Below are 288,358 nucleotides of genomic sequence, written 5' to 3'. Positions count from 1 at the left end.
GAGCCCGCAGTGTGCCGAGCGCAGCGAGCCCGCAAGGGGCTTCTTTGGCTCGCCCCCCTGTCGGAGCACCGGCAGTTGGGATACTGACTGTCAGGATACTGACTGTCGGGATCCCCCTTGTCGGAGCGCCATACCACACCCATCCTTTGGTTTCCATTTGTTACTGATTTGTTCCACAACCATTCACAATGTCTCATTTTTTAATCTTTTATTTGATGGTAATATACCTGACTATATTATTAAGAGCACATACATATATACCCTGTGCTCAGTACTCTACTGTAAACCCAAACATGAAATGTTTTAGACCAGTGCTTATAATAATTAATGACGGTTCTCCTCTCTGACAAAGAGCTGTAATGGGAATCCAGCTATTCAGGAAATGTCGAATCAGAGGTCTGACTGTCTTAAGGTGAAATTATGGGGTTCAAGCAGTCTGATGCCGCCTCCACAGGGAGACGTGAGTACACTTCAACATCCACAGATGTAGACAATAAACTGGAAAATTCCATATGAGTTTCATCATCCAGAATGACACCATTCTCTACAAACCTCACCCAGAGTTCTGCCTGTTTTACATCTACCAGCCTTCCACCGGGGGGGACATTATGGAGTCTTAAAAACATGGCGTGAATTAGAAATGTGCAACGTAGTATAAGAAAGAACACTATCTGCTGCAAAAAGGGTCAAAGGGGCAAATAGATGGCACGCTTACACCGTAAACTCAGTCACTATACAATTAATCATAGAAAGAGACACAGGTCTGTAATAATCAACAGGCATTTCATTGTAACATAAACAACTATAACACGCTATAATGAAAAGAATCTGACAATTCCTTGTGACTTTAGGGTTACCAGATGTTCCGTCTACTTTATGTGTAAGGCTGAAATGAGCACAGTACCATTCTGGGGAGCATATTCCATAATGGGCGGTGGAGAGAGAGAGGGCACCAAGGAAAAAGGTGACACTGGCTGCAAAGGACGCTTCAGGGGACGCTGACTGCTGGAGATACTGAGGCACAGAGCGGAACTGGCGGTGAACAGTGCAGATCGGGAGGCCATTGAAGGAGCTGGTGGCCACCCAAGGGACTGGCAGCAGAGACCCGAGCTCAGGCTGCGGCATGGCAGCGGCTGCCATTGTTATGTGAGCAGAGGGATCAAAGGAGAGAACCAATGGGGCAACTTCTGCTGAAAGGTACAAGCATCGAGAGTCCAAGATACAGCGTGGAACATATCATACCAAAGTAACACATGATTGGGCATCTCCCTCACACGTGGCTACTCGGGATGCAGTTGATAGTTTGACAGAAATTAGGTAGACAGTCAACAAGTTGACAACTATTAGCTGACAGTCAAAAGGTCGACACATGAAAAAGGCTGACATGCATGAGGCATCATTTAAGGCAGTGATTTTCAACCTTTTTACCTTGAGGCACACTAAATAAGATTTTAAAATGATCAAGGCACGCCATAAGAACCCAACAGAGCAAAACATATTGGCCCACACAGGAAAAAAAAAAACTATTGGCCCCCATATAAAAAACAAATCACACTGGTCCCCACAGGTAACAAAAATAAATACTAGTTGAACTGGTGGTGGCTGTAAACTGGTTTGGGCATCTCTAGATCTGGAGGCACACTTGAGAACAGCTCAAGGCACACTAGTGTGCCACGGTACAGTGGTTGAAAAACACTGATTTAAGGTCATGTCCCAGATGACAGTGCCTAGATTACTGGAATTGTAGATGGGAGGCGGGACTACAAGGATGCGAAACGGCACAAATCAGGTCATTGACCCCCTGACTACCCACTTTTGCGGCTGGGTGCAGGGGTGTTTTGGGGGTTGGGGTGAGGCTCCTAAGCAGCAGGATCTGGCAGACTTCTCTAGTTTTCTCTAGTTCTCTAGTTTCCCAGGAGACCGAGAGTAGGCAAGTACAGATGTAGCCATGCTCCTCATGGGTGGGTCTTCCGTTGCTGCAGCCCGCCGCCAGCCTCCTTAATTTAACAGCGGCGGGCTGCGGGTCTTCTGCTGCCCGTTGCTCAAGCAGGCAGTGGAGCCGCCAGCCGCAGACAAATGCGTAATGATGCTACAGCGTGCCAGAGCAGCCTGCAGAGGATCCGCCATCCTAAAGACAAGGGAGCCTGTTAGCGTAAGGTAAGGTAATTTTCATTTTCAAACAGCACAGCATTTCTGATGGCAGGTCCCGAGACTGACACAGTTTAGGACGAGGAGGACCCAGCACACTCGGTGTCCCCCCGGCGGGGACAGGAGGAGCATCAGCCCCGGCCGGGACAGAAGGAACATCAGCCACGGGAAGATGGCCTGTTTGAGCCCTTCTGCTGCTGTGAGCAGCATGATCAAGATGGCACTGCAAAGGGCTGCCACTGTGCAACTGTAACCCTGTGTCTCCTGTGTGATAACTGTACTGTCTCTGCTTATAGTGTTACCTACCCAGCTGCTGTAACGACCAGTGGCGCCGCTGATGGCTGCCTAGGCGCTGTGCAGCTCGGCAGGTAGGTGTTCCTTGTGTGGTAACTGTACAGTCTCTGCTTATACTGTTACCTACCTGGCTGCAGCAACGACCAACTGCGCCTCTGATGGCCGCCTAGGCGCCGTGCAGCTCAGCGAATATATGTTCCCTGCGTCTATATCCCCCAGGGTACATCTAGCCTATACCTGTATGTGTTTGTATATCTGTACTGTCACTGTTTAACTGTACCTAACTGGCTGTTGCACAGCAATCCAAATCGAATTATTCCTAGTATACGCAAGTATACCTGGCCAATAAAGCGGATACTGATTCTGATCCAGCAGACATACCTGAGTTCTATTACTGTTTGCAGATATAGGCCCTTATTCTGATCTGTGCGGAAATTCCCGCATTCTTACGGAGCGGTCCGCACGCCACGGTGTTTTTCTGCATGCGGCCATCGTCCGTAGAAACGCCCACGTGTCCTCCGCATTCGGACGGACTCACTCTTTAAGAACAGGGCGTGTTTACGGACGACATACAAATCATGCGTGTGCGGGAGAAACACTCCGATTCGGCACGGTATTACAGAGTATTACAGAGTATGCTCGGGAATACCGCATCCGAACGGGAGCCAAGCGGTGCTACCGCACGTAAGCGGAGGATTTCCGCCAAACAACCCACTATGAAGTATCTTCTGCAATACATCACATGACCCACTTATTCAATTACCTATCCTCATAAAAAACTGCTTATTTGGAACATGTCAAATACACATGTGTATTGCTAGTATTAATATTCTGTCATGTCCATTGTTAGCAGTTTTAAAGTGTCTGACAAGTACAGCATATGTGGGTGTTTAGTACGGGTTCCTTGAAGCAGCAATGGTTTCAATTAAAGCACTGACAAGCGTCCTATTAGTGAGTAATGAGTAAAGGAGTAGATTCTATTGGGTTCAGGTGTTAATGGTTGTAGTCATTAGGCGTACGTTCGCCTACCGCATGAACGAGTGGTGTCCGCAAAGCAATAGTACACTTGTGGACACCGCACATTTCTGCCCTTTTTTCATCGCGTGCATTCGGAGTGGTTTCCGAATGTACGCCCCCCAACATAAGTGTACTCCCCCGTGTCCGCCCATGTTTCCGCCCCGTTTTGCCCACTTTGAAACTACGCCCATGTGTCATTCCGCATGACGCCCATAATACGCCCCTATTTCCCGACTGATAGCGGTGAACAGTTTTGGACGGGATTTGGCCGAACTGGTACCGAGTCAAGGCGTGGCACATGCGCCTAGCGTTCTCCACGCATGCGCAGACGTCATAAAGACGCGATCCGTAAGTACGCGGTAAAGTCCGCATCAATCAGAATAAGGGCCATAATGATTACAGCTTTAGGGTCAGTTGGCATCATTCGCAGGCATTGTGTGGCTTCTCAAAGAGTCCTGATTAATGGGAATCTGCAGCTGTGCAAGGCCCGCTCTGTGCATGTACAGAATGGACCTTGTCATGATACCCGTAGCCATGATGCTTCCGCCTGAGTGCCTGAAATTTCATTTTCAAGACACAAATTTTATTGAAATAAAGAGTATACTTTATCGGTCATAAAATAATTATTATTGAATCATAAAGTATGATAAGTCGCCACTAATAATGCCAACATGATAATGTCGACTTATTAAGCCTGGCAAGGAGATAAACAGGAGATAAAGTGGATGGAGATAACGCACCAGCCAATCAACTCCCAACTGTCATATTTCAAACAAAGCTGATTGGCTGCTGCGTTATCTCCCACTTTATCTCCAGTTTATCTCTTTGACAGGCTTAATAATCTGCCCCATTGTCAGGTAATGGTCATGCGGAAAGTTATTGGATCCTTACAAGGCATAATGGAAAATAAGATCTGCAGTCCACCATTGTCTGCCTTTGTCCATAGCCATCTTACGTATACCAATGTAGCTGCTAGAGCATATAGGCCACAATGAATCTGGAAATAAGAAAGCCGCTTAACCCAAGAAAAATACGACCATGACTCATCCAATCCAGTCCAGTCTTACTGGGTATTGATCGGGAATAAGCCTTGTTCTTCCGTTGACGGTACTTAAATGTTTAACAAATCCTGTCCTAGGCACAGTTATTTCGAAGCTGTTACATAATATACTGTAGAAGCTTATCCAAAAATATGTTTGGCATAATTATCGTCAAATAAATTGTAAAAGCTTCTGCCAATGTTCTTTTGGTTGCGGCCTTCTGCCGTTCCGTTGGAAAGCTTCTACCGTGGGCTTTATTAAAAGCTTTATTTTTTCTAGAGGCTTTATGTGTTTTTTCTAACAAGCATTTCCCTTGATACTTGTATTTGTGAGACTACATTTCTATATAAAGTAGCTGATGGCTGTATTAAGCGTACATAGGCGACTCTAATTTTGACATAATTTTCTACGTCAGTCCATTTGCCTGTCACACTCACCGACCCTGGAAACTAGCAACTTACTACACAGAAAAATCCTAAGGCCTAGTTCCCTGGAACTCTAAAAAGTACTGTATGACACAATTCCCAGCAGTGTCCATTCCCTGCCACCAGCTTCCTCATCCAATCTGACCCTGTTGGTCAGGTATTTGGTAATTGTCTGACTGCTAGCATGGATACACTTGACTACTGGCTATTGGGGGCAGTCAGATAGAACACTCAGAGGTAGATGTATTATCTGGCGATATGGGGGAGAAGGGGATCAGCTCACATTATGTGCACTGATACCGCTGCTCCCCCATGTAAGACAGAGCCACTGTTCGGTAAATGACAGGGCCCTTGGCCATATCGGATGTTAATAATAGCAGGCCAATATGCAGGGCGAATGTATGAACGGTCAGCAACACGGACCATCCCACCCCCTGCCGCTATTGGCTTCCACAGCTGCAGGTGGCGATCTCCTACCCTAAACAAACTGACCTTGAACTTGTTTACTACCATTGGAGGTTCTAGCAGAAAATCGCAGCTATGGCGACATCGTCACCATTCGGAATATTCGGGGGTTCTCAAAAGGGGATGAGCATCCTTTTCCTAAAATTGTGCAGCTTTGTGAGGAATGCCACACGCATAACCCTCTGAGGCACTTATGTATTATATAGCTTCCCTTCTGGACCTGTAACTTGGTGGGACTGCTATGCTATTACTGGTGCCTGTCCTTGTGTTTCCCTCCTATGTCCCTATAGACTGTAAGCTTGCAGCAGGGCCCTCCAACCTCTATGTCTGTCTGTTGTTACCGAGTTTGTTCTATCACAGTCTACTATTGTAAAACGGAATCTGCTGCGCTACATAAGAAACTGTAAACAAATAAACACATTAAAATGCCTGTTGATCTGATTTTACATATAGTACATTGATTTACTCTATTACTGAGTACCGTGGTGCCCATTCCAAGGTTGTGGACCTGCCCATGTTATCCCTGAATTGTATCACGTCACCAATCGCTCAAGTAGAACAAGAGAAAATGTGTATTTGATTGTTAGGGGTCAAATTATCTTTACACTCAGCCCAAGTCTTATTAATAAATGTCCCAGTTTGTGTATTGCTGTCTTCACCTTGTTACAGCTGGAGAGAGCCTCACATTATGAAACGCAGCGACAACATCTACAAGTTATTACAAAGACACTGCGGTCAACTATTATAGAGCAATATGTCAAAACACGTTGCACGATGAAGTTGACATATTATCTCTAAAGGAAGCGCTGCCACGCGCAGTTTGCACTATGACCTATGTTCCTATGACATTACCCAAATAAACTGTAGTTCTCTATTAGTCATGACTGTAATTATTTCCTATGGTCTCAAAACAGCAGAGCACTGTCAACAATTTACTTAACGTATGTCCAAAGATGTGTCTATCACCGTGATGGAATGTCATTCCCAGAAGATGAAAAAATCTGTTCTCAAAACCTGGAAAGAAAATGCATATTTTATTCTTTGCATGAACATTGGGCCGTGAAGTCATTGCTTGTCCCGAAGGCTTCCCCCTTACAGAACAATTACACATGGTTTTACATTATGATGTAGCAGTCTCCTTTACTCTGTTTTACAACATTTCGGTATCGGGGTGACTGATCGAAAATGTCTGTGTCAAGAGTCAGTAGGTCGACATGCACACGATTGACACTGTTGAGATGCACACGGTCAACACAAGCAAAAGGACTTTGATTGGGAACGGTGAAGAATGGCGAGCACAGCCGCTGTCAACATTGACATCAAAAACTTTTGGCCATGGTGACCTAGACCATGTTGACCTTTTTCATATGTTGAATTATTGCCTGTCGACCAATAATGGTGGACTGTTGACACTATTGACCTAATAATCTACACCCTTCTTACCCTCCCTTCCTTCTATGTCTCTTCCTCTTCCTGGGCGGGATGTTCTAACATCCGCAGCCCCCCTGCGCCGCCCTTCGCCACCCATCGCCAAAATAATTATCGCATATGCTCTAACATATGCGATAATTATGGCAAAGGACAGCTCTTGTGTTAAGAGCTGTCCTTTGCGGTGAGTCAGCGGGTTCCAGCGGGTCCCGGCAGCTCCCCCCTCCCTCCCTTACCCGGCCATGGTGCTGCTGCTGTGGCGGAGGGGCTGGCTCTCCACCTCCTCCCTGCACCCGAAAGAGGATTACAGTGCAAGGAGGAGGAGGTCACAGGTCCGGGCAGCACAGCACTGTGCAGCCCGGACACAGGTGAGGGGGTGTGTGTGTGTGCGGGGGGGGGGGGGCGGTGGAACTTTAATATTTCATCAGTTGCATGCACAGTTGACGAACAATCTTGATGAACAACTGGCGGGTATGCGCATCACCATTCATCGTTCGTCTCAAACTGAAAGATATTTTGACCAATTTCGTTCAGAATGGCCGAAAAGAAAGAAATTGGTTAGAAAAATTGGTCAAATAAATTGTACAGTGTGTATGCACCTTTACTCCCTTCTCTCTCTCTCTCTCTCTCTCACACACACACACACTCAAATGGGACAGTTAGTAATAACTGCACCTGTGCACCAGCTAGGTGGTCTGGAAAACGTGATCTGTTGGTAGATATTGAGGACTGGTCAGGCCTACTCCTGCTGTATGGCCAGCTTTGTTGTAAAATAAGATTTTTTAAGTTTACGTGTGGAATGCTGTGTTTTTGGAATCGGGATAATGTAGGCAATAAGTCATTAGATACATTGTGTTGTGTTGTATTAAACAAATGCTACAAGCTCATTTGTGAAAGCTGTTTTCCTTATGAACCTATTATGAAGCAGGAGGGTGCATTTATAAAATAAGGGGCAGTAGGCCATTTTGCAAATAAATACAAAATAATCTTTATTAAAAATAATCTTTATAAACATCATATATCATGTTACTAATTCTGGATGACCCTGTAATTCCCCAGGATGGGGAAACCCATAGTAGCTAGGTAGACCATAATCCAAGAAAGTTCTTCCAGCGATTAACTTTGAGGGTATTGTTTATAATCAATGGTTAATCAATCAATCAATGGTATCATTTCTGGCTCTTTAAAAGATCCAAAAGGCTCCAAGGCTTGATAGACTCCTAAATTATATTTTTATGTTATTCACCACTGCAGTATTTTTAGCATTAGTGTCTACCATAATCTACTTTTCTGTATGCAAACTCCGATAATTCCATATTTATTTTATAAATACCATTTACTACAATACCCCATCTTTGAGCACATCACACTTTAATAAATGCAAATAAGGAAGATTTTAAGAAAATTATTCTATTAAATAGAACATATATTTTTTGTTGCTGTAACACATTAAACAAGATATTTGGAGTTCAATTAAAAATGATGCAATATCCTTCATTGTTAGCGTGAAGTTTACTAACAAGTGGTCAACAATTGGTTCTAGAGAATAGAATCAGAATGCCCATGTGGTTATTTTACAATATTATTTTCACTGGTTGGCTAAATCTGGATCTCTGATACGTTCCAACGTCAAGCTTTTTTCATGGATTCTGTAGTGAATTAATCTTCATCATCTGACAAAGTATTGAGATAATCAGTATCTGCGTATAAAAGAAATCCAGAAAACAAACTGTCTGCCCAGCTGGGATCTGAAAAAAGACCATTTTGATCTTCATAAAATATCTCCAGCCAGACTTCATCTTCTGGCTTTAGGTAGAGCAGGGTTGAGCCTGAAGCAACATCATGGTTTCCAGTGTTGGCATCAAAAGTCTTTATTTTGTACTCTCCGTTATGTACTAGGCTGATGGCCAGGTGCTTATTTGCCAGTGTGATGTCATAGGAGAAATAATATATCCCGGGAATAGCACAAATAAACTTCCCAATGGTTGGGTTGTAATGCTCGCCCTCATTGAAGATAATTTTATTGAAAAGAATGGGCAGTCTTTCTTGTGGGTAGCTGGTGGTGATCCCAACTGAAAAAGCAGATTTTAGCACTATGTTGCCACACCGGCATACCCCAGGTTCTCCTCTGCCTCCCCTTATGCCAGTGTCACCTTTAGGTCCGACTGATCCATCAGGTCCAAATTCCCCTTTGTCTCCTGGTGGTCCTCCTGGACCTTTTTTGCCAGGCTCTCCTGGATCACCTTTCTCCCCAACAGGTCCAAGTGGCCCTGTTTTTCCTCGTAAGCCTTTAAATGACAATTATACATTGTTAATCAGGTGTACATTTGCAGAATTATGTCTACAATTTACATATGCATAAATTAAGAACATGAAATACAATAAAGAAAATATTGTATGTCAAATATTGAAATATTGTTGCCAGAATGCCAGTGATTTTATAACAAGTACTGTGAGAAGGAACATTGAGAAAGATGTCTATATATATATGTAGGGGGCAACCTGGACATAGATCTGGCCCCAAGAGTTTTCATCAAGTGGTCAGACCTTTGAGGGGGGTATTCAAACTTGGGTCACGGCTGTTGAGCTGGCCGGACAGCCAAGACCTTGTCTCGTTCTCGGTCTGCTCGACTGAGAATTTGCAGCGGGATGAGAAGAGGGCGTGGCCACGAGCTGCGGCCGGGAAGAGGCAAGCTGCAGCCGGGAGCTCGTCACTTCCCGGCCATTCTCGGCAGAACAAGCCCGACTGCTTGTGAAGTCGGTCTTGTTCTGCCGAGATCCCCTGCTTAATGCTGGAATCTGGGAGACTGGAAAAGCCTCCAGGAGGGTTGCCACCAAAATCGGGAGAATCCCAGAAATCCGGGAGAGGTGGCAACCCTACATGTGAGGCATTCGCACATGCGCAGATAGGCCTCCGCACATGCACAAACACCAACCATTGGCCATCCGTCCGCATTCAGAGCCATCCGACTCAATCAGAATAAGGGCCATAGTCAGCTGTGGTTTGTTTTAACTGTCCACAGCGTCTATATGAATTCTAGTCTATACCAGGAGATTTTAGGAAACAAATCCTTCTGCCTCTGCTAGGCAACTGAAAGTGGTCCAAGATCCCTCAAAGGTGTTCTCCCACCTAGTAAAGCATTACAGAAAGTGTTATTTGCACCAGGGAGGCCTCACTAACATTAATAATGGAGTGTAAATATTTCTGGAAACTGTATTTCCATAAATTGTGCTACAGCAGAATATCCTTTTTCTCAGTTCCAAGACACAGTGGGGAAATAAAAGAAATGCAGCTTACAGCTCTGCTTAATCCCAGAAATATCACTCACTGCATGCATGACTTATTTACTATATTGATTTTAGTCCATTTCCGTGATGGGTGCCAATAATTCTGGAGGTGACTGTGCAAACAGAAAAACAACAGAGCAGTAAGACAAAGTAACAGTAATGTCGGTGTTTAGTAGCTTGAGGCGCAGATGTATTACGCCTTAAAAAGAGATAAAAAAAGAGGGTGTTAAAGAGTGATAAACGTCCAGCCAATTGGCTCCTAACTCCATTTTCCAAGCAATGTCTGTAACGTGGCAGTTATGAGCGGATTGGCTGGATGTTTATCACTCTTTATCACCCGTGGCTTTATCTCTTTTTAAGGCTTAATACATCTGCCCCAAGTTTCATGATTTACATGATAGTATTGCAAATTGTCATGTAAAAACCTGTTTGTATAATTTGTCATTAACCTCACTATGATAAATTCAAATAGGAGTTAACGGATGTAATAGGGTTATTGGATAACAAAATACAAATTATTGTTATTAAACATTTTACTAAACGCTCTCCTGTGTGAAATAACCAGTGGCGTAACTAAAAAATGCGCTCCCCCCAGCAGGAAATTATGGAAACGCCCACCCCCCTGTAAAATAAATCTCCCCCAACCCTGCTTTACCCCTCTTTTTGCCGCCGCCTCCAGGACCCGAAGATCTACTTGTCTGCGGTCCTGGCGCTCCTACTGGCTCCTGCTGATGAAAATGACCATCACAAAATGGCTGACCCTTAACAGCAGACCATTTTTGAGGCTGCTAGAGGAGGCCACCGCCAGGAGGAGCGCCACCAGTGGAGGCAAAAAAAAGGGGTAAGGCAGGCTGGTCCCGAGCAGTGCAGCGTATCGATAGCGCCGTCTGCGGGGCTATTGTTACGCCACTGGCAATAACGTTATATGACAAACTTTTCAAGACAATACATTGCTGCAAGAAACATATGGATTGATGTACCTGCAATGCCCTTCTCGCCCTTCTCTCCCTTCCTACCATCTCTTCCATCTCTTCCCGGTAGACCAATCCTTCCGTGAGCTCCAACTAAACCACTTGTACCGGGAGATCCTGGCAGGCCTGGCAGTCCTGGTACGCTACAGACATACCGCACGTTCTGGGATTCTCCTTTTACTTTTTTGTTCAATGGTTGTCCAGCGGCACACAGAGCAAAGCTTGTGATGTATAGCAAAATAAACATCATATGCCCTGCAGGGGAAAGATAACATTGTTAGAACTTATACATTATGCTGACAAATACATGCAATTCATGTCTATTAGGAACAAGAATCCCGGAGTTCTACATAAAAACTTTTACATAAAGGACCTTCTTCAGGTCCACACGCAAAGCTGCAATATTTGCAGCTTTGCCCACTGCCCGCATGAACGCTGCCCCCATTGCACGCCAAGTTCCCCTGCACACGTGCGAGGGGCAGAATGCGTGGAAGGAGGAAGTCATTCGATGGTCGCCAACCAGGATTTCTAAGGTGCACGCAAATCTAAGACACTCTCTGGTGTCTTAGGTTTGCGCGCTCCCTGTAGGGAAACGCCCAGCATTTTTATGGGAACACCCATGAAACACTGGGTGTTTCCATGGACGCAGCTCATCGCCACCACCCGCTCTGGTCGGTGCGAACGGGGTAGCGAATAAGCAATTCACCATACCCGCTTGCACCAAGCAGCTGCACATGCACATAAATGCTTACGCGCATGTGCAGTCACTAAACATTGCCCCCCCCTGCGAAACGCGCGGGGAATGGTCAGACCTAAATAACCTCCAAAGTGCTATGAAAAGTAATATAATTCTAATATGTATAGTAAACACGCAGACCATTTTAGAAAAATATATAGAAAAAGAAGCAGTGCTCAAAAATAAATGGCAAGTGACTTGATAAACATTTTAATATAATAAAAAATGCATAAAAATATAATATAAAAACAAATTGTCAGACAAGGGACCGTATATGAGTTAAAATGGGGGTATAACCTGCACTGTACCGAAAAGCATAGTTCTCAGGATAATGGAGTGCAGTGATTAGTGTCCAGATACCGCTGGAGGAATAAAGTCCAAATGGAGATGGATTAAATGGTACAAATTGGTCCTCTCTAGCACACGGCTTGGATCCACACATAGAATGCGGTGTTACTCCAATAGGGGGCAGCCAGGTCCCGATAATTGAGCAGGTACAGTTTCAGTAGATGAAAGCAAGGTTCCAAGGTTGCACCAACGCGTTTCGCTACTTCCAAAGTAGCTTTATCAAGGGAACTATGCTTTTTGGTCCAGTGCAGGATATACCCACATTATCATGAGCGGTAATTTGCTACACTACAAGTGTATGAAACATCTCTGGGTCTCTTCCAGCACTATAATTTAGCGTGTGTGTTATATGTAATGTGAGATAGGAGCATGTGGATGCCGTACAGTGACTGAGCGCCAGAGAACATGTAATGATCATTGATCTCTCTGGATTCTTTGAAGATAGTTCAGCAATTCATAGAATACACATACGACACCCACTGCATGAGATCTGCTAACCAAATGGGAGCCAAGGAATCATTGTTAACCCAAACTCCCCACATTGGTCTGGAACTGTGTAGACTACATTATAAAGGCATCTAAAACTCAATGAACCAAATAAGAAATGAAGCCAACAAACGAAACATATGTTAGAAAAAATTAGGAAACAATAATAATCAGCTTTATTTAAAGTGCTGCCAAACTCAAATGTAGTTGCTAGCTATGAATGAGATGTTGTCTAATCAGAGGAGTCCCTATGGCCGAGCAGTACAGTACAGTAGGTGGGTTTTGCAACTGCATGCACAAACCCCGACCATATGGGTAGGGTCTGAATTCGTTTCACTTCGTGTGAACTAGAATCGGCCCCTTACTCAACTCCCAGTAATGCACGGCACACTTGTGCAGTCATCATTGTTCCTCAGCTCCCGATGGTCCGCACCATTAATCATTGTCACATAGGCAGATAGGTGAAGCTGCAGCACTACCCCACTGCCATGCACAATACCTTTCCGACCACAGTTGGTACTGACCCACTATGGATGCAAATGTTGCTGCCAGGATTTATACATTTTCAAATCTAATGTGACCGCATACAAAGTGACAGAATCAGAATCAGTCTGTTATGTAAGTTCTGGGTAGCCCTATGGTGATGCAGCTTGGTTGCAGGAAGTAAGGTGCTGGAGACAATACACGCTATGTATGAGATCAGCCACAGCCTTAAACATGCTCGGAAGTCACGACGCGCTAGCATTTTGCATCCACTCGCAGCCCCCCAATTTGTCCATGACTGTCAATCACTGCCAATAAACCCTCTCTACCATCACGGCACAGGCGTATTTGCAGCCTTCATTACTTCATTAACATATTACTACTAATTAAACCATACAGTACATAGCCTTAAGTCTAATGAGAATGATTCCACACCCTACAAAATGCAGAAACCACCTCAAATAGTAGTTATACATTGGGCCTAATGTATACCACACAACGAAGTGGCTGTGCAGTTCCATGGTAATAAAATTCTAATGAAGCAGGAGGCACCTGTAGATGATAGACGCCTCCTCCATGCATTTCGAACATCCGAGTGCTGCGTCTGAGAATACAGCCTCGTATCACAATTGCAGCTACTGGTCGCAATGTGCGACAATTTCAGGTGATGGGCAGTCAGCATAAACTGAACCTTAAAAACAAGTCAAAAGATGACCAAGGAAGAACGCAAGGGGTTTTGGGGCACACTTAAAGAATTATTGATAAATGGATAATTTAACAATTCACTGTTATTATTTCATAAGATAAAATAACCGTATGAGAATTTAACAAACTAAATAAAAAGTAATAACACATATAAATATCTCAGATATTGATCAACAATATTTTGGCAATTTGCAAGTCACAATTAATAAAAAAGCGAAAACTATTGTGTAACCGTTTTTCCCAGATGCCTTATTTCCAATAGTACACGCTCCAATCATAAATCCCACAATTTGTTAAGTTGGTTAAGTGCATGGAATATGTAAATGGAGAAGTACAGTTTATAATTCCCGACACAGGCCCTTATTCTGATCGGTGCGGCCGGATCCGATTATGCGGCCAGGACCGTGCGTGCGAAACCCCGCCTTCCATACGGATCGCCAACTCCGTCCGTATGCGGTAAGAAGCTGTCCGAACAGACCGCACGTGTATTTTTCACGGAATACGCCTCCTCCATCTAAGGGAACCTCCCCCATCATTCGATGGTCGCAGACCATCGAATGCAGGACCGAGTGCTCCACCAGCTCCCGCAACCTCAGACCACACGGACATTTTTCCGTGCAAAAGCAGGGATCTGGGCGGGCAGCTGACATCCGGCGATGTCATATATCCGCCCCCTACACGTGCGTCACGGCCGCATTACCATACGTACGCCCAGCGTTTTCATGGGAACGCCCATGAAACGCGGGGCGTATGCATATGGTAATGAGCCCAAATAGCCCTTCACGCCCCTCTCCACCCCCTGTTCGGAGTGTTCACATATCATGCGGGATTTGGCAGTACGCCCCGCTCGCACATGCGCAGAGACGCCTCTGCACATGCGCAGATACAAAACATCGGCGGCCCGAACGCACGCGGATATATCCGCACCGACCAGAATAAGGGCCACAGTGTCCCAATTGTGCACAATAAATAAGCAATTTTATAATTTTATTATATAAATGTCACAGTCCTCCCCACGCATAGCAAAAATAACGGGGCATCTGATGTAGTAGTTTGATAACTTTTCCATATACAAAGAAATGGTGAAAAGGTAAATTGACAGTGCTCCTCTAAGAGAACAAGTGGTGCTTCTGCTGTCTGCTGTCTGGGTGTCTGATCCTATAACCAACCTTACTCAGGCTGGCTGTAGGATCAGACACCCAGATCAATAAAGTTTGCTTTGTTTTGAAGAACAGTTCCGGGTGCCGTCCTTACGCCACTACCCCAAATGTTGCAGCATGTGCGAGCGTAACTGCAAAACCAGTTCTGCACATGCACAGTATAAGGTCTCGTGCAAGCCTCCTGCAGAGGGAAAGATAGGAAGTGAAAGTTAGAAAGCAGCAGATTCAGCACAAGTCTGGATTGATAGTAAGGAGAAGGTGCATGGATGTTTGCTGGGACCATGGAATGGCTAGCCGTCATTTCCATGGTCCCCAGATTTGGAAACAGCAGTCATGAGTTGCACCCCTTCTATGGAGAGAGCAGCAGCACATGTGGGTGCTTTTCTGCAAGGTAACATGAGGAGAATGCAGCCCCTCACAGCACATGTGGGGAGTGCTGCCAGTCCCAGCAAGGCATCTGACACATAGAGAGAGAGATTGCAGTGTGAGAGCAGCAGTGCCCAGAGTCCAGTGAGAGGGTGATGCCCACCTGTAGAGGTGCCCTAGAAGAGTGCCAGGTGTGAGTCTCAAGAGAGGACGTATCTGGGTGAGTGGTCGAAACCACGCGGCATGATTATTAGTCCCCCATTGACAAGAGTCCTTGTTATGGATGAGAGAGACAGTAACCTGGGATGTGTAGCACTACTGGTCCCAGGATGCCCTGGTATGTAATGCTGTTCGCCATATTTATGCCGCTGCAATTAAGTGATGTGTTGGAGGAGGTTCCTTGATGTAACTGATGTAACCGATACGATGAATGTGCTGGAGGATTTGGCGTGATACTGTACGTGATCTTATGCAACCGTTATGCTGTGTGCTGGAGGATAGTGTTCAAGAAGTTATCCCCGCTATATGTTCAATAAACTGTTTATGCTGTTTTATGAGATGGCCTGGCGCCCAATTCTTACCTGTGCTGCATTGACACCTGTAGTCCACTCCCACAATGCAACTGTAATTAAACTCCTGATTATTCAGGGGACCCCCTGGTACCTATGACCAGCCGGAGGAAAGTAAGTGTGACTGCAGGTATGCATACCTAGTGCCGGTGGGGTTTTACATTTAGAGATGACATTTCTGAGGCATCATTCTTTATTCATTTGACATAATTAAACACATTCCTAAGTATCCAACCAGAAGTAAACTGTTAGATACAAGGGAATCATTTACTGGGTGAGCTCATGGATAAATCCAGTCTATCTGTGACATATGAACTGAGCATGGACACAATCTTATGAACTTGAAATTGTGGTGACTGTTGTCTCTCCAGCACACACCAAGCAGAATCTGGGTGTTTATCACAGAGATGTGAGGGAGTCCAGCATTATAAACATCTTATATCAGCCACACCAGGGTTAGGAAGTACACAGGCTAAAGTCTTCCGACATATTTATTATTTATTTATTAACAGTTTCTTATATAGCGCACACATATTCCGCAGCGCTTTACAGAGAATATTAGAACACTCACATCAGTCCCTGCCCCAGTGGAGCTTACAATCTATATTCCTACCACATGTACACGCACACACAGACATTCCAGGGTTAATATTTTGTTGGAAACTAATTAATCTACCAGTATATTTTTGGATTGTGGGAGGAAACCAGAGTACCCGGAGGAAACCCAAACAAGCACTAAGGAGACTATACAAACTCCACACAGTTAGAGCCATGGTGGGAATTGAACCCATGACATCAGCATAGCCATAGTTTGTTTATATTAATTCGAATTATATTCCCAGAGCCAATATAATTTAGAGGGTCATGACCAGGGCCGGATTAAGGGAGGGGCGATAGGGGGCGGCCATCCCGGAGCCCCCACACTTTAGAAGCCCCACATACTGTAGCTTCTCCACTCTCACAGAGCAGCTCCTCATTTTCCCTGCTGCACATACACATTATGGAGGTCATTCTGATTCACATGCAAAGCTGTGAAATTTGCAGCTTGCATGCGGGGAGGAAATCGTTCGATGGTCACCGACCATCAGATAATTTCTAGTACATGCAAATCTAAGACACTCTCTGGTGTCACATGCTACCCATACACTTGTGCGATTGCATTCGATGCGATATCGGGTGTGATTTCCCTTGAAGCTCACCTTTCAATAAATCGCATTGAAAGTGCTTTTTTTGGCGTACAATTGTGCATACAATCATGGAATTTGATGCATGCCCCATGTGATAAAAAAAAATCGGGCGGAGTCGCATGATTGAATGGTGACAAAAACACACCAGATTATTAACAGATCTTGAAAATTTTAAATAGATGGCTGGGTCAGCTGGGATATCTGGGGGATATATAAACAGGCAGCCGTTTTACAACTCCCTGCACTCCTGAGAGGTTTGATTTATACCTGCTGCTCGTTCCACATTGCTAGATACTGTGCACTGTTTTGTTCTACCTGACATTACAGCTATCCTGCTGTGTGTAGAGATGGAATCTTCTCGCTATCAGGCTCTGATGTGTTACACTGTGCTCACGGTGAGGAGAGAGTGGTCTTGATGGAAGAGGGCCTAGTTACTGCAAAGGCCTAATCACTCCTTCATGCCCCTCCTGGCTCATATACGTGAAAATAACCTGGATGATTTCCGCAACTTCCTGCGTATGGATGATGACACCTTCCAGGAGTTGCTGGGTCTGGTGACCCCCTTTTTTCAGAAGTGGGAGACCAGATGGTGGGTTCCTATCTCTGCTCAGAAGAGGCTGGTGGCTACCCTGAGGTACCTGGATACTGGGCAGTTGTTTGAGGACCTCAAGTATGGGACACGCATCTCTGCTCAGGCTTGGGGAGACATCATCCCTGAAATCTGCAAGGCTATTATCAAGGTGCTTCAGTACAAGTATTGTAAAGTAACAAAAATACACCGAACATTGCTTGTCATTTTAACAAAATGTTTTATTTTTAAATGTTTATTTTTATTTTTTAAATTTGAAAACATCAGTTTCTTATAAATATGTGGCCAACATGGCGGAACCTTAGCAAACAATATAATAACAGATGTGGTGCATTCTGCTACTATGATGTTGAGTGGCCCGGCAGACATGGGCACAATGCACACATGCAGCTTGGGGTAGGAAGATGGGTCCCCGATACCATCAACTTGTCCCTCGCTGCATGTGTGTATTGTGCCCCATGTCAGGGGCAAACTCAGGATTTCTAAAGGGGGGCTTCCATGTAAGACTATTTAAGCGCCAGCAATGTAACAGAGATATATATATATATATATATATATATATATATATATATATATATATATATATATATATATATATGGGAAAGTTTCCGCATGGTTTTCACAACATATGATGCAAAGTCATCAAATTCATCCGTTTTTTGGAGCAGTTGTGGACGTTCCTCCAATAATAGCGGTTCTTCCACAAATTTAGTGTTCCGTAGCTTTCTCCTGGCACCCTGTTGTGGTCGATATCTTGATTCCTCGACTGATGTCTCTTGTAGGTCAGGGGTACGGCTGAGGTCTACAGGTGTCTGTAGTAGGTCTTGTGACTGTAAAGGGAAAAAAAAACATATTTATTCAATTTTGAAACATTGTCTTTTTTTATTTACAGTTCCCTACAAGCGTGGAAGAATGGCAAGCCATAGCAGAGGAATTTAACAGTCGATGGAATTTCCTAAACTATGGTGGTGCCATAGGCGGGAAACATGTGCGCATCACCAAACCCACCAACAGCAGCTCAGGCTATTTTAATCATAAGGGCTACTTTAGCGTTGTTCTCATGATGGTGGTCAACGCAAACTATGAATTTATTTTCCTGGATGTTGGGAAAAATGGCTGTTGCTCAGTGGTGGGTCACTATGCGATACCTGGTTCTATGATAGGCTCACCACCAACTTCATTCATCTGCCGCCTGCTGAGTAGACAAATAATGGTCTGGGATTTGCTTTCGTGGCAGACGAGGCTTTTGCACTGCACAAACACATAATGAAGTCCTACCTGCAAAGAGTCCTGAGCCATGATAGGCGCATATTCAACTACCGGTTTTCTAGGCCCGCCAGGTTGTCGAGAATGCATTTGGCATTCTAAACAACCGGTTCAGGATCGACCTATCAAAATGAGGCTGCACTGCAAGGGCCAAACAGGTTGGGAAAGCTACAATACTGTTTTCACCAGGGATGGAGCTGCGGCATGGCGGGAGGAAGCCAACAGATAAATAAAACATTTAAAAAAACGTCTTACCCCATTGTCCTCCTCCAAATCCTGACTTCCCTCCTCGGACTCTACCATCACAACTAGGGACTCCTTCTGTGCCTGCTTCTCCAGGAAGACGTTCAGTTCATTGAAATACCACAGCTGTGGCAAGTATACCTTGTCTGTACTAGTCCCCAACCTTTTGGACTCCTTCATCTTGCGGTTTTCTTTAACAAGAACTGTCCGTATATATTCTTGCGCACCCAGGTCACCGAGGTAGCAAAGTAGGTTTGCTTAGAGTACTCGACCAGGCAGTTATAGGCAGCCTCCCTCTTCTGCTTGTTGCTATAGGCTGGGGATGACATCAGCCACAAACACTCCTCCTCCCGGTATAGGCTGATAAAGCCGCATAAAAGCTCTCTGCTCTCATGGGACATCTGTAGAAATAAAAATAAGATAATATTTTAATGTTAAATAAAGTTTGTATTGTAGTTACTGCTGTCAATTTGTTGAAATGTGTTTGTGATAATAAATTGAGGTGCAGGGTGCTGCAACATAGTGGGCAGTGGGGCAGCATGATGGTGTGCACATGGGCCTGCATAATAGTGGACAGGGCACGGCCAGCAGCTTGCAGTGGTGCAAAATAATTGTATGCAGGGTGCTGCAGCATAATGGTGTGCAGCGGGCAGTGGGGCAGCATAATGGTGTGCACTGGGCCTGCATAATGGTATGCACAAGGGCCTGCCTAATGGTGAACAGGGCACGGCCAGCAGCTTTCAGTGGGGCAAAATAATGATATGCAGGGTGCTGCAGCATAATGGTGTGCACATGGGCATGCATAATGGTGTGCACTGGGTCTGCATAATGGTGTGCACATGGGCCTGCATAATGGTTTTCAGTGGTCAGTGAGGCAGCATAATGGTGTGCACTGGGCCTGCATAATGGTGTGCACATGGGCCTGCAGAATGGTGGACAGGGCATGGCCAGCAGCTTGCAGTGGTGCAAGATAATGGTATGCAGGGTGCTGTAGCATAATGGTGTGCAGTGGGGCAATATAATGGTGGGCAGTAGGGCAGCAAATGGTGTGCACATGGGCCTGCATAATGGTGCACAGGTTGTGGCCAGCAGCTTTTAATGGGGCAACATTTTAGGAAGTGGGCCAGAATAATGGTGGGCAGTGGTGGTTAAACAGCAAAATAATCATTGTTTGCCAATGGTGTAGCCTGCCTACCTTTTCCCCTGCAGTTTGGGAGCCCAGCAGCATGCTTTAAGCCTCCCCTCCAGTCATGTGCACAGTGGGTGGAAGAGGAGTGGCCAGGAAGTGACCAGAAAACTTCAGGAATCGAACGTCGCAGTTAAAAAAATGGAATGCGGACAAAATAGCATGCGACCACATGTGCAATTCGATAAATATTATGTGCAGAACATAAGACCATGAGACTCGAGATTCGACCAGCGTGCACATGCATCATGTCACATGGTACACAATCAATTTATTGAACAGATGTGGTCGAAATCGAAGGATAGCATGCAATATTTCATAAGTGTATGGGCAACATAAGATTTGCGGCTAACTTGTGCAGGAAGAGGGTGGGCAACTGACATCCGGTGACATCAGCTATCCCGCTCCCCGGTCATCTCCAAATTACCATGAGAATGCTGACCCACCGCCCTGCCCGCACTTCTAGGTGCATACGGGGTGGAAAATAAGCAATTTGCCATGGCCGCTCGCACCAAGCATCTGCACATGTGCATAAATGCTTTTGCACATGCGCAGAAGCTAAACATCACTCCCCCATGCGAACGCATGGGGAAGCAATCAAATATGAATGACCTCCTATATGCGGAGCTTATGTGGAGATGCTTGTAACCACACTCCCTTGCCCTGTGTGGTCCGCACTACAGATTCTCTCCCCCACTGTGGGAGCCAGAAGGGGCTGGAAGCAACCTGCTCCCCTCTCCTGCCAGCAATGCTGCCATGTAATTGGCATTAATTCCTGCCTGCTGCTGCAGAGAGACTAGGTAAAAAGGAGTTTGGTAATAGAAAAGTATTAGAGGGAATAATAAGAGATAGTATCCAAAATTTCTTAGAACAGAAAAAAGTGATAAGTTAGGCTCAGCATGGGTTCATCAAAAATAAATCATGTCAGACTAATTTAATTAGCTTCTATGAGGAAGTCAGTAGGGGGCTGGACTTAGGGAAATCTGTTGTTGTAATACTGCTTGATTTTGCTAAAGCTTTTGCCATGGTGCCTCATAAAAGGTTATTAATGAAACCAGGTAATTTAGGGTTAGAAGGTAAAATTTGTAATTGGATTAAAAATTGGTTGGACAATCGGGGACAAAGTGTGGTGGTAAATGGCATACATTACTGCTGGGGTAAGGTCCAAAGTGGAGTCCCGCAGGGTTCAATACTGGGACCCACCTTGTTTAATATATTCACTAATGATATTGGAAGCGACATAGTGGGTAAAATTGCAATATTTGCAGACGACACAAAATTGAGTAAGGAAATGAACTCAGGAGAGGATGTGGAAACACTACAAAGTAACTTAAATAAACTGGAAACGTGGGTGGAAAGGTGGAAAATGCGGTTTAACGTTGAAAATGTAAAGTAATTCATTATGGGAACAAAAATGAACAAGCTACTTAAGGCTAAATGGAGTTATTATAGAAAATTCGGTACTTATGTAGTATCTGGGCGCCCGATTTTTTGATTGTATGCCTTAACTTAAGGCATACAATCAGTGCGATGCGATATCGCATCGCATCGCATGCGACCATATCACATGCGATGCGATGCGATGACCCGATTTTCCCATAGGATTCAATGTTAAAATGGACTGAGTCCATTTTAACATGGAATTCAATGGGAGAAAGGGGTCCTTTTCATACCCCTACTATCCAAGTGGGCATGGAGTTGGATATAAACCTGTGGCGAGCGTAGCGAGCCACCGAGCCCGAAGCGTGGCGAGCGAAGCGTGCCCCGCGAGGGGACGGTATTCTGTGTACGCTCGCCACGCTTCGGGCTCGGTGGCTCGCTACGCTCGCCACAGGTTTATATCCAACACCATGCCCACTTGGATAGTGGGGCAAGAAACAGGACCCCTTTTTCCCATTGAATTCTATGTTAAAATGGACTCAGACCATTTTAACATTGAATCCTATGGAAAAATCGGGTCCATCGCATCGCATCGCATCCGATTTGGTCGCATGCGATGCGATGCGATGTGCCCGATCCGACCCGATTTCTAAATCGGGCGCCCAGATACTACATAAGTACCGAAAATTCTGCTGTAGAGAACGACTTGAGGGTCATCATAGATGAAAAATTAGGTAATAGTGCACACTGCTCAAGTGCAGCAGCAAAAGCAACCCGGACACTGGCATGCATTAAAAGGGGTATGGATTCAAGGGATGCCAATGTGATAGTTCCTCTTTACAAGGCATTGGTGAGACCACACTTGGAATATTGTGTTCAGTTCTGGGCACCGCACCTTAAAAAGGACATAAATGAATTGGAACAGGTACAGAGAAGGGCGACAAATCTATTAAAAGGTCTTGAATCACTAGAATACAAAGATAGGCTAACCAGGCTGAATATGTTTTCACTGCATAAACAGAGGTTGAGAGGTGATATGATTAGTATGTTCAAATACAGGATTGGGAATCATATGGAACTGGGAGATGATTGGTCACTAACAGGCCTATACTTAGGACACGCGGGCATGTACTGAGGCTCGAGGAAAATAAATTCCGTACTGAATTAAGAAGAGGATTCTTCACCATCAGCACAGTAAAATTCTGGAACTCATTGCCGGTGGGGTGGTTACAGCAACTACTGTTAATAAATTTAAATCAAAACTGGATACATTTTTGGCCACTAAGGGAATCCTATAGATATGACTTACTCAAGTCAGTAGTTACACGTTAGATAGGTTGAACTCGATGGACTAACGTCTTTTTTCAGCCTTAGTTACTATGAGTTGGGGATCAACTTTGGTGTCCAGGGCCCGTACAGACCTTAATCCATCCCTGGTCATGACCTTGACTATGGGCCTTATTCTGGTTCACTCTCAGAGGCAAATTCCTTCTCAAATGGACAAAACCATGCTGCACTGCAGGTTTTTCTTTAAAGTGAGACCTATATTGCAGTGTAGAAATAAAGCAGTCACTATTTTCCCTTCACAGAAACAAAATACCTCACCTAAACACTTGATACATAAGTGAACACTACCATAAATTTGGGACACACTATACAATATATCGAACACTGTTCCAATCTGCGATAAATTGTGTCACCTCAAATCCACCCATTTTATTGTTTGATGAATCGGGTGGCTGCATTGGATGTGTTGAACGTCCAATGGGATCATTCCACAGCCAGTGCTGTGTTGCTACATCCGGCATGTAACGATAGATTGTGCCATGGAACAGCAGATCGGGCAGTGTGTGCATCAGTGCAACGTATCCTCGGGTCGCACTGTCATCAGGTGTGTACCCAGATTAAGGGCCTGATTCAGACATCTACATAAGTATAATTGGATGATGTTTGTTTGTGTGTATGGATGTTCCACTGTAATTCTCGAAAGCTTTAACTAATCATCTTCAAACTTTGTGCTGCCGCGACAGCCTCTGCTCTCTACTCCCACTGCCCGGTCTCTGCAGTGGGGAAGTGGGACCGAGCCCCTGATCAGACTGAGGTCTGGGTAAAAAGTACTCCCTCTCCCCGTCCCAAGAGCACTAAATACAACAAAATAAACAGACTCCCTTAAGCGGACCTTTAACCTTTTGAGTGGTGGGTTTTCCTGGGGCAGGACAAACCTACCAGAAATACTCACCACAGAAGGGGCAGCCGCTGCCTTCTGCAGCAGCCCCTGCTCCCATGGGGCTATTGCTGCCAGCATCAGTTGTTTGAGGCTGCTTGGAGAAGTTCGAGGCCGCTTGGGGGAGCTCGGGAGCGCTCAGGTGTTTGGGTGCTCAGCCGTTCATCTCTTCGGCTTTCCTGTATTTGGATGCCCGAACACATGAACAGCCAAGCATGGCCGAACCTCCCCGAGAAGCCCTGATCCTCCACAAGCAGCCCTGATTTTCCCCAAGTGGCCCAGATCGTCCCCGAGTGTTGACGGGGAGAACCGGTAATGGAGGCGGTGACTAGTGTATTATAATTTAAAACTAATGTATTTCTCTGATATTACAAGATCTGCTCATGCTGAGAAGCCACAATGTGTATGTACACATCTGTGTCTGCGATATCAATCACACTGCTCCAAAAGCATGATTGACTGACTGCTGGCACCAAGGGATTGTAAAGGGCAGAGTTTCAGAAATTGGGGGCCTCTCAGCCTGTTTTTCTGGTTGTGGCAAAGCCACTGGCTGCTTCCTTAGATGCAACTTCACTGGCTCCAGCAGCGGGCTTTAACCAGATATTCTAGTATACTCCGGGTTACTATGATGTCCGATGACGATGCAGATAATCTGATCATTAATTGGAGAGAGATGCCTCCTGTGGCTTTTGCATAATTGCAGACAGCTACAGTGTACAGAGACAAAGTGGCTTCCACCACAGAATCAGAGCCTAAGTTCCTGTTACCTGGGTACAATACATGGGTAGTAACTTACCGGTGCTGCAACTGCTGCCAGGGCCGGCACCACCACTAGGCAGGACTAGGCATTTGCCTAGGGCGCCGGCCACTGGAGGGCGGTACTGAGAGGATTTTAGAGAGGACAGAGAGGACTCGCAGCACCCGGAAGCTGTATATCGCAGCAAGTATCGTCCGCACCCTCCCCACACCCCCCCCCCCCCCCCGGGGCGGGCAGGGGGCTTGCACCGGCCCTGACTGCTGCCATTTTCAGAAGGTGCACAATCTGGAGATCAAACATACATTCCTGCATTACCTGGGGTTAGCTATTCCCTTGCATGTTCCTTAGCTTAGGTCCTTCCCTAACTAAAGTTGACCACTTATTACTGAAACAAAAAACAATGTGGATTTACAGGCTTACTCTATGGGTAAGGCTCCATTTATTTATGAAACAATAAACCAGGACACTCATTTAGGCATACCTCCCAACTGTCCCGTATTTCGCGGGACCATCCTGTTTTTTTGGGACAGTCCCGCCCCCCGCCCATGGCTGGCAGTGTGCCACGGCAGGGGGGAGGGGCAGTTGGGAGTCCCCCAGCCTGAAGAGAATAGACCCTGTGCACATGCAGCAGTGCAGAGGGCGAAAAGTGGGGGCGTGGCCACGCGGCGCCCCCTTTTCACAGCGCGAGTGTCCCTCTTCAGAGGATTCAGAAGTTGGGTGGTATGTTTAGGTGATGTTATACATTCAATTAAAGCTTTAGTTTCTTAGCAGAATCCAATTCCCACTCATCCTGTTAATTCAGTTGTGTGTGGGGATTGTGATTAACATAAGAGATGAATTAGGAGAGCTGGAACATATTAGGGACTTATCTCTGACTACACTAAATTACTTTTAGTTATCCATGTTCTTAAGTGGATATGCAATAAATACCATTTGTTAACATGTTGGAACATTCTGTGAATCCACAATCACCTAATGTTCGGTCATATAGAGCCAGCAAAGCTTCTATTTAATAATGTTTGTATCCATATTTGAACATAGCAGAAAGGAGATTTGTGCATTGAATTCTATTTTTGTTGATATGTAGTGAAATGGCAAATCGCTACATGCTCATGTGTATTATTGAGCAGGACTCATCTGTCTTAATAACAGCACATATCTCAATATTATTATTCACCAAATCTAAAGGTCAGACTGTCTAGACACAGGTGCAAGACGCTATAAAACCATCTGTATGTACATAAGTCTGTCTCTGTGTTATTGGAGCATCATACTTCTACAAGGCTGTACATTACTTAGCCCAAGAGAGATTGATACTGTAATACCTTATTATATTGACAGCTGTTTCTCTTCTATCACGTGTATCCTGTTATATTTAATAAAAACATACTCATACTTTGGAATCAACTTGTGGCCCTGGTTCCGTGCGTTACTGGTTCCTGTCTAATTACCAGTTACACCAGTTTCTACAATTCTAGTCTGTATACCAGCAACACTGGTTCCGGTGACTAGCTACGATTGTCCCAGGCTGATCATCCAGTGACACCAGTTCCAGCACCAACTTCAGCCCAATGTTATGATGCCCTTGCCTGGACAATGGAGATAACGGCTGGTTACTGGAGACAAGGAGATCAGTTGTGAGCCCGTAGCCGGGACCCCCGGTTAGGACGGCCACAGCGGATCCTACACTCACTCTGTTGAGTCCCCGAGGCAGATGGCAAACCCCTGCAGAGCTAGGCTTCGTCTGTGGCCGCCGCGTCCGAAGGAGCGAGTTAGGCCCGCTCCGACCCCGATGCAGCCAGGTCTTAGGTAGAGACATGGGGAAAGCGATCGCCATGGGGTAACCCAAGAGGACAAGCTGACTACTGGACCTAGCTGGGAAACGGCCCCTAACTGCTGGCACCTGGCCAAGACGGGAGAGCGACCTAGTCGCAGACACCAGCTGGTAGAGGGGAGTCCCCAGCAAGACACACCACAGGGACAGTGAGTCCCCAAAGCAGGAATCCGGAGGAAGGGAGAATCTCCTGCCTAAATAGAAATCTACTGGAATACAAGGGACAAGAGAATTTATCCTGGAAAGAACATAGGGGAAAAAATGACAAGAGTGGACACAAACAACAAGCCCACGGAGGGGTGAAGCCACGGAGGGCCAGCGGACCAGGAGAAAGGAAGACCAGGGCTCCACTGGAGCACTTACGTGACCCACGGAAGATGGAGACTGTGGGTCCGATGCAGGCTCGCAGGCTGAGGATGGACACAGCTGGTAACTCCAGAAGCAAGCTGGGAATGGACACCGCAAGAACTTCCGGATACAGGCTGGGAATGGACTCAGCTGGAACTTCCAGATACAGGCTGGGAACACCAAGATGACTGGAGCTGAATACTCCAGCCTAAGACCGGGGACCAAAGGACCACGGGGACCGGGAGGCAAAAGCAGTATGCTTAGAGAAGCAAAAGCTATAACCGGCGTCTGTGCCCAGCAGACGCTGGCTATTTATTTGAGTTTCGCGCCGCCTGACCGACGTCAGGCACGCGCGTTCGCGGCCGCCGGGCGGAAGCTCGGGGACGTTGCCTGGCAACGTCCCATCGCTCCGTCTCAGAGTGAGGCCTGGGACGCTGCCCGGCAACGTCCCCGGGCACGTCACTCTGTGCCGCATCCGCCGTCCGTCCGGGTGTATTGCAGCCCGGACGGCGGCGTGCAACACCCAAGCTGGTCATTTGAACACCAGTTCTAGTCCAAACATCAGCTGTATTAGTAGCAGCCCAACTCTCTAATGTAAATTATAGTACAAGTTCCACTTCTAGTTTCTCTAATCAAGACCACTATTCTATAAAGGGGAACTACTGTACATAAGGCATTCCCATTCCACCTCTCTAAAATACCAAGTGCCAAATAAGTTTCTGAATGTTGATGGTCGTTTGGGAAGCCACCCACAATCATGCTCTGAGGATTTGTGGATTTGTGTCTACAGTAGTAGCCCTTTAGTGACTGGTGATTATCTTCAGGGCCGCCAAGAGAAATCCTGGGCCCCGGTACAAAAACTTCCCAGGGCCCCCTGGAGGGGGTGTGACCACAGCATTTTTGGGGCACGCTCTGCTGCTGCCTCGTGCCCAGAGGCACCAGGCACCCCTACACCACTGCTGTCTGTCCCACTCCTGGCCACCCTACAATGTAAGTAAATGTGCAGGGCAGCCGGTATGGGGGGACAGGTGTGTTTTTATTAGGGATGCCAATCCCGGGTATCCCAGGATTCAGCATTTTTCAATCCCAGGCCCCGGGATTGAAAAAAATGCAGACGGCATAAAAAAAAAAGTGTATGTGTGTGTGTATTCGGACCAGGGCCACCCTGACAGGCCCGGGCCCAGGTAAATTGTAACTGCCCCCCCCCCCCTCTCGGCAGCCCTGATTATCTTATACTGCTCTTCCACCAAAATACCCTGTGAAAGACCCAACATTTTTCACCTGGGATTTTTCCATGTCGAACTCGGCATGACCCCGTTCCACAGCATAATTTTGTTTCCTCAGTTTCCACTGAGCTTTGTAAAACCTGGGTAAGTCCAGCAAAAACTTATGGCTGTCATTAAAAAGGGCCCTTATTTAGGGTCACAAAGATAAGATCACAGAGAGAATAAAAAGGGTGGGGCCTACTCACAGCATTACAGCAATGCTGTGTCCATGCAGTCTGCTCTCTGCCCTCCTGCCAGCTCTCATCAATAACAGCCTATCCCCAGCTTCCACGCCTCTCTACCAGGCCTGTGGCTGATCAGCATCATCTGTGTTTTACCCTCTAAAAACCCTGCTTGAGTCCCGAGTAAAAATCTTGAGTCACTAGACCCGGGATTTTTTCCTTGTAGCCGTTTCTACTGACACCTGGTCGACCTGACAAAAAGCCAGGTTTTTGGGCCAGGGGAAACGGGGTATTAGTCTAAATACTGTATGTACTCCATTAAAGGCAATGATGTTTGATAACGATGTGAAAAAGCATAATAGGCTTAGTCCAGTTCTTTTATGTGTTATCAAGACCTGAAAATATCTGGACATTTTTATTTTATTCACACTAACAAGAAGTCCTTTGGGAAGAGCTGAAGATATACAAAGACAGAATGAAAAAATGGACTATGTAAATAAGGGAATGAGAATAAGCTACACTCTCTCCTCTCATATTACTCATATTCTGCCAAAATAAGTACTAAAGAATCTGAAATCTGTAAAGCACAAATCAAAACAAAACTGAAAGACTCAGTGTTGGTAAGAGCCTTTGTCAACACATCGTAATTCTAGGAGGCCATTTCCATAGTCTGAAGAGCGCACAACAGGAAATATCCTCGGTACTCTGGAGTGGATCATGTGCCAGAAATACTTCTAAGAGTTTACAAGAAATTTTTTTTTTATGTACACAAGCAAAACAAAAACATATTACAGCAGGAGCTACATTGTGTCTTGTAGTGAATGCTACAGTGCCGGTGCAGAGTTGAACTCCGGTGTGCCGCAACTTCTCCCACAGCCATCTTGGAATTAAGGGGGTTATTCTGTTTGCAAATTCGCAGTTTGAGAAAACTAGTGTATAAAAAGATAAATGGGCAAAGCTACAAAATCCTTATTGGACATACTGTAGGGGTTGCTACAGAACTGATTGCATGGCCGCAATTCGAAGTGGCCAATGTTCAGTTAAGCCACCGCCCAGCTAGAGTGAAATCCCGCCTTGCAAATGAATGTGCTCACTGTGCGGATAGATGTGTATGGCTGAAAATGTATTGGCAGCCGAGCAGGCTCACCTTCGACTGATTTTTACACTGGGCACCAGTCATGGCAGAGTAGCCAGAGAGTTACTCTGCAGTGTGATGGATAAAGGTATATCTGGCCTGAAGATGACATCACACACCCTTCCCTAAAATGCTCAGGCATGCCTCATATATTCCCGGACACACCTAGCATTGTCCTAGGCATGTCTGCACTCCCACTAAGCGGCCGGTGACCATCCCAGATACCTACTTCCTGTCAATCACCTTGCGAATCTCTAGGGAATAGAAAAAGTAGCAGGCTTTGATCGTAGGACAGTCTTGGGAATGCGTACTACGGGCCATACGTTTGTGCAGTGTACCGATAATCAGCCACCATGCGAACTTGCGGCCGTGCAGTCTGGCCTGAATTAGCCCCATCGAGAGAAACCCAAAGGTTGCAGGATCTTAGATCCAAGAACAAACAAGATTACCGTCAGCAACAGTAGGACTTTTTGCTGAAGACCAAAGAGATGATGCCATGGACTTGCTGGACATACAGTGAGCGAGAGAAGAACGTTAACACTAAACAATCCACTAATACATATTCTGAACAAATTCATCTAATGAGCGTAGGATTGGACACCATGGGGCACATGTAATAGGATGCGATTTTGAAAATGTGCAAAAAACCGCATATTTTCAGAAATTCCCAAATGTAATAGGGTCCAATTTGCATTCAAAAATCAATATAGGTGAGTATACGTATGTATGTATGTATGTTGTGAGTGTGAATGTACTGTATGTTAATAAATAGTTACTTTATACAGTATGCGTGTTTTTATGTTAGTATTAATTCTGCTGTAGAACTGCAAGTCCCATTGGGCCGTTTAATGCCACAAAAACAATAAACCCAGCACCTACCACACTGGGGTGGAGGACAGCCCCAGGCTTCAGCCCTGGCCTTGGGTGGCCTGGGGGTGGATTCCTTTATTGGGGTAGCCACTCCCCCAGACCCCGGCCAAGGCTGAACAGTCACAGAGGTACTACGATTGCCGCAGTACCTTACATAGAAGTGTCCCCCGGCTGTGGCATTACCATAACGACTGGTAGTGCCCGGGGTGCTGGTTTAAAAAATACGGGGAGCCCCTACTCCTTTTGCCTCCTGTATTTTTTAAATCAGGCCTGGTCCAAGAGCCCGTGGCTGTTGTTATTTAAAATATGGTGGACCCTCCATCATTTCTCCCCATATTATACCGTCTCAAAGAGACTGCAATGTAGAGATTGCAAATGATTATTTAGGGACGCACATGACAAAAAAGAAGCAGGTGGTGTTGTGTATTAAATTTTGATAGTGCACTCTGTTGTAGAAATCAACACTATGAGCAGGCCCGGATTTGCCACTAGGCCCGTGAGGCACGGGCCTAGGGGCGGCATTTTTTATGGGCGGCAGCAGGCAGCCAGGCTGCCTGTGAGTAACTCATAGTCACTGAGGTGGCAGCACTGGGATCGGATGGCCGAGTGGAGCGGGCAGCGGCGAGTGACGAGCGTCACCGTTGTCAGCAGCGCTGCCTGCTCGGAGACGCACATGAATGACTGCGGTCCCGCCGTGGCGGCATCCCAGTACGGCTCCTGAGACTCCACTCAGCTCACTGGCTTACAGCCTGAGCTGAGCCACTACGCGGCGCCAGCATGCCGGGACACTGGGTCAGATTCTGGTGGGCCGGCCCTAATGCCCGCCAGAATGGCCGCTTTCCCTACTTGCAGGCCGCGGAGTGCACTGCAGACCGCAGCTACAGTATGTGTCTGCCTGTGAAAATAGATCCCCTGCAGACAGTGCTGGGGATTTCCTGGAATATGGCGAGGACCGGCGCTACACGCACAATAAGGTGTGCAGGAAGACGCAGGCATGGAGAAGCACTCCACGCACAATAAGGTGTGCAGGAAGACGCAGGCATGGAGACGCGCGCTGCCAGTCTGTACTGCCGTGCCGCCTGTCACACTGCAGTGCTGTCAGATGTCTCTACGGATCCCCCCCAGCCTCAACTGTTATGCTGCTGACCGGCCCTTCCCTCTCCCACATCTCCTCCCCTGCCATCTCCTTCTCCAGCCATCTCTGGACTCACACTGGAGACTGGACTCTGAAGGAGCCCAGCGAGTGAGACAAGTGGAGCAGCCACACTGCCAGCCAAACAGCAAAAGAGTCTCTGGTAGAAACAGTGTTTTTTTTTATTTTGTATTTTATATAATATAATATATAATTTATATATATACACACACACATATGGTATATATATCTATATCTATATCTATATAGATATATAGTAGTTCTGGTTGAAGCAGGCACTCACCACAGGTAGTAATTCATAGTTGAAAAAGAATTTATTTCATGAGAAGTCAGTCGACGTTTCGGTCAACAACAGGGACCTTTGTCAAGACAGGAACATGTCACTCAGCAGACAGGAAACACCAGGCAGTGTACTTATGCAGTGTCACAGGCGACCATTTATGGCATCACAGTTCTAATTAAAAGACACTCCCACTTCCTGTCAACTGACAGGCAGGAAGTAGATCACCTAAGCGGCAAATACTGAATGGTAAAATTAACCTCATACTTGAGGTGCCATAGCGCTAACTTAGTAGAGAAAATTTCATACAAATAGACCAAAAAGGAGGCTGAGATATAACTAAATCTCTAAACCCGGCTGGACCGGAAGTGCCATGCGCTCCACCGCTGTGGAACGCATCCGGAAACCGGAAGTGAGGCGCCCATTCGCGCCAAATGCTCAGAAGCGGCCAAAGCCGCTGGAGGATGTTCAATCCAGGAAGTGACATGCGTTCCACAGCCGTGGAACGCATGAAAAAGCCGGAAATGGAGCGCTTCTGAGCGCAATTACATGTGATTTTGAGCTAATGATAGGTGTAATAAAATTTACTAAATGCGAATAGAGATAGGTTTACATCTCAGCCTCTAGAGTAATTAAACTAGATATTTAATGGTGAGCCATAGATATGTCAGATGTGACTACTGCCTGATGCATCACATCAAAATACAATTAACCCATTTTATGCACATAAAATTAGAAAAAACAAAATATATTATTATTACGCTGAAATAAGACGACAGCTTGCCGACTCTGACACATATGAGAAGCTTAACATTAACCCTATGCCTAGGATTAAAAATCTGGTAGATACCGTATATACTCGAGTATAAGTCGACCCGAATATAAGCCGAGGCACCTAATTTTACAACAAAAAACTGGGAAAACTTATTGGCTCAAGTGGGACCCTCACTCGAGTATAAGCCGAGGGGGGGCTTTTTCAGCATAAAAAATGTTCTGAAAAAGTAGGCTTATACTCGAGTATATATGGTAAATCTATTGTTACAGGTGTTCAGGCCGGCTGGATAAATAAGGATATTGGGGCCTTTTTGCAGGTGGATCATCCAGTCTGTCCATATATTTATACGCTTCCTAAAATCCATAAGAGACTGGATGATCCACCTGGCCGCCCCATTATATCCGCGGTTGGGTCAGTCTTGCAGCCTTTGGCAGAGTTTGTTGACAGCTATCTTCAGATCTATGTACAAAAAATGTGGAGTTACGTAAGGGATACATCTGATTTCCTGGAAAAGGTGTTGGCTGTATGTACTATACCTGATACAGCCTTTTTTGCAACAATGGATGTTACATCACTTTATACAGTGATCCCCCACCAAGGCGGACTCAATACTTTGAAGCAATTCCTGCAACAGGGTTTACATGAAGGACCACCTACTGAGTTTCTACTTGAATTAGTGGAAATGGTTCTGCGACACAATCATTTTTGCTATAACAAGGAGCATTATATGCAACGTTCTGGGACCGCTCTGGGGTCAGCCCTAGCTCCCTCATATGCAAATTTATACATGCATCGTTACGAGAACGAACATATCATGCCCTTGTATGCAAATAAGATTTTATGTTTAAAAAGGTTTATCGATGATGTCTTTTTAATTTGGATTGGCACAGAGGATGAGTTTTCTGAGATGATTCTATACCTGAATTCCCTTGACACCACCATTCGGTTCACCCATTGTATTTCGGCTACCAGCATCAACTTTCTGGATGTCACATTATTTCGAGAGGCCCAAGGAGTCGGTTTCACCTTATACCATAAGGAGACCGACCGCAATTCATTATTGTACGCCACAAGCCACCATCCATGTTCTCTGAAAGAAAGTCTACCCATCTCGCAATTCATCCGTGTACTGCGGAACAATTCCTCTGAGAGTACAGCACAAGTACAGATCGACGAGATGTGTGAACGATTCCTGATGAGAGGATACAAACAAATCACCATTGATAGGTGTTTGAAAAAGGCACTCACCAGGTATCATAAAGAGGAAACCGACACAGCGCAGAAACTTGGGTCTGATCGTATGATCTTTGCGTCCACATTTAATACAGCTTCCGACGAGATGGGCAAGGCAATCAAGAAATACTGGCCCATTGTATCAACAGACCCCAAGATGGGTCATATCAGTAAGAGGCCGCCTATGCAATCCTTCCGTCGAGGACCCAATCTAAAGCAGATGCTTTTGCGACCACATGTTCAGCCTGCCTCAAGCAATTCCAGCTGGCTTCCACCACAACGGCTTGGATGTGTTCGTTGCGCTGATTGCACTACGTGCAGATCAGTGATGGTTGGACAGACCTTTCCTCACCCCCACATGGGGAAAAAGATTAAAATTCGACATAGACTGTCATGTTTGGCATCATTTGTTATCTATTTCCTCAAATGCCCATGTGGACTTTATTACGTCGGGTTGACTTCCCGATGTTTCAGAGAACGGATCTCGAACCACCGTTTATCCATTCGACAAGCATTCCAGCAGAAGAAGTCGGATAAACCAGTGGCAAAACATTTTTTGGCCTTGGGACATTCAGTCGCCACCTTATGTTGTATGCTTATTGACTTTGTACCTCCCCTCCATCGTGGTGGGGATCGCATAAAAAAACTCCATCAGAGAGAGGCCCGCTGGATATATGATTTAGGGACTGTTGCCCCCAGGGGCCTGAATGAGCATATAGCATATAAAATTTTTCTTTGATGTTCTCAGTTTAAATCGGTTATGACATTGCAGCATGTATCCATTTCTAATAATAATAATAATAATAATAATAATAATAATATATTTTGTTGTTTTTTTGTGCATAGTGCATGGCACACATTGATATCCATTTTTTATGTGGTCATTTCTGTGTGTCTGTACATATGTGCATATTTTTTACTTTTCATAAATTTTATTACACCTTGTCGGTTTATATAATGTGATTTTGAGCTAATGGCTCTGTATGGCGTATCCATTAATTTTATGGTCGTCATTTTCCCATTATATTTGTGCCTTCTATGTTGGTACTGTAATTGCGCTTAGAAGCGTTCCATTTCCGGCTTTTTCATGCGTTCCACGGCTGTGGAACGCATGTCACTTCCTGGATTGAACATCCTCCAGTGGCTTTGGCCGCCTTTGAGCATTTGGCGCGAATGGGCGCCTCACTTCCGGTTTCCGGATGCGTTCCACAGCGGTGGAGCGCATGGCACTTCCGGTCCAGCCGGGTTTAGAGATTTAGTTATATCTCAGCCTCCTTTTTGGTCTATTTGTATGAAATTTTCTCTACTAAGTTAGCGCTATGGCACCTCAAGTATGAGGTTAATTTTACCATTCAGTATTTGCCGCTTAGGTGATTTTTGATCTACTTCCTGCCTGCCAGTTGACAGGAAGTGGGAGTGTCTTTTAATCAGAACTGTGATGCCATAAATAGTCGCCTGTGACACTGCATTAGTACACTGCCTGGTGTTTCCTGTCTGCTGAGTGACATGTTCCTGTCTTGACAAAGGTCCCTGTTGTTGACCGAAACGTCGACTGACTTCTCATGAAATAAATTCTTTTTCAACTATAAATTACTACCTGTGGTGAGTGCCTGCTTCAACCAGAACTACTATATTTGGGACTCTGTTTCCCTTAAAGTGGAGCACCGCTAAGCTGCCCCTTGAGTGCATTTGAGTGCGGTTCATCGATATGACTATATAGATATATTGATATATATAGATATATATATTTATATATCTATATAGATATAGATATATAGATATATACACACACACACAGACATGATTGTGGGACATAAATGTGTGGGAAAAACATTAAGGATATATTATTTTCATAGAGCTCAGTGGAATAGGGACAAATTAGCATCCTAAAATAGAGTACCTATTATCCCCTAGGCAGCAACCTTATTACAGTTGCTGGGGCTAAAGACGGCTGCTGACGGAGACTGCCAGTGTGCCCGGTCCTGGCAGAGTTATACCGCTGCAGCGCTTCTCGGTTCCAGTCCATAGCGTCTGTGCTAGAGCGGGGGCTGGGACAATACGGTAACCACATGGGCAGCGTCATGAGTAATGCCACACCCGTGTTTTTCGGGCCGGACAAAGTGATGCGGAGGGAGGTGTTATTAGTGTGTGGCAGTGTTAATGCAGCTACTCCTTTTTTTTTTGTTTTACTAATTACAGTGCAACCAAGAGCGCACAGTTTAATAAGCAAAAATTCCCTGGTGGCACCCCCGGGAAGGGGCACAAAATTTATAGTCTGCAGGAGGGTGACAGACACCCTAGGACCGGCCCTGGCGGTGGCATCACTCATAGTAAGTGTATCAGGTTGAGTCGAAGCCTGTCCCCCTGACATTGATGAATAGTATTAGTATAGAAATATATTATACAGCAGCAAGACCGTGTACTGTATATAGTATATTGATACTATTGTTGTAATATATTAATACTATTGTTGTAATATATGTATATATTTTGGTAGATGCTGTAATTAATATGTTATTGATAGAAGAATATATAGATAGATCTATATATCTTTATATATATTGCATATATTTATATTATATGTGTGTATATAGAGATAGATATGTGGGGTATTCCCGGTTCTCATCTCTGCCACCGCTGGACCCCAGTGCTTCACTGTCCCTGCATCCCCGCTGCACTGTCCCGTCCCCACCATCACTGTCCCTGCATGCCCACTGTCACTGTCAAGTCCCCATCACCTTTTGACAAAGCTCTTGTTTTTTATAAGAAAATATCCTGCTCCAACACTAGACCATGCCTCTCAACAGACCCCGTCCCTTTAGCATTAGGGCTGCTTCCAGATTTTTCCCGGGCTGGTTTTCCAACCAAATCCGCCCCTGCCCGGCGCCCATCCTCACCTCCTCCCGCCCACGGCTGCAGTCTTCCTCACACTCCTCCCTGGCCCACCGTGGCAGTCTCCCCACTAGGGATGGCCATCGTTGCCATTGCCATCGATGGTTGCCATCGATGGCAATTCTGCAACTGGCCATCGATAGTGCTAAACTATGCAATGGATGACCATCGATATTTTTACATATCGATGGTCATCCATTGTGTTTGATTGGCCTTCGGGCCAATCAAAACACAGGGGCGGGGCTTCGCGGGTGTCGGGGGGCGGAGCTATGCTCCGTGTCCCGGCACTTTGAAGAAAAAAAATCAAAACATCGTTTTGCTGTTCCATCGATGGAGGGAAACCATCTGGTTCTCCCCCATCGATGGCAAAAGTATTCCACATCGGCCACGAACCATCAATGATTTCGAATCATCGATGGTCGATGGCCATCCCTACTCCCCCCACTCCTCTCGGGCATGCAGGTGCAGTCTCTCCCCTGGCTCAAGGCTCTGATGTGGGTGAGAGTCAGCCACAGGATCCCCCCAGTGTTTCTGGAAAGCTGAGGGATAACATGGCCTGGCCTCCACCAGGATACCTCTCTCCAGGTAACTGCTCACCTGGGCAGTCACTACTGCTGATGATATATATATATATATATATATATATATATATATATATAACTTGAGTGGAGGGCCGGCACTCCCAGCTTGATTGCAAAGTAGCTTGCACAGGTGCCTTCACTGCTTAACCAAAGTTGAAGCCAGGTATACAGAGATGAAGGTGCGGCACTCTGGTCTTGGAAATCAATGAAACGACAATACAGTGTCTGGTGGTCAACGTTTCAGTGCTCTTTTATTGGCACTATCGTCAGGATAATGAACAAATAAACTTAGTGACATTTTATAGCATTACAGGTGATCAAGAGGTGGGAGTGGTAACCGGCGTTCACCAATCCCTGGGGATTTCGCGTCAGCTAGCCACACCCACCACACTGTGCATACTTCACACTAATAAAGTTTGTAAATACAAAGTTTACAAAAAAAGGAAGAAAAGAAAAAAATGAATAAAAAACATTTAAAAAGTTGCAGAATACATACAGGCATAATTGTCACAGAATAAATGGCAAGAAGCAATTAATTAAATATAGCACATAACATGATACAATTAAGTAGTTTACATGTTAAACTCAAAAGGCAGCAAACGACAAATATTCATTTAGCCCTTTTGGTGCGATTACCCCTAAGCGGTGAATCCACTCAGTCTCTTTTCTTAATAATAATTTATTGCGGTCACCGCCACGGGCAGGTCTGTCAACCTGATCAATCATGCGGTACCGTAGGCTTGCGAGAGGATGTTTCATTTCAACAAAATGACGGGCTACAGGTTGGTCACTGGTACCACTCTTAATAGCATTTTTGATAGAAGACCGATGGCCGGCCATTCTATCCTTAAATTTGCATTGTGTCTTACCTATATAGGTAAGACCACAAGGACAAATTATCTGGTATATGACGTAAGTGCTATTACAAGTCAGATGCTGTCGTATGTGAATCTTTTTGCCTGACTGCGGGTGATTAAAACTATCACCTGGTAACAAGTACTGACACGTGACGCAGGTGCATCTGTAGCAACCTGGTCGTTTAACTAAAAAATGGCTGTCAGGTTTTTTCAAAGAGATATCTGATTTGACAAGCAGGTCACGCAAATTAGGGCCCCTTTCATAGCAGGGCATGATGGTCGTATTAGTAAATGGTAATTGCTTATCAGACTGCACAATGGGCCATTGGCTCCTTACAGTTCGCTGGATCTCAGTTGACATAACATTAAATTTATTAACCCATGGTAACCTCACATTAACGCTATCAGTGTCTTTTGATTTTTTCTTTAATAGATTATTGCGATCCATACCCATGACTCTTTCTTTGGTTTTCAAGAGGAATGTGCGATCATATCCCCTGGCGATAAATCGCTCAATCAAGTCGTCAAGTTGTTTACTGGCGACTTGATGGTCAGAGTTGATTCTGTAAATACGAATCATTTGTGAATATGGGAGTCCCATTTTTAGGGGAATGGGGTGACAGCTGTTAATGTGGAGACCTGTATTACGGTCTGTGGGTTTGTAAAAAACAGTTGTGGCAAAATCACAGTTATCTTTAGAAATAACTACATCAAGAAAATCAATTCTATTTAGGTCCATGCGAATAGTAAATTTGACTGGACACTCAGTCATGTTGTGTTTATTCACAACATCTTGAAATTCCTCCTGAGTGCCAGTCCATGTTAGGAAGACATCATCGATGTATCGAACATACGATGATATCTTCCCAGCAATCATCAAGTCATTAAAGAAAACATTCTGTTCGATGTAGAACATATATATATTTGCTAGTGCAGGAGCCACCGATGAGCCCATAGAGCAGCCCGTGCACTGCAAATAAAAAGCCCCATCAAACATAAAAAAATTCTTGGTGAGTATGAACTCTAAAAGTAATACAAAAAATTCAATATATGCATCAGAAAACAATTTACTCTCTTGTAAAAATCTTTGAACAGCCTCACACCCATCTTTATGGGGAATAACGGTGTATAAACTAACAACATCAGCACAAATCAGCACAGTATCAGGCAAAAGATTAGAAAATACCTTGAGACGATTTAGTAATGCAGTAGTGTCCAATAAAAAGTTCTCATGTTTCTGTACAAGCGGCTGTAATACAGAATCAAGGTAAATTGAGGTGGGTTGAAGCAGAGGGGGTCTCTGCTTCAACCCACCTCAATTTAGTAGTTTATACACCGTTATTCCCCATAAAGATGGGTGTGAGGCTGTTCAAAGATTTTTACAAGAGAGTAAATTGTTTTCTGATGCATATATTGAATTTTTTGTATTACTTTTAGAGTTCATACTCACCAAGAATTTTTTTATGTTTGATGGGGCTTTTTATTTGCAGTGCACGGGCTGCTCTATGGGCTCATCGGTGGCTCCTGCACTAGCAAATATATATATGTTCTACATCGAACAGAATGTTTTCTTTAATGACTTGATGATTGCTGGGAAGATATCATCGTATGTTCGATACATCGATGATGTCTTCCTAACATGGACTGGCACTCAGGAGGAATTTCAAGATGTTGTGAATAAACACAACATGACTGAGTGTCCAGTCAAATTTACTATTCGCATGGACCTAAATAGAATTGATTTTCTTGATGTAGTTATTTCTAAAGATAACTGTGATTTTGCCACAACTGTTTTTTACAAACCCACAGACCGTAATACAGGTCTCCACATTAACAGCTGTCACCCCATTCCCCTAAAAATGGGACTCCCATATTCACAAATGATTCGTATTTACAGAATCAACTCTGACCATCAAGTCGCCAGTAAACAACTTGACGACTTGATTGAGCGATTTATCGCCAGGGGATATGATCGCACATTCCTCTTGAAAACCAAAGAAAGAGTCATGGGTATGGATCGCAATAATCTATTAAAGAAAAAATCAAAAGACACTGATAGCGTTAATGTGAGGTTACCATGGGTTAATAAATTTAATGTTATGTCAACTGAGATCCAGCGAACTGTAAGGAGCCAATGGCCCATTGTGCAGTCTGATAAGCAATTACCATTTACTAATACGACCATCATGCCCTGCTATGAAAGGGGCCCTAATTTGCGTGACCTGCTTGTCAAATCAGATATCTCTTTGAAAAAACCTGACAGCCATTTTTTAGTTAAACGACCAGGTTGCTACAGATGCACCTGCGTCACGTGTCAGTACTTGTTACCAGGTGATAGTTTTAATCACCCGCAGTCAGGCAAAAAGATTCACATACGACAGCATCTGACTTGTAATAGCACTTACGTCATATACCAGATAATTTGTCCTTGTGGTCTTACCTATATAGGTAAGACACAATGCAAATTTAAGGATAGAATGGCCGGCCATCGGTCTTCTATCAAAAATGCTATTAAGAGTGGTACCAGTGACCAACCTGTAGCCCGTCATTTTGTTGAAATGAAACATCCTCTCGCAAGCCTACGGTACCGCATGATTGATCAGGTTGACAGACCTGCCCGTGGCGGTGACCGCAATAAATTATTATTAAGAAAAGAGACTGAGTGGATTCACCGCTTAGGGGTAATCGCACCAAAAGGGCTAAATGAATATTTGTCGTTTGCTGCCTTTTGAGTTTAACATGTAAACTACTTAATTGTATCATGTTATGTGCTATATTTAATTAATTGCTTCTTGCCATTTATTCTGTGACAATTATGCCTGTATGTATTCTGCAACTTTTTAAATGTTTTTTATTCATTTTTTTCTTTTCTTCCTTTTTTTGTAAACTTTGTATTTACAAACTTTATTAGTGTGAAGTATGCACAGTGTGGTGGGTGTGGCTAGCTGACGCGAAATCCCCAGGGATTGGTGAACGCCGGTTACCACTCCCACCTCTTGATCACCTGTAATGCTATAAAATGTCACTAAGTTTATTTGTTCATTATCCTGACGATAGTGCCAATAAAAGAGCACTGAAACGTTGACCACCAGACACTGTATTGTCGTTTCATTGATTTCCAAGACCAGAGTGCCGCACCTTCATCTCTGTATATATATATATATATATATATATATATATATATATATATATATATATATATATATATATATATATATTGCCATCCAGGATGAAGATGTAACTGTGTTTTCCCCACTGATTATTCTGTCACAATTTTGACTCAGGTGCTGTGCTGTTTTTTTTTCACATTTTTTTTTCGACATTAAATTGCTGACTATACTGAGGTGTGCTGTCCATTATGTGGTAACCTTTGGGTTGTCATATTTGTTTTTGTAAAAATATATATGTATGTACTGTATGCATATTAACTTAATAATGAATATGTTAAAAAGAGGGGGGGGGGGGGTTTGCGGCCAAAAATGTTGTGCCTAGGGGCGGCCTGATCCCTAAATTCGCCCCTGACTATGAGCACTACATATTCCCACAGCAGAGGAAATAATTTGTCTAAAAATGTTCAATTTATAAATAAAATTTTATAATGATAGTTTATAACCAAATGCTTATATAGTAAATAACAGTTTATGGATTCATGTATATCAATCATAAAATTCATCTTAAATTGAATTTTCAGTTCATCTTAAATTGTACATTCTAAAAAATATTGCCAGAAAATTCAAAACAGCAAAAATGTACAAATATATTTTGTTATATATAATATTTATCACCCCCACCCCCCACAATTGCACAATTTATTTTCAACAAATCTTAATCAGTGAACCATTCTTTTCAGTGATTTCCTCTGTTATTAGTTGCAAATCTTGATAAATATTCACGCCCTGTACAAGCCATACGGTACATAATCATGTCAGTGGCAGTGCTCACCCAGTAAGTAAGTCCCTTAATATAAGGGAAGAAACCAATAAGAGCTGTATTCCTGTTGGAATACCTGCTTTTTTGCTTTGATCAATGGTCTTCCTAATGAGAACAGAAATTGTTGCTTCTGTAGGGATTACTGAGTACAGTATGTGTCACATGCTATACAGTGGACTGGAGAATGCAGAAATCCTGTTATGTAAATAATGACCAGAGTTATGGTTGGCACAGTCTGGCTGTTTGGAAAGATGTCCTTCACAGCCCTAGAATCCTCCTACAGCCTAGGTTGCCTATTGTTTCAAGATATTTACGTAATGTGGAAGAAAGTCAGAAAATAATAGCACAAATCATACACTCACTCTAGATGACAGTCTAGGACGGAACACTTTGTTCGGACCATTTATTTGTCTGCTCCTAGGGCTCCCTAGAGGATTCTAAGGAATATTATAGTTAATAAATAATTTGCCATGCCAATTATGTCACAGGACTGGATAAATCATACATATGATATGATTCTTTCATTATTTATCTGCAGTTCCATAGTTTTTGTATGCAACATCACAAAATATGAATGTTTACTGTTTGGGGTTTGGATAAGCTGAAGTAGGTTATGAAGTGCAACAGAAAGACTTAACCAGGAGCTGAGCGTTGGTTTATTATTGTAGTGGAAAGATATACAGCTGTACTCACAATAATCAGCGCACAGCACCTCCCATGTGCCTTCTGCTGCTGCTAGGAACACCCGGGGTAGGCAGCAGTAACTGGCTCCATCTTCCTGCACTTGCAGCTGGTGGACTGGTGGTGGTGGTGGTGGCGGAGGAAGCTGCAGAGATCGGCATCTGAAGCCAGTAGGTGAGCTTGCCCCGCATGCATCACCCCCCCCCCGCATTACATACGGTACATAAACGGCCGCCAACCACCCCTACACCATTACATACACCGCCCCCCTCCGGGCTGCTGCATGATTATTCCCAGCCAGGAGAAGTCCCAATCCGCCCCTGTGTAACTGGCACTAAATATGTTCAAGAAAAGTATTGCTTAGAATTCAAATGCAGTGCCTGAGATGGTACACAAACCTTGTTTCATGCACAAATAAAATATATTTGTGTGTATTTTATGCAGGGCCGGTGCAAGGCACCGGAGCGCCCCAGGCGAGTCGGGGTGGGGGCGCCCCGGTGCCGGGGGGGGGGGTACCTGTCCTGCGGCGCTGTGTATTTCAATCTGGCGGCGGAGGCAGCGGGGGTCCCTGCAGTCCATTAGAAATAACGAGCGCTATCCGCCGGGCTATGCGGAAGCGCTTCTAGTGTGAAAACACTGGCAGCACGCTGATTGGCTGAGATCAGCGTGCGCCGTGCTGCCAGAGTTTTCACACTAGAAGCGCTTCCGCATAGCCCGGCGGATAGCGCTCGTGATTTCTAATGGACTGCAGGGACCCCCGCTGCCTCGGCCTCCAGATTTAAATACACAGCGCCGTAGGACAGGTACCCGGGCGGCACAAAATGCCGCCCTCCAGATGCCTAGATTTGCCTAGTGGTGGCGCCGGCCCTGATTTTATGTGTTTGATGTGCATATACAACATAAATGCAAGATACCTCATGATATCTCATTGAAATATAAAAATATACCAAAATACAGAATAACCTGTTATCTAAAATACTTCTGGTCCCGAGCATTTTGGATAAGGAATACTCAGGGTGACATTTAATACTCAGGGCGAGTTTTAGTAACATTTTAAAATCGCACCTTATTGCACCGTATCACACTTTTTCAAATCGCATTATTTTCTCCAAAACCGATTATTCAATGGAATGCGCTAATGTGCCCAAAAAGTGTGGTGAAGTGTGAAGAGATGCGATATGGTGCGAATTTATGACACAGTAATGTGCGATTTCCGGCACTGGTCCAGAGGAGCCAGTGGCAGCAGTGTGGCAGCCAGCATGGCCACAACAAGGCCTGGGCCAGGGCGGACCCCGGAGGAGCAGGCACAGCAGGAGAAGGTGGAGGACCCTCTTGCCTCCCCATCTCATCCCCTCACACAGGACGACCTGTTCAGCACACAGTCCGAGGAGGAGATGCAGGAGGGTCACATGTCTGATGTCGACTGGCCTGAGGTGGAGGAAGATTGAGGTGAGGAGGAGGAGGCGGGTGATGCTGCCCTGGAGGAGGAGGGGGGACATGGCCGCAGAGGAGGTTGAGGAGGAGCCAGAAAGTGCCCACACCCAAAGTGGCCATAAGGTGCTTTTCTCTTATGAGAAAAATGCGGCCCTTGTCCGCGCCATAGTGCCCGTATTTGACAGGCTGCTGGGGAAGCACAACAACAGGACCACTGCGCAGTGGAAGAGGGCCATGTGGGAGTCTATCACTGGCGCAGTCAATGCCGTTAGCAGCCACAAAAGAAGCATAAGAAATGTCAAAAAGCGCTTTAAGGACATCAAAAGGCTACTCAAAGCCAAGATGGCCACCGAAATTAACCATTCACATATCCGTCATATGAGAAGCAACTCAAAAGAATAATCCCACCAGAGGTCCTTCCTGGGCTCCATGTGGCAGACACGGATAGGCCACCAATGGCACTCCAAGCTGGTAAGTGTTCACACATTTTCATGTACATCAACCATTGCAATGTTTTATAACTGTAATGCTCTCTTGTAATGTTTGCAGAACAATAGTGCTGCTGTGGAACTACATATCCCAGCAAGGGTAACTTATGTTAATGTAATGGTCATAAATTGCAATTATTGGTGATGCTGGGTCATGTAGTTCCACACCTGCTGGTATTGGTCAAATGCCTACCAAATTATGTTCCAGGTTTAAATTGCTCAGGCCCCAAACATAATTTTGTAATAGCAAAAACGCCTCCATACAGCATTATTTCCGGCTTTTTTTTTTTAATTATAAGTTTTTTTAATTGTTTTTATCTTTTCTAAAACCACAAGATATTGGCCACAAATAATTGGTCAACATGATCCATGTGTGCCCCAAAAAAAAAAAAAAAAAAAAAAAAAAAACATGTTATGATGCATGCTGGAAAGAAATGCTGCCCATGCAATATTTGTAACGGCTGTCCACCATTTTGTTTGCAGATCATCATTCCCGAAGTGCTCACGTTCAGAAAGTGACGCCCACGCCAATTGACATAGAGGTGTCCCCTCACGTGCGGTGCCCGAAGCCCAGTGTGGGTGCAATCTATGGCTCCCAGCACATTTGGGAATACTGAGAGCCCATAGAAAGCCACCTTAAGGTCCTGCCACTCGGACTCACAACATGGGAATCTGATATATGTGCACTACAACTTCTTAACAGCAAGTAACACTTGATTTAAATGCTTAGAGAAAGTGGCTTGTGAGACCCCCAACGACCATAAGGTCACCTGTGAGTGGATTCTGTGGCCAAGAAGTAGAGGGCACACATTAATTTCTGCAGCCCAGACACTACATAGTTGCCCCCCCCCCCCCCCCCCCCCCCATAAGGGTCCAAATCATCTCTCACCTGCTCATATAAGTTTAAAAGGTTAGTGCGGTTCAGCCGAAACATCCCCACAACCTGTTGATCAGAGAGGGAGTCCAGGTACAGCCTAGCACGATACCTATGTGAAGCAAACAGTAATCGGGGTACCTGGATCTGGCACGCAGCAGCCTTCCTTCTCCTGCGCAATTCCTTCAAACGACCAAAGTCACAAACAGCCAGCTCAACGCCACTCTGCACAATCTCCATCTCTCAAACCCTCACAGGTGTCCTTAATGATGTTTGGGTATATGTAGGGGAGTTTATGAATAAAATTGTGGACACCTCTGTAAAAATTAACCATTTCTGCATTTGTACAAAGTTGGTTTGGGGTCAATTCGGCCATGAGGACCTGGTCTGCACCAGTGGAGATTTTTAGACACTTTTGAAATGCGAATTCCGTTAGCGCATTCCATTAAATAAGCAATTTGTATACTTTTCTATGGGAAAACATCTGGATGCAAAAAAAATGCGAATTTAAACCGGCAACTGAAAAAGTGTAATTTATCTCACAAAATGTGTGATTTACATGACTTAGAGCACCCTATTAAGTAAGCGGTTTCTGCAAAATGTGCGAAAACGCCATTTTTTTGCCTAAATATCGCACAAATTCAACTAGCGCATCCTATTAAATGTCACCCTCAGTCTGTATCATTCTTTCAGAATAATAATGATGACACAAAGAAGGGCTTGGCAATGTAACAGAACAAGTAGAATTTACAGCGATTTGCTGTAGAACCCGGTGTTCCTAGTCTATATGCACTGTGAATCCCATTTGGCAGTGTTAGGACTTCCAGCAACTATTATCATGTGACAAAATAATTATGATTCTTGAGGAGTTAGTATAACTAACAAAGAAATTGGATGCTAACTTTATATTTAAACTTAAATATATATAAATGGATGTGATACCTGTAATAAAACTTTACCTTGATGCAAGTCTTCTGAGTGCCATCTTGTTCATCCACGCTATCTACAGTGACTCCAGTCACAGGAAGGCACCTACTGTAAGCACCAACTAGTCATTTGGGAGTGTCAGGTTTATTCCGATTTTCTATACATATACTGTATATACAGTATAAGTCTAGTGTCCGGTTTCCGAAACACTGCCATCTGCTGGCAGAGAGTGAAACTACATATCTTTATCACACATGCACAAACAGAGAAGGTAGCAGACTAGCTTTCGAAGCTTTTGCTCCAATCAGGCTTTCTAGTACAGTACAGTACTGAATTCCACAGGTAGATAAATCTATAGAAATAGAAGGGAACACTCCTTAGTACAAAAATCCATAAAACACATACATTTATTACAATACACACATGAAGAGAACTTGGATCACATACTACTGAGAGATTACTCAGTGACAGAGATCAGGAAGGAGAGTGACCGACTCAAATGGTAAAAGTGCTGTGCACTGAATTCTATGCTGTTTTGATTGGGTTGATTTGAGCCGCATATTGCGGTACGTGATCCAAGTTCTCTTCATGTGTGTAGTGTAATAAACGTTTTCCAGATACTTGCACTATGGAGCGCTTCCTTTTCTATCTATCTATCTATCTATCTATCTATCTATCTATCTATCTATCTATCTATCTAGACACGTAATGAAAACATAATTACTAACTACTTGTTGGATCTTCTTTATCTTCGGCCCTGCTGCTATAGCCAACTTTTTACAGCTTTCTTATGTGTGACTGACGGACGGTCGTCTGTGCAATGCAGCTGCTCTCTGACAAAGGAGATCCATTTAATTCCAGATGTTACAGTTATAAATTGGCAAGGGATGCATAAGGAAGACCGGCGATCATGATGCCAGCGGTCAGAATACAAAGGGGGGGAATCCTGTCACGTGTCAGGTAAGTATACTTACCCTACCCCTGCCTCCCCCATGCAGCCTAAACTTAACCTTCTACTCCCTGCAAGCTAAACTAAGTGTCCCTCCCTGCTATACCCGAATGAGAAGCCGTGGATGAATAGGGAGGTTCGGCTTCTGCTCAGGGCCCGTAACACTGCCTTTAGAGAAGGGGATGCAATGGCCTATGGTACAGCTAGGGCGAATTTAAAGAAGGGTATTGTCAGTGCTAAACATTGCTATAGGCTTAAGATAGAGGAGCATTTAGTAAGATCTGATCCCCGTCGTTTATAGCAGGGTATCCGGGGTATCAGCAACTATAAGGCAGGGGAAACTAGTTCTGCCCTTGATATGGATGTCTCCTCATTAAATGCGCTGAACCATTTTTATGCATGGTTCGATAGAGACAACAGTGAAAGGGTGACTAGATTGCCCTCATCTGGCCAACCTCTTGTATTAACATCTGCTGAGGTCCTAGCTGGTTTTAACCAAATTTACGCAAATAAGTCGGCTGGTCCAGATGGTATACCGGGACGGGTGCTGAGGGCATGCGCTGAGCAGTTGACGGGGGTATTTACGGATATTTTCAATCTGTCCTTATCTGCGTCGATTGTTCCGGCATGCTTTAAAAGCACTACTATTATCCCGGTGCCAAAAAATTCCAGGCCGATGAATTTGAATGATTATCGTCCTATGGCTCTTACACCGATAATTATGAAGTGCTTTGAACGATTGGTTTTAGCACATCTGAAGGCTGGTCTTTCACCTACTTTGGATCCATTTCAATTTGCTTACCGCAGTAATAGAAGCATTGACGATGCAGTCTCCTTGTTAATGCATTCTGTACTATCACATCTGGAGAAAAGTAATACATAAGTCCGACTGTTGTTTGTCGACTTCAGTTCGGCGTTTAATACGGTGATACCATCTAGGCTAGTCTTAAAACTTTTTGCTCTAGGGATCGATAGTTCTCTATGTAACTGGATAGGGGATTTTTTGAGCAATAGGCCTCAGGCGGTTAGAGCAGGGGTGAATAGCCCAGATCTGGTGACACTGAATACTGGGGTACCGCAAGGCTGTGTATTAAGCCCGTTTCTTTATTCTATTTTTACGTCCGACTGCAAACCGGTTTACAATTCCAATATCATTATTAAATTTTCCGATGATACAACATACATTGGCCTCATTAATAACAACAATGAAACAATGAAATGTTGACCAAGTCTCTAATTTTAAATTCTTGGGCACTTATATCTCTGAGGATGTATCATGGTCAACTAACATAAAATGTTTGGTAAAAAAAGGCCCATCAACGCCTTTTTTTTCTCAGAATGCTGAAATAACAACAATTGTCACTGCGAATTTTGGTAAATTTTTATCGTTGTGCAGTGGAAAGCATTCTAACTAGTTGTATCTCCGTCTGGTATGGGAATTGTACCATTGCAGAACGGAAGTCAATCCAGAGGGTAAATAAACTGGCCCAACGGATAATGGGTACTACTCTCCCTTCTGCTGATGACATTCAGCGGAAACGTTGTCTGCGTAGGGCGCATAATATCTTAAAAGATGGTACCCACCCGGCTAATGGGTTGTTTGTATTACTGACTTCGGGTAGACGGTTTAGTTGCCTAAGGAATAGGACCAGTAGGATGAAGAATAGTTTTTTCCTAGGGCCATTTTAGAATTAAATGCTAGTTTGGGTCCTGGGGGGAGGGTAATTGGGACTTAAGTTTTATGGTAAATTGTCTGTGGATCATTTTTGTATTTTACTATATGTATGTATTTGGATGGATGCTAAACTGAATTTTGTCGCCCTAATTGGGGTGATGACAATAAAGACGTATCTAATCTAATCTAATCTAATCTAAAATCTAGTACCTTCCCCGGCCGCTCGCTGCCACTCTCAGCATGCTCACCTGGTGGCGCCGGTCTGCTGAAGGCATCAGTATAATGACCACTGGCATCCTGACCACCGAGATACTGATTGCATCCCCATGATCTTATGGTTTCCCAATATCTTTCTGGTTTGCCTTACTGAGATCAAAGAACATAAGTAAAGCAAAGTAGCATCAGCTTCTTGTATTTTTGTTAAAATTTATTTTACGCAACTAGAAACACCCCCCCCCCTCACACACACACACACACACACACACACACACACCCCCACACACACACACATATTGACATGACATTTATATTGGTTAAAAGCACTGGCAGTTTTTACCTATGGCCTGCAGGGCTGCAAGACTGCAGCCCCCCAGGTAAAGGGCCAGATTCTCTAAGCTTCAAAAGTGATAAAATGGAGAGTGATAAACAGCCAGCCAATCTGCTCCTTCCTGACATTTTTCAAACACAGTCTGTGACATGGCAGGTAGGAGCTGATTGGCTGGCTGTTTATCACTCTCCATCTTATCACTTTTGAAGCTTAGAGAATCTGGCCCAAAATCTGTAGTGAAGCCAGATGCAGTCCATGAGACTGCACTGGCTTCACTGTGACTGGCAGTGACTTCTTATTGGAAGTAAGACCTGCCAGTCACCCAAGGCAGCCCTATTGGGGGGTGTTCCCTCCCCGTGTTGGGAATCGAACCTACAACCTTAGTGCTGTTCTAACAATCTAACAACTGTTCCCAGTCTTCCAGCTGACCTATCACGGGGCCCCACTTTGCTTTTGCATGTTGCTGTAGCCATCTCATTCATGGTTTGACTTACTGTACATTCAGAGAGGGTTTTCACTACCGAAAGAGAGGGGAAATAGAATCAGCTTTATTGGCCAGGTATACGTGCGTATACTAGGATTTAATTTTTGGTTTGCTGTGCAACAGACAGGTAGGTAACAAATAAGCAAGTGGAGAAAAGAAGTAATACAGATATATATACCATAGGGAGACAGTGTAAATTAAATGTGGAGGGCTACAATACAACTAGCATTTGAGGCTTCTGGAAGGGGCCACAGTAAAGTTTCAAGGATATTCAGAAAATATGGAATAAGTACATTTACAGAGGTGAAGGTCCTAAAAGAACTATCAAAACTAAAAGTGGATAAATTAATGGGGCCAGACGGGATAAATCCAAGGACAATAAAAGAGCTTAAAGGGGTGAGGAAGCACCATTAACATAATTATTTAACTAGTCACTAGCTACAGGAGTTATTCCAGAGGATTTTAATAGAGTGAATGTTGTACCACTGCCCCAAAGTGGAAGCAAGGAAGATGCAAACAACTACCAACCAGTGAGCATCACATCAGTAGTATGGGTAATGAAAACACTCTTCAAATAAATTGTAAATTATATAAAATCCAGCAATTTACAGGATCCCAAGCAGCATGGATTTACTCGGGGAAGATCATGTCAAAAAAACCTTATTGACTTTTTTGACCGGGTGACTAAAGTAATAGGAGGGCCGTAGATATAGCTTATCTAGACTTTAAAAATACTTTTGACACTATCCCACATCACAAACTGCTAAATAAACTAGAAAGTATGGGATTGGATACTAAGATGGTTGTATGGAAAATATATTGGTTGCTGGATAGAATACAGAGAGTTGTAAATGGAGGATAATGTTACCAGTAGAGCAGCCCAGGGATCTGTACTTGGACCAGTGCTTTTTAAGGTACTTGTTTTCTAGCACGGCGCCCGCGATTTTGAGTGTATCAATCGCGGCCGCAAAAATCGCGTCAATCGCATTGCATGCCAACCAAATCGCATGCGATGCGATCGAGGCGATCGACCCGATTTTTACATTGGAATCAATGTAAATTGGTTCCTGAGACCCAATTTGACATTGATTTCTATGTAAAAAGCCCCAAAACCCAAATTTTTAATTGAAAACCCCCCCTCATGGTTGAAATGCCCCCCCATTGTTAACGCCACCCCACTATTGACGCCAACCCGAAGCGTGGTGAGCGCAGCGAGCCCGCAAGAGGCGGCGGTACGCGTCCTCCGACCTTTTCATACCCCCACTATTCACGTCGGCGTGGAGTAGATTTTATAAAGTGTGGCGAGCGCAGCGAGCCACTGAGCCCGAAGCGTGGCGAGCGCAGCGAGCCCCCCCGAGGGGACGCACATAACTTCACAGGTATACGCGTCCCCTCGCGGGGCTCGGTGCACTCACCACGCTTCGGGGTCGGTGGCTCACTGCGCTCGCCACACTTTATAAAATCAGATGTGTTCCCACAGCGCCGGCTCCCCCAAGCCACCGCTTGAACAGCAGTGCCATTGTTACGCCACTGAAAGTATGCATTTGTGCAGATGACACAAAAGTATGCAACAGGGTAGACAAACCAGTAGGGGTAAAACAAATGGATAATGACCATTACAGGTTAATGCCATAAAATGCAAAATCACCCACTTGGGTCTCAAAAATCCAAAGGCAAAATATAGTATTAATGGCACTACTGTATATTGGAAACTACTGAGGAGGGACTGGATCTACAGATGGATGCGCCTCTCATTTAGCTCCAGCCCTTGCCAGATCCCCTCCGCTGGTAAGAGCTAGCGGAGAGGCGCTCCATGTGATGCGTCTCACATGCACGCGCGTCCCTGTCTCTTGGTGGTGGGGAGCGGAATCCCTGCATGTCTTCGCTTCAGGGGGACGGGCAGGGTTAGGGCGAGAGGCTGCGGGCACTGACGGGGACCGGCGGGGGGTGTCAGTGGCCTCCAACAGAATGGGGTGCATGAGCGTCTCATGTGCGCGCCCCCCCCCCTACATCTGATGGCGGGTCCTGTCGTAACAAAGCAATGAGGAAGGTAAGTCAGATGTTTGGTTGCATAGGGAGAACAGCACAGAGAAATAAGTAATAATGTCACTGTATAGGTCATTGGTATGACCTCATCTAGAGTACTGTGTTCAGTCCTGAAGGCCATAGCTCCAGAATGATATAAACACATTAGAGACGGTACAAAGAAGAGAAACAAAATGTACCCAGAAAGACTAAAAAATCACAGTAAGTCACTTACATAACATTTGTATTGCCATTTTGGTGTTTGATCTGAACAACAACTGAACCTCTTGATCATGTCTGCATGCTTATATTCATTCAGTTACTGCCACATCATTGACTGATTAGTTGTTCACATTTACAAGCAGGTATACAGGCGTACCTAATAAATCGGCCTCGGAGTCTACTTGTTCATGTATTAATAAACCACAGGAGTGCAAACATTTAAATTTCACCTTTCATCTGATAAGATTCCCCAGCAAGGAGCTAAAGGAATGTACAGAGCATGTGTCACGTAAAACAATGTTAGCTCAGTACATACAGCATTTCTTTCCGTGTTCTGTTAATGTCAGACCCTACCACCGCTTGCTGTGGGATATCTGGGCGCTGCATGGTGCAGCACGCCACAAACACATCTGAATCCAATGAATAATTGTGTATGTTTCATTTTACGATGAAAATCATTTTACTTACATTGGATGCAATATGTTCTCGCAGCTGCATGGAGAAGTGTTTTAGATGCAGATGTTTGGTATTATAGAAAGCCTCTTACTAACTATGTCCCTGGACATCACTAACTGTGTTTTTGTCTGATAGGCAATTTCCTTTAAGTCCGCAGGAAAAATGGATTAATTTCTGCTTTGACCTAGACTGACAAGTAGTGTGTAACATGCTGTGTTTGGGTTTGGTACTGTGAGAAAGATCTTGGAAGCCTCGCAATGTGTGTTCTCTTCTGCTGTAGCCATAACAACTGTCGGTAAATAATCATGAATTTCTCTTATCCCTTTTTTTATCCCTGTTTCTGTCCATGCACAGACCTTAGGTGGTCTGCAGGTGACCTGGTTGGTGTTCCCATGGACTGTGCCCTCGCTGCCGCTCCCGCCCGCACTGCTAGGTGTGAGCGCGATGGCGAACATGCAGTTCTCCGTACCCGCTCACACCAAGTGTCTGACGCTAAAAATCGCTCCCCCCGTGCGAATGTGCGGGGGACCTATTAATCTAGAATAACCCCCAATATGCCACACACTGCATGTCCATTGCACATTATTTTACACACTGCGATGTCCATTACACATTATTTTATACACTGCAATGTCCATTACACATTATGCCTATTACATGGTAATGCCCATAACACATTATGCTACACACACCGTAATGCCGTTACACCTTATGCCACACACCGTAATGCTCATACCCATTATGCCACATGTCATAATGCTCATTACACATTATGTTATACTTTGTAATGCCCATTACACATTGTGCCACACACTGTAATGCCCATTATACATTGTGCCACACACCATAATATCCATTACACATTTTGACACACACCGTAATTCCCATTACACATTATGCCACACATCATAATGCCTGTTATATAGGGGATGCAGTCAGTATCCTGGCAGTCACGATGTTGTAGCTCAGTATACCGATGACAGCACTCTGACTAGAACACTGGTCTAGACAGTAACTAATCCCAGATGCCAAAATGTCCTGTACTGGCTTGGGTCATCTTTAACTCACAATGGCCCTTATTCTGATTGAGTCGGATGGCTCTGAATGCGGACATGCAGAGGCATATCTGCGCATGTGCGAATGCCGCGCACATCCGAATACGGCGTGAATTCTGTACAGAAAACGATCGGTTGGAACATTACGAACAGGGGGTGGAGAGGGGCATGAAGGGCTGTTTGGGCTCATTACCATATGCGTATGCCCCGCGTTTCATGGGCGTTCCCATGAAAATGCTGGGCGTATGGATGGTAATCCAGCGGGGGGCAGACATATGACATAGCCAGATGCCAGCTACCCGCCCATATCCCTGCGTTTGCACGGAGAAATGCCCGAGTGGTCTGGAGCACTTGGTGCTGCCTGACCACTCGGTCCAGCATTCGATGGTTGGCGACCATCGAATGATGGGGGAGGTTCCCACAGATGGAGGAGGTGTTCACATGCGGTCCGTTCGGTGTCTTACCGCATACGGACAGTGTGAGTGATCCGTACGGAAGGCGGGGCTAAGAACACTCGGTTCCTGTCCGAAAATACGCATCCGACCAATTCAACTAGAATAAGGGCCAATGTGTGGGCACAGATGGAGGATAGTGAAGACAGAAAACATTGGGTTCTAGTCTTTTCTGATGTGTTGCACAGGTGATCACTATAATAAGAAGTGTTTTATTAGAGTGACAGTCAGTAATGACTACAGCTGTGCACCAGCTAGGTGATTTGGGTCATGTGACAGTTAGTAATGTCTACAGCTGTGCACCAGCCAGGTGATTTGGGTCATGTGACAGTTCTTAATGACTGCAGCTGTGCACCAGCTAGGTGATTTGGGTCATGTGACAGTTAGTAATGACTGCAGCTGTGCACCAGCTAGGTGATTTTGGTTATGTGACAGTAATAACGGTACTTGTGTATTAGCACGGCGCCCGTTACGCAGTTAGTGTAGCGGCGCTGTCAGAATCAGCATAGTGTTCGCACGGCCAGTGTAGACAGCGTAGTCAGTCAGAAGAAGCGTAGTGTTCCCGTGGCCAGAGAGTTTTAGCTGAGCGATCGCGCGGCAAGCGTAGATAGCGTAGTTAGTCAGAAGTAGTGTAGTGTCCCCGTGGCCAGAGTCAGCGTCCCTGTCAGTGACTGCGAAATGGCTGCAGAACCTGTGAACCTGTTATTAAGTAAAATCCAGTTAACAGTTAACACATGTCGTCATTACTGTCTCAGATGTATGATATGGCAGGATTGAATGTGTTCTTAAAACACCCCCACTATCCACACCAGCCCGAAGCGTGGCGAGCACTGCGAGCCCCGCGAGGGTACGCGTTACGCATCCTCCTGACTTGTTCATACCCCCACTATCCACGTCGGCGTGGAGTTGTTATTATAAAGTGTGGAGAGAGCAGCGAGCCACCGAGCCCGAACGAGGGGACGCGGATTACTTCACATGTGCACCAGCTAGGTGATTTGGATCATGTGACAGTTGGTAATGACTACAGCTGTGCACCAGCTAGGTGATTTGGATCATGTGACAGTTGGTAATGACTACAGCTGTGCACCAGCTAGGTGATTTGGGTCATGTGACAGTTACTAATGACTACAGCTGTGCACCAGCTAGGGGATTTGGGTCATGTGACAGTCAGTAATGACTACAGCTGTGCACCAGCTAGGTGATTTGGGTCATGTGACAATTAGTAATGACTACAGCTGTGCACCAGCTAGGTGATTTGGTCATGTGACAGTTAGTATTGACTACAGCTGTGCACCAGCTAGGTGATTTTGGTCATGTGTCAATTAGTAATGACTACAGCTGTGCACCAGCTAGGTGATTTGGATCGTGTGACAGTTAGTAATGACTAGAGCTGTGCACCAGCTAGGTGATTTGGGTCATGTGACAATTAGTAATGACTGCAGCTGTGGGAGGTATGTAGTAGGGACATGGCCATCATACTTGCCTACCTGACCCTCTCCATGCGGGAGGAAATGCTCTGTTCCTGGACTTCCCTGGTAATGTATGATTGCCATCACCTATGGTGAAACACCTTTACCTAGCTCCCCACAGGTAATGGCAATCATACATTACCAGGGAAGTCCAGGAACAGAGCATTTTCTCCCGCATGGAGAGGGTCAGGTAGGCAATTATGATGGCCATAGAGAGGAAGTCAGCAACTACTCTGTATTGTTGGGAGACCAGCTAATGCAGGTTATCTAACCACAGATTAATGCCATTGTATCTTTTTAGTAGAAAGAAACTAACCCTTTACTGCAATATGTTTCAAAGTTACCGGAGGTTCCCCCAAGGATTATGAGCCCTTGTAGACCTACTGCATCAGAACAACCTTATTGGTCATTGTCTAATGTCTGCAGATGGTTCAGGGCCGTGAGAAAGGCAGGAAACCTTCATGTATCATTTCACCTGGGAGATCTCTGACTGTTCCTGGATTTATCAGTGACTTTAATTGTCCAGGGCTGCATTCATTCATTTGTTTTATAACAATCAGTTATATGAGCCAAGTCCTGGAGCAGACAGATACCTCCCAGATGAAATGGGTCAGGTTTATGCCTCTGACTTAATCTGCAGCTGTACATCCTAAGTGAAGGAAAAATAATAGAAGCAATGCACAATATCACAGGGGTCATTGGTCTCATAGCCTTAGCGTGCTGGTAGCTATGCAGATACTGCACCCTGCGGGGATGGTTTTACATATGTTATCATGCTGTAATAAACTACACAGAGACACTCTAGGCCGGATTCAAAGACTGACAATACTGCACCTGCAATAGCGGACAGTGATAATTAGAGACAGGATAATATGCAACAAAAAAAGCTTGAAATATGCATGCAAATATGCATGAAAAATACTTAAAATATGCATGAAAAGTGTTAAAATATGCTACATTAAATAATAAAAAAAAGTAATTTATAACTTATTTATTTAAAAATCAGCATACAATTAGTTGCAAATAAACCTCAAAAATAGGCCCACAGCATCTGCAGATGTCTAGCGCTATACACAGGATTTTTTATCTTCCTGGCTGCTACAGCAGACTGCAGCGTCCAAAGCTCTTGTTGCATCAACTACACGGACCCTCATCTCCAGCGCTGATGGATCAAATGTCAGCATTGCGTGTGAGGGCGGCGCAGTGGAAGGCTTCCTCCCTGCGCCACATACTTACTGTGACACGGCATTTCCTCCGCGCCACGTGATGTCACAACCCTTCCGCCCACCTCCTCTGCTGCAGAAGTCTGTCTCTTGGTGTAAAGTCCCAGGCCAGGGGCAGGCATAGGTTCAGGAGCTTCGTAATGGCATCCGTCCTGACTGACTTTTATCAACATGGATTGGAAGCCTAGAGCAGTGTCAGACATAGCGTACATCCAAGGTTCCCCACACTGTGGACATATTGCCCCAGCCTGCACAGAGCAGTGTCAGACATAGCGTACATCCAAGGTTCCCCACACTGTGGACATATTGCCCCAGCCTGCACAGAGCAGTGTCAGACATAGCGTACATCCAAGGTTCCCCACACTGTGCACATATTGCCCCAGCCTGCACACTCTATCACTACCTAGCCAGCAGCAGCAGGGCAAAGCAGTGCTGTGACTCATGGGTGGGAAGATGGTGGGGCATAAAATATGCACCATCACTAGATTTTAGATAAAATATGCAATAACCAGTGAGAATGGGCAAAATATGCAAATGCATATGCAAATATGCAAATGCATATAATCCTGTCTCTAGTGATAATATAATGCTAATGTTAGCCTTCCCTTGTGTACTAGTGTGCTCCTCAGCCTAGTCCTGATATGCCCGCTTCTCGCTTCGTTGCCCCTGGACAGTACAATTCTGCCGGAAGTTCTGAACAATCCACCATTGGCGCACCATCACATGTACCACTGGCACATGTGATGGTGTCAATGGTACATGTGCAGTGCCTTCTTCTGTATTCCTCCAGACATGGCCCCTGTCAGTGGTGGCTTCATAGGTGGAGCTTCAGCACAGTCCAAAATTCAAATCGGAGTGCCACACCAATGCCACTCCAACCGTTGCTGAGATTCACTGGCAGTTGGTGTGGCTTGCCGATTTGAATATTGGACTGTGCCACCACTGGACCCTGCGGCTGTGAATCTGTTAGGTTTTTCAGAGAATATTTTGACCATTCCAACACCTGCAGCTGCCAATTTCTACAGCTGCAGGTGCCCTTGCCCATACACCACAGTAGGGGCAGCTTTGTCCATGTCTGTGGTGGCTGCTGTCTCATAGCTGCATGCAATATCTTATGATTAGAGACAGGATTATATGCATTTGCATATTTGCATATACATTTGCATATTTTGCCCATTCTCACTGGTTATTGCATATTTTATCTAAAATCTAGTGATGGTGCATATTTTATGCCCCGCCATCTTCCCACCCATGAGTCACAGCACTGCTTTGCCCTGCTGCTGCTGGCTAGGTAGTGGTAGAGCACGGGTGTCAAACACAAGGCCCGCCAGACCTCGTCATGTGGCCCGCGCGAGGAGATAGCACGCAGGGGCAGTGTGTCTAAAACAGGAGTGCTGCGGGCCGTGTCCACGTCCGCGGCCGTCTTAACTGTTCCTCCACTGTCGGCAGCCATGTTCCTGTAGGCACTTATGTATGCGGCTAAAGAAACATGGCCGCCGGCCTCCACGGCTACGTGGAGGAGGGCCCGGCCGCCTGTTCCCTCTGATGCCCGGCAGTGACAGACACTGGGTGGGGACGTCATGACGATGACGCCGCCCGCCCATGCGTCTGTAGAGAAGTAGGAGCAGGCAGGGAAGCTGGACCGGGAGTCGGGGACAGTGTGGTCGCAGCAAGCAGTGAAGAAAAGCTGGAAGCCGCAGCAGCTGCAGGACAGACGGAGAAACAGTAAGTGAGGATGAGGATCACACTCACAATAATAAAAAAAATATCTGCTGTTTCCTGAGGTGTCCCCGTGTATAATAATAATAATGCCATGACACCACAGGCTGCTCCTCCTGTATAATCATTTATGTGTCATGGCATTACTTTTATTATATTATACAGGGGGAGCAGTCTGTGGTGTCATGGCATTATTATTATACAGGGGGAGCAGCCTGTGGTGTCATGGCATTCATTTTATATTATACAGGGGGAGCAGCCTGTGGTGTCATGGCATTATAATTATACAGGGGGACCTACAGATACAACCGGCCCTTTGAGGGTGACCAAACTGCTGATGCGGCCCCCGATGAATTTGAGTTTGACACCCCTGTGCAGACTGGGGCAATATGTGCGCAGTGTGGGGAACCTTGGATGTACGCTATGTCTGACACTGCTCTAGGCTGCCAATCCATATTGATAAAAGTCAGTCAGGGTGGATGCCATTACGAAGCTCCTGAACCTATGCCTGCCCCTGGCCTGTGACTTTACACCAAGAGACAGACTTCTGCAGCAGAGGAGGTGGGCGGAAGGGTTGTGACATCACGTGGCGCGGAGGAAATGCCATGTCACAGTAAGTATGCGGCGCAGGGAGGAAGCCTTCCACTGCGCCGCCCTCCCACGCTATGCTGGCATTTGATCCATCAGCGCTGGAGATGAGGGTCCGTGTAGTTGATGCAACAAGAGCTTTGGACGCTGAAGTCTTCTGTAGCAGCCAGGAAGAAAAAAAATCCTGTGTATAGCACTAGACATCTGCAGATGCTGTGGGCCTATTTTTGAGGTTTATTTGCAACTAATTGTATGCTGATTTTTAAATAAATAAGTTATAAATTACTTTTTTTATTATTTAATGTAGCATATTTAAACACTTTTCATGCATATTTTAAGTATTTTTCATGCATATTTGCATGCTTATTTCAAGCTTTTTTTGTTGCATATTATCCTGTCTCTACTTATGATAGTAGCAAGATCTTGTACATGCCAAGAGAAGGGAAGAGACAGTGCGTTTTCTCTCCCCAGCTTCGGTATACAAGATTATAATACATAAAAGAGGCGAAACAGGGAGCGTTCCATCTTAAAGGGCCATCCCCCGATCCCCTTAATATTCACAATCCACCAACCAATCGCCGATTACCGATTTCCATTAGTGTGTGCATTTGGTTGGCAGAGCAGCGTTGCTGGAAAGCTAGGGGGAATGAAGGATCCCCAGCTCAGGTATATGGGCCCCTTAAGTTACGTCACCTGCACCTTCTGATAAACCTAGCCTCAATATCACATCAGAATCAGCTTTATTTGGCCAAGTATACTTGCATATACTAGGAATTCGTTTTGGATTGCTGTGCGACAGCCAGGGTGGGAACAAGTAAACAGTAACGGTACAGATATATATAACACTTACAGATATGTACCCTGGGGAGGGTGACAGACATGACAGGGTAGACACTGGGAACATATATTTGCTGAGATGCGCAGCACCTAGGCAGCCATTCAGCGGCACCACTTGGTCATTGCAACAGCCAGAGAGGTAAATACAAGTAACAGTACAGATAAAGGACATGACAGGGGAGACATGGGGTACATAAAAAGTTGGCTGAGCGACACAGATCCTTGGCAGCTATTTGCGGCGCCATCTTTATCATTGCTGCTCACAGGGCAGCAGTGGGTAGGCTCAACAAGAGTCAGCCATGTGGATGGATCCTGAGGCTGTCCTACTGTGGAGCAAGGGCTGGAGCCACAGCTGGGGGGAGAGCCAGCATGTATGTTTGTGTGTGTGATTGTGTGTGTGTGTGGGGGGTCTCTAGATTTTACAAGCAATTTTAGAAAATAGCCCACTAATAAATATCTGACGATTGTTATATTATGCTGTGTACTAGCAGCCTCAGAACTGGATGCGCTGCATTAACTACTCTGCATTGATGGCTCTGAACAGATAACAGTCATGGACGTCTATTCTCATCCCACATTTCCCAAGAGCACTCCGGGCTGGGTCATGTTTACACTGCATGATTGCTGGAAAGAGATATGTAAACATTAATAGGGTCTTGGTCTACATAGAAAGGGTAGAAGTCAATGGAAGACAGAACAGAAAATGAAATTTAGTAGAATCTGGATTTCAAAATACATTGTAATTCCTGTAGAACAGTTTTTACACGTGGCAAACTCTATTTAACAAGGATGATTATGATCATAATATAAATAATATAAATATCTGGTACTTGTTTCCTATCTGGGCGCCCAGGTTTTTTACGTACGGCACCGTAATGAAATCGGATCGCATCGCATCGTACACACACACGATATTGAACGATGCGATGCGATGCGATCCGATTCGATTTCCCATAGGAAACAATGTGAAATGGCTCAATTTAGCCAAATTCTCATAGGAACAATAGTAAATGGGCCAAAAACACCCCTGAACATTAAAATGTCCCCCCAAAAGTAGTTTACGCCACCCCGCCATCAACGTGAACCCGAAGCGTGGCGAGCGCAGCGAGCCCGCGAGGGGCGGCGGTACGCGTCCTCCGACCTTTTCATGCCCTACTATCCACGTCGGCGTGGAGTGAGAATAGAATAGTGTGGCGAGCGCAGCGAGCCACCGAGCCCGAAGCGTGGCGAGCGCAGCGTGCCCCGCGAGGGGACGCGGATACCTTCACAGTTATACGCGTCCCCTCGCGGGCGACGCGGACACCTGGGAAGCCCGCGAAGGGACGCGTTTACCTGTGAAGGTATCCGCGTCCCCTCGCGGGGCTCGCTGCGCTCGCCACGCTTCGGGCTCGGTGGCTCGCTGCGCTCGCCACACTATTCTATTCTCACTCCACGCCGACGTGGATAGTAGGGCATGAAAAGGTCGGAGGACGCGTACCGCCGCCCCTCGCGGGCTCGCTGCGCTCGCCACGCTTCGGGTTCAAGTTGATGGCGGGGTGGCGTCAACTACTTTTGGGGGGACATTTCAATGTTCAGGGGTGTTTTTGGCCCATTTACTATTGTTCCTATGATAATTTGGCTAAATTGAGCCATTTAACATTGTTTCCTATGGGAAATCGAATCGGATCGCATCGCATCGCATCGCATCGTTCAATATCGTGTATGTGTACGATGCGATGCGATCCGATTTCTCTACGGAGAATAGCATGGTGCGCAATTAACTTAGTGGGCGCCCAGATAGGAAACAAGTACCAAATATCTTTATAATTAGCAGGAAATTGTGTAAAACATATTATATAATACCAATGTGGTACTTCCTCACCTTTGTGGCCACCCATACGCTGGTTATGTTAGAGGCTACTTAACTGTTACGTATGGATTTTCTGTGAGGAAGTACCCCACCCTCCTGTGTCCACACTACCCTCCTTTGTCCACACCACCTGCCTGTGTCCACGTCACCGTCTATTAACTTCAGTAAAGTTGTGGCGAGCGTAGCGAGCCACCGTGCCCCGTGGCGAGCCCGCGAGCATACAATGGTGCTACGTAAGTGCTGTAGCGTAAGCGGTGGCCATAAAGATGAGGAAGTACCACCAATGTTATTGATACAATTTCTAAATGAAATGTCACACAAATATACAATTTTTTTTTTGCTAATTGCCTGGAATGGCACCCTGACCCTGTTGGTACCTAGAATGGTTCCGTAGCCTGGAATGCAGTACTTTACCCTCTGGTGCTAGAAGCTCAGCCCCTTTGGCACCATGTAATGTGTTCCGGAGGGGGGGGGGGGGGTATAGTATCATTCTGCTCAGGAACTGTAAATCAGACGGGGCTATTTAAATGGGGCATGGGCTATGTAACAACAGTGAACAGGAAATAGTTTAAGAGGGAACATAAGTAATTAATAGATGGAAGGAACAGAGATGAGCTGATATAAGGAAACATTCATACTGTATATTGTATATCAAAATCATAAGTAGAGTGGCAGGATGTTTCAGTTTTTTTTTTTTTTAATAAACTGCAAAGGATCTATGGAATGGTTTCCCAGCAGTTATTGTGGGACTTATACAGTAAATAGTATAAAAGTGTCGGACAAGCATATTGCTATAAGTTAGAGAAAAAACAACAACTGTCCAATAAAAACCATCCTAAATTCAAAAGAGTGCACCCCCAAAATACTGAAAAAAACATAAGCACATGAAAAGGGCCAATTGCAAAAAATCATGCATCTCTTTAAAATAAAATATAATAATTGTATAACAGATATTAACTAGAGAATGTAATAAAGAGATATTTACAAATAAAATACTCTTAAAATATAGCAGCAATTTACTTGTGGTCATGCTAATATTCCAACAAAAATACTTGACCTCAAAGCAACTTTGCATTTTTTTTTCATGATTCTATTTTAATAATAGTTTTATTTTTAACTTTCATTAAAGTCATTTAGACATTTCGGGGGGAAATTTACTAAAGGAAATTTGTAAAAAAATAGGTGTATTTGTATCCAGAAATACACTTATTTTTGACATTTACTATACCGAAAATACGGCAATTCGTATTAGTATTGATGTCCTATCAATACGAATACGAATTGCCGTATTTTCGGGATAGTAAATGTCAAAAATAAGTGTATTTCTGGATACAAATAAACCTATTTTTTACAAATTTCCTTTATGTCCCCCCTCATTTGTACAATATATTTTTGTCATCTGAATATCATAGCTGAAGTTAACTTTTTTGATCCTTTGGGGCGTTTTGATTCTTTGGGACATTATTACTTTGGGGCAATATTAATGTTTTTACTAAAATAATGTGAAAAAAGTATTATTTCACATTATTTCAGTTTCACTGGACTGCAGTAAATGGCCTTTTGAACAGTTTTCGTGATAAACCACTCCAAACCTTTCTATTCATTTTTTGGGGGAATGAATATCGATCACACCGTAGGGGGAAGCAGGCTGAGCAGTTTTTTTTTAAATGACGCTCCTGATGAAGTCCGATTTTACTTGAAAGGACGAAACGCATTGAACTGGTAACAAAGACTGTACCTCCTGTATGCTTTGGCAAAAGCATACACCAGATAGGCACATCTTTGCTTTTACAGGGCAATTTAGTTGTAATCTTATATTATTAAATTGTGGAACAATATTGCATTAGGGTTTCTATTTTTCTCTCTATATACAGTATATGTTGGAGTACTTCAGAGGGAACAGTCTGAGAAAAAGGAGGAATTGGTGGTGCTAGAATTCGAGAATTAACAACATATGCTCATTGAATAGTGGTAGGAGACCACTACATTTTGGTCTTCATGCCTAAGGTCCTAATACTACACAAGGAGGCCTCTTCTCACCTTTGTTTATAGTTATAGTCAGGGCTATTTTTCTGCAAGCTCCAGCAGGTACTGTGGCCCTTATTCTAGTTCACTCTTTCTGACAAAATATTTCTTAGATGGACAAAACCATGTGCACTGCAGGTGAGGCAGGTGTAAAACCCCACCCAAATCTAATTATCTCTGCACAAGTAACACCTGCCTCACCTGCAGTGCACATGGTTTTGTCCATCTAAGAAATATTTTGTCAGAAAGAGTGAACTAAAACAAGGGCCTCAGTTCCTGCTGGAGCCTGCTGAAAAATAGCCCTGGTTACAGTCATATTCAGTGGCGTAGTTACATATGTGGCAGACCCTGCGGTGGCTTGGGGAGCGCTGCCAGCGGGGTCTGTGGTGGGCGCCGCTGGCTGAACTGACAGACGACTGAAGCAGCAGTGAGCGCCGCACCTAGTCAATTGCCTCACCCCTTCTTAGAGGGGAGGGAGGGTGGGGGGCAGAATTTATTTTCGCAGGGAGGAAAAAATTTCTAGCTACGCCACTGGTCATATTATGCAATTCTGACTGTTACAGGAGGCGAGATGTGAAGAGGTCACTTACTTTATGACAAACGCCCAGTCCACATTACAAACGCTTCATAACTTGTGTGTTTTTTCTTGTAAAACATTTGTATCATGTAATCATTTCTGCAGTTTAAGTGTAACATTGTAGCATGTGAGTTCTGGATAAAAAGACTTATTTGGCTGAATCCCCACATAGAGTGAGGGAGGAGTAAGACCCTGATATAAATATCACCAATCCCACTCTGGCTATGTCTGACTATGGGAACTGCATGCTTTACATGTGCACATCAAAATGCTGGACTGCGCCTTATGGCTGTGGTCCAGACAGCCATAACTATATAAAATGTATTACGGGCCAAAAACAACAGCAATATACTTTTATGATTAGGTGAAAAACTACAGCAGTAAACCCTTTGACACCTAGAAAAACAAGTACGTTTGGGGCCATTATCCTGATGCAGAATAAATGTGGAGCCAAGTAGACACCTTCCTGATGGCATTGCTAGATGGATAAGTAGCTGCCTGTATCTCACAGATTTAGTGCCTATTAATCAGAGGGCTGAGAGGCACTCCATCTGATGGGAACGCGCGAGTGTCTTATACACACGCATCACTCGGCAGTAGGGAGTGGAATCCCTGCTCGTCTCTGCTTCAGGGAGACGCGCAGGGTTAGGGAGGGGGGGTTCATGGGGGCAGCAAGGGGGAGTGTTGGGGATGTGGCAGAGGGCAGCAGTGGGCTCAGACGGAACAGGGCCTGGTGGTTGGCGATAGAACCGCCAGGACCCGCAAAAAAAAAAAAAAAAAAAAAAAAATCGCTCCATCTGTATATATTATTTCTAGAAGGTGACTTTTGGTGATCCCTTTTTTACCCTCCATCCTACCAAAATTGATACACGAGGCACCATTTAAAAGATTAAGTTCTCTGCTTTTGATGAATTGTTAATTTAGAATCGCACACTGTATTGTTTGTTTAAAAATCAAAGTTAAAAATTTACTTTTGGCCCTACAGTTTTTTCCCTGGATGCGCTCATAGCGATTTAAGGCCATTTTCTCACTAGATCGCTAAGAAAATGCCCCTACATCGCGTAGGTACATGTGTCGGTGCCATAGCCATAGCAATGTGCAGCCCAACGATTAATATCCAGCATGCTAGATATTCATCGCTCTGGTGAGAACACTGGCCCTGACAGATCGCTCAGCGCTGACACATCACTGTGTGCTGAGCGATCTTGCTGAAGCGTTCTGAGCGATCTCCAGCATCCCCCCATGTGTAGGCCCTGCACTATATAGTCAAGATAGGATGCAAATCGGATGTGCCTTAAGATCCTATCCACGATCCGATCTGATCAGATCGTGCATAGGATCTTAAGGCACATCTAACGTGTGTACACACCATTACACTTGCTACTGAATGTTTGTGTTATTACAATGCTGATATCAATGCACAAAACACATACACTTTGTTATGTTGAAAAATAGAAATTCTTTTATTTGTATTAAGAATATATAAATATAAATACATTAATCTATTGTATAAAAAATAGTTAAGTGTGAGTAAAAAATCAGGTATAATAAAGTGGGGTATGGATATAAAATACAAATATTGGAGGGTACATTTGAAAAAGGGGATCAACCTATTGCAGAAAGTGTTGACAATGTTGAGATACTGGCTATAGAATCTCTATAGCAGATGTTTGTTACCTAGCTAGTACCGGTACACATACCAACAAATAGGGAGGGTGGGGAAGTGGATAACAAACAGAGACTGACAGAGACTAACACAGTCCTTCTGGTACCGACATGTGGATTTTTGGTGGCCGTGTGCCAATACAATTGTTCCTTTAGCGTGAGCTAAATTGGTTCCGTGATGAAGTAATTCAATGCGGTAGTAGAATGTCTCTTTACCTTTACCTGTAGGTCAGGCTGGGGTGAGTGTCTGCCGGCAGACTCTCACTGGTGCTGTTCCTGTGTGGGCAGCGCTGGGCAAGTCCAGAATGTTCACATCAACTAGTTTCGTCCCTGACAGGCTTCTTCAGGATGTAGGTGAATTCTGAGGTTCTCTCCCCTTTGCCTTTTTATCGCGCTGTCTAATGACAGTCTCCTCCCTTAGGGCTGAATGCCGGCTGCTCCAGCTGGCTCCGTCACTTCCGCCCTTACTCTCCCTGTCCGTCCATATACTTCCGCCCTTACACTTCGTAACTTCCGTTCTGGCGGATGGTTAGGTAGCGGGCGGGGCGTTCTGTTTCTGTTTGCGTTCCATCTCAGTGGCCTGGACGCTGAAGGTGCCCATACACTAGTAAGATTTATCTTCAGATCTGGCTGGTTGGAACAAAAACATGGTTATGGATGAGTGACAGTTTGCCAGCATTTCCAAGCAAATGGTCAACTGTTTTGTTCTCATCCATAACCATGTTTTTGTTCCAACCAGACAGATCTACAGATAAATCTCCGTGTGTATGGCCACCTTGACACTTCTGCGTTCCATGCGATAGTATATCCATGTTCCCGCTGTCATTGTAATGGGTTAATAGTGGATAGAGTGAATAGACAGCGCGATAAAAAGGCAAAGGGGAGAGAACCTCAGAATTCACCTACATCCTGAAGAAGCCTGTCAGAGGCGAAACTAGTTGATGTGAACATTCTGGACTCGCCCGGCAGGTGCACAGGTGCATTCAGTACTCATTGACACATTTTAAAAGATCCACAGGTGGAGATAATTATTTCACTTGAATCTGTGAGGAGACCTGCAAAACATGCACTGTGTGGGGTCCTAAGGACCGATTTTGAGAACCTGTGCACTAAACAATAGGTAGTTCTTCTCATTTAAGTATTTGACACTGTTTATCATGACATTAATATTTAGGGATAGATTTACTAAAACTTCTAAATCTGGCAAGTGGTGGTGTTGCCCATAGCAACCATTCAGATTTTTTCTATCACTTTCTTGAATGCAATAGAGAAATGATGGCTAACATCTGATTGGTTGCTATGGGCAATGCGAGCTTTCAAGAGCTGCGCAGGGCCTGGGTGCTTGGGAGTTCTAGCCAAATCTTGGAAGTGTGGCCATGCCCCATTTAAAAAAAATATACTTTGTTTGCCCTTATGTGCTGTAAACCATGACATTTTTCCACTTCAGCCGCGGACTCAGACCTCTCCAACAAGCCCAGGCCTGAGTAATCAATACCAGAACACGCTCCCTCTGCAACTCCTCCACTTTTTACTTTTCATAAATTCCACTCATATATGGCAAGGGACTGAGTTACCTGGAATGTGGGGTCACCTTAGCATGGTTAGATGGGGTAGCAAGCCGGGACAGGGAGAATACAAAGCTATTGTTACAAGAACACACTAGTTTTATTGTAACATGTCCATTTTGGGCATAGAACAAAGATGGCCTTCGGTGTGGTCGCGATGGTGTTACTGCAACCAGCCATCACATAGGGCCTTATTCTGATCAGTGCGGCCCGATCAGAAATATGCGGTCATGTCCGTGCAGGCGAATCCCCGCCTTCCATACGGATCGCCACCTCCGTCCGTACGCGGATATGTGGCGATCCGCATGAAATTGGACGGGGATACGCCTCCTCCGTCTGGGGAGCTGCCCCTGCATTCGATGGTCGACGAACATCGAATGCAGGGCCACACGCTCCACCAGGTCCCGCCACACAAGACCACACGGACACTTGTCCGTGTGAAATCATGTATGGGGGCGGGCAGCTGACATCCGGCGATGTCAGATGCCCGCCCCCTACACACGCGTCACGGCCTCACTACCATGCATACGCCCCGCGTTTGCATGGGAACGCCCATGAATGAGGTAATGAGGCTAAGTAGCCCCTCACGCCCCTCTACGCCCCCTGTGCGGCGTATAAAGAATACGTGCGGCGAAATCGCCTGCACATGCGCAGACTGACCTCTGCACATGCGCAGACGATCAACATCGGCGGGACGTCCGCATGCGGTAAAATCCGCACCGATCAGAATAAGGGACATAGTGACATACTATGTGATGGATGACCATCAATAGTTTTCGTATCGATGGTCATTCATTTTCTTCCTGTAGGCCAATCAGAACGTGGGGGCCGGGCTTCATGGCTGTCAGGGGCTATGTTCAGTGTCCTGGCGACTTGTTAAAAAAAAAAAAAAAAAGGTTCTGCTGTGCCATCGATGGAAGGAAACCACCTGGTTCTCCCCCATTGATGGCAAAAGTATTCTACATCAGCCATACACCATCAATGTTTTTGAATCATCGATGGCCGACAGAATAAAAGTTTGTGGCGTTAATTCTTTTCACTTTGCTTTTGTATTGTTTTTTAGTACTTTGTATAGCTTCTTAAGCACAAGAAACATGAATAAAGGGCAGCCAGTCGTTCTGTAACTTATATCCTAGTCTTCTAAGTGAATACACTGGTAATTAGTACCTCTCACATGTAACCACCACAACATCACAGCACCGGATCTGATCAGCTGAACATGCAGATGGAGAGGAAGCAGTCGATCTTCCTGTGTAGGTCATATGTTTGTCTATCGCTCAAACCCATCTCTGTCAGATGTTCCTAATTTTAAATATCTCATTCCTCCATAAAGAATTTATGTCTTAAATCCTTTGAGTCCCAAATTTCTCAATGTTATCTGCTAGTCAGTACAGCACAGAGGATGTTTTCAGCCCAACTCTGCTTACTATATCTTTTGCTGACATAATCAATCTTGCAAATAGCTTCTTTAGATACTTTTAAATGATAAATGATGATAGTATAAAACAGCCATTCAGGAGCAGTCACGTAACACCACATCAAGCAGCGGGAATGTAAGGGAATTTGGGATATTCCAGTTTCTCTATCGACTTAAAAAGAAATAAAAATGCACATATTATAAATGAATTATTTTGCTGGTGTATTGCGTTGTATGCGCAGATTGTTACTATTAATCGATAACACACGGGGATGGCGCACCACAATATATGAGAACTCAACTTCAATTATGGGGTAAATGGCTGGAGACATATGGGGTTGGTGCTGGAGACACAGGGGGATAGTGGCAGAGATTCGGGGAATGGTGGTATAGACACATGTGGAATAGTGCTGAAGTGACAGTGGGGTGGTGCTGGAGACACTGGTAGGATAGTGCTGGAAACACAATGGAGATGGTACTGGAGAGTCAGTGGAATGGTCAGGAGAGACAATTAGAATGGTGTTGGAGATTAGTGCTGGAGAGAGACAGTGGCATGGTTCTGTAGACACATGTTGGATAGTGCTGGAGACACAGCAGGGATGGTGCTGGAGGCAAAAACACTGGGATGGCCAGGTGACACAAGTGGGATATTGCTGGAGATACAGAGGATAATTTTGGAGGGGGCAGTTAAATAGTGCTGGAAAGACAATTAGCATGTGGGTTAGTGCTGGAGATTCCAAGTTGATAGTGCTGGAGATATAGGGCCAGATTCACTAAGCTTCAAAAGTGATACAATGGAGAGTGATAAACAGCCAGCCAATCAGCTCCTACCTGCTATGTCACAGACTGTGTTTGAAAAATGTCAGGTAGGAGCTGATTGACTGGTTGTTTATCACACTCCATGTTATCACTTTTGAAGCTTAGTGCATTTGGACCATAGTTGGTTGGTTCTGGAGAGACCATGGAATGCTGGAGACAGAAGTGTTATAGTGCTGGAGACACAGAGGGGATGGTACTGGAGACACAGAGGGGATGGTACTGGAGACATAGAGGAGATGGTACTGGAGACACAGATGGAATGGTGCTGGGGTAACAGGATGGTGCTGAAGACACAGAGGAGATGTTGCTGGAGACATGGGGTTAGTGGCATAGACACAGGGGGTGAGATGTAATTATGTGCAATTTTTTTGGGCAGCTAAAAAAAACAACCTTATTGTACATGTAATAGGGTGCGAATTTTTAGACAAAGTCAGAAATTATTTGCGATTTGTCAATTTTTTAGTAACAGGAATGTGCAATTCTTTTGTATTTTAGTAAAGGTGCAATTTGTATTAAAGAGGTCTCAGCAAAACTGCGATCTTTATGGCAAATTGTACGCTACTGCATGTGCAATTTTTCTGAAAATGTCGATTTCGGCCTTTTTTGACCAAAAAATTGCACCTACTGTAATTACATGATACTAGATTTTAGGTCTTCTGCAGTTACGCGACATTATCTTACCATTGTGTTTGAACACAACAGTACTGAACGAACATATAGTAGTTATCTCTGGCGGTATTCTCTGCTCCAGAAAACCTGTGCACTGCAATGGAAACACAGAGGGATGGTGCTGGAGACACAGGAGGGATAGTGTTGGAAAGAGGTAGGAGCTGAAGGTACAGGACAGTGGGATGATGCTTGAGACATAGGTTTCAGCAGTACAGTCCCACCTTTTAGGTACTGTCACTGCAGACTTAGGATCACTGCTGAATACTAATTACTAAATAGATGTTATGTGCATATGTACATTTTCTAACCAGTGTAGGGGGAGCCTGGGGGCAGCCAACTGCTAAGGGAGTGATGGAATATGTAGGCACATACCGAAAGCAGTACTCCAGATACAGATGGAACTGAAAAGACATGGAGCAGTGCCGGAGAGAAATGGACTGATGGAGACACACAGTCGGACAGTGCTGGAGATGCCCAAAGAGGGGAACAGAGTTGGAGACACACAGGATGGACACTGTTGGAAACACACAGGCGGACAGTACTGGAGATGACCAAAGAGGGGAACAGCGTTGGAGACACACAGGATTGACACTGTTGGAGACACACAGGCGGACAGTGCTGAAGATGCCCAAAGGGGGAGGGCAGTGTTGGAGACACACAGGGGAGAGGGTTTTGGAAACACATGAGGTCTGGTGTTAGACAGTCACATGACCATTAGTAAAGCTTTTGTTCCACTTGAACACACATACACGTGACATACAATCTTCCCATAAGAGTCAGGTGGCATATGGAAAGATTCAATGGGCATTTTGTTAAATTTAAATATTTTAAGTTTTCACGCTGCTCTAATCTTGTTCTAACTATTTTTATGATGCAGGGGGAAAACAGATCTTCTTAGAAAGCTGTGTGACAGCAAACTATCTGTGCTAGAGGGGGAACACATGCAATATGCAAAAAGTGTTGGGACAGTCCATTGTCAATGTTGCAACAAAATTAGTCTACTTGCGCTGAAAGAAATGTTCCAGTATGATCTCCACTTTTTCTCTCCAAATTAATGGTTCGAATATGTAAAAGAAAGGAGAACACACAACTGTAGTAATATCAAACACTAAAGGAAGATTCTCCTCCAAACGTGCAGGGGGATAATTAGAAGATGGTGCTCCCAAAGTTCCCGAATGATCCAGTTGGTCCAGTGAAACTGGAACGTTTGGTTCCAGAGTAATCTGCCCTCAAAGAACCACAAGCTCCTGTGATGCCAGGGGGGGAACTGGCAGCCGTCGGAACCGGGTGGGGGTCGGAATTGACGGGTCCCATATTATCCTATGGGGGAAAAATGTTACAGCTTTGCCAGGCGATATCTCCGGTTCCCGGGGGGGCTAGAGACATGGGGCTGGCTCGTTGGAAAGCTCTGGTCCTCATCTACAAAATTAATGACAGGGGGGGCATATGCCCGGGTGCCCCCCCCCCCCTGAATCCGCCACTGCGTGGCCCGTGCATCCCAATAGCATGTTAGACCAGTCATATCTATTCTGAACCCACATTAAAGTTATAGTACAAGCTATGAATTTGCTCTTCACTCTTCACCAGAATGGACTCTTATCAAAGGCAAAACCCCCGGCAAGAGGCTTCCGATAAATTGCCGCACTATGTGGAGATAAGGATTTACCATTGATGAAGCCCCCATTGGTGCCAATGATAATAAGACCCCCTATTTTCCAATCTAAATGCCTGCTGTGTTATCATCAATCATTTGTATTTATAAACTGATAAAACTTAAGGAAGTCCATGATTTTTGTACTGATTAAAATTGTCATGAATTGTGCTACTGGAAAACTGTAATTCATCTTGCTAAATTGTTCTTGGCTTTCGTATAAGCAATACATAAAGTGCCTAGTCTTCTCTGCTATTTTTATACCATTTCAGCAGTGTTCCGCATTGGTGCAATGGAAAATAAAATATTTTGCCTGAAATATGAACGTGACGTACATCTTGTGCTTTATCCCCATTCCTGCCTTTAGGGGGGGGGGGGGGGTGCTGAGTGCATACACTGCGCTCGATCCTCGGGACTGAAAGCCTGAAGTTCCCGAAGCCTGATTTGGCATAAGGTACAATGATCCCTATGGCTACATGCATTTCAAATCAGAATGGATGGAAGGCTCCCGAAAATTGGGTCTGCCTCCCAGCCTCACACTTGCTTTCTGGAGCCCCACCACCATCCCCGCTGACTCAAATACCAAAATCTGCGTGTCTGCTGAGAGGGGGCGGGGCTAAAATGATGCAAATAGCATCATTTTGAATCATTTAAGTCCCGCCCCTATCCGAGGACCCACAAATCACAGCGTTTGTATGGCATGTGGCAGGAGCTTAGTGATGTTGGCCTCATCCACGCCCCCTCAAAGTGTTTTCTCTCCAGGCATCTTCTGGAGAGACAACTATAAAAGTAGGCAAGTATGATATGGAACCACGTGTAAAACCCAACACATGAAAAAGCCGTCACACTCATCAGTGTCTGTTCTTCAACAAGTACAGTAGCTCTTACTAACTGCTTTGGGGTTCATCTACATTTGGATGCAAGTCATTTTATGACACACCTCTCAGAAGTAAAAGGACACGCCCACTGCGGTTCTAGATGCCACCTTCACAATCTCCCTGAAATATTTTTTTTCAAAAGTAGCCAAGTAGGGTAAAGGCTCTGTACTGTTTATATACAAAGCTATTCAGGCAATTATAACACTAGTTGAACTGCTATTGGATATTATTGATTATATATTGATTATATATGGCGTCAGTATCTATGGCAGGGATGGGAAACCTTCGGCCCTCCAGCTGTTGTTCAACTACATATCCCAGCATGCCCTGTAACAGTTTTAGCATGGCCACATAGCAAAACTGTTGCAGGGCATCCTGAGATGTGTAGTCAGTGGCGTAACTTCAAATATTGCGCCCCGCCGCCAAAGGTTTCTGGTGCCCCCCCCCCCCCCCCCCCCCATGAGGGCATGTCTGGCACCTACGTAGGTTGCCCAGGCGGTACGGAGAGCTGCCGCGGGGACGGATGGGCCCGGCTGTTTTAGCAGGATTTCGCTAATCAGGCAGGGCGCAGCTAAAACAGCCTAGCGTGAACATCAATATAGACACCACTAAATTAAACTGGTATTGTATGTAGGAAACATTTGAAGACAAAAAATCATCCTGGGAAACTTCTTTATAAATTAGAAAGTGTAATTTATTCTTTATACCATGGTTCTCAAACTCAGCCCTCAGGACACCAAACAGCTCATGTTTTTCTGCTCACTCAGCAGGTACACAGGTGCACTCATTACTAACTGACACATTTTAATATATCCACAGGTGCAGATAATTATTTCACTTGTGATTCCTTGAGGAGACCTGGGACACGCGGACAGTTTGTGGTCCTGAGGGCCGAGCATGAGAACCAACAGTATGTTCTAGGATAAGTATGCAAATGGTCAGAGACTGCACGGACATTGCCATATGTCGCACACATGTCACTCTGCAGGATGGCCCACCTGATAAATGAGAACAGCGTGTTCTGCGTCTCTCTGAAGGAAAGAAAGTTGGTTTGAATTTAGCTTTGGAATGGCTTTGGGTTTTCCAAAGTAATCTACAGTATAAAGACAGGATGATCTGTTTTAAGCGCTGAGTTCAGAAAAAATAAAGACATCTGGAATTAATGCTTGCTTTAATAATAAAATGTGGCCTGTGTCGGCGTAAAAGGAAATTAGGCACATAATAGCAATATGTGTGTTCGGGTCTTATAATTAGTGTTCCGAATATACAAGCACACATATATTAGCAAGCTGTGTACATCACGCACACGGTAAGACAGGTTTTATATTTAACGTTCCAGCAAGTGTTCCCAACCATAGCTGGGAGGCCTTCTGGAGACCTTGTATCGGGAGAGGTACAAGAGGGAGGGGCAGGAGTGTGACTATAAATATGATGCATTGTAGCCCCACCCATAGCAAGGTAATATCATTGCAAAGCCTTGTCCACTATAGCACAGGCCTCGAGACCTCCCCCATATTTGTCTCCCACAAATTCTGGAAGTGACAGAAAGTATGTGTTTTATATACTAGTAAATTTGATCATTTAAATTAGTTTTACCCAGGGTTGCCGACCCTCCAGGAATTACCGGGAGTCTCCCGAAAATCGGGTCCCCCTCCCGGCCCCCCGGAAGGGTGACCAACCCTCCAGGAATCAGGGGGACCCCCACTGAGCCCCCCGATCCCGGCATTTAAATGCCGCAATCCGCGGGTCTCAGAGGAGGGGGCGGAGCGAAAATGTCACACTCGTAATGGGGGCGGGGCTTAATGACATCACAGTCAAGCCCCGCCCCCCAAATGGGTAATGAAAGTCTCCTCTCCGGGCTTCTCCGGGAGAGGAGCATTTGAAAGTCGGCAACCCTGGTTTTACCCCTATAGTTTTGAGGCTTTTTAACTGGGGGTGTGATTACGGGGGTTATTCAGATCTAATGATAGAGATGATTTAGAGATGTGCAGGTTCAGATTTCCTCGGATCTCAAAACGGGATCTTATTGGCTTTTGGAGACAGCCAGAGAGCCAATAAGATCTCGTTTGAGATCCGCGTAAATCCGAACCTGCACATCTCTACTTTTTTGATCGCTAGCCGTGTGCAAGTTAATTCACAGGTTGCCCTTCTGCGGGTAGTAATTGTCCATTTCCTGGGAGTGTCAGGAAAAATGCGTGTCCAGGCGGTTTTAGGGAAGACGTGTGATGTCAGCTCCGCCTCAAACAGCCTGATACTATCGCAGCCACCAAGTCCTAGGCTACGCACAGACTGCACCACACTGGAAAAATCATTAGATGGTGAGCGGCTGACGATTTGCAGCTAAACGCAGGCGGCTCATCACAGCCTTGCACAGGTCAGCAGAGAAGAGATCATGTCTGAATAACCCCCTATGTTATTGAACATGATCAATCACCAAGCTTCTAATTACTTTTAAGTAACTGCCATTTTATCGGCTGTGGTTTAAAAATGACAGTTACTATAGGAGCTGATTGGGGTTTGGTCCTGCTCACCAACATGGTCACATCCCCAGGGTGCCACAGCCTAGCCCCCGAGTCCCAATTGTGTGACTATGAATGCACGGTCATTCTCAACAGAATTACTGCAGACAAATATATTGATGCCGGTAAAGATCACTGGAGTAATTGTAACTGAAGCACATCCAATAACAGCTCTCCAACTATTTGCCATGCGAAAGAGGGGACGAAGCAATCCCCATGCATTGTTTCATGTTGGTGCACTGAACACAGGGCCGGCAGTAGAAATGTTGTACACTGATACATACAGTACATAGGACACTTTAGCCATTATGTCCCAGCTCAGCTCTAAATCATTAAAATAAAGCTGCCCATTATTTGTGGAAGATGTATCAAGGCTTGGAGAGAAATAAAGTGGAGAGAGAAAAAGTACCAACCAATTAGCTCATAACTGTCATTCTACTTGATGTGTTTTAGAAATGACAGGAGTTGATTGGTTAGTAATTTATCTCTCTCCACTGTATCTCTGTACAAGATCTTGTACATTGCCCCTTTGTGTGGTGCAGTGGCGTAACTAAATTTTGGGCGCCCCTCCACCCACTAAAATATGTGCGCCCCCATTACTGCTGCATCTGATGCCTGGTCCGTGGTCCATTCTCCTGTCTGCGGTCCAGGCGCAGCGCTCCTCCTATTAGAATGTCAAATGCAAAATGGCCGCTGCCTTACAGCAGACCGCAAGAGGAGGTTGCCGCCTCCTCTAGCATCCTTAATAACTGTCTGCTGTGAGGGGGGCGGCCCTTTTGCAAGTGACATTCTAACAGGAGCCGGAGGAGGGCTGGGTCTGCAGACAGCAGGACGCTCTGCTGGTACCAGCGGCCAGCAGCAACAGGTAATCAGCAGCAGTGGACCCATTAACAATAGCTTCCTCAGACCCCGTGGTGCCCAAACTTACCTAGCTCCTCCAAGCCACTGCGGGGTCTGCAGAGCTCTTGTAAAGCCACTGGTGCATAAACATGCATCCTGTATTTTCTTTGTATGCAGTAAAATAAATTGGATTGAACCTCTTGTGGTTAACTGGGTTTGCACCTAGCACTAAATAAGAATCTATAGTTTTAAACAAATCACTTCTCCATTATAAATAAATTCTATTAGTAATTTCCAAAGTTTTCTGTGAGCAAACTAAACTGTAACTTAGTAAAGTCTATTTCATATCTTGCCCACTAGTGACATGAGCAAACATTTGGAGTTCTTGGACCACAATTTCCGATTTCATCATCCTCTAGATACTTGCTCCAAACATGATGCCTGAAAGTCGTAACATCACAAAATTATCTCTTGTGGTTAGAAAAAAAAAAAAATGGAGGGAATCTCGGTGTCAGAGGGGACGGAAGTTGTGGATTACAGAATTCTACTCTGCGTCCAAGAATGTTAGACTTGGTTGAACAGAGACATTCCAGTGTGTGTAATACATATTCACATATGGAGAGTTCACAGCAAATCTGCTTTGATCGATGCAAACCGAAGTAATAGTGAATGAAGCAATCTCATACGCTGGGTTTACCCATTACATGCACTGATGAAAATCTCACATTTGAAGTTATACCACATTACTTATCCACAACTTCATTTCCAACGACTTATTCTTTTACATAAGCAAATTACAGAGCTGTTGATGAAATACATCATCAAGTATTGCTGCTCTAGTTCTAGTGAGAGGTATCAAATCTTCTAAACAATACAAGTGAACTTACATATAGCAGCCAATCAGATTCTAGCTTTCATTTATATACAGTACAGTCAGTAAGCACAGCATAAAGATGATTGGATGCTACGGTCAACACCTTCACCTGTCCTCTTTAGAAGGTTTGATGCAGTACATTTCCCCCCCAGTGTCAATAATTATGACTCTGAGAATTATTTATATTAATTAACTGTGTCACAAAGGGACTTATTCTGCTTGGTGTGGTCCGTTACGAATTCTTTCGGAGGGCGCTTTTTAGCTATCTGCGAATGCGTAGGCAACGCAATGCGCATGTGCAATGTACTGTCTGCGCATTCGTTCTGACCAATATCGTCTAGAAATGTGCACCGAACTCCCTAGGGAAATATGGGCGTCATGTGGGCGTACACAAGGGCGCGGTTTCCAAGTGGGCAAAACTGGGCGTAAATCTGGGCGTACACGTGGGAGTGCACGAACAGTGGTAGGCGTGCATTCGGACCGGACACCGAGTGCATGCGCACTAACATGGCAGAAATCTGCGGAGTCCAAAAGCAAGTTTCAGTTCTCGGAGAGCACTGGTTCATGCGCTAGGCATTCGGATCACCCAATTAGTACGGCCGCACCTTAAGCACTCTCAGCTGACCACAATACAACCCACTCCTCTACTCATTAGTGATTAATTATACTCTTTTCACAGGTTCAATTGGAACCACTAAGACAGGTAAAGGGGCAACAATGAAGTAATAACACTTAACATGATGTAAGGGTTAATCTAAAGTGCAAGTAATGTGTTTAATTATCAATTAGGAATTAATTGATTACATTTAAAAATAATCTATGTGTTATGAGGTTGGCTAATTGGATAAGTGTGTCATGTTGCAGAAGCATGAGTTCCGAATAGATTAGTGAGGTTTGTGGAAATACACCAACTCGGTGCGTGCGGTCAGCTTCCCGTCCGTTCGGACGCTGTAAGACCGCGCAGAATCTTTGTGTTCCCACCGCACATGCATGTTTGGATGCAGTCCGAAGACACTCCCTCTTCTTAGCGAGTCCGTCCGAAGGGATGCGGACGACCTGTGGGCGTGTGTTCTTAGAATGTCCGCCGTGCGTGGCGTTCGGTCATTTCCGAAAGAAATCGGAACGGACCGCAATAACCAGAATAAGGCCCAAAGTGATGCAATCTCGAGCCAAGCCCCATTTCTGTGACTGGGGGGATCTGTTCAGCTCTCTATAAGCTGCTGGCCATGCCCCATGTTCCTCTCACCCGGTGAACAGATGCTGTGCACATGCAAAGCCAGCTGCTCTGCTAAGTCCACTGCAGGACACCGGACGGGACAGTCCCAAAAACGCGTATGTCCCATGAAAATCAGGGCAGTTGGGAGATATGTGTGCATGAGCACTACCCCACTGCTCAACCATGCTGTCTCTTCCTTCCTCCGTACTGCATGCCTGCATGTCTAGAGGCAACATGGAGATATATTTTGTGCCTACAGGCAGAGATGCCATTTCACTTTGGAAGCAGCAGTGGGCCCAGAGGAGGGGCTGCAGCACAGTTCAAAATTCAATAGGGAGACACGAAACTGCCATTTCAAACTGACTCACTGGCAGTTGGTGTGGCTCCCCTATATGAATTTTGAACTGTGCTGCAGCCTCATCTCTGGAGCCTCCACTCTTTGTAGGTATAGTACACAAAAGGCATTTTGTGTTTCCCTATTTGGCATAAGTAGAGATGGCAATTCCTGCCAAGGTCAGAGTGCAAAACGAGGCAATTCCTCATCATCCCGGCGTCTGATTCTCGCGAGATCCGAACTCTATATAAGTCCCCCGCAAGTGCCGCCATCTTCACTCCGGCATTGGAGAGGGTTGAGGGAGGTTGTGGCTCTGTGTGTCTCTCTGGGTAGCTGGCGTGCGGTGGCAACCTGGTTGCAGTGGTGGTGTCCTGTGAATTCCAGTGCAGTCCAGTGCAGTCCAGTCCTGTGGTACTGTGCTGTCTGCTGCCAGTGCTGGCATCCTGTGCTGCTGTATAAGTCCATGCAGTGGTGCTGTGCTGTCTAGTGTTGTGGTTAAGTCCAGTGGTGCTGCTGTTAACTCCAGTGGTACAGCTGTATAAGTACAGTGGTACAGCCGTATAAGTCCAGTAGTACAGCTGTATAAGTCCAGTGGTACAGCTGTTTAAGTCCAGTGGTACAGCTGTATAAGTCCAGTAGTACAGCTGTATAAGTCCAGTGGTACAGCCGTATAAGTACAGTGGTACAGCCGTATAAGTCCAGTAGTACAGCTGTATAAGTCCAGTGGTACAGCCATATAATTACAGTGGTACAGCCGTATAAGTCCAGTGGTACAGCTGTATAAGTCCAGTAGTACAGCTGTATAAGTCCAGTGGTACAGCTGTATAAGTACAGTGGTACAGCTGTATAAGTCCAGTAGTACAGCTGTATAAGTCCAGTGGTACAGCCGTATAAGTACAGTGGTACAGCCGTATAAGTCCAGTGGTACAGCTGTATAAGTCCAGTAGTACAGCTGTATAAGTCCAGTGGTACAGCCGTATAAGTCCAGTAGTACAGCTGTATAAGTCCAGTGATACAGCCGTATAAGTCCAGTAGTACAGCTGTATAAGTCCAGTGGTACAGCTGTATAAGTCCAGTGGTACAGCCGTTAAGTCCAATTGTACAGCCATATACTGTAAGTCCAATGGCACACCTTTATAAGTGCAGTGACAGTTTAGTGTACACTCTAAAAAAAATAAAAGGGTTATTTTAAATCTGTAAACTTTTTTCAGGCTTTGCCGCGTGTGTGGTTTAGGGGTACACTCTCCTGTGCCGCAAATCATTATAACTCCAGAAAGATAACGGAGAACAAAAATTTGGAGGATAAAATAGTGAAAGAACAAGAACCACTTTTGGCCTAAAAACAACATTGTGAGGTGTGGGGTATTCAGGATAGACTGGAAATGAGTGGAAATTAATGTTATTGAGGTTAATAATAGTGATTTTTTATTTTTTTTAAATACAGATCCAAAACACTGAAGGGTGGTGTTTTGGAACAGATCCAGATCCAAAACACTGCTGGAGATACAAATCCAAAACACGTTTCATGAAACACTGAAAGTGGCCGGTGCACATCCCTAGGCATAAACACTATTGCCTGGAGTGTTCCATAACTGTAGCTGCAAAACATGGTGCAAAAGCTTGATAGATAAAAGGTCAACAGTGTAAAGCATACCTCCCAACTGTCACGATTTTAGAGGGACAGTCCCGATTTTCGGGTCCTGTCCCGCTGTCCCACCCGCGGCAGGCATTGTCCCGCTGCGGGGGGTGGCAGTTGGGAGACCCCCAAATCTAGTAGAATAGACGCTGTGCGCATGCGCACAGCGTCTATTCTCGTATGAAAATGAGGTCACGGCTAATTAGCATAAGCCACGCCCTCATTTGCGTTCGCCCCACCCCCTTTTCGCGAGTGTCCCTATTTCGTCAGGTCAAAAGTTGGGAGGTATGTAAAGGTTGACAGATACCAAAAGGTCGACTAGGTTGAAAAGGTCAACATGACAATGGTCGACACGCAAATGTTTTACACATGTTTTAGGAACACCGATGGCTGATTAAGCTAGAGGTGACATAAATCACCGAAGGGGCTTATCATGCTGGCTTGATGAACAGAGAGGGGAAGGGCTGCGTCTGGCAGCCAATGGGGGCAGGGGGAGGACTTAGAGGGGAGAGAAGGGTCTGCTGACCAGAGAGTGACTTCCTCTCTGGGAATTTTTCTGGAACTGGTAAGACCTCTGCCTTGCCAGCTCCTGTACTGTCCCTTATAGATTCTTTATACTAACTATCTTTCTTTCCCTTAGCTTTCCTGTCTACCTAACTGTACTATCCCTCTCTCTCTATCTAGCTATATTAGTGAGTTAGTGGGCAGTAAGGAAGTGAGGTTAGCCTCGGGGACTTAACATGCCCCGTCCATCTAGGAGTGTGCGCCCCCCCGCCCGCCTGGCTGACGCGCTGGACTCACCCATAGCCGGGGCTGCCGCCGGGGCCTCTCCAGGCCCGCGGCGGGGCAGTCAGAGGAGTCCGGCGGGCGTCCAGCGGTCAGCGGCGAGTGCGTCACGTGGGCGCGGGTCCCACACTGATGACGCGGCCGGCGATCCCGGCGCGAGGCGCGCCATCGGGCGCCCGGCCGCAGCGAGAGCAGCAGGAGGGGGGAGATGAGGCAGGGGGGCTCGCAGCAACGCTGCGCGGGGCAACCAAAGAGCTTCTGGTGCCGGGAGAGGCGCCGCTGCGGGCGCTAGGCCGGCGGCGGTGCCTGACACAAGGCCACGCCATAATTTGGCAAGGGGGAGAGGCGCACATGGCGGGAGCCCTGCCCAGGCTGCAGGGCGCCCATCTGGCATCCCCATCCTGGCCAGCAGGCTGGCCAGGAGTAATGTGGAGGTTCTACCTGCCGCCCGCCCCTCCAATATACCAAGGCTGGCCAGTAGGTTGGCTGGGGGCGGGCGCAGGGCTAGTCAGGCAGGGGTACCAGCGGGGGCACAATTTGGGGACACTGGGGAGGTGGTGAATCCCCCCCCATCCCCGGCTAGATTGGGTATGTCCCCCTTACATTTAGCCAGGAGGCAGTGGCTGCGGAGAGCCAGGCTATTGCCTCGGCGCGCGGTCGGGGGAGGCACCTCAGGGGTTACAGGGTCGGGGGTGGCAGCCCAGCAGGCGCAGCAAGCAGGGGGGACTGGGCAGGCAGAAGACAGGTGGCGGCAGTTAGTGTCTGTGTTGGTCCCGCTACTCAGCCAGACTGCGCCGAGCTCTCCTTCCGGGGGGCCGCAAGCAAGTAGTTCCACTGCGCTGCTCCCCAGTGTGTCTCTTTCACAAAATGCTATGCCTACTCCAATGCCGGCTGTTCCCGTGGCTACGCCAACCGAGGAGGCGTCAACATCCAGCCCGATGATCGGTTCCGGGGGCACGTCCATCCCAGCGACCCAGACGATGGCAGTAGCGGTGGCAGGAACATCAGGTGGGTCAGCGCGTAAGGCGAAGCGGCGCAGGCGCAAGTCGCGTACCTCCTCCTCCTCCTCCGGGTCCAATTCCGTGACATCGGAGGAGGAGGGCGGTCATAGGTCGCGGCGGAGGCATCGGCATTCTAGACGCCGCCGTAGGTACTCCCGTTCCAACAGCGGGAGCTCGGGTTCACCACTTTTCCCAAAAGGAAACGTGGTGCGCTGCGATTATACGGCAGTATGCAGGGGTTTGCGCAGGAGCGTTCAGGAGCGAATCAATGAAGGAAAATTTGTGAGTTTCTTCACTATGACTGCGCAGGCTGAGAAGGACTATCGCGCTGCGAAGAAAAAGGGGGGTATAGGGGAGGCAGCGTATTGCACTTACCATAGATGGCAGGCGGGGCTCTTTATGTTCGCCGCATGCTATCTAGAGACCAGGCCGCAGGAACACATGAATATGGTGCGTTATATGCACATGATTCATGAAATGTTCATGTCGGATGGCGGCACAGCATGGAAATCGTATGATGAGGACTTCCGGCACAAACAGTCGGGGTCGGCCATCATATATTTCGGATGCAAAGACGTAGAGCTTTGGGTAGGCAAGAAGCCAGCGTCATCCGTTACGCCCCCTGCCCCTCCCTCTCCGGCTCCTCCCGCCCCTACGGCTGCGGGCGCTGTTGCTAGGCGACCCCTTCCCCCCTTTCGGAGTAGCGCGGGTGGAGCACCCGCGGGCAGATGTTTTGGCTTTAATGGGGTCGGCTGCAACCTGGGAAACCGCTGTAGATTTAAGCATTCCTGCGCTCGGTGTTGGGGACCTCACCCCGTCAGGGATTGCAACCGTGGCAGGCAGGGGGCCGCTCCGCCTAGGCCAGCCGCCGGAGGCGCTCCTCAGTAAGGCCCCCTCCCCGGTTCGGGTGGATCACATGGCCCAATGGCTGAACGATTACCCGGACAGACCTTGCGCGACTTTCTTGACAGACGGATTTCGTTTTGGCTTTCGCCTCCCCATTCGAGGCGTAGTTAACACGAAATCCCCCAGGAACCTCAAGTCAGCCATAGACATGCCCCTCGTAGTGCTGGAAAAGGTTGCTAAGGAAGTGAGGTTAGGGCGAATGGTAGGGCCTTTTGGGACTCCTCCGATCGGGGATTTGGTGCTCTCCCCGGTGGGGGTGGTCCCAAAAAAGGAGGCGGGTAAGTTTCGGCTTATTCAGCATTTGTCTCACCCGCCAGGCTCATCGGTGAACGACGCAATTCCTGAGGAGTTGTGCCGGGTCACTTATCAGTCTTTCGAGCAGGCTTTGGCTATCGTGCGAAATTTTGGCGCGGGGGCGTTGCTGGCGAAGATTGATGTTGAGTCGGCCTTCCGCCTGCTTCCATTGCATCCGGACTCGTTCCGGTTCATGGGCTTCCGGCTACCCACGGGTTTCTACGTGGATAGGTGCCTGCCCATGGGCTGCTCGATATCTTGCGCTTATTTCGAGCGTTTTAGCACTTTCTTGCACTGGTGCGCGCAGAAGGAGTCGGGGGAGTGGGGCCTGGCACATTACCTTGACGACTTTCTATGCGTGGGCCCGGCCGGGTCCTCACGTTGCGCGGCACTGTTGGGTGTTGTACAGCGGCTGTTTGAGTTTTTTGGGGTGCCCATAGCAGTGGAAAAGACGGAGGGGCCAGTTACCCGCCTATCATTCCTTGGGATAGAAATCGATACGCTGGCCGGCTGCTGCAGGCTTCCCCTTGATAAGCTTGAACGGCTGCAAGGGGTGGTCTCAGTGGCTTTGTGCGCGGGTAAGCTTCAGTTGCGCCAGCTTCAGTCGCTACTTGGCTTGCTGCATTTTGCTTGCAGAGTGATCCCGATGGGTCGGGTTTTCTGCAGAAAACTCGAACGCGCCATGGCAGGGATCCGGCATCCGTTGCATTTCGTGCGTTTATCTGCGGAGCTAAAGAGGGATCTCAAAATATGGAGTTCCTTTTTAGAACAGTTCAATGGGGTATTGATATGGCCGGCTCCTCGGCGTAGCAGTGCCCAATTGGAATTGTTCACGGATGCTGCTGGAGGGATTGGTTTTGGGGCCTACCTGCACGGGTCATGGTGCGCGGCGCCATGGCCCGTGGAGTGGGTCGCAGAGGGCCTTACGCGCAATTTGCTGTTGCTTGAATTATTTCCCATTGTGGTGGCCCTTGAGCTATGGGGGGATAGACTAAGGAATTCCTGCATAGTTTTTTGGTGCGATAACCTGGGGGTGGTTCAGGCGATAAACCGTCAGGGCTCCTCCTCGCTCCCTGTATTGAGGTTGTTGTCTCGCTTAGTCTTGCGGTGCTTGCTGTTAAACATCCAATTCACTGCCAAGCATGTGCCGGGGGTGGAGAATTCGATCGCGGATGCTTTATCTAGGGGGGATTGGGCCCGTTTTCACACCTTGGCCCCCGATGCAGACATCGTTGGTGAGTCATGTCCCCCTTATGTTTGGCAGATGATCAGGCCGGCATGGAGGGCTTAGCCATGCGGGCCATCGCACCAAGGACTCTGAGATGCTACCAAGAAGGGTGGCAGGAGTGGGAGCAATTCAGGCTCTCCTCCGAGCAGGCAGGTAAGGCGCCCAGGGCGGCTATGGTGGCTTTTGTTTGGCACCTGTATTCTTTGAATTTCTCTGTTGCCGCGGTTAGGCGGGTGTTGTCCGGGGTCTCCTTTTTCTCATCCTTGTATGGTCGTGCTGACCCATCTAAGTCTTTTCTAGTTTCTAGAGCATTGAGGGGTTGGCAACGGGCCACTCCGGCAGTCTCCGACCGAAGGCGGCCTATTGATATTGCACTGCTCCCACCGCTGCTGGGTGCCCTCCGGGACGTTTGCTACCCTCGCTACGAGGTCCTACTGTTCCGGTTGGCATACGCAATGGCATATCATGGGGCCTTTAGGATTGGGGAGCTGGTGGCGCCGTCCAGGAATGCCCCGTCGCCTTTGGACGTGACCGATGTGGTGGTCCAAAGGGATTCTGTATTGTGTCATATGCGACGGTCCAAGACGGACCAGACTGGGAGGGGGCGGTGGCTGTCGTTGCTCCCAGGTACGGCGGAAGGGGTGTGCCCGGTGGAGATGGCCTTGGCCTTTCAACAGGTGCGCCCCGACCGCCCGGGTGCGTGGTTGATGCATGAGGACGGGTCACCGCTCACTAGGTACCAGTTCTGCCATGTCCTGGGCCGGGCGCTGGGGGCCTTGGGCCTCGATCCAAAGGAGTTTGGGTCTCATTCCTTTAGGATCGGGGCTGCTACGTCTGCAGCTGCGGGGGGCCGCTCTGACACAGAGATTCAGTCTCTGGGCCGATGGCGCTCCGCAGTCTTTCGCAGGTACATTCGGCCAACTCTCTCTGTCACTTTGCCGGATCATGGTTCACTGGATGCATAAGCACTCGTCAACCTACTGTGGGGGTCTTGAGGTGTGTTCACATTTCCCCCGGGGGCACAATTTGGCTGATCCCTAATTTGTCATGGCGTAACTGATAGTTTACTCCGGGGGTTTGTGTGTTTTGTGCCTCAAGATCTGGTGCCATGGTCCAAAAAACTTTATCTTTTCTCCCCCCTCTTGTATGCGTGTTTTTCAGTTTGCATTGTTCGGAATGGTCTTAATGTATTGTACCCTGTTGCAGGTCGGCAGGATGTCAGGAGCGTGTGGGTCATAGGCCATTCTTTCGTGTATTGGGCCTCAAGGTCGCCGGTGGCCTCGGATGTGTGCATGTATCCGGAAGCGAGTATTGTGCGATGGTTGGGTGTGAGAGGCATGCGCTGGTGTGCCTTGCAGGAACAGCTGTTGAGGGCCATGCAGAGCTACGGCACTCCCAGGGTGCTGATCATCCATTTAGGCGGCAATGATGTGGGGCAATGCACGACCCTGGAGTTACGGTCCCTCATCATCAGGGATTTTCATATTGTTGCGCAGGCATGGCCGGCTTGTAAACTGGTCTGGTCAAATATGATTCCCAGGCGTGTCTGGAGATCGGCACGATCTTGCCCGCGGGTGGATAGCTCTCGTAAAAAAGTAAATACAGCTGTGGAGCGATATGTGTTGGCAAGTGGGGGGGGTGTCATCCGACATGATGGCATCGTTTTCCAGAGAGCAGAGCTGTATAGGGCGGATGGCGTGCACCTGAGCACGGAGGGCATGGCAATGTTTTTAGAGGATCTGTTTTTGTTTTTGAGGAATCAGTGCTGAGCGTTGTTATTGTTGGTGGCGGTGCTGCGGCTTAGGGCCTAGCTTGGCGGTAAAGAACGGTCAACTGTGTTGATGGAATGTGTGTACATTAGTGGGTGCGCTCTCCAGGCATCGATTGTCACGAGCCATACTTCTATGCACGGAAGATGGCTGCCTCCACCGACACCGGTGGTTGGCTGGGAGAGTTGGTCACCAGCGGTGTGTGAATGTTATGGTGACCCTACCCACCCCCTTTTTCTTTGATATGACCGTTCTTTAGTGCCGCCACCAATATTATAGTCTTTAGTTTGTTGTCAAAATAAATTTGACATTCGTTATTTTGAAACGCCAGCACTTGTGTCCGTGTCGTTATTTATAGATAAGTGTAGTTTAAGTTAAGTGTTAAGGGTTTAAGCATGAAGGTACCGATGGTGAATTTAAGGAACACCGATGGCTGATTAAGCTAGAGGTGACATAAATCACTGAAGGGGCTTATCATGCTGGCTTGATGAACAGAGAGGGGAAGGGCTGCGTCTGGCAGCCAATGGGGGCAGTGGGAGGACTTAGAGGGGAGAGAAGGGTCTGCTGACCAGAGAGTGACTTCCTCTCTGGGAATTTTTCCCCCCCCACCCATCCCTATTTTCTGTCTCTATTTCTTCTTTGGGCGGCGGTAAAGAACGGTCAACTGTGTTGATGGAATGTGTGTACATTAGTGGGTGCGCTCTCCAGGCATCGATTGTCACGAGCCATACTTCTATGCACGGAAGATGGCTGCCTCCACCGACACCGGTGGTTGGCTGGGAGAGTTGGTCACCAGCGGTGTGTGAATGTTATGGTGACCCTACCCACCCCCTTTTTCTTTGATCTGACCGTTCTTTAGTGCCGCCACCAATATTATAGTCTTTAGTTTGTTGTCAAAATAAATTTGACATTCGTTATTTTGAAACGCCAGCACTTGTGTCCGTGTCGTTATTTATAGATAAGTGTAGTTTAAGTTAAGTGTTAAGGGTTTAAGCATGAAGGTACCGATGGTGAATTTATGGGATATTTTACATTTGCTTGCTATCCACGTGGACTACGATTGGGAACAGTGACTTGTGGCAGGCGCAGTGGAGAGAAGCTATCCGTCTGTGCTGAAGCATGGTGAGGGTATACAGCGTGTGTTCAATCATTCCCTAATACTGCAGCATTTACAGTGTATTTTTACTTCCTAGTGTTATCTCTGCAGAACATCAGCAAATTTCTAATGTTCCCTGTAATTCTTTTTAGTCTGCAAAGTGTTCTATTGGCCGGACATGACTCTCAGGGACTTGCTGTACAATGTGCTGCAGGCTCAGCTTACAGTACCACAGTTGCCAACATTCGTATAGGATTTCCGGGGGCCCTTTGTTGCAGGACAGGTGCACATACATGATGTGTGCTCCCGTAATTACAGGCAAGACAGAGTGCAATATTAATGTACAGCGGTCTTAGAAAATGTGCATACAGCATACCTCCCAACTGTCACGATTTCAGCGGGAAAGTCCCGATATTCGGGGACGTTCCCGCGTCCCGCCCGGGGCCGCCATTGTCCCGCGGTGGGGGGGAGACAGTTGGGAGCCCCCCCAGCTTGCCGAGAATAGACGCTGTGCGCATGCGCACAGCGTCTATTCAGCGCCGACGAGCGGCGAAAACGGGGGCGTGGCCGGAGTTCGCGTCACCCCGTGAGGCCACGCCCCTTTTTTGACGCCACGCCCCCTTTTCGGGAGCTTGCGCGACTTCGCCGCGCGAACGTCCCGACCTCCCAACTTCAAAAGTTGGGAGGTAAGCATACAGTGACCACATGTGTTAGCCCATCCCATATCAACCCAGCAGGTTTTGGGGCTGACCAGTGTGGAAAAGCTCCAGAGGGGGGGGGGGGGGGGGGGCTGCAGCACAGTTCAAAATTCAAATAGAGGAGCCACACTGACTGCCACCAACTGCAATTCCAAACTGACTCACTGGCAGTTGCTGGGGTTTCCCTATTTGAATTTTGAGTTTTGCCTGAGCCCTGCCTCTGGAACGCCATTTGATATCATGCAAGACAGTGTTTGATTACCATCCAGCCACTTCCCCTTCAAACACATTGTCAGCGCTGAACTCACCATGTTTAGGTACAGTGGGCCTTATTCTAGTTCACTCTTTCTGACAAAATCCTTCTTAGATGGACAAAACCATGTGCACTGCAGGTGGGGCAGATGTAAAATATGTGTTACAAAACTCGGCAGGGCTCTGGGTGGTATGACTATAGGTCAGGCGTGAGCCCGTAGCTGGGACCGCTGTTTAGGACGGCCACAGCGAAACCTACACTGACTCTGTTGAGTCCCCCGGGCAGATGGAATACCCCTGCAAGTGCTAGGCTTCGCCTGTAGCCGCTGTGTTCGACAGAGCCAGTTAGGCCGGCTCTGACCCCGATGCAGCCAGGTGTTACGTAATGACAAGGGGTGAGCGATCGCCAGGGGGTATCTCAAAAGGATGACTGGCTAAGGGACCTAGCTGGAAGAGACCCCTGACTAACCGACACCAGGCCAAGGACGGGGATCGCGACCCAGTCGCAGACAACAGAGATACAAAGGGGAATCTCAGAATGGGGGCACACCTAGACAAGTGATTCCCCAAAGCCGGGTGCAGATGAAGAGGGGTACACCCCTGCCTAACGGGAGCTAGGGCGACAGATGATCACAGAACAGGAGGAACAGCTGAGAGAAAGACACCAAAGAATAAAGACGGGCCCCACGGCGGGGGAAGGCCACGGCGGACAAATGAATAGCAAAAGATAGAAACACCGGGCTCCAAAGGAGCACTTACGTGACCCACAAGCAGATGGGAAATGTGGATCAGACGCAGGCACTGGCCTAGGACAGGATATCCTCAGGAGCCGGCTGGGCAGCAGGGAACCAGGAGAGCAAAGAAGCTAGCACGAACAGAGCTGGAAAGATAGCTCCAGGGACCGGGTACAAGCTTATGCTTAACTAAAGCAAAGAACTATAACCGGCGTCTGTGCCCAGCAGACGCCGGCTATTTATCCGAGAATCGCGCCGCCTGACGTCACTCAGGCGCGCGCGTGTTCCCCGTCTAACGGGCGGAAGTTCGGGGATGTTGCCAGGCAACGCCCCGACGCCCGTCCTCAGAGCGAGGCTTGGGACGCTGCCTAGCAACGCCCCCCGCCTCCAGCCTCCGTGCCGCAGCTGCTGTCCGTCCGGGTGCAGCAGATCCCGGACGGCGGTATGTAACAATATGCAAAGAGAATTAGATTTGAGTGAGTTATTTTGTTTCTGTGCAGAGTAAATACTGACTGCTTTAATTTTACACTGCAATATAGATCTCACTTTGAAGTAAAACCCCAGCCAAATCTAATTCTCTCTGCACAAGTAACATCTGCCCCACCTGCAGTGCACATGGTTTTGTCCATCTAAGAAGGATTTTGTCAGAAAGAGTGAACTAGAATAAGGCCCAGTATGTGAGGATGTTAACTAGTGTCCAGGTTTGTATTTTGTTCTCAGCCCAAGTCGGCCAAGAGCTAATTGGTTGTGTCAGTGAGGCTAGTACCAATGGGACTGGCAGGTGGGAATGCATATGTACAAGGAAAGGGTCACTTATAGTTGTATGTCGTCTGTGATTACTGTTTGCTTACTCTTCAATCTAAGTAGCCCAGCATGAAGGGAGACAACCCTCCAGCAGAGCCTGACAATCCAGAAGCATCAGATCCTGACAATCCATGATCCACATCTACAACGCTTTCCTCCTATGTGTTCTTGCAGCTTTACCACAGCTGCTCAGTTGCTGTTGGCCACATTCTAGAATGCTAGGCCCTGTTTGGAAAGGGATTGGTACTGTTCACCTCCTGACCAGGGCCGGCGCCACCACTAGGCAAATCTAGGCATTTGCCTAGGGCGCCGGCCACTGGAGGGCGGCATTTCGCCCCCCCCCCCCGTTCCGCGGGGGTACCTGTCCTGCGGCTGTGTATATAAAGCTTGCGGCGGCAGCGGGGGGTCCGTGCTGTCAAGAAATAACGAGCGCTATCCGCCTGGCTACGCGGAAGCGCTTCTGTTGTGGAAACACTGGCCGCACACTGATTGGCTGAGATTCAGCCAATCAGCGTGCGCCGTGCGGCCAGTGTTTTCACAACAGAAGCGCTTCCGCATAGCCAGGCGGATAGCGCTCGTTATTTCTTGACTGCAGGGACCCCCCGCCGCCGCAAGCTTTATATACACAGCCGCAGGACAGGTACACCCCCCCCCCCGGCACCAGGGCGCCCCCACCCCGACTCGCCTGGGGCGCTCCGGTGCCTTGCACCGGCCCTGCTCCTGACAGCTCTAATAAAACAGCAAGACCAATATTAGCATTCACATTTAAGAAATATTCCTATGTCTCTTTTCAACAATGATTACAGCACGTCCCAATATTATAATATGTACTACAAAAACTTGTACTACATGTTACCAGGCCAGAGAGTAATGTAATGTAAAGGTTATTATGCTGACGCTCCCAGGGATAAATGTACACATGGGGCGGGATGTTCTAACATCTGCTGCCCATTATCGCCCCCCTTCGCCGGCCACTGCATTCTTAATGACTGCATGTGCTCTAACATATGCGATCATTAACGCAAGGGACAGCTCTTGCGATACGAGCTGTCCCTTGTGATGCGGTGCTGGACTTCCGGGTCTGTGACCCGGGAGTCCATCTGCGCACGTGCAGAGCATGGCGCCGGCCGCAGGGCATGCTGGGAGGGATCCATGACGGATCCCTCACACAGCGCTGCGGTAAGAAGCCCATAGGCTGCCACTGCGGAGGGGCCATAGAGCATACAGAAATGCAGTAAAAACCCAGATAACGGGGTTTTTACCGCATTTCTGCTTTAGAGAATCTCCCCCATGGAGAGATGTCTAAAAGAGAGAGATAAAGTATATAATAATAAGCTCTTGTGCTTTCTCAAACACAGCCAGTAAAATGGCAGAAGCTGATTGATTAATACTTTGTTTTTCTGTTTATCGGACTCCAAGTCTCTCAAACCTCCCCCTTTCATTTCTGTTATCATTGGGCAAAAAACATTATGAAGCAGATCCCCTTATTAGTGGCGTAACTAAAATTTGTGCGCCCTTCACTAAAAAAAAAAAAAGTTAAATCCCCTAACAGGACTGCTGCCATTTCCAGGTCTGTTGCTGCTCTGCTGCCGGCCTACTGGGACCAGCAGATCCTGATACGGGCAATAGGCTGTGTGTATAGTATATCCAATAGGTGCCGGGGGGCAGTGGCTCAGCTCAGCCTGAGCCAGTGAGTGGTGTAGCCTCTGGGACGCATGACCGACCGTGATTCATGTGCATGTCCGAGGGGGCAGTGGCGAGTGATAACAGGAATCATGATGAAGGTGGCGGCTCTCATCACTCGCTGCTGCCTGCTCGGCCATGCTGCTGTAATAGGTGGGGCCTCGCAGACCTAGTGACAAATACGGCCCTGGTGCACACCCCTTTGTTCATAGGGCCAAATGCACTAAGCTTTAAAAGTGATAAAAATAGAGACTTGAAAAATATCAGTCAGGAGCTGATTGGTTGGTTATTTATCCCTCTCCATTTTATCACTTTTGAAGCTTAGTGCATCCTTACTGCATCCTTACCACAGCCTTACTAATTTCTTGAAATGCCGTAAAAGATTGTCCTACAGTACCTATCCTTCAAATCAGGGCTGGCCAAACCAGTCCTTGAGATCTACCAACGGTCATCGTTTTCCAAATCCCCTAGCTGGTGCACAACTGTAGTCATTACCAACTGTCACATGACCCAAATCACCTAGCTGGTGCACAGCTGTAGACATAACCAACTGTCACATGACCCAAATCACCTAGCTGGTGCACAGCTGTAGTCATTACTAACTGTCACATGACCCAAATCACCTAGCTGGTGCACAGCTGCAGTTATTACTAACTGTCACATTTCCCAGGTCACCTAGCTGGTGCACAGCTGTAGTCATTACTAACTGTCACATTTTCAAACCTGCTGCATTCATTCCTACTATAGATCCACAGGTTGCCTGATATACATGGGCTGTTGGTAGATCTTGAGGACAGGTTTGGCCACCCCTGCTCCAAATAATGAATTAATATCTAGCACAGGAGCTGTCTGACCTTCACTGCGCTTCGTTCCCTATCTTTGCTAGAGTAGAGTAACATTCATCTGGCAGGGCCACTGAGACACACGGCAGGCCCAAGCTTGTGGCCAATTCTGGGAGTGATTCTGCTTCACAGACGACTTCTGTCTACAAGCCTAATACTGGTACTTGTAGAGGAAGAAAAAGGTACTAGAGCAGGCATTCCCAACCACGGTCCTCAAGGCACACCAACAGTGCAGGTTTTAGTGATATCCAGGCTTCAGCACAGATGGTTTAATCAGAATCCCTCAGATACTAATTAAGTCACCTGTGCTCAAGCCTGGATATCTACAAAACCTGCACTGTTGGTGTGCCTTGAGGACCGTGGTTAGGAATGCCTGTACTAGAGAGTACTTTTTTCTTCCTCTACAAGTACTAGTTATTTTTACTCTCTGGGGAGCACCTCCACCCATTATAAAATGTACCCAGGTACTGTACTTCATTGTAACTATTGTGGATTTACAGATTGTAGATGTGTCCACATACATCTTTGCTATTTTTCTCAATATGGCATAACACTTTTTTTGTAGCAAGTAGATGGATTCTAAAGGCGTGACAAATTGTGCCATACATGGCACAATAAAACAAAGATGTACAGTATGTGGACACATCTGTATATTGTGATTCTGATCTTAGTGCGACAGGCTTGTGCACCGGTGCTTTCCCACTTCCCCATTCCCTCCCGTACAATCCTAGTACTGGGTAATTAGTCAAACATACAGAAAATGACAGAGGACATAGTGATCTACAGGACAATAACAGATAAACTAACAACTGTACAAATAATTCCTACCGGCAGATTATGTATTTACACAGAGACTACAAGGGCTCTGTGCGCAAGAGCTTCCACTCTACAGGTGACGGAATACAGTCAAATTATTCAATATGCCTTCACCATTTACAGTACTACTGTGAATACTAAACATGAGAAATATGTCATTTACTTTTATGTTCAGAGATCTTTGTCAAATCGATTCTCTATGTGAAATGTGCTTATCACCCCATGCTGACATTCTAGGAATGTTTCCAGCTTCCCGATTACAGACATCAGACCAAACAATAAGAACCTTGCTGGGCTTCATACTCTATATTCGAAATATACACATAAACTTTACCCTTCCACTGCATAAACTAGCTGGTTCTCCGACCCCTTGCCTGTTTACATCCTGCTATCTAGCCACCACCCACTTGCTTGCACCTCTTGTAATCTGTCTGTCTCCCGTTCCTACTAGATTGTAAACTCTCACGAGCAGGGCCCTCTTCCCTCCTGTTGTCAAAGCTCACTTCTCTTCACATGTCACTCACAGCTCTCCTATACTCAAACACTCAGTGACCATCTTCGTCGACATACTCATCTCCGTCATTGGCCTTAAGCCTCTAGTTGTATGTTGATTGAGTCCTCACTACTTACATTTCTGCTGTAATGTGTATTGAATTGTGGCGCTCTTTATTTGTAATCTATTTTTGTTACTTTTTCAATGTTATGCCAAGTTTTGTTTCCCTGTACTGTTCCTTTGTTAGGCGCTGCGAAACACTTGTGGCGCCTTATAAATAAAATTATAATAATAATAATAATAATAATAATAATAATAATAAACCAATTATATTTCAGCCATGGCAGATTAACGACTGTGGAGAATCGGCTCAGTAATTCGATCACAAATATTTATTTGATATTTAAAGTAAATACAAAATGTATCATATAACAACAAGCAAACAGGAATGACAGAATTATTCCACCGTTACCTACATTTTCTTGACACAAGCATTAGGTCGACAATGGGAAGGTCAATAGTAAAAAACGTCTACTAAGTTCTTCACTTTTTTTGTCCCGAATGTTGACATACTATTTTATTCTCCCACCACGCCGTAGTGGATGATAGGGCATTAAATACCGCCCGTCGGCACATGCCAGCTCCCCAAAAAAATCATGTCGACATTTTGACTGTTGACTTACCTATTGTCAATCTTCCAACCCTGTCAACTTCGGCCATGTCAACCTATTCAATGTGTGGATCTAAGCCATGTTGGCCATCGGCAGTCGACGCAATGCATGTCGACCTAAATAGAGTTGATGTATTGACCGTATTCCCCCAGTGGACACAGAGGGAGAATACAATAGTGTGCCAAGCTCAGCGAGGCACCACGTCCGAGCGCTCACCATGCGAGGGGCACAGCACACTTATACGTTGTCCACATCGACCTATGTCAACATAGACACACAAAAATGAAAAACTCATGTTGACCTTTTCCCTTGTCGACCTTTTTTCATGGCGACCTATTGGCCATGTTGCCATTTTGACTGTCGACCTATTGACCCAAACCCCTTTCAGCCACTTGTTTTCACCTTGCAATGTAAATGTAATATAGAAGCGCATTATGGCCACCGCGCTCAGCAGTAGTGCAGCAGATTGTTAGTATATAGCACAGTGAATATTCATGTTTGTAACAATAAAAAAAAAAACACATTTAAAAACCAATGTAATAAAAATCTGCTGCTCAAGGGGGGCGGGGTTGGGGGGCTCCAGTGATATCCGTGTACTGTGCCCCAAGATTTCTGGTGCCGGCCCTGGCAATGGAAGAAACCTTATGCCAAACATTTCTATATAACTTTAAGAAATTAAAAAAAGAAACATATTTGGCTCCCATATGTCCGAACACTGTCAACATGAAAGAAGCCCTCCGGAAATGTTTCCAATCTACAAAATGGTATAATCTGGAAGTGCTAAATGCCAATGCTCCATTATAATCTTGATCTAATATGATGCGATCTCAAAAATATTTACCTGGCGTAACTGAAAAAAATAAAATAGGCGGTTCAGATCAGGAAGTTTAAATCAGGCGGTTCAGATCAGGAAGTTTAAATCAGGCGGTTCAGATCAGGAAGTTTAAATCAGGCGGTTCAGATCAGGAATTTAAAATCAGGCGGTTCAGATCAGGAAGTTTAATACAATTCAATAGACACTAGCATACAACTGTACACAGTGAATTGTTGTCTAACTTGTCTCACACTGTCATCAAAAACTTAAAAAAAAAATGAAATTGTAACTTGCAAACCCCTTGATTGTTTTTATTCTCCTGGCGGTATTATAAAGCATAAGGTGAGTTGCATGATATTTTTACATACATGCACATCTCAGATCACAGATGTACTATGCATTGAAAGTTGTTAAAGCATTAGCCCCTAACTTCCATGTGTTTAAAAAGAGACAGGAGCTGGTTGGTTGTTACTTTATCTCTCTCCCTCAATTTCCTTCATAGCGCCGCCACCGACCCCGCCCTCTGAACCAGAATCGGTCCCTTAGTACATCTGAGACATACATAAATCACCCGTTACCCACAAGTGTGGGGGAATAGGAATTTCTGGGAGACTCTCACATTTCTTCTGGCATCCTGGGAGAGTAGATCCTCTCCTGGATCCCGCCCACTTCCCCTGTTAAGTGTAAGGGGAGGGGCTGAGATGACACCATACACTACAGTTTACTCAATGGTACCCCTGCCCCCACTGCGTAATGCAAAATTATAGCAGTGGGTATCCGTCAGGGTGAAATCATGGAGTCACACTTCTGCAGCCACCACCTGTTCATAGTCATACCCATCCAGATCTGCATGAGAAAGTTGCTTAAAATGGTGCAAAGATCTTTCCAGTTTGATAATCAATACTTCCTTTCTTTTGTTATTTAAATAGCCCATTTCTACTTTGCAGTGGTATCCTGTCACCTGCCACCTGCCACTACCTTTGCCTCTGTGACAACCAACATGCCCATTAATATCAGCCATTATTTCAGGGCAAGACATTTTCCCCTGACGCAGAGTTCTTCTGACTCCATAGATCACAACTTACCTACTTTAAAAATGTAGACCCTTTGAGATATGCTTATTCCCAGAGGTGTAACTCTGGGAGGCAATGGAGTCATCTGCTGCCAGGCTCCTGCTCCCAAGGGGGCACCTCTCCTCAACTTTTGAATCAGATAATTGAAAACAGTTGATTTTGCTTCTGTGGCTGACTCCCCCCTCCTAACATCATTTTTGCAAGTGTCACACCCTGTATTAGAACCATTGACCTGTTTAACTGGAGACAGACACCTTACTGATTGAGCTATTTGGGGGCACCAATATATATCTTACCTCCAGGAAGCTGGGACAAGCCTACCCCACTGTCTCTTCCTGTAATAACATGAGATCGCTGTGCCAATTACCTTGTGCCACTTCTATTGACAGAAAAAAAAGTAACACAAATTGGAGAATTTTTTTTTTTTAATGAAATGATTTGTTTAAAGAAGTTGGGAGCTGAAATGGTCACAGCCCAGAACAGTCCCAACTCCTTTATGTTATCGATGCACTGAGTGCCTGCGTATACTGTATGCTAGTCTGGAGGCGTTCTGCAAAACAAGTCTCTAGCTGCAGACATAAAAACAGTGTAAGGTTTTGCATACACCTCCATTGTGGTTCCAGTCTAGTATTGCATCAGTTTCATGCTCCTGGGTCTAGAAGTGAGAGCACAGTACTGTATGCATTGCATAAGAGTACATTGGGTTAATAAACATCTGTAATTGTCACCTTAACAATGTACTGTATATCCAGTATCCATGTGACACATAGGTCTACATTCTTACCTTATCTTGGAATATTGTCATCCAACATCCCAGGAAAAACCTCACAGCCAAACTGTCCCATAAGTTTGTAAGAGAAGCGAAGCCCTTTAATTCTGTAAATCCTGTAAAAGATTCCAGCCACAGTGACAGCGAATGTGTTCTCTGGTGAAGAACGAGACTACAAGTTGCAGATGATGAAGTTTTCCCTGCTACACTAAACCCCACTCCTTTTCACCGCCACTTGCCAAGATTGCTAATTTGAAGCAACTGTAACTTTGTACAATAAGCCTGTCTCCCCGGAGAGACTGGTTCTCTGCTATAGGAGCAAACTCGTTACAGTATCTCCCCCCTTCTATCCAGCAACAACATACTGGAGAGGACTAGGTTTTTTTATGTGATAAAGGGCCTTATTCTAGTTCTCTTTCTGACAAATTCCTTCTTAGATGGACAAAACCATGTGCACTGCAGGTGGGGCAGATGTTACTTGTGCAGAGAGAATTAGATTTGGGTGGGGTTTTGTTTCAAAGTGAGATCTATATTGCAGTGGAAAAATAAAGCAGCCAGTATTTACCCTGCACAGAAACAAAATAACTCACCCAAATCTAATTCTCTCTGCACAGGTTACATCTGCCCCACCTGCAGTGAACATGGTTTTGTCCATCTAAGAAGGATTTTGTCAGAAAGAGTGAACTAGAATAAGGCCCTGAGTCATATTTAACATTTTGCAGAAGCACTTGCAGACTTACATCCTATTCTATTGAGGTCAGTAAGTCATACTAGCATCTGGGAGGGATTACAGATGTAGAACCAAACTGGATTTATCCTGGTTGTTTTAATCTGGGACTAGCATGAATATTCCTGTTCACCTGCAGGTAGAACAAGTTCCAAACGCACTTATTGTATCAAAAGAAAATATTTTTTGCACCTGTTTAACATAAAACGTCACAGGTGGCACAGACGGAATGCTCAACCACCAGGTAACACTGGTTCAAGTAAATGTGGTTACATACGGGAACCCAGGTCACACCTGCTGGTATTTGGGCTTTTGGTTGCACAATCAGCATAATATATATATATATAAAAAAATATGCAAAACAAGAGAAAAAAAAGAAAAAACTACATACTTTGTTTTTCAGATTGAAGCGTCAGTGGTACCTGTTGTCCTAAGTAAATAGGCGATAACTATCTTCCCCAGTAGTCATTGGTGGCAAAGCTTTTATTAAGTAGTAAACAAAATCAGCTCTTATAGTGGCCTGATAAATAGATCTTGTTAATATGGGCACTGCATAATGCTTTGTATCAGTGGCGTACAATCATAGCAGAGTCAAGATAAATATTGGTGCCCCCCACACACACACAGCACCTTATATATATAAATATATGTATGTATATATATATATATATATATATATATATATATATATATATATATATATATATCCAAGCGTGTGTAACTGGCACTCCAAGGTACAAGATACAACTGCCTCCGGTGCCTTCCAAAAGAAGATATGTAGAGGGTACCACGGCTGCTGGCGGCACTCAAGGGGGACTTAGCGATATGAAGAAAAAGCTGGAGCCATGAACAGCTGTAATTCTAACAATTTCGGAAGTTTATTCCTTCATCATAAACTTCCGAAACTGTTAGAATTACAGCTGTTCATGGCTCCAGCTTTTTCTTCATATCGCTAAGTCCCCCTTGAGTGCCGCCAGCAGCCGTGGTACCCTCTATATATATATATATATATATATATATATATATATATATATATATATATATCTTATGGATGTTATATCAGCCACAGAAGCAATATCAATGGCTTTCAATAATGGTTTTAAACCTGCAGGCAGTGTGGCCAATCCCGTGATCGGATCGGCGGGATCCCGGGATTTGGCCTAAAAATTTGGCCTAAAAAAGTCTGGGATTTCAATTTCGGGATTAGACTGCGCATGCGCAGTCTAATGCCGGGCAGCGTCTGAGCACTCGCTCAGACGCTGCCCGGCTGTTCCCGTAACCTGACCCGGCGTGCGGACTGCGTAGCGTGACAGTAGAGGTCACGCTGCGCAGGCCACACGTCACCAGTGACCGCCTGCCCGCCTACCCGCCTCTTCTCCGCCGCCCGCCAGCACGCCGGCCTGACTCCGCCCGCCTGCAGGCCTCCACCTGCCCGCCTCTTCTCCGCCGCCCGCCTGCCTGCCTCCGCCCGCCTGCTGTCTTCTATGGAGGTGCACTTGCCGGGAGGCACCGTGCACCTCCAAACCCACTCCCGGCCGCCCGCCCGCACCCTAATGTAAGTAGATGTGCGGGTCGACCGGGGTGGGTCCTATGCTAAAAATGTTTTTTTTTTGGTGGGGATGCCAATCCCGGGATCCCGTGAATCCCGGGATTGAGCATTTTTCAATCCCGGATCCCGGGATTGAAAAAATGCCCCGGGATTGGCATCCCTACCTGCAGGGGAGAAAAGGTGCCCCCTAGGGAGCAGGACCCCGGCGGCAGAAGACTCCATTGCCTCCCAGAGTTCCACCTCTGCTTTGTATATTCTATTTTCATTTACTTTCCTAATAGGGGCCATTCACAACTAGAGATGAACCCAGTCCTCCCGCCAAGTTTGGATCTTGGCTCTAAAAACTGTTTCGCGTGTTTTGGGTAAGTCCCTCCTTTATGATTACAGGGTCAATTTCACAGGAAATGGCAGGAAACTAATGTTACTAACACTGTTGAAACAAAAAAAAATATATTTTTAAAAAATTATACCCAAAAGAAAACATGTGAGGGTGGCTTTGCCACAACCAGCGCGCAGAAACAGTTAGTTGTTATTTTGTAGGAAGATTTTTGTGTTCACATTTTGCATTGCTATTTCAGTAATATGGCCTGTAATGTATGCAGACTGAGGGTGAGATGTACGAAGTCTGGAAAAGTGATAAAATGGAGAGTGACAAACCACCATCCAATCAGCTCCCAACTGTCATTTTTCAAACACAGCTTGTAGCAAGGCAGTTGGGAGCTGATTGGTTGGTGGTTTATCACTCTTCATTTGATCACTTTTCAAGCTTAGTACACCTGGCCCTTTGTCATAAGATGGAATTGAAAGCTGGACCAAACATTACACTATGCATACTGTTCCCAAATAAAACAAAAGTGCCTTTGACCTAATGCCAGCTTTAAACTAGGGTGCCACACATGTGTGCCCAGCAGTACATTTAACTTACCTGCACACATGCTGCATATGTAATACCTCCAATATTTGAGGTATTCTGTCTGCTGTACTTATACATGCATAGAAGGCCCTCCACTGGTGTCACAAGGGGGCAGGTGGTATGCTGGCTGCACCCGGGTGACACCAAACGGACACTTCTTAGTCAGTGACAGGAGTCAAGTACTGCATTTTTACATTACACGTCTTCACTCACATGTAGAAGATGCCACTGGAAACAAGGTAGTCTCCAGGGGCAACCCGCATTGCCTGGACCACTGGAGTAATGTAATCGGGGGTGGAAGCATTTTAGCTATGCCCCTCCTGTGAAGCCACACCCTATCCTGTGAATTCACATCCCCTTTTAGCGGCTGCCGCACCAGGTGTTGGAAGAGTAAGTGACTCTACTGGGTCCTGTAAGAGGCCAGTTGGAAGGCTGGAGACAGCTGGCGGAAGAGAAGTGGCAGTAGGTGAACTGAAGTTGGTGAGTGGCAGTTGGGAAGCAGCATATGGTGAGTGGCAGTTGGTGAGCTGCAGTTTGTGAGTGGCAGCTGGGAAGCTGCAGTTTGTGAGTGGCAGAAGGTGAGCTGCAGTTGAGAAAAGCTTAGGTGGTGGCCATATAGTGAGGTGGAGACAGGTCTGACTAAAGACACTTTGGGCAGTATTCAATGTGAATACTGGCGACGTGCAGCGAATCCTGTTTAGGATTCGCTGCACATTCACCACTGCTCGCTGCGTTCCGGAGCCTCGCCGGCTCCGGTATTCAACGAGTCAGGGGCTCGCTGCCCCTGACCGGCGAATTTGAGCTTCTGCGGCGGACGCCGCAGGGAGCCTGAGGACGGTGGCAGGCAGGGAGATGGAAGTCTCCCTGCCTGCCCCAGAACGTTTGTGGGGGGGGGAGGTGGGCTCCCCGGGTGCCAGGCAGCACAGGCTGCCCCCCGGGGCTGCCAGCAGGGGACCGGGTATATTTACTACACCCGATCATGCATATGTAATGATCGGGTGAAGTGAATATATGAATATGTAATGAGCGGCTCGGCTCCGGCCCCCTGCAGGCTGCTGTGTAAAAAAAAAATAATAATATTTTTTTTTTTATTAAATATATACTCATGTGCTTACAGCACATGAATAAAAATACCATGCCCCTCCTCAGAATAAAATTCCAGATTTTTTTACACCAATTGTAAAAAACAAAACACTTTATTTTAAAATTTCACCTTCCACTTTACCATAAAAAGATAGCGATTGCTACTCGGTGAATAATGGCGAAAAAAACCTTGAAATGTATTCGTCATCTGGTCATTGAATAGGGTGATTCACCGTTTTAGTCAGAAATTCACCTTACAGCACAAAATCGCCATAAAAACCTGGCGAATCAGCCTCATTGAATACCGCCCTTTGAGCTTAGAACAACACAGTGGCAGAGGTTACAGTGACAGAGACTTTCAGCAAAGGCACTGCAGTATCAGTGGGAGATCATGAGAATAAACAATGTGTATAGATCAGGACTGAATGTAATAAGCAGAAAGGCTTATGCCTGCTGCATTTGGTGGTAGAGTTTGGCCCTGATGAACAGATCATTTGGATGAGAACGTTCCAGCTATTAAATACACTGTTAACGATCCGCACACAAAGTGGCAGATTTAACGAGTGATATTCTAGTCATCACTCCTTATGAATGTTTCATTGTGCTGCCAGACTTCTACTACGTCCCATTGCTGTGACTGACGAGTGAGACTCAACAATCCTAGAAACAAGAATGAAGACCTACATAACAAATAGGTAATAATCCTATGCAACTGTGTCTATTTCAATACCTAGAATTTGTTTTGAACTGTCAGAGTTAGTGTATGCTGTGATCCTCACCATTAATAGGTGAGGATATATGTTATTAGTCCTATAGTCCTATATACAATATAAGCTATAGTGGATTGGAGACTAATAAATATTGCATTTCGTTTTAAAACTTTAGCACACATCTGATAATTGTCTTTTAGAACTGTTTATCTTGATTGGGTTGGATGCATATTATTGCCGTTTATTGCAGAGTACTGTAGTTGGGAACCCGGCTGTCAGAGTTCCGCCACTCCGAATGCCAACAGACTGCAGTATTTTGACCCTAACCCTACCTCTAACCCACCCTCCCTCAGCCTAAACCTAACCCTCCCACAGCCTAACCCTAAACCTCTCTGCCAGGGTGTGGTACACCAGGTGCTTTAAACTAGTACACATTGACAGGGCTGCCATCAGAAATTGTGGGGCCCGAGACTGAAAAAATCCTGGGGGCCCTCCTCCCCTACCAACCCCCCCCCCCCCATGTATTGAAATGATATCTGTGGCCGCGGCGGTGGCAGCAAAAAAAAAGCTCTACCACAGAGCGAAACGCGTTGGTGAACCTACCTAAGTGACTGACCTCCACTACAAGACCCTAACAGCTGGCATACCTGAGAGACCGAACCAGCCTCCAGACCTTGTTTTGGCATCGATGGGGAGAAACCAGGCCAATTCACAGGCCAATTCACTGGCACCCGAGGAACAGCAGGAGTTCAATTTACTCCTTAACACCAAGCTGCTTTCCCCTCCCCTCAGCCTTCCAGGTCCTTACATTTGAGTCAAAATAGGAACGAATCCAAACGGGCGCTTCACTCTTTGCCCATCACCCAGCTGGACTCATTGCAAAAATATACGGTAACGTATGGACACATTTTTTTCAGTCACTTAAGGAAGTATTAAATCTTCCCCATATATATTTTTTTCAATGCTATATACCCATTGACAGTTTTTTTTTATTTTTTATTTTTTTATGTGCACAATATATGTATTATCTTTGATTTTAACTTGAGCTGCTATAAATGTCTATTTCCACATTAAATCATGTTTAACTTTTAGGTTACTTGCATCTCTTTTTACTTTTCACCCTTAATTAGCGCAGTCTACTGTATCTCTTTTTTGTATCTTCCAGCAGGGGAGTGACAACCCCCTTTTTTTGTACTGCAGCTTTTCTTTTGCTTACCAGGTCTAGGAATTGCGCCCCTACCTGATATCTTGTTATCAGTTCTCTTTCTGCGGCGGTGGCAGCGGCTTCTCAGGTCCTCCCCAGTCCTCCGCCATCTGGGTGCCCACACTGCAAGCTGCACAATGACGTCACACCACGCGCGGCTTACAGTGCGGTCACCCAGCATTTCCTGCTGCCCGCTGCACTGCCTGTGTATTTCCCCGGGCAGTAGGAGGATCCAACAGGGCCTGGGGTCTGTCTATGTGAGGGGGGCTGTGAAGGACCCGCGGCCCGCCGCTGTGTAGTGGGGGAGGACGGCTGTAGGGGATGGGGGTGCTGGCGGGCTGCTGCCCGGGTCTTACCCTCTGTCAGAGCAGCCGGGCCCAGGGCAGTTGTACCCATAGCACCCCCTGTCAGTAGCCCTACACATTGCACCCACTACACACCACCCCGAGGTGCACTGCTATGAATTGAATTGTACATTTTTGTTAATTTTTCCTTAAAAAAAGAGAAACCCAAACCAAATTGAATTCCAAAAATTTAGCACCTGCGGAAAAAACCCTGCAGTGTGAGCCATTTGGGAAATTCACTCCCAACTCCCAATATTGAATATGCCCCTGAGTGACAAACATTTTACTACCAAATTTGTTTTCCGTGTGAATAATTTGGGCAACATCACCTTATTATATTCTATCCTTCCTGTCGTTACATGGACTTTCAGCTTTTTTTACATTTAAATTTATTTTACATGTCATTGATGACATTTTGGCGTTTATACTGGTTTATACAATAGGCAGTTTATTTGAGCAGATGACTGCATCTTAATGACTTGTGAAATACAAACACATGAAACGACTGACGAATTGTGGTTAGAAATAAACACGTTTTATCATCCAGAGAGGTCAGTAAAATTATTTATAGATTTAGTTTTATGAGTAATATAACAGCTCACAACATTGGGCCCATAAAACTTTTCACTGCTAGAGGCGGGTGAGGATTTTAATGTTTACACAACCGCCGGGAATGTAAAAGTGAGTATATGTTTTATCCATCAGATGTCCTTTCCCATTTGACTAGGAAACGTTCTTCTCACACTTTTAGGCAAAAGTTTACTTCCTGATTCCAATGTAGTCTTTTAATGTGAGAATTTGCAGTGGACTGCGCGGAGAAAGCCGCCGCCACCCAGACAGAGAGAGAACACACCCCTAGATAAATTGTGAAAGAATTGCGAATGGATTGCTAATAGCTATCCATTCGCAAATCCTTATACAATTCCTGAACCAACGTAGAGTTTTTTCTGTCTGTACAATTGTGAGTCGGTCTGGGGCTACTGGCGCTAATCTGTAACTGAGACAGGCTGGAAGTGGTCATCGCTGATGTCACAGACCCTCTTCAAAAACGCCTGTTTTTTTTTTTTTTTCTCAGACACACCCAGAAAAACACCAGGTTACAACTCACAAATACTGTTTCCTTTTGTATTCAACCAACTGCTTTAGTTTAAGTTTTAACTGTAGTGTGGACACTGCAACAATGATATTTTTTGTTTGTTAGCATAAGCATCATAGACTGGAAGACGAGGCTCTGTTTGACCACCCATCTATATTCGTCCACAACACAGAGAAGTTGACGCGGCAGAAGAAAGAGACGTGTTGTCAGTGTAGTGTATCTCATGTGTAGAAGATAACGAAGCCAGCTGAACATTTTTGGCGCCTTAGTCCACTTGAAGAAAACATTTCAGTGCAGATATCAATGACATAACCTTACAATAACACTAACACTGTATTCTGGTATGCTGTTGTTGGGTTATTTGTTTTCTCACAGTAGAAAGCGTATCACTGCACAGAGTTATGGTTTTGAATGTAGTCCTTAAAATATTCACGCTAAGCCCTCCAGAGAACAAAAGTAGGCCAGATTTTCAAGAGAACAGTTTATAATACACAAACTTTTTAGTTTATTTGTGATAAGAAATGTTACAGTAAAGCAGGGGTGGCCAACCAACCAAAGGCAATGAGCCAAAAATATGTTATGTTAAGACAAAGAGCCAATGCCCAGCTCCTGCCTGACATTTTTCAAACACAGTCTGTGACATGGCAGGCAGGAGCTGATTGGCTGGCTGCTTATCACTCTCCATATTATCACTTTTCAAGCTTAGAGAATCTGGCCAAACGTCTTCTATTCTTCAGCCTCAAAGCCACAGTCTTCAATTCTTCAGCCCCAAAGCCACAGTCTTCAATTCTTCAGCCCCAAAGCCGCAGTCTTCTATTCTTTAGCCTCAAAGTCACAGTCTTCTATTCTTCATCCTCAAAGCCACAGTCTTCTATTCTTCAGCCTCAAAGACACAGTCTTCTATTCTTCAGCCTCAAAGCCACAGTCTTCTATTCTTCAGCCTCAAAGCCACAGTCTTCTATTCTTCAGCCTCAAAGCCACAGTCTTCAATTCTTCAGCCCCAAAGCCACAGTCTTCAATTCTTCAGCCCCAAAGCCGCAGTCTTCTATTCTTCAGCCTCAAAGTCACAGTCTTCTATTCTTCATCCTCAAAGCCACAGTCTTCTATTCTTCAGCCTCAAAGACACAGTCTTCTATTCTTCAGCCTCAAAGCCACAGTCTTCTATTCTTCAGCCTCAAAGCCACAGTCTTCTATTCTTCAGCCTCAAAGCCACAGTCTTCAATTCTTCAGCCTCAAAGCCACAGTCTTCAATTCTTCAGCCTCAAAGCCACAGAATCTATTCTTCAGCCTCAAAGCCACAGTCTTTTACTTGTCATCAACAGTCCACAACCTCATCTCAACTTTGTTTCTTATATTCACCCTCTCAAGTAGTCACCTGTACCCTCATTACCATTGTGTGAATAAAGTTTCTTCATCTTGTCCTATTGCATCTGTGTACTCTTACTATTAGTATTCAGCTAACATCGCTAACCACCTAGGTCAAGCCTGGGTCCACCAATCCCCAGTCATGACACCTCTCTGTTCATAGCCACCACCGCACGTCACTGAGTTACACTGCACAAAACGATGATTAATATTCACGCCTAGCACAAGGAAAGTGACACAATCGAGGTGAGATAATTAAAAGTGTGATTTTCACAATGTTTGCACAGAACTTGTCCTGAATAAACTCTAGGTATTAGCAAAGCCAAAAATGGGTCCAGCTGAATATTACTTCCCTGTTACAGTATTTATCCCCAAATCCAGTCACTTATTCCGACCAAGTATAACACATCATTCTGACAAAGGAAACACTATGGTCACCACAGAGATTCCCTCTTGCAAAGAATTCCTATGAAATAATACTTTAACATTATCCACAGCTATGTAATGTGATTCTCGTTAGTAATGCACATTCACCACACCCGTGTCCATGTAATTGGTTTCATGTTCTTTTGTGCCAGAAGAAGTTACTAGCTGGTGTCAATGAGAACTGACTGTGTCCTGCAGGGAACTGGTCAAAGTGCAGATGAATATCAATGATTCACAATTATCACAGCTCGGCACTACCCTGCCAAAATCATTTCCCTTTTCTAGTGTTTCTTTTTATTTCATTTTTAAAACAGAACGTAACTGTTCTGGGTGCCCAGTAGTGGTGGCTCCAGAGGAGGGGCTGCAGTCCAAACTTCAAAATAGGGAGCCGCACCAACTGCCTGTGAGTCAGTTCAAAATGGCAGTTGGTGGCAGTTGCTGTGCCTCCAATATTTGAATTTTTTTTAAACTGTGCTGCATCCCTCCCTCGAGCCTCCCCTGCACTGCCCAGTATTAACCACATTTGTCGCATCTAAATACACGGGGTTCAGCTCAGTGGCGTAACAAAAACTTTTGCGCCCCCAGCCGGGACAATTTAGCTGCCGCCCCCCCCCCCAGTTAAAAGAGGGGAGCTGGCAGGGGGGTCCGTGCAGTGCAGGGGTACCACTACCTGCGGTCAGGAAGAGGCTGGACACTGGAGGTCCCTGCGGCGCTGAGTATGATGTTGCCGGGGTCCCTGCAGGGAAGTGGAAATAACTCGCTATCTCCGCCGCCCAACGGCGCGGGAATCGCTTCTAACTTTGAAAACACTGGCCGCACACTGATTGGCTGAGATTCAGCCAATCAGCATTTACCCAGTGTTTTCAAAGGCAGAAGCGCTTCCCGCGCCACTGCCCGGCAGTAGTGCGTTATTTCCACTTCACTGCAGGGACCCAGGCAACGTCATACTCTCAGAGCCGCAGGGGCCTCCAGTGTCCAGCCTCTTCTTGATTGCAGGTAGTGGTACCCCACACGGACCCCCCTGCCAGCTCCCCGCTGCACTCAAAAGGAGGGGGGAGCTGGGGGAGAAACAATAGCGCCCGCAGACCCCCGGCGCCTCCCCGCCGCGGGGGGCTGCGGCCCTATAGTTACGCCACTGGTTCAGCTGAATAAAGCTGCTAAATCCATACCTCCCAACATGATCTCCAGGAGGGACACATTGCTCTGTTTCTGGACTTCTCCCTTAATTTATGATTGCCATCACCTATGATGAAACGCCTTTCTTATCAATTAACCTGTGTGAAACAGGTGATGGTAATCAGATATTAAGAAGGAAGTCCAGGAGCAGAGCATTGTGTCCCTCCTGGAGAGGGTCATGCTGGGAGGTATGTAAATCTGTGAAAACTATTGGGCATGTACAACCTAGGGAGCATTTCTGTTGCCACCTCAGGAGGGCCCGAGTAGAAACAATGGCTGCCCTCTGCACTCGTGCTCAATTGGGCATGCAAAAAAGCAACTGAATCCAGTTTAACAAGTGAGGTGCGGTCCACCACTGTCACCCTTCCAAATCGGGGGTTTTACCGCATTTTGGGATGCTGAAAAATCTGGCGATGCCCCATAGAAGCCAATGGGCTTCTACCGCATACCACCGCCGCCCCGCAAAGACCCCCCGCCACCCCGCACGGACAGAGGCGTAGGGAGGGCGGAGCCACCGGAGCTCATGCTCCGGGCGCAGATTGGTGGAATGTCGCCGCCGGCCCGCCCCCCTCCACAAATGATCCCCTGCTACACTAATGGCGGGCAGCGGTGAATCATGGCGAAAAAAACCTTGAAATGTATTCGCCATCTGGTCATTGAATAGGGTGATTCACCGTTTTAGTAAAAAATTCGCCTTACAGCACAAAATCGCCATAAAAACCTGGCGAATCAGCCTCATTGAATACCGCCCATAGTGTCAAATTCATGCATATACATCCCACTTATCCACAAGTTATACTTATATGCCCTGTCATGGTTTCTCTAGCACATACATACCCTCTCTCGTATGCTACCAATCTTCCTCCACATGCCCCTTTAAAAATGGACATAAATTATTTATGTCAAATAAAAACAAGTAATATGCAATTAAGCCGTATGTACTGGCCTCAGTCTCCTCTTTCCTTCCTTCATTTAGATAACTTTTGCATTTGCTAAATAAATAAAGCATATGATTTGGCTTAAAGTAAACAGCCAAAAACTACACTGTAACATTAAGCTTAGTCTGTTTGAAAAATAAATGACAGAATATACAGCAGTCAAACAATGCAAGAAAAAAAACCCAAGAAAAATCCACTTAGTGAAATGTTAAATTCTTAATAAATATTTTAATAGCTTTAACTGTTATGCTCTGCTGCCACCTAGTGGATAACAATACAATCGCAGTCTGTGCATGCAGTCCAGCTAATTTTTTCAGAGAATGACTAGAACGTAGTTACAGTAAATGAGATTATCTAGAGGTAATTTAGTAAATGACTGTAAATGGGTTTTGTAATTGTATGCATTATGCTACTTTTGCCATTAGATTATTATTTTATTGTCATAGTCTGGGCCGAATGTAATAGGGTATGAGAGTCAGAAAAGTGAGAGATGTTGGGAGAATCAACATTCTGACTCCAATGTCACAGACTGAGCCAGGGCCGGTGCTAGGCACCGGAGCGCCCCAGGCAGGGGGGCGCCCCGGTGCCCACCCGCTCCACTGGTGGGGGGGGCTTTGCGATGCGGCCACCGCGCCGCTACAGGGGGTGACGCGGTCGCTCCACTGGGGGAGTGGTGGCTTGGGTTGCCGGGTGTGATGCGGCCGCTGCTGCTGCTGCATCGCTCCACGGCGGGGTTGGGGTGGCGGGTGGGCGGCCGGGATGCCACCAAGTCATTCCACAGGGGGGAGGGGGGCGATGCAGTGGTGGCCACCGAGGTTGCTGGGGGGAGTGACAGCAGCCATTCACCTCCATACCTCCATCCAGGGGGGTCCCTGCTCCCGACTACCGCCCTCCAGTGGCCGGCGCCCTAGGCAAATGCCTAATGCTGCCTAGTGGTGGCGCCGGCCCTGGACTGGGCAGAACCAATTATCCTATTGCAGGTATTAGCAGGGCTCCTGGGATGCAGCCTATTAACTATACAGCTGGAGCAGCAGCAGGTGATACGCAACATTCCATCGGATGAGCTGCGGATCTCACTGTGAACCACAAAGGTGCTGCTATCATTGTATGCACTCACTGGCGGATTTAGGGGGGGGGGGGAGGGCACCCGGGCACGTGCCTCCCCCCCCCCCCCCTGTCATTTCTGACACTTTTTTTTCTCTTTTAAGTTGCCGCCGGTCCTCCTGCCCCCCGTTCCGAATGCTGAAGCCAGGAGAGGCTTCAGAAGAAAATGTGGGTAATACTGCACATTTTCTTCTGAAGCCTCTCCTGGCTTCAGCGTTCCCAATAGTGCATTGCGCGGGTGCAAGTGTGACGTCACCGCGCACCCGCACAGTGCAGGGATGAGGGTTTTGGCCGCGGAGGTGGGAAAAGGGAGGGAGGAAGGGAGCGCGGCTACGTGCTGTGATGTGGCAGAGGGAGGCGAGCGGCTGCTGTGAGGGGGCAGAGCGGCCTGCAGTTACCAGCATCAGGGAGCAGTGCTAGTGCATGAAGTAACCCTCCATGTGCCTGTCAGCGGTAAGATGCTTTTATTCTGTGTGTTATCTGGCACTGTGGGGGCATGTGTGTTATCTTATGGGGGCATGTGTGTTATCTTATGGGGGCATGTGTGTTATCTTATGGGGGCATGTGTGTTATCTGTCACCGTGGGGCATGTGTGTTATCTTATGGGGGCATGTGTGTTATCTTATGGGGGCATGTGTGTTATCTTATGGGGGCATGTGTGTTATCTTATGGGGGCATATGTGTTATCTGGCGCCGTGGGGGCATGTGTGTTATCTTATGGGGGCATATGTGTTATCTGGCACTGTGGGGGCATGTGTGTTATCTTATGGGGGCATGTGTGTTATCTTATGGGGACATGTGTGTTATCTTATGGGGGCATATGTGTTATCTGGCGCCGTGGGGGCATGTGTGTTATCTTATGGGGGCATATGTGTTATCTGGCACTGTGGGGGCATGTGTGTTATCTTATGGGGGCATGTGTGTTATCTTATGGGGGCATGTGTGTTATCTGTCACCGTGGGGCATGTGTGTTATCTTATGGGGGCATGTGTGTTATCTTATGGGGGCATGTGTGTTATCTGTCACTGTGGGGGCATGTGTGTTATCTTATGGGGGCATGTGTGTTATCTTATGGGGGCAAGTGTGTTATCTTATGGGGGCATGTGTGTTATCTGTCACTGTGGGGGCATGTGTGTTATCTTATGGGGGCATGTGTGTTATCTTATGGGGGCATGTGTGTTATCTTATGGGGGCATGTGTGTTATCTTATGGGGGCATATGTGTTATCTTATGGGGGCATATGTGTTATCTTATGGGGGCATATGTATTATCTGGCACAGTGGGGGCATATGTGTTATCTTATGGGGGCATATGTGTTATCTGGCACCGTGGGGGCATGTGTGTTATCTTATGGGGGCATGTGTGTTATCTTATGGGGGCATGTGTGTTATCTTATGGGGGCATGTGTGTTATCTGGCACTGTGGGGGCATGTGTGTTATCTTATGGGGGCATATGTGTTATCTGGCACTGTGGGGGCATGTGTGTTATCTTATGGGGGCATATGTGTTATCTGGCACTGTGGGGGCATATGTATTATCTGGCACAGTGGGGGCATATGTGTTATCTTATGGGGGCATATGTGTTATCTGGCACCGTGGGGGCATGTGTGTTATCTTATGGGGGCATATGTGTTATCTTATGGGGGCATGTGTGTTATCTTATGGGGGCATGTGTGTTATCTTATGGGGGCATGTGTGTTATCTTATGGGGGCATGTGTGTTATCTGGCACCGTGGGGGCATGTGTGTTATCTTATGGGGGCATATGTATTATCTGGCACCGTGGGGGCATGTGTGTTATCTGGCACCGTGGGAGCATGTGTGTTACCTGGCACCGTGGGGGCATGTGTGTTATCTGGCAACGTGGGGGCATGTGTGTTATCTGGCACCGTGGGGGCATTTGTGTTATCTGGCACCGTGGGGGCATGTGTGTTATCTGGCACCGTGGGGGCATGTGTGTTATCTGGCACCATGGGGCATGTGTGTTATCTGGTACCGTGGGTCAGAATGTGAATTTTTACTCATTGCCTCTGTCAGAAAGAAACACAGAGGGCTGATTAAGCCTGAAGGGGCATAAACCACTGAGGGTTCTTCACAGGTTACACAGTGCTGTTGGTCACATGTATGTTAATGAGGATGGGCACAAGGCCTATCAGAGCAGGGGGAGGGTTCTAGACAGGGTAGGAAGGGATCACGAGTTATAGTGACAAACTCTCTGTCTGAAGAAGCCCCACCCACCCTGCCCTCTTTCTCTTCTTCTCCGGCGGCGGTAAAGAACGGTCATTCTTTAAGAACTCTGTGTGTGTAGGTAGTGGGGTGCACTCTCCCTCGACATCGATTGTCATGGGCCATGCTTCTGTCCGGGGGATGGCCGTCACCACCAGGCCGGGTGGCTGACCAGGGAGAGTGATCACCAGCGATGTATGTATGCATAGTGATCTTTAATCCCACCTTTCCTATAGTGACCGTTCTTTAGTGCCGCCACCATTTATAGTCATAGTTTTAGTTGTCAAAATAAATTTGACATTCTTTTGAAACGCCAGCACTTTGTGTCGTGTCTTATTTTAGGTTAAGTTATTTAAGTTTAGAGTTAAGGTTGTGTTTAGGTTTGTCAACAGACAAGGTGTAAACCGGGAGGATACCCGATGGTGAGTTTATGTGAATTTTGGCTTATTCTCTGCGTCACAATGTGAATTTCGGCTTATTCTCTGTGTCAGAATATGAATTTAAACGCTAAGTAGACACTGATATATAATATAATATAGAGGCAACTGTACAGTGCTGACAATGGGTATAATATAATGGTCCGTGGCTTGACATGTAATGGGAATCATGGTGTAAATTTTTGTCCTTCTTTGTTGCGCATGTTATGAATTTTCATGTAATCCATGTGGCATTATGTGAATTTTGTGTAGAATAATGTGTCGAAGTGGTATATGGTATGGTACATTACACCAATTTGGGCTCATTTCCTATAATTGTGTATGCTATTTTGTTGCATAATGTGTAGAAGTGGTCTATGGTGTAATACACTACACTTGAGGACACCCCCCTTTTCATGAGGCCACGCCCCCTTTTTCAAACCGCGCGCGCACAACTGCTCCCTTCATGTTTCATGCCAAGGTGGGCCTGTGTACTTAAAAGGCCAAGGCCTATTTATAATCCCAGTTCCACCATCTCTCTGCTCTCCTCCTCTATCTCACTCTCTACTCTCTGACAGGGCACATTGGCACCACTATCACCCCCCCCATCATGGTGCCCCCCCCCCTGTCATTTTTTCCTGGATCCGCCCCTGTACGCACTGAGTGGCTTTCCCCGCAGCGGTTATTGTCATCATCGCTGTCCATACACGCTGGGCATAGTCGCCCAGTGTGTATGGACCTTAAGTGACAACAATAGACAAACAGTCTGCTTAAAGTAATGCCACACAAACAATTATATGTTCTCAAGTTTTTATTGAACACACCATGTAAACATGAGCAGGGTGGACACAGTATGTGAACCCTTGGATTTAATAACTGGTTGACCCTCCTTTGGCAGCAATAACCTCCACCAAAGGTTTCCCATAGTTGTGTAATCAGACCTGCATAACAGTCAGGAGTTTTACAGGGTGTCATCAAGGGGGTGTGTCATGCTCTTCCCAGAGGGCGTGCCTAGTGCCATATATCGGTGTGTCTATGCTTAAATGCTTGTTGTTAAAAAATTCTATAAAACATTAGTAACAATATACAGATGTGTCCAAATACTGTACATCTTGGTTTTATTGGCACACCTTGGACTCTGCAAAAGTCATGCTTTGTGATTTTTGTAGATGTATGTGGACACAAATCTGATTTCAGGGAGTTTCTTTTTTTTTTTTTTTTTTTCATTAGTTCAAGGTTTGCTTTATGTAATTTTTACTAACGCTACATAAACCAACTGTGTGCAATTAGAGATGTTCAAATATTATGTTCCATTTGTGTGCACCACATGATGCTACCGAAAGGAATAAAGTTAAAGTGATTTTTCGAAAGGCTATTTGACATATAGATCATTCATTTATATGGTTTGCGCCTAATCCAGTGAGCGTAATTATAATGTTCTTATCATTTTCAACTCCAATTTTCTTTGCAAGAGGTTCTGCCAAGACATGACTTTCCTAGCAGGTTGTTTAGTCTACTGCACGGCAAACTCTCAGCTTAATTTTTTTTTTAATTTAGTATTTCTTTATTGCAAAGTTTATTCCAACACAGTATTAAAAACAGCAAAACTTATACAATTACCCGCTGCAGTCCCACACATGATAGACAGAACATCCCACCGCCTCAGAACAGTGAGCTAAAACCACCGTCCTACAGACTTCCACAGGGCTTATCCCCGTTTACATACACTCAGTGTACTGTCATCCCACCCCTGACTTGTTACACAGCCGCATTCACATATCTCACTGTCCTCGCAGGACGGTCCTATGATTACGATGTTCCTCCTGTCAAGTGGGACGACTACAACTTCCAACCTGTAGTAGTTTTGCAATTTCACATTTCGCATTTTACCCCACCTTATTACAAACCCTCCCCATACCGAACCCCCCCCCCCCCCCCCCCCCCCCGGTTGGTCTCCCTTCCATCCTTTTACCACGTGTGTCTATCGCCTATTCTTCTCTATGGTGCATCCATTCTATACATACTGGACATGATCCATTTATCCCATATACTGTGAAAAGTGTTGATTCTATCTCTTTTCAAATACATGTATCGTTCGTGATTTACTGTTATATTCACTAACTCTATCCATTGTGTTATTGTGGGTGCTTCCGGTGCCATCCACTTCCTAACCAATAATACTTTCAAAAGTGCATATAATTTTTCTATTAATTGTCTGTCGTCTGCTGTGAGATTCCCCATTGGCATGATGCCCAAAAGTCCACTTTTGGGCGTTGTGATACACCCCTCTATTCCTAGGTTCTTCACTATCTGATCTATCTCCCTCCACCTACTATTGATCTCTCTGCATCCCCACATCATGTGTATATATGTACCTGGCTCCACTTGGCATTTCGGGCACACGTCACTCCGCTTACTATCATATTTTTTCAGTCTAATTGGGGTAAGATACACTCTATTCACGATAAACATTTGAATCTGTTGGTGATTCACTGCACATGAGGCTCTTAGCGGTGAACTCAGAGCCCTACTCCACTCCTGACTGGACACTTCCCCGATCTCCTGACTCCATTGTTGTTGTATCTTACTCAACTGGCAGTTTTTCCTGTGATCTATCAGGAATCTATAAATCCCCGACACCCCGATGCTCTCCTTGCCCATCAGCAATTGCTTCACAGGTGATTCATGAATCACTATTGGCTGGGCACCATATGTCACCTGGATATGATGCCTAATTTGTAGGTACCGAAAAAACATTTGATTCTCCATCTTAAATTCTCTCTTTAGGTTATCAAATGATTTAAGACTACCCCCGCTTATCACCTGACTAAGGGTGCTTACCCCCACTTTTCCCCAACACTCTCTAATCTCGCGGTCTCTTATCACATTGGTACTGTTCCTATTTTTGTTTTTCCCTGCCCAGATGGGGGTCTCTGGATCTATTCCATCGTACTCTACAATTTTATTTGCGATTTCCCATACTTTCTTGGCTTGTTTGACCAGCGGGTCCCGTGGGTTCCCATAGTTGTTATCAATTAACACTTGCTTGGGTGAGTAGCCTGGCCTGACTTGCCCAATCTGGCGCTCGATATTCCCCTGACCCTCTCCTCTTACCCACCCTCTTATCTGCCACAGTTGCGCCGCTATATAATAGAGCCTAAATAATGGGAGTCCTAACCCCCCTTGCTTTCTGTTTCTCCCCAGGGCATTGCTGCTCATTCTTGCTCTCTTATTTTGCCATATTAAAGACGTTGTTATACTGTCAAACATTTTAAAAATCCTCCCAGGAATGTATACCGGCGATTGGCGAATCACATACAATACTTTAGGAAGCACCACTAATTTTATCAAGTTTACCCTCCCGGTTACCGTGAGCGGCAATTTGACCCAGGACTTAGCCTTGCCCCTATACCACTCCAGTAATGGGTTTATATTTAATTCAATAAACTCTTCTGGCCTATTAGATATTTGAACCCCCAGATATTTCATCTCATCAACCCACTTAAGGGGCTCGGTCCCGCTAGGGACATTTGTCACACCGGAGCACTTCCCCTTCAGAGGCAAAGCGTGCGATTTAGGCCAGTTGATCCTTACCCCAGATACCTCACTAAATCTCTCGATAGTTTCAAGCGCCCTGGGGAGTTCTACCTTCATATCTGCCAAGAATAACATTATATCGTCCGCATAGAGTGATATCAGCTGGCCCTTGCTAATTCCCCGAATCCCCTCATCCTGCCTAAGGGCACATGCCAACGGCTCAATTGCCAGGTTGAATAGCAACGGGGACAGTGGGCACCCTTGCCTTGTCCCCCGTGCCAAAGCAAATGTATCTGTCACAAAGCCGTTAACCTGTACCCTGGCAACAGGATCCTGGTACAGCAACTGTATCCTTTTTATAAATTCAGGGCCAAACCCAAACTCATGCAGGGTCTCCCACAAATACCCCCATTCGACGCTATCATAGGCTTTAGCCGCATCCAAGGCTACCACCCCTGCTTGCTCACCCCTGTCCTGATTTAACTGAATATTTGTGTAAAATTTCCTGATGTTTATCGCAGTACAGTTCTTCTTCCGGAATCCCGTTTGGTCCCCGTGCACCAACCCATCTATCACCGTTTCCAATCTATTTGCCAGTACTCTTGCCAATATTTTACTATCGGCATTCAGAAGCGATATTGGCCTATAGGACTCTGTATTGGTGGGATCTTTTCCTTCCTTCAGTAGCACTATTATTATAGCTTCCTGTGTGGAGGCTGGTAGTTTATTTTGTACTGCACATTCATTGAACATGTCCACCAGTTTGGAGAGCATCGGGGTGTCAAGCATCCCATATAACTCCATCGGCAGCCCATCGGACCCCGGGGATTTATTCTTCCTGAGTGAACTAATAGCCAGTTTAACTTCCTCTATATCTATTGGTGATTCTAGTGCTACCCTTTGTACACTACTGATTCTGGGTAATTTGACCCCTGCCAGGAACTTACGCACTGCTGTGATCCCCCCACTAGTAGATGAGGTATATAATTGCCTATAATAATCTACAAATACCTTTGCAATATCCGGTGAATCTATAGCTAGATCCCCGTTTTGATCCTTAATTTTCGTAACCCCCTGTGCTGGTCTATCGCCTTTTGCCAACTGAGCCAGATAACTACCCGGCTTGTCCGATGTGAAGTACCTATTATGTGCTCGGAATGCCTCTAGCCTGACTGTACGGTTCTGCTCTTCCTCTATACAGCTCTGTGACGCCTTAACCCATGCGTCTCTCGCCTCCTGTGACTGTACTAGTCTGAGATGAGTTTCTGCGTTCTTTACACTAGTCTGGAGATTCTCCAGAACAGCCCGGGACCTTTTCTTGATAAATGCAATTTTTTTAATCAGCATACCCCTCACATATGCCTTCCCCGTGTCCCAAACTATCCCGGTCTGCGCCGAGTTCGCATTCAGCTCCAAAATCTCCGACCACTCCTGCACTGCCTCTATGCCGGCATCAGCCTGCCTAAGCCAGCTGGGATGGCACTTCCACAACTTGTGTCCTCTATCTAATGACACTTTTGTATTTACCACTACAGGACAGTGGTCAGAGATTCCTCGAGTGCCGTATTCAACACCCTCGACCAGACCCGTCATTTCTGTATTCACGAGAGCGACGTCTAGTCTCGAAAAGGTCTGGTGGGTCTGTGAGTAGCAGGAGTACACGAGCGCGTCTGGGTGGGTGTCTCGCCACCAGTCCAGCCACCCAATATCCCGTACAAAGTTATCCAGCCCTTTATTGCCTCTCCTGCCACTCCCAGACCCAGACCACCTATCCATCTCTGGATTTAGCACATTATTCATATCCCCGATACATAAAGCAGGTATGTTGTCGGCCATGGCCACAAACTCAACAGCTCTCTGGAGTACTTCGTATTGAAACGGCGGTGGGATGTATACTGCCATTAAACACATTTCAAGATTATACAAGCAACAATGCAAAAAAATATAACGGACGGCTTTATCAATTTCTAATCGAATACAATTAAACGGAACCCTCTTATGTATAAGCACCATGACTCCCCTAGAATTATTGGAGAAATTCGTACAATACATGTGCCCTACCCAAGCCCGTTTCAGCGCTAGATTCTTATCCCCAATCAGGTGCGTCTCAGCGAAGCATACCACGTCTGGGTCAAACCCCTTAATATGATTCATTACCAAGGACCGTTTGAACCGGTCATTCAAGCCTCTGGTGTTCCAGTATACCGTCTTAACCATTTGGGACTATTATGAGCCATACAATTTCACTTACACTTTTACCCCCCGACAACACCCTATTAATTGTGACCAGTGACCCCCGTGTGTGCACCCATTGCGGTCGACCAACCTTTCCCAACCCACCCCCCCCTATATACCGGGTTCCCCATGGTATACCTAATCGCCCCCATCCCCACCCCCATCCCACACCCCCCCCCACACCCCCCCACAGCCGACCCCCCCCCCCCCTGGAAATCCCTCGCAGGATACACCGCTATTCACGTGGCGCCCCTGGCGTGTTACTCTTTATACCTCGATTTTGTCTTGACGCCCACTGCGGATCACACCACTATCCAAAGAGACACCCTTTGGTGCTCCTACCATAAGACCCAGACCCAGGTCCTAGGCCCTAGACGCGATGCACACACTGCTTCAGCATGTTCCATTGAGGGGGGGTAAACTATTAACCGTTCACCTCCTACTCCAAGACCCTAGGTGCTAGTTACCCCCTAGGCCATCCTCACCCTCCCCCCACAGATCACAGCGCCTAAGGCCCACACATTTACATTATACAATTTACATTTTCCCCCCTGCCCCCACCCCCGGTTCCTTTCGACCCCGACCAACACTCAAGCCCTTTTATGTCTTCCCCCTTTCTGGCCATCAAGCCACGCAGCAACATCCTCTGGGCTGGTAAAGAACTGTGCCTTGCCATCACAGATGACTCTTAACTTGGCCGGAAACAATACTGAATATTGTAAGTTCATGTCCCGAAGTCTCTTTTTGATATTAATGAACTTTTTCCTTTCTTGTTGCACTGCCTGCGCGTAATCAGGGAAGAACATAACATTTGACCCGTTCATGCTAATCGTACAGTCTCTGGAACGGCGAAGAATGTTCTCTCTGTCTCTAAAGTTGAGCAATCTCAGGATTATTGATCTAGGGGGTGCCCCCGGAGGCAGTGGTCTTGAGGGGATCCTATGTGCCCTTTCGACAACAAAATGTGGCGACAGGGTCTCCCGTCCCACTTGCTCAGGTATCCAACCCTCCAGCCACTTTATCAAATCCTCCCCTTCTGATTTTTCCGGCACCCCTACAATTCGTAGGTTGTTGCGCCGGGAGCGCCCCTCCAGTTCCACCAAGCGGTTCTGACAACTTGATACCACCCCTGTGAGTTCTTTAACTTTAGCGACAAGGGGATTTTGTATGTCCTCCAATTGCGAGATCCTAGATTCTGCCTCAGTGACTCTTGTTTGAACGGTTTGCACTGCCTGTCTCAACAGCACGATTTCCGCTTGGGTTTGCTCTATTTTTCCACCCAATCTAGCTTCGCAGCCATTGATCGCTTCCAATAATCTCTGGACAGAGTCGTCAGATCTCAGGTCCACACTGCCTGACCCCCCCATCAATGATTTATTGGGTGAAACGGAGTCCCTGTGCTCACCACTTCCCCCTTTTGAGGGTGCACTAGAGGATTTCAGGAATTTGTCCATTTTGGCAGCAGCTGCTGCCTGCCCTGTCTTTCCCATAATAGTAGCTGTGGCAGGTACTTCCCCCCACGGGCCAAACTCACAAGACACAGAGATGGATGTCCACAAGGCAGCTCGTTCCTCAGCAATTTAACACACAGTACCTTATTTTTGCAGGGTTAGGATAGGTAGTTAGTCTCCTCACAGACCCCTTATGTCCAGAGACCCGTCAGATGCCGTTGCCTTGTTACGTCCCAAGAACTTTAGGTGGGCGAAGAGGCTTCTGGTTGTCAGGGTATGCACTGCTCCCGCATTACACCCGGGATTCCAGTCTGCCGACCTCCTGTATTGCGGCTCCCTCGGTATAGTTCAGCTGAGGTTAAAGGCCCCACAAGCTTGTAAAGTTGCCGGGGGGGAGAGCTCCTGCTACACCCAGGGCAGTCCCATTAGAATTAGAACTGACCCTGGGAGCTGGGCTTCAATCCCCCACCTTGCGCCCCCTCTCTCCTCTGGGTCACGGCTTAGGTACCTTCACTCCCTCTGCGCTCACATAACAGGCCTTAGGAATCCACACTCGGCTGCTCAACTCTGCACGCCGCTCGACCAGACTGCGCGCACACCAGCACGCCGGGAAAGAGTAGGCGCACTACTGCTCCCAGGAGGCGGCAGTATCTGCTGGAACGCGGGGGGGACTACGGGGGGTCACTGATCAGCCTCCGTGCAGCCTACCATCGGCATTTCCCCGCCTGGGTCTCGTCACTCCGTCTCAGCGGGCGTCCACTCCATGCTCCCGCACGCTCACGCCAGGGCCGCCGGAGACTCCCGCCTACGTGACACGCTGCGTGCTCCCGCCCATCCCCCCCCCGAGCGATTTCAGGGAGTTTCTTACTTGCAATTATTTGCTATGACATTTATTTATTATCACCCAGCACATTACACATAATTAATGGGATGCATATTCAATAAATTCCAAATGCAATTTGACCTTCTGTAAATTCATCCCTAAGCATATAAGTATGTTTTTACGGTGTATTAGATGTTATTTTATTGTGAATACTAGATTGTCATCTTGTAGGCACTACCTATATTTATTGAATGTGCTGTTCTCCATACCATTATAGTATTAACCAAATCATTACAGACGCCAGATACTCTAACAAATGTATTTGACTAAGAAAAGATGACTAAAATAATATACACTGCTCAAAAAAATAAAGGGAACACTTAAACAACACAATGTAACTCACAAGTCAATCACACTTCTGTGAAATCAAACTGTCCACTTAGGAAGCAACACTGATTGAAAATCAATTTCACATGCTGTTGTGCAAATGGAATAGACAACAGGTGGAAATTATAGGCAATTAGCAAGACACCTCCAATAAGAAGTTTTTCTGCAGGTGGTGGCCACAGACCACTTCTCAGCTCCTATGCTTTCTGGCTGATGTTTTGGTCACTTTTGAAAGCTGGCAGTGCTTTCACTCTAGTGGTAGCATGAGACGGATTCTACAACCCACACAAGTGGTTCAGGTAGTGCAGCTCATCCAGGATGGCACATCAATGCGAGCTGTGGCAGGAAGGTTTGCTGTGTCTGTCAGTGTAGTGTCCAGAGCATGGAGGTACTACCAGGAGACAGGCCAGTACATCAGAAGACATGGAGGAGGGCAACAACCCAGCAGCAGGACCACTACCTCCACCTTTGAGCAAGGAGGAACAGGCGGAGCACTGCCAGGGCCCTGCAAAATTACCTTCAGCAGGCCACAAATGTGCAAATGTCTACTCAAACGGTCAGAAACAGACTCCATGAGGGTGGTATGAGGGCCCGACGGTGGGGTTGTGCTTACAGCCCAATACCGTGTAGGACGTTTGGCATTTGCCAGAGAACACCAAGATTGACAAATTCGCCACTGGCACCCTGTGCTCTTCACAGATGAAAGCAGGTTCACACTGAGCACATGTAACAAACGTGACAGAGTCTGGAGAGCCCAAGGAGAACTTTCTGCTGCCTGCAACATCCTCCAGCATGACCGGTTTGGCAGTAAGTCAGTGATGGTGTGGGGTGGCATTTCTTTGGGGGGCCGCACAGCTCTGCATGTGCTCGCCAGAGGTAGCATGACTGCCATTAGGTATCGAAATGAGATCCACAGTCCCCTTGTGAGACCATATGCTGGTGCGCTTGGCCCTGGGTTCCTCCTAATGCAGGACAATGCGAGACCTCATGTGGCTGGACTGTGTCAGCAGTTCTTGCAAGCCAAAGGTATTGATGCTATGGACTGGCCCGCCTGTTCCCCAGACCTGAATCCACCAACGCCACATTGCACCACAGACTGTCCAGGAGTTGGCGGATGCTTTAGTCGAGGTCTGGGAGAAGACTCCTCAGGAGACCATCCACCACCTCATCAGGAGCATGCCCAGGCATTGTAGGGAGGTCATACAGGCACATGGAGGCCACACACACTACTGAACCTCATTTTGACTTATTTTATTTTGTTGTCAGCACATTTAACTATGTAAAGAACAAAGTATTTAATAAGAATATTTAATTCGTTCAGATCTATGATGTGTTATGTTAGTGTTCCCTTTATTTTTTTGAGCAGTGTACTTACCCCAAGTCACAGCTCACTAGCAGCAGGAGCAGCATGTTATGGATAAGTTCACAGAATAAATAAGAAGATTCTGTGTGATCATGTGGTGCTGTCTCACCTGACATGGGTTCCACAAGGTGAGATAATGATAAGTGAAACTGTCACTGTGAAATGAAAAGAGACGCCACCAGGGCCATCCTAAACTCACAACTGCTTTAATATCATTCATATCTGTGACCTATACGGAAGAGTGGGGAACATTCACTGTGAGAAAAGACCCATGGATAAGCAGATTGGCTTTGGCACCATGTTCATTTATGCATTACTAAAAAGTGAAGTTTTTGGTGGGTGGGGTGCATTTGCCATTGACTGCAACCCTGCATGCAATCAAAATGGCTCAGAAGTCTTAGTTCCGTCATTAAATGCATGTGGCCAAATCAAGCAATCATCAGATCAGGGTCAGGTATTAATTATGGGGGATTTTAATTTACCTGATGTTGATTGAAAAAACGAAACATGTAAAACGGCAAGAAGCAGTGGGTTCCTAAGCTTACTTAAAGACCAGTTTATCATACAAATGGTAGAAGCTCCAACTCGTAATAAGGCATTATTGGATTTGGTATTAACAAATAACATAGATCTAGTTTCAAACACAAAAGTAATTGAACAATTAGGGAACAGTGATCACAATATGGTTTCACTGGAAATCAACTTCAGTAAATTACATCATAAAAGGATCGGTAAAAATACTAAACTTCAGAAAAGCTAACTTTGAATTATTCAGAGAAGCCCTAAAAAGAATTGTGTGGGAAACTGTTTTTGAGGGGAAAAATGCTGAGGAAATGTGGGATACTCTAAAAAATGTACTCGAATCATTAACTATTAAATACATTCCTAAAGTAAATAAGGGTAAACTCAATAAAAAAAAACACCATGGTTGGACAAAGAAGTAAGGTCAGCAATCAACAATAAAACAAGAGCATTTAAATTCTATAAAAATAACTTAAATGAGGAGGCGTTCACCAATTACAAGGAATCAAACAAAATTTGCAAAGGGGCAATCAAAGTAGCTAAAAGGGATTATGAAGAGAGCATAGCCACTGAAACCAAAACTAACCCCAAGAAGTTTTTCAAATACATAAATTGTAAACGTATAATTAAGGACAACATAGGCCCACTAACCGATATCACTGGAAAAAGTTTTACGGAGGATAAGGGAAAAGCAGAACTGTTAAATGAGTTATTCTCATCAGTGTTTACTATGGGAGAGAAGACTGTGGAACACACACATACCACAAATGGGATGAACAAGCCAGACCTCAATATTGATTTCTTTACCGAGGAAATATTATTGAGGCTCAGCAAAATCTGGAAAAATTGTTCATGCCAAACTAATCTACTTGGTTTCTATGAAGAGGTTAGCAAAAACCTTGATAATGGAAACGCTGTAGATGTGATTTTCCTAGATTTTGCTAAAGCCTTCGACACTGTACCACACAAGAGGTTGATAAAATGGAGGACATGGGATTAGGGGCAAATATCTGCAGATGGGTAGGGAACTGGCTGTGTAATAGAAAACAAAGAGTGGTCGTGAACAGTGCCATTTCAAATATGATACCAGTAGTAAGTGGAGTGCCACAGGGTTCGGTTCTAGGGCCCATTTTGTTTAACATTTTTATTAACGATATTGGGATGGGGTTACTCAGCAATGTAGCCATCTTTGCGGACGATACAAAAGTGAGCAGAGTTATTAAATCACAATCTAGATGAGTGGTCAAAAAAGTGGAAGATGAGGTTCAATGTGGACAAATGCAAGGTCATGCACCTTTGGAGACATAACCAGTGTGCTAGTTATAACCTAAGCGGTGATGAATTGGGTAATTCAGTACTCGAAATAGATCTAGGAGTCCGAATAGATAACAAACTAGGGTGTAGTGCTCAATGTAATATAGCAACTAAAAAGGCCAATAAAACTCTAGCATGTATTAAAAGGGGCATGGAAACTAGCGATTCAAAAGTCATTATGCCTCTGTACAAATCATTGGTTAGACCACACCTCGAATACGGAGTACAATTCTGGGCTCCACACTATAAAAAGGACATCATAGAATTAGAAAAAATCCAAAGAAGAGCAACTAAGCTTATTAGGGGAATGGAGACTTTAAGCTGCGAGGAGAGATTAAGCAATCTGGGACTATTTACACTAGAGAAGAGACGTTTAAGCGGGGACATGCTCAACATGTACAAATATATCAGGGGACAATTTAAGGAACTGTCAAACACCCTTTTTTCTGCTAGACAGGAATCTACGAGAGGGCACGAGTTTAGATTAGAAGAAAAAAGATTTTGTTCATCTAGAAGAAAAAATTTCTTTACTGTTAGAGCAGTCAAACTTTGGAACTCTCTTCCTGGAGAAGTGGTGTTGGCAGACACTATAATTACGTTTAAAATAAGGTTGGATAAACATTTATTGGTTCAAAACATCCATGGGTACGAATAAGTAACATTATCTGTCTTTAAAATATCAGAACATACTATACAACAAGGGATAAGCTACTATGAACATAGGTTGAACTAGATGGGCGCAAGTCTTTATTCAGCCTCACCTACTATGTTACTATGTTACCTACTATTTAACTATGTAACTATGTAAGATCTATATTGCAGTGTAAAAATAAAGCAGTCATTATTTTTCCTGCACAGAAACAAAATAACACACCCAAATCTAATTCTCTCTGCACAAGTTACATCTGCCCCACCTGCAGTGGACATGCAGTGCACATGGTTTTGGCCATTTAAGAAGGAATATGCCTTTGCGAGTGAATGGGCCAGATTCAGTATAACACAAAAAGCAAGTCATAATGGGGCAGATGTTTTAAGCCTTAACAAGAGATAAATGCCAGGGTGATAAGGAGAGATAAACATCCAGCCAATCACATACTAACTGCCATGTTACAGGCTGTGTTTGAAAAAAGTCAGTAAGGAGCTGATTGGCTGTATGTTTATCTCTCTTTATCACCCTTGCATTTATCTCTTGTTAAGGCTTAATACATCTGCCCCTCTGTGTCAGGAACAAACCATGTTGCTAATCAAGGGGAACAGATACATATATATTGTTTGTGTGCAGGGTAAATACTGGCTGCTTTTTAATGTAGCATACAGATGTTAGCTTTATACTGCAATTTAGATTTCAGTTTGACCACACCCCCCATCCAAATTTACGATAGCTTCTAGATACCTGTTCTCTTTTGCATCATAGAAAATTTGAGACAAAATCTGATTGGTCACAACACATCCCCACTTTTCACTTTTAGGAGCATTATTACATTTACCCCTTCAATCTCTCTGCATTTGTTACATCTGCCCCACCTGCAGTGTAACATGGTTTTGCCCGATTTGCATAGTTTTTTAGCTGAATCAGACCCAAAAAAAGTACAACTTTTAAAATCAAACTCTAAAAGTATTCAAACTTTGACTTTCCTGTATTTATCAATGCTGTGAAATGCGCCCTTCCAGGCTGCTGACTTGTTTCTTTTTTTGAAGTGGAAGTTCTAAAATGTTACTGCCAGTCATTATTAATGCAAAAATGTCAGCGAGGGACCATAAAATGAACTGTTGTGATTTATTCATGTATTAGAATATTATAGCAGTTACTGCGCTGTAACTCGGCTGATAGGTTTAATAAATTTAGCACCGATATCAGTCAGGTAAAGAAAAAATATTACCATCTGAATTACATTCTGCATTCCATCTGGCTATCATTTTTCTTACCTAATGAAATGTGGACATTTTTTCTGCAAAATGGGGCGATTAATTAATCTGAAATAACACAAGGAAATCCATGGGGATTTAAGAAGATTGAGTGAAAATTAATGAATACACCTGCAGAGACTTTCTCACCCCGGTATAATGTTCTTTATTTAGCATAAACTAATCAGGATGTACAAAATGACGCAAGGAAGTGTTTGCCTACTGAGATCAGATGGAATGATGAGAGTACTTAAAGGACAATACACTACGGGATCAATTCCATTAACTCGCCCCCGCATGCGAGGTGAGGTGGGGGCAAGATGCCGCTGCAGTGGAGTAGAAATGCCGGGAACGGCGGTCAAACCCACCCGGTGTCACACCAGACTCGCTGATTTATGCACGCAACCCTATGGAGCTGTGAACAAAAATCTGTGAGTCCGGAGCTGCGGACATTTTTTTTTTAAAGGGGCAATCATTTGCAAGGCAAAATCATGCGTTGTAAGTGATTGCACCTTTTTTTTTTTTTAAAGTTTGAGTTTGGCTGGCATCCCACACAGCTGCTATTACATCATCCGAACCATAATATTAGAGTAATCAAATGTACCCTGTCCGCTTGAATGGTTCATTTCCGTTGCGCTTGGCACACTTTTCCGCTCCCAGTTAGTAATGCACTTCTGGTAAAAAGTTCCCCCCAAAAATCTAATTTTGGGCCAGATGCACCAAGCTTCAAAAGTAATAAGATGGAGAGTGATAAACAACCAGCCAATCAGCTCCTACCTGCCATGTCACAGGCTGAGTTTGAAAAATGTCAGACAGGAGCTGATTGCTTGGTTGTTTATCACTCTCCCATACCCTCCAACATCTGATGGGTAGAAATCGGTACAAATCTGGAAAGGGGTGTGGCCACTGGAAAAGGGGGCGTGGCCAGAATACACACACACACTCATTCTACAACATCGATACACATACCACATTTTTTTTAATGATGATCATGAGCCAATGTTTCATACATTATTTCCACAAATGCTGAGTACTGTAGGTGCTCACTAATGGCACGCTACTGATGGCAGTGTGCCCCATGAATAAAGCATGGCCAGCGTTACCTGCATGGGCTCTCCCTGCCCTGGGCACAGCTAGGACCTGCTCTAGTACAGCTTCTCCCCTCAAGTGACACGAGGAGCTTCCTTACCGTGACCTCGGATTGTCCATGGCGCCGGAGAACAGCCCTTGCACGGGGTCAGAGCAGGAGATGCTCTGGGCAGCGGCCACCGTCCTGCAGATAGCTGCTGGGGAGATGCCGTAGGTGAAGGAGTTCAGGCGGCCCCTGCTCCCTGCGCTGACAGATGTGAAGGGAGCACCGGTGAACGCATCCTCCGCTTCTGCCAGCTCCTGTCCCAGCACATGCATCTCCTCGTCTCCCCGTAGGACGGCCATAGGACACACCGCCAGGAGAGGTGGCGAGGCCCGGCTGCTGCTGTGCTGGAGCTGCATGGGAGACAAAGGCCCTTATTCTGATCGGTGCGGCCCGATCAGAATATGCGGCCGCAACCGTGCAGGCGAATCCCCGCCTTCCATACGGATCGCCACCTGCCGTCCGTATGCGGATATGTGGCGATCCGCATGAAATTGTACGGGGATACGCCTCCTCCATGGTGGGAGCAGCCCCTGCATTCGATGGTCGCCGAACATCGAATGCAGGGCCGCACGCTCCACCAGGTCCCGCAACACAAGACCACACGGACACTTGTCCGTGTGAAATCATGTATAGGGGCGGGCAGCTGACATCCGGCGATGTCAGATGCCCGCCCCGTACCCACGCGTCACGGCCTCATTACCATGCATACGCCCCGCGTTTGCATGGGAACGCCCATGAAACGGGGGGCGTATGCATAGGGTAATGAGGCTAAGTAGCCCCTCACGCCCCTCTACGCCCCCTGTGCGGCGTATAAAGAATCCGTGCGGCGAAATCGCCTGCACATGCGCAGAGTGACCTCTGCACATGCGCAGACGATCAACATCGGCGGTCCGTCCGCATGCGGGAATTTCCGCACCGATCAGAATAAGGGCCAAAGAGAGCAGAAGACGGTGAGCACGGGACATGCTGTGTGCGGGCATGCTGCAGACCAGCTGCTGCTACACCTGCAGGGCTCTCCTCCTCTGCTCCCGCACACTCCTGCAGGGGTCACCCGTACAGAGAGATGTTGGTGAGGAATGAGAGAGCTGCTGCCTCCTTACGTGCTCCAGGCTGTGGCCACCTGGGGACTGCATGGGACCCGCAATCATTATCCCATTGCTGCGCCGTGTTGCACCTTGGGAGTTGTAGTCTTGTTTGGCAGCTCTCATTCAAGCTCCCTGGGGAATAGCCATGGTCGGAAACTACAACTCCCAGAGTCCCCGCAGCCTCTGAGAAGAACGTGCCTGTCAAGTGCTGGGGCTGAAGGCTAGAAAACCGTTACAATCGGTACAGGGGAATTTATCCGGTACAGGCCATTAGAAAACGGTACTGTACCGGCTAAATCGGTACAGTTAGAGGGTATGACTCTCCATTTTATCACTTTTGAAGCTTAGTGCAACTTGCCCATCACCCTTTTTACATGTCAACCATTGTCATGTAGACCATTTAACCCTGACGACCTTTTGACCATGTTGTCCATACGCATATTCAGGGCCGAAACTACGATTTGTGGTGCTTGGCTCAACGTAGTAATTTGGTGCTCCATCCCTCCCCAAAATAACAAAAAAAAACCACAACTAATGACTTTGCCCTAAATGGCAATGACTGTGGCTGCTGGCTGCACATACATAGTAATAATTGATAACATACCATTTGGAAGTGCACTGCCAGTGCCTCTGAGAAGGATCAGGATACGCTGCGGTGCCTGCGAGGGCCATGTGGTGTCTCCCACTGTGTTGGACGCTGCCGCCCGCCTCTTCCTCCTGCGCCGAGGCTACCGGATGGCTCTTCCACCACCTCTGACATCAGACGCACGAGGAAATGGGGTCATGACATCACCCGCACAGCGTCACAGGAGGGGGAAGAACCTGGCGGCGCCGAAGCTTCATGGACCATCCTCCTCGGCAGCACCGGACTCGGAGGTAGTCACTATTGACTTAGTGTCACTGGCTCAGTATGCCCCATCCAGCGCTCGAGTCGTGTGAACCCCTAGCTACCCCCTAGTTAAGGCCCTGGCATATTGGTCATATTGTGTTGATTTATATACTGTACACCGATCTCCTGCATACCCTTTTTATTACCTAGCATTTTTGCAGCCTTTTACTACGGGTCAGATTCAGGCCTGCATGCACACCTGCGAATTCTCTGTCGGATTGCTTATTGGGCGACCAAGCATGTGCACGGTATGCTTGCCCATGTGCGAGCCATCTGTACAAAAGGAGCATTTGGGGGCGGTGAGGGTAACCCAGCGTTTTCTCGGATTGCCCCAGAAAACACAAGAGCTTCCTGCCCATTGGGAGGGTGGGCCGCTGAAGTCATCACCCACCTCCTTCGCCCCACGACCATAGCAGCCCTCGCACTTGTGAACTGGGGGAACGCGGTCACAGTCATGCACATGGGTGGAAGTTCATGCATGCTGGGTGGTGTGGGGTGGAGTTAATCTGATAGCTGGGCTATGAACATTCGCAGCCCTGCGGACAGGTCTGTCTGTGAGAAATAGCATGTACTGTAAGTAACCATCATGACACCATGTAAAATGTGAATAATATAAATGTAAAATCTAATTTACAAGTAATTAATTTGTTATCTTTTTGTCAAATCTTATTTCCATTACATTTTTGAGTGTGTGCCTAGATAAATAAAGCAGATAAATGGCACCTTTCCTTCTCTAGTGGTGCAATAAAAGTGGTTCTAACACTACATTGGAACATGTTTGTCTTCAGCAATGATTGCAGCAGTTAGTTTATTACCCAGCACACAATTACATTCAATTACATTCTTGGCAAAGGAACATTCCACACAAATGTGTCAAACAATTTCTCAGCTGTGCCTGGAGACAGAGCCTACACACTAATTAGCAGGATGCCAAACATTTCTCCTCGCCCATTACTGCCTGTGTCATACCTACAAAACACCAGGCAAATGTGTTTCATTGTGACATTATTATTACTATTATTATTTATTTATTCATATAGCGGCACCATTTTATGTGGCCATGTACAGAGAATATTTGTCATGCAGACGCAGAAGAATGAGGACAAAGAGGTGTATCTTGTTAGACAGAAGGAGGCTAACAAGGTAATCAGATGTGCAGGTACTTGTGTACTTTCACAGTTCCCATCGCATGCCATCGCATGCCAAATGTAGTGGCATGCGATGGCATGCGATTTTTGCAGTTGTTAGCATTTTTGGAAAAATCGCATGCGATGCGATCGCATGCGATTTTGAACAGAAATGCATCCAAATGCATTGAAATTAGTATCAAACATATTCAATGGCCCCCAAATGTCATTTTTGAGGCTGTACCACCCCCACTATCAACGCGAACCCGAAGCGTGGCGAGGCCTACGACCTTTTCATACCCCCACTATCCACGTCGGCATGGAGTTGAGAATAGAAAGTGTGTCGAGCGCAGCGAGCCACCGAGCCCGAAGCGTGGCAAGCGCAGCGAGCCCCGCGAGGGGACGACACCTGTGAAGCCCGCGAGGGGACGTGGATACCTGTGAAGGTATCCGTGTCCCCTCGCGGGGCTCGCTGCGCTCAGCACGCTTCGGGCTCCGTGGCGCGCTGCGCTCGCCACACTTTCTATTCTCAACTCCACGCCGACGTGGATAGTGGGGGTATGAAAAGGTCGTAGGACGCGTACCGCCGCCCCTCGCGGGCTCGCTGCGCTTGCCACGCTTCGGGTTAGCGTTGATAGTGGGGGTGGTACAGCCTCAAAAATGACATTTGGGGGCCATTGAACATGTTTGATACTAATTTCAATGCATTTGGGTGCATTTCTGTTAAAAATTGCATGCGATCGCATGCGATGCGATTTTTTCCTATACGATGGACGTTGTGGGAGCCATGATTGTACACAAGTACCGATGTGCAAAAGCACAGGCTGAAGAGAAAATGGTAGAGAGAGAGAAGGGTTTGGAGACCCGCACCATAAATTGAATTGTGTGTAATAATTTTTTATTTTTATTTTTAATTTTTCGTGGATGGATATTAGTCACCCCAGGCAGGAGTCTTATACAAATATCTCTCCTGACTGGTTTAGGTTGCTGTCTCCTGATTTTTAATTATACAATAAAAAAATGAAGAAGAAAAGAAATCAGTTTATAATAGGACGCACTCCTCATCCACCAAGTCCCTTACGGACTATTGAATAAAAATTGTTTTTACCTATATATAGGTGTATATTTTATTAGTTTGGTTTAACTTAACCGGCAATTAATTATTTGTATTTATACAATTGTATTAATTATAGACCTTTATAGATTAGTTCCCTGTACCAGGGATATTCAAGTAGCGAAGAATATTAAAATCAAGTGAAAGTATAAGAAAAGTGAAGAATAATAAGATTAAAATCGGTATGTGCAATATGTAGCTTTATAATGTTAATTATTGTGTTGCTTCTCAGATGCTAACACTTATTTATGCTTTGGAGCCTGTACTCCTTGATGCCCTGATAAGCATGAGGTGACACTGTTGTCTGTTATCTAGTAATGCGTATAGGTCTCACTGCCTATTATACACAATGTTATTGCGTGATGCCACTACTCCAATAACCTCGGTGCCCGGAGGCAGAGTTGTCTACCGTACGGCCCAACACCCTGTCCCCAGATGAGATGGTGTTGATCACAATTATGGTTCTCTCACCAGGTTACTTTTACATCCTCATGACCTCATAATTTGGTGACACAATGTGTCTACTAGAGGTTTTTATTAGCCAAAAAATCTTTTGCTAATAATCGTGGCCGGTGGCAGTGATATTTTTATTGGACCAAAGCTGCTGAGCACCATAAATAGCAGTGTTATATCCTGTACCTGCACTCGGGTTCGTGCTAATTCGCTGTTATTCGAGTCTGTTAATGCCAGACAGTCAGCAGTTTATGTATCTGCTGAGAGTATGCCCACAGCGTAAAGGGTGTATTGCAGTTAATTATCACTGTGATCGGATATTGTTTTTGCGGGGATATCATATGCCATATGGTTTGATCCCAAACCTATATATGGCATCCCTTAATATTATTAATTATCAATATTATTGAAGAGAAAATGGCCCAGTCAGTGGGTAAAGGGGGGAAAACTTTTTTTAGGTATATAAGTGAAAGGAGAAAAACGAAAAGTGGAATAATTAGACTGAAGACAGAGAGTGGAAGTTTTCTTGAGGGGGACAATGTAATAGCAGATAATATTAATAATTATTTCTGCTCAGTATTCACTGCTGAAAGAGAGGGGAAGGGGCCACAGTTAAGTTGCAAGTATAGTCAGAAAACTGAGGGAGAGACAAGTACATTTACAGAGGAGAAAGTCCTCACAGAACTCTCAAAACTGAAAGTGGATAAATCAATGGGGCCAGATGGGATACATCCAAGGATACTAAAAGAGCTTAAAGGGGAGCTGGTAAAACAAATAACAGAATTATTCAACCAGTCACTAGCTACTGGAGTAATCCCAGAGGACTGGAAAACAGCAAATGTAGTCCCACTGCACAAAAGTGGAAGCAAGGAAGAGGTAAGCAACTATCGACCAGTGAGCCTTACATCAGTAGTAGGGAAATTGATGGAAACACTCTTAAAACAAAGAGTTGTAGAATATCTCAAAACCAGCAATTTACAGGATCCAAAACAGCATGGGTTTACTGGGGGAAGATCATGTCAAACAAATCTTATTGACTTTTTTGACTGGGTGACTAAAGTAATAGATCAAGGTGGGGCTGAAAATGTAGCTTATCTAGACTTTAGTAAAGCTTTTGACACTGTCCCACATCGCAGACTGTTAAATAAACTTGAAAGCTTGGGATTGGATTCTAAGATAGTTGAATGGATAAGAGCGTGGTTGCAGGACAGAAAACAGAGAGTTGTAGTAAACGGAGTACAGTCAAAGGAGGGAAAGGTTACAAGTGGAGTACCCCAGGGATCTGTACTTAGACCGGTGCTTTTTAATATCTTTATTGGTGATATTGCAAATGGAATTGAGGGTAAAATGTGCCTTTTTGCAGATGACACAAAGGTATGCAACAGAGTAGACACACCAGGAGGGGTAAACCAAATGATTGAGGATCTAGGTAGATTAGAGGAATGGTCAAGAGCATGGCAACTACAGTTTAATGCCAAAAAATGCAAAATCATGCACTTGGGTCTCAGAAATCCAAAGACTAAATATAGTATAAATGGCACTATAATGGAAACTACTGAGGAAGAGAGGGATCTAGGTGTCACTATTTCAGGGGACTTAAAAGCAGGTAGGCAATGTAACAAAGCAATGAAGAAGGCAAGTCAGATGCTTGGTTGCACAGGGAGAGGTATCAGCAGTAGAAAGAAAGAAGTAATAATGCCACTGTATAGGTCATTGGTACGACCTCACCTAGAGTATTGTGTTCAGTTCTGGAGGCCATATCTCCAGAAGGATATAAATACATTAGAGACTGTACAAAGAAGGGCAACTAAAATGGTGCATGGCCTACATCACACAACATACTAGGAAAGACTAAAAGATCTTAATATGTATACTTTAGAGCAGAGAAGGGAAAGGGGGGACATGATAGAAATCTTCAAATATATGAAGGGTTTTAACAAGGTACAGGTGGGAGACATTCTTCACAGGAAGAGGAGCAACAGAACAGGAGGACATGCACTGAAACTAGAGGGAGGAAGATTCAGGGGAAATGTGAGGAAGAATTACTTCACAGAAAGAGTAGTTGATAAGTGGAATAGCCTACCATCAGAGGTGGTAGACGCAAATACAATTTAAACATGCTTGGGATAAGCATATTGATATCCTTACAACAAAAATAAGGATCAAATATGGTTTGAGGTAACATGTTTAAAAAAGGGGCAGACTAGATGAGCCAAGTGGTTCTTATCTGCCGTCAAATTCTATGTTTCTATGCACATCTAGGGTGACCAACTCATCCCTTTAATCCGGGACACATATTAATTACACAGGTTCTGTGGCAGTTTAAAACCAGGTGAAATGGAGTCTTGAGGTGTGGCAGTTTAAAACCAGGTGAAAGCCAGCCACAGAACCTGTGTAATTAATATGTGTCCCGGATTAAAGGGATGAGTTGGTCACCCTATGCACATCAGTCCCTGTCAATTAGAGATTACAGTCTAATACTGGATACACACTAGGGTCTGATGTATCAAGCTTCAAAAGTGATAAAATGGAGAGTGATAAACAAAGAGCCAATCAGCTCCTATCTGTCATATTTGAAACCCAGCCTGTGACATGACAGATAGGAGCTGATTGGCTGATTGTTTTTCACTCTCCATTTTATCACTTTAGTACATCTGTTGCAATATATTTAACGATTTAGTAGATTCTGACGGTTCAGAATGCCAAAATCTAAATAACTTCTAGAGTGTACGCACTATGTTGCTGACAATGTGTGCATCCACATGTCGTCATGGACATCCTCTATCTGCCCTGCATGTATGCAGCTAAAAGACATAACTAGTGGAATGCAGCATGACCCCTTCTCTCCCAAACCACCAACTGCCATCGCTCGGTTTGGCCAGTGATGGTAAATGTGTATGCACCTGCTGATGCCAGCCCTCTGGCAGATTCCCATCGCTCCTGCTCCCCATCTTATCTTCTGCTGAGCTGCCTGTGATGCGCTCAGTGCGCTGAACAAAGCAGGTCCCAGAGAGCAGGCTTCTTCAACAAGGATGCCGGCGGCCAATTAAAATGCAGCACCGGCTGGTGAGCCAATCGGAGCTCTTGTACCAGTTCGTGGCTGCCAGTTCGTGAGCTCTGATTGGCTCAAAACCCAGTGCATTTTAATTGGCCTGCGCTCCAGGACCTGCTCTGTTCAGCGCACTGAGGCAGTCGGTGGTTCGAATGGGCAAAATGAGCTGTCTGGGCCTTTCCAGAGGCCGGGGCTTGGGACAGCTGTATCCACGGAATGGGATCATTCGTCAGACTGCATTTAGGTCTACAGTCATTAGGTCGACCCCACTAGGTCGACTGGCAGGAAGGTCGACCTGACTTAAGGTCGACATGGGCCAAGGTCGACATGACTTAAGGTCGAATTTGCATAAAGGTCGACATGAGGAAGGTCGACTGGTCATAAGGTCGACATGGGTTTTTCACTGTTTTTTTATCCGAATGTCGACACAGTCGACATGGACACAGTTGGCAATGAGAATCGGACCCTCGCATCGCTCGCTTCGCTCGCGATGCTTCGGGCACGGTGCCTCGCTGCGCTCGGCACACTATTTTATTCTCCCACCACGCCCTAGTGGATGGTAGGGCATGAAATACCGCCTGTCGGCACATGTCGGCTCAAAAAACAGTGAAAAACCCATGTCGACCTTATGACCAGTCGACCTTCCTCATGTCGACCTTTATGCAAATTCGACCTTAAGTCATGTCGACATTGGCCCATGTCGACCTTAAGTCAGGTCGACCTTCCTGCCAGTCGACCTAGTGGGGTCGACCTAATGACTGTAGACCTGAGTTCATTCTAATAGATGACCGCATCCCGTATCCACAGCACCCCCTTATTGGCGGCCCTGTTTCTACCTTATTTCCAACCTTTTCTCCTTACAAGTGCCTTACCCATAACCCCCCACCATATGTCTAATGATAACCTAATGTGAACCTGTTAAACTGTTGATAGTATGAATGTCAATATTTTTACTGTCAACATTTTGACTACATGCCATTAATAATGTGATGTAGTATTTTGTATTCTGTATGGCTAGTAAGCAGAACTGGCCACTCTTGCATTCTACTTACCACCAAAGCTGTTATGCTTTTAAAGATAAATAAACTGACAGTATTCTCTTCCATTCTGATGAGAAAAGCAGGAGACTGTTATGTTTCAACAGTGACAGGAAAAAAAAAATAATTCTATTTTTATTTAAAATAATATCTTTGTGAAAACAGAATGAACAGCATAGAAAAATGTACCCACATTGATGATCACAAATATGGATTTCGAGATAATTACTGCTACTTATCACAGTCAAAATTGCTTTCTCTGTTATCTGTTTCACAGTTTTAATGGAAGGAATATTAACTTTTCATTGTGTGGAATTCATAGCAACTAGCTTTATTAAATGGATACGCTCCACTTAGAGCACTGTGCTAAGATGACAGTATCTAATATAAATGTATTATCCTTTGACACGTTCAGTATAGCTCGCAGCAATCATTTTGACACGTTCGGATCTGAAATACACCAATAAATCTTAATAATGGTTGTCAGAATTTCACAGACCGGCAAAATAAGCATTGATTATTTTTATCTGGAACAAATACCACTCGCATTACATCTCTTGCTAAGAGTTTACTTGTTATCTATTTTGTATATGCACAAGTCAATATAAATTCTAATTTGCTGTCAATAAAAGGATGAGCTGAAGTTTACGTATTGCCGATACACCGTGTTATGGGACGAAATCAATGTCCAGGGTAATTAACAGTATTCATTATTATTATTAATGAATTATTTTAGACAGTACTGTACATGTAATATATTATCATAATGCTGTGACGCAGTGCTGTATATAGAAAATACGTAATCACAATCATACTACACAGCGCTGTACAGAGAATATATATTCAAAGTAATATTATGCAGCGCTGTATAGAGACTATTTTATTACAATCATCATGCAGCGCTGTACAGGGAATACGTAATCACAATCATATTACACAGCGCTGTACAGAGAATATATATTCAAAGTAAGATTATGCAGCGCTGTATAGAGACTATTTTATTACAATCATCATGCAGCGCTGTACAGGGAATACGTAATCACAAATCTTATTATGCAGTGCTGTAAAGCTAATATGTAATCACAATCATATTACGCAGTGTTGTACAGAGAATATGTAATCACAATCATATGTTTTACTGTACAGATAATATTTGGTACTTGTTTCCTAGCACGGCCACAACGATCATAATCGCGGTCATCGGGGGTAAAATTGGGGCCATCGCGGCCGCTAAAAAAATCGGGTGCGATGGGCCAGACGCGATGCCCGCGATTTCCCCATAGAGAACAATGTTAAATGGCTCAATTTACCCGCGATGACCACGATTTACCCAAATTATCATAGGGAACAATGGTAAATGGGACAAAAACACCCCTGAACATAAAAATGTCCCCCCAAAAGTACTATACGCCACCCCGCGATCAACGTGAACCCGAAGCGTGGCGAGCGAAGCGAGCCCGCGAGGGGCGGCGGTACGCGTCCTCCGACCTTTTCATGCCCTACTATCCACGTCGGAGTGGAGTTGAGAATAAAATAGTGTGGCGAGCGCAGCGAGCCACCAAGCCCGAAGCGCGGCGAGTGCACGCGGATACCTTCACAGTTATACGCGTCCCCTCGCGGGCTTCCCAGGTGTCCATGGCGACGCGGACACCTGGGAAGCCCGCGAAGGGACGCGTTTACCTGTGAAAGTTTCCGCGTCCCCTCGCGGGGCTCGCTGCGCTCGCCACGCTTCGGGCTCGGTGGCTCGCTGCGCTCGCCACACTATTCTATTCTCAACTCCACGCCGACGTGGATAGTAGGGCATGAAAAGGTCGGAGGACGCGTACCGCCGCCCCGCGCTGGCTCGCTGCGCTCGCCACGATTCGGGTTCACGTTGATGGCGGGGTGGCGTCAACTACTTTTGGGGGGACATTCCACTGCTCTGTGGGTTTTTTTGGGGGTTTCTGGCCCATTTACCATTCTTCCCTATGCTGATTTGGGTAAATTGATCCATTTAACATTGTTTCCTATGGGAAATCGTGGTCATCGCGGGTAAATTGAGGCATTTAACATTGTTCCCTATGGGGAAATCGTGGGCATCGCGTCTGGACCATTTAAGCATTTTTAGGTGCACACGACGCGACCGACCCGATTTTTCACTGTTTTCAATGCATTTCAATGGAAAAATCGGGGGCATCGCGTCGGTCGCGTCGCAGGCCACTAAAAATTACCCCCGATGGCCGCGATTGTGGCCGTGCTAGGAAACAAGTACCTAATATTTTGTAAACGTATTACTTGACACTGTACAAAGATTATGTTATCACAATCATATTACACAGTTCTATACAGAGAATATGTTATTACTATCATTTTACACAGCACAGTGAAAAGAGAGAATGTTTTAAATATATTACTAGATGCTGAACACAGAATATGTTATGATGACAATCATTAAATGCAGCACTGTACAGAGAATGATATCACAATCATATTATGCAGCACTGTACTGAGGATATGTTGTCACAATGGGGGTTATTCTAGTCCATTCTTTCTGACAAAATCCTTGTTAGATGGACAAAACCATGTGCACTGCAGGGGGGCAGATGTAACATGTGCAGAGAGAATTAGATTTGGGTGAGTTATTTTGTTTCTGTGCAGGGAAAATACTGACTGCATGATTTTACACTTCAATATAGATCTCACTTTGAAGAAAAACCCCACCCAAATCTAATTCTCTCTGCACAAGTTACATCTGCCCCTCCCGCAGTGCACATGGGCCCTTATTCTGGTCGGTGCGGTAATATCCGCGTGCGTTCGGGCCGCCGATGTTTTGTGTCTGCGCATGTGCGAGCGGGGCGTACGGCCAAATCCCGCATGATATGTGAACACTCCGAACAGGGGGTGGAGAGGGGCGTGAAGGGCTATTTGGGCTCATTACCATATGCATACGCCCCGCGTTTCATGGGAGTTCCCATGCAAACGCTGGGCGTACGTATGGTAATGCGGCCGTGACGCACGTGTAGGGGGCGGACATATGACATTGCCGGATGTCAGCTGCCCGCCCACATCCCTGCTTTTGCACGGAAAAATGCCCGTGTGGTCTGAGGTTGCGGGTGCTGGTGGAGCACTCGGTCCTGCATTCGATGGTCTGCGACCATTGAATGATGGGGGAGGTTCCCTGAGATGGAGGAGGCGTATTCCGTGAAAAATACACGTGCGGTCCGTTCGGCCAGCTTCTTACCGCGTACGGACGGAGTTGGCGATCCGTATGGAAGGCGGGGTTTCGCACGCACGGTCCTGGCCGCATAATCGGATCCGGCCGCACCGATCAGAATAAGGGCCATGGTTTTGTCCATCTAAGAAGGATTTTGTCAGAAAGAATGGACTAGAATAACCCCCAATATTATGCTGCACTGTACAGACACCATGTCATCACAATCATGATACGCAGCACTGTACTGAGAATATGTCATCACAATCATATTATGCAGCACTGTACAGATACCATGTCAACATAATCATAATACGCAGCACTGTACTGAGACTATGTCATCACAATCATATTATGCAGCACTGTACAGAATCTATGTCATCAGAATCATATTAGGCAGCACTGCACTGAGAACATGTAATTACAATTATATTACACAGTACTGTGGCGTATTTGTTATCACGATCATATTATGCAGCACCGCAGACAAATGTGCTGTAAAGAAAGTATGTTATCATGATCCCAATACACAGCGCGGTACTTGTTTCCTAGCACGGCCACAATCGCGGGCATCGTGTGCCTTAAATTTAAGGCACACGATGCCTGCGATGCCCACGATTTCCTTTGAAAAAAGCACAACTCGGGTACATCGTGTCGGTCGTGTACCTTAAGAAGGCACACGACGCGATGCCCACGATTTCCCCATAGGCTTCAATGTTAAAATATTTTTTAACATTGAAACTGAGTCCATTTAACATATGAAACAATGGGAAATGGCCCAATATGGGCCATTTCTCATTGGGTATGGCCCCGGCATATGTGTGTAAAAAATAATGTCCCCCCATTGTGACCGCCACCCCCACGATTGACGTGAACCTGAAGCGTGGCGAGCGTAGCGAGCCCCGCGAGGGGACGCGGATACCTGTCAAGCCGGCGAGGGGTGTCCCACTAATCTATTCTCAACTCCACTCCGACGTGGATAGTAGGGGAATGAAAAGGTCGGAGGACGCGCACCGCCGCCCCTCGCGGGCTCGCCACGCTTCGGGTTCGCGTCAATCGTGGGGGTGGCGGCCACAATGGAGGGCCATTATTTTTTACACACATGCCGGGGCCGGCCCATATTGGCCCTTTTCCCATTTTTTCCTATGTTAAATGGACTCAGTTTCAATGTTAAAATAATTTAACATTGAACCCTATGGACAAATCGGGTCCATCGCGTCGGCACACCATGGACGCGATGGACCCGATTTCTCCATAGGATTCAATGTTAAATTATTTTAACATTGAAGCCTATGGAGAAATCGGGTACATCGCATCGGTCACGTCGTGTGCGTTTTTGGTATGCGACCGACGCGATTTTTTCCGACACGACCACCACGATAGAAATCGTTGTGGCCGTGCTAGGAAACAAGTACCGACAGCGAAATATGTAATCAGAATGTAATTACACAGTCCTTTATAGATTATGTTATTACAATCATATTACACAGTACTGTAAAAAGAGAATGTTATAAACATATTTAAGCTGAACACAAAGATCTGTCCAGAGAATGTTAGTGCAATCATATTATTTACTGTATTCCGACCCATCAGAATATGCAATCACAATCATACGCAATAATATGTAAACACAATTAGAATATGCTGTACTTTACAGGTAATACATTATAATCACATTACGCAGTGCTGCACAAAGAATATGTTATCAGAATCATATTACGCAGCACTGTACGGAGAATTTTACACTGCAATTTAGATTCCAGTTTGAACCTCCCACATGTAATTTCAAATCTGCCCCACATTGCAGTGTAACATGGTTTTACCGGAAAGGAGACGCTGGTGTACACTTTGAGAGGTGGAGCCAAACTATCCTGTCTTAAGGCGCCACCCCACATGCCAAAAATCTTTTAGTACCACCCCCTTCTTCCCCTTCCTGATTCCAGTAATAAACTGCCTATGAAGATTTACACACACACACACACGTTTGTACGTATACAGGTAGACAGATAAATAGATTGCTTTGCGCTTACCATTATGACATCACATCATGAGCTCGAAGACCCCACCAGATTGTTATACTGTTATATATATATATATATATATATATATATATATAAAACACAAAATTCGCAGATTTGCGCTAATTACACAATTCTATAGTTGGTCGCTTATAACACTTAGCATACTACTAGAGAGGCTACTAACATCAAATACCACCACAATAGTGTTAAGTAGCGCCCAATATTTCTTTGTCTTTCCTTAATTCAAATCATCCATAGACAAGATTTTACAAATATATAAAACATTTGGTACTTATGTAGTATCTGGGCTGCCGATTTCTAAATCAGGTCGGATCGGGCACATCGCATCGCATCGCATGCGACCATCGGATGCGATGCGATGACCCGATTTTTCCATAGGAATCAATGTTAAAATGGACTGAGTCCATTTTAACATGGAATTCAATGGGAAAAAGGGGTCCTTTTCATACCCCTACTATCCAAGTGGGCATGGAGTTGGATATAAACCTGTGGCGAGCGTAGCGAGCCACCGAGCCCGAAGCGTGGCGAGCGTAGCGAGCCCCGCGAGGGGACACAGAATACCGTCCCCTCGCGGGGCTCGCTTCGCTTGCCACGCTTCGGGGTCGGTGGCTCGCTACGCTCGCCACAGGTTTATATCCAACTCCATGCCCACTTGGATAGTAGGGGTATGAAAAGGACCCCTTTTTCCCATTGAATTATATGTTAAAATGGACTCAGTCCATTTTAACATTGATTCCTATGGAAAAATCGGGTCATCGCATCCGATGATCGCATGCGATGCGATGCGATATCGCATCGCATCTGATTGTATGCCTTAACTTAAGGCATACAATCAAAAAATCGGCAGCCCAGATACTACATAAGTAAATAAATAAATAAAACATTTATTAAAAGTACACTTATTAAAACAAAAAATAGTTCCTTGTCAGAGGATTTTTCTTTTAGACAGTGGATGAGAATAACAGCCCAACGCGTTTTGTCTCGCTAAGAGACTTCATCAGGGGTACTTCACAAACATCTACAAAAAGTAGGATACATTGGTAAGCATATATAAACAGGAAAGACATTAACATAATAATATGTACAATTTCATTTTGGCACATGGTCTATAGGAAAAGAACAAGAAGAAGAACAGATGGAGGTTTTCTTGGACATCTTTTAGTGGTTATATTTATTGGTTATACCATATGAATTATTGAATTAAAAAAAAATTCTATAGAGATTTATTATATAGTTTAGAGGGGGAAGGAAGAAAGGGAGGGAGGCAAAGGTTTTTAATTAGAAATACCATATTATAAGGAGGATATTTCATACCTTTATTGGTCTGTATGAGAATTTTCTCCTTATTTCAAAGATTAAAACTCTCTGGGCCAAATGTAATAGGGTGAAAATTTCAGAAAGTGAGAGATTTTGGGAGAGTTTTCCCCTTTTTTTAAAGGAGCAATCAATTACACTGCAAAACCAGGTTGATTTTGTCATGTAATTGATTGCTGCTTTAAAAAACGTGGGAAAACTCTCCCAAAATCTCTCACTTTCTGAAACTGTCACCCTATTACATTTGGCCCCCTGTGTTGTTATTAATTGTAGTACCAAATAAGTGAATTTTTCATCACATCAAATGAAAAATTCACTTATTTGGTACTACAATTAATATGACAGCTGTAGAGACCTGACAGCCGTTTCAACTGCTCCCAGGCAGTTTTCATCAGAGGTGGGAGCAGTTGAAACAGCTGTCAGGTCTCTACAGCTGTCATTTTTTGCAATGATGAGTTTGCAATAAAGGCTATTTTGTTTTTTCACTTACATCGCTGAGTGCTGGCTTAAATTCCTTCTACACAGAGGGGGTAAGTGCTTTTGTTCATGTACCTATGTGCCCTGCAACAGCTCAGTTATTTCTTGAACATTTAGGAGTGCCTAACCTGCAATATATATATATATATATATATATATATATATATATATATATAGTGTGGTGTAGTCGGCGGCACTCCCAGACTGGGAAATAAGGAACAACAATTGCCCAAATGTGGATCAACGTTTCAGTGCCCGTGCACTTTTATCAAGATCAGCAAAGTGAATAAAAAACAGTGAAACTTACCACTCTAAATAGACAGTGAATACATCAAGGGGAGTCAGCTGCTTCCGGACGCCTTCACAAGATCCGGCGCTCGGTTACTGCGTCATCGCCAAACAAACACACGTTGCTAGGCAACCACATCTTAGTAATTAATAGCACATCTAAAAGGAAAAAATACAAAGAAATGTAAAATTTGCAATGATGCAAGTACGATCTCATACATAAAATATTCAATGAGACATGTGGGGGAAACATATATATGCGGTATGTGAGATTGTGGGGGATATCATCTCCCTAAGCGCAACCTTCTCAGCTAAGTCCCCACGTCAGACCACCCACTTAGAATACGTATCGGATAATCAATATTATGGTTATATGTCTGAATCCACTAGCCTGTTATTGCCTCATGGTTTATAAGTCAGCATTTTCAACAAAAAGCATGCAAACCCCGTGATTCGTTTAACCCACGGGGTGCCAGAGTCCCCAATCTCTCAATCCACCGGGTCTCAAGTTGTAATAGCTTAGTCTGTCTATCACCTCCTCTTTTAAGAGGTGGGACCTGATCAATGATCATATATCTTATGGCCGTGACACTGTGCTTTGCCTTAGCAAAGTGTCTGGCCACCGGTTGTTCACTGTTACCCTTGGCGACTGCTGCCTTAATGGCCGACCTGTGGTTGGCCATTCTCTCTTTGAACATGGTTTCAGTTTTTCCCACATAGAAGAGGGAACAGGGACAAGTGATGAGATAGATTACGAACCTTGAGGTACATGTCAACCGATAATGTCAACCGATAATGTATGTCGATTTTTTTGCCGGTAAATGGGTGATTGAAACTTGAGCCAGTTTGTAAGATGTGGTTGCCTAGCAACGTGTGTTTGTTTGGCGATGACGCAGTAACCGAGCGCCGGATCTTGTGAAGGCGTCCGGAAGCAGCTGACTCCCCTTGATGTATTCACTGTCTATTTAGAGTGGTAAGTTTCACTGTTTTTTATTCACTTTGCTGATCTTGATAAAAGTGCACGGGCACTGAAACGTTGATCCACATTTGGGCAATTGTTGTTCCTTATTTCCCAGTCTGGGAGTGCCGCCGACTACACCACACTGTATTCTCCCCCCTTGCTTGAGGGGCAATTTCGGAAGGCACCGGGCAAGTAACGCAGCACAGCGCTCAGAGTGCCGGCCAGCGCAAACAGACATATATATATATATATATATATATATATATATATATATATATATATATATATATATATATATATATATAGTGCAGTAAAGATTGGCGTCACTCCGGGGAAATTTTCAAGTGCATCAATTTATTTTAGAAAAAGTCGACATGGGCATGTCAGTGCAATCAAAGTTTCAATGGCAAGTAGCCATTTTCTTCAGGACATAAAATACTACCAACATTCTGAATCCACTTTGTCCACAGACCCTGTCCAAACATTCATCCGGTCTAGAAGCAAGTCCAAGTTTGACCCCACATCCTCCAACACCTCCATTCCAACGTTTTCACGTCTAGTTGACGCTTCTGTCACCAAATATAATGCGGCTACAAAAAACACCCATTACAATTTAACGAGGGAGGAACGTGAAGCTCTCAAGGACCTGGCTGGCTACCGCCACATAATTATTCGATCAGCAGACAAAGGGGGTGCTATAGTCGTCCAAGACTTAAGCGACTATAAGGCTGAAATTGACCACCAACTCAGTGATGTGCAGGTCTACGATCGTCTAGAGGCAGATCCCACTAACATCTACAAGCGTGAATTGGACACCTTGTTACATGAGGCCACTCAAAATCATCTCATCAGCAAAGATCTGTGCAAAGCCCTCACCCAGCAGTTTCCAGTCATACCCATCATTTACACAGTACCTAAATTACACAAAAATCCCATAAAACCACCGGGACGGCCGATCATTTCGGCAAACAACTCATTATTCCATCCCGTTTCAAAATTTCTGGACTCTTTGCTCCAACCATATGTTCAACAGCAGCCCACCTATATAAAGGACACCACTGATTTTTTACTCCGACTACAAGAGATCTCACACGTTCCTGATGACACAGTGTTGGTAACACTAGACGTGTGTAGTTTGTACACTGCCATCCCGCAAACAGCAGGAGTAGCAGCGGTGGCTGAATTCCTTCGCACCAACAATGTCAGCAATGTGGATCATAACCTGTTCGTGAGGTTACTGACACTAACCTTAGAGCACAATTATTTCCTATTTAACGGTGCTATATACCAGCAAAAAACGGGGTGTGGTATGGGGAGCCCGGTGGCGCCGAGTCTCGCGAACATCTATATGTTCGCGGAAGAGAAGAGTAAGTTCTTAACGGTAGACCACATCTCCAAACATCTGTTGATGTATTGTCGCTTCATCGACGATTTATTCTGCTTGTGGACGGGACCAACAGCCACTCTAGAGGAGCATATTCAAGCCATCAATAACAGTACTAGTCCCATAAAGTACACATACAGTATCCAACGGGACTCAATAGAATATTTGGACGTAAGGGTTTCTCTGCACAATGGTCAGCTGCACACCACGGTTTATTCAAAACCAACAGACCGTAATACCCTGCTGTTGGGGTCCAGCCACCATCCCAACCCCTTGAAACAAGGCCTTCCCAAATCACAATTAATGCGAGCAGCTAGGATATCCAGCACGCAGGAGGCGGCTGTGGACAGTACCAACACAGTAGTTGACAAATTTGTTCGTAGGGGGTACAACCTTAAACAACTGCGTAATTTACAAAAATAATTTTTAGCCACCCCACGTGATGAACTATTAAAACCTAAAATCCGTCACCAGAAGGACGTCATCCCGTGGAAACAGCAGTTTTCATTGTCCAGCCCGGTTGTGCAAAGGGCTACAACAGCTTTGTGGCCGATCGTCAAAAGTGACACATCACTGCCAGGATTACAAAAAATCAGACCAATGGCGTGCTATACACGAGGCCGCAATATTAAGGACAGAGTGGTCCAGACCGACATAACAGGCTTTGATACACCTCAGCCTCCTTCCAATTTTTTGACAAAATCCCCGGGATGTTACAGGTGTCTTAGCTGCACCACCTGTAAGAACATGGTGGTGTGTAAGTCATTTAGTCACCCCATTAGTCATATCCCCATTCCTATCAAGCATGTGCTTACTTGTCTCATGACCCACGTCATATACCTCTTATTTTGCCCCTGCCGTTTACATTACGTGGGTAAGACCATCCGCACTATCCGTGAGAGGATGGCCTTACACCGCTATGCCATTGTAAATGCCATCAAGTCTAAATCTGCAGAGCAGCCGGTGGCTAGACACTTTTTGGAGGCTGGCCACTCCATTGGGGATTTAAAATTTATTTTGATCGATCATGTCCCCCCGCTGCGCAGAGGGGGTGATCGTGATGGCATGCTCCTTAAACTGGAAGCTCGATGGATATTCAGGCTACAGACCAGCAAACCATTGGGTCTCAATGAGAGGTTTAATTGGAGCATATTATATTAAACATGCTCCCGTTAGGTTGTCATCCTAATTGTTTATTGTTCTGCCGTGCACATGTTATATTGTGTTGCCAGCTATATTATGTTGACACTGTATCACTATTCATTATCTGTATACTTGTGTGTCATTCACAGTCTTGCTCAGATCTGCTGGATGACGTCCGGCGGCTGGGGACGTTAGCTTGGTGCGTTTCCCGGACAACGGGAGCCGGAAGCTGACGTCAGCATACCGGAACACCCAGCAATGGGGGCGGGACGGCGTGCACCCGGCCGCCGGGCGGACCCTGTCAGGTAAGCGCGCTATAAATAATTATGTTGTTTGCATTGTACACTTACTTCATCGCATGTTATGTCCTGAAGAAAATGGCTACTTGCCATTGAAATGTCGACTGCACTGACATGCCCATGTCGACTTTTTCTAAAATAAATTGATGCACTTGAAAATTTCCCCGGAGTGACGCCAATCTTTACTGCACTATTGTCTATCAGTGGATGGCACCCGGGGTCCCTTCGCTACACCATCAAGGAGTGCCGGCTCGTACAGCCCTATATATATATTATTATTTGTATATATCTGTATATTTGTATATATATATATATATATTATTATATATATCAGTGTTTGGAATCCAGGAGAGCACATCCGGTTTGACTACCTATCTAAAATATCTGTTGGTGTCAATTCCTCAAATTGTGGTGCTGAGGTTATTCAATCTCCCTCAGAAGCTACATACGGGAATAATCAGTGGACTGTATTTCCACATTAAATACTCACTCATGGCATTATTTTATGATTCTATCGTTGAAAATATCTTCAACTTGTAAGAAACAGACCGCTATATATGTATCCCATTTAAGGACCCTATATCGGTGTGAAATTCCTATGTTTTGTGCTGCTGTCAAAATGCCCCTGATGAAGTCAATTTGTTGACGAAACACGTTGGGCTAACATCCTCACTGAGAAGACAACCTTTTAATAAAAAAACGTTTCATCGTTAAAGCTTTTTATTGTTAAAGAATTACTCTTTTGTACCGGCATTGTAAATTGTGTTTGGTGTTGGATAAAACAATTATTATCCCGTATTTTAGGAAGGGCGCATTCTGGGAACCCCCCTTTTTTCCTATCTCTATCCTGGGTCCTGCCTAACAGAGGGCCCCCCAGAATTGCTGCCATACATATATAGAAGCGTGGTTGGGGTAACCTGTTCATATATATATATATATATATATATATATATATCTCACATCACTTTCACAGATTTCACAAATCTGCAAGGAAGTGTGAGGGCTGTAGTAAGGCCTGTATGTAAAGTGTGTTTAGTACAGAACACTACAGATTAAAAATATTGGTCAGGAAAGGATGGTCCAATTGGCAAGGAACATACCTCAATTATGTACTGCTCATTCCAGCCTCAAAGCAACACCTTTGCCTACATCGCAAGAGGTATTGGGAAGCAGTGAAAGCGGCAGGACCTGAATCCCTTCTCTCTCGCTTTGTGGGCAACTGCCCTATTCAAAGAGAGGAGAGGTGGATGATGGTTTCAATGCGAAACCCACATATGCCTGTTAAGGACATCATCTCGTTCCTAAGCCGATCCTGCATCATAATCAAGGAACCTTCAAGGATCCTCTATGAGAATGGACAGGAAAGTGGTCGTGATCGTTATGCTGCACAAGGACACTTTGTGCCCAGATGGTGTCAAGCACCTCCCACAGTGCTTCTCCCTGGGGTGCTCTGCAGGACTTATCCACTATGTGGACTAGCCATGCACTTGCTGCAAGTGCAGTAGAAAGGACCATTTGGGGAAGGAATGCAAGGTCCTGTCTTGCAGGGGTTGTCGAATGGCCGGCCATGAGACCAAGGACTGTCCCACGAAGAAGTAAGACCTGCAACCTGCGGCTTAGTAGATCATGTCTACATGGACTGTCCCAGCAGAGCAAGACCCCAAAGTGGCACCCCAGCCCACACCAAAGAAACTGGAAACAACTACAAAAGCAAGGTGGTAAGAAACCTCCCTCCACCATTCCTAACCCTCCTCCCCTCCCTCCCACTGTGACATCTATCCCCATTCCTGCTGCTCACACCACCACCCCTCCCTCACCCTCCTGACTGCTGATCCAACCCATACTTTCTCCCACCACCCCTTCTGTCCATCTCCCAGTCCCTCTCCGAGGAAGAGTTTCCACCACTTGCCCCTGCAGGAAATGTACAACCCAGAGGGAAGAGGAAAGAGTTGGACAGCACAGTTGCTGACCCATAATCTTCCAAGAAAGTGGTAGTGGAGTCGGTCAAGCCAGTCCAGGAGCCCCTCACCCTCGAGGAGGAGATGGAGGCCTATGCGGAAGGCTATGAGGAGAGCGGGGTACCTGAGCTCAACAGCCTGTACGAGATAGACCAACTGATTTGCAACATCGAAACACCCCAAACAGGGAGATGCAGTTGCCAACCCAGAAAAAGCGCCTCCCAATGTGAGTGGTAAAATAAAAGTACTGTAACCTAACCCTACCTTTTTCTCTTTACAGATGGCAGCTTTTAATCTTTTTACCATTAATGTGAGGAGTATTTCAGTTTCCTTGACATTCAAAAATGTGATGTTTACATGTTGCAGAAATGCTCTCTCCTTTTCTCCAGATCCTTCAGGTGCCTGGCCTGGCAGTGGTCCCATGATCCATCCTACGGGTTCGGTGGGGGTGAGTATAAGTCTGCATGGGTAGCTTTTTCACGTTAGAGTCTGTTCAGGAGTTTGTCTGCGACAGGTTACTTGTCATAGATGGCTCCTGGGCAGGTGAGCCTATTCAGCTAATCTGCGTGTGTGCTTCACCTATTAAGAATGAGTGTTTGGAAATATTCCAGACCCTGTGGACCCAGCTCTCCACCACTAGGGCTGTAGTGATGGCTGGGGACTTCAACTGCCCGATCGAAGGGGATGGTCAAAACACCTGCAACTCTGAGAAGCTGAACATCACATCCAACCTGCTCAAAGAAATGCTGGATGAAGCACACTGCGGGGAGCTGTGGGCTCCATGGGGGGTAGCTCTGTGCATTTCACGTGGAGCCGCCCCGATGGCTCTGTCCGTTCCCACATTGACTTTGTGTTCACCTCTCTAGCAGTGCAGCAGGTAAGGCATTCTATGGTTCCCTGCTTCTTCTCTGACCACAGGGTCATTCTCTTCCAATGGGTACTGGGCCATAGTTTTCCATCTGGCCCAGGCTCCAGGAAGTTGAACTGTGTGCTGCTGGAAAGGGAGGAAGTACTGGCTGACCTTAAGGGTGCCTACATTACATGGAAGAATGACAAATGTTATTTTGAATGTATGTCTGACTGGAGGGCATATGCCAAATCTAACATTTGCAGTTTCTTTCAGGTCAAAGGGCATATCTAGGCATGTGACTTAAGGAGGATTAAATAAAACTGCAGTGTGAGCTCCAGTCCCTGGTGGACCTCCAGCGTTGTGGCTGGGATGTGAAGGATGACCTGGATGAGACCAAAAAGAGCCTGAAGAGGCACTTTGAGGAGGAGTGCAAATGCAACATCTTCCGTTCCAAGGTGGAGAATCTGGAGAAGGGTGAGAAGTGTTCTTTCTTTTTCAGGAATCTCCACTCTGGCCTCATGCCCCTGACCGAGCTGCGAGATGAGAATGGCATCCCCAGTCTGATGTTTTGTTGATGTCTTTATATTTATTACCCTCACCTTATATGTGTCTATCTGATCAATAAAGCTTTGGGCTTTTGATCCCCCCACCTTCCCCATAGCCTTGCATAGCGTTGTGTAATGTTATGCATGTGTGCTATGTTTCGTCTGTGCTGCAACACGGTATATATTATTCTTAATCAAAAACCCTGTACCTAAGCATGATATCCTTAAAACCTGGACTGTTGTGATGCCTTGAGAGACACATTCGGGAACAACTGCCCTAATACATCTAATGAATATGCGCAAACACATTTAAGGCCAATAAAAATATTTAGCGATACAAGTTTTTTGGCAATTGCATTAATGTGCTGGCCACTGGCAGAAGAAAGAGGTCAATGCTCTGAGGATCCCTAAAGTCAGCCCCCATCTCAACCATACAGCCGTTGATCAAAATTTACTCTCACTGGACACCCGTGCAATTGTTCAGCCAATGGGTGAGGGGAGGGTACTCTCATTAAGTAAGGCAGTCTGTGCTGGGAGCATCCATTATATGGAACATCTTGACACCAATACTCCCACACTCCCTCCCTGCTCTGGAGCACTACTCCAACCCTCCCTTCCAGCTTTGCACCACTCCAGTAATTTGCACAAGGCACTTAAAGTTTATGTTCTGGCACAGCTGGATTTTTGAGAGTGCTTCAGGGGATGTGGAGGCCCTAGAGATATCAGTGTTTGAGGCCCCAAGATGTATGTAGTCAGCTCTGCCAATCACACATACCATGAAGCAAAAAGGCATCTCCTCCCCATCATATATCAAAATAGAGGAGGTACTTTCAATTTCCACTACTGTGTCTTACTAACATACTATACATCTCTACATTAATAGTGAAAGGCAGCTTTTTATGAGTGCCTTATACCGTTGTCTTAGCAGGGCACACTTTATACCAAATTAAAGCTCTTGGGCCATGTGTATGCAGAATTATATGGAATTGTAATTAGTTGTTTTGTTTCAGAGTAACTTGACAAGATAAGCCTGCCATTTATAATACATCACAATTGTGCTCTTGAAAACATGGCAGTTATTTGCAGCCGCCCACTAAGCAGGGATTTTTCAACTCCTCAGGGGATAAAGCAGGCATGTCCAACATTGGCCCTCCAGATGTTGTGAAACTACACATCCCAGCATGCTTTGTCACAGTTTTGCTATTAGAGAATGCTAAAACTATTGCAAAGCATGCTGGGATGTGTAGTTTCAAAACATCTGGAGGGCCAACGTTGGACTTGCCTGGGGTAAAGTGTTCCAATCAGCAACCCGGACACATGTGCTAGTAATTGTCAATAACAAATTTACATTACACTGAAATGTACTACTACAATCAATTACAAGTAATTATTTGCTGTGGGTATCAGTCTATGACCTATGTTCATTTTAACAGTCAAAATTTTATTTTCATGGAAAAATAAATGTTCATATTGGTAGGTTTCCCAAACGTTGCCATAACAGTTCAGGTTTTAACATTTTGGAGTAAATTCAATGCCGTTCTGGCGAGCTACAACGGCAAACAGTGCCTATTGCTTGCCATCATAGCCCGCCCTCAGTATTCAACCCACCCCCTGCGTTTGCCGTTTCCACCTTGCTGTGGAAATGGCGAGTGTGGCCATCAAAATGGCGAGGCTTGCTGCATTTGCAGCAAAACTCTGCTCGGGGAATCCTCGCCATCCTGATGGTAAGGGTTTTCCCTGAACATAGAATGGGGCGAGGGGGTTAAACGGTGAAAATGGCTTGTTTTCGGCAATCCTCACCATAAAAACCCTTTCGCCGGCTGCATTGAATATACCCCTTTGAGTGCCAACGTTGCTGTGAGAGATCCTTAAACTATCAGATAAAATGCCATCATCGCTCACAGCAACTTTTTGGTGCAATTATTAAGTAAACTTATGCTGCTTTCACACAGCAAAACCTGCTCAGACCAGGTATTTAAAACTGTTTTTAAAACGGGTCAGAGCAAGTTTAACCCCTTTCACACCGCATGTAAATACCTGGTCTAAAGCAGGATTGCGGTGTGAAAGCAATACTGTAAAAATGGTAAAGCAGCCTTTCTACCCTACCCACCACCACCCCCCGAACAGGCACCCTGGGAAGCAGCCTTTGTATACACACACACACACACACACACACACACACACACACACACACACACACCCCCCCGACAGCCGCCCCCCCCCTGGAAGCAGCCATTCCCACCACCACCCCTCGGACAGGCATCCCCAGGAAGCAGCCTTTCTACACACACACGACAGCCGCCCCCCCTGGAAGCAGCCTTTCCCACCACCATCCCCTGGACAGGCACCCCCGGGAAGCAGCCTTTCTACAGTCTCACACACACACACACACACACACGACAGCCGCCCCCCTGCACCACCCCCCGGACAGGCACCCCCGGGAAGCAGCCTTTCCAGGACAGGCAACCCCTGGGAAGCAGCACAGCCCCCCCCCCCCTCGGAGGTAGCAGCCGCCCCGCTCCGGTACCTGCAGGCTTACGGGGCAGACAGCCTCCCGCAGCCCAGCCTCAGCCGCCCAACCCCGCTAACCTCCAGCAGTAGCAGCCCCCCCCCCCACTCTCGCCCTGGACACTTGTCCGAGAGATGCGGGGGATGCTGCCAGGGATCCTGCACGACCAGAGGCGCTGGGTGTACTACAGGGCAGCTGTGAGAACTACTAGTTCCCACTCCCTGTAGGGACCCCGCCACTAATATAATATACACTGCAGGGACGCTCTGCCCCCAGCGCGATCATTCCCTTCCCTGGGCTGGGGGGAGGAGAGGAGGGAATACAGTTTCAGACCCGTTCTAGACACCAAATAAACGGGTCTGAAACTGTAAAAAAAAAAAAACGTTTTTTTTTGGAAACGGTAAAATCACTCTGCACCTTTCAGACCGCACATATTACCGTTTTGAAACGGTAAAAAAACTGCAATATAACGGTTAATATGTGCGGTCTGAAAGGGGTATTAAAGTAATTGACTTGGCTGAATTTGTATTTATTTATACTAAAAAAACAGTCGATGTGGGCGACGCTGGCATTTTCAGTGGATATTTTGAGATCTCATAGGGTTTAGTATATGCTTGAGTATAGATGCACAAGAATGGATATCCTTCAAACCTGGACAATAAGGATGGTGTTTGAGAAATTCTACACCAATATATGAAATGCTCTGTCCCGGTCTTTCCATTTAGTTTACAATTGCTGTTACTTGTGTTGGACTTCTCAACTGACTAGAAATGTGACTGCAATCATAAATTAAGTGTGAAGTCTAGGAACCCGAGATTTTTGAACCTGTTAGAACAGCTTAATGTTGGAGGGTCTGGTTAAGTTTCATACACCATAAAAATAATAATAAAAAAAAAATAATAATAATTGGTGTATACAAAGTTTTTATTATCTAAGCAGCAAGTAGGAGTAGGTTTCATTTTCTGAATAAATAATGATTAGCATTAATGAGCCAATAAAAGACGACATGCCAATAACTTAAGTTTATTAGTCAGTCAACAATATTACAAATATTTAAAAATTACTTAATATAAATAGTTGGCAGCAAACTATTTCATTACAGAGTTAAATTACCAGTACAACAGACAGACTGGAGATTTAGACACCTGGAAGATAACAGTAAAATTTTAACTAAACTATCTCAAAAAATAAAAAATAAAAAGTTCAAGCTGAAGGCAATCACCTAGTGTCCTTAAGCGTGGGCTCTTAATTATACAGAATACCCAAAAAATATAAATCAACTAAATTTGCATATCAAAGAACCTTTAATAATTACAATCCAAACACTCCGTAAGCCACTTGTGCCATTCTATACAGAAACTCTGAATTAGAAACTAGTTGCTTTAATAGTATAAAGATCTCAGCTCCAAAAATAATTCAAAATAAAATAACTTTAGCAATTAGCGTCATAAAATTATATTTTTCCCACATAAAAATACAAAATGATATTAATGACAAGAATATTACTTCTAAAAAACAAAAAACACAAAAAAAGAATAAAACACAAAAAAACAACAAAATAGAAATATGCATGAAAAAAGTCTCTCCTTTTGTTAGCAAAACACTATCCAAAATAACTACAATCATTTACATCAGTACAAAGATTTCTGGATTTTAAAAAATAGTTGCAATGACAAAAGGGGTATCTTTTCTGACAGTAAAAAATGACACTGTGGATAAAATCTGCAAAATATGCAATGAAAAAAATAAATTTGCATTAAAAAGGTTTACACTGTTTTTTTTATACAAATATTAGAAACAGTATTGCACATCACAACACAGAATCGAGGTTAATCAGCCTTCCAAAATGTGTTATATTCAAGTTTTCTAGCATCTTTGAGGAGAGGCATTGTGCAGCCAGATGCGTCAGGGATACAATATCAAGTGTTGTCCATACACAAATATATAAATGCTAAATGTTTCCTTCTTAACAAAAAGTGTGGATTTAATTTTTTTTCCTCCATAGTCATACACTAGGGCAGCAATATGCACATTGGGGGAGCAAAAGTGAAGCTTTAAAAATATAAAAATACAATCAAAATCAACTAGCAATCTTCTACAAAAATAGTAAAATAAATATGATTTATAAAAAATCCAATACAGTGTTCAACAATTAGAAAATAAGAATTTACTACACACAAGTACACACACAAAAAGCAGGATTAGAACTAGAAGCAGCATTAACTGCTCCACATAGAAGTGAAATGACAATAAAATGACTTTCTGCCAATCCCCCATTTAGATTAATTTCCATTTCATTTCCAAGTATTTTTTACTAAATGGTTGAAAGGGATATATTTTCCCAACAATTTTAAATTGAATTTTGTTTTTTGTTTTCTCACTTGAGCAGATGCGCCTCTCTAATTCATTAGTTTAATAAGATAATGGCAATTTTTCTTCTTAGAAATCCAAAAAATTGAGGTATTGCAAAAAGAGATGTTAATTAAAACAAGCGCATTTCAAAACAGCTGACTGTCAAAGATTTCTCTTAAAGATAAAAAAATATAGTGCATAACAAAGTCAGAATTGTTTTGGAGTTAGGAGGGGAGGGTTAAGTTTGATAAAATACTATTCATAATATGAAGACCAAGGGAACATGACAGATCTGTTTAAGGAACAGGTAGGGGTACATAAATAAATTAGAAAGCACTCTTTAGAACAGTAACAATTTCAAACATTTAAAACGTGAACTACAACCACATTGAAACATCAAGGTGAGACAAGTCACATATCGTACAGTACAAAAAAGCACGCTGTTGACAACCGGTAAGAATGCAATTTTCATAAACAGAAGATTGTCAAATGGGTAGTACCTAGGAAACCCATTTTTGTCTCTATTCTTTCTGCATTAAATTGGTATATTTGTGGAGTAAAAATATTCCAATTTTTTTAGTTTTTACACTGAAATATTTGTTTTGGGCTAGTTGCATAACCTCATGGCTTACTGAATATAAATATTTTTAATTGATGTTTAATATATTTTTTCCTAGCCAAAACTATTATTCATTACTGTTGGCTTCTTAAAATAAATATATAATCAAAAATGTGCGGTCATTTAGCAGCCTTAATTAAATTATTTAAAAAAATAATATTTAAAAAAAAATGTGTGCAGAGGAAACCAATTTCAAAATAAAGTTTTAGCCACGTATCACTGTTGACTTGACGGTAGAGGGGAATTGTTATGCAACTAGCCGTCTGCATCATACCATCTCCATTTTGACTTTTATTTTAATCGAAAGCATCAAGCATTTTACTAATAGTAATATTATTTCTTACTTTATATGCACCACTAAATAGCATTTGAGTTATACATTTGGTGACTGATTAAATGTGCTGGCCATCTTTGGTTTTTATAGAAAGTTTTAAACCATGACATTTTAAATTGGGCGGGGAAGCTACGTAAAAACTTAATACAATTTAATTTTTTTTTATGCTACTTCACATCACAAGAGTCAGAACCACACATCACAACTATTGCACTGGGATTACAGTATCACATCCAATCCTTGTAAATTGAAGTCCACGACTAACCAGGACACAAAATGGCTGCACTTACTAATCTAAAACAAATTTTCATATTGTACACATTAAAAAGGACATTTGTTTTACTTGAGTCACAATTCATGCAAATATGTTTGTTATTTATTTTTTTGCTACAAAATTTTGTAAATTTAGCTCATGCTACTGTACCTTGCAATACCGTATCTGTGGTTAGTTAATAGTTCTAGTGCATGCATATGGTGTAGACAGGTAGGTAAACATGCATATTTCACATTCTAAAACTATGGCAGTTTCAGCCATATTGTGCTGCCTGCATTATTCTGCAATGCAGATTTTGAAAACTTTTTAATCCTGTATAAATAGGTGGCATTACACACAACACCTATATAGCAGCAAAGCTAATACAGCTTATGATTAAAAATGTTTAAAAATAGCTAATAAAAATCAGATTATCTTGAGGTATTATTTCTTGCAAGTCAAAATGGAGAGCGAAAAAAAAAAAAAAATCAACCCTATATTTTTTTTTAAAATTTACATACACACTTAAAATAGCAACAATAAAAATAATCTTTTTAGTAGCAGACATTTTCCATTTTCACTATTAATTGCTACCTTTGGTAAATAACTGGGGCTGATCTTTAAGTTAAAAATTCATGTCTAGAAATAAGTGCACACTTCATCCATATAGATATATATATAGCAGCAGACTGTGTTGCCCCTATGCAGAACATTCCCATATCTAATATTTCAGCATTACATATAAAAAAAGAACTTAGAAAAAAAATATATAAAAAAAATATTTTAACATGAAAATATCACAAATAATTATTAAGCCTGAGATGTGGGGTTTTGGTGAAAAACAAGAGGCTTTTAGTGTTTTGGCTGCTGATACAGATGCACAGATAGAGGGCTGGGGTGAGAAGCAGAAGAATGCACTTATTTCCTCTGCATGTCAGTATTTTTAAACACAGTAAGCCGCATGCACCCATCTCTCAGTGAGTGGTGATAAGCAATTCTTAGTTCCAGCGAAAGTGGATCTGACGAGGCCGGTCTGCTCCTTCCTTCACCAGTGGCTTATGGAATTCCCGACCGGCACGGGAGTGGATGTTCGCCCAGCAAAACTCGCAGTAATACTGCAGACAAGTGACGTTGGCACAGAAGAACGGAGCAAATTTCCCACTGCAGCGGGCTCCCTGGCATTCGTCGCACATCTGATCATCAAGCACGTATGGTTTCACCTCTACCTGTAACCAGGGGAGAGAATTCTAACATCAGTTATGCAATGCGTGACTCGGCAAGCCGGTATAATAAAGGCCCCATTAAAGTGCTGTGACAAATTAAATGGTTTGGATAAGGTTAAGATTGACCAAGATTAACAGGGCCAGCTCTACCAATAGGCAGCTTACTAGGGCACCAGCATCTGGGGGCGCAACGGAGTCTGCCTATCACAAAATTAAGGATGCCTATTGGGAAGACATCCTTGTTCCAATGCAGGTGTTAGATGTGGAAGATCTAAGACACTACCACTACACTTTCACTTGAGGGGCTGGAAAGTGGGTGTTTGGTGGGATGGGGCAGTAGACTTAAGTTTTCCCTAGGGTACCGGGAAGCCTTACACTAGATAGTAATAATTTTTCAGTAACTGGCAATGTGCTGCATTGCCTGGCTGTGCACAGAGCAGGTTGATACTTGCCTACTTTAAGGGGGGTATTCAATGTCAGGGGCACGGCTGTCGAGCTAGCGCGACAGCCGTGCCCCTGTCCTGTTCTCGGTGAGCTCGTCTGGAGCTCGGCAGTCGGGATTCAATGTCCCGGCTGCCGAGCGGCGAGAAGGGGGCGTGGCTGCGAGTTGCGGCCGGGAAGTGACGAGCTGCAGCCGGCAGCTCGTCACTTCCCGGCTGTTCTCGGCAGAACGAGCCCGACAGCTAGAGAAGACAGCATTGAATAGGGCCCGTCGAGCATCTCCCCCACGGGAGATGCTCGACGGCGATTGAATCTCCCCTTAAGTCTCAGTTCTAGAACATGATGCTGCTGGCCACAAGTAATATGAAAATACTACTATTTTTCATATTAAGTGTTTTTCTTTTTTTTTTTTTTTTTTTTTTATTACAAGCACATTTGGCTTGATATTTTACTGCTGGATTACTATTTTTTACCACATGCTACAGAGGTGCAGATAAACTATTACGGGTCGCACCTCAACCCATAAGAGATAATGCTAATATTCTCTATGTTTTAAACTCTGTTAACAAGTCTCCTATAACTATTACATAATGTTAGTCTACTTTGCTTACAAGAACTATGGGGCAGATGTATAAATCCTAGTGAAGTGATTAAAGAGATATTCTATACAATAGATAGAAGCAGAGTGGTCACTAAAGGCAACTTCTCCACTCTTTTGGAGGGCTTGATACAGCTCCCCCTTAGAGATCTACTCAGGTCCCAATACTGATGTGTAGATCTCTATTTGAAACCTCATGTCCTGACTATTCCTGCTACGCTCCCTTCTTGCCTTCAGCCCTCTTGGCCTGCACCTTGTGTCCCCTGTCTGTCTCCCCCACCCTCTAGACCAGGGCTGGGCAACACCGGCCCTCCAGATGTTGATGAACTACACATCCCAGCATGCCTTGCATCAGTTTCAGCATGGCCACATAGCAAAACTAATGCAAACCATCCTGGGATGTGTAGTTCACCAACATCTGGAGGGCCGGTGTTGCCCAGCCCTGCTCTAGACTGTAAGCTCCTTGGAGCAGGGTCCCCTTTCCTCCTGTTCCCACAGCCCTCTTGTCGCATTTCAATTACATCTACCATCTATATCCGCATCTCTTCTCACTTGTGTTCATTCATCTCTACTAATGGCAACCTGCCCCTGAGTAGTACTTAGACAACTCCTCTGTTTCCTTACAGCTCAGCTGTATTGTGTACTAAGAATTGTGCTGCTAATTATCTGTGCTCTATTTTAGTTCTGTGTACCCTGTATTGTTCTAATGTGTGCCCTATGTACGGCACTGTGAACCACTTGTGGCGCCTTATACAGGTTGAGTATCCGGTATCCGGACATCCCTTATCCGAATTATTCCAAAAACTGTGGTTTTTGGAATCATTCGAAAAAAAAAATTTTTTAACCCCCTAACCCTCTTTTCATACTTACCAAGTCCCCGGGCGTCCACAGCAGGCCTCCGGCATCTTCTCCAGGGTCTCCAGCGGTCCCAGGAATGCATTGCGCGAGTGTGCGCGCGCGCGCGCCGGTGACGTCACCGGTGCGCGCGCACACTCGCGCAATGCATTCCTGGGACCGCTGGAGACCAGGAGAAGATGCCAGAGGCCTGCTGTGGACGCCCGGGGACTGCGCGGACGCCGAGGGACGCCCGGGGACCATCAGGGGACAGGTAAGTATGGCTGCAAAAAAATATTCTAAAAACCGGAAAATTCCCCTATCCGAAATGCTCGCGGTCCCGAGCATTTCGGATAGGGGATACTCAACCTGTAAATAAAATATGATAATTATTTCCTTCCCGAAAAGGACATTGGACAAATATGAGGTTAGCCAGATGTAGTCTAGTACGTGCTATAGTATTATTAATGGGCATTCTAGAGGTGATCCAGAGAACTACACAGAGAGCCATTTCCAAGACCATTTAACAGTGTACATTAATTCCCACGGGATGTGCGGCTGTGCTAATCACTTGGGGTTCTCAGGAATTTAAGCAACGGTGCCTTATAAGGGCAGCGCGAGGCAAAATTATTATTTTTTCTCACTGAGCATTCCGGCGGAACCCCACTCATTATAGAATTAGCCCCTAATAAGTAACAATTAAACTGCAAGAAGAAAAAAAATTCCATGGGAAAATTCAGAGCAAGAGGCGGTCAATTCTAAATAAACAAGCAATTGATTGTGTAGAGAGCTATGAAATCTAGTACTACTCGGGTCACACATAGCCAGAGCTGGCTACCTGTACACTAGAAAGAAAAAACTAAGCCACTTACTCGTTTATCGATATCGCCGTGCTGTAGCTGCACAAACCGAGCACTGATGGCCGCAATGTAACTCTGCTGATTGGAAAATGCAACTCGCCCAGCACCTTTGGGGTACTTCAATTCTGGATCGGTGTCAATTCCCGCATAGCACACCCCTCCATAGAGACGATCCATAATCATGGCCAGTTCCACTAGAGGAAGGAAAAGAACCTTATTAATGGCAATGGAAGGTGCTTTACTTTTAACGTGGTTCAAACTTGCAAATGTTTTAGGTTCTGTGGCTCCATATTTATGTGATCGTCCTCATGGGGCTCTGCTTTTTCTCTTTAGAAGGCATTCAAAAAAAAAACCTATAACTATAGTAATAACACCTGAAGTATGGTAATCTCACTTACAACATTTCGCTTCCTTGGCGGTGTTTCCACCCAATGTCAGAGCATTCGTTATCAGTGTATAAACAAATATTTAATGCATCAATACAGCAGCTCTTTGTCAGACACTGCATAATGTCTATGTTTAGAGAATGAGTGGGCGGCAGCCGACAGATCACTAATACATTCAGTGCTATTGACTGGCCATGCACAGCAATGAGATGTAAATAGCAGCATTACTCATGTCTGCTCTGGGGAGGTAAAATTTACCAGAGAAGTCCAGGAACAGAGCATTTTCTCCCTCATGGAGAGGGTCAGATAGGCCAGTATCTATGGATATATCTAGCTAGCTAGCTACACACAATGTAAGTGTATGTATGTATGTGTGCTGACACCGAACACACGGCCTATACAGACATAGTGCTGCCGACGTTTCAACACAAGGTTCACATAGAGCCTTGAAAAATAAAAAACGTCCTATGCGACATTGAGATGTCGGCGGCAGTATGTCTGTAATCATATAATTGAATACACGCTTCATCCCAGTCCGGAGACTGCCGCCTCATTCCTGAATGTACAGGCAGTGCGTTTGGCGTCAGCACACCGGATTCACTGTATGTATGTATGTATGTATGTATGTATGTATGTATGTATGTATGTATGTATGTATGTATAAAACACACATGTATATAAAACGTATATATATTAATCAGTTAAGTCTCCTATTTACATTATACTTATTTACACACACACACACACACACACACACACACACACACACACACACACACACACACACACACACACACACATATAGGTACTCTTTACTTAGAAGGGCGCCCATCTCGGGCATCTCGGGGATTGAATGCACTAAAAAATCGGGTGCGATCAACCGACGAGATGCCCGAGATTTCCCATAGGGAACAATGTTAAATGTCTCAATTGACCCGATTTTCCTGTTCAATGCCTCAATTGACCCAATTTTTCCATAGGAAACAATGTTAAATGGGCCACAGAGGCCAAATAGGCACCCTGAAGTGAATAATGGCCACCCGAATTGTTAACGCCACCCCACGATCAACGTCAACCCGAAGCGTGGCGAGCGCAGCGAGCCCGCGAGGGGCGGCGGTACGCGTCCTACGACCTTTTCATACCCCCACTATCCACGTCGGCGTGGAGTTGAGAATAGAAAGTGTGGCGAGCGCAGCGAGCCACCGAGCCCGAAGCGTGGCGAGCGCAGCGAGCCCCGCGAGGGGACGCGGATACCTTCACAGGTATCCGCGTCCCCTCGCGGGCTTCACAGCTGTCCGCGTACCCTCGCCACGCTTCGGGCTCGGTGGCTCGCTGCGCTCGCCACACTTTCTATTCTCAACTCCACGCCGACGTGGATAGTAGGGGTATGAAAAGGTCGTAGGACGCGTACCGCCGCCCCTCGCGGGCTCGCTGCGCTCGCCACGCATCGGGTTGACGTTGATCGTGGGGTGGCGTTAACAATTCGGGTGGCCATTATACACTTCAGGGTGCCTATTTGGCCTCTGTGGCCCATTTAACATTGTTTCCTATGGAAAAATCGGGTCAATTGAGGCATTGAACAGGAAAATTGGGTCAATTGAGACATTTAACATTGTTCCCTATGGGAAATCTCGGTCATCTCGTCGGTTGATCGCACCCGATTTTTTAGTGCATTCAATCCCCGAGATGCCCGAGATTTTTTACTAGCGATGCCCACGATCAAAATCGTGGGCGCCCTTCTAAGTAAAGAGTACCCACATATATATATATATACACATGTTTTAACCTCTTAAATGGTATGGCCGGAAATTTTCCGGGCTCAGCTGCGCTGCCGCAGCGGGCTGTCCTGGAAAATTTCCGGGCATACCACTAAAATGAAGGTGTGCGTCAGTGGTGTCCAGGTGTGCACCACTGGCGCATCACCTGTCCGGGCACCCCCCACCCCCCCAGTGGCCGCTCTGCTGTCCCTTCCCCTCCCAACAATGGCGATTGTACGCCGGAGTAAACTCCCCTGCAACCGCCGCCATTAGTTCTAGCAATAAGCAGGGCTTGGGGATGTTCGGCGCGGCTTGGGATTTTGGGTGCCCGAGTCCTCCCGAGCCGACCCGAACATCCCCGAGCCTGCCACCCATTATGCTCAGCGGCTGGGGCAGCAACAGGTCACAGGAAATCCGGCGTACGGCGCCAGAGCAGGGGGAGCGGCAGGAGGGGGGGGGGGGGGGAGAAGACTCGGGGGGTGGCTGCCAGCTCTGTGGTGGGTTTTGCTGGGGCAGGACAAACCTGCCCTGGTAGGTTTGTCCTGCCCCAGCAAAACTCACCACTCAAGGGGTTAATAAATATAATTTAAATAGGAGACTGAACTGTACACCTCATTATTCAGCATATACAGGTTGAGTATCCCGTATCCGAATATCCGTTATCCGAAAACCATACTTTTCAGAAAGTGAAAAAAATAAATTTTTTTTGCTAAAAACTCACTGGGGACATTTGTAACAGCACTACTGAGGACATGATATGTAACTGGCACTATATATGTGCAAGACAATGATTGCTTGGCATTCAAATTCAATATGTGAGATAGTACACAAATTTTGTTTCATGTTTTGAAACCTTGTTCTTTGAACAAATAAAATATCTTTGTGTGTATTTTATGTGGTAATAAAATATATTTGTGTTTATTTTATGTGTTTATACAGCATAAATGCAAGATACTTCAAAATACATCATTGAAATATTAAAATATTCCGAAATACGGAATAATCTGTTATCCAAAAATCTCCTGGTCCCGAGCATTTTGGATACGGGATACCCAACCTGTACTATACAGACTTTATGGAAATCACAGACTGAGTTTAATAATACAGCATTATTATTAAAGAGAACTTCATTAGGAACTTCTAGATCATACATTAAGGCAGTTGGTTCCCAAACTTTTTGGAATCACAGCACCCCTAGGCCAAAAGTTTCTTATTGAGAAATTTAGAGAAAAATAGTGAATGAAGTAAATTGTGCTTATATATGTCCGCCTTCGACAGTTATGTGGTTAGGGACAGGATTCACTTCTGTCTGTACACGTTATGTTCCGAAACCACAAGCATTAGTTAAGCCTATTACATTGACCATAAATAATTTGAATTGGTCCTGGACCACCAACCCAGGGGGCACCCCTGCAAGTGTCCTGCCATGGCGCACAGTTTGGGAACCACTGCATTAAGGCAAATGTATGCCAACGGATAGTGTTATTTCAGCAGATTCACAAACAAAAGTTAGCATTCAAAATAAGTTTCTAAATCTTACCAGCTCTCAGAGGTCTGGGGACACCTCCCACGAATATAGTTTTTCGTGGATCAAGCGGCTGCGACCCATCCATGACAAAGTCACTGTCACTCAAATTCCAGGGACGTATCTGAACCTATTTCAGAGAAAAATTATGGCAGTTTACCACCGGGTGTCATCCTCTACGTGGCTTACCAACCAACTCTGGCTGATCGCCTTTGTCTGCTATAAAAATCAACTTGTGATCTACAATACTTTTAAAATATGAGCAATACACAGTAAAAAATAAATAAATAGAAGTAATACAGGTAGAGTCTCCCATATCCAGAGATCTCTTATCAGAAATATTCCAAACGTGTTTTTAGAATATTTCAGATTTTTTTTGCCCCCCCCCCCCCTGCCCCTTTTTTAATACTTACCAAGTCCCCCAATGTCCACGGCGGCCTTCAGGTGCTTCTTCAGCGGTCCCAGCATTCAATCATCGTCACCGGCGCACCTGCAAACTCGCGCAATGCACCCCTGGGACCGCTGAAGAGGACCTGAAGGCCGCCGGGGGACCAGGCAAGTATGTTAAAAAAAAAAAAAAAAAAAAAAAAAAAAATAAAAAAAAAAAAATATATATATATATATATATATATATATATATATAGTACAGAGGAAGACCGCACTCGCACTCATCTAGTGCAACTTGGGGTGCCTAATAAAGAGTATATATTTTCTGTATACACTCAAACATAGTCCAGGGTTCCCACACTTTTGTGCAGGATATAAGGCACTCGCCGGAATTAAGAGTATTTGAACTCAAAAATCAATCATCAAAGGCATTTGATTTATTTCACAAAAGGTGCTCCATATGCTCCAACGTTTCGGTCCCTGCCTTGGACCTTTGTCAAGGAGCCTAAAATACATGCATACAATGATTCAGTATGTATATCAAAACATGGTCCAACATAGGACCCAACATAATACATTACAAGATTGGCATTTCAAAAAAGAAGCACAAAAATCTGTTACATTACTTGTTATGAAGAAAGAGCCAGCGTGGTTGTGGATGAAAGGAGCCTCCAGGATAGGGAGTCAGCACCTACCGAGAGGCTGCCCGGGCCCGACATTTATACCCCCTCCAATTACTATGCCGAGTTACAGCCGGCGTTCACGCCGCGCTGTGCGCCCTGATGCCGGAAGTACGGGCGTCCGGAAGTGACGGCGCTGGACCGCATCGTGGTCCGCATAGCGCGCCTAGCGTCACTGGGAGTGATGGAGTACAGGGGACTGATGGACCGCAGGATGGCACGCATAACGTGCACATCTCGCGGTGATAGTGTTTCAAACGTATACACTATTAAGTGAAAGTGGAGAGGGATAGTCGGGGTCCGTAATATAGTGGTATAATACCGGCTGTGTGTATTGAAGATACACACCATATATTATATATAACAATTCTACAATTATGTTTAAACGAAAGAAACTTTATTTAGAATGGAAACAAATCTGATTGGTGCGCTCATATTATTACCACTATATGGGTTTTTTTGCTAGAACGGGATATGGTACCTATTTAGTGTCTGATCTGCCTATGTCAGACATCTGATATTCACAGGGTGCTAGCATCATGTATATTATGTGGAAGAGGAAGGGATCTATATGATGAATATCAAATTTTTTATTTTTATTTAGTTTTTATTTTTTATTTTTATTTTTATTATTATTATTATTTTTATTGTATTTTTATTTTGTTTATATTAACCTATTTACATGTAGTAAAGGACTCCATCGGCTCTTAGATGTCAAAATATGCAATAAAACCATGGGTCAGGGAATTGTTATTACTATTGTTATCCCTAATATAGAAGGACGCCATGGACATTTGTAACAAAAAGTGTCATGCAAATACTGAGTATGTCAGAGGGATCATATACTGCATATAAGAATGACCTATGCGAGAGACATATATAGAGAGAAGTTATAGACAATATATAGAGAAGTTGTAAAAAAATATATATAAGGTCCGATGGTCTTTATACCCGGAAGATGAAGAGCCACCAAGTGCAAAAAATGAGTAAAAAGAAAGGGAGATGGTGGAGAATGAATAAATATATACATATATGAAAAAAAGGGAGGTAAAGATATCAGGGTGATCAGTGGTAAGAGGATCCATTGAAGACACAAAGCCACCTCAGTAAGAAAGGAATGTTGTCAACAGCATGTGAGGAAGATGGATACACAGACATTCGCTGCGACCAACTTATCATCTCATTTTTTTAAAAAGATAGACAACGGGTTGTTCTCATTTAAGCCCCTGGGGGCCAATGTTCCAAGTTGGTGGATCCATCTACTTTCTCTCTTTTTTAAGAGAAGTCCACGATCACCACCTCTGGGTGGCGGAGGTATCCAGTCGATCAGACGACATCTTAAGCTGGAAATTTGGTGACCTGCAGTCAGGAAATGACGTGGGATAGGGAGTTCGGCTTTACCAGTCTCAGTTGCAGAGCGTATCGAGTTTCGGTGGTTAGCCATCCGTTCTCTAAATTTCCTTGATGTCATCCCAACGTATGCTAAGCCACAAGGACAATTAAGTAAATAGATGACATGGTCCATTTGACAGTGGAGACGATACTTAATCTTGATGGCTTTGCCCGAATGCGGGTGGGGAAAAGTAGTGCCTGGTGTCATACTGTTGCAGGTCGTACAGCCTGAACATCGAAAGCAACCTGGGCGTTGGGTGTGTAGCCAAGTTGTCTTAGGTGTCACGGTCGGGCTTGTAGTCGGTCTCATCAAAAGTTGTTTCAAATTAGGGCCTTTTTTGTAGGCCATCATTGGGGGGCCATATTTTTGCAGCTTCAGAGTGTTATCTGACTTTACTATAGGCCAATGATGTTTCAGGCTCTTTTGGATCTTGGAGGATGTGTGATCAAAAGTGTTAATAAAGATCATCCGAGGCGGATCTTTCTTGGAGGTATTTAGACCTTCTGGTCTAGCCATGTTTATACGTGCCTTGTGTAGGCATCTGGACAGTATGTTGGCTTGATAACCTCTCTGGATGAATCTACTGGTCATTTCACGTAGTTGGTGTTCCATGATGGAGGCATTGGTGTTATTTCTAATTACACGCATGTATTGCGATATTGGCAAGTGTTCCTTTAGTTTTGGTGGATGTTGGCTCTCGGTGGATAGCAGAGTGTTGCGATCCGTGGGCTTGCGGAACAAACTGGTCTGTACTATGCCTCCATGTATTTGCACATTGATATCAAGAAAATCGATGGAGTCTTTTTCGATGCGATGTGTAAATTTTATTGGGTGATTAAGTCCATTTAACTCGGTTACCATCGTCTGGAACTCGTTTTCTGATCCTGTCCACAGTAGAAAGACATCATCGATGAACCTTTTGTAAAAGCGAATATGGTGGCCATATTTTGGCAGTATGAGGGTGTTCTCATACTCCAACATGAATAATCCGGCATAAGCAGGGGCCAAATTCGAGCCCATTGCAGTGCCAGAAGTTTGTACATAGTACTTATCATGATATAAAAAATGATTGTAGGTCAGGATGAGTGATGCCAGTTCTACCAGGAATTCGGTTGGAGGCTTGTTCACTAGGCGTTCGTCTAATTTCTTCTGTAGTACCTTGAGGCCATCGTTGTGAGGGATCACGGTGTACAGTGAACTGACGTCCATTGTTGCTAGTAATATCCCATCTTCGAGATCAATCTCTCGTAGCTTGGTGATAAAGTCAGCTGTATCTCTGATATATGTATTGCTTTCAATTATAAGCGGTTGCAAATGGTGGTCTACGAAGATTGCTAGCGGTTGCAATAGAGACTGGCGGGCTGAAATTATTGGTCTTCCTGGGGGTTGCTCAAGCGATTTGTGGATTTTTGGGAGTGTATACAATATCGGACATACGGGAAACTGGACAGAAAGAAAGTCAAAGTTATCTTTGGACAGCCATTTATTGGTGAGACCTTTTTGTAGCAAGATGTCTACTTTTCGTTTAAACTCTGGGATTGGGTTCTGTGCCACCTGAATATAGGTCTTGTCATCAGATAACTGTCGCATGATTTCTTCGTGGTATTGAGACCAGTCCTGGACCACTACCGCTCCCCCTTTGTCCGCAGGGCGGATAACTAAATTGTTGTTTTGAGCAACCCCCAGGAAGACCAATAATTTCAGCCCGCCAGTCTCTATTGCAACCGCTAGCAATCTTCGTAGACCACCATTTGCAACCGCTTATAATTGAAAGCAATACATATATCAGAGATACAGCTGACTTTATCACCAAGCTACGAGAGATTGATCTCGAAGATGGGATATTACTAGCAACAATGGACGTCAGTTCACTGTACACCGTGATCCCTCACAACGATGGCCTCAAGGTACTACAGAAGAAATTAGACGAACGCCTAGTGAACAAGCCTCCAACCGAATTCCTGGTAGAACTGGCATCACTCATCCTGACCTACAATCATTTTTTATATCATGATAAGTACTATGTACAAACTTCTGGCACTGCAATGGGCTCGAATTTGGCCCCTGCTTATGCCGGATTATTCATGTTGGAGTATGAGAACACCCTCATACTGCCAAAATATGGCCACCATATTCGCTTTTACAAAAGGTTCATCGATGATGTCTTTCTACTGTGGACAGGATCAGAAAACGAGTTCCAGACGATGGTAACCGAGTTAAATGGACTTAATCACCCAATAAAATTTACACATCGCATCGAAAAAGACTCCATCGATTTTCTTGATATCAATGTGCAAATACATGGAGGCATAGTACAGACCAGTTTGTTCCGCAAGCCCACGGATCGCAACACTCTGCTATCCACCGAGAGCCAACATCCACCAAAACTAAAGGAACACTTGCCAATATCGCAATACATGCGTGTAATTAGAAATAACACCAATGCCTCCATCATGGAACACCAACTACGTGAAATGACCAGTAGATTCATCCAGAGAGGTTATCAAGCCAACATACTGTCCAGATGCCTACACAAGGCACGTATAAACATGGCTAGACCAGAAGGTCTAAATACCTCCAAGAAAGATCCGCCTCGGATGATCTTTATTAACACTTTTGATCACACATCCTCCAAGATCCAAAAGAGCCTGAAACATCATTGGCCTATAGTAAAGTCAGATAACACTCTGAAGCTGCAAAAATATGGCCCCCCAATGATGGCCTACAAAAAAGGCCCTAATTTGAAACAACTTTTGATGAGACCGACTACAAGCCCGACCGTGACACCTAAGACAACTTGGCTACACACCCAACGCCCAGGTTGCTTTCGATGTTCAGGCTGTACGACCCGCAACAGTATGACACCAGGCACTACTTTTCCCCACCCGCATTCGGGCAAAGCCATCAAGATTAAGTATCGTCTCCACTGTCAAATGGACCATGTCATCTATTTACTTAATTGTCCTTGTGGCTTAGCATACGTTGGGATGACATCAAGGAAATTTAGAGAACGGATGGCTAACCACCGAAACTCGATACGCTCTGCAACTGAGACTGGTAAAGCCGAACTCCCTATCCCACGTCATTTCCTGACTGCAGGTCACCAAATTTCCAGCTTAAGATGTCGTCTGATCGACTGGATACCTCCGCCACCCAGAGGTGGTGATCGTGGACTTCTCTTAAAAAAGAGAGAAAGTAGATGGATCCACCAACTTGGAACATTGGCCCCCAGGGGCTTAAATGAGAACAACCCGTTGTCTATCTTTTTAAAAAAATGAGATGATAAGTTGGTCGCAGCGAATGTCTGTGTATCCATCTTCCTCACATGCTGTTGACAACATTCCTTTCTTACTGAGGTGGCTTTGTGTCTTCAATGGATCCTCTTACCACTGATCACCCTGATATCTTTACCTCCCTTTTTTTCATATATGTATATATTTATTCATTCTCCACCATCTCCCTTTCTTTTTACTCATTTTTTGCACTTGGTGGCTCTTCATCTTCCGGGTATAAAGACCATCGGACCTTATATATATTTTTTTACAACTTCTCTATATATTGTCTATAACTTCTCTCTATATATGTCTCTCGCATAGGTCATTCTTATATGCAGTATATGATCCCTCTGACATACTCAGTATTTGCATGACACTTTTTGTTACAAATGTCCATGGCGTCCTTCTATATTAGGGATAACAATAGTAATAACAATTCCCTGACCCATGGTTTTATTGCATATTTTGACATCTAAGAGCCGATGGAGTCCTTTACTACATGTAAATAGGTTAATATAAACAAAATAAAAATACAATAAAAATAATAATAATAATAAAAATAAAAATAAAAAATAAAAACTAAATAAAAATAAAAAATTTGATATTCATCATATAGATCCCTTCCTCTTCCACATAATATACATGATGCTAGCACCCTGTGAATATCAGATGTCTGACATAGGCAGATCAGACACTAAATAGGTACCATATCCCGTTCTAGCAAAAAAACCCATATAGTGGTAATAATATGAGCGCACCAATCAGATTTGTTTCCATTCTAAATAAAGTTTCTTTCGTTTAAACATAATTGTAGAATTGTTATATATAATATATGGTGTGTATCTTCAATACACACAGCCGGTATTATACCACTATATTACGGACCCCGACTATCCCTCTCCACTTTCACTTAATAGTGTATACGTTTGAAACACTATCACCGCGAGATGTGCACGTTATGCGTGCCATCCTGCGGTCCATCAGTCCCCTGTACTCCATCACTCCCAGTGACGCTAGGCGCGCTATGCGGACCACGATGCGGTCCAGCGCCGTCACTTCCGGACGCCCGTACTTCCGGCATCAGGGCGCACAGCGCGGCGTGAACGCCGGCTGTAACTCGGCATAGTAATTGGAGGGGGTATAAATGTCGGGCCCGGGCAGCCTCTCGGTAGGTGCTGACTCCCTATCCTGGAGGCTCCTTTCATCCACAACCACGCTGGCTCTTTCTTCATAACAAGTAATGTAACAGATTTTTGTGCTTCTTTTTTGAAATGCCAATCTTGTAATGTATTATGTTGGGTCCTATGTTGGACCATGTTTTGATATACATACTGAATCATTGTATGCATGTATTTTAGGCTCCTTGACAAAGGTCCAAGGCAGGGACCGAAACGTTGGAGCATATGGAGCACCTTTTGTGAAATAAATCAAATGCCTTTGATGATTGATTTTTGAGTTCAAATACTCTTAATTCCGGCGAGTGCCTTATATCCTGCACAAAAGTGTGGGAACCCTGGACTATGTTTGAGTGTATACAGAAAATATATACTCTTTATTAGGCACCCCAAGTTGCACTAGATGAGTGCGAGTGCGGTCTTCCTCTGTACTATATATATATATATATATATATATATATATATATATATATATATATATATATATATATATATATATATATATATATATATATATATATATATATATATATATACACACACACACACACACACACACACACACACACACACACACACACATACAAAAAAAAAACGTAAAAATCGCTTATCCAAAATGCTCGTGGTCCCAAGCATTTTGGATACGGGATACTCAAACTGTAATGTGTTTTCTGATTTTTCAGCTTCCAGGAGTGTGGGGATCCATCCATTTCACCTCTTTGTTTGTAATGTTGATATAACATTTACTTGTTTGGGGATGCAAATCTAGCATCCACAAACCAATAAAACAGCCTCCTGCTTTACGGATGTTTTAGGTGAACCATTATATAAGTATAAAACTGCTTCCTATAGATTACAAAAATAAAAAACAACCACGCATGGAGCAGGTACCCATAAAGAGAGAGGCAACTGGATCACGCTCATATTTGACCCACAGACCTGGCCCCATTGGCCCACATACAATTCCCCCTCACCCTATAGAGGGCTGGATTAGAAGCCATAAACCCATCTGGCATGCTTGGAGAAGCATATTTGTAACATTACATCTTTGTGAATTGGGAAAGGTCCATTAAGTCCCAACAGTCAGGAAGAATACACTCTGATTCCTGCTAATAAAAGATAAAATATACAAAGTCCTAATCATACTGCCACCTACTAGATTAAATTGGTCACTAGCGGCTGCTACAGCTTCGACCACATAGTGCAGTGAGGAATTGCACAGCACCTAGGACTCCGCATAAGGCATCACATTACCCCAGGGTCCCGTTGGCTAATGTCACAGGAGTCTGGGGGCGGGTTTTGAAGACTTGTAAAGTCTTATGCCGAGTCCCCGGTGCCACACAGCACCAAACGCACACATCACTGCATATCCCCAGGGGAACCAGCCAGCACATGTAATATATACACATCAGGGTACTCTTTACCTAGAACGGCGCCCGCGATTAGAATCACGGGCGTCGGGGGTAAAAAATCGCGGGCATCGCGGGTAAATCGCGGGTACATCAAAATCGTGTACCCGCGATGACCGCGATTTTCCCATAGGGAACAATGTTAAAAAGCTTGATTGACCGCGATTTTACTTTAAAATGCCTCAATGCCCGCGATTTTCACATAGGAATCAATGTTAAATGGGCTACAGAGCCCAAATAGGCACAATTAACCCTTAAATGTCACCCCAATTTTTGTACGCCACCCCACGATCCACGCCAACCCGAAGCGTGGCGAGCGCAGCGGTACGCGTCCTCCGACCTTTTCATGCCCTACTATCCACGTCGGTGTGGAGTTGAGAATAGAATAGTGTGGCGAGCGCAGCGAGCCACCGAGCCCGAAGCGTGGCGAGCGCAGCGAGCCCCGCGAGGGGACGCGGATACCTTCACAGTTATACGCGTCCCCTCGCGGGCTTCACAGGTATCCGTGGCGAAAAGCGGACACCTGTGAAGCCCGCGAGGGGACGCGTTTACCTGTGAAGGTATCCGCGTCCGCTCGCCACGCTTCGGGCTCGGTGGCTCGCTACGCTCGCCACACTATTCTATTCTCAACTCCACGCCGACGTGGATAGTAGGGCATGAAAAGGTCGGAGGACGCGTACCGCCGACCCTCGCGGGCTCGCTGCGCTCGCCACGCTTCGGGTTGGCGTGGATCGTGGGGTGGCGTACAAAAATTGGGGGGACATTTAAGGGTTAATTCTGCCTATTTGGGCTCTGTAGCCCATTTAACATTGATTCCTATGGGAAAATCGCGGGCATTGAGGCATTGAATGCAAAATCGCGGTCAATCAGGCTTTTTAACATTGTTCCCTATGGGAAAATCGCGGTGATCGCGGGCATCGCGTCGCGGCCGTTTATGTACTGCCCGCGATGTCGCGATCACCGCGATGGGCGCCGTTCTAGGTAAAGAGTACCCACATCAGAATACACAAGTTCAAATGTGCTAATCAGTTCCCCCTGCATTGTCTGGTCGGCACTGCAGCAGCCATTGACTGTCACCAACTGCTCTGCTTCCAGGATATAGATTAATATGGACATCAGGCATGGCCTCAGAAAGATGAATATCCAAGTAGATTTATTCAGAAGGTAAACACTGTTTAGAACATTGAAATTCCTGTATCATTATCCGCCCAACTAGTACTTCTAGTTGAAGCGGTTACATTCCTGTTCCCCTGACAACCAGTTCTGCTATTCAAACAACAACAACAAAAAAAAACAACCAGCGATCAATAACACAAGGCAACGAAACCGCAAAAATAAATACAATCCATCAATACTGAACGCCAAGTCTTCCGGGCATTTATATCATCTGCCTCTCCTGGATGAATATATTTATGTTTTTCTGCAGCTTTTTAATATATTCCATCCATTACATAAAGAAAATGATGTTTACTTACGGGCTTGTCCTTGATGGTAGGACTAGAGACACACAGATAAAGTTTTGAGTCTTCTTCAATACAGGCTTCAATAAGTGCTTGAACAGAGCTTTCCTCTTGGAAGAGAAGAAATGCATAACCTATGGTAGAAAACAAACATTCAGTACTTTTGATAACAATAAAACAGCAGTATAGTGTTCAGGCACTCTTGTCCAGGACTATGTTGTCAGTCACAGTGTTGGTGCACATCTTCATATGAACTAGATTCCCCCACCACCAACTACAATGGTTACTGCAGTACTTTATGTACAAAATTCCCTCCACATCTCATCGATTGTAAGCTCATTTGGCGATAGCCATCTTTACCTTCCGTTCAAGTCAATGTACGTTAGTTAGGGGCAGATTTGTTAAGCCTGGTGAAGTGATAAAGTTTCCAGTGATAAAACAGCAGCCAATCAGTTCCTAACTGTGAAGTTACAGGCTGGGTTTGAAAAAAGACAGGAGCCGATTGGCTTGTGCATTATCACTGCCCACCTTATCACTTCACCAGGATTAATAACCCCACATTTACAGTTCCACCCATTGCCTCTAATTGAATCAACCCATTGTTAACTAAAAACTGGGTTGTCGGTTTTGGCTCCTATTGGTTGATACTGGTGTAAAAAGCAACAGTGCTCTGGAATAAAATGGTGTATCGATCCAGATTGCGAGACTGTATAAACAGTTCAATAAAAAATAAAAAAAAAGTGTTTTGTTCATTTGTGTTTTCTGTAATAAAAAATATATATATTGCAATCTGAGGAAAGCAAATGAAAAAATAAAAATAAAACTTTTCCTGGTGTGGAGACAGTGAATAAAAATAAATAAAAAAAACACCACTACTAGAGGGGATGCAGCTGTCCACTACATGGATGCTTCAAAAGGCCACAAGGGTCAGTTATTTATAAATGCAACAGTTTAAAATAAGCATCACGTCTGTGAGCTACAGGTTTGCAGGGATTATTCATATACTGTCACACAATCACACCACTAGGTATTCCCTGGATGCAAAAACACAAGTCTGCCTCACAGAGTGAAACCGGACACCCTAGATGTGCGGCCATGATTTGGCTCAGAGGACTGGTAACAGACGGAGCTGCGCTGCTAAGCTGTCCAAACACTCAAAGCTTTCACAGGGCTGAACTTAGAATACCAAAGACAAATTCTGTATCTGTAGCTATTTGGTAATAGAAGTAAAACACCAGAACGAATGGGAAAATATCTGGAAATTTCCCCCATCCAAGATATATGAAGAATTCATTCCACACTTTGCTTATTGGATTAACTGACTAATTGTGGAACATTTACTGCAAGTGTGAATCTTCCCTGACATGTACTGTAGATGGATATTTCTGAGGAAGGGAATGCTTGGAGCTTCCTCCGAGAATGACACAAGACATTAGTTTACACTTTACACAGGTGGTCCTGAGGAGCATTAATGTGCTGCAGTAATACTGCTACATAAAGAACATTTTATAAACTGCAGCAAAACTGGATATCACTACATGAAATCCAGGGTTCAAGTGTTCTATATATTTCATCAATACTGGAGAGTAATGCTAGGTACACACCAGGACGACTAGGGCACGATTCTGTCAATTTAGATCCGATTCCGACCGGTTGTATGCAGATTGTGTGTACTATCGTGTGTTTTTGCCATTTATTTGATCCGATTCCGATCCAATGCGCGTTCACGCCGCTCGTTTGGTCGCATCTTTGGTCCTACGTGCTGCAGGTAGGATCCGTCAATCCCAGGCCGACCGACCGTCAATCGTATGCAGATCGTGAGTGTTTTTTGCCGCCTCCGTCGTCCGTCCGTCGGTGCGTCCGTCGTTTGATCCAGCCTATTTGAGTGGCATTTCCTAAACACTCCCCCGGCGCCATGTTTTTCCACATAGCAAACAGCGCTGGCGCAGCAGTTGGACTCTCCTTCTTGTCTCATCTCCCAGAACAACAACCTGGTATGTTTGCACTCCCAATGCTCTTCTATGCATGCCCACTGTTGCCACCAATGTATATAGTGTGTATAAAGCACTGGTTTGGCAACCGTGCACCCGACCATGTCACTGTTTTTTTTGGGTGGGCCCCATGTGTGTGTGTATACATATAACCAGTGTCCACCATTGCAGTATTCCAAGCACTCCTCTCTGCTAGGCCCCATTCACCTGTGTGTGTGTGTGTGTTTGTGTATATATAGATATATATACATAAACCATTGTCCACCATTGCAGTATTCCATGCACTCCTCTCTGCTAGGCCCCATTCACCTGTGTGTGTGTGTTTGTGTATATATAGATATATATACATAAACCATTGTCCACCATTGCAGTATTCCATGCACTCCTCTCTGCTAGGCCCCATTCACCTGTGTGTGTGTGTTTGTGTATATATAGATATATATACATAAACCATTGTCCACCATTGCAGTATTCCATGCACTCCTCTCTGCTAGGCCCCATTCACCTGTGTGTGTGTGTTTGTGTATATATAGATATATATACATAAACCATTGTCCACCATTGCAGTATTCCATGCACTCCTCTCTGCTAGGCCCCATTCACCTGTGTGTGTGTGTTTGTGTATATATAGATATATATACATAAACCATTGTCCACCATTGCAGTATTCCATGCACTCCTCTCTGCTAGGCCCCATTCACCTGTGTGTGTGAATAGCAATCTGCACAATAAAATGTATAGTGGTTTTCATAAAAGTTTATTAACATTTTAAATACTTAAAACATAAGAACTAGGTAAACTGGTAACTATAACTATAAAAATTTAAATATGAAACAAAACATGGGTATAACTATAACAACTAAAATGGTTTTATCTTTTTACAGTCCCAATGTCCAACGCAAAGGAACAAGAGTTTTTGGAAGGGTTTATTGAAAAATATCGTACACACGAATGCCTGTGGAGAACAAAATCCAAGGAGTATTCAAACAAAATGAAAAGAAACCAAGCCTTGGAGGAGTTGGCACGCTACAGTCTTCCATTTCATCCAGAGGCCAATGTTGAATGGGTGAGGAAACGCATCCAGAATATGCGCACGGTGTTCTTAAAGGAACACAAGAAGATGGAGGCTGCAAAGAAGTCTGGTGCTGGAGTCGACGAGATGTATCAAACATCGCTCTGGTACTATGACCGGTTGACATTCACCCTCAGCCAGGAGTCGATGAGGACAGGAGTAGTCCTTATGGTAGAACATGAAAACCAAGAAGTCACGGCGCAGGAGGAGGAGGAGAATTCGCAGTCTGCATCGGTGAGTCTATTTTTTTGGCTATCTAATTGATTCCTCCTGCCAATCCACAGCGCCCTCCCCATTAAAGTAGGCCATGTACTCTTCCCTCACCTGTTTGGCTCGTGCACTCCCTGTGTAGCGTTGTGTTGGGGTTTGCAAGGAGGATATCTGCACTACCTCCTCTGGCAGTTCTTGGTCTTCTTGGAGTGCTGTGCCTGTAGCCCTTTGCTGTGTGGCTTTTCTGCGGAGCAAATTGTGCAGGACACAGCACGCCGTGACAACCCAGTCAATTTTGTCCACCCTCAGGTTAATGGCAGTGTGGAAAATGCGAAACCGGCTTGCCAGGATGCCAAAAGCATTTTCCACAACACGCCGTGCCCTGGATAGCCTGTAGTTAAAGATCCTTTTGTCATGGTTCAACCCCCTTTGCGCATATGGCTTCATGACATGCTCGTGCAGGCCAAAAGCCTCGTCAGCCACAAAAACAAAGTTAAGCCCCTGTTTAGTTTCCTGGACAGACGGCAAGTGAAGGGTGTTCGCTATGAGCCTTTCGTAGAACTTTGTGTCCTTGAAAGTGCCACCATCCGATGCACGGCCATTCCTTCCTACATCCAGGAAGATAAACTCATAGTTCGCATTAACAACAGCCATTAGTACAATGCTAAAATAGCCCTTGTAATTAAAATAGTAGGAACCACTATTGATAGGCTGGGCTATGCGGACATGTTTGCCATCAATGGCTCCACCGCAATTTGGGAAGTTCCATCGCTGTTCAAACTCCTCTGCGATGACTTTCCATTCATTCACGCTGGTAGGGAACTGAAATTAGAAGTAAATAGAATTGATTAGTAAACATGTTCAATTTTTTTACAGCTTGGTGACTACCCACCTGCAACCCCAGACCTATCTGTCCTATCTGAGAATGCATGCACATCGAACGAAGTTCCTACTCGGCACGCACTCCGCCACCCACCCTGGAACCCACTCCACCACTCCCCCGTGCCAAAAAAATGCGTGGCAAAGGAAAAAAAGGAGAAGCAGCGGCACATGAAGAATTTATGATGCGGGCACATCAAGTCCTGCAAAGAAACCCGGACAAACATGACAACTACTTCACTTATGTGGCAGAGTGTGTTCGCAACATGGCTCCTGACCAGCAACTTACTTTTGAAAAGTTATGCATGGAGTTGGTGTATAATGGCAGTTTAGGGTATCTCAACAGTGGCACTAAAATAGTTGGCATTGGTAGTGCACCAGACACACCACTGTCATTAGAATCACCAGTGCCTACTCCGCCTGCCACCGTAGCAGGCCAGTCGAGCACAATTCCAACACATACCCAGTCAACACCTACACAGCCTTCTCAACCCCCCAAGTACCGTCAATTCTACAGTTCTTTACTGATAGAAGATCCAGAGTGTCCTGTTTTTGAGGATCTGTCTTAAAAAATAGGCTACTTTATCATTTACCATCGACATGGTCTCAGCTGCAGGTATGTGATGGCCACTGCTCACATGGCGTATGGCGCACATCAATGGGGCCGGGACCATTGCATCTGCGCCATGCGCCATGTGGGCCGCAGCCTTTACATATCTGCAGCAGACATCCTCTGCCACACAAGGGCCACAGTGTGTATTTTTGTTTATTTATATGCTGCTACCTGTACCTGCATTACCAGAGGGAGAACAGGATTCTCCTCAATCTGGATAGCAAACTCCATTTATTGCCCTTTTGTCTTTGCCAATAGTATGGGGTACTGTGCGGCAGACATGGTCTCAGCTGCAGGTATGTGATGGCCACTGCTCACATGGCGTATGGCGCACATCAATGGGGCCGGGACCATTGCATCTGCGCCATGCGCTATGTGGGCCGCAGCCTTTACTTATCTGCGGCAGACATCCTCTGCCACACAGTAGCCCGTACTTATTGGGAAAGTTTAAACTGGGTCATACATACTTAAATCTTTATATATAGTGTGTGTTTTTGTACAATATCTTTTATATATGGTATTATAATATATTTGTGTTGACACAATCTATTTACTATTTTACATGTTTTAACCATGAAAGGCCTAAAAAACCTGTTTCTGTCCTAGGCCTAAATTATAAATAAAAATATTTTGTTTGCACAATAAAGTGTACAGTGTATATTTCATCCTTACCTTGCAATACTGGTACTGCAGCACCTTCACAATGGCTTTGCAGGTCTCCGGGATGATGAGGCCCAAAGCTTGCGGGGAGATGAGGGATCCAAACTTTAGGTCAGCAAGAGACCGTCCTGTCGCCAGAAACCTCAGGGTCACCACCAGCCGTTCCTCAGCAGGGATAGCCATGCGATACTTGGTATCCTGCTTCTCGATGTGGGGAGTCACCAGACGCAGCAATTCCTGGAATGTGGCATCATCCATCCTCAAGAAGTTACGAAAATCGTCTGGGTTATTCTCCCTGATGTCCCTGAGCAGTGGCATGTGCGAACGAGTCTGACGCTGAAGTAGCCACTGCTTTGTCCAGCATGATCTTTCTCTCCTGCGCTGGGCTCTCTGACGCCTGAGCTTCAAAACTGCATAATAGAGCAGGTACTGTTGCTGGTGACTACCCATCACTGCATTCTCCATAGTGCAGGGTTAAAAGACACTTTGTAATGGCAGGCAAAACAAAGTAATGTGTAAATAGCTATGTCCAGCAGGTATAAACCAAGCCTCACTAGTAACAAAGCAGAAATACACTGGTTTAAAATGGCTGCTGCTATTCCTATCCCCCTCTGCTAGTCCTCCCCCCTCTGCTAGTCCAGCCCCGTCATTCAAATTTCAAAGGCCCATCTGACGACGGTCGCATGTGTTCTTGCAAAAAAAAAAAAACCAGCGATCCGACCGTCTTAACGACCATCGCGGGCGCATCGGGATCGGATCTAGATCGTTCCGCAAAAAAACACAATTTTTGCTAATCGTTTGCTGGGGACTGCCTGGGAGCTCCCGGGAAGTCCAAGGGAAATCGTTCCATGGTCGTCTATCGGTCGTGAACGACGGTGGTCGTCCTGGTGTGTACCCTACATAAGACTGATACAAGACGTAGTACAGGTACACCACCGATTTTCCGGCAACCGTTGGTCCGGAACCTCTTTTAATACGGACAGTTTTGATTTGTCTGGATTAAAGGAGTTTAGGAACCTCTTTTAATCCGGACAAAGCAAAATTGTAAATTGTCCAGATTAAAAGAGGTTGATGAACTCTTTTAATCCGAAACACTTTCTGCGCATTGGCGTAACACGCAATAGGCGCAAGTGTCAGTGAGTACAGCTTCCGCGGACACTGCAGGTGACACAGGAAGCATCATGGTGTCTGAGGTCAAAGCAAGTACCGCACATCGGCGGAACACACAGCATGAGCAAGTGCCACTGTTTACAGCTTCCAAGGATCCCGCAGGTTACACAGCAGGCAGAAGTGGGGCTGATATGGCGTCCAAGGTCCCAGCAAATACTGCACATGGGCGGAAGACACAGCATAAACAAGTGCCACTGGGTACAGCTTCCAAGGACACTGCAGTTGACACAACAGGCAGCAGTGGGGCTGATATGGCGTCCAAGGTCTCAGCAAGACTTTCATTCATACTGTGCTTACTGATAATGGGCCAGATTCTCTAAGCTTCAAAAGTGATAAAATGGAGAGTGATAAACAGCCAGCCAATCAGTTCCTACCTGCCATGTCACAGAATGTGTTTGAAAAATGTCAGGCAGGAGCTGATTGGCTGGTTGTTTATCAATCTCTATTTTATCACTTTTGAAGCTTAGAGAATCTGGCCCAATGTTTGTTCAAAATATACCTGATACTTGTTTTGCTTATACAGCAGGTAGTACACTGTAATAAACAGTTTTGCATACGCTACTGTGTTTATTCAGTCATTAATATTATGCTGTAGCATATATTTGACTATTTATTGCTTTAGAAAGGTACTGAATGTGCAAAATTAGTAAAAACTAGAAATCCTTCGTTAATCCGGCAAAATCGATAATCCGGAAAATCGGTGGTGTACCTGTACTGGATTACATATGAGGGCTCCCAAGGAGGTCTATGATTCCTGACTAAATGGATAGCCTATGCCAGGCATGTCCAAACTGTGGTCCTCCAGCTGTTGTGAAACTACACATCCCAGCGTGCCTTACCATAGCTTCAGCATTCCCAAATAGCTAAACTGTGGCATGATGGGACTTTCACAACAGCTGGAGGGCCATAGTTTAGACATGGCTGGCCTATACGGTTTGTCTCATTGGTGCACCTAGATTTGCCAATCAATACAACAAACTATGTCATGCTTTGAGGAACGAGATTATGAAATTAGATAAAAGGTGTGGAAGGTGGGTATTGAGAGACACCTCTTGCTGTGCCCACAGTATGCAGCCATTTCCAATATGGGCAGCATGGACGGTGTAACGTTCAGCACTGAGGTCATGGGTTCAATTCCCACCATGGCCCTAACTGTGCAGAGTTTGTAGATCCTCCCCGTGCTTGCATGGGTTACCTCCGGGTACTCCGGTTTCCTCCCATAATCCCAAAAAATTTTATGCCACCTCTGAAGCTTGCGCAGACTGGGTGTTAACCAGTCATTTTAAATGGGGAAAAAATAATTTGCACATTCTAGTTGCAAAATTTTAAACACACAAAAGGGAACTATGTAATAATTGTCCTGTCATTGGTCGACATCACAGAGAAGCATACAGTAAGCAATATTTTGGGCAAAAAAAAAAAAGTGGAAATACAGTCATAGGCTGGGAATTAGATTATTCTGTCTCTCTGCTTATCTGTGTGTATCTCAAGTTTGTGTAAGCAGAGAGTCTTCGAACCTCGAAGATTATTTTCTAGTTACAAAAACAAGTTTTCTGCTGAATGAATAAATAAATGAGCTCAACTGTGTGTAGATAAGTGTCCTTCTATCATACAAGCACTTAGGGGTCTTTTATATACTTAACCCTTGGTGGGATAAAATGGAGAAAAAAATACCAATCGGATCCCAGTTGCCACATCCTAAGCTGTTTGAAAAATGACAGTTTGGGGCAGATTGGTACTTTCTCTCTCTCAAATGCTTAATAAACACCTAAGGGGTGAGTGTGTCACACATGTTTGAGTATTAGAAGCAACACAGTGAGGTGTTATGTCCAAAGAAACTATTTATAAATGCATAGTAACCACACAATGGCTTTCTCAGAGGCACTCATTGAAAACCAACACAGGGAAGGAAAGCAAGCATCCAATTGGTTGTCATGGTTACATCACCTCTTTTGCAGTTACATATTTTAGTGTTTAGGCCCAGCTATAGGCACTTAAAAAATCTTAGAAAAAAAGAGAGAAACTACTGGAAGACATGACTGACCTTTTGGAGGAAAGTAGGATTTGCTTTCTGCCTTGTGCGGCCAGTCTACCACCAGGGGGCCAAACCGACGGAAACTGGCAGTGATCTCATCTGAAGGAACAGGAACGAAAGAACTCAAGATATTTAAGGCTGACATTTAACATAAAATGGAAAAAAAACTTCACTATAGAAACAGTTGCTGTTAATACAGACAAAAAACTATCAGCAAGCATTGTATAAGGGGGAGATTTATCAAACCTTTAAAAAATAGGACAAGTGGAGGTAGTGTCCATAGCAACCAGTCAAATTTCACGTGCCATTTAGATTGTACTAGGTAAAAGGATAACTAGAATCTGATTGGTTGCTATAGGGAAACACTCATTTTTTTGGAAGGTTTGGGAAATCTACCCATTTGTCATCTACATACAGCGCAGCGTCATGTACAAGGGCAATTCCCAATTCTGCCTGCTATAAAGTGCCGCAAAAGGTAGTGACAAGGAATGTAAATGCACCAAGCCATCTAATAAATGTGTAGTAGAGCATGCATACAATAAAGTAAAACTATCAGAGGGCCGAGGCCACTTCGTTAAAGGCAAACCTTTATTTTTCTGCTGATGCCCTTTGTAAACTGCCCCCGAGCATTAGGTAGACAATGGGAACGTCAACAGTCAAAAGGTCAACATTAATTTTTCACGTTTTTCCCTAATGTTGACACAGTTGACATGGACACCGTCTAAGGGTACCATAGCTCGCTACACTATTTTATTCTCCCACCACGTCGTAGTGTATGTTAGGGCATGAAGTACCACCTGTCGTGAAAAACTCATATTGACCTTCCCATTGTCGTAGGGTTACCACCTCATCCCTTTAATTAAGGACACATATTAATTACACAGGTTCTGTAGCTGGCTGACTTCAAGACTCCATTTCAACTGTTTTTTTTAACCAGCCAAAGAACCTGTGTAATTAATATGTGTCCGGAATTAAAGGGATGAGGTGGTAACCCTACATCGTCGACTTAATGCTTGTGTCGGCCACCAGACCCGGTCGACCTTATCCATGTCGACCCAATGCATGTCAACCTTAATAGGGTTAACCTAGTGACCGTATACCACAGTGGTTCTAGTTTACCCGATTAAACCTTACCATCAATGTAAAGCTAATCAATACTATCTAGTTACTTAGCAGCGTCTCACCTTCATCTATGTCAGGTGGAAGGCCACCAACAAACACCTTCCTTGAAAAGCGCTCAATTCGCTCGCCATTCTGATGTCCAGAGTAACAATTGGGAGAATTTAAAATGCCAACTTGGTCGTTATGCCCATCGTCCAGCAACCCGTCATCTATTGGGAACAGTGAGGAGCGACCTGCAATGAACAAGGAGAGATATTGTTACAAAAGAGATAACATGACCGGAACAGGCTTACATACATGAAAACAAATGGAAGATGATGTGTCTAATGGCATTTTAGTTTTAAAGTTGGATAAGTAAACCTTAGTCTTCCCTTCCCGTTATTACTGCACCCTAGTGCTGCTGTCCTTAGCATGATCTTATTTTATTATCACCACTGTCGAAACTGAATTGCATCTACACACACACACCTTACGGAGGCAGCGAGAGAATATGTGCTTGTTAATGGTAGTTATAATGTTACACATAGGCCCTTATTCTGGTTCACTCGCAAAGGCAAATTCCTTCTCAAATGGACAAAACCATGAGCACTGCAGGTGGGGGCAGATGTAACTTGTGCAGAGAGAATTCAGAAGTATAGGCCAAGAGTTATTGTCCATACCAAAATGGCCACCACCATGCGGTGGTATATTGTTATGTAATCAAGATGGCTACCTCCATGAGGCTGGCCTGGAGCCACACCCTCTCCACTGTTCCCACACACGCACATACAGTCTGCAATTGTAAATGCTCTCATTGTTCGTTCTAAATGTCTATATGCATAACTGTTTATTCATATAATAGTTAACTATTAATAATGTTGTTGACATAATACATAAACATATATATTATCTTACTTTGTTTATTGGTTTATTAAAAATCACATATGCTCGCAGCAGCAGGCCGCTATGCGAATGAACGCAGTTTGCACCATATTATAATAACTGGTTATGTCTAGAATTATTACAGTATTCACACCACCTTCTGCAAACCCAAGGGGCACATGAAGAGCAAGATTATCGTCAGATGTACCTTACAAAAGGTAATCTCCACTACATGCTAATGGTTCATTCAACTCTACCATCAAGAGATCAGGGAAAGAAAATGTAAAGGGAATTTCATATATATGTGTTAAGAAAAACCATACTAATCTATTTCCCAGTAATTCTGTAGAGTGGCAGGTGAGATCAGTAACGAAGGGGTTCTGTTCACAAAACAGATGCTGGGATCAGCAATACGCCACGGGCCACTCCGTGGAAAAGGTTAACGAAGCACTGATGAAAACGCAACCGCAGAACCCAGTTTTACAGCTTTCAATTACATTTCACCTGAAACTTCCATTATACTAAATCAGGAGGGACACTTAATACAAATGGAGGTTGTAAATCAAAGCTTCAAAATGGTGCCAAGCTGAGGCAGTCAGCAGTACAATAAACATAAAGATTTCACTTTAACAAGACATTAAACACAATGAGATGTTTGAATGTTGATTTGAATTCCTTGACCGAGAGAAATTACATTTTGATAAATATCATATTGGACCTGTCAAAGAACCTGCTCAAAGTAAGTTTTGCAGAGACAGGTCATTTACAGTGAGTATGCAATAGAGCAAAAAGGAAGCCATTTTGTGTACTCAACAAACACTAGCGAGGCTGCTGGCAACATCAAGTGACATCACCAACAATGTGATCTCACCAGGTACTAACTAGTCTGCCGATAGGCTGAGCAATGGCTGTGCAGAATACATTTTTTGGGCACTTCAAAAGTGACAACTAGGGGTTTGTGAACGCTTAAAAATGCATAGATTTAATTACTACAATTTATTTATAAGGACCATGTAAATTCAGTAATAGTGTAGAAAGAGCATCCGGCTAAAAACAGTTCACTCAACGACAATATAATACACAATAATATAAATTTACTACCGGCAGAATAAATAGTAATGCAGAAGAAGGTGAATGAGAGCATTTCATTGTAATTTTAAAGAGATCATCAAGAGTAGTGAGGGCAGGAACCAGAGCAAAATAAGCAGGAGCTGCACATGTGCCCAGGAGTTTGGGAACAGAGATGATGAAGGAGGTTAGTAGTAAGGGGCGGTATGGAGGGCAAAGCTAAAAGCTAAGGAAGAAGGTGAGAGACACTCAAATATCATCTAAAGTGACAGGAGATCGAGGGGCAATATTCAATTGATGATTTTTATTGCGTCCTTTAAGGTCGTGTTTAGGCGCCCATTGCTGCTAAACCCGACCAAACAAATGGGCGCAACATCAAAAGTCCCATTTGTACGGTTGACTTTTCGCACAATCCAGCTTACTACCTCCGGCGGGTACGAGCTGAAACGGCGTGGATTTTTTTTAAATCTGGCCCACTGTATGAAGGAGATGTGACCAGTGAGAGGAGACACATAAGAGGTAAGAGGCCTATACCCTTGAGAAACTGCAATGAGGATGTGATACTAAGTGGGAGAAGATCAGCGGTGGAGGTGGATGGGTCGGTTTAGGCTGAACGGGCAAAATGGCACACAGAGGAAGACATCTAATACAACACAGGTAGCAAGATTGTTATGGAATAAAGGGACAGCAGCCAAAAGGTCGACCCCAAGTAGTCAACATGGGCAAGGTCAACGTAGACAAATGGTCAACCGTTTTTCTTGGTGTACTACTTTGCCCACCATACTTCGGGCAAGGTGACTTGCTCCTCTACCATGCCACTCGGCACACTACTGCTCTCAGTCCGAGTGGATGACAAAGAAAGACCGTTTTATAGAAAGAAATGAAAGAAAACTCATGTGATCCTTTTCAGGTGTCAACCATATCGGCCTTATGCATATCAACCGCACGGTGTTGACCTTTCCTCGAGATAACAGTATGACTAAGGTGAACACACCTCCTCTATGCTGGATTTGACTTGGAAATTAATACTAATAATTGCAACATTACAATTGCACCACATAAGCAAGTTCTGAAAACCTCAGTAATCGTATTAGGTACTAAAGAGCCACAGAAAACCTATAGGAAAATGCTAGTGACAATACAATAGGACTAGTCGCTATGGTCAGGGTATATCTAGCTCTTCGATAGACTTTAATGAATGTTCTGTCCTGTGATATGGGCAACAGGCACACGGAGTGCGTTTGCCAAAATGTCTGAGCGGTTTTCGAGCTGACTTATCAGCCTCGTGAGTTCAAGGAGGAATCTAAAGCACTGCACACATCTTAACCTGAAAGTAGTTTATATAAAGCCATTTGTCTGGAGGCTTTAACAGTAGCAGATGGGGCTTGAGTTTCAGAGGTGTGACCCTATAACTGCGCATTCTGATGGTGAGCAAGTTACCAGCTGCACTGGATGCTGCAGGATAAGAATGCCTTCATCAGCAAATGTGCAATTCCAGAAAAGCGTGTTCTGCTGAATGTATATCCCAGGAGGCTAATGGTATGGCAACTCCAGAATGTCAGGCATTCCATGGTCTGGGGACTTATACAGTGGCCCTTCCCATGAACTGCTACCGGGGGCACTGTGATAACACACGGCGATAATATCCAGAGCAGTCCTCAATGGGGTCATTACGTCATAATACACAAGGAACACGTTCTGAGGAAAAATTGCTTTTATAATGCAGTTCTCTTGGATTAATAACCTTAATTATTGGAAAGACGGCCAGCTTCTATTATCATTATTCTTTTTAGTTATATGGCTATCAAGTGCCGAGAGTGTAGCACAGGGAACATTACAATGATACATACAAACAGCTGACTATAATTAGACTGAACAAACTGTAAAATGATATCGACAACTTCGAGAGCTGCATCAAACCACCTGAATAGGAGAGGTGGAGAAGTTCCCCTAGTACTGTTATGGAGAACCTTGGCACTCCAGCTGTTGTTGAACTACACATTCCAGCATTAGCATGGCTAAATAGCAGAACTTGCCAGGCATGCTGGGATGTATAGTTCAAAACAGCTGGAGTGCCCTATTATATTCTATTAAATGATAGCAAATGTCAACCAATAAGATTCTAGCTATTTCTCCACCTGTCCTCTTTGAATGGTTGGATACATCTCCCTCCAGTAGTTAAGAGTAATTAGTAGTAACATGAAATGACCTGGGCCCTGCCGGTGAGATCTTCTAGTCTAGTGGAGTAGGGGTTATAACTGATGGGCCCGTTTATGTGGAGGCCTGGAGCTCTAGTCCAGTTCATTCCACTGTTAATCTGGCCCTGAGGGTGCAGGTTAATTTAGAGGGGACACTAGAAACCATGCAGGATGCTAGAGAGTCAGAGGCCGGTGAGGGAGTTAAACGTTCTAGGGGAATCCTCGCTCTCAGACGACTGCGAGGACTCCCCAAACAGCGAGGTTCGCGAATAACGCAGGGAGCCCTCCGCATTTAGCCGCGAGCCTCGCTGTTTTGGCCACACACACCATATCAACGTTGCTGTATAAACCCACTGAGGTGGAAACGGTGTGTGCACCGGGGGGGAGGGGGGGCAGTTGAATACTGACATTCGAGCAGTCAGCACTGCTCGCAAAAAGGCAATGAATACTGCCCGGAGCGGTAAAAGGAGTGATGGGCAACAAGATGTCAGAGATATGGGCATGGGGGTAATTTTTTTCACTTTTGAAGCTCAGTGCATCTGGCCCTAAATCTGGACTGACAATTACCCTAGTGGTAAATCCAAAGGCTACATGGATATGAACTAAGGGGATTTACCCCTTAGTGCATATAGCCTGCCCGCCCAGTATTAAGCATTGTGGTCAGCTGGTAACAAAGAGCCAATGAGAGATACAGGCAGTGGCAAAACCCTGAAATCCTGGACACTGTTCCCCCTAAATCGCATGCTACTGGATAGAGTTACACAAAGTGCTTAAGTTTCTTTGTGTGCGGTTTGGTAACAATAACAAGGTTTGATCCAAGTGTTTATATATGATGAAACCTCAAGACATTTTAAAAGAACAAAAAAATAATTAAACAAGATCAAATATTCAGTTATCCAGTCTATGTAAAAAAGACAAATTTCCATTTACATTATCTGCTTGGCGGCAATTAGGTTTCATTTGCCAAGCACTTAATGTATGAAGTTGGCAGGAACACTCAACAGCTGCTGCAAACACTGAACACAAATAGTGTCGACACGTTCGCTGTACCAAGTCTAGATGTAATTAATGTCCTGGAAACTAGTGTCTGGGATTACATACCCCTCAAAAACACTATAATAAACGTTGTAAAATACATAGATCAACAGGCATAAAACATATTTAGCCATGGTCCCATGTGAAAGAGTATAATCTGTATGGCGGGATGACTCTAGTCTAGTTCATATACCAAAAGAGTGCACCGCGTCCCCTCGCCATGCTAATATTATATTCTTCCTCCATGCCCTAGTAGATGGTAGGGCATGGAATACTGCCTTCTCAAATTTTTTTTAAAACCCATAACGACCTTTTGACTGTCGGCTTCCCAATGTCGATCTAATGAGTGTAGCGACCTTTAGACCCTGTCAATCTTTTTTACATGTCAACCTTCAGTGGTCAGCCCAGTGTATGTGGACCTTAATAGTGTTGACCCAATGACAGTATATCGCACAGAAACTGCCACTGATTTAAAAAAGAAAAAAAAGTCTATGGATTCTCAACAGCAACAAGTAATAGACCTAGTTTATTTCAAATAAAAAGTACAAAAACATAGTACACAACCTGTATATGCCCTCAGAGTGCCACTTAATACATAGTTTCTCCACCATTACAGTCCAGGTTTTAAGGCTATCCATGTTTGAGGAATAAATTTGTACCTCAGAATTTGATTTAACCATCTAGGCCAGGCATGTCCAAAGTCAGGCCCGGGGGCCAAATGCGGCCCGTGCTGTCATTTCAAGCGGCCCGGCAGTCTCCAGCTGGAAGCGGGCAGAGCATCAGATGTGGGAAGCACAGCACAGGACACTAAAGGTGGGTCCCCGGCGAGCGCGCCTTTATCTTGCTGTCTGTTGCAGTGAGGAGGTGCCGGCTACCACAGTGAGATGTGTTTGGCATCTTTCAGGTGAGTATGCATCCAACCGCTGCAGCTGCAATTGTATATCACCCTACTCCACAATCACAGTGACAGCAGTGTTTGGGGAGGGGGGCAGCAAGGGGGAAGTTTGCTCCCGTAACATGCAGAGCGGAGGAGGGCAGCAGCGGGAGCCCAAGCATCTCCTGTCCTTACAGTGCCTGCTTTGCCTCTCCTTCCTCTGGCTCACACACGGGGCTGGGAAACCTACAGAGAAGGGAGGGGGCAGAGCGGGGGACATACAGTGAAGGAGGGTCAGGCTGGGGGACATACAGTGAATGGGGGCTGAGTGGGGTACACAGTGAATGGGGGTCATACAGTGAATGGGGGTCATACAGTGAATGGGGGTCATACAGTGAATGGGGGTCATACAGTGAATGGGGGTCATACAGTGAATGGGGGTCATACAGTGAATGGGAGTCATACAGTGAATGGGAGTCATACAGTGAATGGGAGTCATACAGTGAATGGGAGTCATACAGTGAATGGGAGTCATACAGTGAATGGGAGTCATACAGTGAATGGGAGTCATACAGTGAATGGGAGTCATACAGTGAATGGGAGTCATACAGTGAATGGGAGTCATACAGTGAATGGGAGTCATACAGTGAATGGGAGTCATACAGGGCCTTATTCTAATTCACTCTGACAAAATCCTTCTTAGATGGACAAAACCATGTGCACTTCAGGTGGGGCAGATGTTACTAGTGAAGAGAGAGTTAGATTTGGGTGGGGTTTTACATCAAAGTGAGATCAATATCGCAGTGTAAAAATAAAGCAGTCAGTATTTTCCCTGCACAGAAACAAAATAACTCACCCAAATCTAATTCTCTCTGCACATTTTACATCTGCCCCCCTGCAGTGCACATGGTTTTCTCCATCTAAGAAGGATTTTGGCAGAAAGAGTGAACTGGAATAAGGCCCACAGTGAAGGAGGGTCAGGCTTGGGGACATACAATGAATGGAGGCACTGATGGACATTAAGAGAAGGGGGGCAGGCTGGGGGGACAGAGTGAATGGGTGTAGAGTGGGGAACATGCAGTGAATGGGGGACATACAGTGAAAGAGGGGCAGGCTGGGGGACATACAGTGAATGGGGGCAGAGTGGGGAACCATTCTGATGTGATTAATGATTCAAAGAATGTCAGGCTGAATGGTCGGCCCCCACACATTGACACTTCACCAAATCTGGCCCTCGTCGCAAAAAGTTTGGACACCCCTGATCTAGGCTCAAGTGTATCCTTAAGCGTTTTCAAGTCTGACATCTAGGTCACGCTCAACAGCCCTAGCGCTAGTAGCAGATCCAATGGTGAGCCACTTTAAAATAACATTAACATCATTCAACAATCAATGTAGACCATTTTGAATAATAATAATAAAAAAAATACAATTAAAGCCAGACTGTTTGAATTGCAAAAGAAAAATTTGGACTGCAAAAGGTCAAAACCTGGAATGGAATTGTGGACTTTGGGAACATAACTTCTTACATCGTTGTGGCACCAATAATGTATTAAGTACTAAATATACTAATATTTTGTTAATTAAGCCGGAGACAAGTGACTGTACACACTGGACCTCATGTTATGCTGCACTGCGCTTTAGAGGAGAGAAGGACAATACCTGCCTTATGTTGTCTTTTTGGTCCTTTCAGGGGCCAGACATACCCTCAGTGATGTCACAGCCTTTTGCTTCTAGGCCATGACCCCAATGCTATTGTGTCGGGAGACAGAAGAGAGCCACAGGGATTATGGGGAAAATGGGACAATACAAGTGGGGCGCTCTTCTGTCCAATCACAGAAAGCAGGCATTCCGTTCTGTAATGGGTTAAAGTGCACGGCGACCAGTGTGTGTACTGCGGTTATTTTGGTCCAGAACACACTGTGCAGCCTTTACCCCTGACTGGTGGGAGACTAAAAGCCCCAGGCACTGGATAATGATTTGGTTTGTATGCATTGTGCTACAGCGATTGAACAATAGTGTGTATGATTCAGAGTGAATTCTGTGCCAATACACTCCTTCTCACCTAAGCTGCAGCAAACAATCCGGTTCAGGATTTCCCAGTCCTGGCACAGATGCTCCGGTAACTGAACTCTACCAATTAATCAGAACACTCATACAAGCTGAGTGACAGGGATGGGACAGGTTCATACAGGGCCTCACCCTTACTAAGCAAGGTCTCTGATGTAGGTTCCACAAAATTAGTCATCTGGACCTGCGTGTGTACGATCTGCTGGATGCCCGGTGACCAAAGTATGAACACTCTGACAGAGCTAGGATTCCATTTATACTGTTATAGAGGCTTTAATACACAGGCCTGAATCCATAAGAACGCCATTCGTTCCTGCAAGTCATCTTATCATGAAGAACCGCGTGGGTATGGGATCCAAGGTCAGGACTATGCGTGACTTTTCAGCATACCTTAAATGCTCTAAAAATCATAATCTCACACAATTACAGGGAAGGAGCATATGTTAAATGCCCCATATTGTTAAAAAGTAAATTCATATGAGCACAACTCAATCCCTACAGGCTTTCCTCAGATCCTCAAAGCAACAGCATGATCTAGTATAATGGGTTAGAGGTGGCACTACAGTGATATTTTAGAATGGATTTCTCTATTGACCTCAGGCATGCTTATACCTATATGCTAATATTTACAATGGAATGCATCTGGAATGCAAACCGGCATACAAGAGACCAGCGACGGAATCACGACACCCTCAAAATGCTGACGCTGTAATCCTCAATGTATGTGTGCCGGGGAAAGGAAAGGTTGAGGGAGGTCAGCGCTGGGATTATGCTGCGGGAGGTCAGTGCTGGGATTATGCTGCGGGAGGGAAGAGCTGGGATTATGCTGCGGGAGGTCAGCGCTGGGATTATACTGCAGGAGGATTAGGATTAGCGTTACATTAGTTGCTGGCTTCTGTCAATATTATGGTAGTTGGGATGTCGGTATCCTGCGCCATCGGCAACTTGTCACACCCGACTAATATGTTTGTAATTGAATCAGCATTTGATAATATAGGGCTGTAGTCAATGCGGTTGCGAAAGGGTTAAATGGCGGGGTTCACTGAAAACAAGTGATCCTCGCCGTTTAAACCCCGCACCAACCGTTCAGCCTATTCTACGTTCCGGGGGAATTCCCCCAAACAGCGAGGCTCGCGGGTAATGCAGGGAGCCTGCTGCATTTAGCCGGGCGCCTCGCTGTTTTTGCAGCCGCACTCACCTTTTCCCTGCCGCTACACAAACCTAGCAAGGAGAAAATGGCGCATGCAGGGGGTCAGTTGAATACTGACCCTGCGAGCTGCGACAATAAAGCAGTCAGCACTGCTCTCTGTCACAGTTCGCAAAAATCATTGAATACAGTCCATAGAGAGATTGTTTTTACTGTATTAGCAAAAGTGACATTCTAGTAAAGAGTTCATGGAAAACAATGTCCTTGCCAGGCTATGACATGGTAGCCACAAGCCGTGTATGCTGGCAGTAGCTACCATGCACAGATTAACAACAAAATTTAAATAGCTTAATCATGTGACCTCTCCACTACATCACATAGCCCGGAGTGTGCATCCGGACCACGGGCCTACAGCAGAGGCAGTAATAATCACTGAATGCTTACTGTGACAGCCTTTCCAAAGGTCACTGCACTTATTAGTGTCCAAAGTATTTCCACACAGAACTTGCTGTTCGCAGTCTCCGGATGGCTGCACAATTCCTACCCGTGCTTTGGTATCATGCATTTAATCAAATCCTGCTATGCCACTTTTCATTGTGAATCCACATAGATGTTCGGTGGAGAATGTCAGGAATGGGATCGCGTGAACACAATTTAATGCTAGATCAGTAACATCACAATCGCACGTTAAAGTGGCCTTCAGGAGATTTTGATTAGCAAGTTGGCAAAAAATTAAGGGAGGGGGATGTATCGAGTCTTGGAAAAAGAAAATGGAGGGAGATAAAGTACCTAGCAATCAGATGTGTATCTGATGGAAAATCCACCTGGTTAAGTTTAAGAGCGGTTTGAATGGTTTCTATTAAAGGCTGATTTAGTTCTCATATGCCGACCACCACAGCAGCTGGTTTGATAACTCTAGGATGGGTCAGTCTTCCGTCACTTGCGTGAGACTCCATAGCTACTTCATGTGGCTTGGGTGTACCATGGTAAAGGCACAAACATGGTAATCCAATGCTATAAAGCTTTCCTGTAAAATATGTCTAATGGAGTAAAGCAGGGGTCCTCAAACTACTTTGCTCTGGGACCCCATCAGATAATAAAAATAATTACAGGATCCCAGCAAGTCACTGCAGAAGGCCCTCACATCACATGTGTAGTCAGCAGGCAGCACATACATGGCAGCAGTGTGGAGACACAACATGATGGGAGGAGTCTAAAATAACAGACAATGCAACTGATTTTTTAGACTCCTTGAATCACTGACAGATTAGAAAAGTCTTCAGCCTGATGGTCAGCAACATGGAGTCGCGACCCCATGCTGAGAAGGTCAGGACCCACTGGAGTAAAGCATCTATACAAAAATCTGTGAAGAAATCTGTACATTCAGTGATGGTGCCAACATAAACCCTCTCTTTTTCCAGATCGTGCATAATGTCTTTGCCTTTTTCTATTTGTTTCTGCTAAAAGGTTATTGCCACCAATTCCTTTACCTACTGTAAGCTCTACTTTCTCATCAGACATTGTTTAGCTGGGAGAAGTGCACGGAGCGATACATATCTCTTTCCCGGTATAGAATATAAAACAGCCATTATCACGTAGGCTTTCCTGCACTAAACCAAAACATATGGGCTTCAACTTAGATAATGCATATATAGTATACACTTACACAAGCCATTCAGTAATATACTGCAGATAATAAAGGTGAGTGTATGAGAACTATAGGGGTCATGGAGGTGACACGGATGTGACCTGACTGATATTGGAAGACAAGATCCCAGTGGCTTGGTACCAACGAAAGAGGCAATAAGGACATTTCCAAAAATGGCAACCATATAGCAGCCCCTCATAGGAGGCAGAAGAGGACAAGCTCTGGACTAAATGTCTCGGTCCAATAAACAGGCGACACGTTACATTTCCAGGTGCTGATGGGTGGGGGGAGGGACAGATATGAATTTTAACTGGATTGCATGACCCGGTAGCATCATTAACCGACAGGGTAACAGAAATAAAAAAAAACAAAAAAAAAAAGTTAAAAGCACGGAATCTTCAAATCGTAGTTAACAGTTAATGGTATGAATGTTAATAACGTATTATGTATAAATACGTATAATATACGTTTACAGAAAATTTGATTGAGAAAAGATGACGGGCAAATCAGGATTGATCAGGCAGAACAATTGTTAATTGAACTTTAGTAATAAAAAAATCAAATTACCTCGTCTTCTCCCATAACTCCTTGCTGCATGTAAACAAAGGACAATGTTAAGAATTTATGACAGAAACACTTGGTCAGCAGTTCAGCTAATGCTGGGGTGTCCAAACCGGTCCTCGAGATCTACCAACGGTCCATGTTTTCCTGGTCACCTAGCTGGTGCACAGCTGTAGTCAATACTAACGGTCACATTTTCAAACTTGCTGCATTCATTCCTACTATAGATCCACAGGTTGCCTGAAATACATGCACCGTTGGAAGTTCTTGAGGACAGGTTTGGCCACCCTTGAGCTAATGTGTTCACTATACACTGGCAGCAAAAAATACAACTTTCAGCACAAGATGCATCCCTGCAAACACTATGGTGAAAACCCTGGAAATTAGCTTATATTACAAATAAATAGGATATTAATGAAAAACTGGTGCACTCCCAACCAAATAAAAGAATTATATATAAAAAGAAAAAAAAAAAAAAAACATAACCTATGCGAAGACCACATTTAATATGAACCACATTAGCACATAAAGAATAGCACCTTCACCTGCGCACCAATATCATGTCGCTCCTATTTCTGAAATGTTATAATAAATGACTTTACAAAACTGTGGCTCTACAGCAGTTATGAAACCACAAGTTGCAGCATACGTATATGCTAATAAAATAGCCTTATGGTGGCCACACAGACCAACTTTCCTCCAACCAGCCAACTAGTTGCTTGGATGGAATAAAAATATGGCACTGGATGGGAGAAACTGTAATATTTACTTCAGAAATGTGCTCCCAAAATCTGGAAAAGGACAAAAACTGTGGCTCAGACTCGGTACTGTAGTTGAATCTGTTTGATTTAAACAATTTGACTGAATGTTTCTGTCCATTTTCCTGGGTTTCTGAGCACATTTCTGTTTGCCCTTTGCTCCCATCCAGTACCATATTTTTATTCCATCCAAGCAACTATTTGGATGGTTGGAGGAATGTTGGTCTGATGCGTGGGCAGCAAAGGTTCACAAAGCTTAATATAGAATATCAGACTGCTCGTTAATGGGTTGCATTCTACATTAGAATTAAGTTTCAGTATGGTCAAAGTAACTTATGACTCCATAGATTCATTCTAAGTACATGGACGGTTCCTTGTAATCTGGTGGGATCGCTATGCTATAGATGTGTATCCTACCAATTTCCCTATGAGGGGTAATTTAACCCCTCTGACGGTGAGCTAAATAAGAAACTACATAAATAAATTAAATAGATATTTCTCACAGCCCTGTATTAACTTTAATCCGTGAAAAGCTCTCAACATTGCACTGTGAACACCGAAGACACAATATAATACCGCTCGTAAAGGATTTCCAGAGAAAGTCATGTTCTACATTCCAGAGAAAGTCTAAAGTACAGCCTAAAAGTACAATTCCAGAGACTGCATGTGGAATAGATGTAGCAGGGGCCATGAAGTGAAGTGAGTCTATTGACCCGCCCGTGCATTGACCAGAACAACTAGCCAACGCAAGTTAGAAATCCACACTGATAAAACGCTTTCTTTTATTACATAAACTTTCTGCAAACCACGCACAAAAGCAAACATGACCCCCATCCTTCAAAATACAAAAAAAGTAAAAGAAAAACGAAAGTCCAATTACAAAAACCAAGATCTCATGCTCCAAGGAACATTTTGTACATTTGCTACATACAATATGAGGGCTGTACTGTTTGACCCTCATGCGCTGTGTGACAGGAAAAACAGAAACTTCTTTCAAATTCTTTTGTCAACAATACAACAATACAACAATACAAAAGCCCTCATTGTAGTAACAAACAAATCTTCATCTAGAAACAGAAGAAATTCCATTGTGCTGAAGAGAATAGAAGGGAAACTATTATATTTATTTTATTTATTTATTTTATTATGTATAAATATTTATAGAACCGCCAAGCCAATATGAGGCTTGTTTTAGGGGGACACACGCATGCTCAAGGGTATCGCACTCTTTGGTACATGGCGTGTGCTGGCACATAGCTGTAATGTTGTGATGGCGGCACTTATTTTAGCCTCCACTGCGTTCCATTCTTACCCAGGTTTAGCTAAAGCACCAGCATGGTTGAAATAGTTTCTGTTTTTTTTTTTTTATAAATAAAAGTAAGCCCCATTCCTAGGCAACGCTGCCTTGTGTTAAATTGGCCAGGGATACAGGGAATTAATATTTCCTATACACAATGTATAATAGATATAGGGACATACGGATTATAAATGCCTCTTCTCACATGGTAACACACAATGAACAGATATGTATAGGGGACTAATGAGATCCGTCACACCACTGTCACATGCTAGTCATTTTATAGAGCATTACCGCCCACATCAATTCACGTGCAGCCTCTTTTACCATCACATTCTAAAAATATCTGCAATACTATTTCCAACACAGACTGTGAACCAGCAGGAGGAAAATCACAAGACGCTACACTGCAAGAATGCATATATTATCAGCATGTACCTCAACCACAGATACATTTCCACAAAGACAAGGAACATATAAAAGATCTCCCGTCTACTTAGGTCAGGTGGTCTGGGCAGGAGTGAAACGCATAATGGCGTAGCAGGACTTAACGTGTGGTGAAAGCAGCTCACCTTAAAGGACTTGGGGCCAGATGCACTGAGCTTCAAAAGGGATGATATTCAGAGTGATAAACAACTAACCAATCAGCTCCTGCCTGACATTTTTCAAACACAGTCTGTGACATGGCAGGTAGGAGCTGATTGGTTGGTTGTTTATCACTCTGAATTTTAGTGCATCTGGCCCTTGGTCTTTTGTTACTACTGAAACCTCACCTTCATTGAAAGAAATTCCAAGAAAGCAGATAAGGATTATTCCTGCTGGGAGATCAAATATGTGCAGTAAGCGGTGGTAGAGTTTAGACCACTTCGAAACGAGAATATAAGCTTTTAGAAACAGTTACTGTCTAAAAGTAATGTTTATACAAGTTAACTTTATAAGTGGTATAATTCTGACAGCAGTGAGATACTTTACAGTCCTGGCTAAGATATGTAGGGACAACAATAACAAAAATATTACATGGATTGATCCATAGGCGGATCAAGGGGGGGGTTGTTACTGGGGTCAATGGCCCCGGTGATGCGTCTGTCATTTATTTATTTATTTAATGGAGAGCAGTGGCCGAGCTCCATCTAACTCAGGTGAAAGGTCAAAGGGGTAGTTTGCCATTTTACAAGTATATTCAAACACTGTTGATGACACTGGCATAGTTGCAAGAAGTTTGCAGAGGGTCCATTACTCCCAGTGTAGCCTGGTAACTACATTATTTCGGAATAGTTGTTCCTCTGGTATGCAGGTCCTGCACATTTTATAGCTTTCGCTGCTGTTTGATTTGACAGCTTTTGATCATTATTCCAAAAAAAACCTCACCTGACGTCGTTCTTGGATAGAACTAAACTCCAGAGCAGGATTAGCAGAGCGGCCGCTGCCCCCACCCATAGACCCCTACACATTGCGCCATCACTAATGTGAGTGGCACTGTGCAGTTTTGTGTACTGGGGTTTGTGTTTGATAATGGGAACAGAGGACACTAAACACAGGTTTGTATTTTTAGGTGCCCCGTCCAAAAGTTGCCTTTGGGCCCTCACAAACCGTATTCCTGCTAATCCCCTTATTGAGAGGACAGATCCATACTAGATAAATTATGATGATGATTGGCCAGGGTTACCGGTCCAGGAACATTATTTCACAAACATTTCAGGATTAGCAGTACACAATATATTGTCTTGTCCTTTTTGTCCAATAGGATTCTACTTCATCTTTAGGGATAGTGGCATTACGCAGTTGCCTGTGCACAAAGAGTTATGGGTCTATTTATCACATGGTGGTGGCCACGAAGATTGTCTATTTTCACTAAATACAGCAACAGCAATCTAATGCTGCAATTCTGCAAGAGAACTGCAAAACCCAAAATCAGGTTTTCTTTATTGGCTCCTCTATTGCCACTCTCTTTGTTAAATAAGCTTATTGACAGGGGCAGAAAAAAAATACATCTCCCAAAAAAATCAGTCTGTCCAGTGACCAACACAGGCTTAGGGAATGTGAAATTCTTTGTTTTACGGTTTCAACACTGCAGTCAAACAAATAGGCTTTCCCCAGTCAAGATATCCCCACCGGCTCACACCTGCTGAGCAGCCGAACATACGGTTGGGTGGTGGGATTTCTTCTCAGCAAGTCTCCATGTGGTACAATTTTCCACTGATGTAGAGTATAAATAAAATCCCCTGGTACTATTGATATGACCAGTATGTAGTCTTGCTTTAAAGGAAAAACATTGCACCGGGAATACTCTTAAGTCAAGAGAGGCGCCAGAGACAGGAGTAGGCATCCCTGACAAAAGCAGATCCAGTATTTCAAAATAATCAAATATAAAGCTATAAAAAATAAGCCACACATCTCTACAAGAGGTAGCTATATCTCACTGCATACATAAGTGCTTACAAATCTATACATAACTGTGACATCGATGAGAGGATCAATAAAGGGAGACACCAGGCGCTAGACACTCAGTGTGTGCAGACTACTCAAGTGACTCCGCCCATGTTCTGCAACAGAACCCAACAATTGTGACTGCTCTGCAGAGGAACCTAATGGAGGCATTCTTGTAAAGCTGGCCATACACCTACAGATTGATTGTCAGATCTGGCCGGTTGGAACAAAAACCTGGTAACGGGTGAGCGCAGATGACAGTTGACCATTTGCTTTGAAATGCTGGAAAACTGCCAAAAACGGTCACTCAGATATTACCAGGTTTTTGTTCCGACCAGCCAGATCTGACAATCAATCTGTAGGTGTATGGCCTGCTTAAGTCTGCTTTGCTATGCCGATCAACAAGTTACAGGGGCAAACGCTCAGGGCTCCAGGCATAGATCTCAGGACCAGCTGCTTCTCATATGGGCTTGCTCACAGGATGGTATCCTCAAGCTATTTTTTTTTGTGTCAATCCTTGAAGGAAAAGTTGCACGTAATGTTTACAAAGACATACATTGTGTGATCAAGGTCTACAATATAAAGTACACATTGTAGATACGCTAAGCGATAACAGACATCCACGATAGCACAGCCACGGGCAGATGCTAGGAAACTATATATTAAGGATATGTGGAATGACCACCAAGGGTGAATCTTTTTCAACACAATTGGAGAGTCATGAAAAGTGTGCTAAATCCAAGGTCAGCATTTCAAATATAATCCACATATCATTAGAATTCAAGCTCAAATAATAATTTCACCCTTCTGTTTCCTTCCAGCCTAAAATAGCAACATCCAAATGTGTGAAGACACGGAGCCCCATACCAGGTATGCGACACCAGTGGTTCTCAACTTCGGTCCTCAACTACCCCCCACATTATTTTTTCAGTGTGTTTTGGTGTGAATGTCGACACCTGAACACATGGAACCCTAATACCCAATCTAAGTCCAGGTGGATGGTAAAGTACGGGTGTCGATCAGTGCCATGTTAAAACTTTTGTTGGTGTTGACGCCATCCGAACACCGACTCAAACAAACCCACTACAACATAGCAAACTCCTATACAGCAAGGGTATATGGTCATTGGGTCAAAATGGTTAAGGTCGATCGGGTTGGAAGGTCGACACAAGCATTAGGTCAACAATGGGAAAGTTGACAGTCAAAAGACATGAGCTTTGCACATTTTTTTTTTTGTGCCGACAGGCGGTATTTCATGCCCTACATACACTACGGCATGGTGGGAGAATAAAACAGTGTGCCGAGAGTATTGAGGCACCGTGCCCGGAAGCATGGTGAGCACAGTGAGCCGCGCGTACACTTTATTTCGACATTCGGGATGTTTTTTGATTGTCGACCTAATGCTTGTCAACCCTTCCAACCCTTGTTCTATCTTCAGTCCCTTGTTGCAATCTTTATTTTTAAACAGTGTAATCACTCCATTCTGGGATTAGTACTACACACATATCAGAAGGTGAGCGCAGGGCCACCCCCAAACTCTACAACCCTTCCAACCCTGTCGACCTTCAATGGTCAACCCAATGCATTTCGACCTACAGTAATAATGGTCGAGCCAACGACCCATACCCACAGCAAGTCAACCGTATACAGGCCTCAGAGTACACTATCCTAGTGCTAGTGGGTAATAAGCTGTACAGACGCACAACCACATGCTCCGAACACTTCCATAACGGTTTGGGGAAATCGTATAATAAAATAAACGTGACCCAGGAAGGAGGTTTATAAATTCCTTAGAACCGTATAGAACGTGAAAACAGACAGATTTCCAGAACCTCTTCTACGAGAAGTAGGAAACGACTTTGATTCGGTAAAACCTCCTACAGATCACATCTCTGTACATCATTTGTGTGAAACAATTAAATTCCAAATGTAAATATCTCTGCCTCCATTTCAGATGTACATAAATGCAGCTTAAAAATCAGAGGGTTCTTTATCTACAAACACTGCTGGAGAGAAATGGCCGTATTGACCCGCAATGTTGAACTATCCCTATTAAGCTCTGGCACCGCTGTAGGCAGAACAGCAGTCAGCCGATTTGCATGAAAATTGCCTGGACTCCATTCTGCCCTCAATTACATAACTCCGTTCCCTTTCAAAACAGTAGCCACATCCCACGTTCGATGAAAAATTATGTCAAGACTGATACATGGAGAAGAAGCGAGGAAAGGTTTTTAATCCCACTTCACCCCGGAGGCCTGTTCGCTCGCCGAGTGTGTTAAGCAACTGGAGCCTAATTGGAGATTTCATGCTGGATCTGAGAAAGTCTTTTAGAGAACAGAAATAAACCAACATCCCTTTTCTGTCAATTCATGGCGCAGAGGAGACCCTACCGAAGTGATTAATTCCGCGCAGGAACGGGAGAATGGGACTCTCTGGGCGGTATTCAATGTCCTGAATCGCTGGTTACAGTGATTCAGATTTAACATTCGCCTGCCAATCGCCGGTTTTTAGCAGTGAATCGCCATGCATGGAGATTCGTGGGGAGTCGCCAAGTCACCCTATTCAACGTGGCTGAGAATCGCCGGCCCTAACGGCGATTCTCAGCCATACCGGCGTTTCCCTACACAGCCTCATTAATGTAGTCAGTTGTTTAAAAAATCGCAGATAAATGCTAGAAACAAGCAAATTACCCTGGACAAACGCTTCCCATACAGCAGACGGCAAACGCTGGGAAATCTGGTCAAAGGGCAAACGAAGGAGTGAGGTGGGGAGGAGAATCATGGGTAAGTGAGGTGCACCATGGGTAAGAACAGTGCTTTGTGGGAGAAAAAAAAAATACCTGAAAAAATTAAATATATATTTGTATAGCACTTCTACGACCATGACATCACACAAGGGCAGCAAATAATAATACATTAGACTTGCATAGTTAAATAGAGCACTTAAAACCAATTATTTGACATGTTCCTATAAAAGTTCACCATAAAAAGATGACGAGGGGCACTCGGAGAGGAACGGCGATATGAAAGAAGAAAAAGGAATCGCCAACTTCACATTGAATACACTTTTGGCGATTCCCCTCAACTACCGTCGATTCCCCATGAAAAATCCTATACACAAAAAACGGCGATTTGTACAGGAAAACATTTGGCGATTGCAGCTTCATTCACCGGTCGTCAACGGCGATTCTAGCTCATTGAATACGGTGATTCGCATTTGGAGCTCCAAAAATCACCGTCAGCCACGAAAAAACCCCGGAATCGCCATAAAACTTGGCGATTCCGGCTCATTGAATACCGCCCTCTGACTCAATCATTCTGTTAACAAAAGCTCACCTGGAAAGCGTAAACAGTGTAAATATATACATAGTTAGACGCACTCACGCAGGGCTTACACTGAAAGCAACAGGGTCACAAGAGTCACAGTTGCTGTTGGTTCGTCTACACGGATGTTTTTTTCCGTTTTGCTGGCAGCAGTTTCGTTAAGCATTCATTAATGTACAGGCGCTTTTTGTTTGATCTGATTTCTTTTTGCTGTTCCCCCAGAGTATAAAATTAAAAAAAAAAAATGATCCAGTATTTTCATGTAGAAATAAATAGGGTGTTCTTTACTTAAAAGAACAGCGCGTGGGAAAATAAAGTCCCATAAGCAAAAGCTGTTCCTATATTGGTATTTTGCGATGCAACGACATGGACGCGTGGTTCTAATATACTAGTAGTCATCATACGTTTGGATAAATAGCTACCGTATACAAAGGTCCGAGAGATGATCCTCAAATCAAGGGGTATTTCTTCTACATCAGCTCAGCAGAACCTTGCCTTTATTATAACCCCTCCATTACAACCCGCTGCTTTAGTAATCAAAATGCATACAACTATTCATGGCCCGTACTTGTGTGTTCCCAGTTTATGCAAGATATGCTTGGCTTACGGGCGTAAATTCAACTCAACACAAGTCCTCCTCGGTGCCCAAATAAAACCATACAGCCAATGCACAAAATACACCTGCAACACTGTACCCAAAGAGTCATACCCCAACTGTACCTAAATCCCATTTGCACCTTTTTTTTTTGGACACCGCACCAAGCTGGCTCAGACCCTGTTTACACCAACCCTTTGACCCAGGTTGGCACCATGTTTAACGCACCTCTGTACTGTCTTCTTCCCTCTGCAGGCGCTTAAAGATGACATCATTTTCCCTGGCTCCCTTCGAAAACACTCAGTAGTCCTGGACTAGAAGGACCGGCTTATTAATTCTATACTTTGCTCCCCCCTATGCCACTGTAAAACTGAAAACTGACTGAGCATTTAGTTGTGTTAGTAGCAATTTATTCCTCATGCAATCAACAAGCACCATATATCTTAGGGCGCATGGCACTTGATTAGACTCTTGTCACTATAAACTATTTTTTACGGCCGCTCCAAATGACAAAATCATTTGACTATCCCACGTGTTCTGGCTTAAGCACCAAAGAAATTGCTGCGGGTGGGGAATTTGGAGCAGAAAGATTCATTCTAGCGCACTATGAAATCAGTCACTGGATCAACAATTATGCACAGAGATAAAAGGTCACCGCTTCCTTGACCTTTGTTCATTAACCCCGGGTGCCAAAGGTGAAACTTTACAACCCGGGTGACTTGGTGCGTAAAGTGAAAGGCAACTGCTGACGACTAACACCAAACAGCCAGACTGGCATGCACAACAATTCTGCAAAGGCATATCCAAACAGAACAAGTAACTATTTCCTTTTATTCTACTACATTACAATCTGTTCTTTCTTCTGCCCCAAGGCATTACTAGCTGTTATAAAAAAAAATGGCTGCTTCTATGAGGGATGTGGCCATTGCTCATCTTAAATCCAATGAACTATTTGCATGGGGCACATCGGCTGATGTAAGTGATCATTTACATCCTCAAATTGGTGACGTAGTAATATCCTCATGACTTATTACAGGGACTACATTATCCAAATACTGTTACAGGCACCATGTGACCAGCGACATCACTGCCAATATAAACAGGAAGTGATGTCATAATAGTATATTTAAGTTTTTTTTTTTTTTTAAATGACTTACCGTTTAACATCAGAAGACTGTCTGTTCCTGGATGTGGGTAGTTCAAACGACCTAAGATATTGAGAAAAACAACAATATATAAATAAGATATTTTAGGTTAATAATGTAGATTAATACACAGCAGGGTTCTAGAATGTACAGTATTTAGGTTAAGAGTTAGATCGGTGCGGAACCACTCACAGCCCTAGTTATGTCCCAATAGGATAGCCCAATAGGATAAGTGCTTCGTTTCTGGCTGCATACTCTCCTGAAATGTGCTGACCTCTGAGATTTCGCTCCCACTTCCAAAGACTCTATACCCTCTCTATACTCCGAACAGCAGGGACCTTTCTGATGCTGCCAAGAAACCAACAGGCAGAAACATAATCCACACAAGATTCATTAAGAAAACATTTCCCCTGAACACTGTTCTGTGTATTACTGCCCTGAACATGTTGGTGACGTCTCGTATTCGATTATTTTGCACTGTGAACTAGGTCTAGTTTGCAGCGTATTAAGAGCCCAATAGCAGCACATCTTTCAGGCTTGTCATGATAAATCGGAGGATGGCATACATACAACACATCTTAAAAAAAAAAAAAATTGGATGTTTCCAGTCAAATTAATTTGTCTGCAGTAGGAACCCAGGTGGGACCCGGGATTTTGTCGGGTCTCAGAGACATAGAATTTGACGGCAGATAAGAACCATCTAGTCTGCTCCTTTTTTAAACATGTTACCTCAAACCATATTTAAACCTTATTTCTTTGTAAGGATATCAATATGCCTATTCCCAAGCATATTTAAATTGTAGTACTGTATTTGCCTCTACCACCTCTGATGGGAGGCTATTCCATTAATCCACTACTCTTTCTGTGAAGTAATTTTTCCTCCCCCTAGTGTCAGTGTATGTCCTTGTGTTCTGTTGCTCCTCTTCCTGTGAAGAATGTCTCCCTCCTGTACCTTACTAAAACCCTTGATATATTTGAAAGTTTCCATAACACTGGGGTACACACTGTGTCTACTGAAGTGAAAACCCCGGAAAGCAGGGCAGTGGGCTAGAACCGGGTGGACTGGAGGGCATCTGAAGATGTGTCGGGGACCGGCAGTTGCGCAATGGCCAGCCTCCCTGCCCAGGTAAGAGCTGTTTTTCCTCAGCTCCTTACCTGGGGGGGTTTTACTTGATTCCTGGGTAAAAATCCTGGGTCACTTTACCCAGGAGTTTTACCTTGTACCCATTTCCACTGACAAAAATCGTTGGTAGATGAGTGTTCATGTGCAAAAATTTGGATTTTTTTAGGTCAGGTCAGTGGAAAAGCAGTAATATAGGGGCATGGAGAAAGTACCGACAATCCGCTCAAAACTGCGACGTTTGAAAAACAACAGGAGCCGATTGGTTGGTAGTTTAACTGTTTTACACTTTATTATGCTCCATCTCCCATTTTCAGGCTTTCATAAATCTCTCAAGCCCCATACACACTAAACAACTAAGGGCAACGACTGGTCAAACGACACTGATTGTACACACTGAACGATATGTGTAAACTATCTATATAGCCAAAATCTGGGTAATTAAAAAACAAAGAAAAAAAAAATAGTGTATATTGAGGAAAATGTCTACCATGCAAATTCAGAAGCAAAATGTGGATATTAACCGCTCAACCCCCTTTAAAATAGGTACTACAGTAAATGATCCTTTCCCCTTGGAATATCATGGCATTATGCCCATAATCCACATTGATCCAGCACATGATAGTAACCCATCTTCCCTTCACTTACCTACCAGCCTACAGTCTGATTGGTTGCTATGGGTTACTGCAGAGTGCTATTCTGCACCTATTTAAATGGACAGCCCAGACAAACTTCTGGGCCTTGTGGTGACTTTATTCAGTATCAGTGCTGGAACCTATATTTCACTTTATGTGAAGTGGAAACTCCCACTTGGGTGAATAAGGCCCCGTGACAAACTCATACGCGTGTGCTGCCAATTATAGCACAAGTATTAGATGTGTTTCCTGAAATAAGCACATCCAGTACCTGCTCGGGGTGTTGCCTGTGACTGGAGTGTGGACATAAAATATGCATGGATCCTGGGGAATACTGCATAAATCTGCAGCAGAGTCAGGACGCCCACGCCTAGAACACCAGAAACTGCTTTTCCACAGATATTCTAATTACTGTAGTGTACAAGTCAGCTCCAAGATATATACAGTGTGGAGGGAACAATTCCGCAGTTTGCACATATAAATTTGAGAACCCAATCTATAGTAGGTCATGGAACGTGTGTCTTGCGGTTATGTTTTAGCCTACCAAACCACAATCTTTACATTTGTCAGTTAGAGCAAGATCTTCTCTAGATTATGTATGTTTATCTCTGGGTGCTAGACACACACACACACACACACGGTTATTTGCTTAGACCAGGTGTGTAACATGTGGTACTGCAACGTACCCTGCACAACTTTGCTATTTGGGCATGTTAACATTGTGACATGACATGCTGGGATGTCTAGTTCCACAACAGCTGAAGAACCGGCATGTTATTACTCATGGCTTAAAATGTTACCTGGAGATCTAGTCAGAACATACAGTCTGCCCTTCCCTTCTTATCCGTCACTATGCAATTCATTATTTCCCCTCCTCCGTCACTTATTGCCTTATACACAAGTATGACAGGTGTTGGGGAAGAAAGGTTTGTCTGCAACTGCACCCATTACTGATTGGTTGTGCCAACACTGTGGTGTTATTGGGGCACCCTGCCCTCAGTGGGCTGTGCAGAGGAGTGGTACAATGTGTGATACCAGCAATATACCCAATGTCTGTATACAAGGGAAGAATCTGGGGCAATATTGTCCTTAACCCCAGACTTCTGCCTCACAGCATTGAGGTCATGGGTTCAATTCCCACCATGGTCCTAACTGCGTGGAGTTTGTATATTCTCCCCGTGCTTGCGTGGGTTTCCTCTGGGTACTCTGGTTACCTCCCACAATCCAAAAATATACTGGTAGGTTATGGACTCCTAGCAAAATTAACCCTAGTACGTTATATAAATATTTGGTAATAATAAATAATACAATAAAGTGTATCCAATTACAGCCAGCTCATGACACTAATTGTTTTTGAAAAGGGTTGTGAAATGTTACTACATGCTAAATGCAGCATAACCACTATGGGATCACATTTCTGCAGTTTCTGTTAACTGATGTGCAACCAGGAGTCAGAATTCTGGAAACATCATGGTTACAGATTAACAGTTAAAAAAAACGGACCAAACCTTCAGAAATTAATGTTTCACATAACAGCCTTAGCATGATTGCGTGTGCAACATGACACAACATTTTTTTTTTTATTCCACCGAAAAAGAACGCCTTACCCCCAAATTCTAAAGTTTAAGCTTTGATATTCAGCATTATCCTGCCTTTCCAGTGCTATTAACACATTTACAAGTGCTATGAAATACCTCCTGCCCCAAAACCAAATGTCCCACACTACACTGCCTTGTGATGGTAGAGCAAAAAGTTCAAATAATAAAGGCACAGCATGTCAGTTAGGAATCTGCACTAAAATGTTATAGAATCTTTTTTTGGTAGAACTGCTCAACCAGTAGTTTGCAAAGTCCACAAAAATAAATACTCGCGCATTATTTTTAGGATGAATTCTGCCAATATCTCTGTTTTAATATGGAAGATTCTATTATTAAGCAATAATATTTGCATCCAGCGTTCTCTATTTCCAATTATTGGATTGATTCTCTTTAACTGTAATAAAAGAACTTTAATGCAGGCTAATGCTGATGTTACACAATTCCCAGGGCCCCAAGTTAAAACCTAGAAGCCTTTCCACCTCTGTAACTGGGCACAAGAGTATCCCATCTCTGACATCTTCTAGACCAGCCTGAGAACGCAGAGCTCAGAAATGGTTTTACAGAAAAATGTGCTAGCGAAGCATCGAATCTGTAAACCCTGACATGCAAAGGTATTGAGGTTCTTTTTGTCATAAGCCAATTAACCAGAATGTTTTTGTAGCGCTTTAGGAAAGCCATGCAACCATGTGGAGATGTACAAACTATACACATATTATTCAGATCTGATTGCAGAACAAATTTCTCAAAATGGGCAAAACCATGTGCACTGCAGGTGGGGCAGACGTAACATGTGCAGAGAGTTACATTGGGGGTTAATTATTTTGTTTCTGTGCAGGGTAAATACTGGCTGCATTTTTTTTACACTGCAATTTAGATTTCAGTTTCAACACACCCCACCCAAACTTAACCCTCTAAAAAAATTTGTACGGGTGCCGGACGGGAACCCGACAGTCATTTACCAGACGTCAGGAACCCGACAGTCATTTACCCGACGTCAGGTTCCCGACAGTCAAAACCCGGACACTCGGGATCCCGACGGCCACTGGCTATTCTCCCTTGTGGGGGTCTATGACCCCCATAGAGGGAGAATAGAATAGGTGGCGAGCTTGCAAGGGGCTGTGCTGCGCTCGCCATGCTGTCTGAGTCCGGCCAGTCGGGGTCCCGACTGTCCGAACCCTATACCACACCCATTTATACTGTGATTAGAACTGAATAAAAGGGCCATAGTGCCTAAATTCCCACTACGGACGAGCATGGATATGGCTCGAACGCACACTAGATATAACCATTCTGCGATTTCGCATGGTCTCACGTATTTTGTAGGAAACCTCTGAAGTTAGGGATTAATCTATCTGTGGTGCGTGTGCTGATATCCGCGAGACCAGTCTGCAATTCCACGTGTGTCCAACTCAACATACAGCGCCATCAACCATATAAATTGAGAAATAAAAGACGTCTATAAAAACCATGGAGGAAACCGAAGACATTCTTCAAAAAGTGTGTTTACTACAAGGGTTTATCCATTGACAAGAAATGAGTGTAGGGTACTGTATACATCCAATGACATCCTGCAGGGGAAGGGGGAGTCGGCCCAGGCAATACAAAAAAAAAAAAAGTTTGTTCTGTGTGCCAAAACATACACAGGGAAAGAGCGAGGCACAAGATGCTTAGTCATAGTTGAGAGGGGAAGCGGCTCGCTCACACGTGCTCAACATTCCAATCACTTTCTCTTCAGCTCCACCACGCCACACACAAGATGCACTGTCCTCACTTGTTTTGATTATTCCAGTTTAGAGGGGAGTTATTATTTAACACAAAGACTGGCTTTCTTCTAGCAAAAAGAATGTGCTTAGGAGTACACACACATACATACATCCCAGGCTCAACAGAGCTGGCCAACGGCATTGCAAATGTTATCGTTCATGAATCCACATCTCCTAAAGGCTCTCCAAGACAGAAGGGCTACTCATTGGCTGGGGCATATAGTTCACCCGCTGATGAGAACAAGCCAGGCCTTTCAGAGCCAGACACTGGGGGGCAGGAGGGCAGCAGCCCACAACATAGGGGCAGGAAAGTGCTGGATGGAGGATGGTTGGCGGTGGTGAGAACACAGATGGGGACATTAAAATGGCATTAAACCGCAATTAAATCAACATTAAAAAGTGGCATTCAATTTAATTTTTCTTATTCAAGCACAAAATACCTATTCATGCAGTTGCAAGCGATTGGCATGGACGCAAAGGCCAAAATCAGATATTTTTCGCTCTTAGGTTTAGCAGATTGGGGGCAAGATGTGCCAAGCCTTGAAATATGATCAAATGGAGAGTGATAATCCAACAGCCAATCAGAATTTAACTTTCATTTTTCAAACAGCCTGTAGCATGGTAGTTAGGAGCTGATTGGCTGGTACTTTATAACTCAATTTTTTTTCACTTTTCAAGCTTAGTACATGTGGCCCTGGGAGTGGCCATAAAGAGGGAGTGGTCAGAGCATATCTTTCACAATACCAAGTAACGAATAGTGCAGAAATGTGGTGCAAAAGCAGCCTTTTGTGACCAAATGGTGGACTTAAATAAGAAAAAACCTCTAAGGCTACGGGACAAACATTCACAGACATATGGCAACAGGTAGTGATAAACATGAATCATTTTCTGTATAGGCAGTGACATTTAAGCAAACAGAATGATTCGGTCTGCTTCTCTAAAACAAGTTAGAAAACAAACAAAAAAAAATCCTGACTGAGAATACACGGATACAGTGTGTGTGTGATCTATGTATATTTTATTGCATTTGGCTCAGATAAACTGTTGGCAGCTTATATAAACCATATATGGGAAAGGGAATAAAAAAATTGTTGTTTTTTTTGTTTGTTTTTAAAGGACACCAACCCAACATTTAATTTAGCATTTATCACTCATTAACCCTTTGAGTGTCAAGTGAATTTGTCAAAACTGGTGTGAAAATTGGTAAGCAAACATTTATATTCATCATAATGACCTGTAATGTTGACCTTCTACAGAAATTATTATATTTTTTTTTACACAACATTTTTTATTTTAATTTATATAACAAATGTGAGCGGCGCTGGAATTTTTAACCAATATTTTTCATATTTTACAGAGATGTTGGCTCTCAGAAGGTTAAAAATGTGATCAGAAGCACATCTGTACACCCCCACATAACCTAGAAATGACAGGTAGGCACAATTTAATTTTTTTTTTTTAATTTATCAAAAATAAAACAACTTATCATTGATTAAAAAAATATAATGTTGATACTCTATGGTGCAGTGATTCCATAATGTTTAGAAACCCCTAATGTAGGGAGAAAGGTACCCAAAAAAATATTTTAACTAGTTTTTATGATGCTTTTGCATTAAGAGGTAATTTTCACGCAACTTGCAAAATTCTCTTCCACAGGATCCATTTAATCTTATCCAAGTTGTCTCCTGTCAGTCAGTTGAGGTCTAAAATCCCATTAAAATACAAAGGTTTGCGGGTGTGGCACAATAGCAAGGTATAGGTTGTGGGGTGGGGGTGATGTCATGGGAGCATGGCCAGGATCAGAATGGTCCAACAGGTCTGACAGAGCAGACATGTGAGGAACACTGTTTATTCCATTCCTGTACAGATAGAATTATATCTAGCGCAGGGGTTCTCTAAATTTTGAAAAAATAAAATAAAAAATTGAGTCATTTATGCCTACCGGTCTTCCTTAGGGTGAGTTATGTGGTGGTGTTAGAATTGTCCATGTTTTAAGATTGGCTGCTACCAGCACAGGTTTTGCCTATCATTTTGACCATTAATATATTTTGGCACCCATGCAAGAGATGCGTGGCACCCAGGGAGCTTAGCACACAGTTTGAGAATCCACTAATCTAGTATAAATATTTCCCCATAGAAAGGACAACAAATAAGCAGCACAGAGGGCTGATCTTAGTGCCCCTTTACAATAGAGACACACGGATAAAGACAATTCTGAAAAAAGCGACTGCATTTTTACTAGATGTGCAGGTTCGGATTTACTCGGATTTAGGGCGAGATGTATTAAAATGAAAATGCGGTAAAACCCCTGTTTTACCGCATTTTCATATGTACTAATACCCAGCCGCACTGATATCGCCTATGGTCTTCTTTTCGCCACCCGCCGCCTCCCCGACCCCCCCTCTCCCCCAGCTTACCTTCTTGCAGATCCTCCTGGACCCGGGAAGGTAAACCCCTCCTCCCCCTAGCATGGCAGCCGGACGTCCTTCCAGCTGCAGGGGGGAGTAGGAGGAGCCAGGGACAGCCTGCTTTGCTGTCCCCGGCATGAGGGAGGCGACGGAGAACCCCCGCACCCCCGCGATGCCAGACGCATATGTTAGTACATATGCGCTAGCATTGCGGCGGTCAGGCAGCGAAGATGTATTTTAATACATCCCGCCCTTAGTCATTGGCGGTCATGTTTTGACTCCAAATCATGTGACAGCCGATAGCCAATAAGATACAGTTTTGACTTCTGGGTAAATTCAAGTAAATCCGAACCTGCACATATCTAATTTTTCCCCTGCCTCTCAAAGTAATATATACATATGTGTAAAGAAGGTCTACAGAAGACCTAAAATCCCAGTTACTCACATAGGATATTTAGGGGAGGGTCCCTGATATGTCTGCAACTTTATGGAACTGGAATTTGGTTGGGTATGCAGCCAACATTCTTGTCTTGAGTCATCGCTGTTTTACGGGACATTTCTAAAGGTATTTTTAAAAGATCAGTGTCTTCAAGGCAAAGAAAAAACCCTGTGTAGCTTTTGGCTACTGGGCAAACACGTGCAAGATCACACCTTACATCACAATTCCCATCACAATTCCCATAACACTTATGATGCCACAGCTCTGATGGGTCCAGTCACATAATAGCGCAATATAATGAGGTATTGGGCATTTAAGTATACTTTAATTCTCCAAAAGTCAGAAAATGCCATGGTTTGTAATGACCCCAAGAAGTCCAGGTACTAGATCTTAACCCTTTGTGTGCCAAGCAACTGTCAAAAAGTGTGAAGCAGGCATTTTTATTCATCATAATGACCTGTAATGTTTAGCTTCTATAGGAAACAATCTTTTTATTTGAATTTATATAACAAATGTGAGCGACACTGGAATTTTAGCGGATATTTTGCACATCCATCACAGATGTTGCCACTCAAAGGGTCAAACCTGTATCAATTTAAGTCACATTTTCAGAACAGAGTTTTCTTTGGTAGGAAGGAACAATCACTTAACCGTGATTTTGCCAAATAGAATACCCAAGCATGATTCCGAAGAGGTTCTCACTAGATTTAAAGTGTCAATCAACTTATTGTCAAAAAAATATCAAGCCAGTTGTGCCTTTAAACCAGTGGTTCTCAAAAACAGTCCTCAGGCAGGTGCACTCATTACTGACATTTTAAAAAGATCCACAGGGGGAGCAAATTACTTCACTTGCGATTCTGCGAGGAGACCTGCAAAACATGCACTGTGTGGGGTCCTGAGGACAGAGTTTGAGAACCTGTGCTTTAATCCAATTGTTTTCATTCTAGGGACTATGGCGACATTTATTCCGAAACGTCCTGGGGCAGAAACATACAAGGTATTTGTTTTTGTAATGACCAAATCATGGCATAACGGGATTAAAAAGCATGGTTACTGCGTCAGGACGCACAAGCTTCCGAGTAACCTCAAGTTAATAATATACAGCATTAGCTGCAAAAACATTCAGGTAAACGTTAGGCTCAGCAATTAGGGAGGCCTCAAAAATAGAAGCGATGTGGGATTTCGGCCTCGCCATCAGATATAAAAACTGCTGGAAGGATTTCCCAGGTGTTCAATCCACAAAGGGATTGTCATAGATACAGATTAATAAATCATTGCAACCTTATGCCTGCAAATTATAGGCACAGATGAGAAGGAAAAAAAAGTGTTTTCCCTAACTTTCCCAGTCAACAAACATCAACAAATGACCACGTTCCTTTACTCACCCTTTAAGGGATCGTGTTCGGCTCTCATTATTTCAATGAGGGAATTTTCCAACGAGTGCATATTCAAACTGTCATACATTCTGCTCCGATCCTGCAAGAGAACAAGGAGAATCCTGTATTGGGGCTTGCTACAGAGACCTTACAAAACAATCAGCAATAAATGGCTCATTTTGACTACGTGGCATTTTGGGCTGAGGGAAACGCATGGTAACGCTCAAGATTTTATGTGCAAGTATGTTTGCATGCAAGCGAAGGGTAGATGCACAATTAAATAAGGAGTTTAAGGTTATGTACACTGTTCTGAATTTGCGGTTAACAGCAACCTTTGAATAAAGGATTTGGATTCTAAAACCTTGTTCAATATCAGGTGGCATCCACTAAAATGCGGGAACTTGGGCTGGGTACAGGACGTCTTGTTATGTGTACAGAGAGTATGGTGACCTCACAATGCAGGCACAGCATTGTGCCAGTGATATCACTTTAAACATGATGTAAGCAGCAGGTTTTAAACACCCACATGGATAAATGCTGTAAGGCACATTAAATCCATTTCGGCATCCCTGAACCATTATGCTGTTGAGACACTTAGGGGGGTATTCAATGTCAGGGGTATGGCTGTCGAGAAAGCTCGACAGCCGTGCCCCTGTCCCATTCTCGCTTTGCTCGACTGGAGCTCTGGCGGTTGGGAGTCAATGTCCCAGCCGCCGAGCGGCGAGAAAGGGGCGTGGCCGCGAGTTGAGGGCGGAAATAGATGAGCTCTGGCCGGGAGCTCGCCTATTTCCGGCTTTTCTCGGCAGAACGAGCCCGACAGCTTGTGATGTCGGGCTCGTTCTGCGGAGAAACCCTGTTCAATGCTGTCGGGGAAGACAGCATTGAATAGGGCCCCGCAGCCATCTCCCCCGTCGGGAGATGGCTGCGGGAGCACGACAGTGATTGAATACACCCCCTTAGTAGTGATTGTTAACCTCAAGAACATATACACTATGTAATAAAGAGATACACAGAATTGCTTAATCCTTCTTGCAGTCTTACACAATCCGCATTCTTACCAATTATAGTAGATTTGTTTTATTAGTATGCCCCCTGTACTTTTAAAGTCTGGTCATGTCCAATGCCTGATTATTCAAGTGACAATACCATATAAGTTTTCTTTTCTTTACATATATAAAATGTAATGATCCTATAAGAATGCATCTAATAATCAATTGTTCTTAGCTACCCGCCCTACAACTCATTATGTCTGAAGCCCAAACAAATATGGCTGCCACTGGCACTAGCATGTCATGGCAGTGGGGGTTAGAGGGGGTACATCTGTGTGCATAGAGCAAGCAGCGTAACACCCCTTTCACATAGCAACTAATTACCGGTACAAGCCGTTTTGACCCAGTAATTAATGCGATGTGAAAGGGGTTACCGTGCCCCTAAAAAAGGTAGCAACACGGCAATACGAACCAGTAAGAAAGCTTGACGGTGTGAACGGGTCGAGCGTTCACTCAATGGAGGAGGAATCGCTTGGAGCAGCGCAAGCTCTAAGCACTGCCTCCTCCCCCATCCCCGATGACGTCAGCGAACCGGCATTACTACCGCTGTGGAGATGTGAACATCCCAAAATGAAGGTTCTCACCGTTTGAAAGTCCCAGTGCGAACCTTCATTTTGTGATGTGAAAGCAGCATTAGTCTACTACACAGTCAGATGCTCCAAGAGTGTCAGCATGTCATGTGAAGGCAGAGAGGGTAGAATGAGGAATAGCATATCACAACAAAGCAATATTGCGAAGACTTCCTGTTCACCAAGTCATGTACTATGTGACTGTGGTTGCCATAGTTTAACCTTACAATAGCAGACTGAAGAAATCAACCCAGGAGAAAATAATTACAGTAAAGCTGGATATACATCTACAGATTGATTGTCAGATTGGGTGGTTGAAACAAAAACCTGGTAATGGATGAGAGCAGATGACAGTTGACCATTTGCTTTGAATTGCTGGAAAAACTGCCAAAAACTGTCACTCAGATATTACCAGGTTTTTGTCCCAACCAGCCCAATCCAACAATCCATCTGTAGATGTATGGCCAGCTTAAGATGCTTTTTATGCATGTCCTGTATGTTGAAGACTAATTCTAAATAGCTTTATGGAATGTTTTCATTTAAACTGCCTGAGAAATATTATTTTGTTTAATGTTCAGGCTGCCTCCACACAGACGCACAACCCGATACTTGCACATATGACCCTATGGACCAGTTCAGTGCCCCTGGAAATGATTTTCCTATGTTAGTAGTTATGCATGCAAGACCTCCGACCAATGGAAGATAAGGAGCCTGCACACTCTTTAAGCTTGGAAAATTCCGATCTAATAGAAAACTGAATAATACATTAGGAGTCCGTTAGGAAAGCTCTACTTACAGTAAAGAGACACTACTGTGAGGCTACGATTACACATTGCAAAGTGGGAGGAAACATCCAAAGTAAAAATAAATAGCACATTCAAAGAGATACAACATTTCATGTTTACACACTATTTAAGGCAATGTATAGTGACATTGTATATTAACTGTGCACCTGAACATAAAAATGTATCTTATCTTATAAATGCATTTTATACATAAAGGCCAGACTAGTTTTTTTTTTAAAGCACCCCTGGGGACAGGCCGTGTAACCGGCACCCCTGGGGACAGGCTGTGTAACCGGCACCCCTGGGGACAGGCCGTGTAACCGGCACTGAATAAATTTGGTGCATGGGTTGGACACAAGGTTTCAAAACATGAAACAAAGTTAATTTCATGCACAAATAAAAAATATTTGTATGTGTTGCATGTGTTTATACAACATACAAAAATTGTATATAGTTCTATTACTTTTTCGACCAGGTGTTGAGCTACAATTCCCAGCAGTAAGTGCATACCAGAGCACTACGTATAACTATGGCTAATGTATTTGAAAACAAATAAAAAACAAAACATTTATTTTGCACGACTGAAAAAATAAAAATCTTCAAAACTGCTGTTGAGTGGAAAAGTCAAAATCAAACTTGAAGGCCACAATTTCTGAGCTGGAATCGTATTTCAAGGAAAGATAATCAGATTATCCTTATTAAGCCTGCTCCGTGTATCGTGCGGCTGTTATTAATACAGAGGAGCATTGTAGTGGAAGATTAGAAGTGGAGACAACTCCTTCCTTGAGGTTCTGTGTCATGTGCACCAGAAGCCATAAATTCACCAAACAGAGCCATCCAATTACAAACCATTTAACAACTAATTGGCCTCCATGATATTGTAATGTGTTTATATTTTCCTGGAAGTTACATGGCGAACACACGATATTTGTAGCTGTAAAGGGGTGTACACACAGGACTCCGTCCCAGCAGTTAGGACTGAGGCCTGTGTGTAATAAAGATGTGGTCAGCCTTCAGAGATTAGACGGCTAACTACACCCACGAGGGAGAAAAGTCGGTGGCCAAAGGGAACCCGGACGTCGTGTAAATGACTGTCAGGACCCCGTCCGGCACCAAACTACATCCTGCCTTCCACAGCCAAATACACAGTGCAGGCGGCGTCTAGTCAAATATTCTTGCCTGCACGGTCCATTTTACCGAGTGATAGCACTGTGTGCCCAGTCTAATCAGATCGCTTAGAAATTGGGTGAAAATTGCCTCGTGTATATGCCCCTTTGGACTCAAGCATATTACACAAATTGCATTTTTTAGCAGATGGGAACTATCGTAATTTGGGAAATAAAAAAAAAACTATCTGGTGTTACTTTTTGGACTCCAATCCCATCCGTACATGAATAATGTCAGCCTGATACAGGCAAGCATCAAATGGCTAATACTGGAAACTGTGGCTCTCAAAGGGCAACTATACTGTACATGGCAGTTATCCATCTGGAGACATCGGCTGCTTTTGAGCCCACACCTAGAAATGGGTTCAACAAGTTACCAAACCGGGCCTAGATTTGCTTTTTACTATCTCGAAAGACCCCTTTTTAATTCAAAAACTGTAATAGAACTTCTGTGCTTGTTAATTCAAGCCATAATTTGCATACGTTCCTCACAAAATAATAACTTCCCTTATCACCTTGTACTGTACATATTCCAGAATATTAGTCATTTGTACTGCTGTAATTGGACAGAGGTTACTCTAACAAGAACATCACTATCTGAATGTAGAAATGGGGATGGCCAATAACTATTAACAAACATCATTGGCTTTCCACCGATGGCCACATGGCAATGTTTTTTCAATGCACGGACTCTGCGCCCTTTGCCATAAGCTTTGAATCCCCCTTCTGTTATTGGCACGCCACATAATCATATCCCACAATAGTGATGCATATCAACAGTTCAAGCATCGATGGATAATACCTACAGTATAAAAAAAAAAACACACATGCCGCGCTAGATATTTTTTAGATCCCATTTAAAATGCTAAACTGGTTTTAATATGCATAGTCCTTCGCAGTAATATATTTGAAAAACTATTGATGAACAGGAATGTTTACATTTAATTACGTCCACTTCTAGGAAAGCAAGCAAACCATGATGGAAGGCTAAGCAGACTTGTGTTACAGAACTGGAGTGTGGGTTGTTGGTTCATACATTAGGGTGGGGACAGTGATGTCACAGTGGCTTAAATAACTGCAGGCTTTTATTAGACTGGGCCTGAGAAAACAAATGTGGAAGGAGCTTAATTTGTGTATGATGTAGTGGAGAGTAAGGATTTGGTTTTTAAGCACAGCTGTAGAGAAAGGTCAGGCCAATATAATGTATATACAGCTCTTGCTCACATTTATATATTCTAATCTGGGAGTATAGCGGCCCCTAAATCATAATCGTCCAACTTTATAGTCTCAACTGCAGGAAGTCAGCTCTGTCCAGCAGGTCAGAACCATAATTGAGTCCTGAAACAAAATCTTTGATTGATTAGGTGCATCCATACAACCTTAGGGGAAAAAAAAAAAAAACGTCTAAAATAATAGGGAAGAGACTTCGGACCTTATTCTGGTTTAATCGGACCCCTGCGCATTAGCACGGGGGTCTGATATTTTGTGACTGTGCACAGTTGTTTATGCACATGTGCAGCCGCGGCAAATAGATTATTCCCTGGGCACTTGCACACAACAGTGCAGCCAGGCGGCAAGGGGCGGGGGATTCACCCATGGGAACGCCCAGATATCATGGGCATTCCCATGGTAATCGCCCGGTGGCGCGAGCAGCTGACATCACCGGATGTCAGCTGCCCACCTGCTTCCCGCCCAGGGCGCTTGGAGACCAGAGACACCATAGAGGTGTCTCTGATCCGAGAGTGCTGGAAAAATCATTTAATGGTCACCGACCGTTGAATGATTTCACCTCAGCTGCAAATGGATGATTATGCAAATATTCAATTCACAGCCGTGCAGGGATTCGTGGCGTGTGATGGGCGGCGGACTGCACGGCGGGCAGCGCCTGGTAGACTCACAAGGCTGCAAAATTTGCAGCCTTGCAAGTCAACCAGAATAACCTCCTTAGTCTGTAACCACTGATCGAGTCTGGAAGATTGTAGAAGATTTCACCCTGCCATCTGCGTGTGAATGATTTTCATCCCATTCTATTCGTTTGCAGAACTGAACCTCCAGGTTTCAGTGAAGGCGACAGAAGCGATTGGAACAGGAATGCTGCAATGTGTAACATCACCTAGGTTAATTCTGGTGCAGACACGTGCAATCATTTCCATTTCACAGGGAGAACATTTACATAACAAATTGTCCAGTAGCAGCGACTGAGAACACAGCAATCTGCAGTCTGACATCAGCGAGGGGGGAGGAGCTCACATGGGCTGAATGAACCACAGAGAAGGACAGCTCAAGGTGATCGTCACCGTTAGTAACACAACCTTGCATATTTACTTACAGCGCCCAAAATAGCATACACGTTGCAACATATGGGAGAGCTTTCAAGGCACAAATGTAGGTCTTAAGAGGCTTTTAGACTATCCCTGTCCATTTATTATGTTGCAAGAGTGTGGTTTCTTCTGCTTTTTGTATGGGTTGCTACCAAATTGCCCAAACGATTAACCCCTCTGCATCCAGGTGTATACTGCTACTCTATAAGGAGCACAGCTGGTTTATTTTTTATCTGGTGATTTATTGCTTTCCATGTTTAGTTTAACAGTAAGAAATACCGTGCAATATTATGCAAAATATGCTCACATTTGGCGACAGGCGATGTCGCTGTTGTAGACTTTAAGGACGACATGTACTAAGCTTCAAAAAGTAATGAAATGGAGCCATCCAATCAGCTCCTACCATTTTTTCAAACACATCCTGTAGCATGACAGTTAGGAGCTGATTGGCTGTTTATCATTCTTGAAGCTTAGTACATCTAGCCCAATAAGTGGTAAATGGCGATGTTTCGGTGTTACGCTAATCACTTCAACAGTTGAGAGTATTCAGACATGTGATGTTGCCCATAGCAACCAATCAGATTCGACTTCACTTTGGGAAATTTACCCCCTAGACTCATAACATTTTACAGGCTCTATAATTTGGCTACAGACATAAGGCAATATGCGACCCCCCAGGTACTGCGGAAGTCCACATCCCAGCATGCCACAGTTGTGAGGTTAGCTTATGCTATAACTGTAGTGAGGCATGCTGGGATGCGTAGTACCACAGGCTACCTACTACTGTTCTACTATATGCCTTCTATTTATTAATTATTAGTTATTATGTAGCGCACACAGATTCCACAGCACTTTACACAGAATATTTGAACATTCACATCAGTCCCTCCCCCAGTGGAGCTTACAATCTATATTTCCTACCACATGAACACACAATCATTCTAGCGTTAATTTTGTTGGGAGCCAATTAACCTACCAGTATATTTTTAAGGATTGTGGGAGAAAAAAAAAAAACGGAGTACCCGGAGGAAACCCAACGCAAGCACGGGGAGAATATACAAACTCCACACAGTTAGGGCCTTGGTGGGAAGGCAGTAATGCTAACCATTACACCATCCGTACTGCCCAGCAAGTAGTCTTTAGGGATAGGAGATTGAAACCTAGAGAAGCACAACACACCTAGGCAGATTTCCTTTATTTACACACCCAATATGGTCACTTTTAATTTATAGCAATCTGATGTCACTTTGCAAGCGATCATGTGTAAATAGTTTTAACAGTGTTTACCCAAACCTGTTTCCACACTACTAATTGCACACCTGCTCCCTTCCTGACTTTTGCCAGCAAAGCCAGCTGTCCTGACTGGCAGCCACGAGGTTAATGGGGCAGAAACTCCCTGCATCCCTTGCCTTGCTGGAATACAACCACCTATCCCTCCACTTCAGAGATTATTTCCACACACTGGAATCACATTAGTGTTGCTGATGCTCCAGAGGTTCCTCCTGCCTTACAAAACCCTGACCACTGAAATGAGCGCCTAGCAATGGTGGCACATCCGATGTGCTGTGATCTCAAATAAGAGACGCAGCACGGAACTCCGCTTATACTGACATGGAGGGGAAAAAAAAAAAAAACATAAAAAACATTTTTGTCCCCCCCTGGAAACAAAGGGTTTGCTGCCAATTTAAGCAACGGAGGCACAAGCCAAACACAATACACTACACTAAAACAACAACAACAACAACAACAACAACAACAACATACCCTAATGGAACGCTGTTTTCTACAAACTGTTTGCAGGCCTGGAAGAATGTGTCCAGTTTCCATAGCACACTATCCAGTAAGATGGTGCAGTGTGTAATAATCTATAGCAACCAGGCAAAATCTGTAATCCCTCTACTGCAGTTTAAAAAAAATTAAGCAAATTGTGGGGCTGCCATAGATACAGTCCCATTGCTATGATATAGGATGGTATGTACTAAGAGGAAAATGAGGTAAACCCCCCATTTTACTGCATCGTCAAATGTACTAATACCCGGCCGCCGCATCATCACAGGGCATCGCCACATTTGGGTGGCGATACCCTGCAGAAGCTTATATCGCCGCCCACAACATGCAGACTCCTACCCCCCCCCCCCCCCTCTCCGTCCTCTGTGAAACTCCTCCTCCTCCTAGCATTTGTCACAACCGGATGTCCTTCTGGCTGCAGGGGGGAGGAGGAGGCACCGGGATGTGCACATCACAGGTATCGCGGGGGGCCTCAGTCACCACACTGTAATGCTAGCCGCATATGTTAATACAGATGTGCTGGCATAGCTGCGGCGCAGCGAGGGGCGGCGATGTAGGTGAACACATTCGGCCCTTAGTGTGAAATCATTTGGAATAGCATATGTCTGGTGCGCGGTGCCGTGCGCATCAGATTAGACATAGAGATCATACGTGTTGCAAGTATGTTCTCTGTGTCGGATCACCTCCAGGTGGCAGGGGAGTGGGATCGCGTGCCGAAGGGCTGTTGCCTGCTGCCGGAAAGCAACATCTCCCTCAAGCTGCATACCCTCCAACATGACCCATTCCATTAGGTACAAAATGCTCTGTTCCTGGATTTCCCTGCCAGTGGCAGTTACAGAGGACGATACATCAACTGCCAGTGAATCCAGGACAGTGATGTTTGGGGTAGCAGTAGGTGTGGCTCCCCTTTTTGAATATTGGACTGTGCTGCAGCCCCAACTCTGCAACTGCCACTGACAGGGAAGTCTAGAAACAGAGCATTTTGTACCTAATGTAATGGGCCATATTGGAGGATATGAAGCTGTACTGGATAAAGCACAACAGAAGGTTACTACAGTTACCCTCAGAGACTACATATGTGTATAACATCTGATCATGCACAATTTATTTAAGTCGCACGATCAGGTAAGGTTACGAGAAATAGAAGTCACATTAGACACATTATTTCTCCTTTATAGTGCTGTGAATCATACAAAGTGTTGTGAATTTATTTACAGGTGAACAAAGGACTAACAAATATCACTAAGCACAATTTACTAATACTCAGTCATATTATTTAAAAAGTAATAAAATTATGCAAGACATGCATATGACTGGTATGGTCCGGTATGCAACATTGATGCAGATGTACTAAGCTGTGGGGAGTGATAAAGTAACAACTCATAACTGCCATCGTCCACAAAGTCTGTAACAGTGACAGTTAAGGGTGGATTAGCAGGCACTTGATCTCCACTTGTCTACCTCTGTCCAAGGCTTAGTACAGGTCTACCATTGTATGAAAACCTATGGATACATGAGCAGCCCATTTGGTGTCAGTCCTAGTCCCACAAAGACATTGCAGGTTCCAGTAAGTGCAGCGCTATGGTGCACTTACAGTACAGTAACAACTGCCTCAAATCTGAAAGTTGGGAACTAAATGGGGACACGAGGAGTGCGAGATTAGGTACCATTGCTAAGGTTTACATGTCATAGCTCTTTGCTGGGAACGTGGCCTGATTAAAAGGTTCCAGGTACCCTAAGCTAATACACATGGTGCTCCCCTTGTACTGCTGCTAACCACATGTCTATGTAATGAAGGTTATATAACTGGTGCGTAGCATCTGGTGCTTGTGGTATATGAAGGAGACTGTGGCTTTAGGTTGCCCAGCCTTCGCTGTAGCACAATGTACATAAAGTAATGGTTCCATCAGTAAATGACATTGGCACAGCCATCTGGCAGTCACCTTAAGAACTTTACCCCCCACAGTACATCAGGACGGGTGATGGCTAACAAACATGGAATAAATGAGGCCTTCATTTAATTCCTTGGTTGTCTTCCCCGCCCACACACCAAGTCCTGGTGCCCTAGGCTGCAGCCCAAGCAGCCCTTTTGGTTATTCAGGCACTGGCTACGAATAGCATTGACCCCTTAAGAGTGCAATGGTAAGCAGATGCATCTGAGACTTTTCCACACAGTGCAAAAGTCTGCGATTATTCAGAGCTGCACAGAAGTCAGGAGCATCTCCACTTGCAGCAAAACGCATAGAAACGGGTGATAATGGGACTTCGTACAAGTCTACCATGTGCACATAGATGGTATTGTGGCCTGGACAGAGGTGAGCACACAAACATCCTGCTGTTACAGGTGCATCCCCTGCATAGGGCTGGTGCCTACGTCAGGTAGTAGTGACAGCAGCTGCTCTCACGTACAGATGCACAGGGGCTGTGGCAGACAACACAGACGTCCTCAGATCATTTCTGGTCGCTTTCCGCATGATTCTGAATCAGGCCCACTTACATTTGATGATGGTGTTGCAGATACTTTTACTATTATTGCAGCTCTACGGACTACACTAAAGCAGTATAATGCATACAGCATCACAAACTGGTATGGGAAATGGGTATGGTCATAGGGTTCATATGCATTGGGCTAGGTCAACAGTCAAAAGGCATTGCGTCGGGCACAGTGCCTTGCTACACTTGACATGGGTTTGTTTCACTGTTTTTTTACCCGAATGTCAACACTGTCGACATGGACACAGTTTAAAGTGCACTGCATTGCTTGCTATGCTTCGGGCACACTATTTTGTTCTCCCATCACACCCTAGTGTATAGTAGGGCATGAAATACTGCCTGTCGGCACATGTCGGCTCAAAAAAATAAATAAAGTTAAAAACCCAACGTCGACCTAGCCCTAGCCGACTGCATGTGCCGACCTTGATGCATGTCAACCCAGTGACAGTATCCGTGGGAAAGGAACCCAATATATCATAACCACTCCCATGACTGCAAGTATCTGTGCCATGTGTCATCCGAAGAATGACAAGACTTGTTTTCTCATCTCATTCCTATTCTAGTCAGGCGTTTACACCGTGCAGCAACGAGAGGTTTCTATTTTAGTAGCAGACACCCATTTGTCCCATCCTGTTTTCATATCCACAAGGCGCTAGATCCCTTTTCTATTTTTCTGTCCTTCAATTTACAGACCCTTAAAATAGGGAGAATATTGGTTCCGTGATGTACGGCACCCGCTAAGCATGGATTTCTCAAAGATTGGGTGAAAAAAGTAAATGACAGGTAGGAGCCGATTGGCTGGTTGTTTATCATATTTTTGAAGCTTGATACACCTGGCCCAATGTTTTGCAGTAAGGCCTTTATGCACCAATGTCATTGTGTTAGTAACTTGCGTGGAAGCATGGGGAGCCTTGACTCAAAAAGCAAAGAAAAAAAATAATAATAATTGGCACACATTTTCAGGAAAGCCACATATAAATACGACACAGGTTCACTTAAACACATACTTACAAAACACACAATAAGGTCTTTCTATTGTCTTATCCTGTTTGCAGCGTCAATCACCCAGTGCCAAAACAGAGCACAACAATCTCCACGTACACAACGAGCTCTAACAGCACCTGCTTATCTCACAGCAGGGGCACTGAAACTGGCTGGCTGCACTCTAGATTTGGGGATATTCCCATTTTAGTTTCAGGAGGCAGTGAAAGGGGTTATTCATTCGGCCACTTAAGCTGAAATAGCGCAGAGGTCAAAATCACCATGTCATTAAATCATAATGGCGCATGTCAATACATAACCACCCCTTTCCCACGCACAGGGGCATCTTAGACAGCCCTAAGCCATTAAATATATATTTTTTTAAATAATTCTGACAGTACAAAATTTGCATAAAAGCCCTGGAGCATTAAGGAACTCAGGGAAGGGTGCTCGTTGAATAACATGATTTTCCATGCACAGGAGCTTACAATCTAATAGTGATGGGACACAAGAAAATCTCCCCACTTCACATTTGCTGTAAGAAGAGTATTTGTAATTTTAATTCAAACTCATCCCGAATATTACATTTAGAAGAGAAAACTGAAGCTAAAAATATAAATCACTATTGCGGCTAGAAGGAACAAGGTTGCACTTTAATGTCTGGAGGAGATAAAAATGCAGCCGTTTCTGAAGAACAGTTCCCTCTGAATACCCGACCTTGTAAGGGAAATGGAACAAAGAGCAGAGGACATGTTTATCTGCCGAATGCTGCCTGCGTCCCCATCGCACTCCTAATAACCCTCTGTCCTCCATTCGAACATTGCTTCTGTATTCCACTCCATTATTTGTGGACTGCACTTAGGAATTTGCTGTGTAGATGCCATAACCTCAAGAATGTTCATCACTAAAAACTTAAGATTTCAAAATGTTAACGTAAAAAAAAAAAAAAAAGGTTTGAATGAGATATTTTATCATTTCTAATATAAGGAATTGTGCAAAATATTGGCCATTAGATGCAACGTGTCTGGCAGAACAGAAGATTATTAAGTTATGGTGACTCAGGGAGGGTACACCACAATACGGATTACACACTTCAGCCAGACTATGAGAGATTGGCTGTACGGGTAGTAGTCAATTTGCCGAAGGACGTTTTACTGACGGTTATTACACAGACAGCACAAAATACCGACACAGACATTCATTATGCCGACATGTTTAAGTGAAAGTCAAAATGCCGACATTTAACATGTCAACATGAGTTTTCAAGCACTTTTTGCCCAAAAACAGAATAGTTCACACTTTACCATCCTGGTGGGGTAACAAAGCATGGCGGGCACAGCGAGCCGTGTGAGTGGGCGCGATACACTTAGACAGTGTCCATGTTGACCTATTTCGACAGACACCAAAAAAAAACCCACAGAAACACATGTCAACATGTCTGTATGTTAAACGTTGGCATTTCGACTGTCGGTCAACTGAACATGACGGCATAATGATTTTCGGTAGACTGACCATGTCGGTAAATGTCCATTGAGAAATCATACTAAACCCGGCTGTACACCCTACACCGGGCATGTCCAAATTATGGCCCTCCAGCTGTTGGAAAACTACAAGTCCCATCATGCCTTGCCACAGTTTGCTATTAGGGAATGCTAAAACGATCGCAAGGCATGCTGGGATGTGTAGTTTCCCAACAGCTGGAGGGCCACAGTTTGGACATGTAATAAAACTGAAGAATACCCCCATCCTTCATTACACTGCACAGCCCTGCACATGATATCATTTGATTGGCTGTGCAGCACAGCTGACCAGACCATGTTGCATGTACAATTCTACACACACACACACACACAGTAGACTATGTGTCCCAGTATAGCAAATTGCCCCTATAGCATTCTAGTGCTGTGGTTCTCAAACTGTGGGTCATAATGCCAAATAGGGTTGTGACCATCTCAACATGGGGTCGCGACTCCATGTTGCTGACAGTCAGGTTGATGACTGCTCTGATCTCAGCCAGTGATCGAATGAGTCTGAAAAATCATTTGAATTGTCTGTTACTTTAGACTCCTTTGGCCAAATGTAATAGGCTCAGAGTTTGGCTGCCGCGCCGGATGCTGGCTGAACTCACAGGATTTTTATAAGTAAAATGATTGCCCCGTTAAAAAAAAAAAACACAGAATTGGGCCAGCATCCGTCAAGGCTGCCAAACTCGGAGGCTAATACATGTGGCCACTTGGCTCACTGGCTTAGAGACCAGAGTAGTCATCAGGCAGCTCTACCTCTCCTGTTCCACCCAGCAGGCTGCAACCTATGGATACCTCTACAAGGGCTGAAGGTAAAAGCACAATCAACCCTCATATTAGGGCCGGAGGGAGATTAAGCCAAATGAGGTGGGGTTCTCTGTAGCAACCACAACAAAAGTCCTTTCATGCTCTAAATTGCCTTAGAAAAAGAACATTAGAGGCTACAAATAAAGAAACAGCACATTAGTATTTTTACTTCTGTCATGTAAGAATAGAACTTTTGTGGCAAATAATAGTTTCTGAATATCTGGCATGCACACAGCAATTTTTTTTTTTTTTTTTTATAAAAACACTAAAGTCCCAAAGAGGATTATCTACTAGTAACCAAAATAAGCTGGTTTCACCCAGTTCAATGGCACTGCAATTATGCACAAAATCATCCCTCTTGCCCATATGAAAACAAAGCTGACAATCCCTCTCGTCCTTCACAGCAGAACAGCCTTGTAAGGTATGGTGCACCGTTTGTATGGCTGTCTGCCAGGGCAGAGACAGGCCGGGGGCTCCTCATGTTGTCACACAACACACCTGCTACACAGCTCTGCAAACTTTGATGTGTGTGAGCTGCCCGTGTTTGCGGGGCTGGTTGTCGTGCAGGCTACCCCACCCGGACTCATTGTTTAGACCACAGACAGATCGAATGACATTTAAACTGCAGCTGAATGCAAGTCAAGCGCACTTGCAAAAAAAAAAAAAAAGCCTTTCACTCAATGGGAAATGTAAAGTTTACATTTGGAAACATGACTTTAAGCATGGTTACACAGTGTATGTTTATTATAACATATTACACATGTATACTCACATACCCATGAGACTGATCACATGGCAAATCAAGAAACCCACTGCATTTATAATGAGGATGGTGGCATCCTTACCCTTAACAAAAAATGACCCCATTCTCAGTAACCATTGAGTAGGTGCACCTCAAGGATGGCACCCAGATCTTGCTTCCATCATTCCCTGAAATGAGCTGGTTACTCATTGTACTTGTCTTTAACCAAATTAATAAATACCAATTTATATACATGGAAATAAGCTTTTTACACAGGACGCGCTATGATCTGGCTGTATGCTTCCGCGTCACAGCAAAACGCAGCCTGCCTTGTCTCCCCAGCCAATCACCATTCCGCCTGCCGTGTCTCCCCAGCCAATCACCATTCTGCCTGCCGTGTCTCCCCAGCCAATCACCATTCTGCCTGCCGTGTCTCCCCAGCCAATCACCATTCTGCCTGCCGTGTCTCCCCAGCCAATCACCATTCTGCCTGCCGTGTCTCCCCAGCCAATCACCATTCTGCCTGCCGTGTCTCCCCAGCCAATCACCATTCTGCCTGCCGTGTCTCCCCAGCCAATCACCATTCCGCCTGCCGTGTCTCCCCAGCCAAACGCCATAACGCATGCTTTGTCACCCCCCCCCTCCTGCCCCACCAGCACTGTCCCCCTCTACCCCAACTGCTACCTGCACCCAGCAAAAGCAAGCTGCTATCAGAACCCACCCCCAGCACTGTCCCAACTGCTACCTGCCCTTATCGCCCTCACTACCCATACCACACCTGTTGTCTATGGGAGGTCAAGGCAATGCATTATCCATCCTGAATGTGAGTGTGACTTCCCATGGTACACGTGTAGGCCATCTGGGGTGGGCTGATGCTATGTGGGGGAGGCACATGAGTTCAAAAGCAGAAACTATGGAGTAGGGACACAGAAACTGTGGATTAGGATCCCAATATGTTGAAGTGGGTGTTCCACAAAATGTTGCTTTTCCAAATCACATGGAGACTAAAACCCAGATTTGCCAAAAAAAGATGCCAGGCACAATCCAAGTTGCACAGGACCTGGCAATCGTGTACGAGGATGCCTCTATATGACAGTGTTCCAGCTGCTAGCTACCTCTATACTGCGTGCATGCACAGGTAAGCCCCAATCTGAAACAGCCAGTCATATATGCCGGCACTGGGGCTTCTTACTGGTCAGAGATTTAGCCTTATGCTTTAGCAATGGGTGGAAACAGTGGAGCCAATGAAAAAATAAACTTATGTAGGTAAATGTCACATACATACACACAGTATGTCACTTAGATTCAGGGGGTTATTCTGGTTCACTCCTTCTGGCAAATTCCTTCTTAGATGGACAAAACCATGTGCACTGCAGGGGGCAGATGTAACGGGATGCAGTTAAAATCCTGGCGGTCGGGATCGCGGCTTTCAGAATTTGGGTGAGTTATTTTGTTTCTGTGCAGGGAAAATACTGACTGCTTTATTTTTACACTGCAATATAGATCTCACTTTTCCCCACCCAAATCTGCCCCACCTGCAGTGCACATGGTTTTGTCCATCTAAAAAGGAATTTGTCAGGAGTGAACCAGAATAAGCCCCTTAAGGAAGAGCAAGGTGCAATGAAACAGTCTCTGCATAGTATACAGGCAGGAGGTGGAGCAAAGTGGATGACAGGACAAAATCCAATTGTAAGTATTGTTAGCATGCATTGTAAATGTTTCCAGACGAGAAAACGGTGGTCGGTATGGTATGACTATCTGTATGCAATAAGTATAACACAGTGTAAAATATGCACGAAGTAAGAGCGCCATTACATACCATTCTTACCTGTAAGGGTAAGAGAGAATTGCTGTTGTTGTCGGTTCTGAAAACATTGTCATCAATCCAGGATTTGGGCGTTAGTGATGGCGTGGAGCGTGTGAACTTGGGTGGGGCGATGACGTTGCCAGAATAGGGCTTCTTTAGAGGGGAAATTTGGTTCATGGTGCCGGGGATCCCCATGTTAGCAGTGCGACGATCTCGGCCATGCATTCCGGCCCAGGACATGCTGCCTGTGCTCCAGCCGCTTCCTTGGTGACTGGTCCATGGAGACTGCTTGACCAGAGGCTGCAAGACAAATGAAGGCAAGACTTACTGGTAAAGCTCGGAAGAGGCGCTAAACTTGGCAAGTCTCAGGGAGGTCACATAAGTCACATAGTAACAAGTAGGTGTACAAGATATACAGCAGAACTATAAATGCCAGCGCTTTGGTTTTTGGGATCTCTCTAGTATTCCATTTCCTACCAATCTGGGTGTGTTGAAGGTGGAATTCTAGGAAAGCAGAACCGGGCAGAATTTGTTTGTGTAACCGGGGGGGGGGGGGGGGTTAAAATTCTCTATCAATTGAAAGTGCACCTGTTCCTTACGCACAATGGAGGAGGAGGTCTGTTCCGTGGCCTCATTCAATATTAATGAGCATGCAATTTACAGGAACCAGCAGTGCTCGCGTATACTTAAAACAAACAAAAAAAATGCAGTCAAGCAGGAAAAAAATAGTGGAGTCAGGACTCTGATTAGAAGTGGAAGTGAAACAAGGACATTTAAATAAGGGCTACCAGTTTTATGAGATGTATTTGTGCATCCTGTGTGGTCACTTAGGGCGGGATGTATCAATATTCGTGGGTGTTACCTTTTTTTTTTCGTGCCTGTATCGCATCCGTTTTGCGGGACTTTCCGCTTTATGTATTATTTTTTTCTGGGCTGCGTATACTGTGCCCTCCTCCGATATTTTTTCGAGTTTTTTTTTTTGTGTCTGTTCTCCCTCGGAGGGGGGAGGAGTGCAGGACTGCTGCCGGGAGCCTGAGTGGGTAGTGAGGCGGCATGCTGTGAGTGGTAGGGAGTGTGGGACCGGCGCCAGGTGACAAGACAGGGGTCGGAGCAATCTCCTACACTCCTCCCTCCAGCCGGCAGGAGATTGCTCTGACCCCTGTCACCCAGCGCCGGTCCCACACTCCCTACCTCTCGCAGCATGCCGCCTCACTACCCGCTCAGGCTCCCGGCAGCAGTACTGCACTTCTTCCCCCTCCAGCCGACAGGAGATTGCTCTGACCCCTGTCACCCGGCGCCGGTCCCACACTCCCTACCTCTCGCAGCATGCCGCCTCACTACCCGCTCAGGCTCCCGGCAGCAGTACTGCACTTCTTCCCCCACCAGCCGACAGGAGATTGCTCTGACCCCTGTCACCCGGCGCCGGTCCCACACTCCCTCCCTCTCGCAGCATGCCGCCTCACTACCCGCTCAGGCTCCCGGCAGCAGAGGTCTTGCATCCTGACCTCCTGCCCCTGGTCAGACACCCACACGTCAAAGTATGGCTCAGGCACCCGGGGGATGTGTTTTCCCCTCCACACCCCCAACTTACACCCAGGTCACGCCTCCTCTCCAGACCAATACCGCCAGTCAAACTTGGCGAAATAACAAAGGGCATCACGAATATTAATACATATCACAGGACGTCAGCTTACATTCAGACCAATGTAAGTATACTTCGCTGCGGGAACACTGCGAGACTTTAAAAATGCGGAAATGAAAAATGTGAAACATTATTGATACATCAGGAAGAAGGACAAAAGCCTCGAAAACGGGATGTCAGCGCAGCGGTAAGCGTTGATACATCCCGGCCTTATATTGAAGCAGAGAATAGTGATCTAACACACGGGTTCCAGGAATTACCCAAACCCATTGCGTTTAATGCCATATACAGGTGACTTATCCCAAGATTATGTAAAACCGCCCCACGCTGGTCTCTGATATGGGCCACCACTGAACTATGTGGGCAAGGATACCCCGCCTGCTGCTTGTTATAGGCTACCACACAGCCATCACTACCTCAATAGCATCACCTATACACACAATATTTCAAGGCTATACTACAGCATACAATGCAAACATTGCTGGGGTGCAACCACCTATTGTGCTGACTAGGAAGAACCTGTAATGTTTATCATTAGTCAGCAGCTAAGAATTCCCCTTTGCAGGGACGTAGCACCAAACAACTGACTGAGACGCCCTTTGACTAAACGCAGAAGAGGGCGAAGGCAGAAAACGACAACAATGTTACTGAACCAGCTAGACCAAACGGAACAGGCTAATGACAATACACACTCATAACGAGGACAGGCAGAACTATTTCAGGCACCAAGCTATAAACACTCATTTGCAATAATAGGGCTGTCAATAAAATGTTTTGTTTTAGATGGTTGGGTGGAACACAAGTCCTGAATAGCAGGAATGACATACACTGTGTGTCATATCATACAGGACAGGATTCCGTGTCTTACCCTGTACACTGACAGGACGCCTAGCTACCGGTTGTGTTTGCCTTGCAGGTCACAATGTACTTTCCCTTACAATGCCAAGGGGGAATCAGGTCAAAGCAAAGCATGAAATAGATCTTTCAAACACATAATATATATCAAAATCCTAAAGTGAACACTACACCCTCCCCCGCGTGTGTGTATGTATGTATGTCAGGGCCGTAACTAGGGGAGGGCTGGGGGGTCACGCGCACCGGGCGCTGAAGGTGAGGGGCGCTGTGAGGTCCGGGGATGCTGTAGCGGCATGTTACTTTGACTCCGTCCATCTCCTACTAGCGCGGCTGCAGGAAGCGCTGATGACTTCGAAAAGACTTGCCGGACGCTGATTGGCTGAATTCAGCCAATCAGCGTCCGGCAAGTCTTTTTGAAGTCATCAGCGCTTCCCGCCGCAGCGCTAGTAGGAGACGGACGAAGTCAAAGTAAGATGCGGCTGCGGCTTCAACGGTGAGAGCACTGTGCGGGGAGGGGGGGGGGTCTCCGGCGCCAGGGACAAGGCGTCATTTGGTCGGTCCCCCCTGTCAGCTGCTAACTAAGCAGCGGGGAATAAACGCTGTGCGCATGCGCACAGCGTCTATTCCCGCAGCCAGGGGGCTGGGGGCATGGCTAGAGGCTCACAGAGCCTCTGGGTCATGCCCCCATAGCGGCAAAATGGGGGCGTGGCCTCGCGGGAGAGCAGCGATTATAGGCCACGCCCCCCCCCCCCCGAAAATTTCGGCGCGCAGCAGCATCACTAGGGGGGGGGGGGGGGGCACCAAAATACTGCCTTGCCCCGGAAACCCTAGTCGGCCCTGTGTATGTATGTATGTATGTATGTATGTATACATATATACACACACAATATCGCATAAAAAACGGAATATATATATATATATATATATATATATATATATATATATATATATATATATATATATATAGTCTTGGAGACAGAGAGAAACAGTGGATATAGATAAAATACTAATCCAATAGCTCTTGACTGTTGTCACAGGAAGTGTTTAAAAATTGACAGTTAGGAGCTGGTTGATAATTTAGCTCTCTATTTTCTCTCTCCACGGCTTAGTACATATAGGTGGGTATTCAATCCCTGTCGATATTTCCAACAGTGGAAATATTGACAGTACAGTATTTTAATCCCAGGCGGGACTCGCCTGCTACAAATTCACCTCCATATTGTCGGAAACTGTCATAGGATTATCGTACCTGCGGTCATTTTTTCAATAAAATAGCACCGTTTACCTGAACCACAGACTTTCAAACACTAGAATTATTGAATACCAACTGACGAGTTGCTGTCGTAAACCGGTGAAAATGGCCGGGATTCCGACTGTCATTACATTCTGACAGTTGGGATCCCGGATTGAATACCCCAGTAGTCCCTTTAGCTGGCTGGCAATAGCCCACATGACGATGATGCAACCAGGCAATAGTAACAGTTAAGGTGCCCATACACTAGTAAGATTTATCTTCAGATCTGGCTGGTTGGAACAAAAACATGGTTATGGATGAGTGACAGTTTGTCAGTTTTCCAGCATTTCCAAGCACATGGTCAACTATCATTTGCTCTCATCCATAACCAGGTTTTTGTTCCAACCAGACAGATCTGCAGATAAATCTGCGTGTGTATGGCCACCTTTAGTCTGGGGTGACCGAGCTGACTTACTGAAACACTACAGTTGCTAAAAGGCTAGGAATATAATCAAAATGAAATTATGTTATAGCCGCAATAATTGAGAGACGCTCAATGGAGCAAGTCAAACATTCTAGGCACAAATTAACGTAGGTTTAGAATATAGTGGCCCAACTGAACTAGTGGCTGCCATGGTGGGTATTGAAATATATTAAGTCAAACAAAGAAATAAAACGATAAGTGGGGTATCCCATCAGCTCCGAAGAAACATCAGGAGTGGAAAATGGCTGTTTTTTCCCCGATGTTTCTCAGGCTATCAAATTTGGCAGCTCAAAACAATCTTCAGGTTACCCGGAATCCCAAGACTTATTTACTACATCTAGCGTAGTATAAAGGTGGACACCATCCAAAACAGCAACAGAACAGAAGAACATTGCCTATACGTGCATCAGAAGTGAGGTATAGAATATAAATTATTGACCTATGGGCTGCTAAAATTATCTAGTTTTGCAGTCAACACTGAGGATTGTATTCAGTTTTTACCCCGTCCCTGCACCCATTAGATTGTTAGCATTTAGGTGCTATTAGCAGCTAAATCCGACCGTAATGAACGCCAAAAAAATCAACTGAATATTGTCCATGTACTGAAACTCTGCTAAACATGGAGATAATTCTGTCCTGCTACCAATGTGGATCAGCTACTGCAAATTAACACTAGGAATAGAGTGGTAACTCAACCACTCGCCAGTGACATTTCATGCAGAGTGCACCGTGGGGACTTGTATCTCTCCCATCCTGTGCTGTCAAAACTTTATTAATAAGCAGCCAAAATAACAAAGGGCTCTTCCTGTGTCTTCATTGAGTAGAGGTAGATAATGTCAGCTAGTGAGAGGGGATTCAGGTCAGCAGTGATGGGGCTAGGACCATACAATTCACGTAATTAGGGCCCATACATAGGTGCAAAATTTCATGAATTGCCCATATTTGAATAAGGGACATGACCACAATGACACATTTAGCACAGAATCGTGTCACTGGTCCCCACCAACTCCTCACGTACCATGGATTGCCAGGATTATTCGCCCAACTTCACATAAAAATGGTTAAGATGCAGGGTGGAGCAAGGCTACCTGAATGATATTTGTCTCCAGCGGGTAGTGGGAGATTAGGAAAGAGACAGGGTCAGGGAGCATGGGCTACTCACTGAAGTTTGCGCATCTCCTGTACTCTATGACAGAGTAAGAACGTATGATCTAGTACGTCTATGCAGCACAATGGCATTTTATACCTTTTCCTATTAAAGCCTGAACTCTGACAGGCTGACTGAGGCATACATCATTGCTGCAAGACTTGTAAGAATCAACAATCCGCATCTTTAAAAGGAATGTGTCTTTAAAATTAGTACAATATGGAGGTCAATTAGGAGTGAATTTGTTTCATGAACCTCGCACACAGCACACAAAAAATTGAGAGCACCAATTCGCTGTAGTTGCGGCAAAGTCTATCATCCTGCCGATTAATATCAAGCATGCTGGATAAATCTAGTTTATCGCCGGAGTCGCTGGGATCAGGGCCAATGTTCCAGTTTAGAACCGGATTGCAAATGTAATATACAGCTTTCACTTGCACCTTAGACTGACCACTAGGAAGGCATGCTTTAGCGGTTCACCAATAAAACCGGTTAAACATAAATAACCCAAAAAAGCATTCCTTCAATTATCGGTCGGACTAAACAGAAAATCCTAACCTCAATTCCCAATATAGAGCAGTGTGCTGTGGAGGATAATTGGTAACGTCTAATATAAAATTGCACAATGTGTAACACAGACATTGGGGCTTTCAATTTGCTGAAAAATCATTTATCAGCTAGATCAAAAACAAACCAAAAAACCCTGAACAATGTACCTAGCTTATTACCGCAGAAAGAACCAGAAGATCTATACGAAAAAGAACATGAAAATCTGACTGGACAGGTGATTTATCAAATAGAAGACTACCGGACTGTTAAAAATGGCCTTCAAATTTACATTTGCCACATCAATTAATAGCCAAAATCCACATGTGCCTCCTGACAATTGTACAGCATATACAGATATATTACAGAATATAGGTTGGCGTGTGGCGATTCGACAGCCTAATCGCATTTCCCTTATTACACGAAACATTCTGCTGTTCATAGGGCAAAAGGTCACAGCTGGGCGACTGCAGATTCCATTGTTACGTACAATGATTTTACAACCATATAACCTTGCTCCTCAATGGTCACCTTCGCACTCTTCATGAATACTAATTCTGCTTCAGGGGGGCATTCACATACTGAGGGAACAAATACCACGGTTAGGGTCAGCAGCATGTGACCCTATGAAATGGACCTGTCCAAAATAACATGGATGATCGCATTTTTAAAGACCAGGCAAATGAAAAAAAAAAAGATTTGCATCTACCATGTTATACAGCATAGGAGACTAGGCAGTGTATAGACTCCAGACTGGATGGGACGTCATACAGAAATCATTATTTTAAAAAAGCAATAGGTCTTCTGAAAAATGATTCTCCTCTGATCTGCAATGTAGCTGCTCTGAGATGTGGCTCCATCTTTTTCAGAGAACAAAAAATGGTTACAAAGGGTTTAGAGTATATATCTCACTAAAGTGCTTGCCCTGGGTTGGCCTTCGCCGGCCTGGTAGGTTTCCATGTCCCAGACTGGCAGATGCTCTAACATTCCTGGCGAATGGGTCAGTTGACAGTTTTTTTCCGCTGTAATTAAGCTGCGATATCCCTTTAATCTTCTCCATATTCTGTTTCCTTTTGATTACCGCATTCACTTTGCGGTATTGTCCCCCTGCTGCGATCTCCGGTTTTTATTTTATCTTCTGCGCATGCTCGGAGCTGTGCACTGGCTTCATGTGGGCGCCGCCTGTGCCTGCCCCATGATTTTATAAGCAGGTGCGCATCTCAGACTCTGCGCTCTTGGGATTGGGCTGATCCGGCTAGCTTTTTACAATAATTTGGTAAAAAAACACAACATAAATCAAAAGTTTATAAATAAAATAAAGAATAAAGGCATCACAAAGGTCACTGCAAAAAAAAAAAAAAAAAACACCACCCGTTTCTAAACTATACTACCACCTCTTCGCAACCCTGAAGAGGTGAATTAGAAAGAGGCTCTGATTAGCGCAGCGGGGTTTAGAGCATAAGGTGCGCACAGCTTTCCAAAGCTATGGGGAGCCAGGCGCAAAGTGAAAGACTGAAGAATTCGGAAGTGCAGGGAGCGCACTGACACCGCCGGAGGACAGAGAATATGGAACAAGCACAATGGCGCCATTAAAGACGGCTGACCGCGAAAAAGGTTAGAGCAGTGGTAGCCAACCCTAGCCCTCGAGAGCTACCAACAGTTCACATTTTCCAGACAACCTAGCTGCTGCACAGCTGCACTCATTAATCACTGACACATTTTAAAAGATACACAGATGGAGCTAATTAGCTCACCTGTGATTCTGTGAGGAAACCTGCAAAACATGCACTGTTGGTAGCTCTCGAGGACTAGGGTTGGCTACCCCAGGGTTAGAGAATCCCGCCCTTAAATTTAATACTAGGGGCGGGATTCTCTAATAACTCCGGCTTCACATCGCCGGCACTCGCAGTGTTAATAATCGCATATGCAGTAACATATGTGATTATTAACGCAAAATCGATGGCCGGCGATGTGCTGCAGGTCCCCCCTCCCTCCCTGAAGCCTTACCCGCTTTGTGGGTGCTCCGTTTCCTCCTCCCTGCACCCAGAAGCTGTGCAGGGAGGAGGTGGTCACTGGTCCGGGCAGCACAGCAGGAGGCTGCCCGGACACAGGTGAGCTGGGTGTGAAGTGGATCGGCGGGGGTGTGCACGGGGTGGGGGGGAAGCGAAGGGAAGCCCATAGGCTTCCATGGGGTTACGCCATCTAGAACTGGCGTAACCCCCCGCAGCAAAGCCCCGGCGGTGGGGCTTTGCTGCATATGAAAATGTGGTAAAAACCCAGAAAACTGGGTTTTTACAGCATTTTTTAGTTTGGTGAATCTCGCCCGAGGAACCTACCAGAGGTAAGTTCACCTAGATGTCCCTTGATATTAATTGCCCATAAAGTACAGCTATGTCTGTCGCAGGACCTTATATTTATACAAAATATAAGGATCTGTATTTATTGTGAAAACTGAACACCATACAGACACCCTATTTGGGAGAATTCAATATTCATTATAGTACACCCCCCTCCCCCATCAAAGTACTAGGAAGGATCTAGACTGATCAATGAGGCATACAATGATTTGTGACTGTTGCTGGTAGGTGACCATTTTACTCCTTAAACCAGGGCAGGGCAACACTGGCCCTCCAGATGTTTATGAACTACACATCCCAGCACGCCTTGCATCAGTTTCAGCATGGCCACATAGCAAAACTAATGCAAAGCATCCTGGGATGTGTAGTTCATCAACATCTGGAGGGCCGGTGTTGCCCAGCTCTGCCTTAAACCATAAAGTAGATCTACAGTAGCTCCATACATTTCCACCAAACCCACCCACCATACATTTCCACCAAACCCTCGTTATCCAAAATCTGAATACACAGTTTACACCAACATCCCTTCAAGTACAGACATTAAGTAAGCATGGGCAGACAATAAATAAATAATAGTTAACAGTTTCTTATATAGTGCAGCATATTCCGTTGTGCTTTACAATATGAGACAGTGATACAACAAATTGTGTATTTACAGACAGTCAAGGAGGACCCTGCTCGCAAGCTTACAATCTATAGGGAAATAGGCATCGATACACAGGGATAGATATTGTATATTGCATAAAGTCCACCAGAATGCAAAGGTTCCTGGTGTGCTGTATGATACGGTGACCCAGCAGTTTGGCCAGGGGTGTGGAGAATAGAAATGTGAAAAAAGAGACAGGATATGTGTGGCCTGTACAGCGGGGATATATAGGAACAGTATATGAATATTCTAATAAAGAATAGGTCACGCAGGAAAAACATAGAATGGGCAACAAAAATCGCCAACATTTATAAAAAATAAAAAAAAAACCTGTCGCCTGAACAGCACAGTGTGTATGTATGTACATAAACCAATCAGAATGGCTTATTTTCAATGGCAATTGCATCAACCAATCAGATGGTCTCTATTCTGAACTAATTTGCATAAGGGCTTTTATTGGCTCTTCATAATGTACCGCCACAAACTATGGGGAAGAAGTGTCTTGGGAACAAACAATACTGTAGCTTGTTGAGGGGTAATATAGGAGACTATGTTAATGTGTTGCTATGAGCATATGTGAGGTTGCAAATGAATTGCTATTGGGCCATAACAGTGTACTGCTACAGTCAGTGTTGCTATGGGATTTGCTGCTATGGGGTCATTATTCATAATACAATATTATGTGACATAAAAGGGGAATGGCTTACTCCAAGCAACGTGACCATACTCTCTACATAGATTAACTACAACCCCTCTGGTGGCACTCTGCTGCTGTGTGCTGGTGTACTCTGTTCTGTTACCAAGTATGGCATAACTGAGCAATGCAGCAAGCCATCAAGTACCAGACAATACCAGCCTCTACAAGGGTGACATGCATCAACGATCATAGAAGAAATGACAATCATTTCAGTGTTTCTTTGCATTGAAACCCAACAGCACTGACAACAGACCTCCTGAACGTATGACAGTTGTTCAGTAAGGTGTGTGTGTAATGTTCTCAGTTTCATTTAATTTCCCAAAAGGCCAGAACACGTAGACCATTGCTTCCCCTCACAGCAGTTAGACTACCTCATATATCAGTCCTACGGACCCAACTTCAGGTGTGAGATGTCGGGGCTGGTGGAAATATGATCAAACAAAGGTGCGCTAATAATAGTCTCCAACTTGTGCACAGTGATGTACTAAGCTTAATAAGTCATAAAATGGAGAGTGGTAAATCAACAGCCAATCAGCTCCTAACTGTCATGTAACAGGGGGGGTGTTCTAACATCCGCACCCCAGCTCCGCCCCCCATCGCATTCAGAATTATCGCATATGCACTAACATATGCGATAATTATGGCAAAGGACAGCTCTTGTGTTAAGAGCTCTCCTTTGCATGAGAGTAAGTGGGTCCCATGGGGACCCGGCGGCTCTTCCCTCCCTCCCTTACCCGGCACTGCTGCGTCGGGATCTCCTCCTCCCTGCACCCGGAAGAGGATCATAGTGCAGGGAGGAGGAGGTCACAGGTCCGGCCAGCACAGCACTGTGCGGACACAGGTGAGGGGGGGTGCTGATGGGTCGGTGCAGGGCGGCGGGGGATCGCATTAGACGTCCATAGGCTTCTATGGGGCATCGACAGATTCCTCCGTCGCTGTAACCCCGCGGAGGATGCTTAGAGCACCCTTAAAATGCAGTAAAACCCCAATAACGGGTTTTTTACCGCATTTTTACTTTCAAGAATCTCCCCCGATGTTTGAAAAATGACAGACGGTTGGTGGTTCATCCCTGTTATCATCCATGTTATGACTTCTTCAAGGCTCAGTACATCTCACCCAATATCAAGTCACAGAAACAGGTTTGAGCAATGCCTGTGGTGGATGTGCTCAGCCAGGATACTTTGTGGATGCTGAAATCCTTGGATAAGTATGGTTTGTTGGAGGATTTCCTACAATCCTCATTTGATGAGATGTGACCCCCCACCCCCCCAAAATGGAGTATGACCACTCAAAAGGGCCATTGGACCAAACTAAACAGTTGTTGCACCCCTGCTCATGGGAAACTGGACACTTGGGAGCTCCATTTAACCTGCAGACAAAACAATACACAGCTTTCAAGCACTTCAATCCCTGCACTGGCAGCATACATACATCTCTGCTCCGGCTTAAGTGAAACAGTATACTCAGATGTTACAGACCTGAGAGAGTCTCTAATAAATCCACAGCAGCGTCATACAGACATGTAAGGCAGCTCTCATTTCTCAGTCAAGAAGGACTGAATTCATGTCAGCACGTCACACCCCGGAGACTAAAAAAATAACGGTACTTATCCTAAAATAAAATTCTGCGGCTGTACTGCTCAACGTCACCCATTGATAACAGACCATTATCAAACTAGTGTGGGCTGCCAAAGAATAAAGACTTAACGAAAACTAAAACCCTCTCTGGCTCGGCAGAAGAAATATTTGAAACCTAGCCCAAGCGAAGACTGCGTACACATGTCTGACATGGACGGGGGAGGGCAATTAGTTTGCAACAGTAACTAAAATTAATGTGGAGGATTAAAGGATCATCAGGGTTTTTTTTTTCCCTTTCCACAGTCGCCCACTTCATTTTCGCTAGCTGTAGAGATGCAGAACAGATAAATGGATATATTAAAACCTTAATGCCAAGAGGTCTATTTGCTTCAGCCAATCACAGTGATAATAGCCAATGCGTACGCCACACAACTGTGCTGCCCCTGGAGCAACACCGATGTGTGACATAAACCAGCACTGATACTGCACCGAGGCATTATAAGTGGAGGTGTCCTCCACAAAATGGCCGTCGCTATTGAAATAAGACCGGTACACATTAGGGTCTGTAGTCAGATGATATAATGAAAGAAGAAAAACTTAATATAAACAAAAAGTATATAATAACTGCATGCTTTGTATCAAGTGGAATGAATCAGGCAATTGTGGGTTTGATCTGAAAGCAATTATGGTTTACTAATGGTTTGTTTTACTTTTAAATTAAGTATACTGCCAAAATATCTGCATAGTTATACACAGTGCGATCCAATTAAGGTAAGCCAGTGTTCCATACGCCTACAAACCACAACAAAAAGGATCGACACCTTCTAGTCTTGAGGACCAGGGAGGACATTTCCCTAAGGAAAATGTACATCATACATAATTAGGATGACATGGGTTCAATTTTGCAAAGGAAGATGCAAATAAATAAAAAATAGAAGTATAAATAGCTGAAATAGAAAAATGTACGGTATGTACTTTTTTTTTTTTAATTACATATAGTATATCACGGTCATGGGGTATAAGAAGACTCCCGGGAGATATTCAATTATCCCCGAAGCCGTTTTGGCTATTAAAAATGTCCAGTCAGCGTGATTTTATGACCAATGGTCATTATCATGGTATCCAATTCAAGGCAGTTTTTAATAGACAAAATTGAACCCGTGCTTGCTAACAGGCAATAACTGCAGGTATCAGAAGCTACAGACACCTACTTGGGGTCTAATCGGAAAGCCCCCAGTAAACCAATCATCCGTGGTCAATGACCGCAGGTAACTTGATCCCCCCTTCATGTTTATCATTCCTCCTTGGTTTGTTATTTCAGTGTGATATGATTTAGAATTCAAAAGGGTACCCTAAACTATCATGGCAACCACAGTCACATGGTACGTAATATACATACTTTGGAACTCCCCTCTGAGTTCTGTGACCTTCCCTCGCTCCTTTCTGTTATCCTATGATGTGCAGAGAGAGCCTGCGTCTGAAGCAGGCTGACTGGAAGCCATACTGGTTTACTCTCCAGAAATCATATTTATTCATGAGATTGTTGTATCTTGCATTGCATTGCTGAGGTTGTCAATGTATATTAAAAACCAGCAACAATGGCCGTGTGTGTGTTTACACGGGACACATTTTCTGGACATAATTAACTAATGGTAACAATGAGGAATCAATAAATTCCACAATGCACTTCGCTACGTATAAAGATGGCAGGTAATTGTAGGTTTCTATTAAAGGAAAAAAAAAAAAAAAGGTAGCAGGTTTCCCTTTGCTGCATTTAAAGTTAATTAACTCTGAAATCACCTGATGTACAGACAAAAGCAGAAGATTGATCTTTGCACTGTAGTGATCTGTCTAAGGAGGACTGGAAAGGGAGAGTATAAAAACATACGTTTCAGCATCATCATATGACAGACACTGTCACCAGCACGCATAAAATGCATAATGCAAACAATAAGCTCAGACAGCACTGCGATCATACTACACTCATATCAAGCATTCACAAACACACCACTTTAGCATAATGACAGAGAAAATGGCATGTGGTTTATGATGTATAAGTAGGACCAATGTATAGGCTGCTTTGTCATATGCATAATTGAGCGACTGGGGAAAAAAAAACCCTCCATGCAGAATCTCTTCAGGGCCAACTCACTATACACATAGAGGCATATTCATTTAAGAACCTTTTAAGACCACAGCTGTCATGAACCTTTATCTATTTCTATTCTTGACCAGTGATAGATAAGCAGTTAACTCAAAAGTGATTACAAACCAGGATTGACTCTAGTCGTCATCATCCCCCCCAGTCTTGGGCATTTAATTGCAGTATAACAGATAAATAGAAGCTGTAGGCTAGATATAGATGCAGAAATATTTAGAAATGAAACATATCCCTGAATTATATATAAAAGATATTTAAAAAGGACCACCACTAAAAGCAAAAAAAAACCAACGACTGACTTAACAGACAGCAAAACGAAACATGACCGGTTATACGGACAAGAAGAAACAGATCGATATTTCTTTGTTTAATCGACCATTTAGCAAGTACGGACAGTTCGTAATTCAATATAAAGTTCCAGAGTCACATTCCGTAAGTCTAACAATCTACGTTATATTTATCAAGATGAGAAAAGCCATTTCTACAAAGACTGATCAGATTTAGGGATTTCTACCACCCACCGGCAGTAGTTATTGCAGAGTATCGCCGGCAGTAGCCATAGCCGGTCAATCGCTATGGCAACTAGATAGAAGATCTTAACATTGAGTCTTTATAAAAAGGCCAGGTCATTTTTGCTTGTAGGCATCCATACTTATTGGATATAAATTATAAAAGGACGTTCTCTACTTGAATTAGAAATCAGAGTTATAGTGTCAAAACTGATGCAATACAAATGTACAACCCATCAACTAATAAAGAGGAGGTATTATCCAAAGACTGTAATTGATTCAAGTTGTAAAGACTGTGGGATTTTGACAATGCAACTGGCGGAGTCCATTTCGGGCCTCTGCATCACAAATACATTGCTCCCAGACCGTGATGATGAAATGTGATTTGGTCGCATCAAGTACACTTGCTTCTTACTCTCTAAAGATATTCTAATGTATTTATTTGGGGACCCACTAGAAAGCGAATATAAAAATACCATCTGATTCCATTCTCTGCCTTTGGGTGAGACGCTATGTTTGTGGGCACACAGCAAGCATCGTTGAGTGGTCCTCAATGGTCTCTACTGCTCCTCCAACCTCTTTCCTCCACATCACCCTCCCTGCTAAACAAATGCCTGATAAGAAAGTAAAGCACGTTTACCTGCAGTATGGAAGGGTAGTGGTGCATATAGAGCCAAAGGACGTGGTAATATTTAGCGCACACATACAAGCAGGAAAAGGTCTTATTTGGTAATGCAACAGTGTCTAGTGTTACATGGTCACCGATTCTTCACAGTTTAACCGAATATTTTTAAAAGTCCATTTCATAAATTATAAAGGGGATATATTAAAAAAAAAAAAAAAATAGTAGAGGAGCTGTTAGTGTGCTTTTAAAAATATTTTATCCTATGGCAGTGCGGTCATTTAACGTTTATTTCCCAACATGCTAGAAAAGACAGGATACCACACACCAGCAATAATTAGTATTCAGAGAGCGCATCAGCAGATCATGACGTAGATTTCCACCGTGTAGAATATACCTCAGCAAATCATGGCAAAAAGAAAACAATTGGGGTATTAAAGGGCTTTATGCTCCCTTGTTCCATTTCGGACTCTGTATGCCCCTTTAATCCCTCTGCTGACGGAGAGGACTTCAAACTCCGCAATGCAACGTACAGAAAAAGCCCCTCACACATCAATAGCCAGACTGATTAATAAAGGTCTTAAACAAAATACATTTAGTGTAATATATGCAGCGCCTTACAGTATCTAGAATACTATTAAATAAAGGACAATGCACAATGGGCTGGGTTCGGAATTTAATTTGTTACGGTATGCACTAAAAATGTGTCACAATAAAAGGTCACAGAACAAGGTTGTGAGATGGGTGAGGAGACACTCGTGCAAATGTGTACCTTATTTCCTTATGTCACATCACACGAAAGAGGGTGCAGCTTCACGGTCATTAAGAGGCTGCACAGAATCACATATGATATGACAGCCCACTATTGGACATGAACAATAAGATCTGGTGTTGGAGAGAGCTGTTACAGCAGAGATACTATGTGCGCCATGAACAGAACCTACCAGTTAGCAATTACAGAGACCTAACATTTTGAGCATTGTGAAGAAAAAAAAAGAAAGAAACACTACTACACTGAAAGTCAATTCCCAATAATTCCACTGCAGCAAGCCTCCAGTGCACACATTAATTAACTTATTCAGAATCACATGCTGCGTACGCAGGCTATTGTACTCGATATAGCAACATGATTACATTAAAATAATGACGCAAAAAAAAATACACTTTTTTTTTGTATTTATTATAACAATACTGGTTGCTTCCTGTAGAAGCTGATCTATACAGAAGAGGTCTCGCTTATATCAACAAAACACAGGCTACATTTTGCTCCTGTAATCCTGCAACAAAGGTTACATATGCTGAGCATACACAAAATGGCAGTGGCCAAAGGCCAAAAAATCAGCCATGCCTGAGGTGGGTAGATAAAAATGTGCCCCCATGCTTTATAATGCCAGCATTGTGCACCATTAAAAAAAGCCCACATACTGGAGAATGTATTTTTAATGAAACAAATGGAGCACAAGAGCATACAAATGCACCGCAGGAAATCCAATTTTGTACAGAACCATTGTTACGCCATCTTGTGCTTAAATTGCTTCGCCTCTTACAAAAGAAAGCCTGTCAAAGATGCCATTTATTGCCACAGATGTATGAAGGGCGGAATTCTCCTACACCCAACAACAGTCATTTTAATCCATTGCAGCCTGCTGCATTGTAATTAAGGCCTAGCATCGCTCCACATCAAAGCAGCTGCTGGCCAGATCCACCTTACAGTGCATACATGACAGCTCTAGAGCCCATTCTGTTTATACTGCACATGAACAAAATGAATAATCTATCAGAAGATACAGAAGCTTGGGATCCAGTGCCCTAGTCTGACACATAACATTCTTTATTACAAAAGATAACATATCACAGAACAGCCATACCAACAGCAGGATGATAAGATCCCTGGAAATTACTGTTTTGCTGGAACAAACTGGGGTCCATTGTCCAGATAAGACACTAGTAATGGATAGGCTCACATAGGATATTATAAAAGGAGGTGACACTGTCTATACATAAGCCTAGGCATATACATATATACACATAAACCTAGATATATATTATACACACACACACACACACACACACGACAATGGAAGCGGTGCATTATTCACTGCTATCCTATGTGCAGCCTCATCTCTGGCAATGTCACACTATGCAGGAGGCACCACAAGTAGGCAGAGGCTGGCAGTGCCATTAGCATGCAGTGTACAAGGGACACAATGGGCATTAGACAGTACAGGTTGAATGGCATGTGCCAGCTAGGCATAAGGCAGTGTGAGCTGCTGGTTACCTGATGGTGGTTGTAGTTGTTCCTCTGCTGGAGGAAGGCTGCAGCCTGGTGATGGTGCTGGGGGTTGAGTTGAGGGCTGACCGGGGACCTCCGGCTCTGCTGCTGTTGCTGCTGCTGGGTGATGCTGATCTGAGCCGAGAAAGGGCTGTTGAATCCGGGCACGTTCATGCCAGGGCACGGGTTGGCAGAGACCGGGGAGTAGCTGTGGAAGAAAGCCGGGTTGATGGAGGAGGGGATGCCGGGGTAGTAGCTGTCAGGCTCCGGGCTGTGCAGGGCGTTGAGGTTGTGGCCGGCAGGGTGGGGCGCAGCCGGCTGCTGCTGCTGGGGGGGAGGCGGCGGCGGAGGGGATGAGGTCTGCACGGACCAGGGGGTGCCAAAGCCCGGCAGCGAGGGAGAGGATCCGGGCGCCCCGGGGCTCTGGCTGCTGCTGGGTAGCTCCGGTGATCCGGGGAAGGGGCTGCCCCCGCTCAGCAGGTGCCCACCACCCTGTGCCTCCATCTGCATCTTGGTCCTGACTGGCAGCTGGTGACCCAGAGAAGGAGGAGAAGGGGAGCCCGGGGCATGGGCAGCTGTAGCCACCTCCACCGCGGCCGAACCAGCACTGCTGCAGCAGGAGGAGGAGGAAGAAGAGGAGGAGGACGGGGAGGCTGGCAGCAGCTTGTCCGGACCCTCCACACCCAGATCCTCCGTTCTGGGCGATCCCTGGCGGCTGCCGCTGCTGTTGTGCCCGGCCTCTCCCGGCAGCGGCTTCTTCTGCAGCTCCTCCCTGTACGCCGCACTCTCCTGGGGGCCGCCGCTGAACTCCTTCCTCTTATGCCCGGGCGGCAGCAGCTGCAGCAGCGGGGAGAGCTGGTGGCCCCCTCCGCTCCTGCCGTGCTTCCCCGGGGCGCAGCTCATGCCCAGCAGCAGCTCGTCCTGCACCACCTGCGGGTAGCCGGGCAGGAAGAGGGCGCTGCCCGCCGCGGACGAGGGGAACTGGTTGCTGCTGGCCCTGAACGCTGTCCCCCCGCCGAACAAGCCGCTGCCTCCCCCGCTGCCGGCACCGCTCCCGGCCGTCTGCAGCAGCCCGAACCCGTAATCCCCCATTGGGATCAGCGCTCTGCAGCCGGGCTATAATATATTACTATACAATAGAGAATATAGGATATATAGGTCTATATATATATATTTACAGGTATATACTATGTACAGGCTGCTGCTATATGCAGTGAGGAGTCTTTTCTTTCTCTCTCTATACAGAGTGTTACTAAAGTTGCCCCGGCCACTGTGCTGTGAGGAGGGTCTGTGGCACTTGTGGGGGTTACTGTCCTCTGTGTGGGGTGAGTGCAGGGACTTGTGCAGCTTCTCTGAGGGTGCCTCAGTCCTTGTTGTTGCCCTATGTCCTCTCTCACCCCCCTCCTCTCCTCCTTATGCCGGCTCACTGACTGCAGCACCACATTAAATACCCCGGAAGCCACGTCACTGCGACGTCAGGGTGCCTGCTGATTAATATTCATGCCCCATCCACCACCTGACCACCCTCTTCTTCACCCCCTGGCAGCAGGCAGGGACATCCTGCTGGACATGTAAAATAGGGAGGGTATGTCAGTTAACCCTTCATGGGTTCTGCCTGGTAGCAGGGATAGGTTTACAGCCAGTGGATTAGGTTGCATTTGTATTATTTTAGGCACATGCAGAGAGCACAGGGTGAAGGGTGTTGTTGGCAGTACCACCATAGAGAGAGAGGGCATCTGCAGTGGAGGGCTGTGGTGTGGACACAAAGAGCTGGTGGGGTGTAGGGTGCATACATAACATGTGTGTGCCTGACTTAGTGCCCTATGGCATGGAAGTATGGTGATGAGCCATCAGCACAGACAATAGTGGTCTTATCTCTCCACGGCTGCCTGGCACAGGGCTTTCATTTGCATTTTTACGCTTTCCTTATGCAAAAGACCCTCCCCGGCTGCCTGCAGAATGATCTGCAGGATGCACAGAGACAGGTGGCACCGTCCCTGCCTTGCAGCACAGGAGCCGTGACCTATATTCCTCCATGTTGGGTTTAGCATAACCCACAAGGAAAAAAAAACCTAATTGCAATCACAGTCATGACCACACTGGATGTGTGCACGTCACTGCTACAGTGTCACGCAGGGACATGCTGTATACATGTCACATGTCATATAACACACCTACAGTTTTAGAGTGTCAGAGATCTATTCTACACTGCACGCACTGGATAATATAACAGTGACATTACTGGGAGCCAGGGTAACATCACACTGCTACAGTGTTACAGTGCTATATGTATTCCACAACAGCAAGAACTGGGTCCCTGGATAATGTAACACTGACATTACTGGGTGCCAGGGTAATATCACACTGCTATGTGTTGTACACACTGCAAACACTGGGTGCCTGTATATCATAACACTGACATTACTCGCTGCCGGTATAACAAAACACTGATGTTACTCGGTGACTATATAACACTGACATTACTCGGTGCCGGTATAACATAACATTGATGTTACTGAGTGACTAGAAGGTTAACACTGACATTACCAGGTCCCAGCGTAATATCACACTGCTACAATATAACAGTGATATATGTTGTACTGGATGCCTTTGTAACATAATACTGACATTACTCGGTGACTATAAGACAACATACATCCAAACTGTCCTGCTTTTCGCGTGACCATCCCGTTTTTTGGGGATGTTGCTGCGTCCCACCCGGGGCTGACTGTGTCCTGCGGCGGAGGGGCAGCTGGGTATAACACAACACTGATGTTTCTCAGGGACTGTATAACACTGACATTACTGGGTGCCGGTATAACATAACACTGACGTTACTCGGTGACTATATAACACTGACGTTACTGGGTGCCGGTATAACATAACACTGACATTACTCGGTGCCTATATAACACTGACGTTACTGGGTGCCGGTATAACATAACACTGACGTTACTGGGTGACTATATAACACTGACGTTACTGGGTGCCGGTATAACACAACACTGACATTACTCGGTGACTATATAACACTGACATTACTGGGTGCCGGTATAACACAACACTGACGTTACTCAGGGACTGTATAACACTGACATTACTGGGTGCCGGTATAACATAACACTGACGTTACTCGGTGACTATATAACACTGACATTACTGGGTGCCGGTATAACATAACACTGACATTACTCGGTGACTATATAACACTGACGTTACTGGGTGCCGGTATAACATAACACTGACGTTACTGGGTGACTATATAAAAATGACGTTACTGGGTGCCGGTATAACACAACACTGACGTTACTGGGTGACTATATAACACTGACGTTACTGGGTTCCGGTATAACACAACACTGACGTTACTGGGTGACTATATAACACTGACGTTACTGGGTGCCGGTATAACATAACACTGACGTTACTCGGTGACTATATAACACTGACATTACTGGGTGCCGGTATAACATAACACTGACGTTACTGGGTGACTATATAACACTGACATTACTGGGTGCCGGTATAACACAACACTGACGTTACTCAGGGACTGTATAACACTGACATTACTGGGTGCCGGTATAACATAACACTGACGTTACTCGGTGACTATATAACACTGACATTACTGGGTGCCGGTATAACATAACACTGACATTACTCGGTGACTATATAACACTGACGTTACTGGGTGCCGGTATAACATAACACTGACGTTACTGGGTGACTATATAAAACTGACGTTACTGGGTGCCGGTATAACACAACACTGACGTTACTGGGTGACTATATAACACTGACGTTACTGGGTTCCGGTATAACACAACACTGACGTTACTCGGTGACTATCTAACACTGACATTACTGGGTGCCGGTATAACATAACACTGACGTTACTCGGTAACTATATAACACTGACGTTACTGGGTGCCGGTATAACATAACACTGACGTTACTCTGTGACTATATAACACTGACATTACTGGGTGCCGGTATAACATAACACTGACGTTACTGGGTGACTATATAACACTGACATTACTGGGTGCCGGTTTAACATAACACTGACGTTACTCGGTGACTATATAACACTGACGTTACTGGGTGCCGGTATAACATAACACTGACGTTACTCGGTGACTATATAACACTGACATTACTGGGTGCCGGTATAACATAACACTGACGTTACTGGGTGACTATATAACACTGACATTACTGGGTGCCGGTTTAACATAACACTGACGTTACTCTGTGACTATATAACACTGACATTACTGGGTGCCGGTATAACACAGCACTGACGTTACTCGGTGACTATATAACACTGACATTACTGGGTGCCGGTATAACACAGCACTGACGTTACTGGGTGACTATATAACGCTGACATTACTGGGTGCCGGTATAACACAACACTGACGTTACTGGGTGACTATATAACGCTGACATTACTGGGTGCCGGTATAACACAACACTGACGTTACTGGGTGACTATATAACACTGACGTTACTCGGTGACTGTATAACACAACACTGACATTACTCGGTGACTATATAACACTGACATTACTGGGTGCCGGTATAACATAACACTGACGTTACTCGGTGACTATATAACACTGACATTACTGGGTGCCGGTATAACATAACACTGACGTTACTCGGTGACTATATAACACTGACATTACTGTGTGCCGGTATAACATAGCACTGACGTTACTCGGTGACTATATAACACTGATATTACTGGGTGCCGGTATAACATAACACTGACGTTACTCGGTGACAATATAACACTGACATTACTGGTTGCCGGTATAACATAACACTGACGTTACTCTGTGACTATATAACACTGACATTACTGGTTGCCGGTATAACATAACACTGACGTTACTCTGTGACTATATAACACTGACGTTACTGGGTGCCGGTATAACACAACACTGACATTACTCGGTGACTGTATAACACTGACGTTACTGGGTGCCGGTATAACACAACACTGACGTTACTATTCGGTGACTATATAACACTGAAGTTACTGGGTGCCGGTATAACATAGCACTGACGTTACTCTGTGACTATATAACACTGACGTTACTGGTTGCCGGTATAACATAACACTGACGTTACTCGGTGACTATATAACACTGACGTTACTGGGTGCCGGTATAACATAACATTGACGTTACTCTGTGACTATATAACACTGAAGTTACTGGGTGCCGGTATAACATAACACTGACGTTACTCGGTGACTATATAACACTGACATTACTGGGTGCCGGTATAACATAACACTGACGTTACTCGGTGACTATATAACACTGACATTACTGGGTGCCGGTATAACATAACACTGACGTTACTGGGTGACTATATAACACTGACATGACTGGGTGCCGGTATAACATAACACTGACGTTACTGGGTGACTATATAACACTGACATTACTGGGTGCCGGTATAACATAGCACTGACATTACTGGGTGCCGGTATAACATAACACTGACTTTACTCTGTGACTATATAACACTGACGTTACTAGGTGCCGGTATAACATAGCACTGATGTTACTCTGTGACTATATAACACTGACATTACTGGTTACCGGTATAACACAACACTGACGTTACTCGGTGACTATATAACACTGTTATTACTAAGTGTCGGTATAACATAACACTGACTTTACTCTGTGACTATATAACACTGACGTTACTGGGTGCCGGTATAACATAGCACTGACATTACTCGGTGACTATATAACACTGACATTACTGGGTGCCGGTATAACACAACACTGACATTACTCGGTGACTATATAACACTGACGTTACTGGGTGCCGGTATAACACAACACTGACATTACTCGGTGACTATATAACACTGACATTACTGGGTGCCGGTATAACATAGCACTGATGTTACTCGGTGACTATATAACACTGTTATTACTGGGTGCCGGTATAACGCAGCACTGACGTTACTCGGTGACTATATAACACTGACATTACTGGGTGCCGGTATAACACAACACTGACATTACTCGGTGACTATATAACACTGACGTTACTGGGTGCCGGTATAACACAACACTGACGTTACTCACTGACTATATCACACTACATTACTGGGTGCCGGTATAACATAACACTGACGTTACTCGGTGACTATATAACACAGACGTTACTGGGTGCCGGTATAACACAACACTGACGTTACTCGGTGACTATATAACACTGACGTTACTGGGTGCCGGTATAACACAACACTGACGTTACTCGGTGACTATATAACACTGACATTACTGTGTGCCGGTATAACATAACACTGACATTACTCGGTGACTATATAACACTGACATTACTGGGTGCCGGTATAACATAGCACTGATGTTACTGGGTGACTATATAACACTGTTATTACTGGGTGCCGGTATAACGCAGCACTGACGTTACTCGGTGACTATATAACACTGACATTACTGGGTGCCGGTATAACACAACACTGACATTACTCGGTGACTATATAACACTGACGTTACTGGGTGCCGGTATAACACAACACTGACGTTACTCACTGACTATATCACACTACATTACTGGGTGCCGGTATAACATAACACTGACGTTACTCGGTGACTATATAACACAGACGTTACTGGGTGCCGGTATAACACAACACTGACGTTACTCGGTGACTATATAACACTGACGTTACTGGGTGCCGGTATAACACAACACTGACGTTACTCGGTGACTATATAACACTGACATTACTGTGTGCCGGTATAACATAACACTGACGGTACTGGGTGACTATATAACACTGACATTACTGGGTGCCGGTATAACACAGCACTGACGTTACTCTGTGACTATATAACACTGACATTACTGTGTGCCGGTATAACATAACACTAACGTTACTCGGTGACTATATAACACTGACATTACTGTGTGCCGGTATAACATAACACTGACGGCACTGGGTGACTATATAACACTGACATTACTGGGTGCCGGTATAACATAACACTGACATTACTGGGTGACTGTATAACACTGACATTACTGGGTGCCGGTATAACATAGCACTGACGTTACTGGGTGACTATATAACACTGACATTACTGGGTGCCGGTATAACATAGCACTGACGTTACTGGGTGACTGTATAACACTGACATTACTGTGTGCCGGTATAACATAACACTGACGTTACTCGGTGACTATATAACACTGACATTACTGGGTGCCGTAATAACATAGCACTGACATTACTGGGTGACTGTATAACACTGACATTACTGGGTGCCGGTATAACACAGCACTGACGTTACTCAGTGACTGTATAACACTGACATTACTGGGTGCCGGTATAACACAACACTGACGTTACTCGGTGACTATATAACACTGACATTACTGGGTGCCGGTATAACATAACACTGACGTTACTCTGTGACTATATAACACTGACATTACTGGTTGCCGGTATAACATAACACTGACGTTACTCGGTGACTATATAACACTGTTATTACTGGGTGCCGGTATAACGCAGCACTGACGTTACTCGGTGACTATATAACACTGACGTTACTGGGTGCCGGTATAACACAACACTGACATTACTCGGTGACTATATAACACTGACGTTACTGGGTGCCGGTATAACACAACACTGACGTTACTCACTGACTATATCACACTACATTACTGGGTGCCGGTATAACATAACACTGACGTTACTCGGTGACTATATAACACAGACGTTACTGGGTGCCGGTATAACACAACACTGACGTTACTCGGTGACTATATAACACTGACGTTACTGGGTGCCGGTATAACACAACACTGACGTTACTCGGTGACTATATAACACTGACATTACTGGGTGCCGGTATAACATAGCACTGACGTTACTCGGTGACTGTATAACACTGACATTACTGTGTGCCGGTATAACATAACACTGACGGTACTGGGTGACTATATAACACTGACATTACTGGGTGCCGGTATAACACAGCACTGACGTTACTCTGTGACTATATAACACTGACATTACTGTGTGCCGGTATAACATAACACTGACGTTACTCGGTGACTATATAACACTGACATTACTGTGTGCCGGTATAACATAACACTGACGGCACTGGGTGACTATATAACACTGACATTACTGGGTGCCGGTATAACATAGCACTGACGTTACTGGGTGACTATATAACACTGACATTACTGGGTGCCGGTATAACATAGCACTGACGTTACTGGGTGACTGTATAACACTGTCATTACTGTGTGCCGGTATAACATAACACTGACGTTACTCGGTGACTATATAACACTGACATTACTGGGTGCCGGAATAACATAGCCCTGACATTACTGGGTGACTGTATAACACTGACATTACTGGGTGCCGGTATAACACAGCACTGACGTTACTCAGTGACTGTATAACACTGACATTACTGGGTGCCGGTATAACACAACACTGACGTTACTCGGTGACTATATAACACTGACATTACTGGGTGCCGGTATAACATAACACTGACGTTACTCTGTGACTATATAACACTGACATTACTGGTTGCCGGTATAACATAACACTGACGTTACTCGGTGACTATATAACACTGACATTACTGAGTGCCGGTATAACATAGCACTGACGTTACTGGGTGACTGTATAACACTGACATTACTGGGTGCCGGTATAACACAACACTGACGTTACTGGGTGCCGGTATAACACAACACTGACGTTACTGGGTGCAGGTATAACACAACACTGACGTTACTGGGTGCCGGTATAACACAACACTGACGTTACTCGGTGACTATATAACACTGACATTACTGGATGCCGGTATAACACAACACTGACGTTACTGGGTGCCGGTATAACACAACACTGACGTTACAGTGACTATATAACACTCCATTACTGGGTGCCGGTATAATACAACACTGACGTTACTCGGTGACTATATAACACTACATTACTGGGTGCCGGTATAACATAACACTGACATTACTGGGTGCCGGCATAACATAACACTGACGTTACTCGGTAACTATATAACACTGACGTTACTCGGTGACTATATAACACTGACATTACTGGGTGCCGGTATAACACAACACTGACGTTACTGGGTGCCGGTATAACACAACACTGACGTTACTCAGTGACTATATAACACTTCATTACTGGGTGCCGGTATAATACAACACTGACGTTACTCGGTGACTATATAACACTACATTACTGGGTGCCGGTATAACATAACACTGACATTACTGGGTGCCGGCATAACATAACACTGACGTTACTCGGTAACTATATAACACTGACGTTACTAGGTGCCGGTATAACACAACACTGATGTTACTCACTGACTATATCACACTACATTACTGGGTGCCGGTATAACATAACACTGACGTTACTGGGTGACTGTATAACACTGACGTTACCTGGTGGCGGTATAACACAACACTGACGTTACTCAGTGACTATATAACACTCCATTACTGGGTGCCGGTATAACATAGCACTGACATTACTGGGTGACTGTATAACACTGACATTACTGGGTGCCGGTATAACACAGCACTGACGTTACTCAGTGACTGTATAACACTGACATTACTGGGTGCCGGTATAACACAACACTGACGTTACTCGGTGACTATATAACACTGACATTACTGGGTGCCGGTATAACATAACACTGACGTTACTCTGTGACTATATAACACTGACATTACTGGTTGCCGGTATAACATAACACTGACGTTACTCGGTGACTATATAACACTGACATTACTGGGTGCCGGTATAACATAGCACTGACGTTACTGGGTGACTGTATAACACTGACATTACTGGGTGCCGGTATAACACAACACTGACGTTACTGGGTGCCGGTATAACACAACACTGACGTTACTGGGTGCAGGTATAACACAACACTGACGTTACTGGGTGCCGGTATAACACAACACTGACGTTACTCGGTGACTATATAACACTGACATTACTGGATGCCGGTATAACACAACACTGACGTTACTGGGTGCCGGTATAACACAACACTGACGTTACAGTGACTATATAACACTCCATTACTGGGTGCCGGTATAATACAACACTGACGTTACTCGGTGACTATATAACACTACATTACTGGGTGCCGGTATAACATAACACTGACATTACTGGGTGCCGGCATAACATAACACTGACGTTACTCGGTAACTATATAACACTGACGTTACTCGGTGACTATATAACACTGACATTACTGGGTGCCGGTATAACACAACACTGACGTTACTGGGTGCCGGTATAACACAACACTGACGTTACTCAGTGACTATATAACACTTCATTACTGGGTGCCGGTATAATACAACACTGACGTTACTCGGTGACTATATAACACTACATTACTGGGTGCCGGTATAACATAACACTGACATTACTGGGTGCCGGCATAACATAACACTGACGTTACTCGGTAACTATATAACACTGACGTTACTGGGTGCCGGTATAACACAACACTGATGTTACTCACTGACTATATCACACTACATTACTGGGTGCTGACTATATCACACTACATTACTGGGTGCCGGTATAACATAACACTGACGTTACTGGGTGACTGTATAACACTGACGTTACCTGGTGGCGGTATAACACAACACTGACGTTACTCAGTGACTATATAACACTACATTACTGGGTGCCGATATAACATAAAACTGACATTACTGGGTGCCGGTATAACATAACACTGACGTTACTCGGTAACTATATAACACTGACGTTACTGGGTGCCGGTATAACATAACACTGACGTTACTCGGTGACTATGTAAACTGACGTTACTCGGTGACTATATAACACTGACGTTACTCGGTGACTATGTAACACTGACATTACTGGGTGCTGGTATAACATAACGCTGACATTGCTGGGTCCCGGTATAACACTGACATTACTAGTGCCGGTATAACATAATGCTGGTGTTACTAGGTGACTATTCTGGGTACCGATGTAACATAATACCGACATTACACTGGCATTACTGGGTGCCAGGGTAATATCACACTGCAGACAACAGCTATCCTATTAAAGTAACCCTGCATTTGATACATGGGGCGGGATGTATTAATATACATTGCCGCCCTTCGCCTGCCAGCCGCAATGCTACCGCATATGTACTAACATATGCGGCTTGCATGGGGTTGTGGTGATGGAGGCCCCCGCGATACCTGTAATGTGGTGTGCGGGGGTCTCCGTCACATCCCGGCAGCTGTCAGTGTCCCCCTGCGTATTCTCCTCCCCCCTGCAGCCAGATGTCCTCCTGGCTGTGACACCTGCTGGGGAAGGAGGAGATCGATGGAGGACGGGAGGGGGGGTCGCGCGGACGGAGGGTGGGGATAGAAGCCCATAGGCTTCTATAGGGTATCGCCACCCAGAGGGTGGCGATACCCTGCCAGGCGGATACGGGGCGGACGGCTAATGGTACATAGAAAAATGCAGTAAAACCCCTGTTTTACCGCATTTTCCCTTTAGTACATCCCGCCCATGGTGACAGAATAGGACGAAGAGTGCCCCCTCAAGCTACACACACTGCTAGCAGAGGCCATTACACAAAGATAACCTGATGCTGTAGTATTGTCTGGCAGTGCTGCATATAGTACTAAATAGCTCATTGCTAAACTGGGGTCGTCTGTGTTTATACACCAGGGCAGCAGAGCCTATTCCCATGGGACACACCAATACTGTGTGCTATGGATGGGCATCACACTGCTGCAGAGCAGAAGGCTCACATGCTCATAGATGACAGCTCTGTAGCAGAAGCACCTCACAGTCACTGCAGGGATACATAATCTGACCAACGTGTGACGTGGGCTCAGCAGCAGTTGCTGCAGAGGAGATAGCTTTGCGCAGACTCCTTAAGCACCGCTGCCCGACCGGCCAGGCTGTGGGTTGCAGGAGCTCTCTGTGATGTCACAATGCAGGGGTGGGCGGGGCCGGAGGATCAGCCGTGGGAAAACACAGGCAGAGCTGTCACCAGTAACCCCTTACTTCCCTAGTGAAAGGTATTACACTACAGTAGAGATGGGCAAAACGGCTCACTGAGCGGACCCGGGTCGACCTGGGTCGGTCAGTGAAAAGATCTAGATCCTTTGGGCGGCTCTGCGTCTCAGTTTGTGTAAAAAAGACAGTTATTTATGGTATGAGTTAGTGTACCATACCTCCCAACATGACCCTTTCCAGGAGGGACACAATGCTCTGTTTCTGGACTTCCCTCTTAATGTTTGATTGTTATTACCTGTGTGGAAACACCTTTCTTGCCCATTTACCTGTTTAGAACAAGTAATAGCAATCATTCGTTAAGAGGGAAGTCCAGAAACAGAGCAAAGTCGTAGGTCAGAGATGGGGAACCTTTGGCCCTCCAGCTGTTGTTGGACTACACATCCCAGCATGCCCTGCTACAATTTGCTATTTGGCCATGATAAAACTGTTGCAAGGAATGCTGGGATGTGTAGTCCAACAACAGCTGGGGCCAAAGGTTCTCTAACCCTGACCTAGGTGGTGCACTTAACATAGATTGTTCGGTACTTGTGAGTTATCTGGGCGTCCGATTTTTTGATTGTATGCCTTAAGTTAAGGCATACAATCAGATGCGATGCGATACGATATCGCATCGCATCGCATGCGACCATCGGATGCGATGACCCGATTTTTCCATAGGAATCAATGTTAAAATGGACTGAGTCCATTTTAACATGGAATTCAATGGGAAAAAGGGGTCCTTTTCATACCCCTACTATCCAAGTGGGCATGGAGTTGGATATAAACCTGTGGCGAGCGTAGCGAGCCACCGAGCCCGAAGCGTGGCGAGCGAAGCGAGTCCCGCGAGGGGACGGTATTCCGTGTCCCCTCGCGGGGCTCGCTACGCTCGCCACGCTTCGGGCTCAGTGGCTCGCTACAGGTTTATATCCAACTCCATGCCCACTTGGATAGTAGGGGTATGAAAAGGACCCCTTTTTCCCATTGAATTCCATGTTAAAATGGACTCAGTCCATTTTAACATTGATTCCTATGGAAAAATCGGGTCATCGCATCGCATCGCATCCGATGGTCACATGCGATGCGATGCGATGTCCCGATCCGACCCGATTTAAAAATCGGACGCCCGGATAACTCACAAGTACCGATTGTTCTCCACAGTATTAGCCCGTAGAATCTATGGTTTTACACACAGGGGAAATTGACTAATAATTGAATAGCCCTGCGTGGTAAACACAGTAGATAATTGAATATTGTATACGTTGGGTTTGCCCCCTTATATATCTCAGGGTCCCTTCCTGTGGGGCTACCGGTCTCTGTACTACTACTACAATTAGCCTGTAGCCCCTCCCCTTGAATATCTCCCCAATAGGCCCTCAGCATTTCAGGCATACACGCCGCCGGATACGGCAGTAGGGGGAGGTGGAGTCTGACATTCTGTGGCTCACTGTACAAATCAGGCCTCCCTCTTGAAGACCCCTTTTCATTGCCAGTTTCGGGAGGGAGGAGGGGGTCCCTATGATATAAAAATAAAAGTGTCTACTCACCCATTAAATACAACCATTTCCCTCATGCCTACCTATATACTTGTACAATGACAAATACAGGGAATAATCCTTTGTGTCCTGGGGTATTGATCATATTGGGGCAATTTATCAATTTTGAGGGCGCAGGGACAGGGCTCCGAAAGGAGCCCGTCCCTGCGAAGCCCTAACCTGGAAGCCGTGGGGTCAGACCCCCGCTGACCCCTCTCATCCGAGCCGGGCAGTGCGATGTGTAGGCATAGACTACAATGGGCTATTGCCATCTCAGAATGGCGGTAGCCCAGTGGTGCGAAGCCGGGCTGCCCGATGTTGATACATCGGGCAGCTTCGCATCCCCCATAGAAACCTATGGGGATGCGGCCGGCGGCGCTGAAAGGGGGATCGCAGCAGGGATCGGAGATTCCTGCTGCGGTTCCCCGATGATACATTTAGGGGATACTGGCTTACTAGAGTAGAAGATACCATGTCTCTGGTACATGTACAGCTGCTAGCCAGGGAGTACACGGAGGGTGTCAGAAGGAGAAGAGGAGCTTACAGCGGGATGCGGCTCCTTAAAGCGTTCTGTACATTGCACATTTTAGAGAAATGTAATGACATCATCTCCAAGCGCCAGGCCCGCGGTGATCCCCGCCGGGACCACTGATCGCCGTGCTGGGGACAGCCCAGCACCAAGGTAAGCTGCTGGGCTGCCCCCAGCCCCCATGCACCCCTCCAGCCATCGTCCTGGAGGTGAATGGATGCCTCACACCGGCATCCATTCACCTCCTCCGCTGCTGTCTGCTGAATATAGCAGACAGCAGCGCAGGCTGTCTGTGCCCCCCTGTCCAACCTGCGGATGCTGCGGTCCCCCATTGATGTAAATGGGAGCCGGGTCGGATGACCCAGTGTACCCATTTACACCGACTGCCCTCTACCCAGGTCATAGTCATGTTCTACCTAGGTCAGGACCTGGGGAAACGGTCGTTTGGTCAACTGAACTAGGTCGACATTAGTTCAACAACACTAGGTCGACATGCTGAAAGGTCAACATGGTTTTAGGTCGACATGGAACAAGGTCGACGTGGTTAGTAGTAGTAGTACGTTTATTTATAAGGCGCCGCAAAGTGTCCGCAGCGCCGTACATAGCAAACAAAAAAACAAATGACAAGGTAACATACAAGGTGTGTTGAAAAAGTCGACGTGGTTACAGGTCGACGTGGTTTTACGTCGACATGGAACAAGGTCTACATGGTTATAGGTCAACATGAGGAAGGTCGACAGGTCATAAGGTCGACATGGGGATTTTCACTGTTTTTTGAGCCGACATGTGCCGACATGCGGTATTTCATGCCCTCCCATCCACTAGGGCATGGAGTGAGATTATAATAGTTTGGCAAGCGAAGTGAGCCACTGTGCCCGAAGCATTGCGAGCGATGCGAGGGTCCGATTTCACTTCCAACTGTGTTGACATTCGGGTAAAAAAACAGCGAAAACCCCATGTCGACCTTTTGACCTTTCGACCTTCCTCATGTCACCCTAACGTCCATGTCGACCTAAAACCACGTCGACCTTGTTCCATGTCGACCTCTTCCCATGTTGACATTTTCCCATGTCTACCTAGTGACTGTCTGACCAACGCTTGTCTGACGAACAATCCAGTTCCCAGGACCTGGGTAGAAGTCCCGTGTAAAGGGACACGGCGTGTCCCATTTACACTGCCGCTGACTGGGGTCTGACCCGCTGAAGACCCGGGGTTTTGCGGCAGTGTAAAAGGGGTATTAATTTTGCTCGTTGCCAAGGGAGACTAAATTTGCTTATTGCCAAGGGGGATTAAATTTGTTCATTGCCAAGGCGCCCCCCCCCCCCAAATGAAAGTTAAAAGAAGGCCCCCTCCCCCTCCAAATTAAAGTTAAAAGTACTACACAGCCCAGCAAACACAGATTTATAAAAAAAAAAAAAAAAAAAAACTTGTGCACTGCCTAACTAAAGTCTGTGTGTCTGTGAGAATGTGTGTTCATACTTCTACACAACTTTCTATGATACTGTACTAGTAAAAGATGGAGAAGCAATCTTGCAATGCCGCTGCTGAGTCTCCTTCAGGGCTTCAAGAAGAATCTAGATCTGCACATGACACAGCAGCAGCAGCAGCAGCAGCAACAGCACAAGCAGCCTTGTTTTTCTATTCACTCACAGTCTCCAATTAGAAGAAAATATCTCAGCTGCCAAAGGTGGCAGTGCTGAGCTCAAGCAATGCATTGTATTGTGTGTAATGCAAAACGGAACTGATCCGGATCGCCATTTTGGGATCAGCGGCTCCCTCGTTCTTTGAAGGGATCCGTTCAAAAGAACCGGATCGTTCACGAACGACCCATCTCTACACTACAGCTCATTCTAATTAGTATTAGACAGAAAGCACAGTGGCCTATACAGGCTTCCTTTTAATAACAATGTATACATTTCCAGAGGGTAACCATTTAACATTCAGATTTAAATTGCTACTCTACTGTGTAGTAGACCCATACTGGTATAATACAAATACAAATTCAGTGATGACATTGGTTAAACTTCAGGCGCTTACTGGTTAAATACAGATTATATGTTTTAGTCCTTGCACTAAAATCATTACAGCATGTCAGTCCAAGTGACCTTGTTCTTTTGTCATCTTGATTTTACAACCCTATCCTATTGTTATCTGGTTAAACATTGTAAAAACTCCAGTCAAAATATTTAATTTGTTTTAAATTAATTGAGACTAGGGTGGCCAATCCCGGGATCGGCAGGATCCCAGGATTTAGCCCCAAAATGTCCGGGATTTCCATCCCGGGATTGAAGTATCCAATCCCGGGATTTCGGGATTAGACTGCGCATGCGCATTCTAATGCCAGGCAGCGTCTGAGCACCCACTCAGACGCTGCCCAGCTGTTCCCATCCCGGCACGCGGCCTGAGCAGCGTGATTCGGTCATAGGTCACGCAGGCCGCAGTGCTACACCACCAGCGCCGGAACTCGCTCACTGCCGGGCTTCCCCCATCCACACACGTCATACGTGTGCCTGACTCTGCCCCCTGCCCCCTACGCCGCTCCTGAGAAGTGATGGTGGCGCCGGAACTCGCTAGCCGCCGGGCCTCCCCCAGCTGCACGCATAATACCCGCCGCCTGCCTCTGCCCCGCTGCCCCCTGTTACCCAAAAGTGAGTCAGTGTGGGGCACAGGGGCAATTTTTTTTAGAGATGCCAATCCCGGGAACGAGCATTTTTCAATCCTGATTCCCGGGATTGAAAAAATGCCCCGGGATTGGCATCCCTAATTGAGACCCTATATGGCAAATTTGTCATATCCCATTGTGATGTGAAAAATATCACCTATCATTTCCATTTCTTTGTGTGATACAACAAAGTGTCTGATTGAGTCCTTCAGATGGATGAAACCATACTACACTGCAGGTGGGGCAGATGTTACATGTGCAGAGAGAGTTAGATTTGGGTGTTATTTTGTTTCTGTTCAGGGTAAACACTGGCTGCTTAATTCTTACACTGCATTTGAGATTTCTGTTTGAACTCACCCCACCCAAATCTAACTCTCTCTGCACCTGTGACATCTGCCCCACCTGCAGTGCAGCATGGTTTTGTCCATCTGCAAAAATTGCAGCCTTGCTAACAGGTCTGGATCGGGCCTAAAGTTTCCGAGGAAGCCCTATCAGGGACGAAAGACTAGAATAATAGTGATAGCGACCGGTAAAACGTTGCCTCCGGGTTGGGAACCGGGCAAGTGTACTGCTCATTATGGGGCGTGATAAATCTGACCTTTAACATCCCCTGTAGAAACCTGTGGGGTCAGCTTTTGTGATTCAAAGCGAGGGCTGTTGCATGAATCGCCGATATCTGCTACAGTCCCCACAAATATACATACTGGGGGATTTATTCATGGGGAGTCACATTTTTAAGAGTCAGAGGTGTAACTCTGGGAGGCAATGGAGTCATCTGCCGCAGGGGTCCTGCTCCCAAGGGGGCACCTCTCCTCAACTGTGAGTTTGAATCAGTTAATAGAAAGCCGTCGATATCGTTCTGTGTTAAAAGATTTCTTTTTAAATCCTTTTTGCAAGTGTCACACCCACCCTGTATTAGAACCCAAGACCTGTCTAACTGGTGACAGACACCTTACTGAGCTATTTGGGCGCAACCAATATTTATCTTGGGATGAACTTACGCCACTCTTTATTCCCAATATTTAAAAGAGCAATGTTGGAGTGTTTCCAATCCAAAATGCTTTGGACCAGAATTATTTAGGATTTCGTATTTCTCCGTAGCTTGGAATATCTGCATAACATCATGACATATCCTGGCGATGGGATCCCGGTCTAAATACAGAATACATTTATCCTTCATATTTACCTTATGTATATAACTTGAAGGTAATTTCTTGCACAATTTGTAATCATTTTGTGCATGAAATAAAGTCGTTGGGGAAATTTACTAAGATGGGATTTCTATTTCACATGGGATGTTGCTATGGGATACTACAGCATCTATTATCTTCTACAAGGTGCTAAATAAATAAAGTAGATGCTGATTGGTTGCCCATAGCAACATAGAACTCCCATTATCTCAACTGCACTAAAAAGCTTTTGTATTTCGGAATATTTCAGCTATTGTATTTTTGGGTATGGGAGATTCAACCTATGCAGCCAATTGTTCTGAGAGCTGCAGGCCATGCCCCCCACAGTGGTGAAAATGGGGCGTGGCCTCGCAGCAGCCACAATCACAGGCCTCGCCTCCTTGCCGCTAGGTTACGCCCCAAAATGTTCACATGGTCCCGCTTCACATCTTTAAGAAGTTGGGGATGTACATGCCTGGCATATAAAATGTAAGCTCTCACGAGCAGGGCCCTCTTCCCTCATGTGCTTTTCCGTCTCTGACTTAAACCACCCTGTGGTTTCCTGCCACAGTGATGCTTATCTCAGTGTCCTCTGCTGATGCAGCTATGGTTCTGTACCCTGTACTTGTCCTCTGTTGTATTCAACTGTAAGTCACTGTTCTGCTTATTCGTTTATGTACTCTGTCATTGGGCGCTGCGGATCCCTTGTGGCGCCATATAAATAAAGGATAATAATACCCGTGGAATGACTCAAAGTGGCACACATTTCTTGGAGGCATCATGATTGTGACACTTACAGTATGGAAATGGTTAAAACACAGGCAGTTTTTACTCTTATTTTCCAGGATTCTCTGTTGTGGTTCCGCCAGCTATTTATGACGTTTGTGTGTGTGCTTTCTATTTTGCAAGATGCCTACAGCTATGGGAGGGTATAGTCCACAGTAATGAGAGAAAGTGCTACTGAAAGACTTGCTGAGACATGGGATTTTTCCCTAATGACAGCACAGAGCTGAGCAAATATCTAATCTATAAACAGCTTCTCCGGCCTTCTTGGTGGAGAAGGGGTGCAATGTAACACAGATTAGACATTAGGTAATGTTGTGGTTGAGTGTCAGGAAGGCTAAAGATAAGAATCACATATGCACACAACACCTTTAAAGGGACCTTACAGATATTTTGGAAACTGTGCAATGCTTTTGTTCAATTGTTTTTAGTAAATTCAAAATGCTCTCCTTGTTTTATATACTTATGTGTCCCTGGGCCAACCCAGCATCCCCGTGAGTGTTGAAGTGGGGGTATGCTGCGAGACCACACACCACCCCATAAGGGCACGCCCCTTGACCATACTTGCCTACCCTCCCGGAATGGCCGGGAGGGTCCCGCAAATCGGGTCCCCCTCCTGAACCCCCGGGAAGGGGGGCAAGTCTCCCGCATTATCCCCACAGCCCTGGTTCCCCCTTTCCCCGCGGTATAAACCCCCGAATATCGCGGGTCCGCATGGAGGGTGCGGGGCTAAAATTACACGATTCGCGTGTAAAAACTTAGCCTCAAAACGTAGCCCCGTCCCCAAAACGTAGCCTCTTCCCGCCCCCCTCTCCCGGAGAGGAGTTTGAAGAAGTAGGTAAGTATGCCCTTGACCCAAAAACAGGAGAACATAAATTGGGAGGTATAGAACTCTAATATATCTTATAGTCATTCCCACACCATACCCCATACCTCCCAACTGTCACGATTTTAGAGGGACAGTCCCGATTTTCGGGTCCTGTCCCGCTGTCCCACCCGCGGCAGGCATTGTCCCGCTGCGGGGGGGTGGCAGTTGGGAGACCCCCCAATCTAGTAGAATAGATGCTGTGCGCATGCGCACAGCGTCTATTCTCGTATGAAAATGAGGTTGCGGCTAATTAGCATAAGCAGCGCCCTCATTACATACGCCCCGCCCCCTTTTCGGGTGTCCCTATTTCTTCAGGTCAAAAGTTGGGAGGTATGATACCCTCCAACATCTGAAGGGCAGAAATCGGTACACATGCGAGAAGGGGGCGTAACCATGGGTAAAGTGGGTGTGGTAATAGGTTAAGTGGACATGGTCACACCCCCTTTCCAAATGTGTTCTGCTACTGAGCATTTTTTTCCAACATGCCTCCCACCCTCCACATCCACTGCATGCAAAGCAATTACCCGGCAGGCACTGTGTTTAGTTTAGACCCACCACAGAGATGTTAATTTACAATTGAGGACACACTGACAGGCTGCACGGAAACTCCCGAGTCCCCTCACCTCAAGTCCAACTCCCGTGTCCCGCCACAGAGAAATCTTGCTGCAGAGAGAGCCGTCGGTGGCACTTACAGAAAGCGCATGCACGCACCAGGGGCATCTGAGACGTCATCTTCTAGGACAGCCCCAGAGCGACAAAGCTGCGGCTCCATGGGCCGCGTGACGTCATGACGTGACGCACGCTGCCCAGGCCGCAATGCACCCCTGGGAACAGGTGCACTGGCTTAGATTTCTAGTTTACACCTGCCTGGCCCGATACGGACTATCCGCACCGCAAGCCCAGAGTTAGGGTACCTGAGGAATGACCGCAAAACTTAAATACCCGGTACAATCGGTACATTTTGTTTTTTAGCCAGCACAGACCGTTAAAAAACAGTACTGTACCGGCTAAATCGGTACAGTTGGAGGGTATGCTACACCCTATACAAAAATGACTTTAAGGCTATCTAATGGTGGCATTTGTGCTGTGTCATGCCAAGTAGTCTACTACTTTGTGAAATATTTGGGCACTAGAATGTTATATTTCACCAGTAATTTGATAACTGTAACAAATGAATAATGTATGTGGGACTGAGATTTAAAATTGATTAAGAATCAATTGCGAAATTGCAAAATTGCCCATGCTACCAATCATAGACCAGTTACACCGGTTTTTGCGCAATTGTACTGGATTTATATGGAACATGTTTAGATTATCAACATGCCAGTATCTTGTGGAGGGTGGATGGTGCAAATTCAGCAGTTTAAATCAGGTTATTCCTTCCTGGAAATGGACACATCGAGGGTGAAATTTACTAAGATGTGAAATACACTTCACAGGTCATGTTGCTTTGGGCAACCAATCAGAAGCTACTTCTTATTTATTTATTTACCACTCTCTAGAAGATAGTAGACAGGATGTGATTGGTTGCCCGTAGCAACATGACCTGTGAAGTGTATTTCACATCTTAGTAAGCTATTTGCCAGCAAGCAAAATAAGGCTTTTTCACACTTAAATGAGGCTCAAGTTGCAGATGAGGCATCATTCTGAATGGTTGGGTGTGCACCACTAACACATTTTTCTAGTCAGGCAATAGTGGCGCATGGGACCGGGCACTGCCGTCACCAGGGGTCATAGCAGGGTTGCCTACTCTCCCGGATTGGCCGTGAGGGTCCCGGAAATCGGGTCCCCCTCCCTCAACCTTCCATCCATGTTGACCTTAGCCATGTCGACCTTCAGTGGTCGACCCAACGCATGTTGACCTTTGGTTGACATGCACCATTTTTTTAGTACCTATCTTTCCAGAATCCTGCAACAGCAGCGCTGCACAATAAATGCATGGTGGCCATTTTACAGAGTAGGGAAATCACTGGGAAAATGGCTGCCGTGCCATTTCCGAGGAGACCTGCTCACGTGCACTGAACACTGGTTCAGCGCTAGGGACTCCTATTGACCCTGGTGCTCAGAGTTATACCGCACGGCTGGCTAGAGAGGAAGGGGCACAGATGGAGACTACACCTATGACCCCATCCTCTCTTAATACACCTCTGCCCTAACCATAAACCTAATATTTAGCGGTACATTTACTTAAGCTTCTAAAAATGAAAAGAAGTGCTGTTGCCCATAGCAACCAATAAGCTTCTGGGGTTTATTTACTAAGATGGGAGCACCTTCTAGAAGATAACAAATAGAATAAAATTGGTTTTCCATAGCAACATCTCATTTTCAATAGAACTGTAATTTTAATAAATAAACCCCTATGGGGGAAATTTACTAAGATGTGTATTCTACTTCACATGTGATGTTGCTATGGGCAACCAATCTACTTCTTATTTATTTAGCACCCTCTATATAGTAGACAGGATCTGATTGGTTTGGCTCTTTGAGGCCACCAGTTTGCCTCTCAGTACATCATCCGGCGGCTACGGCATTTGCATATTTTGGTACATTAGCTGCGCACAGATTTGATGCTGTGAATGCTTTAGCACCCATCTCTGAATCAGGCCTTATTATAGTAATACTGATATTTTTTCAGTCTTTTGGCTTTTTATATACACAATACTTGTTTCGTAATGATTCTTTAGAGCAATTTAGTTCATGACTTTATTTTTACCGCAAAAAAATTTTTAATTAGTTTTTTCTTATCTTGTCCCAGCTATTAATTATTTACTTCATTATTAGTTACTCAAGAACTTTTGGCCTTTGTACTTCTTAGCAATAACAATGGTTTTAAGTGAAATATTATATGTTCCAAGATTGGCACAACTCTCCTGTATTCTTTTTATTTGCTTATTTTATATATATTTTTTTCTGAGGGGAGCAGGACAGGATGAGAGTACAACATAGTCAGTCAAAAGATGTCATGGTTATACCTTTAATACATTAGTGCTAAAGGCCCATACTAGATGATAAATCGTTAGTAGTATCTACTGTCGCCTGTACAAGCAGGTCAATGTTAATATCGTTAATAATATTGTTCAGTGTGTATGTACCATAGTTCTTTACTTTCTGGCTGCCCTGCAGCTGATGGGGTGGGGCAGCCGGCGGGGCAGCCGGCGGATCATCCGGTATGGGATCATCCTCGTGACCACGCCCCTCGTCATGCAATGATGTGATCTGCATCATTTTCTCACATGGACCCCCCTGCCCACATTCTGAGAGGCTTGCCTCCCTTTCCGGGGGACCGGAAGGGGGACTCGATTTTTTGTATGAGGCTTGCTTAAGTTTACCCATACTTGCCTGCTTGTTGGCTGCTCTCTCTGGGAGAGGGCAGCCAGCTCAGTGAGGCAGCGGAGTGGGGCCACCGCCAGGAGTGATAAAGGGGCAGGGAGGGGCGGAGCCACACCAGGGAGACTTTCTTATGGGTGTGGCCAGAGCGATTGCATTAATTAGCCATGGCCCGACATGTAAAGCCGTATTTCAGGCATTGCACTGCATTGGGCGGGGCTAAAATGTGGCAATTGGCATAATTTGATCCACAGACCACCCGCCGAGGGGTTCGCTGGAGTCAGACATCTATCCCGGAGGATTGGCCCCCTTTCTGGGGGCGGGAAGGGGCCATGATTTCCGGGACCCTGCCATTCTGGGAGGATAGGCAACCCTGAGTTTACCCAACTTTTAAATCACCGGTTGGCCCACCAAATTTGACCCCCGCTGAACCTATTATTTTGCTGCATCAAAAAAACTGCAGTTGTTGCTGCATCTTGCCGAGGAAATTGGAGGGGAGGGGGGAGGGGGGGGGGTGACATTTTAAAAAGTTGACATAACATTTCTTTATAAATATCTGATAAGGTACAGTCAATAAATATTTTTATTAGAGCACGTGACACTGGGAGTTTGAAGGACAAAGGTGAAATGAGATTGCATTTTTAATGCGTTATTTTGCAAAATGTTCCACAAAATTCAGAAAGCATGCAGATGTTTTGAAGTTACAAATATAAACAAAGATATGGATCAGAGCAGATTTGCACACTGTATATAGTTATACATTTGTTAAACCTGTGTAACAACACAGGAGTTACCTGAGACATGTCACAACTTGTTCTGAATAAGTAAGGAAACTATTCCATTGCTGCTAATTAAGAATGCATCTAAAGGGATTCAACGAGTCTAGCCTGTTTAGGTTGTAAATGGGCTTTGTTTCCATGCAAACACCTCTCATGAAAGCTCTTTCCCAATGTCAGGCGAGAAATACAATGGGGGATTCTGGGAAAGCCATGTTGGACAACCAGCATTATCTCTCACAATGCTGTCAGCACCTCCTAGGAAGTGAAAGCTATAGAGGACGACTTCTGTTCTCTGTAAACTGGAAGACCGCAGAGTGTGCACCTGACAGATAACAGGGGTGACTGCTATGACAGATACGGAGTTTCCTGAAAAGTGTTGATGAATCAGACTTCTGAGAGACATAGATACTCATAGCAGTTCAATATTATACATTTTCTATAATCACCTTCAACATACAGGCTAAGGAAATGAATATATAAGTAATATGAAAAAATGCAAAACACCCTATACCAGGGGTTCCCAATCTTTTTTGAATCACGGCACCCAAGAGTATCAGAATTTTTACACGGCACCCTAGGCCCCAAAAAAAAGAATTCGATTGGGTTTAAATGCGATTCTTAGGGTCAGTTATGTGGTAAAGGGCAGGATTTGCTTCTGTATGTACACATTTTATGATTGGTAGCTACCAGCACTGGATTTGCTCATAAATAACTTACCATTAATAATTTGAGTTGGTCCTGGACCACCAACCCAGGGCACCCCTTCATGTGTCCCAAGGCACCCCAGGGAGCCACGGCACACAGTTTGGGAACCACTGCCCTATACATTTTTATGCTTTAAAGATGATAGCATAGCAAAACAGATCTACTGTTTGTCATCATACCCCTTCCCCCTACCATGCAATGCCTGTTTTTACGACACTGTATGGTAGTCTGAACCACATTGATGCCATCATGCCACTGCCAGCTCACCATTATGGCCTCCATTCTTCCTATGTGCTGACCGGGCTATACAAGGAGATTTATGCTGGGTACACACCATGACGACAAGGGTCCGATCCCATCAATCTAGATCCAATTCCGACCGATTAGATGTAGATTGTGTGGTGATTGGGCCCTTTTCTGTCCTGTTCTGATCTGATTCCGATCGAATGCGCGGCCCCGCGAGTCGGTCGGTCATTATTCAGATATGGAAACGACCATACACCTGGGTGCGGGTCGCCATCGGATCGGAACCTGCTAACGGTGCACATCGTGAGCAGGTCAGACGAGACACTGATGACCCGCTCACGATGTGCATCGTGAGCGGGTCGTCCTGGTGTGTACCCCGCATTCGATGTGAGAGGGGCTCGTCCAAACGGCAGTCTAAATTGCAGTGTACAAGTAATGCTGTCCAGCATTTGTGGCCTATTTACAGAATCAGACAGTATTTAACCCACCGAGTCCCATAATAAAAATAAATGCCTACTTTGCCTCAATGAGAGAAGCCGGGAGAGAAAATGCAGATGAACAGAGATGGGGGGCAGGGCCATGTTAGTCACAGATCAAGCCCCACCCCTTGAGGGGACATCACTGTGATTGGTGCACATAGGACATAGGGGCGCAGCAGATTCCGTTGCGTTTTACAAATGTTGACAACACTGAAGGAACAAACTGGGTAAAACAGACAGACATAGAGGTTGGAGCAGGGGCGGATTGGGGACTAAAAGTGGCCCTGGAAAATTTCTGGAAGTGGCCTCATGTGGGCGGCAACAAATCAATAATGGCCGCACTCATGCATACATACACCTGGTTCCTGTAGTGTTGAGAGATTCCCGGATCAGTAGCACACCCCTAGGCCCGCCCAAACCCCTCCCCTTGACCTGTCCAAGCCCCTCCCCTTGACCCGCCCCATCATTTTTTTTAACCTTTGCTTCAATTCCATTCTTGATTTTGCACACTGTAATGCCAGTTACATGTTACATCACACACTGTAATGCCCATTACACGTTACACCATACACCACAGTGACCATTACTCGTTATGATGCCAGGACTTTTTTCTAAAGGAGGGTCAACAAGGACAGTGCGCGCCAAAAAAATTCAATGTAATGCCGATTACACATCACACACCCATTACATAGTATACCATATGCCGGGAGCAGTAATTAAATAATGACCAGGATATAGCGGGTGACTGAGAAAGACGCAGATAGTGGGTCACTGGGGAAGCTGGAGGTGACAGAAATAGCAGGTGACTGGGGAAGCTGGCGTGACTGAGATAGCGGGTGACTGGGGAAGCTGGGGTGTAGCAGATAGCGGGTGACTGGGGAAGCTGGGGTGACTCAGATAGCAGATGACTGCCTGGGGAAGCTGGGGTGACTGGAGAGGCTATGGTGACAGGGAGATAGCGGGGAACAGGGGAAGCTGGGGTGACAGGGTCAGGAGATAGCAGGTATATTTGTATATATATGTATATCACCCCCCTGCACCATCATCACCCCCCCCTGCACTTCATCATCACCTCCCCCTGCAGCATCACCCCGAGCAGGGCCGGTGCTAGGGTGTTTTTGCGCCTCCCTGCAAACTATAAATTTGGGACACTTCTGGGCCTGCTGCTGGGAATGTGTTTTATACTATATATATACCAGGGGCAGAGAGGCAGAGAAAGAGAGAGAGAGACCAGGGGCAGAGAGGCAGAGAAAGAGAGAGAGACCAGGGGCAGAGAGGCAGAGAAAGAGACCAGGGGCAGAGAGGCAGAGAAAGAGACCAGGGGCAGAGAGAGAGACCAGGGGCAGAGAGGCAGAGAAAGAGAGAGACCAGGGGCAGAGAGGCAGAGAAAGAGAGAGACCAGGGGCAGAGAGGCAGAGAAAGAGAGACCAGGGGCAGAGAGGCAGAGAAAGAGAGAGACCAGGGGCAGAGAGGCAGAGAAAGAGAGAGACCAGGGGGAGAGAGGCAGAGAAAGAGAGAGACCAGGGGCAGAGAGGCAGAGAAAGAGAGAGACCAGGGGCAGAGAGGCAGAGAAAGAGAGAGACCAGGGGCAGAGAGGCAGAGAAAGAGAGAGACCAGGGGAAGAGAGGCAGAGAAAGAGAGACCAGGGGCAGAGAGGCAGAGAAAGAGACCAGGGGCAGAGAGGCAGAGAAAGAGACCAGGGGCAGAGAGACAGAGAAAGAGAGAGAGACCAGGGGCAGATAGGCAGAGAAAGAGAGAGAGACCAGGGGCAGAGAGGCAGAGAAAGAGAGACCAGGGGCAGAGAGGCAGAGAAAGAGAGAGAGACCAGGGGCAGAGAGGCAGAGAAAGAGAGAGAGACCAGGGGCAGAGAGAGAGAGAGACCAGGGGCAGAGAGGCAGAGAAAGAGACCAGGGGCAGAGAGGCAGAGAAAGAGAGAGAGACCAGGGGCAGAGAGAGAGAGAGACCAGGGGCAGAGAGGCAGAGAAAGAGACCATGGGCAGAGAGAGAGAGACCAGGGGCAGAGAAAGAGAGATACCAGGGGCAGAGAGGCAGAGAAAGAGAGAGAGACCAGGGGCAGAGAGGCAGAGAAAGAGACCAGGCACAGAGAGGCAAAGAATGAGAGAGAGAGAGACCAGGGACAGAGAGGCAGAGAAAGAGAGAGAGACCAGGGGAAGAGAGGTAGAGAAAGAGAGAGAGACCAGGAGCAGAGAGAGAGAGAGAGAGAGAGAGACCAGGGGCAGAGAGGCAGAGAAAGAGACCAGGGGCAGAGAGGCAGAGAAGGAGAGAGAGAGAGACCAGGGGCAGAGAGGCAGAGAAAGAGACCAGGCGCAGAGAGGCAAAGAATGAGAGAGAGAGAGACCAGGGACAGAGAGGCAGAGAAAGAGAGAGAGACCAGGGGAAGAGAGGTAGAGAAAGAGAGAGAGACCAGGAGCAGAGAGAGAGAGAGAGAGAGAGACCAGGGGCAGAGAGGCAGAGAAAGAGACCAGGGGCAGAGAGGCAGAGAAGGAGAGAGAGAGAGACCAGGGGCAGAGAGGCAGAGAAAGAGACCAGGGGCAGAGAGGCAGAGAAGGAGAGAGAGAGACCAGGGGCAGAGAGGCAGAGAAAGAGACCAGGGGCAGAGAGGCAGAGAAGGAGAGAGAGAGAGACCAGGGGCAGAGAGAGAAAGAGACCAGGGGCAGAGAGGCAGAGAGAGAGACCAGGTGCAGAGAGTCAGAGAAAGAGAGAGAGACCAGGGGCAGAGAGGCAGAGAAAGAGAGAGAGACCAGGGACAGAGAGAAATAGAGAGAGAGTCGAGACCAGGGGCAGAGAGCAAGGCAGACATGGGGAGAGAAAGGGGGGCATGTTCCCAGGTCACTAGTGGGTGTCAGGGCAAACAGAGGTGACTGGGCGATATTGGTGGAAAGAGGAATCAGAGGGTGACAAAGGAGGCAGTGGGTAACTGCTATGAGGTGGGTGCATCCAGAAACATTCATACATTTTCTTACCAGGGTCAGTGAGTGAGGGAGACATATGGGAGAGAGAGGGGGACATATTCCCCAGTCACTATGTTCTGCTCACCTGCTCCTGTGATGACCAGTGTCCCCGAGTGTTGTACAGCTGGTCAGCAAATGGTGGTAATGTTACAGGTGCCTCACTGCTTCTTCTCCACGCCCATAACATCAAGCGTCAGTCTGGACACACACTTGTCAGCATACAGGCAGCGGGAGTCACTGGAGAAAGAAACTGGTGAGGTGATACAATAGAGGAGACCTAAGGACAGGTAAAAGTGTGACAGAAGGCAGAGGGAGACAGGGAGCAGGATGTACCAACCACTTGCGGTACATCCCACCATCGATTGTGCCAATACTTTTCGCATAGACACTAACATATCCGATTTGTAATGCAAAGGACAGCTCTCCCAAAAAGAGATGCCCGTGGAGATGCACTCTGGTGCCTGGACTTCCAGGTCTGTGATCCGGGAGTCCCTCTACCAATGCTCCCAGTGTTGCGGAAAGAAGCCGATGTGCCTCTACAGGGTAATGCCATGTATAGCTGGCATTACCACTGCATTAGGCTACTGGTGGTAGGGCTTTATTAAATTTAAAAATAGGGTAAAATCCCTGAAAATGATGTCAGCAGAGGCTTCAGCGGTACCAGGGCTGCTACCGTAGCAGCATCCATTACATGTGCGTGGGTGGGGGGGGGGGGGTTAGCGGAGCTGGGAGTTTAGCACAGGGACTGGGCAAAATGGGGATTAAGCTAGGGCTTATTTTCGGGGTAGGGCTTATTTTGGACCATTGTCCAGAAATAAGGGTAGGGCTTATTATTGGGGTAGGTCTTATTATCAGGGAAACAGGGTACATACATACACCCTGCCGCTCTCATACATACATACTCCCTGCCGCTCTCATACATACATACATACACCCTGCTCATACATACCTACATACACCCTGCCACTCTCATACATACCTATATACACCCTGCTACTCTCATACATACATACATACACCATGCCGCTCTCATACATACATACATACATACATACACCCTGCCGCTCTCATACATACATACACCCTGCCGCTCTCATACATACATACACCCTGCCGCTCTCATACATACATACATACATCCTGCCGCTCTCATACATACATACATACATCCTGCCGCTCTCATACATACATACATCCTGCCGCTCTCATACATACATACACCCTGCCGCTCTCATACATACATACACCCTGCCGCTCTCATACATACATACACCCTGCCACTCTCATACATACATACACCCTGCCGCTCTCATACATACATACATACACCCTGCCGCTCTCATACATACATACACCCTGCCACTCTCATACATACATACATACACCCTGCCGCTCTCATACATACATACACCCTGCCGCTCTCATACATACATACACCCTGCCACTCTCATACATACATACATACACCCTGCCGCTCTCATACATACATACACCCTGCCACTCTCATACATACATACACCCTGCCGCTCTCATACATACATACATACATACATACACCCTGCCGCTCTCATACATACATACACCCTGCCACTCTCATACATACATACATACACCCTGCCGCTCTCATACATACATACATACACCCTGCCGCTCTCATACATACATACATACATACATACACCCTGCCGCTCTCATACATACATACACCCTGCCACTCTCATACATACATACACCCTGCCACTCTCATACATACATACACCCTGCCGCTCTCATTCATACATACATACATACATACACCCTGACGCTCTCATACATACATACACCCTGCCGCTCTCATACATACATACATACATACACCCTGCCGCTCTCATACATACATACACCCTGCCACTCTCATACATACATACACCCTGCCGCTCTCATTCATACATACATACATACATACACCCTGCCGCTCTCATACATACATACACCCTGCCGCTCTCATACATACATACACCCTGCCGCTCTCATACATACATGCACCCTGCCGCTCTCATACATACATACATACATACATACACCCTGCCGCTCTCATACATACATTCACCCTGCCGCTCATACATACATACACCCTGCCGCTCTCATACATACATACACCCTGACGCTCTCATACATACATACACCCTGCCGCTCTCATACATACATACATACACCCTGCCGCTCTCATACATACATACACCATGCCGCTCTCATACATACATACACCCTGCCGCTCTCATACATAGATACACCCTGACGCTCTCATACATACATACACCCTGACGCTCTCATACATACATACACCCTGCCGCTCTCATACATACATACACCCTGCCCAGGGGCGGATTGGGGACTAAAAGTGGCCCTGGAAAATTTCTGGAAGTGGCCTCATGTGGGCGGCAACAAATCAATAATGGCCGCACTCATGCATACATACACCTGGTTCCTGTAGTGTTGAGAGATTCCCGGATCAGTAGCACACCCCTAGGCCCGCCCCAACCCCTCCCCTTGACCTGTCCAAGCCCCTCCCCTTGACCCGCCCCATCATTTTTTTTAACCTTTGCTTCAATTCCATTCTTGATTTTGCACACTGTAATGCCAGTTACATGTTACATCACACACTGTAATGCCCATTACACGTTACACCATACACCACAGTGACCATTACTCGTTATGATGCCAGGACTTTTTTCTAAAGGAGGGTCAACAAGGACAGTGCGCGCCAAAAAAATTCAATGTAATGCCGATTACACATCACACACCCATTACATAGTATACCATATGCCGGGAGCAGTAATTAAATAATGACCAGGATATAGCGGGTGACTGAGAAAGACGCAGATAGTGGGTCACTGGGGAAGCTGGAGGTGACAGAAATAGCAGGTGACTGGGGAAGCTGGCGTGACTGAGATAGCGGGTGACTGGGGAAGCTGGGGTGTAGCAGATAGCGGGTGACTGGGGAAGCTGGGGTGACTCAGATAGCAGATGACTGCCTGGGGAAGCTGGGGTGACTGGAGAGGCTATGGTGACAGGGAGATAGCGGGGAACAGGGGAAGCTGGGGTGACAGGGTCAGGAGATAGCAGGTATATTTGTATATATATGTATATCACCCCCCTGCACCATCATCACCCCCCCCTGCACTTCATCATCACCTCCCCCTGCAGCATCACCCCGAGCAGGGCCGGTGCTAGGGTGTTTTTGCGCCTCCCTGCAAACTATAAATTTGGGACACTTCTGGGCCTGCTGCTGGGAATGTGTTTTATACTATATATATACCAGGGGCAGAGAGGCAGAGAAAGAGAGAGAGAGACCAGGGGCAGAGAGGCAGAGAAAGAGAGAGAGACCAGGGGCAGAGAGGCAGAGAAAGAGACCAGGGGCAGAGAGGCAGAGAAAGAGACCAGGGGCAGAGAGAGAGACCAGGGGCAGAGAGGCAGAGAAAGAGAGAGACCAGGGGCAGAGAGGCAGAGAAAGAGAGAGACCAGGGGCAGAGAGGCAGAGAAAGAGAGACCAGGGGCAGAGAGGCAGAGAAAGAGAGAGACCAGGGGCAGAGAGGCAGAGAAAGAGAGAGACCAGGGGGAGAGAGGCAGAGAAAGAGAGAGACCAGGGGCAGAGAGGCAGAGAAAGAGAGAGACCAGGGGCAGAGAGGCAGAGAAAGAGAGAGACCAGGGGCAGAGAGGCAGAGAAAGAGAGAGACCAGGGGAAGAGAGGCAGAGAAAGAGAGACCAGGGGCAGAGAGGCAGAGAAAGAGACCAGGGGCAGAGAGGCAGAGAAAGAGACCAGGGGCAGAGAGACAGAGAAAGAGAGAGAGACCAGGGGCAGATAGGCAGAGAAAGAGAGAGAGACCAGGGGCAGAGAGGCAGAGAAAGAGAGACCAGGGGCAGAGAGGCAGAGAAAGAGAGAGAGACCAGGGGCAGAGAGGCAGAGAAAGAGAGAGAGACCAGGGGCAGAGAGAGAGAGAGACCAGGGGCAGAGAGGCAGAGAAAGAGACCAGGGGCAGAGAGGCAGAGAAAGAGAGAGAGACCAGGGGCAGAGAGAGAGAGAGACCAGGGGCAGAGAGGCAGAGAAAGAGACCATGGGCAGAGAGAGAGAGACCAGGGGCAGAGAAAGAGAGATACCAGGGGCAGAGAGGCAGAGAAAGAGAGAGAGACCAGGGGCAGAGAGGCAGAGAAAGAGACCAGGCACAGAGAGGCAAAGAATGAGAGAGAGAGAGACCAGGGACAGAGAGGCAGAGAAAGAGAGAGAGACCAGGGGAAGAGAGGTAGAGAAAGAGAGAGAGACCAGGAGCAGAGAGAGAGAGAGAGAGAGAGACCAGGGGCAGAGAGGCAGAGAAAGAGACCAGGGGCAGAGAGGCAGAGAAGGAGAGAGAGAGAGACCAGGGGCAGAGAGGCAGAGAAAGAGACCAGGCGCAGAGAGGCAAAGAATGAGAGAGAGAGAGACCAGGGACAGAGAGGCAGAGAAAGAGAGAGAGACCAGGGGAAGAGAGGTAGAGAAAGAGAGAGAGACCAGGAGCAGAGAGAGAGAGAGAGAGAGAGAGAGACCAGGGGCAGAGAGGCAGAGAAAGAGACCAGGGGCAGAGAGGCAGAGAAGGAGAGAGAGAGAGACCAGGGGCAGAGAGGCAGAGAAAGAGACCAGGGGCAGAGAGGCAGAGAAGGAGAGAGAGAGACCAGGGGCAGAGAGGCAGAGAAAGAGACCAGGGGCAGAGAGGCAGAGAAGGAGAGAGAGAGAGACCAGGGGCAGAGAGAGAAAGAGACCAGGGGCAGAGAGGCAGAGAGAGAGACCAGGTGCAGAGAGTCAGAGAAAGAGAGAGAGACCAGGGGCAGAGAGGCAGAGAGAGAGACCAGGTGCAGAGAGTCAGAGAAAGAGAGAGAGACCAGGGGCAGAGAGAGAGAGAGACCAGGGGCAGAGAGGCAGAGAAAGAGACCATGGGCAGAGAGAGAGAGACCAGGGGCAGAGAAAGAGAGATACCAGGGGCAGAGAGGCAGAGAAAGAGAGAGAGACCAGGGGCAGAGAGGCAGAGAAAGAGACCAGGCACAGAGAGGCAAAGAATGAGAGAGAGAGAGACCAGGGACAGAGAGGCAGAGAAAGAGAGAGAGACCAGGGGAAGAGAGGTAGAGAAAGAGAGAGAGACCAGGAGCAGAGAGAGAGAGAGAGAGAGAGAGAGAGACCAGGGGCAGAGAGGCAGAGAAAGAGACCAGGGGCAGAGAGGCAGAGAAGGAGAGAGAGAGAGACCAGGGGCAGAGAGGCAGAGAAAGAGACCAGGCGCAGAGAGGCAAAGAATGAGAGAGAGAGAGACCAGGGACAGAGAGGCAGAGAAAGAGAGAGAGACCAGGGGAAGAGAGGTAGAGAAAGAGAGAGAGACCAGGAGCAGAGAGAGAGAGAGAGAGAGAGACCAGGGGCAGAGAGGCAGAGAAAGAGACCAGGGGCAGAGAGGCAGAGAAGGAGAGAGAGAGAGACCAGGGGCAGAGAGGCAGAGAAAGAGACCAGGGGCAGAGAGGCAGAGAAGGAGAGAGAGAGACCAGGGGCAGAGAGGCAGAGAAAGAGACCAGGGGCAGAGAGGCAGAGAAGGAGAGAGAGAGAGACCAGGGGCAGAGAGAGAAAGAGACCAGGGGCAGAGAGGCAGAGAGAGAGACCAGGTGCAGAGAGTCAGAGAAAGAGAGAGAGACCAGGGGCAGAGAGGCAGAGAAAGAGAGAGAGACCAGGGACAGAGAGAAATAGAGAGAGAGTCGAGACCAGGGGCAGAGAGCAAGGCAGACATGGGGAGAGAAAGGGGGGCATGTTCCCAGGTCACTAGTGGGTGTCAGGGCAAACAGAGGTGACTGGGCGATATTGGTGGAAAGAGGAATCAGAGGGTGACAAAGGAGGCAGTGGGTAACTGCTATGAGGTGGGTGCATCCAGAAACATTCATACATTTTCTTACCAGGGTCAGTGAGTGAGGGAGACATATGGGAGAGAGAGGGGGACATATTCCCCAGTCACTATGTTCTGCTCACCTGCTCCTGTGATGACCAGTGTCCCCGAGTGTTGTACAGCTGGTCAGCAAATGGTGGTAATGTTACAGGTGCCTCACTGCTTCTTCTCCACGCCCATAACATCAAGCGTCAGTCTGGACACACACTTGTCAGCATACAGGCAGCGGGAGTCACTGGAGAAAGAAACTGGTGAGGTGATACAATAGAGGAGACCTAAGGACAGGTAAAAGTGTGACAGAAGGCAGAGGGAGACAGGGAGCAGGATGTACCAACCACTTGCGGTACATCCCACCATCGATTGTGCCAATACTTTTCGCATAGACACTAACATATCCGATTTGTAATGCAAAGGACAGCTCTCCCAAAAAGAGATGCCCGTGGAGATGCACTCTGGTGCCTGGACTTCCAGGTCTGTGATCCGGGAGTCCCTCTACCAATGCTCCCAGTGTTGCGGAAAGAAGCCGATGTGCCTCTACAGGGTAATGCCATGTATAGCTGGCATTACCACTGCATTAGGCTACTGGTGGTAGGGCTTTATTAAATTTAAAAATAGGGTAAAATCCCTGAAAATGATGTCAGCAGAGGCTTCAGCGGTACCAGGGCTGCTACCGTAGCAGCATCCATTACATGTGCGTGGGTGGGGGGGGGGGGGTTAGCGGAGCTGGGAGTTTAGCACAGGGACTGGGCAAAATGGGGATTAAGCTAGGGCTTATTTTCGGGGTAGGGCTTATTTTGGACCATTGTCCAGAAATAAGGGTAGGGCTTATTATTGGGGTAGGTCTTATTATCAGGGAAACAGGGTACATACATACACCCTGCCGCTCTCATACATACATACTCCCTGCCGCTCTCATACATACATACATACACCCTGCTCATACATACCTACATACACCCTGCCACTCTCATACATACCTATATACACCCTGCTACTCTCATACATACATACATACACCATGCCGCTCTCATACATACATACATACATACATACACCCTGCCGCTCTCATACATACATACACCCTGCCGCTCTCATACATACATACACCCTGCCGCTCTCATACATACATACATACATCCTGCCGCTCTCATACATACATACATACATCCTGCCGCTCTCATACATACATACATCCTGCCGCTCTCATACATACATACACCCTGCCGCTCTCATACATACATACACCCTGCCGCTCTCATACATACATACACCCTGCCACTCTCATACATACATACACCCTGCCGCTCTCATACATACATACATACACCCTGCCGCTCTCATACATACATACACCCTGCCACTCTCATACATACATACATACACCCTGCCGCTCTCATACATACATACACCCTGCCGCTCTCATACATACATACACCCTGCCACTCTCATACATACATACATACACCCTGCCGCTCTCATACATACATACACCCTGCCACTCTCATACATACATACACCCTGCCGCTCTCATACATACATACATACATACATACATACACCCTGCCGCTCTCATACATACATACACCCTGCCACTCTCATACATACATACATACACCCTGCCGCTCTCATACATACATACATACACCCTGCCGCTCTCATACATACATACATACATACATACACCCTGCCGCTCTCATACATACATACACCCTGCCACTCTCATACATACATACACCCTGCCACTCTCATACATACATACACCCTGCCGCTCTCATTCATACATACATACATACATACACCCTGCCGCTCTCATACATACATACACCCTGCCGCTCTCATACATACATACACCCTGCCGCTCTCATACATACATGCACCCTGCCGCTCTCATACATACATACATACATACATACACCCTGCCGCTCTCATACATACATTCACCCTGCCGCTCATACATACATACACCCTGCCGCTCTCATACATACATACACCCTGACGCTCTCATACATACATACACCCTGCCGCTCTCATACATACATACATACACCCTGCCGCTCTCATACATACATACATACACCCTGCCGCTCTCATACATACATACACCATGCCGCTCTCATACATACATACACCCTGCCGCTCTCATACATAGATACACCCTGACGCTCTCATACATACATACACCCTGACGCTCTCATACATACATACACCCTGCCGCTCTCATACATACATACACCCTGCCGCTCTCATACATACATTCACCCTGCCGCTCATACATACATACACCCTGCCGCTCTCATACATACATACACCCTGACGCTCTCAAACATACATACACCCTGCCGCTCTCATACATACATACATACATACACCCTGCCGCTCTCATACATACATACATACATACACCCTGCCGCTCTCATACATACATACACCATGCCGCTCTCATACATACATACACCCTGCCGCTCTCATACATAGATACACCCTGACGCTCTCATACATACATACACCCTGACGCTCTCATACATACATACACCCTGCCGCTCTCATACATACATACACCCTGCCGCTCTCATACATACATACATACACCCTGCCGCTCTCATACATACATACATACATACATACACCCTGCCGCTCTCATACATACATACATACATACACCATGCCACTCTCATACATACATACACCCTGCCACTCTCATACATGCATACACCCTGCCGCTCTCATACATACATACATACACCCTGCCGCTCTCATACATACATACACCCTGACGCTCTCATACATACATACACCCTGCCGCTCTCATACACACATACACCCTGCCGCTCTCATACATAGATACACCCTGACACTCTCATACATACATCTTCACTCTAAGCGGCATACATTCCACTAGTGGCGGCCTCCTGTACACAGCCCCCTTAACCAAATTACACACAGGACATTATACACAGCCCCCCTCCCCTAAATTACACACAGGACATTATACACAGCCCCCCTCAACCAAATTACACACAGGACATTATACACAGCCCCCCTCAACCAAATTACACACAGGACATTATACACAGCCCCCCTCAACCAAATTACACACAGGACATTATACACAGCCCCCCTCAACCAAATTACACACAGGACATTATACACAGCCCCCCCTCCCTAAGTTACACAAAGAACATTATACACAGCACCCCTCAACCAAATTACACACAGGACATTATACACAGCCCCCCTCCCTAAGTTACACACAGGACATTATACACAGCCCCCCTCAACCAAATTGCACACAGAACATTATACACAGCCCCCCCCCCCCCCTCAACCAAATTACACACAGGATATTATACACAGGCCCCCCTCCCCTAAGTTACAAACAGGACATTATAAACAGCCTCCCCCCCTCAACCAAATTACACCCAGTACATTACACACAGCCCCTGCATCAATATTACACCCAATATGCACTCACCCAACGATCTGTTTTGTAGTGTCTGTGACTGCTTCTGTTAGGGGAGGTAGCATAGAGCACGTAGAGGAGCTGCTGCAGGACCAGGAAGAGCAGGGCTGGATACACGCAGCACACAGTGTGGTGGGCGGGGCCAGCCTCAGGGAACTGCTCAGTGCTGCCCCTGCTGCCTGCAACTTTAAATTCGGCCTCAGGAGCATCGGCCTCCCGGGAAAGTTCCCGGTAATTATAATGGCCAATCCGCCCCTGACCCTGCCGCTCTCATACATACATTCACCCTGCCGCTCATACATACATACACCCTGCCGCTCTCATACATACATACACCCTGACGCTCTCATACATACATACACCCTGCCGCTCTCATACATACATACATACATACATACACCCTGCCGCTCTCATACATACATACATACATACACCCTGCCGCTCTCATACATACATACACCATGCCGCTCTCATACATACATACACCCTGCCGCTCTCATACATAGATACACCCTGACGCTCTCATACATACATACACCCTGACGCTCTCATACATACATACACCCTGCCGCTCTCATACATACATACACCCTGCCGCTCTCATACATACATACATACACCCTGCCGCTCTCATACATACATACATACATACATACACCCTGCCGCTCTCATACATACATACATACATACACCATGCCACTCTCATACATACATACACCCTGCCACTCTCATACATGCATACACCCTGCCGCTCTCATACATACATACATACACCCTGCCGCTCTCATACATACATACACCCTGACGCTCTCATACATACATACACCCTGCCGCTCTCATACACACATACACCCTGCCGCTCTCATACATAGATACACCCTGACACTCTCATACATACATCTTCACTCTAAGCGGCATACATTCCACTAGTGGCGGCCTCCTGTACACAGCCCCCTTAACCAAATTACACACAGGACATTATACACAGCCCCCCTCCCCTAAATTACACACAGGACATTATACACAGCCCCCCTCAACCAAATTACACACAGGACATTATACACAGCCCCCCTCAACCAAATTACACACAGGACATTATACACAGCCCCCCTCAACCAAATTACACACAGGACATTATACACAGCCCCCCTCAACCAAATTACACACAGGACATTATACACAGCCCCCCCTCCCTAAGTTACACAAAGAACATTATACACAGCACCCCTCAACCAAATTACACACAGGACATTATACACAGCCCCCCTCCCTAAGTTACACACAGGACATTATACACAGCCCCCCTCAACCAAATTGCACACAGAACATTATACACAGCCCCCCCCCCCCCCCCTCAACCAAATTACACACAGGATATTATACACAGGCCCCCCTCCCCTAAGTTACAAACAGGACATTATAAACAGCCTCCCCCCCTCAACCAAATTACACCCAGTACATTACACACAGCCCCTGCATCAATATTACACCCAATATGCACTCACCCAACGATCTGTTTTGTAGTGTCTGTGACTGCTTCTGTTAGGGGAGGTAGCATAGAGCACGTAGAGGAGCTGCTGCAGGACCAGGAAGAGCAGGGCTGGATACACGCAGCACACAGTGTGGTGGGCGGGGCCAGCCTCAGGGAACTGCTCAGTGCTGCCCCTGCTGCCTGCAACTTTAAATTCGGCCTCAGGAGCATCGGCCTCCCGGGAAAGTTCCCGGTAATTATAATGGCCAATCCGCCCCTGGGTTGGAGGTCCCTGCTGCAAGCTTACACGTTCCTTATGTTAATCTCCCCATTTTGCCAACATCACTAGGAAGTGGGCAAAAAGTGGGAGGGGTGTCCACTCCTCTGGGGGGCGGGGAGACTGCCCCAAAAATCTTGTGTCTCCTGGGAGAGTTGGTAAGTATATACTTGCATTGCAACATGGTTTGCTCTGGCTAGTTGCAACATAACTTCCTTTTTCTGAAGTGTGTGCAATTGTAGTTACATAGTTACATAGTGTCAGCAGGAGCAGGGGGGGAGGGGGCGGCGAAGGGAACCGGGCAGGAGAAGACACTGCCGGGCATTGGTGGGAGCAGACGAGCACTTTAAAAAAAAAGCCCATACAAATTAATAGGAAGCCATTGTTAGGCTGAGACCTCTCTCAGCCAATTAGCGAGGTCTCAGCAATCAATGGCTTCCTATTCATTTGTATGGTTTTTTTTAAGTACTCTGCCTGCGCTGCGCCGCTGCAGCGTCTTCTCCTGGCCGGCACCCTGGTTCTCTGCGCCGCCCCCCTGCTTCCGCTGATGACAGCAGCTTCCCCCTCTGCCTGGCTCCCTGCACCACCTCCCTGCTCTCTCCGCCCGGCTCTGGTAGCTCCCCTGCCAGCTGCAGTCCCCCGCATGGCTCCGCCCGACCTCCCGACTCCGATCCGATGCGCATGGGGCCGCACATCGGGTCGGAGGGGATGTCTCCATATGCGATTTGGGCCCATTTCACGGCCCGATTCATCTGAATCTGGCGAAATCGGGCCCAAATCGCATAGTGTATGGGGGCCTTAAGGATGCGTATGCCAGCTTTTTTTTACTCCACTTCCCGTAACCACCCCAAAGTGGTGCTTGACTGTCAAACATTTTGCGAATAAATCCTCTCTGTGACTGCTGAAAAGCAGGACTGTCTTGCCCAAAGTGGGATGGTTGGGGATATGTCCAAGAGAGCCTTGCCAGTCCTCTGTATGCCGACAACCTTTTTTATGGAAGTTGGCGGCCTGGGATTAAATTAGATAATTTGCATTGAATCACATTATAGTGGCCACACCTCCGACTGAATCACATTATAGTGGCAACCAACAGTGAGGGCCTGCATCGCAGTGATAACAGCTGGCAGCCCATGATTGGCTGCAGGTCCGTGAGCCAGTCACCGTGTAGGGCATAAAGTGATCTTCCCGGGTTGTATGCAATTTTTTTGTATTTTTAAAATTTTTCTTGGGGGTAAAGGGTTTGACTATCCCCAAAATTGGTCAGTGGTAATTTGTAAGTATGGCATTCATTTTCAAGTAATATTCCTGCAAATGGAACATGTTGCTTAAATGGGCATGAAAGTTAGATTTGGCTGGCATCCAGTGGAATTCTGGGTAAAGCAGAAAATGAACACAGCAAGGTGTGAAAGCTCGCGCAGAGGTCAGGTGACACTGTGCCTTGCCAAGTTCACAGCAAGCCGCTGAGGTCCACATCTTTTGTTAGGAACATCGTGTAATATAAGCAAAACAATGCTACATTTCCCACATCTACTTTTAAGCACAGAGCGTACCAGAGTTCCCGTGCCCTTCATTATGTCACATTATCTCACAGTTTTGGGACAGGAATGATTTTCTAATAAATAGTTGAACAGTCTGGACACCGACAGATTTCCTCGCAGATTTACTGAGTTTGTGAGACTTGGAGCACAGAGCTTTGTCATTCTGGGAGTTTTGTAGCCTGAGATATTGGACGTTATTCTAGTCCACACGCAAAGCTGGGAGATTCGCAGCTTTGCGTGTGGTTTAAACGCCACCTGGTCACCGACCATCTAATGATTTCCACAGGGCTCGCAGATGTAAGACACCTCTCTGGTGGGCGCCCTGTACGGGAACTGTTATCGGGAATTGCCGCAAATAACCATATCTGACACCACAGTGTTCCAAAGTGTAGTAACTAGAGTACTATGTTATTCACAAGCTCTAGAGAGCCTTGTTAACTGCAGAAATAGTCACTATGTTATAAACATATTCCAAAACCTAAGTAACTAAAATAAGTGCTGTATACGAACAGAACTGCTGGCGATACAGAACC

The 288,358-nt window shown here is 45.3% G+C and overlaps 2 protein-coding genes across 10 annotated transcripts; both read right to left on the bottom strand.

The window, feature by feature from the left end:
• Positions 1-7,845: 7,845 nt before the first annotated feature.
• C1QTNF7 (C1q and TNF related 7) lies at positions 7,846-97,713 on the bottom strand. Of its 3 annotated transcripts, none has more exons than XM_083156209.1 (3): positions 97,480-97,713; positions 11,086-11,331; positions 7,846-9,105 (listed from the first exon to the last, which is right to left on the bottom strand). In XM_083156209.1, the coding sequence occupies exons 2-3, from the start codon at positions 11,324-11,326 to the stop codon at positions 8,477-8,479; spliced, it is 870 nt and encodes a 289-aa protein (XP_083012335.1). In that variant the 5' UTR covers positions 11,327-11,331; positions 97,480-97,713; the 3' UTR covers positions 7,846-8,476. The 3 variants fall into 3 exon arrangements, with proteins under 3 accessions (XP_083012335.1, XP_083012314.1, XP_083012325.1); XM_083156188.1 differs by lacking the exon at positions 97,480-97,713 and adding an exon at positions 66,534-66,739; XM_083156199.1 differs by lacking the exon at positions 97,480-97,713 and adding an exon at positions 66,540-66,739.
• A 56,423-nt stretch (positions 97,714-154,136) lies between these two features.
• Positions 154,137-284,670, bottom strand: CPEB2 (cytoplasmic polyadenylation element binding protein 2). 7 transcript variants are annotated; one of them, XM_083158341.1, is made up of 13 exons: positions 284,552-284,670; positions 281,163-281,314; positions 275,235-275,386; positions 230,229-230,516; positions 214,195-214,285; positions 204,859-204,909; positions 195,308-195,331; positions 183,905-184,075; positions 182,730-182,819; positions 174,106-174,224; positions 164,327-164,441; positions 160,656-160,837; positions 154,137-157,913 (listed from the first exon to the last, which is right to left on the bottom strand). In XM_083158341.1, exons 3-13 carry the CDS (start codon positions 275,334-275,336, stop codon positions 157,686-157,688), a joined length of 1,461 nt encoding a protein of 486 aa, XP_083014467.1. In that variant the 5' UTR covers positions 275,337-275,386; positions 281,163-281,314; positions 284,552-284,670; the 3' UTR covers positions 154,137-157,685. The 7 variants fall into 7 exon arrangements, with proteins under 7 accessions (XP_083014467.1, XP_083014445.1, XP_083014450.1 ...); XM_083158319.1 differs by lacking the exons at positions 275,235-275,386; positions 281,163-281,314; positions 284,552-284,670 and adding an exon at positions 246,972-248,395; XM_083158324.1 differs by lacking the exons at positions 275,235-275,386; positions 281,163-281,314; positions 284,552-284,670 and adding an exon at positions 246,972-248,395 and having other exon boundaries at positions 230,238-230,516.
• Between the last annotated feature and the right edge of the window lie 3,688 nt (positions 284,671-288,358).

Source organism: Crinia signifera, chromosome 1 (assembly GCF_055691185.1).
Source record: "Crinia signifera chromosome 1, ASM5569118v1, whole genome shotgun sequence".
NCBI classification, from domain to species: Eukaryota; Metazoa; Chordata; class Amphibia; order Anura; family Myobatrachidae; genus Crinia; species Crinia signifera.
The sequence above is the reverse complement of the archived record's forward strand: the minus strand, read 5'-3'. Positions and strand labels throughout refer to the sequence as shown.

Coding starts and splice junctions, on each gene's coding strand:
- C1QTNF7 (XM_083156209.1), bottom strand. CDS start 11,326: ATGATGTTTATTTTGCTATACATCACAAGCTTTGCTCTGTGTGCCGCT. Junction 9,106..11,085: donor GGGCGAGAAGGGCATTGCAG/GTACATCAATCC, acceptor TGTCATTTAAAG/GCTTACGAGGAAAAACAGGG.
- CPEB2 (XM_083158319.1), bottom strand. CDS start 248,057: ATGGGGGATTACGGGTTCGGGCTGCTGCAGACGGCCGGGAGCGGTGCC. Junction 230,517..246,971: donor ACAACTACAACCACCATCAG/GTAACCAGCAGC, acceptor TTTGTCTTGCAG/CCTCTGGTCAAGCAGTCTCC. Junction 214,286..230,228: donor TACCCTTACAGGTAAGAATG/GTATGTAATGGC, acceptor GTTCTCTTGCAG/GATCGGAGCAGAATGTATGA.